Below are 288,358 nucleotides of genomic sequence, written 5' to 3'. Positions count from 1 at the left end.
CCTGTGTGATGCTGTCTGCTGAGCCGCGTATCTAATCCTCCTGTGTGATACTGACTGCTGAGCCGCGTATCTAATCCTCTCCTGTGTGATACTGACTGCTGAGCCGTGTATCTAATCCTATCCTGTGTGATATTGACTGCTGAGCCGTGTATCTAATCCTCTCCTGTGTGATACTGACTGCTGAGCCGTGTATCTAATCCTATCCTGTGATCCTGACTACTGAGCCGTGTATCTAATCCTATCCTGTGTGATCCCGACTGCTGAGCTGTGTATCTAATCCTATCCTGTGTGATACTGACTGCTGAGCCGTGAATCTAATCCTTTCCTGTGTGATACTGTCTGCTGAGCCTTGTATCTAATCCTCTCCTGTGTGATACTGTCTGCTGAGCCTCGTATCTAATCCTCTCCTGTGTGATACTCCTGAGCCGTGTATCTAATCCTATCCTGTGTGAAACTGACTGCTGAGCCGTGTATCTAATCCTATCCTGTGTGATGCTGACTGCTGAGCCGTGTATCCAATCCTATCCTGTGATACTGACTGCTGAGCCATGTATCCAATCCTCTCCTGTGTGATACTGTCTGCTGAGCCGTGTATCTAATCCTCTCGTGTGTCTGCTGAGCCATGTATCTAATCCTATCCTGTGTGATACTGACTTCTGAGCTGTGTATCTAATCCTCTCCTTTGTGATACTCTCTGCTGAGCTGTGTATCTAATCCTCTCGTGTGATACTGCTGAGCCGTGTATCTAATCCTATCCTGTGTGATACTGCTGAGCCGTGTATCTAATCCTATCCTGTGTGATACTGACTGATGAGCTGTGCATCTAATCCTATCCTGAGTGATACTGACTGCTGAGCCATGTATCTCATCCTATCCTGTGTGTTACTGACTGCTGAGCCGTGTATCTAATCCTATCCTGTGATACTGACTGCTGAGCAGTGTATCCATTCCTATCCTGTGTGATAGTCTGCTGAGCCGTGTATCTAACCCTATCCTGTGTGACGCTGACTGCTGAGCCGTGTATCTAATCCTATCCTGTGTGACGCAGACTGCTGAGCCGTGTATCTAATCCTATCCTGTGTGACACTGACTGCTGAGCCGTGTATCTAATCCTATCCTGTGTGATACTGACTGCTGAGCCGTGTATCTAATCCTATCCTGTGTGATACTGACTGCTGAGCCGTGTCTAATCCTCTCTTGTGTGATACTGACTGCTGAGCCGTGTATCTAATCCTCTCCTGTGTGATACTGTCTGCTGAGCCGTGTGTCTAATCCTCTCCTGTGTGATACTGACTGCTGAGCTGTGTATCTAATCCTCTCCTGTGTAATACTGACTGCTGAGCCGTGTACCTAATCCTCTCCTGTGTGATACTGACTGCTGAGCCGTGTATCTAATCCTCTCCTGTGTGATACTGCTGAGCCATGTATCTAATCCTATCCTGTGTGATACTGACTGCTGAGCCGTGTATCTAATACTCTCCTGTGTGATACTGACTGCTGAGCTGTGTATCTAATCCTATCCGGTGTGATACTGTCTGCTGAGCCGTGTATCTAATCCTTTCCTGTGTGATACTGTCTGCTGAGCTGTGTATCTAATCCTATCCTGTGTGATACTGTCTGCTGAGCTGTGTATCTAATCCTATCCTGTGTGATACTGACTGCTGAGCTGTGTATCTAATCCTATCCTGTGTGATACTGTCTGCTGAGCCGTGTATCCAATCCTATCCTGTGTGATACTGACTGCTGAGCCGTGTATCTAATCCTATCCTGTGTGTTACTGACTGCTGAGCCGTGTATCTAATCCTATCCTGTGTGATACTGACTGCTGAGCTGTGTATCTAATCCTCTCCTGTGTAATACTGACTGCTGAGCCGTGTACCTAATCCTCTCCTGTGTGATACTGACTGCTGAGCCGTGTATCTAATCCTCTCCTGTGTGATACTGCTGAGCCGTGTATCTAATCCTATCCTGTGTGATACTGACTGCTGAGCTGTGTATCTAATACTCTCCTGTGTGATACTGACTGCTGAGCTGTGTATCTAATCCTATCCTGTGTGATACTGACTGCTGAGCTGTGTATCTAATACTCTCCTGTGTGATACTGACTGCTGAGCCGTGTATCTAATACTCTCCTGTGTGATACTGACTGCTGAGCTGTGTATCTAATCCTTTCCTGTGTGATACTGTCTGCTGAGCTGTGTATCTAATCCTATCCTGTGTGATACTGACTGCTGAGCTGTGTATCTAATCCTATCCTGTGTGATACTGTCTGCTGAGCCGTGTATCCAATCCTATCCTGTGTGATACTGACTGATGAGCTGTGCATCTAATCCTATCCTGAGTGATACTGACTGCTGAGCCGTGTATCTAATCCTATCCTGTGTGTTACTGACTGCTGAGCCGTGTATCTAATCCTATCCTGTGTGATACTGACTGCTGAGCAGTGTATCCAATCCTATCCTGTGCGATAGTCTGCTGAGCCGTGTATCTAACCCTATCCTGTGTGACGCTGACTGCTGAGCCGTGTATCTAATCCTATCCTGTGTGATACTGACTGCTGAGCCGTGTCTAATCCTCTCTTGTGTGATACTGACTGCTGAGCCGTGTATCTAATCCTCTCCTGTGTGATACTGTCTGCTGAGCCGTGTGTCTAATCCTCTCCTGTGTGATACTGACTGCTGAGCTGTGTATCTAATCCTCTCCTGTGTAATACTGACTGCTGAGCCGTGTACCTAATCCTCTCCTGTGTGATACTGACTGCTGAGCCGTGTATCTAATCCTCTCCTGTGTGATACTGCTGAGCCATGTATCTAATCCTATCCTGTGTGATACTGACTGCTGAGCCGTGTATCTAATACTCTCCTGTGTGATACTGACTGCTGAGCTGTGTATCTAATCCTATCCGGTGTGATACTGTCTGCTGAGCCGTGTATCTAATCCTTTCCTGTGTGATACTGTCTGCTGAGCTGTGTATCTAATCCTATCCTGTGTGATACTGTCTGCTGAGCTGTGTATCTAATCCTATCCTGTGTGATACTGACTGCTGAGCTGTGTATCTAATCCTATCCTGTGTGATACTGTCTGCTGAGCCGTGTATCCAATCCTATCCTGTGTGATACTGACTGCTGAGCCGTGTATCTAATCCTATCCTGTGTGTTACTGACTGCTGAGCCGTGTATCTAATCCTATCCTGTGTGATACTGACTGCTGAGCTGTGTATCTAATCCTCTCCTGTGTAATACTGACTGCTGAGCCGTGTACCTAATCCTCTCCTGTGTGATACTGACTGCTGAGCCGTGTATCTAATCCTCTCCTGTGTGATACTGCTGAGCCGTGTATCTAATCCTATCCTGTGTGATACTGACTGCTGAGCTGTGTATCTAATACTCTCCTGTGTGATACTGACTGCTGAGCTGTGTATCTAATCCTATCCTGTGTGATACTGACTGCTGAGCTGTGTATCTAATACTCTCCTGTGTGATACTGACTGCTGAGCCGTGTATCTAATACTCTCCTGTGTGATACTGACTGCTGAGCTGTGTATCTAATCCTTTCCTGTGTGATACTGTCTGCTGAGCTGTGTATCTAATCCTATCCTGTGTGATACTGACTGCTGAGCTGTGTATCTAATCCTATCCTGTGTGATACTGTCTGCTGAGCCGTGTATCCAATCCTATCCTGTGTGATACTGACTGATGAGCTGTGCATCTAATCCTATCCTGAGTGATACTGACTGCTGAGCCGTGTATCTAATCCTATCCTGTGTGTTACTGACTGCTGAGCCGTGTATCTAATCCTATCCTGTGTGATACTGACTGCTGAGCAGTGTATCCAATCCTATCCTGTGCGATAGTCTGCTGAGCCGTGTATCTAACCCTATCCTGTGTGACGCTGACTGCTGAGCCGTGTATCTAATCCTATCCTGTGTGACGCTGACTGCTGAGCCGTGTATCTAATCCTCTCCTGTGTGATACTGCTGAGCCGTGTATCTAATCCTACCCTGTGTGATACTGACTGCTGAGCCGTGTATCTAATCCTATCCTGTGTGATACTGACTGCTGAGCCGTGTATCTAATCCTATCCTGTGTGATACTGACTGCTGAGCCGTGTGTCTAATCCTCTCCTGTGTGATACTGACTGCTGAGCCGTGTGTCTAATCCTCTCCTGTGTGATTCTGTCTGCTGAGCCGTGTGTCTAATCCTCTCCTGTGTGATACTGACTGCTGAGCTGTGTATCTAATACTCTCCTGTGTGATACTGACTGCTGAGCTGTGTATCTAATCCTATCCGGTGTGATACTGTCTGCTGAGCCGTGTATCTAATCCTTTCCTGTGTGATACTGTCTGCTGAGCTGTGTATCTAATCCTCTCCTGTGTGATACTGACTGCTGAGCTGTGTATCTAATCCTATCCGGTGTGATACTGACTGCTGAGCCGTGTATCTAATCCTATCCGGTGTGATACTGACTGCTGAGCCGTGTATCTAATCCTATCCTGTGTGATACTGGGCTCCCCCTGCAGTCTGTGTCAGAGGGTGGTCTGTGTTGGCACGGTAATAAATTGTGTTATTTCCAGCTTTACAGAAGGACAATAACACCATAGAAATGATAAGAATAATCGGCCTCAGTTACCACAACTGTCTACAAAGAAACCTGTTGCTGATAGCAGCCAATCACAGCTCATGTTTCATCTTTCAAACAGCTCTGGGACAGCGTGGCGAGTTTTGAGTGGCGACTTTTGTGTTTGGACTTTTATGTGGCGAGGTTGGTGTATGTGTGGTGAAATGTGTGCGGAGGGTGGTATATGTGGTGAAGCACGTGGCAGTGTGTGGCGCATTTTGTGTGTGTGTTCATATCCCCGTGTGTGGTGAGTATCCCATGTCAGGGCTCCACCTTAGCACTGTACGGTATATACTCTTTGGCGCCATCGCTCTCATTCTTTCAGTCCCCCTTGTTCACATCTGGCAGCTGTCAATTTGCCTCCAACACTTTTCCTTTCACTTTTTCCCCCATTATGTAGATAGGGGCAAAATTGTTTGGTGAATTGGAACGCGCGAGGTTAAAATTTCGCCTCACAACATAGCTTAGGACACTGTCGGGGTCCAGACGTGTGACTGTGCCAAATTTTATGGCTGTAGCTGCGACGGTGCGGATGCCAATCCTGGATATACACACATACATACATAGACACATACATACATTCAGCTTTATATATTAGATATATATATATATCTGACATGAAATCAGGATAAATCTTTCCCGTTTTAGGTGAATTGGGATTATCATAATTATTAATAATGAGAGAATGTTTCAAGGTATTTTATTAGTTACTGCAAAGTCAGAGGTTTCCATCCATTACGATTACTATGCCGTCACACAATTCTGGACTGCCCATATGCAAAACTCATTCCACAAGGCATCAGAAGGTATCATGAAGCTTCCTTTCCGTTCTGCCTCTCGCGTCCACCTGGCTCTCGGCGGTGCGGTGGAGTCTTCAAACAATGAATCATACCGAGTTCTTCCAGGGTCTCTACTCCACGTCACACCGCTACCTGTCTCGTTAAAGAATTATTCCTTTGTCCCATTAGTCATAAAGAAACACATTATAACACCTCGGAGAATGCCTTAATGAATGAATCACTGATCGCTCCTGCTTAAATGTGATCTGTCTCCCTTGTCACGTTCAGCCGTCAGGAATATAGCGGCTTCCTGCCGCTCATTGCATTTGTCAACTGACTGTCACATAACAAGAGGAACAGCACCCAAGCTCCAATCCACTATTAATTACATCGCTATTCTTTTCTTCATCACTGTATGTATTCAGTGGGGGAAAAAGTATTTAGTCAGCCCCCAATTCTGCAAGTTCTCCCGCTTATAAAGATGAGAGAGGCCTGTAAATGGCATCATAGGTGACCACAACTATGAGAGTCACAATGAGAAAACAAATCCAGAAAATCACCTTGTCTGATTTGGTAAGATTTATTTTGCAAATTATGGTGGAAAATAAGTATTTGGTCACTTAAAAACATGCAAGATTTCTGGCTCTCACAGACCTGTAACTTCTTCTTTAAGAGGCTCCTCTGTCCTCCACTCATTACCTGTAGTAATGGCACCTGTTTGACCTTATCAGTATAAAAGACACCTGTCCACAACCTCAAAAAAGAGAAAAGAGGTTGACACAAAAGCGCAAATAGGGTCTTATCAAACGTTACACAGAGTTGCCTACCAAGAGAACTACTCACCTGGTGAGAGTGAAGGAAAGTCATATATTAATGGCGGCTGCTACAGATCCACAGGTCAGTGCAGGACCTGGTTGAAGCATACACTTAGGAAGGATCATCCTCGCGCTGCCGCAAGAAGAATTCCAAAAATTGTAGAGGTTTCAGCGTGGTTTATTCTACGCGTTTCAGGGTTCAGGTGACCCCTTCATCAGGGCATACCACAAATATTGTACAAGAGTCATAGGCATACAGGGTTTAACTCCTTAGCGACAGAGCCAGTTTGCAGCTTAATGACCAGGCCAATTTTTACAATTCTGATCACTGTCACTTTATGAGGTTATAACTCTGGAACGCTTTAACAGATCCCGCTGATTCTGAGATTTTTTTTATGACATATTGTACTTCATGTTAGTGGTAAAATTTCTTCGATAAGTCTTGTGTTTATTTATGAAAAAAAATGAAAATATGGCAAAAATTTTGAAAATTTTGCAATTTTAAAACTTTAATTTTTATGACCTTAAATCAGAGAGATGTATCACACAAATTTCTTAATAAATAACATTTCCCACATGTTTACTTTACATCAGCACAATTTTGGAAACAACATTTTTTTTTGTTAGGAAGTTATAAGGGTTAAAAGTTGACCAGCGATTTCTCATTATCACAACAAAATTTACAAAACCATTTTTTTTTTTAGGGACCACATCATATTTAAAGTCATTTTGAGGGGTGTACATGACAGAAAATACCCAAATGTGACACCATTCTAAAAACTAGACCCCTCAAGATGCTCAAAACCACATTCAAAAAGTTTATTAACCCTTTACGTGCTTCATAGGAACTAAAGCAAAAAATTTACTTCAGAACCAATTTTTTTTTATTTTTACAAGTGTTAAAAGAGAAAATGAACCACAAAATTTGTTGTGCAATTTCTCCTGAATACGCCGATACCCCATATGTGGGGGTAAACCACTTTTTCAGCGCACGGCAGAGCTCGCAAGGGATGGAGTGCCGTTTCACTTTTTCAAAGCAGAATTGGCTGGAATTGAGATCGGACGCCATGTTGCGTTCAGAGAGCCCCTGATGTTCCTAAACAGTGGAAACCCCCAACAAGTGACCCCATTTTGGAAACTAGACCCATTAAGGAACTTATCTAGATGTGTGGTGAGCACTTTGAAGCTTCAAGTGCTTCACAGAAGTTTATAACATAGAGTCTTGAAAATAAAAAAATCATTTTTTTTCCACAAAAATGATCTTTTCGCCCCCAAATTTTTATTTTTACAAGGGTAACAGGAGAAATCATACCCCCACAGTTGTTGTGCGATTTGTCCTGAGTACGCTGATACCCCATATCTGGGGGTAAAACACTGTTTGGGCACATGGCAGAGCTCAGAAGGGAAGGAGTACTGTTTGACTTCTTCAATGCAGAATTGGCTGGAATTGAGATTGGACGCCATGTCGCTTTTGAAGAGCCCCTGGTGTGCCCAAACAGTGGAAAACTATTTTGGAGATACGGGGGGGGGGGGGAAATCGGGGAACCTATTTCTCTCTCCCTTAAGGAACTTATCTAGATGTGTGGTGAGAACTTTGAACCCCCAAGGGCTTCACAGAAGTTTATAACGCAGAGCAGTGAAAATAAAATAATCACTTTTTTTTCCTCAAAAATTATAATTTAGCTCAGTTTTATTTTCTCAAGGGTAACAGGAGAAATTGGACCACAAAAGTTGTTGTGCAAGTTGTCCTGAGTACGATGATACCCCATATGTGGGGGGGAACCACTGTTTGGGCGCATGGGAGAGCTCGGAAGAGAAGGAGTGCCATTTTGGAATTCAGACTTTGATGGAATGGTCTGCGGGCATCATGTTGCGTTTGCAGAGCCCTTGATGTGCCTAAACAGTATAAACCCCCCACAAGTGACCCCATCTTGGAAACTAGACCCCAGAAGGAGCTTATCTAGATATGTGGTGAGCACTTTGAACCCCCAAGTGCTTCACAGAAGTTTATAAACGCAGATCCGTGAAAATAAAAAATAATTTTTTTTCCCTCAAAAATGATTTTTTAGCCCGCTCTTTTTTATTTTCCAAAGGGTAACAGGAGAAATTGGACCCCCAAAGTTGGTAAATAGTGGAAACCCCTCAATTCTTGCTCCAACCCTAATCCCAACACACCCCTAACCCTAATCCTAATTCACCCTAACCCTAATTCTAGCCCTAATCCTAATTCCAACCCTAACCCTAATTCCAACCCTAACCCTAGCCCTAACCCTAATGGAAAAATGAAAAAAAAAAAATATTTTCTTTATTTCATTATGTTTGCCTAATTAAGGGGAACTAAACAGGGGGGTTATTTATTATTTTATTTTGATCACTATGATAGTTTATCTGCCAGCCGGCAGATTTGCGGCGGGCGCACTGCGCATGCGCCCGCCATTTTCTTCTGGATCCAAGATGACGGCGCCCACCGGAGGACACCGGCGGGACAGAGGACCACCGTGAGGGAATCCAGGACCACTGGGAGATACGGGGGGGGGGGGGGGAAATCGGGGAACCTATTTCTCTCTCCTCTGATGTGCGATCACATCAGAGGAAAGAAATTAAATGCAAAATCGCTTTTTTTTTTTCGATCGCCGTTATAGGGTTAATAACGGCGATCGCAAAAGCGGGTTCGGGAAAAACCGACCCGATTCATGTTCTCTGGAAACAATGACCCTGGAAACAATCCGACACTGGGGGGCACTATTTACTTTCTCCACAGCGCCGGGTCTAGCACAGTGAATTAACGGCGCTGTGGTTTAAGTTGCCTCAATAACTGTGTCTGGGACTTCATGGAAGTCAATAGGAAGGAGTTCGGTGGATGCCGAACAAATTCTAATTTTAGGCCCGATGAGACAATATCAATGGCCCCTGGGTTTGATGTTACCTTCCCCCATTGGTGGCTGAATTTCAGTAGTCTGCCACCTACCGGTGTACTGGTATTATCGGAACCTGTCTCCCCTGAAGGGACGTTTCCCAAATAGATTGCCCCTCTGTTTGGGGTCCTTATTTCCCCAGTGGTCCTGGGGTTTAAAGTCTTTCTTTTTGCCAAACGGCGGCTTCCTATAGGCCCTCCTGTTAAAGGGAATATACGGGTTAGGAAAACCTTTCTTTCTCTCCCCCGATTTTGTTAAGATCTCGTCCAGTTCCGTGCCAAATAGGTACTTACCCTGGCAGGGTATAGCACACAGTTTAGTTTTTGTCTGCGTGTCTCCTTTCCACCCCTTCAACCATAAGGCCTGCCGGCCTGCATTGGTTAGCCCTGCTGCTCTAGCAGATAACCGAAGAGAGTCCGCTGAGGAATCGGAGAGGAAGGCCGCTGCTCCCTTAATGAGTGGCATAGAGTAAAGGAGTCTATTCCTAGCTACTCCATTCTTAATATTGTCCTCTAGGTCATTCAGCCACACCAACATTGACCTCGCCGTGCACGTGGCTGCTATTGCGGGCTTAAAAGCTGCCGTACATGCTTCCCAGGATCGTTTAAGGAGTGTATCGGTCTTACGATCTAATGAGTCAGCCAAAGTTCCTGAATCCTCTACCGGCAGGGAGGATCTACGAGAGGTAGAGGCCACTGCCGCATCCACCTTGGGGGTTCTCGACCAAGCTGTTAACTCCTCATCGTCAAATGGGTATTTACGCTTTGACGTTAAGGGGAGAAAGGTTCTCTGACCCTGTTTTTCCTACTCCCTTTTTACTAACTCCTTTATAGCTGGGACCACTGGGAATGCCCGGACCTTTCTACGGGAAAAGCCTGCAAACATAATGTCTTGCGGAGTTTTGGGGTCCTTACTCTCTTGTAACCCCATGGTATTTCGGACAGACCTAACTAAGTTACTGACGCTGTCCGTAGGAAAACACGTCTGCTCCTCGTCCTCTGAGGAAGGGTATTCCTGGGATCTATCAGAGTCTAGTTCCCCGGTTTCTGACGGCGACTTTGACGCTGGCAAAGCTCCTCCTCTTGGTGAACTTATTTGTCTCACGGAGGAGTGACCCCCCAGACTACTGGAACTGCCTAAGGCCCGTAGCTCCTCTCTAATTATCGCTCGGATATCCTCTTTTTTCCGTGAGGATTCCTCCTGTAAGGCCTCCTCAATACATGACTGGCATAATCTTTTAGGGTGGCCGTCTGGGAGGGGCTGAGAACATAAGGCACACTCTCTATTTTTCGCCTTCTCCGTTCTTTTGGCCTAAAAGGGGGTATGGACCAGAAAAAAAGGCCATCAGTTATTTATTCTGACTAAAAACACTCACCCGTGAGTTTCGTCAGCAAACTACCGGCTGCGGGGTCCGCGACCCAGGCTGAGGCGAGGCGTGGGACGATTTCTTCTCTTTACGTTTCTTCTCCAAGGGCTCATCTTGCCTGGAAGGTCCGCTAGATTCCTTCCTGGAGCTACCACTTCTGGTGCTACTGCTTCTCCTTGTAGTACCGCTTTGCTGCCATGTGGGGGATTCCACTGGCTGACCTAACGGGAGCGAAGCTGGGTCATCTATGGATGACATGACTGCGCACTGGCGCTGCGTTTGTGGCTTCTTTTTATAGCATTTCCTATTGCTGCTCCTTTTTTTTTTTTTTCATCCACCATGTTTTTTTTTTTTTTTTCCTTCTGCGCATGCGCGGGCGTTATCCCGTGATCGCCGCCTCCTGTCTCGACCCCGGAAGCCCTTGTACCACTTCCGGGTTGCCTCTGCCTGGGAGCGCCGCTGGAAGCACAGTACCGATGCAGCGGCTGCTCGACGGTGACACCCAGGCACCTACGCCCCGCTGCAAACACACGGGGCACTCATCACGTTAACCCCTGCCGCAGGTATGACCCCCAGTAGCGCTGCCTGGTACTGTGCTCAGGCTCTTCTGCTTCCTCTCGGGGGGGGGGGGGCGTGCGGCCACCATCCTCGGTATGCCCAATGGCATTCGTAATGCTCCCGCCCTCTTCCTGGGGGGGGTATACGCCATGTCCCCTCAGTGAGCCTTGGCACTTCTCTTACCTCCGGCCTCACCTGCATTACCAGCTCTGGGGGGGGGGAAATAACCTCTCCGCCCGACGCTGCCTCCAGTCCTGGGGCCCCTGCTGCTCATATTATGCAGGCAGGCGGCTACCAGACCAGGCATCCTCTTCTGTGGGTTCCTTTCCAGGAACAGGAAACCAAACTGAGGGAGCAAGGGGGACCGCCCCATTTATCTCTCTGTAGGTTTCCTGTTCCTGGGGCGGATCCCCTCTCTCAGTGGGTGCTGTCGTGGCGAAGAAGAAAATAATGAACTTTGACATGTCAGGTTTCTCTTTGGCGGCCATGTTTCTGCTGAACCATGTGTATAAATATGTTCACCTTCCACTGTCTGGAATAACTTTGAAATGCTTTGACTGAAAAACTTGAAATAAAAAAAATCCTTTATTATACTTCCATTTGGATCTTCATTGCCTATCAGCAGCGTGGATAAACCCCATATGACTCCTTTTTTTCAGTTTGGAGCTGCACAGTGCAGGGGACAGATGTGCAAGTACCTGGCCACGGCCACTTTACAGTAGCTGGAGCTATGCAATTCCATAACTGAGTAGTTCCCGCTGCTGCCACCATCAGGAACACTTAAATCGATAGGGGTGCCGGGTGTTACTGAGGAACGTGATACCTCGTAACAGTTTGTCCATTGAGTGAAATAAGTCATAAGCTTATTAAGCAGACGTCCACAGATGGGGGTTGTGCACACAGCCCAACACCGTGCAGGATGCTTGGCATTTGCCACAGAACACCAGGATTGGCAAATTCGCCACTGGCGCTCTGTCCTCTTCACAGATGAAAGCAGATTCACACCGAGCACATGTGACAGATGTGACAGAGTCTGGAGACGCCGTGGAGAGCGATCTGCTACCTGCAACATCCTTCAGCATGACCAGTTTGGCAGTGGGTCAGTAATAGTGTGGGGTGGCATTTCTTTGGATGGCCGCATGGTGTTGGGTTGTGAGCACAACCCCCATCTGTGGACGTCGGGCCCCCAGATCATCCTCATGGAGTCAGTTTCTAACTGTGCAGACACATGCACATTTGTGGCCTGCTGGAGGTCATTTTGCAGGACTCTGGCAGTGCTCCTCCCGTTCTTTCTTGCCCAAAGGCTGAGGTAGTAGTCCTGCTGCTGGGTTGTTGCTCTCCTACACCCCCTCCACATCTGGTGTACTGGCCTGTCTCCTGGTAGCGCCTCCAGCCTCTGGACACTACGCTGACAGACACAGAAAACCTTCTTGCCACAGCTCACATTGATGTGCCATCCTGGATGAGCTGCACTACCTGAGCCACTTGTGTGGGCTGTAGAGTCTGTCTCATGCTACCACGAGTGTGAAAGCACAACCAACATTGAAAAGTGACCAAAACATCAGCCAGAAAGCATTGGTACTGAGATGTGGTCTGAGGTCCCCACCTGCAGAACCACTCCTTTATTGAGTGTGTCTTGATAATTGCCAATAATTTCCATCTGTTGTCTATTCCATTTGCACAACAGCATGTGAAATTGATTGTCAATCAGTGTTGCTTCCTAAGTGGACCGTTTGATTTCACAGAAGTTTGATTTACTTGGAGTTCTGTTGTTTAAGTGTTCCCTTTAATTTTTTTGAGCAGTGTATATATATAATAATATACAGTCATATGTAAAAGTTTGGGCACCCCTATTAATGTTAACCTTTTTTCTTTATAACAATTTTGGTTTTTGCAACAGCTATTTCAGTTTCATATATCTAATAACTGATGGACTCAGTTATATTTCTGGATTCAAATGAGGTTTATTGTACTAACAGAAAATGTGCAATCTGCATTTAAACAAAACTTGACCGGTGCAAAAGTATGGGCACCCTTATCATTTTCTTGATTTGAACACTCCTAACTACTTTTTACTGACTTCCTGAAGCACTAAATTGGTTTTGTAACCTCATTGATCTTTGAACTTCATAGCCAGGTGTATCAAATAATGAGAAAAGGTATTTAAAGTGGCCACTTGCAAGTAGTTCTCCTATTTGATTCTCCTATGAAGAGTGGCATCATGGGCTCCTCAAAACAACTCTCAAATGATCCGAAAACAAAGATTATTCAACATAGCTTTTCAGGGGAAGGATACAAAAAGTTGTCTCAGAGATTTAACCTGTCAGTTTCCACTGTGAGGAACATAGTAAGGAAATGGAAGAGCACAGGTACAGTTCTTGTTAAGCCCAGAAGTGGCAGGCCAAGAAAAATATCAGAAAGGCAGAGAAGAAGAATGGTGAGAACAGTCAAGGACAATCCACAGACCACCTCCAAAGACCTGCAGCATCATCTTGCTGCAGATGGTGTCACTGAGCATCGGTCAACAATACAGCGCACTTTGCACAAGGAGAAGCTGTATGGGAGAGTGATGCGAAAGAAGCCGTTTCTGCAAGCACGCCACAGAGTCGCCTGAGGTATGCAAAAGCACATTTGGACAAGCCAGTGACATTTTGGAAGAAGGTCCTGTGGACTGATGAAACAAAGATTGAGTTGTTTGGTCATACAAAAAGGCGTTATGCATGGAGGCTAAAAAACACAGCATTCCAAGAAAAACACTTGCTACCCACAGTAAAATTTGGTGGAGGTTCCATCATGCTTTGGGGCTGTGTGGCCAATGCCGGCACCGGGAATCTTGTTAAAGTTGAGGGTCGCATGGATTCAACTCAGTATCAGCAGATTCTTGACAATAATGTGCAAGAATCGTGATGAAGTTGAAGTTACGCAGGGGATGGATATTTCAGCAAGACAATGATCCAAAACACTGCTCCAAATCTACTCAGGCATTCATGCAGAGGAACAATTACAATGTTCTGGAATGGCCATCCCAGTCCCCAGACCTGAATATCATTGAACATCTGTGGGATGATTTGAAGCGGGCTGTTCATGCTCGGCGACCATCAAACTTAACTGAACTGGAATTGTTTTGTAAACAGGAATGGTCACAAATACCTTCATCCAGGATCCAGGAACTCATTAATAGCTACAGGAAGCGACTAGAGGCTATTATTTTTGCAAAAGGAGGATCTACGAAATATTAATGTCACTTTTATGTTGAGGTGCCCATACTTTTGCAACGGTCAAATTTTGTTAAAATGCAGATTGCAGATTTTCTGTTAGTACAATAAACCTCATTTGAATCCAGAAATATAACTGAGTCCATCAGTTATTAGATATATGAAACTGAAATAGCTGTTGCAAAAACCAAAATTGTTATAAAGAAAAAAGGTTAACATGAATAGGGGTGCCCAAACTTTTACATATGACTGTATAGAATAAAAAAGAATTAAAACCTGGGATAATCATTCCCAATATATCCATAGGTCAACAATACAACACATATAGAGGAACAATTTTATATAACAGTTCAGCATTTAACCCTTTCGGTCTTAATGTATTCAGCTCATAGATCCACTTCAGTTCCTTTTTCTTAAGTATGAGTTCTCTATCCCCACCCCTTCACTATGTTGTCTAACAAATATGCTTTGGACATTATATTGTTAAATATTGAATTTTTGCAAATGGAAATTAAGAAACTACAACTAGTGATTGGTGATAATGAAAAGAATATACAGAGTATTTTGAAAAATGAGGACTGGATCCTGTTTAAAGAAAAGGTGGATAAGGATGTGACAAAATTCAGAATGGATTTGGAAGAAGTAAAAAGAAAGAAATGGTGCAGAGATATGGAGGACTATGAGAGTGGACATGTTTACACTTGGCAGAAAGATAATATAAAACCAGCATTGGAAAAAAAGAGGTCAATTTCAAGATGGTCAATATAATTTGGCTGGTTCTGAATACCTTACTAATAATTGTATTCCCTATAGATCTGGACAATGGTACAGGGGACCCCCCCGATGTAAAAGGAGAGGGGGCAAGCGTCACCATCGGAGCCAGAAGAAAATTCGAAAAGAACAGATTGCAGCCACAGAGACAAGTCCTGAAGAAAAAGGGCTAGATCCTGTAGTCAACATATCCAGCAAGGTATTGACTGAGCCTCAAATCTCAATTTTAAGCAAGGGTTTGTCATTTAGGGTGGTTTCACATTAGCGTTTCAGGGCGCAGCGACGGCCTGCGCACGGCCGCCGCTAAGCCCCGCCCCCTGCCGCGCCTCCTCCGGTAGCTGCGTGCGTCCTGCGTCCCCTATCTTTATCACTGGGGACGCAGGCCGTGCGCAGTATGCGTTTGGCGGCGCATGCGTCCTTTTGACAGTGCACCGAGCACAACCAAATTGCAACAGGTTGCGTTTGGCGCTGGTCGGCGCACCGTCAAAAGGACGCATGCGCCGCCAAACACATACAGCGCACGGCCTGCATCCCCAGTGATAAAGATAGGGGATGCAGGACGCACGCAGCGTCATGCGCCGGTAGGCGGAGCTACCGGAGGAGGTGCGGCAGGGGTCGGGGCTTAGCGGTGGCCGTGCGCAAGCCGTCGCTGCGCTTTGAAACGCTAATATGAAACCACCCTTAGCCCGTGTTCACACACTGATTGGTTTGGACTGCAATTAGATCTGGAGCGTTTTTTTTAGGAATATTAAACTTAAAGAGTGTTTTTTTGGTAAAAATGATGTGAAAAAAATGAAGATGAGTGAATTTGATTTACACCAAGTGCATTTAAGAAATAAGGGTGATTTTCTTCCTCCTAGTAATTCGGCTGTTATAGAAGCCTTTGAAAAGGTGGTTAGAAGTGATATTGCAAATCTGGGGTTTTAGTCATCCGAATGTTACAGGGGATGAATAAAAGGCATTACAGGAACTTGTCCATGACGACGACATAGTCATCAAGCCCGCTGACAAGGGGGGTGCGGTCGTCGTCATGGACAAGGTGTTAGGGATGGCGGAATGCACCAAATTATAAAATAATAGTAGGTGCGTTCGCAGCCTGGGGTCCATCGTGCAGAGGTGGTACACTGCTGCTAAGTAATGGCGGAAGAACTAAGCGGTGTGAAACCAGTCTCACGTGGGTTACGTCACCCAATGTGAACAGGGGCGAACTCTGTTACTGCACAGAGCCGCACCACCGCTGAACGTAGATGCCGGAGCCTGTTTAGCTCACAGAGCCCGGCCAAAAGAGCGCACAGTGTACGGCCACATAACTCCACCCCAAGGACATGGGGTTAGAGTCCTTCTAGGCCTACTGAACGCGCAGCGTCGCTGCCGCGAGCGCTGCTATAGACGCTGGCTATGGAGCACGTGCACTGAGGCGTGCCGAGTCCCTGGTGAGGCCAGATGCGACTCAGACCTACCTACGCCTAAGCCTGGGCGCTAGCAGGCTAGGCTGCACAACACATGCGTACCAAGGGTAGGGGTTTCTTAATGAGTCATTTACCAGAGACATTCATACATGCATACATCACTCACTCCACATAATCTGTAAATACAGTCTATCCTAGCGCATGGGCGAGCGGCCATGCGAACCTTTTATAGCCACGGGCGTCCGGGACCTTCCTGGCTTCTCGGATGGGCCAATCCGAACACAAGCAGGACCTGAACACGTGACCCTCGATCTCCAATGGGAGATCACTCCACGGGCATGCTCAGTGGCCCGACATGAGGACTTAGTCCCTGGAGAATCTCGCTGCTGAGCAGCATGTATTGTCATAGCTGTGCCACAGGTGGCAGCAGCAAGCAAACCCACGGAGTTGGCCTGGGCAGAGCGCCGGGACCGACGAATCTGCTGAGCAACCTCCTCTGCGGCCGAAGAAGAATGGGAGACCGCTGGGTGCAAGGCTCTGGATTCCTGCTGTGCAGTGGCAGGAACCCGACGCCTAACACAAGGTCAATTACTTAAATGAAATAAGGAGACAACTTTTGGATAATGAGGTATATTTAATTATGGATAATGATCCAAAATTTAAAATAATGAAAGAAATAAGATAGTGTTTACAGGAAGCTTTGGATTTCCATATAATTGACCAAGATTTATTTGATTTTTTTGCTAGTTAAAAACCCTCGCACTCCTGTATTGTATACTATTCCAAAAATTCATAAAACGCTAATAGATCCTCCGGGTCGACTGATAGTATCAGGGGTCGACTCTTTGTTCAGCAAAATGGGGATATTTTTGAATAAAATACTAAATCCAATTGCAAGGAGTTGTAAATCGTATATATTAGACACGACGGATTTTTTGAAAAAAATGGAAACAATTAAATTACAAGGTGAGGTGATACTGGCGTCGTTTGACGTCGTGTCACTTTATACCTCAATAGACCACAAACAGGGTCTTAGTTCAGTTAATGAGATGTTGAAACAGGCCGGATATACTGAAGATGGGAAGAATTTTTTATTGAAAATGTTAGAAATAATTTTGACCCGAAATTATTTTTTATTTGGTGATGTTTTTTATAGTCAAAGACATGGTACAGCAATGGGGGCCAATATGGCCCCTGCTTATGCAAATATTGTTATGGGGGTCCTAGAGGAGAGCTTCGTCTATGTGTCTCCCCACTTGCAACAAGTGTTGGTGTGATGGAGATACATAGAGGATGTTTTTCTCCTCTGGACCGGTACCTTTTCAAAGGCTTCTATAACAGCTGAATTACTAGTAGGAAGAAAATCACCCTTATTTCTTAAATCCACTTAGTGTAAATCAAATTCACTCATCTTCATTTTTATCACATCATTTTTACAAAAAGAAACACTCTAAGTTTAATATTCCTAAAAAAAACGCTCCAGATCTAATTGCAGTCCAAACCAATCAGTGTGTGAACATGGGCTAAATGACAAACCCTTACTTAAAATTGAGATTTGAGGCTCAGTCAATACCTTGCTGGATATGTTGACTACAGGATCTAGCCCTTTTTCTTCAGGACTTGTCTCTGTGGCTGCAATCTGTTCTTTTCGAATTTTCTTCTGGCTCCAATGGTGACGCTTGCCCCCTCTCCTTTTACATCGGGGGGGGGGGGGGGGGGTCCCCTGTACCATTATCCAGATCTATAGGGAATACAATTATTAGTAAGGTATTCAGAACCAGCCAAATTATATTGACCATCTTGAAATTGACCTCTTTTTTTCCAATGCTGGTTTTATATTATCTTCCTGCCAAGTGTAAACATGTCCACTCTCATAGTCCTCCATATCTCTGCACCATTTCTTTCTTTTTACTTCTTCCAAATCCATTCTGAATTTTGTCACATCCTTATCCACCTTTTCTTTAAACAGGATCCAGTCCTCATTTTTCAAAATACTCTGTATATTCTTTTCATTATCACCAATCACTAGTTGTAGTTTCTTAATTTCCATTTGCAAAAATTCAATATTTAACAATATAATGTCCAAAGCATATTTGTTAGACAACATAGTGAAGGGGTGGGGATAGAGAACTCATACTTAAGAAAAAGGAACTGAAGTGGATCTATGAGCTGAATACATTAAGACTGAAAGGGTTAATGCTGAATTTAAAATACATACTGTTATATAAAATTGTTCCTCTATATGTGTTGTATTGTTGACCTATGGATATATTGGGAATGATTATCCCAGGTTTTAATTCTTTTTTAGATTTATCACTATTCATAAGAGTGTTGAAATTACCCTGGTGAAGATATTAGGAACATGGAGGACGAATGGACTTTTGATAAATAATAATTTTTTTCTGTATGGAAAGCAATTTTTGTAAAACGTTTTCTATATGGGTTCAGTCATGTAACCAGCCAATTTTATATTAATTAGATGATTACTGGATCTTTATGGCTGCGGGGATAACTGATATATATTGCCCTTTAGCCACTGGGGTGTATCAGGTGGCCTGATGAAGGTCATATGGCGCACGTGAGTGGCTATTTGGATAAACCGGAAGCAACCTGATAAGGGTGTTTTCCGGGGCTCCAGGGCAATTAACAATCTAATATATAAAGTTCAAGTGTGTGTATGTATGTATGTATGTATGTATGTATGTATGTATGTGTGTATGTGTGGTGTGTGTGTGTGTGTGTGTGTGTGTGTGTGTGTGTGTGTGTGTGTATGTATGTATGTATGTATGTGTGTGTGTGTATGTATGTATGTGTGTGTGTATGTATGTGTGTGTGTTGTGTGTATGTATGTATGTATGTATGTATGTATGTGTGTCCGGGATTGGCATCCACACCGTCGCAGCTACAGCCACAAAATTTGGCACAGTCACACGTCTGGACCCCGAGAGTGTCCTAAGCTATGTTGTGAGGTGAAATTTTAACCCCGCGCGTTCCAATTCACCAAACAATTTTGCCCCTATCTACATAATGGGGAAAAAGTGTGCGCGCGTCAATCCCCGCCCCATGGCGACGCTGATGTCATCATAGGTTACAAGCCCCGCCGCTCACTGTGATGTCATAATGGTTGACTATGGGATGGAGGATACGTATGATGGGTATATGGGCACAGGACAATGGGATGGCGGATATGTATGATGGGTATATGGGCACTGGACTATGGGATGGGGGATGTGTGATGGGTATATGGGCACAGGACAATGGGATGGAGGATATGTATGATGGGTATATGGGCACTGGACTATGGGATGGAGGATATGTATGATGGGTATATGGGCACGGGACTATGGGATGGAAGATGTGTGATGGGTATATGGGCACAGGACAATGGGATGGAGGATATGTATGATGGGTATATGGGCACTGGACTATGGGATGGAGGATATGTATGATGGGTATATAGGCACGGGACTATGGGATGGAAGATGTGTGATGGGTATATGGGCACGGGACTATGGGATGGAGGATATGTATGATGGGTATATGGGCACTGGACTATGGGATGGGGGATGTGTGATGGGTATATGGGCACGGGACTATGGGATGGAAGATGTGTGATGGGTATATGGGCACAGGACAATGGGATGGAGGATATGTATGATGGGTATATGGGCACTGGACTATGGGATGGAGGATATGTATGATGGGTATATAGGCACGGGACTATGGGATGGAAGATGTGTGATGGGTATATGGGCATGGGACTATGGGATGGAGGATATGTATGATGGGTATATGGGCATGGGACTATGGGATGGAGGATGTGTGATGGGTATATGGGCACGGGACTATGGGATGGAGGATATGTATGATGGGTATATGGGCACGGGACTATGGGATGGAGGATATGTGATGGGCATATGGGCACGGGACTATGGGATGGAGGATATGTATGATGGGTATATGGGCACGGGACTATGAGATGGAGGATATGTATGATGGGTATATGGGCACGGGACTATGGGATGGAGGATATGTGATGGGCATATGGGCACGGGACTATGGGATGGAGGATATGTATGATGGGTATATGGGCATGGGACTATAGGATGGAGGATATGTATGATGGGTATATGTGCATGGGACTATGGGATGGTGAATATGTATGATGGGTATATGGGCACTGGACTATGGGATGGAGGATGTGTGGTGGGTATATGGGCACGGGACTATGGGATGGCGGATATGTATATGGGCACGGGACTATGGGATGGAGGATGTGTGATGGGTATATAGGCACGGGACTATGGGATGGAGGATATGTATGATGGGTACATGGGCATGGGACAATGGGATGGAGGATATGTATGACGGGTATATGGGCACGGGACTATGGGATCGAGGATATGTATGATGGGTATATGGGCACTGGACTATGGGATGGAGGATATGTATGATGGGTATATGGGCATGGGACTATGGGATGGAGGATATGTATGATGGGTATATGGGCACTGGACTATGGGATGGAGGATATGTATGATGGGTATATGGGCATGGGTCTATGGGATGGAGGATATGTATGATGGGTACATGGGCACGGGCCTATGGGATGGAGGATTTGTGATGGGTATATGGGCACTCAACTATGGGATGGAGGATATGTATGATGGGTATATGGGCACGGGACTATGGGATGGAGGATGTGATGGGTATATGGGCACGGAACTATGGGATGGAGGATGTGTGATGGGTATATGGGCACGGGACTATGGGATGGAGAATATGTATGATGGGTATATGGGCACTGGACTATGGGATGGAGGATATGTATGATGGGTATATGGGCATGGGCCTATGGGATGGAGGATATGTATGATGGGTACATGGGCACGGGCCTATGGGATGGAGGATTTGTGATGGGTATATGGGCACTCAACTATGGGATGGAGGATATGTATGATGGGTATATGTGCATGGGACTATGGGATGGAGGATATGTATGATGGGTATATGGGCATGGGACTATGGGATGGAGGATGTGTGATGGGTATATGGGCACGGGACTATGGGATGGAGGATATGTATGATGGGTATATGGGCACTGGACTATGGGATGGGGGATGTGTGATGGGTATATGGGCACAGGACAATGGGATGGAGGATATGTATGATGGGTATATGGGCACTGGACTATGGGATGGAGGATATGTATGATGGGTATATAGGCACGGGACTATGGGATGGAAGATGTGTGATGGGTATATGGGCATGGGACTATGGGATGGAGGATATGTATGATGGGTATATGGGCATGGGACTATGGGATGGAGGATGTGTGATGGGTATATGGGCACGGGACTATGGGATGGAGGATATGTATGATGGGTATATGGGCACGGGACTATGGGATGGAGGATATGTGATGGGCATATGGGCACGGGACTATGGGATGGAGGATATGTATGATGGGTATATGGGCACGGGACTATGAGATGGAGGATATGTATGATGGGTATATGGGCACGGGACTATGGGATGGAGGATATGTGATGGGCATATGGGCACGGGACTATGGGATGGAGGATATGTATGATGGGTATATGGGCATGGGACTATAGGATGGAGGATATGTATGATGGGTATATGTGCATGGGACTATGGGATGGTGAATATGTATGATGGGTATATGGGCACTGGACTATGGGATGGAGGATGTGTGGTGGGTATATGGGCACGGGACTATGGGATGGCGGATATGTATATGGGCACGGGACTATGGGATGGAGGATGTGTGATGGGTATATAGGCACGGGACTATGGGATGGAGGATATGTATGATGGGTACATGGGCATGGGACAATGGGATGGAGGATATGTATGACGGGTATATGGGCACGGGACTATGGGATCGAGGATATGTATGATGGGTATATGGGCACTGGACTATGGGATGGAGGATATGTATGATGGGTATATGGGCATGGGACTATGGGATGGAGGATATGTATGATGGGTATATGGGCACTGGACTATGGGATGGAGGATATGTATGATGGGTATATGGGCATGGGTCTATGGGATGGAGGATATGTATGATGGGTACATGGGCACGGGCCTATGGGATGGAGGATTTGTGATGGGTATATGGGCACTCAACTATGGGATGGAGGATATGTATGATGGGTATATGGGCACGGGACTATGGGATGGAGGATGTGTGATGGGTATATGGGCACGGAACTATGGGATGGAGGATGTGTGATGGGTATATGGGCACGGGACTATGGGATGGAGGATGTGTGATGGGTATATGGGCACGGGACTATGGGATGGAGGATATGTATGATGGGTATATGGGCACTGGACTATGGGATGGAGGATATGTATGATGGGTATATGGGCATGGGCCTATGGGATGGAGGATATGTATGATGGGTACATGGGCACGGGCCTATGGGATGGAGGATTTGTGATGGGTATATGGGCACTCAACTATGGGATGGAGGATATGTATGATGGGTATATGGGCACGGGACTATGGGATGGAGGATGTGTGATGGGTATATGGGCACGGAACTATGGGATGGAGGATGTGTGATGGCCTGGGTATATGGGCACGGGACTATGGGATGGTGAATATGTATGATGGGTATATGGGCATGGGACTATGGGATGGAGGATGTGTGATGGGTATATGGGCACGGGACTATGGGATGGAGGATATGTATGATGGGTATATGGGCACGGGACTATGGGATGGAGGATGTGTGATGGGTATATGGGCACGGGACTATGGGATGGAGGATGTGTGATGGGTATATGGGCACTCGACTATGAGATCGTGGATATGTGTGATGGGTATATGGGCACGGGACTATGGGATGGAGGATATGTATGATGGGTATATGGGCACGGGACTATGGGATGGAGTATGTGTGATGGGTATATGGGCACTCGACTATGAGATCGTGGATATGTGTGATGGGTATATGGGCGCGGGACTATGGGATGGAGGATAATTATAATTTGTTATAACTAACCACAGTTAGTTACTATGCCTGGGCAGCGCCGGGCTCTTCAGCTAGTTAAAAATAAATATATTCAGTATCGAAAAGGTCCAACCTATCAAAATATAAAATTACTTAACCCATAAGTTAAACACTAAAGCAAAATAAAAATTCATTACGCCAGAATGACTATTTTTCTGCAACTTCTCCTCTTTGCAAAATGGACAAAATAGATGGAAAGATAAAAAAAATACAATAAAACTTCTCAATTCAGAAACCCTGTGTAAGTAACCAGGGCTGAAAACACAAACAGTAGATGTTAAAAAAAAAAAACAAAAAAAAAAAAAATCTGACAAAATGCCGAAGCACCCCAACATATTTTTTTTTTAATAAATTTCCCCGTATAAAACAAATAAAATAAAGTTAAATATCGCTGCACTCGTACTCACCGGGAGCATAATGGCAGTAAAAACAAAACCCTCAAAAATAATGGTGGAAATTACTTTTTTTTTTCTTCACCACTTAACGGCACTTATGATCTCCCCCCATTTTTCAGCACATTATATGGTAAAGTGAAGCGGTTTTTGGGTGCGGTTTACATGTGTGATTCGTTTATAGTACATGTGTATTGAAACTAGTTACTTTCTTTGGGAGGAAAAAAAAAAGCCTGGAAGAATTGACTTGCTGCAATTTAAAAAAACCCGCTGCAATGCCCAAATTCAATCAGGAAGAAAAAACGAAAAACAAACGTGTGCATGAGATTTCTGAATTCTGATCGCTTTTGCTGCTACTGTAAAATGCAAATTTATTTTCTGCAGAAAAAAAAAAAAAATGCAGCAAAAACGCAACGTGTGCAAATAGAAGGATATGTATACAGAGATCTATGTGGATATGAAAGAGCCATCTGACCGGGTGCAATAATTAAGGGGGTATTTCCTTCGCCAAGATCCTGTCCCAATATGTAGTAGATGTAATGATAATATTAGCAAATACCTGTAATTAGAAACTTAGTATAGTTCTCCTGATTAGCCATGTCCCTTACCTATTGTGCAGGGTATCGCAGTAGCTTAGCTTAGGTATCCATGGATATCTAAGCTACTGCAGTGCACTACACATGAGATAAGTGACATGGCTAATCAGGAGAACTATACCTCATTTCTAATTGGAAGTATTTGGTAATATTATTACGCCTACTACATATTGGGATAGGATTTTGGAGGTGGGAATACCCCTTTAAGTCAGTATTCTATTCGACAGCCTTGGAGTTGCTTCTCATATCCAAAGCAATGAATGTTGCACATCAGTAATAATTAAGCAAAGCAGAAGATGCAATGAGGTTTTCAAGGTTTGGAAAGTTTGGTTGACTGAAAGCACAAGTGAAAAAAACTCCAGAAAAGAGGAGAAGCACGAGAGAAGTCTTGTATGAGGAATGGTGAAGAACGTGTCTCTGGTGGAGTGGAGGTTGGTATTCGGCAGACTTAGGGCTTTGTAGGTTTGAACTGGATTTTTTGTTATGGTTCCCAAGTTGACGGACATTTCAGTTGATCCCCAAAGAATTTCCCTGTCATCTCCATTGTCTGTAGGCAACATGTGTTTTATGAAACATTACTTTTGGTCAGAAGGAGGTTCCTCATCTCCTGAAGAGTCTGGACTGGAGCTAGGACTGTTAGACTCGTTCCATATCATCTCCACAGACTGTTTCCCCTCGTAGATAGTGACACTTGTCTCATCCCTATTGCTAGAAGAAAGAAAAGTTTCAATCCTTCTATTCCCCTTCATTCTCCCAACTATTGAGTACAAGCCAAGGGTGCCATCTTCAAATCCAACACAGACTGTCCCATCGTGATCTGACACCGTCATGGCACAAGGAACTTTACCGAGGTGACTATGGACAACGCGTCTTCCATTTACGACTTCCATAACATTCAGAGTTGGATTTCTATGGAACTCACACTCGCAACGAGGAACAGGATTGTTGTGAAGGATGTAAATGAGGTACCGACCGTCACTGGTCAAATGTTGATGTAAGATACAGGTAGTGTAACGCAAGATGCAATGTTTGTGGTCAACAGTCTGTACAACGTTGACTTCACCACCCACTGTGATCACTATGATGTCTCCATTAGATGAGACTTCAAAGGAACAGCCAAGGATGGGCGATGGGATGGAGACTTTGGAAAAGTGGCAAAAGGTTTCTTCTACCACGTTCCATGTGTAGATTTCCGAACTTGAGGTCAACAAGACAACAAAATCTGGGATGCTGTGAAGACACCGGAAAGCCACAATGGAGTCTTGGTCGTTAGTAGAGTGGAACTCTTTATTGACGCAACCAGACCATAAACTTACGGCTAAGAGTCTGTTACCATCGAGGCCGATCACAAACGTTCCCTCATCGGTCACGACACCCTGATTTAACGGAGTATGGATTTTGCACACCGTTGTCCCAGTTTTGGGCTTCCATACTCTAGAAACTCCATCTTTACACAACGTGACCACAAAATTACTATTCGGAACGATGAGCAATTGTGAAACAGACGTACATTGGATACAATGCCTATTGATTCCCGTATCCGTTTCCCAGACGTAAAGTCTTGATGTGCCCCATGTTATGAGAAACTCTCCGTTAGAGGTTAAACTAATAATTTCTACTGGATCGTTGTGCTGGAAAAAGGACTTTATTTTAGAACTAGGGATGTCCCATTGGCAAACTGTATCTGAACCATCGGATGTGTAGCCAATGCCTTCTTCAGGGCAGAGATGTAATGATCTCACTGGTCTTCCCGTCTTGAAGAAAGAGGTTGGACTTGTAATGGTTTCCAAATCCCACAATAATAGGGCATTACTCTCAGTTACTGCCCCTAATACATTTAGCTGCCGGCTCTTGGTAATGTGTGTAAGTATCCCCGCATGGACATCAATCATGGAAACACAGTGTCCACTCTTTAAGCTCCACACGAAGAGCGATGGGAAATTTTCTAGGATGGCGATGACTTGTTCCTCACTCGGGGTAAGAACAGAGGAAATAAATTTGCCTTTACGAGGTGGTCTGAAACTGCTTTTCTCCAACGTTAAGGTTTCCCATACATCAAGAGTGGTCACCTTGCATATCAGTAGATACTTTGTAAAAAGTTCTGTAGATATTGCGTAAGTGTTGACTTCATCAGAATAACATTCACCCAAAAGTTTTGCCTTAGAGGGATCTGCTATGCTCCAGATCCTGAGATGACCCGCTAGATCGACGACGTACACATCTGATCCATGCATATATACGTCACGTATGCCAATTTTTGAAGTGTCCATCTGCAAAGAAACTTTTTCTGAAAAAAAACGATCGTAAATAAGAATCGCACCAATTTGACCTATAACGATATCTCCGTGGCCAACAGATGCAAAGTAAGTAATATTTTGGGCAAAAGTGACTTTTTTCAGAAGTTTTCCAGAACGAACGCTGTAAACACTAACCAATGGAGAATCCTCAAAACACAAAAATAGCATTGATCGATATAGGAGATGACCTCGAGGAATCACCTTGGCTTCTTTAGTAGTGTTGCAAATTTCATTGAGAAAAGTCCAAGAGGAGCAATCAAGGAGGACAATTGACCGTTGATTGGTGGAAAGTACCAGATGCAGACCCTCATTTTCTAAAGTAGCACTAATGACCTTCATGTTTTGTGGTAGTTGATATACCAAAGCTGGTTTCTTTCTTCTGCTCCAAGTATAAACCCTGCCGTCCTGCAGTGCTACAACAAGTTGAGGTTTTGAGGTCATCTCTAAGATGGCGGCGATTTTTGGTGTCTCTCGGAACTCAACTTTAGTAGGTGCCAATTGGATTTGAGCTGAGTTCAAGGTTATCAAGAAGGAATTTTTCATGGCCTCGCTATATATTTGTTTGGCAAACCTCGAAAGGCAAGGATAAAGGAATACGAGGGGCACCATGTTTGACTGAAGGATCATCTCAAACCCATTTGGATTATCGTGCAGGAGACACCTTGTTTGCTTCAGCACGTCATGGATGAGATGGACTTCTTCTCTTTCAAGCGTCACGGCCGCATTTTCTACAATATGGATCAACGAATTTACGTGACCGGTGTTTAAGAGGGTTTTGTAAAATGGCACCACCATTAGTATGTCATTGTAGAGATGGTCCAGTTTACCACTTTCTCTTAGGTGATAAGGAAGGTCAAAAGCCTTTCTTAAATTGTATACGGTCATACGTTGACCGTTGAAGGACCACGGTTGAGGTGGAAGTTGACGGTCAACGTAAATTTTGGCAAGTCTGTTGACTATGGCCGAAGTAGAGTTGAAGTTTTGTTCTTTTGGTTGTGGGTTTTTTCTTTGATTTGTAGATATCGACTTAGCTCTTCCTCTTGCCCAACAGCCCCCAAAGTAGTCGCACATGTTTGCATGTAACTCGCAAATCATTTCTTGACTTGGGAGATATCGTTCAGCCACCACTTGCCGGTAAAGTCTATTTGTCCACCATAGTAATCTGGATCCAGTCACAACTCTGGAGGCAATGCAGTCTTTTAAGTCACATAAGATATTTGCAATAAGCCAGTCTGGCACTCTCAACGAGCCCACAGCATCATGGATGTGGTAGAGTTGGGTGAGAGCCACGTCATCGGACGATAATACGTCAACAAGCTCGACTTCTCCAATTCCAGATCTAGACAGTGTGATATAACTCAACATCCTGGAAATGAGCTCGTAACCATATTTCCTTTCAAGTTTTTGGAAAAATCTTTCAGTTGACTGATAAGAGCTTTCACCAAGAGTTTGACTATCAACGTCGTGGTGGGATTTCCATTCTTTGACTTCCTTAAAGAGCAGAAGCATTTGCAGTGGGGAAGTGTGACTTCCCAATGATCGATTAACGTACACCTGTTGACCCGAAGTTATTTTCCTCTGCTTATTCAAGAGTTTCATCTTTAGTTGGTCATTGCATTGTTTTCTGGTTGGCTTCACGCAAAGGATTATAACCTCGTCTTGATCTTGGCTATGTTTGTTTTGCTTTGAACTTTTGTCCTCGGTGATCGATACAATAATCTTTGTGAATTGTGGTAGAGAAGATGGCAACCAGCAAAAAGGTTCTTCATCATTACGATGTATCAAATTCTCCACACCGTCCAGTATCAGGATCAGTGGACTTTGCCTAGTTGATGCTGAAAGAAGGCTCCAAAAGCATTCCACCAACTTGGCCGTGTCATCAACATTCGCAGAAGGAACGACTTTCTTGTAAATATTGGATAACTGATGACACAATCCCATTATCAAGTTGCTCAGCGTCAAAGGTTCACCAAATTGGGGGATGAAGCGAAGGACAACTGCTGGGTCAAGGTCTCCAAGCCATAAGTCTACCTGAAAGAAGAAGAAAGGAGTTTTTTAAAGGGATCCTGCAGATTTAATGGTAAAAAATGGACAATGCATTTCTTAGGGGGAGTCTTTTAGACAGGGCAAGAGTCACTCAATGGGGGCATCGGCTCAGATATGCATTGGCAACAGACGATCTGTCGTTTATAATACTGTGCAAAAGTTTTAAGTCATTGGGGAAAAATTTTGCAAAGTAAGAAACTTTCAAAATTAGATGTGTTAATGAGGAGATGTGGCTTCATCCATATCTTAAGGTTGGATGTGTTGGTTCACAAGAGGACAATGGTTGTAGATCTGTGATCCCACTGTACATTATCTGATGGGTCTGAGTGAGAACAAGGATCCTAAAATAAGGTAAAGGTCAGGACATTACCTTCTTCCCGCACGAGGCCAGAAGAAGCGTCTTCCCACATCCAGGCTCTCCAGACACGACCATTGGTTTCCGGGACTCGTCGTCATGCACAATGTACCTTCTTATACTCTCTTCTTCTCTGATCTCATATTCCTGCAGGTCTGAATACATCCTACACAGGGAGAGATGATAGAGAACTTCCTCTGCGCCATTCTTCAGAGGTCCGGGACATTTAGAGACATGACGGTCAATCATCTTCACTATGTCTCCATAGAACTGTCTGCAGAGCCCCTCTACGTAGACCTGCTCCTTCTTTTCCGTGTAGCCCACCTTGACGTCACATGTCGTGGTGGTGCTGTAGACATGCAGACCCTTAGTGTAGGACAAGTCTGGAATGAAGACATCTCGAAGGTGGCACAGCCTGGAGTAACCCTCAGGTGGTCCTCTCCCTGATGCCTCTGCTTTCCCCCTTTGTTTGCGGATCGCCATATAGGGAACCCTGTGTATGTAGCAGACGCTTCTCTCCAGGTCACAATCGGGACTGTTTTGTAGGCCAAATAAAAGTTCATTTTCCAGAACTAAAAAAAATAAAAATTTGTTAAAATCCATGCAGCTGATTTATTTAATTTGGTGCATAAGGGACTTTTTCTGTTTTGTAGTAGTAGTGTGTATGGACCCTGGAAACACCTCCCATATCTCAGATTCCATGACCCCAGGGAGAGGGTGCAGAAATTGTGTCATACATTTATTTCTAGATATTTCATGGTGCGGTATTGAGTGAAACAATATTTTTCTGCATAACTGCAGTTCCACAGAAGAGCCACATGGAGGCGACAGAGCGCTGTCTGTTAGTTATTTGTTACATATTATTACATGGATTTAGTAAAGAATTCTCAATGTTACCAGATGTAAAATACTTCTGCGCCTGGTCCTCTCCCAGAATCCCTCTCTTCACACATAACGGAGCGATCAAACGCAAAATCTGTGTAATCTCCTGAGATGCCTCATATAAGTCAGTGATCTGTGGAGAAACGTAAATTACATGAATACACAGCAGCAGTGTATAATAGGCTAATAATAACGATTGTAACGAACAACAAATATATATAGCGGTAGTTATGGGAGCAGTATTATAGTAGTTATATTCTTGTACATAGGGGCAGTATTATAGTAGTTATATTCTCGTACATAGGAGCAGTATTATAGTAGTTATATTCTTGTATATGGGGGCAGTATTATAGTAGTTATATTCTTGTACATAAGGGCAGTATTATAGTAGTTATATTCTTGTACATAGGGGGCAGTATTATAGTAGTTACATTCTTGTACATAGGGGCAGTATTATAGTAGTTATATTCTTGTACATAGGAGCAGTATTATAGTAGTTATATTCTTGTACATAGGGGGCAGTATTATAGTAGTTATATTCTTGTACATAGCGGGCAGTATTATAGTAGTTATATTCTTGTACATAGGAGCAGTATTATAGTAGTTATATTCTTGAACATAGTGGCAGTATTATAGTAGTTATATTCTTGTATATAGGAGCAGTATTATAGTAGTCATATTCTTGTACATAGGGGGCAGTATTATAGTAGTTATGTCCTTGTACATAGGGGCAGTATTATAGTAGCTATATTCTTGTATATAGGAGCAGCATTATAGTAGTTATATTCTTGTACATAGCGGGCAGTATTATAGTAGTTATATTCTTGTACATAGGAGCAGTATTATAGTAGTTATATTCTTGTACATAGGAGCAGCATTATAGTAGTTATATTCTTGTATATAGGAGCAGTATTATAGTAGTTATATTCTTGTATATAGGAGCAGTATTATAGTAGTTATATTCTTGTACATAGGAGCAGTATCATAGTAGTTATATTCTTGTATATAGGAGCAGTATTATAGTAGTTATATTCTTGTACATAGGGGGCAGTATTATAGTAGTTATATTCTTGTATATAGGAGCAGTATTATAGTAGCTATATTCTTGTATATAGGAGCAGTATTATAGTAGTTATATTCTTGTACATAGGAGCAGTATTATAGTAGTTATATTCTTGTACATAGGAGCAGTATCATAGTAGTTATATTCTTGTATATAGGAGCAGTATTATAGTAGTTATATTCTTGTACATAGGGGGCAGTATTATAGTAGTTATATTCTTGTATATAGGAGCAGTATTATAGTAGTTATATTCTTGTATATAGGAGCAGTATTATAGTATTTATATTCTTGTACATAGGGGCAGTATTATAGTAGTTATATTCTTGTATATAGGAGCAGTATTATAGTAGTTATATTCTTGTATATAGGAGCAGTATTATAGTAGTTATATTCTTGTACATAGGAGCAGTATCATAGTAGTTATATTCTTGTATATAGGAGCAGTATTATAGTAGTTATATTCTTGTACATAGGGGGCAGTATTATAGTAGTTATATTCTTGTACATAGGGGGCAGTATTATAGTAGTTATATTCTTGTACATAGCGGGCAGTATTATAGTAGTTATATTCTTGTACATAGGGGGCAGTATTATAGTAGTTATATTCTTGTACATAGGAGCAATATTATAGTAGTTATATTCTTGTACATAGGAGCAATATTATAGTAGTTATATTCTTGTACATAAGAGCAGCATTATAGTAGTTATATTCTTGTACATGGGGCAGTATTATAGTAGTTACATTCTTGTACATAGGAGCAGTATTATAGTAGTTATATTCTTGTACATAGGAGCAGTATTATAGTAGTTATATTCTTGTACATAGGGGCAGTATTATAGTAGTTATATTCTTGTATATAGGAGCAGTATTATAGTAGTCATATTCTTGTACATAGGGGGCAGTATTATAGTAGTTATGTTCTTGTACATAGGGGCAGTATTATAGTAGCTATATTCTTGTATATAGGAGCAGCATTATAGTAGTTATATTCTTATACATAGCGGGCAGTATTATAGTAGTTATATTCTTGTACATAGGAGCAGTATTACAGTAGTTATATTCTTGTACATAGGAGCAGCATTATAGTAGTTATATTCTTGTATATAGGAGCAGTATTATAGTAGTTATATTCTTGTATATAGGAGCAGTATTATAGTAGTTATATTCTTGTACATAGAGGGCAGTATTATAGTAGTTACATTCTTGTACATAGGAGCAGTGTTATAGTAGTTATATTCTTGTACATAGGTGCAGTATTATAGTAGTTATATTCTTGTATATAGGAGCAGTATTATAGTAGTCATATTCTTGTACATAGGGGGCAGTATTATAGTAGTTATGTTCTTGTACATAGGGGCAGTATTATAGTAGCTATATTCTTGTATATAGGAGCAGCATTATAGTAGTTATATTCTTGTACATAGCGGGCAGTGTTATAGTAGTTATATTCTTGTACATAGGAGCAGTATTATAGTAGTTATATTCTTGTACATAGGAGCAGCATTATAGTAGTTATATTCTTGTACATAGAGGGCAGTATTATAGTAGTTATATTCTTGTATATAGGAGCAGTATTATAGTAGTTATATTCTTGTACATAGGGGCAGTATTATAGTAGTTATATTCTTGTATATAGGAGCAGAATTATAGTAGTTATATTCTTGTACATAGGAGCAGTATTATAGTAGTTATATTCTTGTATATAGGAGCAGTATTATAGTAGCTATATTCTTGTATATAGGAGCAGTATTATAGTAGTTATATTCTTGTACATAGGAGCAGTATCATAGTAGTTATATTCTTGTATATAGGAGCAGCATTATAGTAGTTATATTCTTGTACCTAAGGGGCAGTATTATAGTAGTTATGTTCTTGTACATAGGAGCAGTATTATAGTAGTTATATTCTTCTACCTAGGGGGTAGTATTATAGTAGTTATACTCTTGTACATAGGAGCAGTATTATAGCAGTTATATTCTTGTACATAGGGGGCAGTATTATAGTAGTTATATTCTTGTACATAGGGGCAGTATTATAGTAGTTATATTCTTGTACATAGGGGGCCGTATTATAGTCGTTATATTCTTGTATATAGGAGCAGCATTATAGTAGTTATATTCTTGTACATAGCTGGCAGTATTATAGTAGTTATATTCTTGTATATAGGAGCAGTATTATAGTAGTTATATTAATGTACATAGGAGCAGTATTATAGTAGTTATATTCTTGTACATAGGGGGCAGTATTATAGTAGTTATATTCTTGTACATAGAGGCAGTATTATAGTAGCTATATTCTTGTATATAGGAGCAGTATTATAGTAGTTATATTCTTGTACATAGGAGCAGCATTATAGTAGTTATATTCTTGTACATAGAGGGCAGTATTATAGTAGTTATATTCTTGTACATAGGGGCAGTATTATAGTAGTTATATTCTTGTATATAGGAGCAGTATTATAGTAGTTATATTCTTGTATATAGGAGCAGTATTATAGTAGTTATATTCTTGTATATAGGAGCAGTATTATAGTAGTTATATTCTTGTATATAGGAGAAGTATTATAGTAGTTATATTCTTGTATATAGGAGCAGTATCATAGTAGTTATATTCTTGTATATAGGAGCATTATTATAGTAGTTATATTCTTGTACCTAGGGGGCAGTATTATAGTAGTTATGTTCTTGTACATAGGGGCAGTATTATAGTAGTTATATTCTTGTACATAGGAGCAGTATTATAGTAGTTATATTCTTGTACATAGCGGGCAGTATTATAGTAGTTATATTCTTGTACATAGGAGCAGTATTATAGTAGTTATAGTAATGTACATAGGAGCAGCATTATAGCAGTTATATTCTTGTACATAGAGGGCCGTATTATAGCAGTTATATTCTTGTACATGGGGCAGTATTATAGTAGTTACATTCTTGTACATAGGAGCAGTATTATAATAGTTATATTCTTGTACATACGGGCAGTATTATAGTAGTTATATTCTTGTACATAGGAGCAGTATTATAGTAGTTATATTATTGTACATAGGAGCAGTATTATAGTAGTTATATTCTTGTACATAGAGGGCAGTATTATAGTAGTTATGTTCTTGTACATAGGGGCAGTATTATAGTAGTTATATTCTTGCATATAGGAGCAGTATTATAGTAGTCATTTTCTTGTACATAGGGGGCAGTATTATAGTAGTTATATTCTTGTACATAGAGGCAGCATTATAGTAGTTATATTCTTGTATATAGGAGCAGTATTATAGTAGTTATATTCTTGTTTATAGGAGCAGTATCATAGTAGCTATATTTTTGTATATAGGAGCAGTATTATAGTAGTTATATTCTTGTACCTAGGGGGCAGTATTATAGTAGTTATGTTCTTGTACATAGGAGCAGTATTATAGTAGTTATATTCTTGTACCTAGGGGGCAGTATTATAGTAGTTATATTCTTGTACATAGGCGCAGTATTATAGTAGTTATATTCTTGTACATAGGGGCAGTATTATAGTAGTTATATTCTTGTACATAGGGGCAGTATTATAGTAGTTATATTCTTGTACATAGGGGCAGTATTATAGTCGTTATATTCTTGTACATAGGGGCAGTATTATAGTAGTTATATTCTTGTACATAGAGGCAGCATTATAGTAGTTATATTCTTGCATATAGGAGCAGTATTATAGTAGTCATTTTCTTGTACATAGGGGGCAGTATTATAGTAGTTATATTCTTGTACATAGGGGCAGTATTATAGCAGTTATATTCTTGTATATAGGAGCAGTATTATAGTAGTTATATTCTTGTATATAGGAGCAGTATCATAGTAGCTATATTCTTGTATATAGGAGCAGTATTATAGTAGTTATATTCTTGTACCTAGGGGGCAGTATTATAGTAGTTATGTTCTTGTACATAGGAGCAGTATTATAGTAGTTATATTCTTGTACCTAGGGGGCAGTATTATAGTAGTTATATTCTTGTACATAGGCCTAGTATTATAGTAGTTATATTCTTGTACATAGGGGCAGTATTATAGTAGTTATATTCTTGTACATAGGGGCAGTATTATAGTAGTTATATTCTTGTACATAGGAGCAGTATTATAGTAGTTATATTCTTGTACATAGGAGCAGTATTATAGTAGTTATATTCTTGTACATAGGAGCAGTATTATAATAGTTATATTCTTGTACATAGGGGCAGTATTATAGTAGTTATATTCTTGTACATAGGAGCAGAATTATAGTAGTTATATTCTTGTATATAGGAGCAGTATTATAGTAGTTATATTCTTGTACATAGGAGCAGTATTATAATAGTTATATTCTTGTACATAGGGGCAGTATTATAGTAGTTATATTCTTGTACATAGGAGCAGTATTATAGTAGTTATATTCATTCTTGTATATAGGAGCAGTATTATAGTAGTTATATTCTTGTACATAGGAGCAGTATTATAGTAGTTATATTCTTGTACATAGGAGCAGAATTATAGTAGTTATATTCTTGTATATAGGGGCAGTGTTATAGTAGTTATATTCTTGTACATAGGGGCAGTATTATAGTAGTTATATTCTTGTACATAGGAGCAGTATTATAGTAGTTATATTCTTGTATATAGGGGCAGTGTTTTAGTAGTTATATTCTTGTACATAGGGGCAGTATTATAGTAGTTATATTCTTGTACATAGGGGCAGTATTATAGTAGTTATATTCTTGTACATAGGGGGCAGTATTATAGTAGTTATATTCTTGTACATAGGGAGCAGTATTATAGTAGTTATATTCTTGTACATAGGGGGCAGTATTATAGTAGTTATATTCTTGTACATAGGGAGCAGTATTATAGTAGATATATTCTTGTACATAGGAGCAGTATTATAGTAGTTATATTCTTGTGCATAGGGGGCAGTATTATAGTAGTTATATTCTTGTACATAGGGGGCAGTATTATAGTAGTTATATTCTTGTACATAGGAGCAGTATTATAGTAGTTATATTCTTGTACATAGGAGCAGTAGTATATAGTTATATTCTTTCTCTGTATAATTGTGATTCCAGTAATTCTATGAAGCACAGATACTGTATATTGAATGTAGACATGTTAGTTACACTTTTGATGTCAGTACCTTCCCTAGATCACAGTGTAACGGTTTCCGCTTATCCAGTAGGTTATAGGTTGGTGGGATGGCGTTTTCATCTCGGATGTACCAGGTTTGGAGACGCTTTGTGCAGATTTTATATTCTTCAGCAATGTTTAGAACATTTTCAAACTCTTCACCGTCAATCTCTGTGGGTAGACCTGGCTGTCCATATTCTTCTCCTATAAGAGCCTAGAAAACAGAATACCCATTTTATCCTAACGTTGTACAGTTTGTTCCATAAAACTTCGGATACGGGAAAGTAGTTCTTAAAGGGAACCTGTCAGCAGGACTATGCACAGTAACCTACACACAGTGTCTTGTGCTTCATTTTTAATCCTTATTTTTAGTTTTTAGTTAATGATATGCTTGTGTCCTAAGGAGGGCTTCATGCATGTGGTGCTCTGATTATATATTCATAATGCCGACTGCTGACAGGTCACAGATTCCTCACTGCTCCGCCCCCTAGTTTGCATAATGAATATACTAATGTGTGCATCACTATCAAAATGGTGCCGTCGGCTGCGCCTGCGCTTTAACATCTATCACGTACCAATAGATGCTACCGCACAAGCGCTTCCGCCTGCCCCTTGTCACTGCAGCCAAAAAAATGTACACTACAACAAAATGGCGTCAGTGGAGGCACATGCACAGTAGCATCTATTGATTAAATTTGGACACAGATAGTATTTTAGGATTTCCCCTGTAAGCAGCTGTGACACCCCAGAGTCCGGTTGTCACAGTGACATCGCCTCCCTCTAAGAGGTGAAGTCATGCGTGGAGGCAGAAAGGGACCCCCGTGCCAGGTAATAGATTTAATCACAATTACTGCTGCAGGTCAGAAAAGGGAGCTGCCTTATAAATTCTGGCCAGCAGAGGGGGTTGGTGAGTCAGCTAGAGGTGAGCTGAGGGAGTTGTCATGGAAACGAGGACAGCTGTGAGCTGTGAGGAGAGAGGACAGTTAAACGTGAGGACGTGAGGTAAAGAGATCTTTCTGGAAGATCCTGTCAGATAAAGACAGGCAGCTGATCTGTGAAGAGGGAAAGGACAAGAGCAGAGACTGAGAGACTCTAGGGAAGCTAAAATACTGCATATAGCAGACCCCTGTGTGAAGCGCTAATAAAAAGAAAAGAGTCCTAGGCTGACAGGAGCTGTACACCCTGATAGCCGAATCTGAAAGTACAGGGGATTGTAAATTCCTGTGCACATTGATCACCTGAGGGCACGGCAGCGGATAACAAGCCCGGGGCCGACGGTGAAGAGAACGGTACCCGTGGAATAGGCTCACGCTGACAGCCGTACAGGTTAGTGAAACCATCACGAATAGAGGGTCGCAGCATAGTTATATACAGCGGAGACCCACACACAAAGCGCAGAAAGGAAGGTCCTAAATCCCCACCTGGCAAGGTGGATCCCCTGAATGCCTCCAGGTGAGCCGGACTCATTCCATCACCTGTATGTGGTACTCCGGACTGCAACCTATTACCAGTAAAAGGTAAAGAAACTGCACCTCTCTGTGTCTCTCATTTATCTGCACCCCAACGTTCACAGCCATTTTTACTATTTATTTAACATCTTTGCCCTGGGACTACAGCCCTACCTGTGGAGGGCTACAACATCATAGCTGCGCCCAACATCCATCCCAGAGAAGCAACACCGCAGCGCTGGTCACCTCTGACCAGATTACCACAGGTGGCATCACGTATTTCACCATCTAATAACTTTATCTTCATTTTTACCACATAAATACCACACAACTTTCCCTTATTCCATTTACTGGACGCCTCAGGGCCACGGACCGGGTCGCCACCGCCGTGACACCGTCCCCCATTGAAGTCGACGGGTCCGGTACCGAGTACCCCCAGGCCCCGTGGGGCGCTCCACAGCTGTTACAGCTGCAAGTCCCCTTTTTCCCCACACAGTCATAGGGACAACCTGTGAGTCCTATTCCCCCTACTCACAAAGAAAGTCTATGAGTCCTGTTCCTCCGCCCACTCAGAGAAAGTCTGTGAGTCCTGCTGCCTTCGCCCACTCACAAAGAAAGCTTATGAGTCCTGTTCCTCCACCCAGAGAAAGCCTGTGAGTCTGCTTCCTCCTCCCACTCAGAGAAACCTTGTGAGTGTTGCTTCCTCCACCTACTCACAAAGAAAGCCCATGAGTCCTGCTTCCCCATCAATCATAGAGCCTGTGAGTTCTGTTTCTTCTGCGCAGAGAAAGCCTGTGAGTCCTGATTCATCCGCCCACTCAGAGAAAGGCTGTGAGTCCAGCTTCCTTCCACCCCCCACTCAGAGAAAGCCTGTGAGTCCTGACTCCCCATCAATCATAGAGAGAGCCTATGTAACCTGAATAAGAAACCAGTGATAGATCTGGGGGCCCACACTCATACCATCTGTGGACTCCTTTTATTTGTAGGTTCACAATCCCTTTGCTTTGTTCCTGAGTGCTGCTTGTTTCTTACCACGAAGCGCGGCCCGGCTGAGGAGCGCAGACATTCCTCCAGCAGCTGCATACGGATCTGCTGGACTTTTGTGCTGTAAAAGTCTCCAGGATGAACTCCATGATAGCCGTCTATGACCTGCAGACAATAATATGTATATCCTTACATTAATGGGACTTTAAAGGTCCCGAATTGTGAAACTTGCTGGATACCAGGAGAACACAAACAGCATAGCGACCCAGAGCAAAAGGAGGAGAAATCGGGAGCAGTAGAGGGGGGTCATGTCGCATCGGTGCAGTCACAGTAGGGAATAGCTCCCAACTATTAAAGATGTGTTACGGCTTGTACACAGTATTTGTGTCTGTACTTAAACCCCATAGTGTTCTCACACATTACTATACACCTTTCATGGCCCCCATAGAGTATGATGCCCCATAAAATGCCACCCACACAGTATGGTGACCCCAAAGTACCCCCCATCCTTCAAGTATGATGACCCTATGGTGCCCCTAACACTATAAAATGCCCCACAATATAGTGTATCCCCACCCCTCATCCCGTTCCCCTCGTGGCGCTGCTCCACTCTGTGCACTGAGGTTCCACACAGAAGGCACGATCTCGAGACGCCATCGCACCTGCTGCTCTGTGACTCAGACACACAGGCTGAATGGTGGCGAAGGGAACCAACGGCTCCATGCTCCACCATGCAGTATAGCTACATAATGAAGAGGCACCACTGCTATTAGCCATATGCCAATGCTGGACACATAGATGCCGAATTTAAAGAGTTTATCTTAAATTATTTTACCTGAAATTCCACCCCGTGCAGATGGCGGCAGTACTCCCTCAGCTTGGGGTAGACCTGTGTGTGCAGAGCTGCTCTCACCTTCATGGAGTCTGAACAGAATCACAAGAAATAAAGTATTATTGCAACTAAACCACCAGGGACAGCGGCACTAAATCGCCAGACTCCAGGGACCGCGGCACTAAATCGCCAGACTCCACGGACCGCGGCACTAAATCGCCAGACTCCAGGGACAGCGACACTAAATCGCCAGACTCCAGGGACAGCGGCACTAAATCGCCAGACTCCAGGGACCGCGGCACTAAATCGCCAGACTCCACGGACCGCGGCACTAAATCGCCAGACTCCACGGACCGCGGCACTAAATCGCCAGACTCCAGGGACCGCGACACTAAATCGCCAGACTCCAGGGACAGCGGCACTAAATCGCCAGACTCCAGGGACCGCGGCACTAAATCGCCAGACTCCAGGGACAGCGACACTAAATCGCCAGACTCCAGGGACAGCGACACTAAATCGCCAGACTCCACGGACCGCGGCACTAAATCGCCAGACTCCAGGGACAGCGGCACTAAATCGCCAGACTCCAGGGACAGCGGCACTAAATCGCCAGACTCCAGAGACCACGGCACTGAATCGCCAGACTCCAGGGACAGCGGCACTAAATCGCCAGACTCCAGGGACAGCGGCACTAAATCGCCAGACTCCAGAGACCACGGCACTGAATCGCCAGACTCCAGGGACCACGGCACTGAATCGCCAGACTCCAGGGACCACGGCACTAAATCGTCAGACTCCAGGGACAGCGGCACTAAATCGCCAGACTCCAAGGACCACAGCACTGAATCGCCAGACTCCAGGGACCACGGCACTAAATCGTCAGACTCCAGGGACAGCGGCACTAAATCGCCAGACTCCAGGGACCGCGGCACTGAATCGCCAGACTCCAGAGACCACGGCACTAAATCGCCAGACTCCAGGGACCGTGGCACTAAATCGCCAGACTCCAGGGACAGCGGCACTAAATCGCCAGACTCCAGGGACCGCGGCACTAAATCGCCAGACTCCAGGGACAGCGGCACTAAATCGCCAGACTCCAAGGACCGCGGCACTGAATTGCCAGACTCCAGAGACCACGGCACTAAATCGCCAGACTCCAGGGACAGCGGCACTAAATCGCCAGACTCCAGGGACAGCGGCACTAAATCGCCAGACTCCAGGGACCGCGGCACTAAATCGCCAGACTCAAGGGACCACGGCACTGAATCGCCAGACTCCAGGGACCACGGCACTAAATCGCCAGACTCCACGGACCACGGCACTAAGTCGCCAGACTCCAGGGACCGCGGCACTGAATCGCCAGACTCCAGGGACCACGGCACTGAATCGCCAGACTCCAGGGACCACGGCACTAAATCGCCAGACACCAGGGACCGCGGCACTAAATCGCCAGACTCCAGGGACCACGGCACTAAATCGCCAGACTCCAGGGACCGCGGCACTAAATCGCCAGACTCCAGGGACCACGGCACTAAATCGCCAGACTCCAGGGACCACGGCACTAAATCGCCAGACTCCAGGGACAGCGACACTAAATCGCCAGACTCCAGGGACCGTGGCACTAAAGCACCACAGCAGTAAACTTTCAGATTCCAGTATGCAGGCACTAAATCACTGAACATTTTACCTACATGTTCTGGGCACTGGGGCAGTAAACTATCACAGTTGTATATAAATGTGCATTACTTTAACCCAACCGCTTACAAACTTGGCTTAGTGATTATATATCTTCATTAAGCATTATACTGTTTGCTGAGCCGTGTATCTAATCCTATCCTGTGTGATACTGAGCCGTGTATCTAATCCTATCCTGTGATACTGACTGCTGAGCCGTGTATCTAATCATATCCTGTGATACTGTCTGCTGAGCCGTGTATCTAAACCTATCCTGTGTGATACTGAGCCGTGTATCTAATCCTATCCTGTGATACTGACTGCTGAGCCGTGTATCTAATCATATCCTGTGATACTGTCTGCTGAGCCGTGTATCTAATCCTATCCTGTGTGATACTGACTGCTGAGCCGTGTATATAATCCTCTCCTGTGTGATACTGTCTGCTGAGCCGTGTATCTAATCCTATCCTGTGTGATACTGACTGCTGAGCCGTGTATCTAATCCTCTCCTGTGTAATACTGACTGCTGAGCCGTGTATCTAATCCTCTCCTGTGTGATACTGTCTGCTGAGCCGTGTATATAATCCTATCCTGTGATACTGTCTGCTGAGCAGTGTATCTAATCCTATCCTGTGTGATACTGACTGCTGAGCCGTGTATCTAATCCACTCCTGTGTGATACTGTCTGCTGAGCCGTGTATCTAATCCTATCCTGTGTGATACTGTCTGCTGAGCCGTGTATCTAATCCTATCCTGTCTGATACTGACTGTTGAACAGTGTATCTAATCCTATCCTGTGATACTGTCTGCTGAGCCGTCTATCTAATCCTCTCCTGTGTGATACTGACTGCTGAGCCATGTATCTAATCCTATCCTGTGATACTGACTACTGAGCCGTGTATCTAATACACTCCTGTGTGATACTGTCTGCTGAGCCGTGTTTCTAATCCACTCCTGTGTGATACGGTCTGCTGAGCCGTGTATCTAATCCACTCCTGTGTGATACTGACTGCTGAGCCGTGTATCTAATCCTATCCTGTGTGATAGTGACTGCTGAGCCGTCTATCTAATTCTATCCTGTGTGATACTGACTGCTGAGTTGTGTATCTAATCCTCTCCTGTGTGATACCGATTGCTGAGCCATCTATCTAATCCTCTCCTGTGTGATACTGACTGCTGAGCCGTGTATCTAATCCTCTCCTGTGTGATACTGACTGCTGAGCCGTCTATCTAATCCTCTCCTGTGTGATACTGACTGCTGAGCCGTGTATCTAATCCTATCCTGTGATACTGACTGCTGAGCCGTGTATCTAATCCACTCCTGTGTGATACTGTCTGCTGAGCCGTGTATCTAATCCTCTCCTGTGTGATACTGACTGCTGAGCTGTGTATCTAATCCTCTCCTGTGTGATACTGATTGCTGAGCCGTGTATCTAATCCACTCCTGTGTGATTCTGTCTGCTGAGCCGTGTATCTAATCCTATCCTTTGTGATACTGACTGCTGAACCATGTATCTAATCCTACCCTGTGTGATACTAACTGCTGAGCTGTGTATCTAATCCTCTCCTGTGATACTGACTGCTGAGCTGTGCATCTAATCCTCTCCTGTGTGATACTGTCTGCTGAGCCGTGTATCTAATCCTCTCCTGTGTGATACTGTCTGCTGAGCCTTGTATCTAATCCTATCCTGTGTGATACTGACTGCTGAGCCATGTATCTAATCCTCTCCTGTGTGATACTGACTGCTGAGATGTGTATCTAATCGTCTACTGTGTGATACTGTCTGCTGAGCCGTGTATCCTCTCCTGTGTGATACTGACTGCTGAGCCTTGTATCTAATCCTATCCTGTGATACTGACTGCTGAGCCGTGTATCTAATCCACACCTGTGTGATACTGTCTGCTGAGCCGTATATCTAATCCTCTCCTGTGTGATACTGACTGCTGAGCCGTGTATCTAATCCTCTCCTGTGTGATACTGACTGCTGAGCCGTGTATCTAATCCTATCCTGTGTGATAGTGACTGCTGAGCCGTCTATCTAATTCTATCCTGTGTGATACTGACTGCTGAGTTGTGTATCTAATCCTCTCCTGTGTGATACCGATTGCTGAGCCATCTATCTAATCCTCTCCTGTGTGTTACTGACTGCTGAGCCATCTATCTAATCCTATCCTGTGATACTGACTGCTGAGCCGTGTATCTAATCCACTCCTGTGTGATACTGTCTGCTGAGCCGTGTATCTAATCCACTCCTGTGTGATAGTCTGCTGAGCCGTGTATCTAATCCTATCCTTTGTGATACTGACTGCTGAACCGTGTATCTAATCCTACCCTGTGTGATACTAACTGCTGAGCTGTGTATCTAATCCTCTCCTGTGATACTGACTGCTGAGCTGTGTATCTAATCCTCTCCTGTGTGATACTGTCTGCTGAGCAGTGTATCTAATCCTCTCCTGTGTGATACTGTCTGCTGAGCCTTGTATCTAATCCTATCCTGTGTGATACTGACTGCTGAGCCGTGTATCTAATCCTATCCTGTGTGATACTGACTGCTGAGCCGTGTATCTAATCCTATCCTGTGTGATACTGACTGCTGAGCCGTGTATCTAATCCTCTCCTGTGTGATACTGACTGCTGAGCCGTGTATCCTCTCCTGTGTGATACTGACTGCTGAGCCTTGTATCTAATCCTATCCTGTGATACTGACTGCTGAGCCGTGTATCTAATCCTCTCCTGTGTGATACTGTCTGCTGAGCCGTGTATCTAATCCACTCCTGTGTGATACTGTCTGCTGAGCCGTGTATGTAATCCTACCCTGTGTGATACTGACTGCTGAGCCGTGTATCTAATCCTATCCTGTGTGATACTGATTGCTGAGCAATGTATCTAATCCTCTCCTGTGTGATACTGACTGCTGAGCCGTGTATCTAATCATATCCTGTGATACTGTCTGCTGAGCCGTGTATCTAATCCACTCCTGTGTGATACTGACTGCTGAGCCGTGTATCTAATCCTCTCCTGTGTGATACTGACTGCTGAGCCGTGTATCTAATCCTCTCCTGTGTGATACTGATTGCTGAGCCGTGTATCTAATCCACTCCTGTGTGATACTGTCTGCTGAGCCATGTATCTAATCCTATCCTGTGTGATACTGACTGCTGAGCCGTGTATCTAATCCTATCCTTTGATACTGACTGCTGAACCGTGTATCTAATCCTATCCTTTGTGATACTGACTGCTGAACCGTGTATCTAATCCTACCCTGTGTGATACTAACTGCTGAGCTGTGTATCTAATCCTCTCCTGTGTGATACTGTCTGCTGAGCCGTGTATCTAATCCTCTACTGTGTGATACTGTCTGCTGAGCCGTGTATCCTCTCCTGTGTGATACTGACTGCTGAGCCTTGTATCTAATCCTATCCTGTGTTACTGACTGCTGAGCCGTGTATCTAATCCTCTCCTGTGTGATACTGTCTGCTGAGCCGTGTATGTAATCCTATCCTGTGTGATACTGACTGCTGAGCCGTGTATCTAATCCTATCCTGTGTGATACTGATTGCTGAGCCATGTATCTAATCCTATCCTGTGTGATGACTGCTGAGCCGTGTATCTAATCCTCTCCTGTGTGATACTGACTGCTGAGCCGTGTATCTAATCCTCTCCTGTGTGATACTGACTGCTGAGCCTTGTATCTAATCCTCTCCTGTGTGATACTGACTGCTGAGCCGTGTATCTAATCCTCTCCTGTGTGATACTGACTGCTGAGCCTTGTATCTAATCCTATCCGGTGTGATACTGTCTGCTGAGCCGTGTATCTAATCCTCTCCTGTGTGATACTGTCTGCTGAGCCGTGTCTAATCCTATCCTGTGTGATACTGGCTGCTGAGCTGTGTATCTAATCCTCTCCTGTGTGATACTGACTGCTGAGCCGTGTATCTAATCCTATCCTGTGTGCTACGGTCTGCTGAGCCGTGTATCTAATCCTCTCCTGTGTGATACTGACTGCTGAGCCGTGTATCTAATCCTATCCTGTGTGCTACGGTCTGCTGAGCCGTGTATCTAATCCTATCCAGTGTGATACTGACTGCTGAGCCGTGTATCTAATCTTATCCAGTGTGATACTGTATCTAATCTATGCCTACAGATCCTTGGCTCAGAGCTTCTTACCCTGGGGGTCCGCACACAGGAATACCTTCACCAGTCCCCGCTCCCTCGCAGTAGGGATGTGGGTGAAGTCCCCCCGTATTACGTCTCGCTCCATGACTCCGTCGTCCTCCATGGTGACGGACCCTCCGCAGGGATCTGACCCTCAATCTTTTTTGGTTCTTTTGCGCAAATTTTTCTCCAAACTTCTAACAGGAAATTCCTGCAGGAAATGTAAATTCACAAGTCGTCTTCACAACAAGACCCCGGCGGCTCGTAATGGACGATTGTTTAGCACCAGGCTTCCTTCTTTACCTCCTCAGGAAAAGCCGAGGAAGAATGGACTGAAGCTGCTTACTGACTGTCTCCGGTCGGTGGCCTGCACATTAGGTTGGAGGATTTCGGTGCGTCCGGCCGTCTGGTTGGTCTTCAACTTCCATCTGAAAAGATCCTATCCCAATATATAGTAGGTATAATAATATTAGCCAATACTTCCAACTAGAAATGTATAGTTCTCCTGCTTAGCTGTGCTGTTTACCTCATGTGCAGGGCATTGCAGTAGCTTAGGTATCCATGGTTGCAACCACTCATAGTGACAGTTAGTTGCTAGTGGTCGTAACCATGGATACCCAAGCTACTGCAATGCCCTGAACACAGCTAATCAGGAGAACTATACTACAATTCTAATTGGAAGTATTTGCTAATATTATAACCATCACAACACATTGTAGGATCTTGGAGATGTCAGCACCCCTGCTGGTTTATGCAGGAAAGTATTTATGTTATCACCCCTGATGGTCATGAGACAGAAGCAACTAATGGTTTTTTTCTGGGATTTTACGAAGAGGAGGGAATATTATAAAATACAGTAAAAGAAACAAACTGAAAAAAGAAACAAGACACATTTAGTGCTTGAATTCCCATAATTCGCAGCATCACTGCCAGTACTGAGCAGCAGCGCTGGATCGTCGGGGGATGGGTGGAGACCACCGAAGTGACGGGGATGTGAGCGGAAGGCAACTTTATTAACAATTCAAATTTTGAAAAGTCTAATAAGCCCCCTAAAGTTCTGAGCAAATACAATTTTTTTTTTTTTTGGGGGGGGAGGGGGTGGGAGATATCAAAATTGCAGAATTTTCTATTGAAAACTGCATCAGGAAACGCGGCTTCTGTGTTGAGTTTTTCAATTTCTGAAGTTTTTTTTTTTTTTTTTTTAAGAGTTTTGCAAGTGTATTTTTGCAGCCTTTTGATTGGACAGTGCCCAGTTTGGTGCAGATTCCATCTAGAGCCGCTCCATAGATATGACCAAGCAATTTCCTTTTTCCCCCCACCAAGTTTTTCCTAAAAACATGAAGCAGAAGAGAAAAAAACCCCAAAAACCTGAACATATAAACAGCAAAGAATAGGAAAAGTCTTTAGTGATTTTTCAGGCATTTTTTTTGGAGCAGACTCCTCATTTTAGGACTATTTTTTTTCCTTTTCCTGCAGTGTTTTTGGCAGTTTTGGGCGTCTCGTCTTCAGAGAATTGACATGTACTTTATTAAAAAAAAAAAAAGCTAAAAAAACCCTCTGATATGGACAGCAATGTGGATTATTCCTAGAAATGCTTTCCACACAGTTTTTGAGGATTTTGGAGAGACAAGAACTTTCCTCAAAGTCCCCCCGATCACAGTTTGGCAGAAGTTTTTTCTCTCTCTCCTCTTATCATCCTTTATCTCTGATCTGGGCGACCAAGAGGCAAAACATCCTTTTAATTAAGGAGAAAACAAAGCGGCTGCCATGCGGGCGGGTGATACATGGCGGCAGGTGGCTCACTCGCCCCCCCTGAAAAAGGAGGAAAATTCCTACTAATCCCTTTTATGGCTGGAAAGGACTGGGGGCCATTGTCTCGTGTAAAAAGGTCTGAATTTAATGTGAGCAGATATTTCTTTGTCCCTACACAATGGAATACTGTATGGACGAAAAATCTCACAGCCGGGACAATGGAGGCATCCGCTATCCGGGAGGGGGGTCCCTGTACTTCCAGAACGCGCGTCGGTGCTCCAGCCACAGACTCTTAATGGCTGTCTTTTTGCATTTGGCATCAGTGTGCGGCTAGAACGGTCCGGCCGTGTCCCCGGGAGATTGAGTGGAAATGATTATTTAATGGCGTTTTTGATTTTTCAGTTTATGCTCTTTAGCTTGGAATAATGGAAAAAAGGACAACGACCAGCCCAAGAGAACAATATTGAGCCTGTCCATGTGCCTTCTCCCAGGGTGCCATATAGAGACCCCAACTTGTGCCACAGTCAGACCAGTTTACCCCATGCCACCAGCTTATTAGTCCTGGTGCAGCGGTGGCACCACCACCACCATACTAGTGTGTACCTGTTTGCAATAATTTGGAATGGGGAGGGGCATATTTTTGGCCTTGTAGTGTATTATTGTACGTATCCGGAGGGCAGAAGACCTCCATTATGACTAGAACAAGTCATTACCTGCAGCCCTCGGCTGTACATGAAAAATTCAGCGATCCCATGAGTCTACATTCTCTACGGAACAAAAGGATTCTTTACAAGTTCTCCACCGCCCCCGGGGCAAGTCGAAGTGTCAGTTGATGGTGTTACAACTTCATTCATGGGGGACCCTGAAGAAGACGCCGAAGTCCTCCTATGTAGCAACCTCAATTATATACGATGGTGGACAGATGTTCCGGGAAAGGACAACATAAAATAATTGGCATCGCTTGATAAAAGATGTCAGACTTGTCATCCCATTGAAAATTGGGGAAGACGTGGTGGCGATACATGGCCACCATGACTGTCCAAAAAAAGCCAAGGTTTTCCAGATATCTGCATAGTATATTGGCTGAAACATCCAAACCCAAAGTCTATGTTCTTCTCAGCTGGCTTAGGTAACCATATCTGGTCCAACACTGGTCTTGGTGACAATCTCTCAGAAGTGATGCAAGGCAATTTATTTTGACCAAAATTTGCCACAGTAGTGGTGGCTTATACAGTCAACCTAAAAGAAGGACCTATTGGGTCCAAAGCCAAATACCAGTAATGCTTGGCTCAGAACTTCGACGAGATATTGTCCCAACTTCTCTAGAACGAGGATAACACTGGGAAAGGTTCCACCAATGCTTCATTTCACACTGTCCATAAACTTCTGGATCATCCTGGACCCTTGTCAGGAGAACACGTAAGCCTAAAATTAATGTAGGTGGACCTCTTTTGGCACCAAGTTCTCAAAGATCAATCCAGTCCAGATGCATAGTATATATAGACTTCATAGAAGAGGTCTCTTGTTTGGGATCAACACTCCTTCTATGAACCAAAATAAAGAGCTGCCAAGTACGAGTGGCTCCAGTTCTGCAAGACTCGAGCCAAGGTTGGAATTTGGAATGACCACATGTGACACCACATTTCCAGGTGACTTGTGGCTTCTCCCAGGCAAAAGGGACTTTTGTGGGCCACAGGATCGGGACTTTGGTCAATCACCTGATCGCTCGAGTCTTTAATGACCTCACTGGACATTCCGAACAAAGGGCCAACAAAATAGATCTCCAGTAACCAAAATCTTGACTACGTTCTGCAAACAACAACTCAAAATCTGTTACTCCAATTCAAGGATCGTAAGGACGCCCCCTTTGGGGTTGTTCATGGGTTTCTTAGTTTCCATTATCAACCCATTTTTTTAGGGTTTTGGAACCATCTAAAAACCATAATCTTAGGAGGCTTTCCAAACACAACCGGTGAAACCGACACTCACTCACCTGCACACATAACCATCAGACGACATCACGAGTCTCCTCTAGAATCCACTTTTTCTTTTCTTTAATTATTCAACTTTATACATAATAAATACAAACTTTTTACAGCCAATACAAAGGAAGATGCCCCCCCCACCCCCGCTCGCTCTGCATTGAATCTGTACACGTGATATATGGAATCATGTCCAATATGAAGTTACAAAGACTTTTTTTTGTTTGTTTATTTTTCTACAACTTTTTGTTAAATAAAGTTTAGCAGCTCATATGGGATTTCTTAATTTTTCTTTTTCTGAATTTTTGAAATAACACTTATCTTTCTTAAAAAGGTAGATAAAGAAAAAAAAAAATGGCGAAACCATAGCTCCCTCCCCCTACACAAAAAAAGAAAAAATTATCGATTTTTTATTAATGTCACTTTTACAAACAACTCTTGGGGAGCAGCCAATATTCCAAAATTGTGATTTACTTCCATGGTGTGCGATCACTTAATTTCCACCCGCCGACTTTAAAAACGGCCCCAAGGTGGGCGAATAAATGAATAAATGGCCACGGAATATTCTTTTTTTTTTTTTTTTTTTTAACAAAAAGCTAAATAATATCTGCTTATAATATTTCTAAAACGCGCCCCTCGATGCCAGAGATGGGTTACGGGGAAGGGGACGAACAGGGAAGGGAGGCGATTAAAAAATGAAATCTTCAAAGAAGATACAAAAAGTAGCGAGGCTCTGAACAGCGCCCAACAAAAAAAATATCTGCCCGCAGAAAACGGCAGCCGAAATGGCAAACTGGGCGGGTAATACCCGCGATGGCCGTGCCAAGTGCTATAGAGACAAAGTCTGTTCTACTAAAGAAAATGTACAGAAAATACGAGACGTGAAAAATATAAAATAAGGACATTCTCCGAGCGATTCCGAGGGTCGATCATCTGATCGTTTCTGAATTATTTGCTCGACGGTCTCATTATCAAGCGATTACAAATCAAATATTTTGCTCTGAATATAAAACTACCCAAAGATATATATATATATATTTTTCCTAATCCTGATATAGGATTGAATACTGGGCTTGTCCTGCCCAGACCGGACTGAATCATTATCAGCGAGTCCAAACACCCATAAGGCAGAAGAGGAGGAGACGCGTTTTGGAACTGACCCTGATATTTAAAGGGATCCTTTCACCGGCTCCCATCTACGCACTCTCCTACCAAAGCTGACCAAATGTAATCCCATGATGGCACCTAAAATTCCAACAGGAAGCTAAAAAAACACAAAATAAGAGACCAGCATCTAAAGAAGTCAAGGGGGCGGAGCTTACAAGCATCTGACTCTCCCAGATTGGACAGCGCATTATTGTAATTTTTTCCTTGTGTGTTTATTCAAAATTTCACAATGTTTCCCTTCAGATAAATTCAAAAAAGTTGTCGATACCAAAGAACAATGCATTCTGGGAAGCTGTGAAGTTACTCGACAATGGGGTGGAGCTAAACTGTTTCTAAAAGGTGCGTGGCATAGTTTTAAAGCAGTTTTAGATGTGCTGGAAAAGACAATAAAGTGAAAAGTTTGTACTCTTTTAGGGACTTCTTTTTATGTCTTTTGCTTAAATGCAAGTATTTGGGGGAGAAGTAATTTTTGCAATGGGGTGTTATAAAAAAAAAAAAAAAAAAAAAAAAAGTTGCATTGTTTGTTTTTTTATGGCTTATTGCCGGCTGCAGAATGAGTTAACTGAGATTCAGTCAGTGAGAGAGTTTTTGACACTTATTGTTCTCCTGTCAGCTGATTTAAAAAGAATTGCAAATAAATGCATTTAAGGTTAAAAAATAAAAAAAAGCAGCCCTTTAAAGGGGCATTTTCCAAGTAGGAGGGGCCTGTTCTGGTGAGGATTTCCCTTTAAGGGCATTTTTTTTTTCCCTATGTGCCGTGAAAGTGGCAAGTCGGCAAAATTTTGGTCACCAATACTAATAATGGTTCAGTCCAGACCCCCGTCCCCCCCAAACCTGATTTCCAAGTAGCAGGAGCGCGATCATTATCTACTTGAACCCATGTCCTCAGATATTCCCCCTTACAGTACAGAAGACGGCGACACACGCGACACCACAGATCGCCGGCGCCGATCCTACGACTAAATGAGCTGCTGCGTAAATATTAGCACGACGGTTAGTAATGGCGCTGATGATTACCTACTGGCGAGGGGTCCTCAGCGAGACCCTGACAGCGTATGATATAGATCTCTATATAGAATTTATTACAATTTTTTTCTTTTCTTACATTATTTTTATGTCTGCCGGGGTAATAACGAGAGGAACCAGCCCCCTCAATTCCCTTTATATAACCCGCTCCATAACGCAAACACAGAGAAGGGGCGCATCGCGCTGCAACGGGCCGCCGCTGTCCGCCAGGTGGACGCGGGAATTAACGGATCGCTTCTATACAATATACAGATCACTGAAGAAACCGGAGACTTTGTTTTTTGTTATCACACATTCCTATGAACACAGTAATATACTGTACTAACACATATGATAGGAGTATTTTTTATGAGCACTTTCTAGGAGCCTCAGCGCGGGAAGCTACCTCTTATCGGCCTCCCTAACCACGGGGATCGATCGCAGCGGTGGCGGAACGCCCCACCCAAAGGGCAGACATCGCTGGAATTAAAGGGTCATTCCAAGGGTCGCTCTGTGGTGGAGGGGAAGGAAAAATCATGACGAAAATTATATATTTCTAAAGCTAAAAAGTATATACATGAAAAAATGATCTAAGTATCATATATATATATGTAATCATACATATACACACACATATATGTGTAATATATAGATATATACATATTTTATGCATACATACACACATACATTATATATATATATATACACACACACACACATGTGTATATGTATGCGTAATATATATATTTTTATTACACACTTGCATGTGTGTATATGGATGCATAAAATAATATATATATATATATATATATCACACATGCACACTATATATTACATACAGTTCGTATATTGTAAATAAACCTGCAATTTTTTTTTTATGCAGATTTTTTTTTTTAGCTTTAGAAATGTTCAGGGATGCAGAAAGGTGAAAAAAAATAAAAATGGAAAAAAAATAAATAAAATAAGAGTGGTAAGAATCGTAAACACTTTTGCTATTTTCCCCTCTTCATTAGAATCCATGAAACATTTTGTTAAAAAAAAAAAAAAAAAAAAAAATAATAATATATTCTGATGAACAAGGAAAAATACAAAAAAGTCTGTATATTTTTAGCTACTTTTCTAGTCCCTTGTTTTGACTTACCCATTGCATCCTTGAATAAAACAAATATATGTATAAAAAAAATTAAAAGTTACAAATCCAAACACTATAATATATATACATATATACGGTATACACATACATACATATACTGTATGTATATATATATATATTAGTGTGTGATTTTCTTCTTTGTTAGCCTTACAATTATTCAGAGATGCAAATGGGTAAAACAAAAAAGTAAAACTGATATAGTGGCTAAAAACAGACAAATATATACAGAAAATAAATGCAATTAAAAGAAAGGTTTTAGAAATATATATATATATATATATATATATATATATATATATATATATATATATATATATATATATCTATCTCTATCTATATCTCTATATATATATACCGTATATATATATATTTTTATAAAGGTGTAATTGCCCTTTAATCTTCCTGTCTTCAGCCTGCAGCACTAAAGGGTTAAATTCCGACACGTCGGAATCTTCCTGCAAATCAAATGGCAATTCTGCAGCAGAACCGGGACCCTGCGGATTTTGCTGCGAGTTCACGGTGGATTTCACCCCGCACATTGATGATGATGAGGCTGCTGATCAAGATCCACAACCCGCTAATTTTTTTTTTTTTTTTTTTCCCCCGTCAGGCGTAGACGCAGGTTTTGAAAACTGCAACAAATATCTGCAGAAAATCAGTCACATTTAAACATGGCCTAACAGAAAAAAAAAAATAAAAAAAAATGCCACTGCAATTCTACAAACGGGCATGTAATAAATAAATAAAGCAAACAAAAAAAAAAGAGAGAGAGAGAGTGGTAACGCTGCAGCTGGACTTCCTCTCGTCCCTCCTCTGGGCGGACGTTCTGCTTTGAACGCACCGCTGCGATCCTTCCCACAATCTGTTTGCACGTTGGACCCCATTGTTGTCTGATAAGGGAGGCCGAGGTGCAATCATTAAAACAGCAATAATAATAAAAAAAAAAAAAAAAAGGCACAAAATGTCCCAGATCTGTTGTGTCTCTTTCTCTCCCATCCTCCCGGGACTGGACATGCACAAGGTGCAGAAAAGTTTAGGGACCAAATGACTCATTTGGACCAAGACTGCAGCAGAGAAGCTTGGAGGCCGTTGTTAAACCAACGTAATTTCCACATCTTCTGCCTTCTCTGGGGGGCGCCGGTGAGCCTGCGTAGGGGGAGGTGGAGCCGCCCGCACCTGGAAGAAAGAGGAACCAATTACAAAATAACGGACCCTCCTTATTTACAACCCGGCGGGTTATTAGAAGTTTCAAAATTTGAAAAAAAAATAAACTTTTTTTTAAATTTAACTGAAAAAAAGGAAGAATAGAAGTTTACCGGTCGTAACTTGCTCTGGTAGCCGTCGGTGGGCATCCGCGGTGGCGGGAGCGATGTGGATGGAGATTCTAGATTTAGATTATTTTCTGGTAGAAACAAAAAAAACAAAACAAAACAAAAGTTCAGAGAAAAAAACAAATTTGGAGGAAAAGAATAAAAAAAAAAGAAAAAAAAAAGTCCCTAAAATAGAGAGAATTCCTTACGTTTCACAAGAGGGAAAGATTCTTGTGTTTTCATAGGCAACAAGATATGGATCAAACACACACAAAAAATCTTCTCCATTTTTATGTCTCATATTGGAAAAATATAAGTATTTGGGGATTTCTCTGGACATATCATTACAGGGAATAAATAGCCGCTATCTGGGGTGATGCATCCAGATGGGGTCTGTCCCCAGACCAAAAATTTACACATATGTCTCATTCATAAGTATCTTATGCTTTACCAAAAATCCTTCCATAGGAGATATTTCTGGTCATTACCATCACATTAAATGAAAAAAAAAAAAGAAAAAAAAAAAGTAATAGAAAGCTTTAATTTTTTTTTAAAAATAAAAATAAATAAAACTAAAAAAGTAAAAAAAAAAAAGTAAATATGTTACAAAGTACAAAGGAAGTTTTTAAGTGCATAGTTTTATATACGGCATATATATATATATATATATATATATATATTGTTTTTATTATATATAATTAATTGTATTTTTGGTTTTGTAAATTGAAATAGAAGAACAGGCCTTACCAGTCACAGAAGAAGGGGATCGAGGGAAAAATAGGGAGCTCCTCTTGTCCGGGCTGAATATGGGGCTAGTTGGGGGCTGGTCATAGAGGGGAAGTGGTGGGAGAGAATTCTGTGGCTTTGGGGAAGGGGATACCTGTGGTAGAAAAATAAATGTTTTTATTTAATTTTTTAATTAGGAAAAAAAATGTGAAAAATATCTTTAAAAAAAAAAAAAAAAGTGTACAAAATTTTTTACCAATGATTGTTCCCACTGTTAAACAGGACATGGATCCGTCCCTTACATTAATGATTTAGGTATTCCCCTCGTACCTGAATGTCTTCTATCCAATGAGTGTCGCCATTCTCCGACCCGCTCAGCTCCTCCACCAGCACAGAGGGGAAAACGCCAATGCGGCCGTTGAATTCGCCCTCCCAGAACCCGTCATCGTCCTGATTCTCCTTATTCAGGATTCGGATGATGGCTCCTTCTGGGAACGACAACTCGTCTTCCGTTTGCCCGTCGTAATCGTAAAGTGCTTTCACAAAACAAACTGCGGATTCCCAGAAAATTGAAGAAAAAAAAAATAAAAGGTAAAAAATAACTACGAGTCAGTCTAGGAATGTAATGTGTAAATTGCAATTATGTTAGCAAATCTGTTCATGGGTGTTGTCTGACATTACAGCTTGGCTTCATGGAGGTGAGCTGTAATACCAGGCACAACCTGTGGACAAGTGTGGAGCTCTATTTAGAAGTAGCAGCAATGTTATTCTAATCCTGGAAGCCATGATGGGCGTTTCCTGTAGAATAAACAACAAATAAAGTTGCACTATGTAGCGCTATAGCATGAAAATTTTAAGTCCATGTGGAGCAACCCTTCAGAAGCCAACCCCCCCCTCCAATCGTGAAACCCCCCAAAGAAGGAAAGTCAAGGAATCAGACTCAATACATAGAGGCTCCATGGGTGAAAAGTAAACTCCTCCTTTTCACCCATGGGGACTCACTGTTACATAGTATTACTTTTTTTTACACCTTCATTGTGAAGAAGAAAAGCATTTATAAGGTATGTTAAAGATTAGCCGGATGTTGTAGTTACCGCTCGTGTCGCCGTTCATGCTCCCAGATGCCATTTCCGCGTCGTTAGAATTACTGGACGTGTGAGACCGGTTGTCTAAGGCGGCCAGAGACTGCAGCATACTCAGGAGGCTGTTTGATGTAGGAAACTGAAGATACTTTTCAGGGACGTAGCCTACCTGCCCTGATTTATTTCTAGCCTGATTTGGGATGGAGGGGGGGGGGGACAAAAAACATAAAAAAAAATAACTCAGGCAAAACACCAATAAGAAAGTAAGCTCACAGGCAAGATTCCATACAGCAACCCAATAACATATACACAACAGACCTCCCCAGCATGATAGAAGTGGGTGCAATGTTCACATCAATCGATGTAGGTTACGTAGTCCAAAATTTTGGACTAGGACCTAAGGGCTTTACACTACACCATCTGACACCAATGTTCCCAAAAAATACTCCAGGAATGCTTCTCCAACAAGTAGCTTCAAGGTTTTGCCTATGAAGGTTCCTCTGCACAATCTAGGCAGCTCACCCAACAGATGGTGGAGAATGCGGGCACACAACCACAGCAGCAGGATTAAGAAGCAAAGGGCTTGGATTTCAAAAAGTAGAATGAGCTCAGCAGAGGGCATCTTACTACTAACCTAGTGCCATTGTTTTTTTTGGTGGGTTGGGCAGGTTGGAGGGTAAGACGACAGGGATTACAAGACGTCGGACACTAAGAATTATAAAGGGGTTTTCCCATCCTAAAATGTAATGACAAACTACTAAGATACACCATCACTTTTTGACCCATGGATCCAGAAAATGTGTAGCACCCCTTTTCCAATTTCTTTTTCTTTCCCTACATAGGCCACTAGGGATAAATGTGGTCCTCAGAGATTGGACGGGCACCATTATGATCCATCCTAGCAATATATCATCACTTTACTGACTTGGATCCAGTCTCCTCTCGGGTAAAGATTATTCCTGGGTAATTTTACTGCAATCCATAAAGACACTAGAAAGTGTCAATCTTACTTATAATTAAGAAGCTGAGATGCAATACCAGAAACAACCTGTGGACAGGGGTGGTGCCGTTTCTGGAGTAGAGCCGCCATGTTTTTCTAGTTTTGGATGGTATATCTGAGATCTAAAACTGCTCCAAATTCAACAAATAAATCAACAATTGCTTTTAAAAGAAAAAAAATTCCAAAACTTTAATACCTTGACCCAGTCTTCCATGTCTCCGTCTTCTATCACTTCGAGCATCTCATGTTCCTCTATGGTCAGCTCGTCCGGCTGAGACGCCTGCAGGACAGAGAGGAGAGGTCTTTATACCGAGGAGCTTATCTGCCTTGTTTCCTGACGCGGTCGATCCTCGCCCTCGTGACTCCATCTTCTCAACGTGACCGATAAACATTTTAAAATTATTCCAGAGGGGGAGACTGGAGATTATATGTACTTGTGAAAAGAAAGTTTGTGACTTGTTAAAAAGTAGCAATCACATCTGGAAAACAAGAGCCTGGAGCTCCATATCAGCAGCAGCACGGTCTGCCCGTACCCAGAGGGTTTGCCCACGTGTCGGTGGCATCTTTGTGACTGCACAGACCTGATAAGAGTAGATGACTTTACAGGTCAACGGATAATTCCTCAACGTTCCTGAAGGACTGGAGCTGCTGTCATCAAAGGCGTCCATGCTGTCCTCCAGCTCCTCGCCGTCATCCCTGTCCAGGTCAGAGTTCCCCTGTGCAACAGAAGAAGATGAAGTCATGAGCAGATACAAAAAAATACAAATATCATTCCTATAATTCAGCGTTCAACCTAATCCAGAAAGGAGAATGGTCAAGAGAAACAGAAGACCCCAATCCTGTGACCTTCAGATAATCAGGCACCTGGCAAGTCTTTCTGATCCACAGGTCTCGGAAGTAGGGTGTAATAGGGTGGTCTACTCTAACCCCTAATCTAAGTTCTTCACCTTTGCTATATGTTTAGCAGATTGATGAACTTTGAGGTAACATTCAGCTTGGAGCTTTTGTTACGAGACCCCGCCATTATAAGTTGGGATTTATTTTCCTCTTTCTTATCAACTTTCCAGGAAGACTCCACCAAAAAATAAAAAGGGACCTCATGGTCTCCTGGAAGAAGATGGAACATTTCCCAGGTGCCACGGAAACAGAACCCTCTGCCACTAGCGCCCATTTGAGCATTCACGGCAAGAGGGTACTGAAAAGGTCGTCAAAATTTTGGAAGTGAAGTCGCTCCAAAAGTCATCAGGCAAGTTCTTACTCCCTATAAGAAAGATTGGGCAGGGTGACCCTCATCAAGGCCAGATCCTACCCGCTGCATTTTGAAGAAAAGGGTGTCCACCCGGAGCTATTACAAGACAAACCACTCCAACCTAATCTCAGCAGTTTTCCATCTGTTGACCCCACCGTCGATGTTTGGCGACACGACCAGCAGAATGTATGTAAAACCCATATTGAGAGTCTGCACTGGTGACCAAGATCTATCTTAAAACTTAAGAAAAACAACCAAAAATTAAAAACTCGGCTCCTCTTTTCGCAGATGTTTTTTTTCAATATTTTTGTACAAATTTCCAAAATTCATAGCGAGCGGTGGGGAAGGTTACTCCCTCTTGGCTGTAAACTCTCACATTCTCGGAGACCTGACTCACAACGTGCTGTTGGTTCTAGCGCTAATCCCAGAAATATGCAGCTGCTGCAAAGCACATCAGTTTTGGGAAAAGTGAGAAGGGCAAACCACAAATGAAGAAAGTTAGAAAATGGGGAGGGTCCTAGTCTGCAGCCTGTAAAACATGGGAGGAGAAAGCAGCCATCATACCCGGGCCCCTGGGGTGCTCACAGGTCTCTGTGCCACATAACAAAACAACAGTATCGTAACACGGAACGTGGAAGTAAGAATCTGGGGACATCGGAGACCATGAAGTTGGGAGACGGGCATGTATTTTGGGGACCTCCTCAAAGTCACTGGATGATGATGCATCCATTTCTATTGGCTGTGTGCCCCCATTAAAGATAGTGATCACCAAAGAAGACCACCTGAGAGCCGGGCCTAAAAATGACCATCAGCAGAATGGGACCCGGCAGAGATAGAAGGCTCTGGTATCTCCACCAGCCTCATGCAAAATGAATGGAGCCACCGCTCAACTCCTATGGGTCTTTTTAGAAGCTTGTTCTTGGGCTGAGGGGGGTCCCAGTGGTCAGACCCTATCCAACTCACAAGTGATCACCTCTCCCTTGAATAGGATGGGATTCTTTAACAACTTCCGATACATTTGTCCAATGCTTCCATTACCTTCTACTGAGGACAAAATGTTGAATAGTTTGAAAACTTTTGACATTGGCCGAATACGCCGACTTTATGTCCAACTTCCACTAGATTGACACGAGACCTACAAAAGTTTCAGTAGGATCCACTTATCTGTAACAGTAACACCCCAATGGTGGCCTCACATGGTGTAAGGAGCCGTCGAGTCACAGCAGAATCGGCCGCCGTCCCGGCTGATTACGGTTTTGCTCCACCTTGGATGTAATAATCGATGTCCCGTGGACAAATCCCGAGACTCGGAGGATTCATCGCATTAGAAGCCGCAGTTTGGGAAAGATAATTACAGAACTTCCCTTTGACTCAAAGTTAATGACAAAGTAAAGTCCATAATGGGAAAGGAATTATCCCGGAACACGGTGATTAAAGGACAACTGCAAACCTCGTCCCGAAGACCCATTATAGAGCAGAACGGCAGGCGCCTCATTACCTCCTGATGTTCAGAGGTGGAATCATCTGGTAATAGATGATAAAATAACCAACTTTGATCAGCGGGATTCACACGGCCGGAGGACTGGCCAAAATATCACAATAATCCCCACATAAAGCAAACACGAAAACAGACACCGTGATATCTGCAGTGACCCCACCAGCAGAATAGTGAGTGCAGCTCTGGAGTATAATACAGGATGTAACTCAGGATCAGTAATGTATGTACACAGTGACTGCACCAGCAGAATAGTGAGTGCAGCTCTGGAGTATAATACAGGATGTAACTCAGGATCAGTAATGTAATGTATGTACACAGTGACTGCACCGGCAGAATAGTGAGTGCAGCTCTGGAGTATAATACAGGATGTAACTCAGGATCAGTAATGTAATGTATGTACACAGTGACTGCACAAGCAGAATAGTGAGTGCAGCTCTGGAGTATAATACAGGATGTAACTCAGGATCAGTAATGTAATGTATGTACACAGTGACTGCACAAGCAGAATAGTGAGTGCAGCTCTGGAGTATAATACAGGATGTAACTCAGGATCAGTAATGTATGTACACAGTGACTGCACCAGCAGAATAGTGAGTGCAGCTCTGGAGTATAATACAGGATGTAACTCAGGATCAGTAATGTAATGTATGTACACAGTGACTGCACCAGCAGAATAGTGAGTGCAGCTCTGGAGTATAATACAGGATGTAACTCAGGATCAGTAATGTAATGTATGTACACAGTGACTGCACCAGCAGAATAGTGAGTGCAGCTCTGGGGTATAATACAGGATGTAACTCAGGATCAGTAATGTAATGTATGTACACAGTGACTGCACCAGCAGAATAGTGAGTGCAGCTCTGGAGTATAATACAGGAGGTAACTCAGGATCAGTAATGTAATGTATGTACACAGTGACTCCACCAGCAGAATAGAGAGTGCAGCTCTGGAGTATAATACAGGAGGTAACTCAGGATCAGTAATGTAATGTATGTACACAGTGACTGCACCAGCAGAATAGTGAGTGCAGCTCTGGGGTATAATACAGGAAGTAACTCAGGATCAGTAATGTAATGTATGTACACAGTGACTGCACCAGCAGAATAGTGAGTGCAGCTCTGGAGTATAATACAGGAGGTAACTCAGGATCAGTAATGTAATGTATGTACACAGTGACTGCACCAGCAGAATAGTGAGTGCAGCTCTGGAGTATAATACAGGAGGTAACTCAGGATCAGTAATGTAATGTATGTACACAGTGACTGCACCAGCAGAATAGTGAGTGCAGCTCTGGAGTATAATACAGGAGGTAACTCAGGATCAGTAATGTAATGTATGTACACAGTGACTGCACCAGCAGAATAGTGAGTGCAGCTCTGGAGTATAATACAGGAGGTAACTCAGGATCAGTAATGTAATGTATGTACACAGTGACTGCACCAGCAGAATAGTGAGTGCAGCTCTGGGGTATAATACAGGAAGTAACTCAGGATCAGTAATGTAATGTATGTACACAGTGACTGCACCAGCAGAATATTGAGTGCAGCTCTGGAGTATAATACAGGATGTAACTTAGGATCAGTAATGTAATGTATGTACACAGTGACTGCACCAGCAGAATAGTGAGTGCAGCTCTGGGGTATAATACAGGATGTAACTCAGGATCAGTAATGTAATGTATGTACACAGTGACTGCACCAGCAGAATAGTGAGTGCAGCTCTGGAGTATAATACAGGAGGTAACTCAGGATCAGTAATGTAATGTATGTACACAGTGACTCCAACAGCAGAATAGAGAGTGCAGCTCTGGAGTATAATACAGGAGGTAACTCAGGATCAGTAATGTAATGTATGTACACAGTGACTGCACCAGCAGAATAGTGAGTGCAGCTCTGGGGTATAATACAGGAAGTAACTCAGGATCAGTAATGTAATGTATGTACACAGTGACTGCACCAGCAGAATAGTGAGTGCAGCTCTGGAGTATAATACAGGAGGTAACTCAGGATCAGTAATGTAATGTATGTACACAGTGACTGCACCAGCAGAATAGTGAGTGCAGCTCTGGAGTATAATACAGGAGGTAACTCAGGATCAGTAATGTAATGTATGTACACAGTGACTGCACCAGCAGAATAGTGAGTGCAGCTCTGGAGTATAATACAGGAGGTAACTCAGGATCAGTAATGTAATGTATGTACACAGTGACTGCACCAGCAGAATAGTGAGTGCAGCTCTGGAGTATAATACAGGAGGTAACTCAGGATCAGTAATGTAATGTATGTACACAGTGACTGCACCAGCAGAATAGTGAGTGCAGCTCTGGGGTATAATACAGGAAGTAACTCAGGATCAGTAATGTAATGTATGTACACAGTGACTGCACCAGCAGAATAGTGAGTGCAGCTCTGGAGTATAATACAGGAAGTAACTCAGGATCAGTAATGTAATGTATGTATACAGTGACTGCACCAGCAGAATAGTGAGTGCAGCTCTGGGGTATAATACAGGATGTAACTCAGGATCAGTAATGTAATGTATGTACACAGTGACTGCACCAGCAGAATAGTGAGTGCAGCTCTGGGGTATAATACAGGATGTAACTCAGGATCAGTAATGTAATGTATGTACACAGTGACTGCACCAGCAGAATAGTGAGTGCAGCTCTGGAGTATAATACAGGATGTAACTCAGGATCAGTAATGTATGCACACAGTGTCTGCACCAGCAGAATAGCGAGTGCAGCTCTGGAGAGTAATACAGGACGTAACTCAGGATCAGTACAGGATCAGTAATGTAATGTATGGACACTGACTAAATTTTAATGCAGATTGATAAAATATTTACAAATAAAGATATATAACAAAATGATATTACGCAATTTAAAAAAAAAAACAAACACCACACACTTGATGATAATGCAAAATCCAACAAAAAGTAACAATGTGAAATATTTAAGAGATGGACGAAGCTACTAATGTGCCAAGACTATGGCTACCTTCAGGACGTCTGAGAATGACCCTTTTCTTACCCAGTGGTGAGAATTGTAATAAAATATGAAAAAAACACAATGAAGAAACATTACAAAATCAGTTTGGACAATCCTCCAGTCACATACAGAGCTGCATCCCGGGACCTCACTGCTGCCCCCGCTGGCTCAGATCATACTCTGCTTTCTTTTAACTGATGAATTGTGAATGCAGCTCTGGATGTAACCAATAGAAACATCTGTTTCTTAAGGTGCACCCGTCCCCTTTATACAGTGGAGGCATACAACTAAGGATAGGTGGCCTCAGAGCGGACGTGAGCAGCGACTGTACCAGGTGAGAAGATCCGTTGTTGATCATGGTGGGTAGACTGGCCCATCGCTCGTTCTCCAGCTCCTCCATCACCTGGTTCATGGCGCTCTTTAACCATGTGTCTACCGAAACCCCGATCTGCCTCAGGAGGTCAAGACGAGCTTCTGCCTTGAGCTTGGTGATCTGCGGCAAACAGAGCATGCTGGGTAAGAGCCAATATGGCTGCCATCATAGACATATCCCAGAACATAAACTCAGAGAGACTGAAACAATGTATCAGTCTGGAGAATTCTGTAGATTGGATGCAACTGTAGCAAACCCTCAGCTGAGAACTATGAGAACTATACGGGTTTTCAGCCTCCAGATGTGAATAAGAAAACATCTATTCCCCAACAGCAAGAAGATGATCTTGTAAAAATGAAAAGCTGAAAGACTAACAGAACTTTATTCCATTTCCAGAAAACATCACCGCAGGGTCACTGACGGCACAGCGATCATCACACAGCAAACACGTATAAGTAACCCATTATTCCACCCATCATATCGGGTGACCGCCACAAATCACCTAAAGGTGAAGGGGTGACAAAACTTCCCTGGGAAAAGAAACCGCCCAACCATCCATGAAGATCTCCTTACACGTCTCACCGATCGAAAGTCAGCGGTGTATTCAACTATATATGTCTCTAAATAGCGCAGTATTATAGTAGTTATATTCTTGTACATAGGGAGAGTATTATAGGAGTTATATTCTTGTACATAGGAGCAGTATTATAGTAGTTATATTCTTGTACATGGGGGGCAGTATTATAGTAGTTATATTCTTGTACATAGGAGCAGTATTATAGTAGTTATATTCTTGTACATGGGGGGCAGTATTATAGTAGTTATATTCTTGTACATAGGGGGCAGTATTATAGTAGTTATATTCTTGTACATAGGAGCAGTATTATAGTAGTTATATTCTTGTACATGGGGGGCAGTATTATAGTAGTTATATTCTTGTACATAGGGAGAGTATTATAGTAGTTATATTCTTGTACATAGGAGGCAGTATTATAGTAGTTATATTCTTGTACATAGGGGCAGTATTATAGTAGTTATATTCTTGTATATAGGGGCAGTATTATAGTAGTTATATTCTTATACATAGGGGCAGTATTATAGTAGTTATATTCTTGTACATAGGGGAAGTATTATAGTAGTTATATTCTTGTACATAGGGGAAGTATTATAGTAGTTATATTCTTGTACATAGGGGGCAGTATTATAGTAGTTATATTCTTGTACATAGGGGCAGTATTATAGTAGTTATATTCTTGTACATAGGGGCAGTATTATAGTAGTTATATTCTTGTACATAGTAGCAGTATTATAGTAGTTATATTCTTGTACATAGGAGCAGTATTATAGTAGTTATATTCTTGTACATAGGGGGTAGTATTATAGTAGTTATATTCTTGTACATAGGGGGCAGTATTATAGTAGTTATATTCTTGTACATAGGGGGCAGTATTATAGTAGTTATATTCTTGTACATAGGGGGCAGTATTATAGTAGTTATATTCTTGTACATAGGAGCAGTATTATAGTAGTTATATTCTTGTACGTAGGAGCAGTATTATAGTAGTTACAGTGGGGAAAAAAAGCATTTAGTCAGTCAGCAATAGTGCAAGTTCCACCACTTAAAAAGATGAGAGGCGTCTGTAATTTACATCATAGGTAGACCTCAACTATGGGAGACAAACTGAGAAAAAAAAATCCAGAAAATCACATTGTCTGTTTTTTTTTCATTTTATTTGCATATTATGGTGGAAAATAAGTATTTGGTCAGAAACAAAATTTCATCTCAATACTTTGTGATATATCCTTTGTTGGCAATGACAGAGGTCAAACGTTTTCTGTAAGTCTTCACAAGGTTGCCACACACTGTTGTTGGTATGTTGGCCCATTCCTCCATGCAGATCTCCTCTAGAGCAGTGATGTTCTTGGCTTTTCGCTTGGCAACACGGACTTTCAACTCCCTCCAAAGGTTTTCTATAGGGTTGAGATCTGGAGACTGGCTAGGCCACTCCAGGACCTTGAAATGCTTCTTACGAAGCCACTCCTTCGTTGCCCTGGCGGTGTGCTTTGGATCATTGTCATGTTGAAAGACCCAGCCACGTTTCATCTTCAATGCCCTTGCTGATGGAAGGAGGTTTGCACTCAAAATCTCACGATACATGGCCCCATTCATTCTTTCATGTACCCGGATCAGTCGTCCTGGCCCCTTTGCAGAGAAACAGCCCCAAAGCATGATCTTTCCACCACCATGCTTTACAGTAGGTATGGTGTTTGATGGATGCAACTCAGTATTCTTTTTCCTCCAAACACGACAAGTTGTGTTTCTACCAAACAGTTCCAGTTTGGTTTCATCAGACCATAGGACATTCTCCCAAAACTCCTCTGGATCATCCAAATGCTCTCTAGCAAACTTCAGACGGGCCCGGACATGTACAGGCTTAAGCAGTGGGACACGTCTGGCACTGCAGGATCTGAGTCCATGGTGGCGTAGTGTGTTACTTATGGTAGGCCTTGTTACATTGGTCCCAGCTCTCTGCAGTTCATTCACTAGGTCCCCCCGCGTGGTTCTGGGATTTGTGCTCACCGTTCTTGTGATCATTCTGACCCCACGGGGTGGGAATTTGCGTGGAGCACCAGATCGAGGGAGATTATCAGTGGTCTTGTATGTCTTCCATTTTCTAATTATTGCTCCCACAGTTGATTTCTTCACTCCAAGCTGGTTGGCTATTGCAGATTCAGTCTTCCCAGCCTGGTGCAGGGCTACAATTTTGTTTCTGGTGTCCTTTGACAGCTCTTTTGTCTTCACCATAGTGGAGTTTGGAGTCAGACTGTTTGAGGGTGTGCACAGGTGTCTTTTTATACTGATAACAAGTTTAAACAGGTGCCATTACTACAGGTAATGAGTGGAGGAAAGAGGAGACTCTTAAAGAAGAAGTTACAGGTCTGTGAGAGCCAGAAATCTTGATTGCTTGTTTCTGACCAAATACTTATTTTCCACCATAATATGCAAATAAAATGAAAAAAAAACAGACAATGTGATTTTCTGGATTTTTTTTTCTCAGTTTGTCTCCCATAGTTGAGGTCTACCTATGATGTAAATTACAGACGCCTCTCATCTTTTTAAGTGGTGGAACTTGCACTATTGCTGACTGACTAAATACTTTTTTTCCCCACTGTATATTCTTGTACATAGGAGCAGTATTATAGTAGTTATATTCTTGTACATAGGGGGCAGTATTATAGTAGTTATATTCTTGTACGTAGGAGCAGTATTATAGTAGTTATATTCTTGTACATAGGGGGCAGTATTATAGTAGTTATATTCTTGTACATAGGAGCAGTATTATAGTAGTTATATTCTTGTACATAGTAGCAGTATTATAGTAGTTATATTCTTGTACATAGTAGCAGTATTATAGTAGTTATATTCTTGTACATAGGAGCAGTATTATAGTAGTTATATTCTTGTACATAGGGGGTAGTATTATAGTAGTTATATTCTTGTACATAGGGGGCAGTATTATAGTAGTTATATTCTTGTACATAGGGGGCAGTATTATAGTAGTTATATTCTTGTACATAGGAGCAGTATTATAGTAGTTATATTCTTGTACATAGGGGGCAGTATTATAGTAGTTATATTCTTGTACATAGGGGGCAGTATTATAGTAGTTATATTCTTGTACATAGGGGGCAGTATTATAGTAGTTATATTCTTGTACATAGTAGCAGTATTATAGTAGTTATATTCTTGTACATAGGGGACAGTATTATAGTAGTTATATTCTTGTACATAGGAGCAGTATTATAGTAGTAATATTCTTGTACATAGTAGCAGTATTATAGTAGTTATATACTTGTACATAGGGGGCAGTATTATAGTAGTTATATTCTTGTATATAGGGGCAGTATTATAGTAGTTATATTCTTGTACATAGGGGGTAGTATTATAGTAGCTATATTCTTGTACATAAGGGCAGTATTATAGTAGTTATATTCTTGTACATCGTAGCAGTATTATAGTAGTTATATTCTTGTATATAGGGGCAGTAATATAGTAGTTATATTCTTGTACAAAGGGGGCAGTATTATAGTAGTTATATTCTTGTATATAGGGGCAGTATTATTGTAGTTATATTATTGTACATAAGGGCAGTATTATAGTAGTTATATTATTGTACATAAGGGCAGTATTATAGTAGTTATATTCTTGTACATAAGGGCAGTATTATAGTAGTTATATTCTTGTACATAAGGGCAGTATTATAGTAGTTATATTCTTGTATATAGGGGCAGTATTATAGTAGTTATATTCCTGTACATAGGGGCAGTATTATTGTAGTTATATTATTGTACATAAGGGCAGTATTATAGTAGTTATATTCTTGTACATAAGGGCAGTATTATAGTAGTTATATTCCTGTACATAGGAGCAGTATTATAGTAGTTATATTCCTGTACATAGGAGCAGTATTATAATAGTTATATTCTTGTACATAGGGGCAGTATTATAGTAGTTATATTCTTGTATATAGGGAGCAGTATTATAGTAGATATATTATTGTACATAGGAGCAGTATTATAGTAGTTATATTCTTGTATATAGGAGCAGTATTATAGTAGTTATATTCTTGTATATAGGGGCAGTATTATAGTACTTATATTCTTGTACATAGGAGCAGTATTATAGTACTTATATTCTTGTACATAGGAGCAGTATTATAGTAGTTATATTCTTGTACATAGGCGCAGTATTATAGTAGTTATATTCTTGTACATAGGCGCAGTATTATTTTAGTTATATTCTTGTACATAGGCACAGTATTATAGTAGCTATATTCTTGTACATAGGAGCAGTATTATAGTAGTTATATTCTTGTACATAGGGAGCAGTATTATAGTAGTTATATTCTTGTACATAGGGGCAGTATTATAGTAGTTATATTCTTGTACATAGGAGCAGAATTATAGTAGTTATATTCTTGTACATAGGAGACAGTATTATAGTAGTTATATTCTTGTACATAGGAGCAGTATTATAGTAGTTATATTCTTGTACATAGGGAGCAGTATTATAGTGGTTATATTCTTGTACATAGGTGCAGTATTATAGTAGTTATATTCTTGTACATAGGGGGCAGTATTATAGTGGCTATATTCTTGTACATAGGAGGCAGTATTATAGTAGTAATATTCTTGTACATAGGGGCAGTATTATAGTGGTTATATTCTTGTACATAGGAGCAGTATTATAGTAGTTATATTCTTGTACATAGGTGCAGTATTATAGTAGTTATATTCTTGTACATAGGAGCAGTAGTATAGTAGTTATATTCTTGTACATAGGGAGCAGTATTATAGTAGTTATATTCTTGTATATAGGAGCAGTATTATAGTAGTTATATTCTTGTACATAGGGAGCAGTATTATAGTAGTTATATTCTTGTATATAGGAGCAGTATTATAGTAGTTATATTCTTGTACATAGGAGCAGTATTATAGTAGTCATATTCTTGTATATAGGAGCAATATTATAGTAGTTATATTCTTGTACATAGGAGCAGTAGTATAGTAGTTATATTCTTGTATATAGGGGCAGTATTATAGTAGTTATATTCTTGTACATAGGGAGCAGTATTATATTAGATATATTGTTGTACATAGGAGCAGTATTATAGTAGTTATATTCTTGTACATAGGGGCAGTATTATAGTAGTTATATTCTTGTACATAGGAGCAGTATTATAGTAGTTATATTCTTGTATATAGGGGCAGTATTATAGTAGTTATATTCTTGTATATAGGAGCAGTATTGTAGTTATATTCTTGTATATAGGAGCAGTATTATAGTAGTTATATTCTTGTACATAGGTGCAGTATTATAGTAGTTATATTCTTGTACATAGGGAGCAGTATTATAGTAGTTATATTCTTGTACATAGCGAGCAGTATTATAGTAGTTATATTCTTGTACATAGGGGCAGTATTATAGTAGTTATATTCTTGCACATAGGAGCAGTATTATAGTAGTTATATTCTTGTACATAGGAGACAGTATTATAGTAGTTATATTCTTGTACATAGGAGCAGTATTATAGTAGTTATATTCTTGTACATAGGGAGCAGTATTATAGTGGTTATATTCTTGTACATAGGTGCAGTATTATAGTAGTTATATTCTTGTACATAGGGGCAGTATTATAGTGGTTATATTCTTGTACATAGGAGGCAGTATTATAGTAGTAATATTCTTGTACATAGGGGCAGTATTATAGTGGTTATATTCTTGTACATAGGAGCAGTATTATAGTAGTTATATTCTTGTACATAGGTGCAGTATTATAGTAGTTATATTCTTGTACATAGGAGCAGTAGTATAGTAGTTATATTCTTGTACATAGGGAGCAGTATTATAGTAGTTATATTCTTGTTTATAGGAGCAGTATTATAGTAGTTATATTCTTGTACATAGGGAACAGTATTATAGTAGTTATATTCTTGTATATAGGAGCAGTATTATAGTAGTTATATTCTTGTACATAGGAGCAGTATTATAGTAGTTATATTCTTGTACATAGGAGCAGTATTATAGTAGTTATATTCTTGTATATAGGAGCAGTATTATAGTAGTTATATTCTTGTACACAGGGGCAGTATTATAGTAGTTATATTCTTGTACATAGGAGCAGTAGTATAGTAGTTATATTCTTGTATATAGGGGGAGTATTATAGTAGTTATATTCTTGTACATAGGGAGCAGTATTATAGTAGATATATTCTTGTACATAGGAGCAGTATTATAGTAGTTATATTCTTGTACATAGGAGCAGTATTATAGTAGTTATATTCTTGTATATAGGAGCAGTATTATAGTAGTTATATTCTTGTACATATGAGCAGTATTATAGTAGTTATATTCTTGTACATAGGAGCAGTATTATAGTAGTTATATTCTTGTACATAGGGGCAGTATTATAGTAGTTATATTCTTGTACATAGGGGGCAGTATTATAGTAGTTATATTCTTGTACATAGGAGCAGTATTATAGTAGTTATATTCTTGTACATAGGGGCAGTATTATAGTAGTTATATTCTTGTACATAGGGGGCAGTATTATAGTAGTTATATTCTTGTACATAGGAGCAGTATTATAGTAGTTATATTCTTGTACATAGGAGCAGTATTATAGTAGTTATATTCTTGTACATAGGGGGCAGTATTATAGTAGTTATATTCTTGTATATAGGGGCAGTATTATAGTAGTTATATTCTTGTACATAGGGGGCAGTAGTATAGTAGTTATATTCTTGTACATAGAAGCAGTATTATAGCAGTTATATTCTTGTATATATTATTTTGTACATATCTGGATAATGTGAGAACCACTAATGTTCAGCTGAGACGTTCCTCTTTCCTTATTAGCCGATATATTATCCAGCAGGGTTCCGCAATATGGTCACATAAAAACTCCTAGTCAGGAGAACATGTGACATATGCCGTCGTCTGGAGACATGATGTTCGGGAAATACAACATGAATAAGTATTTTGTATAATTTTCTTTGACTTTTTCTTAAACTTCACCTCCCAGAATACCTCATGTGCTGCGTCACTACTTGGGGGGCAGCCGCGTCTCTGCTCCAATGTGTCTTACAAGGACGTGAACATTATTTCGGTTCAGTAATTAATAACACTGCAGTATCCTCTCAGGGATAATTCTAGAACGTGTAAGTGAGAAAGCTGCAGAGCAGCGATCGTAGTTCAGGCTCGGAGAACACACTGGGGAAAACAATATCGAAAAAAATGCTACATTTTGAAATTATTTTTCTTTTTGTTCTTTACATTTTTTCTTTTTTATATAATAATTATTTTCAATTTAATTTGACTTTTAATATTATATCTTTACATATTAGGTCTGTGCATAGCTGGCAGGACAGGGGCACTGATGCGTTGAGTGCAAGTCTGGGTTATCAACAGAGTATTTAGCTATAAGGACTGGGCAGCAAGTATCGGGGTGACGGAACGATCGGCTTACACCGCTAACAATGCGACGCAGCGAAACCGGGAGACCTCTAATAAAACGTTTATGGCTCCCGAGACGGCCCGAGCGGAAAATCCTATAATTACCATTTCCAGCGCCGTCATTTTTTATACAATGGCTTATTATATAGGAAAATGTAACGGGCTCCGGGCGGTGGAGAAAAACCGCCAGATCCGATTTTATTGGTCTTTGGTTGAGCGGAGATCTAAGTGGCGGCGTGGAAGGTCTCCATTCATCTATGTGTACTGGACACTGCAGAGAGACGGGGACGCAGCTCTGACGGGTGGAGTAGTCCTGTAAGTCGATTACATGGGACTGCAAGTAGTAATCATTAACACTGAGGACACTCCACACTGAGAAATGGCTGATAACAGAGAGCAATAACCGATCCGCACCTCCCGGATCTCACATTCCCCATCAGTGAACCTATCGATACATTTACACGTAGGAGGAATTTCCCGCACATCGGCCCCAGCAACAATGGACAGAAAGCACAAACCTCTGCCTTCCGGATACTCTCCTTCACCTCCTCAATCCTCTGCTCCAGCTCCATGCGACCCTGCTCCGACGCCGGAGAACTCTGACACTCCAGGTCATCCAGTAACTGCAGGACAAGAGGGAACGAGGAGAAGTCAAGTCCTGGGATGGGACCGGTTATGGTTATAGAGGGGCCTATATAACACACACCCCAATATGGAGGGGGGGCTCTGTAGCCGGCACTACAAGGCTTGTAAAAGTTTTAAAAGTTTGGGCACCGCTGGTCAAAATTTACTGTTATTGTGAACAGTTAAGCAAGTTGAAGATGAATGAAATGATCGTCTAAAGTTACAGATGACACATTTCCTTTGTATTTTAGGCAAAAAAAAAATATATATATTTTCATCTTTACATTTTAAAAATTACAAAAGGTAAAATGAGCCAATGTGGCGGGGGGGCCTCTGCAACGGACACGGTCCTGGGTGGCGGGGGCCTCTGCAACGGACACGGTCCTGGGTGGCGGGGGCCTCTGCAACGGACACGGTCCTGGGTGGCGGGGGCCTCTGCAACGGACACGGTCCTGGGTGGCGGGGGCCTCTGCAACGGACACGGTCCTGGGTGGCGGGGGCCTCTGCAACGGACACGGTCCTGGGTGGCGGGGGCCTCTGCAACGGACACGGTCCTGGGTGGCGGGGGCCTCTGCAACGGACACGGTCCTGGGTGGCGGGGGCCTCTGCAACGGACACGGTCCTGGGTGGCGGGGGCCTCTGCAACGGACACGGTCATGGGTGGCGGGGGCCTCTGCAACGGACACGGTCATGGGTGGCGGGGGCCTCTGCAACCGACACGGTCATGGGTGGCGGGGGCCTCTGCAACGGACACGGTCATGGGTGGCGGGGGCCTCTGCAACGGACACGGTCATGGGTGGCGGGGGCCTCTGCAACGGACACGGTCATGGGTGGCGGGGGCCTCTGCAACGGACACGGTCATGGGTGGCGGGGGCCTCTGCTACGGACACGGTCATGGGTGGCGGGGGCCTCTGCAACGGACACGGTCATGGGTGGCGGGGGCCTCTGCAACGGACACGGTCATGGGTGGCGGGGGCCTCTGCAACGGACACGGTCATGGGTGGCGGGGGCCTCTGCAACGGACACGGTCATTGGTGGCGGGGGCCTCTGCAACGGACACGGTCATGGGTGGCGGGGGCCTCTGCAACGGACACGGTCATGGGTGGCGGGGGCCTCTGCAACAGACACGGTCATGGGTGGCGGGGGCCTCTGCAACGGACACGGTCATGGGTGGCGGGGGGCATCTGCAACTGATGCAATGCTATAGAACCTTGTGCTGTTATGGGGACGCTTGCAGCTGGTGACGTTATAATGCCACCATGGATGTCTTGGTCATGTGGTCTCGCGGTCATCACTGGTATAGACACACAAGGCCTTCATTATTAGGGGGTCTCCCCTGCATCTGACACTGTTATTCGCCCCTGTAGACCGCACCATTATATACGTACTATAGGATATATGGTCCCTTTACCCTTAATGCAGGCCGTGCTACTACATCTATTATTGGCGCCATTATCCAGCACCACGTCATGGTGCCCGTGGACCGGTGTGCACTCAGCTGCCATTACACCTACCCGCTGACTGTGGATGATGTTCTTGTGCTCCCGTGCCACCCTCGTCGCCCACTTGCGCGCCTCCTTATTCAGGCTGTGCTCTTCCGTGGTGCCGGTCTCAGACTCCAGCTGCCGACTCTGCAGAATAAAATCATCCCATTACACTTCTGCATCAGGGACAGTGTAGACAAACACCCGGAGAGCGGCGGTGCCCTGATCACCAGCGAGCGCACGGACCGTGATTTACCGGAGCGCCGCCATGCAACGAAGCAATGTACCCTCAACCAACAAAGCGAGAGCAAGACCTGTGCGCCTACACCTGCAGCAAACAAGCCCAGCACCCTCCGCACAAAAGAATGGATTCTAGGCACAGACAGCAAGCGGGGGGGTGGTAGATGCATGAAGGGGGAGGGGAGAGAGGGGAAGAAGGGGGGGTGGTAAATGCATGGGGGGAGGGGATAGATAAGCCGGGGGGGGGGGGGGGGGGGAGGAGGGGAGAGACATGGAGAGACACGCGGGGGGAGGGGAGCAACGCACTGCTGGTTGGGGGGGGGGTCGAGATGCACCAGTGGGGGAGAGACGCACCAGTGGGGATGGGGGGCGAGACGCACCGGTGGGGATGGGGGGCGAGACGCACCAGTGGGGATGGGGGGCGAGACGCACCAGTGGGGATGGGGGGCGAGACGCACCAGTGGGGATGGGGGGCGAGACGCACCAGTGGGGATGGGGGGGCGAGACGCACCAGTGGGGATGGGGGGCGAGACACGCACCAGTGGGGATGGGGGGCGAGACACGCACCAGTGGGGATGGGGGGAGAGACGCACCAGTGGGGATGGGGGGCGAGACACGCACCAGTGGGGATGGGGGGCGAGACACGCACCAGTGGGGATGGGGGGAGAGACGCACCAGTGGGGATGGGGGGCGAGACACGCACCAGTGGGGATGGGGGGCGAGACACGCACCAGTGGGGATGGGGGGAGAGACGCACCAGTGGGGATGGGGGGAGAGACGCACCAGTGGGGATGGGGGGAGAGACGCACCAGTGGGGATGGGGGGAGAGACGCACCAGTGGGGATGGGGGGAGAGACGCACCAGTGGGGATGGGGGGAGAGACGCACCAGTGGGGATGGGGGGAGAGACGCACCAGTGGGGATGGGGGGAGAGACGCACCAGTGGGGATGGGGGGAGAGACGCACCAGTGGGGATGGGGGGAGAGACGCACCAGTGGGGATGGGGGGAGAGACGCACCAGTGGGGATGGGGGGAGAGACGCACCAGTGGGGATGGGGGGAGAGACGCACCAGTGGGGATGGGGGGAGAGACGCACCAGTGGGGATGGGGGGAGAGACGCACCAGTGGGGATGGGGGGAGAGACGCACCAGTGGGGATGGGGGGAGAGATACCACCGTGGGCTTGTTCTTTATATGTAAGTAGTTGAGAATACTTCCCTTCCCTTCCCCCGCCGCCCTTTATAGCCTGGATGGGGGGCAGCTCTCACCCTGACCCCTCGCCTATACAGAGATTTCTTACTTTACTTTTACTGGCCCCTTCTCTCAATTCGTGGCACGGGCGGGCACCCGCTTTCTTGCCAGAGACTGTAAAATGCTGAATTAATATTCCTGCTGGTTTCCCGCAGCCCATAAAGAGTCTGATACCAGCGGAGAGCAGAGCTGCGGAATATAGGTAATGAGTGGCGACAATTTTTGGGACAGAATGAGTGAGACCACCGGTGGAGAGACAGTCGGAATTTACTAACCCGTCCCCGACAGAGCGACGTCGGGACGGACCCTGCGCCAGCGGCCGTGGACAGATACAGGGGAGACGTCGCTATGAACGCAGACACTCCCCATCAGGATTTATGCTCCAACTCATCACAACTTACAAGATTTCTGGATAATGACAGCGGAGGATGAAAACCCGTCCTGACCTGCTACTCATAGCCAAGTCTGTCACAGTTGTGTCCAGTCTAGATGAGACTTTCTATCTGCACTGATACATTGTAGCAAAGTATCAGCACAGAAAATAAAGGTGTTCTAGAAGTGAGAGAACTGTCTGGGCTGGATGCAACTGTAACAAACCCACAGCTGTGAGAAGGATAAGGTCACAGAAGGTTGTCCAGGAGGGATGCAACTAACGAATCCTCAACCGTGAGAACGATAAGGTCACAGAGGACTGTTTGGTCTGGATGCAACTGTAACAAAACCTAAGCTGTGGGAAGGATAAGGTTGTCTGGGCTCAATGCAACTGTAACAAACCCTCAGAGGTTAGAAAAATAAGGTCACAGAGGGTTGTCAAGGCTGGATCCAACTGTCAAGAACCCTCAGCTGTGAGAAGCACAAGATCACAGAAAGTTGTCCAGGCTGTATGCAACTGTAACAAACCTTCAACTGTAACGAACCCTTAGCTGTGGGAGTGATAAGGTCACAGAGGGTTGTCCAGGCTGTATGCAACTGTAACGAACCTTCAACTGTAACGAACCCTTAGCTGTGGGAGTGATAAGGTCACAGAGGGTTGTCCAGGCTGTATGCAACTGTAACGAACCTTCAACTGTAACGAACCCTTAGCTGTGGGAGTGATAAGGTCACAGAGGGTTGTCCAGGCAGGGTACAACTGTAACAAACCCCCAGCTGTGAAAAGTATGAGGTCAGGCTGGATGTAAATAGTTAATATCCCTTTCAAAATGGTGAAGATCTGAAACAAAGTACAACACAAAGAGAAAGGCAACTCTGTGCTGTCCTGACCGTTTGTTAGTGTATCACTGCAGGTAAATGGTTGGATACAATTGTAACAGAAGTCTCAGGTCAGGACCTGGATCCAGACAAAGTGGTTTCCATCTTGAAGACAATGGGCAGAGCACAGGCTGCAGTATGAAGCCCATGTGGTCCCACGGGTCCTAGACGGGCAACATTCCCGACATCTGGGAAGAGTCATGGAGTTACTATTCTAGCATTTGCCTATTTTTCAGTGTCGGCTCCTGTGACCTTGAGGTGACTTTCTCCCCAGATATTCCGTCCCCCATTTCTCTCCTTCATCAGATATTGCAGAGTAAACAGGAAAGGCCGTGCGTCCGGGCACGAGCTGCAGCCTCAGCGTTTCGCCACAATGTCCACTATCTCCATAAAGGAAATCGGGGGGGGAAGAACCGCTGACACCGACCGTGGAAATCCTCCCGGATGAGCCAGAACAATAAAACCTTCCACATCTGGACACAAAGGTGCAAAGTGCTTCCTCGGAAACCCACAAATATCATCTCCAGGGGCCGAGCAATTCCCTCACTAACAACTTTATCATGGCTGATAATGCAGCTCCCAGAGACGTCCACAGGGGGCGACACAGGTAGGAGAACACCACAGGCAAAGCATGGAGATAATCCACACAGGTACAGCCCAAACAACACGGGTAAGACCAAGGATGTGGGGACAACACGGGTAAGACCAAGGGAGGTGGGGAACAACATGGCTAAGACCAAGGGAGGTGGAGAACAACACGGGTAAGACCAAGGGAGGTGGGGAACAACAAGGGTAAGACCAATGGAGGTGGGGAACAACACGGGTAAGACCAATGGAGGTGGGGAACAACACGGGTAAGACCAAGGATGTGGGGAACAACACGGGTAAGACCAAGGATGTGGGGACAACACGGGTAAGACCAAGGGAGGTGGGGAACAACACGGGTAAGACCAAGGGAGGTGGGGAACAACCCGGGTAAGACCAAGGGAGGTGGAGAACAACACGGGTAAGACCAAGGGAGGTGGGGAACAACAAGGGTAAGACCAATGGAGGTGGGGAACAACACGGGTAAGACCAAGGGAGGTGGGGACAACACGGGTAAGGCCAAGGGAGGTGGGGAACAACACGGGTAAGTCCAAGGGAGGTGGGGAACAACACGGGTAAGTCCAAGGGAGGTGGAGAACAACACGGGTAAGACCAAGGGAGGTGGGGAACAATAAGGGTAAGACCAAGGGAGGTGGGGAACAACACAGGTAAGACCAAGGATGTGGGGACAACACAGGTAAGACCAAGGGAGGTGGGGAACAACACGGGTAAGATCAAGGGAGGTGGAGAACAACACGGGTAAGACCAAGGGAGGTGGGGAACAACACGGGTAAGACCAAGGGAGGTGGGGAACAACAAGGGTAAGACCAAGGGAGGTGGGGAACAACACGGGTAAGACCAAGGGAGGTGGGGAACAACACGGGTAAGACCAAGGGAGGTGGGGAACAACACGGATAAGACCAAGGGAGGTGGGGAACAACACGGGTAAGACCAAGGGAGGTGGGGAACAACACGGGTAAGACCAAGGGAGGTGGGGAACAACACAGGTAAGACCACGGGAGGTGGGGGTCTACACAGGTAAGACGAGGGGGGTGGGGTGGGGGAGAGCACAGGTAAAGCCAATAACAACACGGGTAAGACCAAGGGAAGTGGGGAACAACACGGGTAAGACCAAGGGAGGTGGGGAGCAACACGGGTAAGACCAAGGGAAGTGGGGAACAACACAGGTAAGACCAAGGGAGGTGGGGAACAACACGGGTAAGACCAAGGGAAGTGGGGAACAACACGGGTAAGACCAGGGAGGTGGGGAACAACATGGGTAAGACCAGGGAGGTGGGGAACAACACGGGTAAGACCAGGGAGGTGGGGAATAACACGGGTAAGGCAAAGGGAGGTGGGGAACAACACGGGTAAGACCAGGGAGGTGGGGAATAACACAGGTAAGACAAAGGGAGGTGCGGGACTACACAGGTAAGACGAGGGGGGTGGGGTGGGGGAGAGCACAGGTAAAGCCAATAACAACACGGGTAAGACCAAGGGAAGTGGGGAACAACACGGGTAAGACCAAGGGAGGTGGGGAGCAACACGGGTAAGACCAAGGGAAGTGGGGAACAACACAGATAAGACCAAGGGAGGTGGGGAACAACACGGGTAAGACCAAGGGAGGTGGGGAACAACACGGGTAAGACCAAGGGAGGTGGGGAGCAACACGGGTAAGACCAAGGGAGGTGGGGAGCAACACGGGTAAGACCAAGGGAGGTGGGGAGCAACACGGGTAAGACCAAGGGAGGTGGGGAGCAACACGGGTAAGACCAAGGGAGGTGGGGAGCAACACGGGTAAGACCAAGAGAGGTGGGGAGCAACACAGGTAAGACCAAGGGAGGTGGGGAGCAACACGGGTAAGACCAAGGGAGGTGGGGAGCAATACGGGTAAGACCAAGGGAGGTGGAGAATAACACGGGTAAGACCAAGGGAGGTGGGGAACAACACGGGTAAGACCAAAGGAGGTGGGGAGCAACACGGGTAAGACCTAGGGAGGTGGGGAGCAACACGGGTAAGACCTAGGGAGGTGGGGAGCAACAGGGGTAAGACCAAGGGAGATGGGGAACAACACGGGTAAGACAAAGGGAGGTGGGGAACAACAAGGGTAAGACGAGGGGGGTGGGGAACAATACGGGTAAGACCAAGGGTGGTGGGGAACAACATGGGTAAGACCACGGGGGGTGGGGAACAACACAGGTAAGACCAGGGGGGTGGGGAACAACATGGGTAAGATGAGGGGGGTGGGGTGGGGGAGAGCACAGGTAAAGCCAATAACAACACGGGTAAGGCCAAGGGAGGTGGGGGAACAACATTGGTAAGACCAAGGGAGGTGGGGAGCAACACGAGTAAGACCAAGGGAGGTGGGGAGCAACACAGGTAAGACCAAGAGAGGTGGGGAGCAACACGGGTAAGACCAAGGGAGGTGGGGAGCAACACAGGTAAAGCCCGGGGGGGGGGGTATCTCCTGTGCCAATGAAGCTGGCATTTCCACACAGCACACCAACATCCATTGAGTCCTGTGGGCACTGTGGGGGGACACTGAGCACTTGCTGCCTCATTCCCCTGCAGATCACAGATGATGGCTGGGGGTCTCAGCAGCAGCTCCATTTCTCAGCACCAAACTAGTCATGAGCGGAGACGTTGCCATGTAATTCCCTAACAGCCCCGTTCACTGTACATGTACAACACACGGGGCCCCGGACAGTCGTGGAGCGAAGTCTTCAGTGCTGTAGTTGGTGGTCAATGACCGATTAAAATTCTGCATAAATCAGGATGGACCCTCAAGAACTGCAGCAAGGAGTCCATGACCCCCACCCAAACCCTCTACATAGTATAAATAGAGCCCCTCCATCATGCACCCAAAGACTACACACAGACACCGCACCAGACAAAACACACACAGTGCACACATCGAATACATACACAGAACCGTATGGCACCACCATGAATGTCAGCCATCACAGCGCCCAGAGGGGATTCATTCATAAGGATTTATAAACCCAATCAAGCAAAGAATCACATGATCAATGGTAAGCGGGAGGCGGAGGGCGAGTGGGCAGGCAATACCTTGGCCAGAGAAATTCTCATAGCACTGACAGGAGAAGGTTCAATATCCACCAGGGGAACAGCACTAAGACTCTGACCGCAGAGGAAGGACAGAAACAGAGACAGACAGACGGCACAGGGTTAGAACATGTAGACAGAAATCACCTAAAGCTTCACACACATCACTAATCTGAGCGCAGAGGACGATTGCTAGACGCAACTCACATTGTATTATTACCCAGAGCGGAAGTGATGTAGTGTATTCATTTAGATTCTTCTACATAAGGACAGTATTATAGTAGTTATATTCTTGTACATAGGAGCAGTATTATAGTAGTTATATTCTTGTACATAGGAGCAGTATTATAGTAGTTATATTCTTGTACATTAGAGGCAGTATTATAGTAGTTATATTCTTGTACATAGGAGCAGTATTATAGTAGTTATATTCTTGTACATAGGAGCAGTATTATAGTAGTTATATTCTTGTACATAGGAGCAGTATTATAGTAGTTATATTCTTGTACATAGGAGCAGTATTATAGTAGTTATATTCTTGTACATAGGAGCAGTATTATAGCAGTTATATTCTTGTACATAGGAGCAGTATTATAGCAGTTATATTCTTGTACATAGTGGGCAGTATTATAGTAGTTATATTCTTGTACATAGGGGGCAGTATTATAGTAGTTATATTCTTGTACATAGTGGCAGTATTATAGTAGTTATATTCTTGTACATGGGGGCAGTATTATAGTAGTTATATTCTTGTATATAAGAGCAGTATTATAGTCGTTATATTCTTGTACATAGGAGCAGTATTATAGTAGTTATATTCTTGTACATAGGGGCAGTATTATAGTAGTTATCTTCTTGTACATTAGAGGCAGTATTATAGCAGTTATATTCTTGTACATAGGGGGCAGTATTATAGCAGTTATATTCTTGTACATAGGGGCAGTATTATAGTAGCTATCTTCTTGTACATTAGAGGCAGTATTATAGCAGTTATATTCTTGTACATAGGGGGCAGTATTATAGCAGTTATATTCTTGTACATAGGGGGCAGTATTATAGTAGTTATATTCTTGTACATAGGGGGCAGTATTATAGTAGTTATATTCTTGTACATAGGAGCAGTATTATAGTAGTTATATTCTTGTACATTAGAGGCAGTATTATAGTAGTTATATTCTTGTACATTAGAGGCAGTATTATAGTAGTTATATTCTTGTACATAGGAGGCAGTATTATAGTAGTTATATTCTTGTACATAGGGAGCAGTATTATAGTAGTTATATTCTTGTACATAGGAGCCAGTATTATAGTAGTTATATTCTTGTACATAGGAGCAGTATTATAGTAGTTATATTCTTGTACATAGGAGCAGTATTATAGTAGTTATATTCTTGTACATAGGGGCAGTATTATAGTAGTTATATTCTTGTACATAGGGGCAGTATTATAGTAGTTATATTCTTGTACATAGGGGGCAGTATTATAGTAGTTATATTCTTGTACATAGGGAGCAGTATTATAGTAGTTATATTCTTGTACATAGGAGCCAGTATTATAGTAGTTATATTCTTGTACATAGGAGCAGTATTATAGTAGTTATATTCTTGTACATAGGAGCAGTATTATAGTAGTTATATTCTTGTACATTAGAGGCAGTATTATAGTAGTTACAGTGGGGAAAAAAAGTATTTAGTCAGTCAGCAATAGTGCAAGTTCCACCACTTAAAAAGATGAGAGGCGTCTGTAATTTACATCATAGGTAGACCTCAACTATGGGAGACAAACTGAGAAAAAAAAATCCAGAAAATCACATTGTCTGTTTTTTTTTCATTTTATTTGCATATTATGGTGGAAAATAAGTATTTGGTCAGAAACAAGCAATCAAGATTTCTGGCTCTCACAGACCTGTAACTTCTTCTTTAAGAGTCTCCTCTTTCCTCCACTCATTACCTGTAGTAATGGCACCTGTTTAAACTTGTTATCAGTATAAAAAGACACCTGTCCACACCCTCAAACAGTCTGACTCCAAACTCCACTATGGTGAAGACCAAAGAGCTGTCAAAGGACACCAGAAACAAAATTGTAGCCCTGCACCAGGCTGCGAAGACTGAATCTGCAATAGCCAACCAGCTTGGAGTGAAGAAATCAACTGTGGGAGCAATAATTAGAAAATGGAAGACATACAAGACCACTGATAATCTCCCTCGATCTGGTGCTCCACGCAAAATCCCACCCTGTGGGGTCAGAATGATCACAAGAACGGTGAGCAAAAATCCCAGAACCACGCGGGGGGACCTAGTGAATGAACTGCAGAGAGCTGGGACCAATGTAACAAGGCCTACCATAAGTAACACACTACGCCACCATGGACTCAGATCCTGCAGTGCCAGACGTGTCCCACTGCTTAAGCCTGTACATGTCCGGGCCCGTCTGAAGTTTGCTAGAGAGCATTTGGATGATCCAGAGGAGTTTTGGGAGAATGTCCTATGGTCTGATGAAACCAAACTGGAACTGTTTGGTAGAAACACAACTTGTCGTGTTTGGAGGAAAAAGAATACTGAGTTGCATCCATCAAACACCATACCTACTGTAAAGCATGGTGGTGGAAACATCATGCTTTGGGGCTGTTTCTCTGCAAAGGGGCCAGGACGACTGATCCGGGTACATGAAAGAATGAATGGGGCCATGTATCGTGAGATTTTGAGTGCAAACCTCCTTCCATCAGCAAGGGCATTGAAGATGAAACGTGGCTGGGTCTTTCAACATGACAATGATCCAAAGCACACCGCCAGGGCAACGAAGGAGTGGCTTCGTAAGAAGCATTTCAAGGTCCTGGAGTGGCCTAGCCAGTCTCCAGATCTCAACCCTATAGAAAACCTTTGGAGGGAGTTGAAAGTCCGTGTTGCCAAGCGAAAAGCCAAAAACATCACTGCTCTAGAGGAGATCTGCATGGAGGAATGGGCCAACATACCAACAACAGTGTGTGGCAACCTTGTGAAGACTTACAGAAAACGTTTGACCTCTGACATTGCCAACAAAGGATATATCACAAAGTATTGAGATGAAATTTTGTTTCTGACCAAATACTTATTTTCCACCATAATATGCAAATAAAATGAAAAAAAACCAGACAATGTGATTTTCTGGATTTTTTTTTCTCAGTTTGTCTCCCATAGTTGAGGTCTACCTATGATGTAAATTACAAACGCCTCTCATCTTTTTAAGTGGTGGAACTTGCACTATCGCTGACTGACTAAATACTTTTTTTCCCCACTGTATATTCTTGTACATAGGAGGCAGTATTATAGTAGTTATATTCTTGTACATAGGGGCAGTATTATAGTAGTTATATTCTTGTACATAGGAGCCAGTATTATAGTAGTTATATTCTTGTACATAGGGGCAGTATTATAGTAGTTATATTCTTGTACATAGGAGGCAGTATTATAGTAGTTATATTCTTGTACATAGGGGCAGTATTATAGTAGTTATATTCTTGTACATAGGGGGCAGTATTATAGTAGTTATGTTCTTGTACATAGGGGGCAGTATTATAGTCGTTATATTCTTGTACATAGGAGGAGTATTATAGTAGTTATATTCCTGTACATAGGAGCAGTATTATAGTAGTTATATTCTTGTACATAGGAGCAGTATTATAGTAGTTATATTCTTGTACATAGGAGCAGTATTATAGTAGTTATATTCTTGTACATAGGGGGCAGTATTATAGTAGTTATATTCTTGTACATTGGAGCAGTATTATAGTAGTTATATTCTTGTACATAGGGGCAGTATTATAGTAGTTATATTCTTGTACATAGGGGCAGTATTATAGTAGTTATATTCTTGTACATAGCGTATTATAGTAGTTATATTCTTGTACATTAGAGGCAGTATTAGGCTGTGTGCACACGTAGCGATTTTTAAGCGTTTTTGCCGCGATTTTCGGCGCGAAAACGTTTAAAAATCGTGTACAGAACGCCCACCATGCATTCCTATGGCATTCCGCACATGCTGTGCTAATGCTGCGTTTTTTCCCGCGGCGGAATTGCATCGCGGAAAAAAATCGCAGCATGCTCATTCTTTTGTGCGGAATCGCAAAGAATTGCCGCAATTCCGCACCCATAGGAATTCATGAGAATCCCTTACTTCCCGCATGTGGCTATGCCCACCATGCGGGAAGTTAAGCGTCTCATGTGCGGTTGGTACCCACGGTGAGGAGGAGAGGAGACTGTCCTCCAGGCCCTGGGTACCATATCCCTGTAAAAAAAAAGAATAAAAAAAATCGGGGTATATTTACCTTCCGGCGTCCCGCGCTGCATTCCCGGCCTAAGCGTTCCCAGCGATGCCTTGCGGCAAGGCCCTGTAATGACAGTCTCGCGAGATCACTATAGTAACGCGAGACTACGTCATCACAGGTCTCGCAAGGCATCGCTGGGAACGCTGAGGCTCGGGAATGCAGCGCAGGACGCCGGAAGGTAAATATACCCCGATTTTTTTATTTTTTTTAGCATTTTAACATTCTATCTTTCACTATTGATGCCGCATAGGCGGCCTCAATAGTAAAAACCTGGTCACACTTGTCAAACACTATGTTTGACGAGTGTGACCAACCTGTCAATCACTTTCCAAGCGATGCTTCAAATCGCTTGGAAAGTGCTTGAATATCGCACACGAAAATCGTGGCAAAATCGCAGTGAAATCGCGCGGGAAAAAACCACGCGATTTCTGGGAAGGAGTCCGGTTTTTAGTGAGCGTTTTAAAACGCTACGTGGGCACATAGCCTTATAGCAGTTATATTCTTGTATATAGGAACAGTATTATAGTAGTTATATTCTTGTACATAGGAGCAGTATTATAGTAGTTATATTCTTGTATATAGGAACAGTATTATAGTAGTTATATTCTTGTACATAGGGGCAGTATTATAGTAGTTATATTCTTGTATATAGGAACAGTATTATAGTAGGTATATTCTTGTATATAGGAGCAGTATTATAGTAGTTATATTCTTGTACATAAGGGCAGTATTATAGTGGTTATATTCTTGTACATAGGAGCAGTATTATAGTAGTTATATTCTTGTACATAGGAGCAGTATTATAGTAGTTATATTCTTGTACATAGAGGAAGTATTATAGTAGTTATATTCTTGTACATAGGGGCAGTATTATAGTAGTTATATTCTTGTACATAGGGGCAGTATTATAGTAGTTATATTCTTGTACATAGGAGCAGTATTATAGTAGTTATATTCTTGTATATAGGAGCAGTATTATAGTAGTTATATTCTTGTACATAGGGAGCAGTATTATAGTAGTTATATTCTTGTACATAGGAGCAGTATTATAGTAGTTATATTCTTGTACATAGGGGCAGTATTATAGTAGTTATATTCTTGTACATAGAGGGCAGTATTATAGTAGTTATATTCTTGTACATAGGGAGCAGTATTATAGTAGTTATATTCTTGTACATAGGGGCAGTATTATAGTAGTTATATTCTTGTACATAGAGGGCAGTATTATAGTAGTTATATTCTTGTACATAGGGGCAGTATTATAGTAGTTATATTCTTGTACATAGGGAGCAGTATTATAGTAGTTATATTCTTGTACATAGGAGCAGTATTATAGTAGTTATATTCTTGTACATAGGGGCAGTATTATAGTAGTTATATTCTTGTACATAGGGGCAGTATTATAGTAGTTATATTCTTGTACATAGGAGCAGTAGTATAGTAGTTATATTCTTGTACATAGAGGGCAGTATTATAGTAGTTATATTCTTGTACATAGGAGCAGTATTATAGTAGTTATATTCTTGTACATAGGAGCAGTATTATAGTAGTTATATTCTTACCGTGTCACTGTCACTTGGCTGGAACTGAAATGGCTGAGCTTTGTGAAACACTGGATTCTCCTGGATGAATACCTGGTGGTTATAATCCCGCATCACCTACAAATGATCATACAATTACTTTCCGTTGGAGTAGCGGGAGCAGATTCCGTCTCGTGGTTGGTGAGGAGGTGCCCATAAACCGCAGATCTGTCTATGGTGATCCACATGCACAAGATATTTTATGGCAGGAATGTAAAATGAGTGAACCAGAACTGAAAACCTTAATCCAAAAATAAAAGTATAAGAATGGAAAATGAACAAATAATCCAACAATATAAAGCCCAACGCAGCCTGCGACCCCCCAAACTGTAGGACGATAGCCGCGGCATCGCCCCATGTGACCACGACGTGAGCACCGCTGCAACGGGGTGAAACATGCACAGAACAGGTGATGGCGGACTGAACGGTAGCGATCCGCTAAGTTCTTACCGAAGAAGGGAATTTCAGCTGCATGAAAGCCTGGAACGTCAAAGAGAGGAGGGGACGCGAGTGTTAGGAGCAGACAGGATGACGGTTATTAAAAGTGGGAACACCGATATTCTCAGGTCACAGTATCATTTGGAAATCAACTCCCCCCCCCCCCTTGTTTTTTTAATCCCATTTACTCCAGTCACAACCAAAGCTGCATTCAAAGTCTTCTGTGTTTGCTTATGCTGCAAATGGATATGGCACCCCCTGCTGGTTCAGCTTTGATCAGGTTAGCCTAGTCCGACATTATAGTTTCGGGATGTGGTAGCAGAGCAACGTCCTCAATGACTTCACGGGACAAGCGGCAACATTTTTAATGCAGCATTGGTTGTAACTGCAAAATAATTAACAATAGTGAATGCAGCTCTTGCTGTGACTAGAGCGTCAGACATCATTCAGCCCTGCAGAGTCAGGCAGAAACCCCATTTTGGCCAATGTTTCCTCCCCATCACAGGCAGCAGAGGGAGAGCCAAGTGCTCAGCCCCAACCAACAGCCCCTCATATCTCAGCAGCCTGGAAGTCAGAGGTGATTTGGCGGCTAACTTGCAGCCTTATATGTGCGCAGCGGCTTCATGGGCGCCTCCATATCACCTGGAGCCTTATACAAGGTCATCAGTCCCAGTCTTCAGAAGAGCTGATAATCTACTCCCCTATAGGAATACTGCACTACAGGGGTCCGCCGTCGGGCCCCGCCATCCATTACTAGGGCCACTCACCCGGCTGGAGGTCTCCAACAAATACTGGAACGTGCTCTGCACCGCCTGACACGTCTCCAGCTCCGTCCTGCTGAACGCCATCAGATAGTCCTTCAGGTGGTCGTAGACATTTCCATCGAGGGTCTTCAGGGAAACAAAAGGGGCAATGAGACCATGAAAAGAAAAACAGAAAGCGGTAAAAGCCCCTCGCGATAATCAGATGATAAAAAAAAAAAAAGAGATAAAATGGGTTCATCAAAACTACTGCACAATTCTGGAGCATGGACAGCAAGCAGAGGTAGGACGTCCATCCTGGGGCCCTATACAAAGTCTGTACCAGGGGCCCCAGCGATTATGTGCCGTATTGTGTAGACCATCTCTGAATGGCAAGGTTCACTGTACTCCCTGGCCTGCCCACAGCTGAGGGTTTACTACAATGTTACAGCCAAGGTAAAAAAGCTTTCATTTGGTTGTTGCGCTCCATTGCTGTCAGTGAATGGAAACCCTGAGAGGCTGGATGAGTCCTTGTAACACAGCTGCTCTGAGGTTTATCCTTTATGAGACATATGTCCAGCAGTCTCTTTCTATCTTGATACATTGTAACAAGCCGCAGGGATCAAAGCCTGGGAATGGAGAGGAGCCTGGTACCGGAGCTCCGGGGCTGGGAATGGAGAGGAGCCTGGTACCGGAGCTCCGGGGCTGGGAACGGAGAGGAGCCTGGTACCGGAGCTCCGGGGCTGGGAACGGAGAGGAACCTGGTACCGGAGCTCCGGGGCTGGGAACGGAGAGGAGCCTGGTACCGGAGCTCCGGGGCTGGGAACGGAGAGGAGCCTGGTACCGGAGCTCCGGGGCTGGGAACGGAGAGGAGCCTGGTACCGGAGCTCCGGGGCTGGGAACGGAGAGGAGCCTGGTACCGGAGCTCCGGGGCTGGGAACGGAGAGGAGCCTGGTACCGGAGCTCCGGGGCTGGGAACGGAGAGGAGCCTGGTACCGGAGCTCCGGGGCTGGGAACGGAGAGGAGCCTGGTACCGAAGCTCCGGGGCTGTGACCTTGGCTTTCACGAAAGCTGTAACCAAAGAGGATATCAAGCACTGAAAGACAACCGGAGGCCCGGAGAAGGCAGGAGTCACCTACATCTTTCATAGAGCAGAGGGTTTGTTACAATGCACTGGCCTGATTGCTGCATTAGAGCCAGGACAGTTCGGGGCATTTGTGCTGCGGCTCGGACTGATGGATCCACATTTCTAGTTGATTTTTTTCTCTTTTCTTTGCTTGTACATTGCCTTTTATTTCCACAGCGCTTTACAGACATCATCAATGGTTTATAGACTAGTATGACCATTAGGGGGCGCCGATTACATGGTGCTGGGCCCGGAATGCAATTTGTGGTACTCACCAGCAGAGGGAGCAAGAGGAATTCTGCAAAAACTACTGGAGATCAGTTCATGGGAATCAGTAAGACGGGCGACCAGTGAGGAAGATGGGGGTGAGGATAGAGGGGTGCAGATCCTGTGGAGGAGCAATAGAGCCCCCTACAGAGGATGCTAGAATCATGCAAAACATGTGACGCTTATGGGGTGTACAGATACAGGGCTTGGTTAAATGGTAGAAGTTCATTGATTTTTGTGATTTATGTAACCCGGCCCCCTCACTATGACATCACCAGTCCTCCCCCGATAACCCGGCCCCCTCACTATGACATCACCAGTCCTCCCCCGATAACCCGGCCCCCTCACTATGACATCACCAGTCCTCCACAGATATCCAGGCCCCTTCACTATGACATCACCAGTCCTCCCCCGATAACCCGGCCCCCTCACTATGACATCACCAGTCCTCCACAGATATCCAGGCCCCTTCACTATGACATCACCAGTCCTCCACAGATAACCCGGCCCCCTCACTATGACACCACCAGCCCTCCTCAGATATCCAGGCCCCTTCACTATGACATCACCAGTCCTCCCCCCGATAACCCGGCCCCCTCACTCTGACATCACCAGTCCTCCACAGATAACCCGGCCCCCTCACTATGACATCACCAGTCCTCCTCAGATAACCAGGCCCCCTCACTATGACATCACCAGTCCTCCTCAGATAATCCGGCCCCCTCACTATGACATCACCAGTCCTCCTCAGATAACCCGGCCCCCTCACTATGACATCACCAGTCCTCCTCAGATAACCCGGCCCCCTCACTATGACATCACCAGTCCTCCTCAGATAACCCGGCCCCCTCACTATGACATCACCAGCCCTCCTCAGATATCCCGGCCCCCTCACTATGACATCACCAGTCCTCAGATAACCCGGCCCCCTCACTAAGACATCACCAGCCCTCCTCAGATATCCAGGCCCCTTCACTATGACATCACCAGTCCTCCACAGATAACCCAGCCCCCTCACTATGACATCACCAGTCCTCCTCAGATAACCAGGCCCCCTCACTATGACATCACCAGTCCTCCTCAGATAATCCGGCCCCCTCACTATGACATCACCAGTCCTCCTCAGATAACCCGGCCCCCTCACTATGACATCACCAGTCCTCCTCAGATAACCCGGCCCCCTCACTATGACACCACCAGCCCTCCTCAGATATCCCGGCCCCCTCACTATGACATCACCAGTCCTCCTCAGATAACCCGGCCCCCTCACTATGACATCACCAGTCCTCCTCAGATAACCCGGCCCCCTCACTATGACATCACCAGCCCTCCTCAGATATCCCGGCCCCCTCACTATGACATCACCAGTCCTCAGATAACCCGGCCCCCTCACTCTGACATCACCAGCCCTCCTCAGATATCCAGGCCCCCTCACTATGACATCACCAGTCCTCCACAGATAACCCGGCCCCCTCACTATGACATCACCAGTCCTCCTCAGATAACCAGGCCCCCTCACTATGACATCACCAGTCCTCCTCAGATAATCCGGCCCCCTCACTATGACATCACCAGTCCTCCTCAGATAACCCGGCCCCCTCACTATGACATCACCAGTCCTCCTCAGATAACCCGGCCCCCTCACTATGACACCACCAGCCCTCCTCAGATATCCCGGCCCCCTCACTATGACATCACCAGTCCTCCTCAGATAACCCGGCCCCCTCACTATGACATCACCAGCCCTCCTCAGATATCCCGGCCCCCTCACTATGACATCACCAGTCCTCAGATAACCCGGCCCCCTCACTAAGACATCACCAGTCCTCCTCCGATTGCCGCGTCTCACGATGTATCAGCAGTTATAATGTTGCAGTCTGGGCTCCGGCCGGTCATCTACACTGTATACTATTTCTAATGAAAGTTTTAGACCCTATATAAGGTCGTTCCAGTTCACTGACAGTAAGCAGAGATCTTAATGTGAACAACAGAAACAAAAACTATATCAGAAATGTCATTTTACAACTTCCGTAGACTGGACGCCCCCTTCAATGGCTCATGTGCCGCACCAGGGGGGTATATTTAGACATCGGTCTCACCAGCCACACCGGGCACAGGAAGCAGGAGAACAGGAAAGGAAGGGAGAGACCGCCAGAAGGCAGAGACCCCATAAATCTGTAATCTGTTCATCGTGTCCGACCGTTCCAGACAATGAAAACCAAACCCAAACAACCCTCCAGCGACAATGACTCACGGCCAGCGCCAGCGACACCCCGGGACGTCCAGCAAAAAAAGCACATTTCCTCCAAAATTCCCTTTCTGGAAAAGCTGGGTAACTGTGACATACAATAGCAGCCATATTGGTTGTCACTCAGCTTTCCCAGAGACTGATAAGTGAGAAAAGGATGAAGTGAAGAGGTCATCAATGATGTTGCTGGGGGAAACTGAGCACACGGCGCGAGCGCGCTGGGGGAAACTGAGCACAAGGCGCGAGCGCGCTGGGGGAAACTGAGCACACGGCGCGAGCGCGCTGGGGGAAACTAAGCACACGGCGCGAGCGCGCTGGGGGAAACTAAGCACACGGCGCGAGCGCGCTGGGGGAAACTGAGCACACGGCGCGAGCGCGCTGGGGGAAACTGAGCACACGGCGCGAGCGCGCTGGGGGAAACTGAGCACACGGCGCGAGCGCGCTGGGGGAAACTGAGCACACGGCGCGAGCGCGCTGGGGGAAACTGAGCACACGGCGCGAGCGCGCTGGGGGAAACTGAGCACACGGCGCGAGCGCGCTGGGGGAAACTGAGCACACGGCGCGAGCGCGCTGGGGGAAACTGAGCACACGGCGCGAGCGCGCTGGGGGAAACTGAGCACACGGCGCGAGCGCGCTGGGGGAAACTGAGCACACGGCGCGAGCGCGCTGGGGGAAACTGAGCACACGGCGCGAGCGCGCTGGGGGAAACTGAGCACACGGCGCGAGCGCGCTGGGGGAAACTGAGCACACGGCGCGAGCGTGCTGGGGGAAACTGAGCACACGGCGCGAGCGCGCTGGGGGAAACTGAGCACACGGCGCGAGCGCGCTGGGGGAAACTGAGCACACGGCGCGAGCGCGCTGGGGGAAACTGAGCACACGGCGCGAGCGCGCTGGGGGAAACTGAGCACACGGCGCGAGCGCGCTGGGGGAAACTGAGCACACGGCGCGAGCGCGCTGGGGGAAACTGAGCACACGGCGCGAGCGCGCTGGGGGAAACTGAGCACACGGCGCGAGCGCGCTGGGGGAAACTGAGCACACGGCGCGAGCGCGCTGGGGGAAACTGAGCACACGGCGCGAGCGCGCTGGGGGAAACTGAGCACACGGCGCGAGCGCGCTGGGGGAAACTGAGCACACGGCGCGAGCGCGCTGGGGGAAACTGAGCACACGGCGCGAGCGCGCTGGGGGAAACTGAGCACACAGCGCGAGCGCGCTGGGGGAAACTGAGCACACGGCGCGAGCGCGCTGGGGGAAACTGAGCACACGGCGCGAGCGCGCTGGGGGAAAACCGTGCCCACTGCTGTTCAGAGACTGTGGTGCCACAACCAAATTCATCTAATCAGGGACTAATCTGTTCTATTCCTGGAAATCAGCAAAAAAGGGACCAAGTGTCCTCCAGCGACCCAGACCTGAGACTCTCATCATATCACTCCGTTATATCTTTCTTCTACTCCAGTCACACCCAAATCTGCAATCACCATTCCACTGTTGGATTCCTGAACATCAATGGCTCTAAAGATGCCAAACCAATAGAGGGTAGAAAAAAGGCTCCCAATAGCCAAGAGCCATGTGTAAACCAATAAAAGGCAGTGCAGCTTTGGATGTAACCGGAGCATGAGAGCTCAGTCCTCATAATATTATAAGTATTAGAGTGTGAACCTTAAAAACGGTCCGTCCTTTCAATAATGGCCATGTATCCCTGTGCTGACTGCCTGTTGCGATTGTGTGTGCATGCAGCAGAAAAGCAGAGCTGCAGTGTAAAGCACTGGGAAGGGATACAGCAGTCACCTGAGACTGTGATAAGGGTTTAAACTATGGAAGGTACAGAGGTAGAGACTTCACCAGGACCTATTTGTCTAATGGGGTCCAAAAGCCATTGCTGCCCCCCAGAATTCTACATGTGTCATGGTGTATGGGGGTCCAGTTACAGAATTTGGCACATAAACGTAACGTTAGACCTCTACATGGGAGAGAAGTTGGAGTTCAGTCTAATTCAGTCACTGTTCACAGCTGCGTGCTTAGGGAGCAGAGCTGCAGTGTAAAGTATGAGACAAGACTTCAGACCACATTATACTCCTACAGAAAATGCAGCTAATCTTGAATCCCTGATCATAGCCGAGATCAGAGGTGGATTTCAGACTCCCATAGACTCCCGCAGACAATGCAGCTGGGCTTGAGTCACCGACTGTAACCACGTTCAAATGGAGCAGAGCTGAAGTATAAAGTAAGAAGGATGCCTAAAGCAAAAACCTAAAAACCTCTTATGAGAAAGGAGGCAGATTTGTGACTATTAGATCATGGTGCCACGCTAAAGTCACTGATGGGGAAGATCTGAGCTGCAGTGTAAAGCAGGGGGGGTTTGCTTAGATGCACTATGAATGGAGACTTTCAGACCTCCTTAGATGCCAGCAGACAATGCAGTGAAGCCGGAGTCATGGATCATAGCTGAGGTTACAGCCGGGGGGACCGGCACTGAGGTGCCATGGGACATGTAGAATATTTGGGCCAGTTTCGGTCACCCCGCGGCACATCCAGACGGGACGCTCACACATTCCTGGCCAATATTAGAACAATACTACAATGACCAGTCTCCGACCCTCCAAGTACAAAGGACGGAGGAAGTCGGATCAGACGAGCGTCATAAACACGGCCACCGGCCATTCACTGCAAGAAGCAAAGAAATGCCATCGTCTGATCGGCCGCAAACCTGGCACCACAGACCCCAAAGGGCACCTGTGCCTCAGAGATGGGTCCCCCGGCTGCCCCCCCTCCGATATATCCGCAGTCCTCGCCCGGCTTTTCCACATGCAGATTTAATTTAGCCCCATAAAAAAATTAAAGGTGATGAATGGGACCCACCCATTAGTAAGGCGAGACCACCAGCATGGCCAGTCTCTGTACGGCCCCTCACCCTCCATAGAGCCGGACTTACCTTCATGGCATTGGCCAGGTCTGTCTGGTAATACCGGTCCTGATGGGCATTGGCAGCTGCCAGGGTGAGGAGATAATCGTTCCGGGCGTGTGTGGCTTTGGCGTTACATTCCTGTCTCCGAGCTTTTAACTGGAAGAAGAATAAAAAAATTTTATTTCCATAGCGCCGACATATTCTGCAGCACTTCACATTTTTAGAGAAGAAGATGTGGACTTAGAAGACGACAAGATATTTGTAGCCCGATACGCACAACGGCCGAAACGCGTAATGCACGAGTCACATTGCTGCCTCTGTCTCCATTCACTTCCATCGGAGTGTTACAGCTGCATCACTGCAGGGTTAGGGAGAAGGGTAGAGGTTCAGGGTTAGAGTTAATGTCAAGAGGTTGGGGTAAGGGTTAGGGTTTGGAGATTAGAGAGCAACGGGTTAGGGTTATGGGGTCATGGTAAGGTTAGGAGGTCAGGGTATCAGGGTTAAAGTTATGGTGTCAGAATTAAGGGTAAAAGGTCAAGGTTAGGGTTAAGGGGACAGGGTAAGTTTAGGAGGTCAGGGTGAGGGTTGAGGTGTCAGGGTAGCACCGTTAGGATTAAGGTTGGGGGGTCAAGGTTATGGTCTCATGGTAAAGATTAGAGGTTCAGGGCTACGGTTAAGGAAGTAAGATTATGAGGCCAGGGTTACGGTTGGCGTTTCGGAGTCTCCCAGGATCCTGGATGCTTCCGCCCTCTTTCTAGGGTATTCGCAGTAAGGTACAGGTTAGGGGAGGTCACTGTTAAGTTTAGGGGGTCAAGGTTTGGAGCTCAGGGTTAGAGTTAAGTTTAGGGGGTCAAGGTTTGGAGCTCAGGGTTAGAGTTAAGTTTAGGGGGTCAAGGTTTGGAGCTCAGGGTTAGAGTTAAGTTTAGGGGGTCAAGGTATGCAGTCTACTGCAATTTGGCAGCCAATTTTGCAGTTGCACAAATAGTTCCAGATCCTGCGGCCGCTGCGCTTTTCCATGTGGGCACACCTCCATTACCTGTATTTAGCCTTACATGGGGCTGTAAAAAGTGAACACTAAGAACTACAAAAAAGAAAGTTCCATCTCCGTTCACATCTAAAGCAAAATTTCAAGCTGGAAAAAAACTGAATGTTAAATGCAGCGGCTCCGGGTGTGAATGGAGAGAAGAGACGTGAAATGGCTCACCTTCACATTGGCCTTCTGTAAACTTATCCTGGACTGGAACAAGCTGAGCTTAGATCTGCGGAGGACAGAAGAATAAAACACTGTGAGTAAAGCGGCGACACGCGCGGCTCTGCTACATCACGGACTTGTGAAAATCCGACATCTGTGTATTGTATCTGCATTACTGTTAGTGTAGAAAACAAAATCTGTGTCTACTCGGAAACAGTCAGCAAGCAGGTCAGCAGATCTCATGGATCTCATATTATAAAACCCGGCACATTAATAAAACAGCAACTTGCTGATGGTTTCCATCTTTAATCTGCGTAGTGCATACGTAAAAACGAATACAGGGACGTGTAAAGTGATATTCTCAGTACATGAACGCACTTATCTTTCCGTATAGAGACGTATCTCGCTAGGCAGCCTACGGATAGGTGGGGAGATCTCCCCAATACAGGACCCCCACCATAGGGCCCGGTATATATAAAAGGTGGAGCCCCGGCAGAATATAGATGTAGAGATCGGAGCTAATCCTCTCCCATTCTTGGATCGGAGACGCTAATCCTGAGCGGGTTCAGATCAGAGCGATCATAATCCCACAGCGGCTGCATTCCACAGTCACAATGCGGGGGGCCGGGGGGCGGCCGACGACTGTCACATCCTGCTAATCTGAAGAACGGGAGTGATGTCAGCTGATTACTACAAATGCCAAAAAAAAAAAAAAAAAAAAAAAGACGCATACAGAAAAGCGGTGACCCCTCGCTATGGCAATTTTTACTCTCCGCCTTTTCCACGCTTTCTCCACTAGGTGGTGATAGTGAGATGGTTTTCTTTCTTACAGGGCTAATTTGCATCCTGTTTCCCATGAAGCATTGCCAATAAGACTCCCCCAGCCGCCTATGTGTCTGGAACTGCAGCACTCGATCATCCTGAGCTTCATGAACGTAATCCCAGAATTACAGTGAAGACTGACGCTAAAGAGTAAAAAAAAGATGCAGATTCATGGGCCGTTCAGAGTTTGTGCAAAGCTGGATGACAACCCTCAACATGTTATCTATGAATGGAAGCAAGAACAGCCCTCTTATCCTAGTCCTGCTCACACAGCTAAAATTTGCTACAATGTATCAGTCCGGGACAGAACGCTCAGCTGCTAGAGTGTCTTTATTGCAGGGAACTACCTACACTGATACACTGTAAGGAAGACATCAGCTGCGATAAGGAGGAAAAGCAAACCTATGTATCTAAAGCAAGCAGAGATCTTCAGAGTGATTGGTAATAGAAAGGTTCTCAGATTTGTCTTTACTTACAGGACGATGGACATTCCCTGCAAGACTCAGGAGCCAACATGGCGCCAGGTCAGGAACACAAACGTCAGCCTGGTAAACTAACGGTTAAGTCACATCAATTTCACAGAGCGTCCTAACAACCGCAGACGCCTGCAGTGAAGGGCGACGGGACGGACGCCATTTTTTTTTGCAGCCACATGAAAGAACCGTGGCTTTGGGATAACACTGATGCATTGTGGGACATAAAAAGTGTGACCTTCACAATCCGAGCGACAACCTGATGAGTGACAAACTCGTTGTACAACATTGTGCCAGACGTGGCCGGTTACCGCGACAACCGGAACACTAAACGTTCTATTAAATGTCAACTGCTGTCACCACCTGTATAATACATCTAATGGAGCGACAAATCTCCACCAACAACAAAAAGGTCATTTCCTAAAATCCACCCTATAAACGATCTGTAACATATGGAAAATCTAATACCATAGCGGTCAAGAAAAAGGAGACGAGTCACAGGTCAGACTCAGAAAACTGTCCCACTGCTGCCATCATTCGTACATACTGTATGTACAATAAGTATTATATCACTATGAAAGTAGTGACAGTGCCATATATACAAAAACTACAAAACTGCCCCTATGAACAATAATATACAGTGCCTTGCGAAAGTATTCGGCCCCCTGGAACTTTTCAACCTTTTCCCACATCAAGTCTCCGTATAAATGCGCCTACTCTGTGACAGTCTCAGGGTTTTGTTTGAAGCACAGAGAGCATCATGAAGACCAAGGAACACAACAGGCAGGTCCGTGATACTGTTGTGGAGAAGTTTAAAGCCGGACTTGGATACAAAATGATTTCCAAAACTTTAAACATCCCAAGGAGCACTGTGCAAGCGATCATATTGAAATGGAAGGAGTATCATACCACTGCAGATCTACCAAGACCCAGCCGTCCCTCCAAACTTTCATCTCAATCAAGGAGAAGACTGATCAGAGATGCAGCCAAGAGGCCCATGATCACTCTGGATGAACTGCAGAGATCTACAGCTGAGGTGGGACAGTCTGTCTATAGGACAACAATCAGTCGTACACTGCACAAATCTGGCCTTTATGGAAGAGTGGCAAGAAGAAAGCCATTTCTCAAAGATATCCTGAACACACCATCCCCACTGTCAAACATGGTGGTGGCAGCATCATGGTTTGGGCCTGCTTTTCTTCAGCAGGGACAGGGAAGATGGTTAAAATTGATGGGAAGATGGATGGAGCCAAATACAGGACCATTCTTGAAGAAAAACTGTTGGAGTCTGCAAATGACCTGAGACTGGGACGGAGATTTGTCTTCCAGCAAGACAATGATCCCAAACATAAAGCAAAATCTACAATGGAATGATTCACAAATAAACGTATCCAGGTGTTAGAATGGCCAAGTCACAGTCCAATCGAGAATCTGTGGAAAGAGCTGAAAACTGCTGTTCACAAACGATCTCCATCCAACCTCACTGAGCGCAAGCTGTTTGCCAAGGAAGAATGGGCAAGAATTTCAGTCTCTCGATGTACAAAACTGATAGAGACATCCCCCAAGCGACTTGCAGCTGTAATCGCAGCAAAAGGGGGCGCAACAAAGTATTAAGTTAAAGGGGCCGAATAATATTGTACGCCCCACTTTTCAGTTTTTGAATTTACAAAAAAAATTTAAAATAACCAATAAATTTCGTTCAACTTCATAATTGTGTCCCACTTGTTGTTGATTCTTCACCAAAAATTTACATTTCGTATCTTTATGTTTGAAGCATGATATGTGGGAAAAGGTTGAAAAGTTCCAGGGGGCCGAATACTTTTGCAAGGCACTGTACCTACTATAATACTGGCCCAATGTACAAGAATATAACTACTATAATACTGCCCCCTATGTACAAGAGTATAACTACTATAATACTGCCCCTATGTACAAGAATATAACTACTATAATACTGCCCCCTATGTACAAGAATATAACTACTATAATATTGCTCCTATGTTCAAGAATATAACTCCTATAATACTGCTCCTATGTACAAGAATATAACTACTATAATACTGCCCCTATATACAAGAATATAACTACTATAATACTGCCCCTATGTACAAGAATATAACTACTATAATACTGCCCCTATATACAAGAATGTAACTACTATAATACAGCTCCTATGTACAAGAATATAACTACTATAATACTGCCCCCTATGTACAAGAATATAACTACTATAATACTGCCCCTATAAACAAGAATATAACTACTATAATACAGCTCCTATGTACAAGAATATAACTACTATAATACTGCTCCTATGTACAAGAATATAACTATAATACTGCCCCTATGTACAATAATATAACTACTATAATACTGCCCCTATGTACAAGAATATAACTACTATAATACTGCCCCTATGTACAAGAATATAACTACTATAATACTGCCCCCTATGTACAAGGATATAACTACTATAATACTTCCCCCTATGTACAAGAATATAACTACTATAATACTGCCCCATGTACATGAATTTAACTACTATAATACAGCCCCTATGTACAAGAATATAACTACTATAATACTGCCCCATGTACATGAATTTAACTACTATAATACAGCCCCTATGTACAAGAATATAACTACTATAATACTGCCCCTATGTACAAGAATATAACTACTATAATACTGCCCCTATATACAAGAATATAACTACTATAATACTGCCCCTATGTACAAGAATATAACTACTATAATACTGCCCCTATGTACAAGAATATAACTACTATAATACTGCCCCCCTATGTACAAGAATATAACTACTATAATACTGCTCCTATGTACAAGAATATGACTACTATAATACTGCCCCTATGTACAAGAATATAACTACTATAATACTGCCCCCTATGTACAAGAATATAACTACTATAATACTGCCCCCTATGTACAAGAATATAACTACTATAATACTGCCCCTATATACAAGAATATAACTACTATAATACTGCCCCTATGTACAAGAATATAACTACTATAATACTGCCCCCTATGTACAAGAATATAACTACTATAATACTGCTCCTATGTGCAAGGATATGACTACTATAATACTGCCCCTATGTACAAGGATATGACTACTATAATACTGCCCCTATGTACAAGGATATAACTACTATAATACTTCCCCCTATGTACAAGAATATAACTACTGTAATACTGCCCCATGTACATGAATATAACTACTATAATACAGCCCCTATGTACAAGAATATAACTACTATAATACTGCCCCCTATGTACAAGAATATAACTACTATAATACTGCTCCTATGTACAAGAATATAACTATTATAATACTGCCCCCTATGTACAAGAATATAACTACTATAATACTGCCCCCTATGTACAAGAATATAACTACTATAATACTGCCCCTATGTACAAGAATATAACTACTATAATACTGCCCCATGTACATGAATATAACTACTATAATACTGCCCCATGTACATGAATATAACTACTATAATACTGCCCCTATGTACAAGAATATAACCACTATAATACTGCCCCCCTATGTACAAGAATATAACTACTATAATACTGCTCCTATGTTCAAGAATATAACTACTATAATACTGCCCCTATATACAAGAATATAACTACTATAATACTGCCCCTATATACAAGAATATAACTACTATAATACTGCCCCTATGTACAAGAATATAACTACTATAATACTGCCCCTATGTACAAGAATATAACTACTATAATACTGCCCCTATATACAAGAATATAACTACTATAATACTGCCCCCTATGTACAAGAATATAACTACTATAATACTGCTCCTATGTACAAGAATATAATTATTATAATACTGCCCCCTATGTACAAGAATATAACTACTATAATACTGCCCCCTATGTACAAGAATATAACTACTGTAATACTGCCCCTATATACAAGAATATAACTACTATAATACTGCCCCTATATACAAGAATATAACTGCTATAATACTGCCCCTATATATAAGAATATAACTGCTATAATACTGCCCCCTATGTACAAGAATATAACTACTATAATACTGCCCCTATGTACAAGAATATAACTACTATAATACTGCCCCTATGTACAAGAATATAACTACTATAATACTGCCCCCTATGTACAAAAATATAACTACTATAATACTGCTCCTATGTACAAGAATATAACTACTATAATACTGCCCCTATGTACAAGAATATAACTACTATAATACTGCCCCTATGTACAAGAATATAACTACTATAATACTGCCCCCTATGTACAAGAATATAACTACTATAATACTGCTCCTATGTACAAGAATATAACTACTATAATACTGCCCCTATGTACAAGAATATAACCACTATAATACTGCTCCTATGTACAAGAATATAACTACTATAATACTGCCCCTATATACAAGAATATAACTACTATAATACTGCCCCCTATGTACAAGAATATAACTACTATAATACTGCCCCTATGTACAAGAATATAACTACTATAATACTGCCCCCTATGTACAAGAATATAACTACTATAATACTGCTCCTATGTACAAGAATATAATTATTATAATACTGCCCCCTATGTACAAGAATATAACTACTATAATACTGCCCCTATGTACAAGAATATAACTACTGTAATACTGCCCCTATATACAAGAATATAACTACTATAATACTGCCCCTATATACAAGAATATAACTACTATAATACTGCCCCTATATATAAGAATATAACTGCTATAATACTGCCCCCTATGTACAAGAATATAACTACTATAATACTGCCCCTATGTACAAGAATATAACTACTATAATACTGCCCCTATGTACAAGAATATAACTACTATAATACTGCCCCTATGTACAAGAATATAACTACTATAATACTGCCCCCTATGTACAAGAATATAACTACTATAATACTGCTCCTATGTACAAGAATATAACTACTATAATACTGCCCCCTATGTACAAGAATATAACTACTATAATACTGCCCCTATGTACAAGAATATAACTACTATAATACTGCCCCCTATGTACAAGAATATAACTACTATAATACTGCTCCTATGTACAAGAATATAACTACTATAATACTGCCCCCTATGTACAAGAATATAACTACTATAATACTGCCCCCTATGTACAAGAATATAACTACTATAATACTGCCCCTATGTACAAGAATATAACTACTATAATACTGCTCCTGTGTACAAGAATATAACTACTATAATACTGCTCCTATGTACAAGAATATAACTACTATAATACTGCCCCTATGTACAAGAATATAACTACTATAATACTGCCCCCTATGTACAAGAATATAACTACTATAATACTGCTCCTATGTACAAGAATATAACTACTATAATACTGCCCCCTATGTACAAGAATATAACTACTATAATACTGCCCCCTATGTACAAGAATATAACTACTATAATACTGCCCCTATGTACAAGAATATAACAGCACAATTCGTGCAGCATTAATAGGCCTTTTTGTTATTGCTGGAGCCTGGTCTTCTGCAATGAATTGCTGTAGTGCAGGTTATCCACCTTTTGGAGGCGCTGCAGTGAGAACACTTTCTTATGAGCCCTTGTGCTGGCTCCTCATCGTGCCGCTGACCATTGCTGGTGGTTGTGTCGGACCCTCTGTATATCTGTCCTAGCTGCGCTGTACAGAGATCTCCAGGATCGGGGGTCGGGTAGACGGAGCTGGAGAGGATCCAGTTTGTGCTCAGTCACAGCTTTTCCTTCCGCCGCTCAGTCACGGCCAAGTGCTGCCCTCAATGACTGATTGTGAAGTGGCGGCATCTCCAGCTAATAACACGAGACACCAGGAACTCACTTGGCATCGATGTCGGCTTTTTCTCTCATTCCATGAGCCATCTGCTCGGCCTCATAGTACTTCTTTTTGGCCTTGGCTAAATCCTTCACTGTCTCCTGAAGTTCCGCCTGGATCTTCGTCAGCTGGTCCACACACTGCAAGACAAAACCCCCCGGAGAGCATTATTGGAGCATCCGAGCACGAGGACAATTCCCATCATCAGAGCAACCTAACCTAAATATTATCCCCCCTGGAGGATGGGAACTAGAGAACATTTCAGATAGGACTTACCCAGCAGAATAGTGAGTGCAGCTCTGGGGTATAATACAGGATGTAACTCAGGATCAGTAATGTAATGTATGTACACAGTGACTGCACCAGCAGAATAGTGAGTGCAGCTCTGGAGTATAATACACAGGATGTAACTCAGGATCAGTACAGGATCAGTAATGTTATGTATGTACACAGTGACTGCACCAGCAGAATAGTGAGTGCAGCTCTGGAGTATAATACAGGATGTAACTCAGGATCAGTAATGTAATGTATGTACACAGTGACAGCACCAGCAGAATAGTGAGTGCAGCTCTGGGGTATAATACAGGATGTAACTCAGGATCAGTAATGTATGTACACAGTGACTGCACCAGCAGAATAGTGAGTGCAGCTCTGGAGTATAATACAGGATGTAACTCAGGATCAGTAATGTAATGTATGTACACAGAGACTGCACCAGTAGAATAGTGAGTGCAGCTCTGGAGTATAATACAGAATGTAACTCAGGATCAGTAATGTAATGTATGTACACAGTGACTGCACCAGCAGAATACTGAGTGCTGCTCTGGAGTATAATACAGGATGTAACTCAGGATCGGTAATGTATGTACACAGTGACTGCACCAGCAGAATAGTGAGTGCAGCTCTGGGGTATAATACAGGATGTAACTCAGGATTAGTAATGTAATGTATGTACACAGTGACTGCACCAGCAGAACAGTGAGCGCAGCTCTGGAGTATAATACAGGATTTAACTTAGGATCAATAACAATGTATGCAGACAGTGACTACACCAGCAGAATAGTGAGTGCAGCTCTGGAGGATATGGGATAACTCACCCTTTTCAGCTGCTGTTCCTTATACAGTTTGACCGTCCTGGCCGGTTCGGAGATCAGGTTCCTATAATTTTCGCAGATGTTGATCCGGGATTGTGCCACTTGTATTGTGCCTTCTAGGAAGGATTTCCACACTGTGTAGATGTTCCTGCAGAGGAGAAAGAGTTCAGCTCCCAGCAGACACTTCTTTTTGTATAGACTCAGGAGACGGCCGTTGTGTTCCTCGGTGTGTGGTGCTGGCACCAGGTGAGGATGACACTTTTATACACTGGATATACAGGGGTTGGACAAAATAATGGAAACACCTAACGTTTTGGCATCATAATCTTCGAACATGTTATAAACATGCAAACCGTGACATGTGGTAATGTTTTGTAGTTGGTTATTTGTGTTATGTGATATGTGTATGTAAATTAACTGTTTGTTTTGCAGACTTGTAAGAACATTGATGAGAACCTGATACCAATGGCAGACCTCTCGGATTTTCAAAGAGGCCAAATTGTTGGTGCTCGTATGGCAGGCGCTAGTGTAACAGAAAGTGTCCGAATGCTTGGCGTGTCAAGAGGTGCTGTCTCCAAAGTAATGACTGCGCTTGACAGAGAAGGAAAAACGTCCGCAGCAAAGCACAGGTCCGGCCGAAAGTCGAAGTTGACTGAGACCGTCGGCCTCTAAAGCGAATTGTGAGAGAGGATCGCAAGATCACGGCTCTGAAAATCACTGCTGAGCTCAATGAACACCTACAGAACACAGTGTCCACGAAAACTGTTCGTCGGGAGCTGCACAAATCTGGATTCCACGCAAAAGCTGCTATTAGAAAACCGCTGCTCTCAATGACAAATGTTTCCAAGCGTTTAGAGTGGTGTAGAAACCTCCAGAATTGGTCCCTCGAGCAGTGGAAACATGTGATATTCTCAGACGAATCATCGTTTACTCTCTTTCCGACCGAGTGTACGTTCGGAGACAGCCGAAAGAAGCATTCCATCCAGACTGCCTTCTCCCAACAGTAAAACATGGTGGAGGTTCTGTGATGATCTGAGATGTTATTTCATAGAGCTCCGCCTGGCCAATGATATCCCTTCATGGGAGAATTAACAGGCGAGATTATTTAGGCATTTTGGGTGACCAAGTGTTTCCTATGGTTCAAACACTGTTCCCGGAGGGGAACGCCATCTTTCAGGATGACATTGCACCAATTCATACAGCTAGAATCGTTAAAGCATGGCACGAGGAACATTGTAATGAAGTTGAGCATCTCATCCGGCCCCCACAGTCCCCAGACCTCAGCATTATTGAGCATTTATGGACGATTTTAGAGATTCAAGTTAGACGTCGATTTCCGCCGCCATCGTCGCTCAAAGAACTGGAGGGTGTTTTACCTGAAGAATCGGCTAAAGTTCCTTAAGAAACAATTCACACCTTGTATGAATCCATACCTCGGAGAATCGAGGCTGTAATCGCCGCAAAAGGTGGACCTACACCATATTAAACTAACTTTTGTGGATGTTTCCATTATTTTGTCCAACCCCTGTAAATATTTAATGTCACCATTCATGGACAGACAGCAGAGACGGAACGTGATGAGAAGTAAAACATAAAAAGGAAAAAGGAATTTTGCAAAACTTTCCATTAAATAAAAAATGATTATTAGAAGTGATCCAAGAAAGGACAACGGGCGGACCGGCGCCCGAGACTCTGCGATATGCGTGGTGGAGGGGTGGGGGTCGGGTCTGGTCCCACACGAGGGCAACTGCAGCCCAAATAAGTGATAAATGTTCCAGCCGCCATCACAGAACGGTGTGAGGACCACACAAAGCACGGCAGCTATGCCAGACCCGAGCCCACCGCAAAAAGCCCCAACACAGGACAGGAGCACGAGAAGGCGCCATGGAGCCCGGGGTGAAGGGCCCCGGAAGGAAGAACCACTTCACCCCCCATGTGGGCGGCCAGGTGCAACACGGACCAGAAAAAGATGGCTGCTGGATGCGCTATGGAAAAAATCTACAGCGAAGGCAGCGAGAGCGAGCGATCATCCGATGGCACCAGGAAACCGCAAACGCCCGGAGCAAACAGATCACATGAATCACATCACTAATGACCCAGCGAAGCGACACTTTATAAGGGAGCAAAACGCCCCGTGATCTGTTCACAAATGTCTCATCGCATTGTCTCTGGGAAAGATCAAAAAAAGCAGCAAAGCCCAGAGGTAATCACAGATAATCCGGGAAACAATCAGCGTATAAGCACTGCAACAAAGTGTCAGAAAAGAAAGTGATGGGGACTATAGAAACACCTGATCAGGGAACAGCGAGCGCAGCTCTGGAGTATAATACAGGATGTAACTCAGGATCAGTAATGTATGTACACAGTGACTGCACCAGCAGAATAGTGAGTGCAGCTCTGGAGTATAATACAGGATGTAACTCAGGATCAGTATTGTAATGTATGTACACAGTGACTGCACCAGCAGAATAGTGAGTGCAGCTCTGGGGTATAATACAGGATGTAACTCAGCATCAGTAATGTAATGTATGTACACAGTGACTGCACCAGCAGAATAGTGAGTGCAGCTCTGGAGTATAATACAGGATGTAACTCAGGATCAGTAATGTATGGACACAGTGACTGCACCAGCAGAATAGTGAGTGCAGCTCTGGAGTATAATACAGGATGTAACTCAGGATCAGTAATGTATGTACACAGTGACTGCACCAGCAGAATAGTGAGTGCAGCTCTGGGGTATAACACAGGATGTAACTCAGGATCAGTAATGTAATGTATGCACACAGTGACTGCACCAGCAGAATAGTGAGTGCAGCTCTGGGGTATAATACAGGATGTAACTCAGGATCAGTAATGTATGTACACAGTGACTGCACCAGCAGAATAGTGAGCGCAGCTCTGGAGTATAATACAGGATGTAACTCAGGATCAGTAATGTAATGTATGTACACAGTGACTGCACCAGCAGAATAGTGAGTGCAGCTCTGGAGTATAATACAGGATGTAACTCAGGATCAGTAATGTATGTACACAGTGACTGCACCAGCAGAATAGCGAGCGCAGCTCTGGGGTATAATACAGGACGTAACTCAGGATCAGTAATGTAATGTATGTACACAGTGACTGCACCAGCAGAATAGTGAGCGCAGCTCTGGGGTATAATACAGGATGCAACTCAGGATCAGTAATGTAATGTATGTACACAGTGACTGCACCAGCAGAATAGTGAGTGCAGCTCTGGAGTATAATACAGGATGTAACTCGGGATCAGTAATGTAATGTATGTACACAGTGACTGCACCAGCAGAATAGTGAGTGCAGCTCTGGGGTATAATACAGGATGTAACCCAGGATCAGTAATGTAATGTATGTACACAGTGACTGCACCAGCAGAACAGTGAGTGCAGCTCTGGAGTATAATACAGGATGTAACTCAGGATCAGTAATGTAATGTATATACACAGTGACTGCACCAGCAGAATAGTGAGTGCAGCTCTGGAGTATAATACAGGATGTAACTCAGGATCAGTAATGTATATACACAGTGACTGCACCAGCAAAATAGCGAGCGCAGCTCTGGAGTATAATACATGATGTAGCTCAGGATCAGTAATGTAATGTATGTACACAGTGACTGCACCAGCAGAATAGTGAGTGCAGCTCTGGGGTATAATACAGGATGTAAGTCAGGATCAGTAATGTAATGTATGTACACAGTGACTCCACCAGCAGAATAGTGAGTGCAGCTCTGGGGTATAATACAGGGTATAACTCAGGATCAGTAATGTAATGTATGTACACAATGACTGCACCAGCAGAATAGTGAGTACAGCTCTGGGGTATAATAAAGGATGTAACTCAGGATCAGTAATGTAATGTATGTACACAGTGACTCCACCAGCAGAATAGTGAGTGCAGCTCTGGGGTATAATAAAGGATGTAACCCAGGATCAGTAATGTAATGTATGTACACAGTGACTGCACCGGCAGAATAGTGAGTGCAGCTCTGGAGTATAATACAGGGTATAACTCAGGATCAGTAACGTAATGTATGTACACAGTGACTGCACCAGCAGAATAGTGAGTGCAGCTCTGGAGTATAATACAGGATGTAACTCAGGATCAGTAATGTAATGTATGTACACAGTGACTGCACCAGCAGAATAGTGAGTGCAGCTCTGGAGTATAATACAGGATGTAACTCAGGATCAGTAATGTATGTACACAGTGACTGCACCAGCAGAATAGCGAGCGCAGCTCTGGGGTATAATACAGGACGTAACTCAGGATCAGTAATGTATGTATGTACACAGTGACTGCACCAGCAGAATAGTGAGCGCAGCTCTGGGGTATAATACAGGATGCAACTCAGGATCAGTAATGTAATGTATGTACACAGTGACTGCACCAGCAGAATAGTGAGTGCAGCTCTGGAGTATAATACAGGATGAAACTCGGGATCAGTAATGTAATGTATGTACACAGTGACTGCACCAGCAGAATAGTGAGTGCAGCTCTGGAGTATAATACAGGATGTAACTCAGGATCAGTAATGTATATACACAGTGACTGCACAAGCAAAATAGCGAGCGCAGCTCTGGAGTATAATACATGATGTAACTCAGGATCAGTAATGTAATGTATGTTCACAGTGACTGCACCAGCAGAAGAGTGAGTGCAGCTCTGGAGTATAATACAGGAGGTAACTCAGGATCAGTAATGTAATGTATGTACACAGTGACTGCATCAGCAGAATAGTGAGTGCAGCTCTGGAGTATAATACAGGAGGTAACTCAGGATCAGTAATGTAATGTATGTACACAGTGACTGCACCAGCAGAATAGTGAGTGCAGCTCTGGAGTATAATACAGGAGGTAACTCAGGATCAGTAATGTATGTACACAGTGACTGCACCAGCAGAATAGTGAGTGCAGCTCTGGAGTATAATACAGGATGTAACTCAGGATCAGTACAGAATACGGTCTAAAGTGGCCATCCCCTTTCAATATTTCTTTATTAGTGGGCATTCCTGTGATCAGTTTTTGGCAGCAATTATTGACAATAAGGAGGAGCTTACTGTCACAATTGTGAAGAGAAGCCCACCAGTTACCTGTACTCGCTCCGCTCCTCCGGCTTCACTACTGGCCACTCCTTCTTCAGGTACTGACTGGCTAACTTCTGAATTGTCTGTGGAAACAAAAAAAGAAATGTTAAGACGACGGACGAACGTATCATAAAAGGAAAAAAAAAAAAAAAAGTCGAGGATGGGCACACTACAAAAATAGACCAAAGGTGCTGCAATATGTAATTACTGTACAAAAGAAAAAGACTCTCATACAAATAAACCTGTGCACCGCAAACATCAAAAAAACCCACAACCCTTCCCTGCATTTCCAGAGCCTCCTGGCAGCATCTGCTTAGGATTCCTCATTATTTGTGGTATTTCGTATATGCTTTGCTGCTTTTTGATCTCTATTGTGCCTCATTTAATTTTTTTTTTATTACCGTTTCTTATTTCCATTTTTGTCTGGTTTCACTGTTGGGTCACGTTGTCCCTTTTATTAGTGCGGCATTTGAACTCCTATAGTCAGGGGTCGTACCCCGAATTTTACATTTTGGTTACACTCAAAAATCCCTATGTGGTTAAAGGAGTTAAAGTATTTTTAATCTGTTTTATTTTGTATTTTTGATCAAATAAATGTACTCCTTCAATTTCTGATTATATTTGCGGGTGTGCGCAGGGGTCTAAAAAGGGCTAAGAGAATCGGTACACTACGGAGCCAGAGATGAATGAAAGCTCAAACTTTGAATGTGGAACAGATTTAATAACTAGGGCAGGGTTGTCTCAGATTATTTTATATGGGCGAGCGGAATAGAATATCTCAACATTGCAAATATCTCTGCGCCCAGGTTCAAGCTGCTTCATGAGAAATACCGGTAAATACTGGAAATTTACATGTGATTACATCTGAATGTTTTGGCCATCGTTAAACAGAACGTCGCCATCTATCCTCAGCCTGGTATGTAACACACCGCCATCTATCCTCAGCCTGGTATGTAACACACCGCCATCTATCCTCAGCCTGGTATGTAACACACCGCCATCTATCCTCAGCCTCGTATGTAACACACCGCCATCTATCCTCAGCCTGGTATGTAACACACCGCCATCTATCCTCAGCCTCGTATGTAACACACCGCCATCTATCCTCAGCCTCGTATGTAACACACCGCCATCAATCCTCAGCCTCGTATGTAACACACCGCCATCTATCCTCAGCCTCGTATGTAACACACCGCCATCTATCCTCAGCCTGGTATGTAACACACCGCCATCTATCCTCAGCCTGGTATGTAACACACCGCCATCTATCCTCAGCCTCGTATGTAACACACCGCCATCTATCCTCAGCCTCGTATGTAACACACCGCCATCTATCCTCAGCCTCTTATGTAACACACCGCCATCTATCCTCAGCCTGGTATGTAACACACCGCCATCTATCCTCAGCCTGGTATGTAACACACCGCCATCTATCCTCAGCCTCGTATGTAACACACCGCCATCTATCCTCAGCCTCGTATGTAACACACCGCCATCTATCCTCAGCCTCTTATGTAACACACCGCCATCTATCCTCAGCCTGGTATGTAACACACCGCCATCTATCCTCAGCCTGGTATGTAACACACCGCCATCTATCCTCAGCCTGGTATGTAACACACCGCCATCTATCCTCAGCCTCGTATGTAACACACCGCCATCTATCCTCAGCCTGGTATGTAACACACCGCCATCTATCCTCAACCTCGTATGTAACACACCGCCATCTATCCTCAGCCTCGTATGTAACACACCGCCATCTATCCTCAGCCTCGTATGTAACACACCGCCATCTATCCTCAGCCTCGTATGTAACACACCGCCATCTATCCTCAGCCTGGTATGTAACACACCGCCATCTATCCTCAGCCTGGTATGTAACACACCGCCATCTATCCTCAGCCTGGTATGTAACACACCGCCATCTATCCTCAGCCTCGTATGTAACACACCGCCATCTATCCTCAGCCTGGTATGTAACACACCGCCATCTATCCTCAGCCTGGTATGTAACACACCGCCATCTATCCTCAGCCTGGTATGTAACACACCGCCATCTATCCTCAGCCTCGTATGTAACACACCGCCATCTATCCTCAGCCTGGTATGTAACACACCGCCATCTATCCTCAGCCTCGTATGTAACACACCGCCATCTATCCTCAGCCTGGTATGTAACACACCGCCATCTATCTTCAGCCTGGTATGTAACACACCGCCATCTATCTTCAGCCTGGTATGTAACACACCGCCATCTATCCTCAGGCTCGTATGTAACACACCATCTATCCTCAGCCTGGTATGTAACACACCGCCATCTATCTTCAGCCTGGTATGTAACACACCGCCATCTATCCTCAGCCTCGTATGTAACACACCGCCATCTATCTTCAGCCTGGTATGTAACACACCGCCATCTATCTTCAGCCTGGTATGTAACACACCGCCATCTATCCTCAGGCTCGTATGTAACACACCATCTATCCTCAGCCTGGTATGTAACACACCGCCATCTATCTTCAGCCTGGTATGTAACACACCACCATCTATCCTCAGCCTCGTGGGATCATGGCTGTGACTCCATCTGATTTAAAGGGCTAGTAAAACATGCTGCCTAGCCAGAACGTCCGGCGTGGTCAGCAGCCACATGGTCACACCGGCCGGGACACCTGACAAAGCAAACGCCACCCGGGCAGAAAGACTGAATCTAGAACACTAGTGTGTATGTACAGTAGAAGGGGCCCAGGCAGCAGCGATGGGGGCCACAAAAGGAGACCTCACCTCTACCCCAAGAGGAAGCACGTGGAACGCCTCATTTATCAAGTCTCACCTCACAGCTCCTGCACCTGTATTTACACAACATTATGCAACTACTTTGCTTTATTATACATCTTGTACTATATAATGTCTACTCTAGTCACATCTAAAGCTGCATATTCAATTCCCCCGGCTGTCACAGTGCATCACTACATGCCTTTAATTTTACACCACTGTGCAAGGCCTCTTTTACAGAAAAAAATAAAAAAAAAAGATTCTGAACCAGCAGGGAGCGGTGACCTGAGAGCACAGCAGGTATGAGAATGCAGCTCTGGGTGTGACTGGAGTAATCAGGAAAGGCGACGCAAAACAGCATAAAGGGAAAACTGTACAAAAATATATGAAAGCTCAATGTAAAAAAGTTTTATGTCGGAAATTCAGAATCGTGGATATTAAGGATTAACACCATGTACAACCCCCACTAAAAAGAACTTATTTAATAAACATAGAAAATTATAAAATATTTAGGGGATATATATATATATATATATATATATATATATTTACATCTTATGTTTTAGTTATACTTTATATTATTATATATACTATTTTTTATCAATTTTTTAAATACTTTTCTCTTTTCACATTTCTTTAGTTTTTTTTCCTTTGTAATATTTATATAAATTTCAATTATTTTGTATCACTATTTTTTTTTCATATTTTAGGGTTTATTACAACCTTTATTTTCAGGTTTTTTTTTCTTTTTTGAAGTTTATATATTAATTTGTCTATTTGAAGAAAAAAAAATATAATAATAATAATATATACCGTATATACTGTTAAACTGTAAAGTGCTGCGGAATATGTTGGCGCTATATAAAGATTATTAATATATATATATATATATATATATATATATATATATATATATATATATACACACACATACACCGTATATATATAATAAAAGAAATAAAAAACTGAAAATAAAGGTTCTAAGAAAACCTAAAATATGAAAAAAATAAAAAGTGATACAAAATAAATCGAAATTTATATAACTATTACCAAAAAAGAAAAATCTAAAGAAATGTGAAAAGAAAAAATGTATTAATAAAATTGATACAAAATAGTATATAGAATTATATGAATAAGAAAAGCTAAAACATGAAACATGGATTTTTGTGGTAACTCACCGTAAAATCCTTTTCTCCGAGACCCTCATTGGGGGACACAGCCCACAGTCCTGTGTCCCTCCAATGAGGCGAAGGAGAAAAGATATTAAAAATAGCAAAACACTAAATCCTGTTACAAAACGGATTACGAATTAGATATTATTTTGATACATTTATTTAAATATCAAAATAATCTCTATAAATATTTATTATCTTTTACACTACACCTAGAGATATAAAATATCTGAAGATGGATCTTTAGTCTTATTTGCAGCCTTCTAGTTCTCCAGGTCGGTGGGACGCCATTGATGAGTCTACGACGTGGATTTATTGACCAATAAATATTTGTCCTCCCCAATAAAACAAACCTAGGACATCCTTTTATTCCGTGCAGCCGTACCCAGGGCTGGCGAACCTAGGACATCCTTTTATTCCGTGCAGCCGCACCCAGGGCTGGCGAACCTAGGACATCCTTTTATTCCGTGCAGCCGCACCCAGGGCTGGCGAACCTAGGACATCCTTTTATTCCGTCCAGCCGTACCCAGGGCTGGCACTGCCCAGGAATGTCGCCCCCCCCGTACATTTCGATGTCTTATGGGCTATAAAGAGTTTATGTAACAAGTATCGACCAGCGGAGACGTTTATGGGAAAGATCCAGGAAACCCAACAACAACTGCAGACCGGTGTTGCCCGGCTCCGAGGAGCACAATGACTCGCTCCACAGATGGGCAGCCACACCCCCTATAAAATGACACAGGGCCTCAAAAATGAGGATGAAGATTAAAGACAATCGTTCACATCTAAAATTTTGCTTAAAATATTGTTTCTGATTAAAATAAATAAAAACATTTAGAAATAAAAAAAAATCTGATTAATAAGGCAGCGAGAAGGAGCAATGTGATGTTTGGGATCCTCAGGCATCTTTACCACTATATTAGTTCTTGTTTATTGAAAAACCGAAAGATTTAGGACAGACTGGCCATAAATCTTTAATAAAAGGACCCGAGGATCATTGTCTGACTTAACACAACACAGGGTGAAATGTCGCACGGTGTCATCCCCCATCCAGACAGCTTCAGTAATCAGATTTATCCCCATTAGAAAAAAAAATTAATAAAAATCCTCCTTTGTAAAGAAAAGAAAAAAATTCCTCTCTCCCTGCTGAAGATCCTTAATGGTGCAAGCGCCAGTATTGCCTTCATGACTGGTCGCAGCTCACATTTAAAATTAGGTCACAAAAAAAAAAAAAAAAGGGTATAAAGTTTTATCACTTGTTTGGGGAACGGTCCTGACTGCTTGCGTAAGTAATGTGATGCTGACTGTGCTGGAGAGTGCGCGGGAGTCCTAGGGCAGAGGTCGCGGCGTTCCTAGGAAATAAGGCGTAGGAAGCAAAAGATACAGTAACGTGAAAAGATAGAACAGATAATATATTAAGAATGAAGTCACGGGACATTAAAAAAAGAAAAAAAAAAAAAAAGTCTAAAAGAGGCCGCGATAATTCACATAATCTGACCCATCATGACGGCCAATTATAAGAGCGCCAGAAAGAGAGAAATGTGCATACCGGATACAAAAATTTTTCTAGATTAAAAAGAAAAAAAAAAATGGATAAATCTTAATATAGCTCTGGCTGTGGACAAGGAACACATATGATTTGCGATTATTTCTCTTAATTCGATATTCCAGTCTTAAAAAAAAAAAAAAAAAAAAAAAAAAAAAAAAAAAGGGATACGGACTCATGTGGACTCATTGCCCACTTGGGCTGGAGGGGCAGCCGTTTTGGACTTACACCCACTCTTATAGCAGCTTTTGCTTCTTGGATCAGTCCCCATTAGAACACTGACATTTTTTGCCTTTCCTATTACTTTCAGCCATGTCCGGGCCATTCAATTTTTACTCCACCATTTGGTGTTTGTTCTACTGATTGGTTGGGAATTTTCGTATTGGCCCATTGGATACCATAGCCTACTAGCAGTGATCTCTAGCATAGATCATGGTCACATGATCATATTAATGATTGTACTAACGGCAAGATTATGGCATGTCAATGAGGTTTGTTATTGGCCCTTGAAGCTACAGTTTAGCAGCCGTGATCTTTAGTGTCTGATTGTACATGCTTGATTGCAGCAGTATAATTCATAAAATGAGAAAAAAAAAAAAAAAAAAAAGATGATGCTACTGTTAAATCAAGGTGTTTCTATGGAAGCAACATTTTGTGCCATCCCCCCAGGGCCCAAACACTGGGATTCAGCACGTTCCTGCATTCAATTATATTTGCATCCGTCAGCTGCTGACATCACTGTTGTGCTGCACACGCGGGAAAGACACAGGGGATGTAAGCTCTCCATGGTGGAGCCAAAGACCTAAAGGACTCTTACTGGAAATGGCATGAGGGGCGAATGTTAGCTTGATTCCGGTGCAGTATTCATGTACTGATGGTGGATCTGGTGCAGTATTCATGTACTGATGGTGGTTCTGGTGCAGTATTCATGTAGTGGTGGTGCTTTGGGTGGAGCATTCCTGTACTGTTGGTGTGTCTGATGCAATGTTCCTATACTGATGGTGGTTCTGGTGCAGTATTCATGTACTGATGATTGTTCTGTTGATATATTCCTGTACTGATTGTGGGTCTGATGCGGTGTTCCTGTACTGATGGTCTTTCTGGTGCAGTGTTTCTATACTGATGGCGTTTCTGGTGCAGTATTCCTATAGTGGTGGTGCTTCTAGTGATGCATTCTTGTACTAATGGTGGTTCTGGTGCAGTATTCATATAGTGGTGGTGCTTCTAGTGATGCATTCCTGTACTGATTGTGGGTCTGATGCGGTGTTCCTGTACTGATGGTCTTTCTGGTGCAGTGTGCATATACTGATGGTGCTTCTTGTCTAGTACATGTGGTGATGCTGGTTCTGATGCTGTGTTCCTTTACGGATAGTGATTCTAACACTGCATTCCTGGACCCATGGTGGTTCTGATGCTATATTCAGGTGTTGCTTGAACTATTGCATCACAAACCTCCCAAAATGTATTTGGTTTCCTACACTCTCCCATTTCCCCCCACAAACAAATGTATTTACATTTTAGCATCATCGTAAAATCGTACTGATCTGGAGAATTATAGTCACAAGTCATTTTAACCATACAAGAAATACAGTAAATGAAAAACCCAAAAACCTAAATGACATTTCTGTTTATTCACAGCAGGTAACATTTCAACATTTTAAATATACGATTTAGAAAATACTAAAATATATACTATATTGTGTGTGTGTATATATATATACACATATACATATATATATATACATATATATATATATATATATATACACACATACACATATATATATATATATATATATATATATATATACACACACATATACACACACAAAAAAAATAATTAAACAAAAATGCAAAATAAAAAGTACAAATAAAAAATGATGGTATACACATGTACACAGACCCTTTTATTGATTTTTATAATTAAACGATATGGAGATCCATATTTAATAAACCATATATACATTGTTCCCTGCGTTTCTCCACCTCCTTATTTTATTGAGTCTCGGACAAACTGGGCTGTAATTAACGGCTTCATCACTTGACGCAAGGAACAAATTACAGCAGACACATTCCAGATACAATAGATTATTCTATGCAAATGACATGTTTTCATTTCTCCTCTGCGTGCCCACCCCCCCTAATTCATATACATGAGGGAGGGAAAACAAAGAGCCTGTAGAGCACTTAGGGAATTAAATGCCCAGCCTTGTTAGGTCACCCCTGGAGGAATTCGCCTAATTTGCGGCTCGTCTCAATTCCTGGTGGAGAAACACTGGATTGGGAAGTTTCCCACTGGATCTTTTTCTATTGTCGGCTTCAAATTCCACGTTGGGTTGCGATCGCATGTCACTTTATCTTGCTGCAATTTGACCACAATTTTTTTTTTAAAAATAATAAAATTGCTGCAAAAAAAAAACTTTCTGAAATTTTCCCATGAGAAGTTTTTTTTTTTTTTTTGTACGTGACCAGATAAAAAAATGTAGGAAAAGCTATGTCAAATATTCAGGATCTGGATCACACTTGTTCCATGCATCAGAATTCCAATCGCAGTCGGAATGACTGTAAAGTAGAACCCCGGAGAATGCAACGTCTTCCGTTCCCCGTATACCGGAAAGGCAGCCGCATCTGTTTTGTTTCTGACCCCAGTAAATATCTAAGCATTTGCCTTGCAGCATCCAATAGGTTAATAATGAGGATTCAAGAGGATAATGCTGACACAGAAACCCAGATAAAAAAAAAAAAAAAATCACACAGTCAGAGGATCATTGGTTCCGGCCAGGTGGCTGCTCTGCCCGTCCAGGCTGCCATTCATCGCACGCCCGCAGCCGCCTTAAATACGCTTATGTTAATTCCTGGTGTTTCCTGCCAGATTCCCAGGAACTGATCGACAGAAGATCTGAGTGTCAGAACAGAGAGAAAAGGAGAAATCCTGACATTACTGATTCTATACCAGGGAACACCATTAGTTTTCCCAATCTTCCTAGCTGGATATTAGATAGCGCTTATAAAAAGAAGCACTTGTGCAATATTATCCGCTTTCCAATATTCAGCCATTCCTGACGTATAAAGCTTGATGTCTAAGAGGACGACCACCGCTGCTGTCAATCTTATAAGCCGTGCGCTGAAGCAGACCAGGATTAGGAGGTATTTACATGCTCCAGCTTCAAAATAGTGCTTACAAGCTCCACAGAAATGAGCTTGTAAGCGCAGTGCATACCATACAGCAAAGCAGCCATGGTCGAGCTCCAAAAACAATGAGCTGTAAACAAAAAAAAAAAACAAAAAAAAAACAAAAAAAAAAAAAGGAAAATCAGTAGAACAGATGAACATTTTAGCTTGAATTAACAAGGATCATCTGATAAATAACCACTTCTAAAAAGTGGAGTATCTCCTTTAGGGTCCCCCAAACACGCTGGTGGGAGAAGACGACTTATATGTCAGAAGAGAATGGTTGACCCAATGACTGTTCAGGCGTAAGATATCTAATGTCTACAAGTATCAGAGTAGACAGTCATTTAATATGCCAGATCAAACTGCATTAATCACTTTAATAAATCACAATTTAAGACGGCGGCCTAGATGGGAGTTTCACCTGACTAAGAATTACACAGAATTGATAGATCTGCCCCGATATGTATAATTATGCGACTGCTGAGATATTAGTTGTCTTTACTTTTAAGTTAGCCATTAAAAATGCATGGACCAATAAGGAATCTCAGTTCTTGTTTCTTCTAATAGCTAACATGGTATAAAGATAAAATGTACTGCCTCTTATCTAGAGAATGCAATCTATAATACCACCAACTATGTACAAGAATATAACTACTATAATACTGCTCCTATGTACAAGAATATAACTACTATAATACTGCTCCTATGTACAAGAATATAACTACTATAATACTGCTCCTATGTACAAGAATATAACTACTATAATACTGCTCCTATATACAAGAATATAACTACTATAATACTGCTCCTATGTACGAGAATATAACTACTATAATACTGCTCCTATGTACAAGAATATAACTACTATAATACTGCTCCTATATACAAGAATATAACTACTATAATACTGCTCCTATGTACAAGAATATAACTACTATAATACTGCTCCTATGTACAAGAATATAACTACTATAATACTGCTCCTATATACAAGAATATAACTACTATAATACTGCTCCTATATACAAGAATATAACTACTATAATACTGCTCCTATGTACGAGAATATAACTACTATAATACTGCTCCTATGTACAAGAATATAACTACTATAATACTGCTCCTATGTACAAGAATATAACTACTATAATACTGCTCCTATATACAAGAATATAACTACTATAATACTGCTCCTATGTACAAGAATATAACTACTATAATACTGCTCCTATGTACAAGAATATAACTACTATAATACTGCTCCTATATACAAGAATATAACTACTATAATACTGCTCCTATATACAAGAATATAACTACTATAATACTGCTCCTATGTACGAGAATATAACTACTATAATACTGCTCCTATGTACAAGACTATAACTACTATAATACTGCTCCCTATGTACAAGAATATAACTACTATAATACTGCCCCTATGTACAAGAATATAACTACTATAATACTGCCCCCTATGTACAAGAATATAACTACTATAATACTGCTCCTATGTACAAGAATATAACTACTATAATACTGCTCCCTATGTACAAGAATATAACTACTATAATACTGCCCCAATGTACAAGAATATAACTACTATAATACTGCCCCTATGTTCAAGAATATAACTACTATAATACTGCTCCTATATACAAGAATATAACTACTATAATACTGCCCCCTATGTACAAGAATATAACTACTATAATACTGCCCCTATGTTCAAGAATATAACTACTATAATACTGCTCCTATGTACAAGAATATAACTACTATAATACTGCTCCCTATGTACAAGAATATAACTACTATAATACTGTTCCTATGTACAAGAATATAACTACTATAATACTGCTCCTATGTACAGGAATATAACTACTATAATACTGCTCCTATGTACAAGAATATAACTACTATAATACTGCTCCTATGTACAAGAATATAACTACTATAATACTGCTCCTATATACAAGAATATAACTACTATAATACTGCCCCCTATGTACAAGAATATAACTACTATAATACTGCCCCTATGTACAAGAATATAACTACTATAATACTGCTCCTATGTACAAGAATATAACTACTATAATACTGTTCCTATGTACAAGAATATAACTACTATAATACTGCCCCTATGTACAAGAATATAACTACTATAATACTGCTCCTATGTACAAGACTATAACTACTATAATACTGCTCCCTATGTACAAGAATATAACTACTATAATACTGCCCCTATGTACAAGAATATAACTACTATAATACTGTTCCTATGTACAATAATATAACTACTATAATACTGCCCCCTATGTACACGAATATAACTACTATAATACTGCCCCTATGTACAAGAATATAACTACTATAATACTGTTCCTATGTACAAGAATATAACTACTATAATACTGCCCCCTATGTACAAGAATATAACTACTATAATACTGCCCCCTATGTACAAGAATATAACTACTATAATACTGCCTCTATATACAAGAATATAACTACTATAATACTGCCCCCTATGTACAAGACTTGGGTCGTTCTACGTTTTGGACAGTGCTGGTTATACAGCCTAACTGCAGCAGGCTGTATAACCAGCACTGTCCAAAACTGAGAACGACCCAAACAGTGAACTGATAGATCCAAAGTTGTGACAGTCCGGTTATATCTTTTTTTTTTCGTATATGTACCTACCTACTGTCAATGTAATGCCTTTATGCATCTGTATCTGTACTTGTTCCTGCCTTGCTGCTGTAATGCTCTGAATTTCCCCATGGTGGGACGATTAAAGGATATCTATAACTACTATAATACTGCTCCTATGTACAAGAATATAACTACCATAATACTACCCCTATGTACAAGAATATAACTACTATAATACTGCCCCCTATGTACAAGAATATAACTACTATAATACTGCTCCTATGTACAAGAATATAACTACTATAATACTGCCTCCTATGTACAAGAATATAACTACTATAATACTGTTCCTATGTACAAGAATATAACTACTATAATACTGTCCCCTATGTACAAGAATATAACTACTATAATACTGCCCCTATGTACAAGAATATAACTACTATAATACTGCCCCTATGTACAAGAATATAACTACTATATTACTGCCCCTATGTACAAGAATATAACTACTATAATACTGCCCCTATGTACAAGAATATAACTACTATAATACTGCCCCTATGTACAAGAATATAACTACTATAATACTGCTCCTATGTGCAAGAATATAACTACTATAATACTGCCCCTATGTACAAGAATATAACTACTATATTACAGCCCCTATGTACAAGAATATAACTACTATAATACTGCCCCTATGTACAAGAATATAACTACTATATTACAGCCCCTATGTACAAGAATATAACTACTATAATACTGCTCCTATGTGCAAGAATATAACTACTATAATACTGCTCCTATGTGCAAGAATTATAACTACTATAATACTGCCCCTATGTACAAGAATATAACTACTATATTACAGCCCCTATGTACAAGAATATAACTACTATAATACTGCCCCTATGTACAAGAATATAACTACTATAATACTGCTCCTATGTACAAGAATATAACTACTATATTACAGCCCCTATGTACAAGAATATAACTACTATATTACAGCCCCTATGTACAAGAATTATAACTACTATAATACTGCCCCTATGTACAAGAATATAACTACTATATTACAGCCCCTATGTACAAGAATATAACTACTATAATACTGCCCCTATGTACAAGAATATAACTACTATATTACAGCCCCTATGTACAAGAATATAACTACTATAATACTGCCCCTATGTACAAGAATATAACTACTATAATACTGCTCTTTAGACATTTTTACTTTAAACCAAGCCTTCAGTGTACAGAGAAGTAGCTCATCGCTGCCTGTTGTTGCCGCTGTCTTACATTCATAAATCAGTTCTTTATTTAATTTGTACATTACGGTTCTTAATTTGCTCTCAGTAATAACATTAACCCCTCGTCTGGCAATTCATTCGCACAATAAAAACACAATCAGCCAAAAAGGTTTATCTGACCAATTCATAACATGCACGAGGTTATAGAACAGAACAGTAGGACTACAGGACACACGTATTAGTTGCAAAAAAATAAACGCAGCACATTTTGAAGAAAAACATAAATAAAACGTCCACCAGTTTATTATTCTAGAATGCATTTTTTTCTATAGTCTCTCTGCACATTTATATATAGCACGTGAAATAAGTATTGAACAGGTTACCAGTTTTCTAAGTAAATCTATTTCCAAGGACGTTATTGACATGAAATTCCCATCAGATGTCGGTAAAAATCCATCCAATCCACACAGGCAAAGAAATTTACACAGAAGTCCACAAATTATGTGTAATAATGAAAAATGAAACAGGGAAAAAGTATTAAACACGCTTACTAAAATTTAATTAATACTTAGTACAAAAGTCTTTGTTGGTGTTGAAGCTTTAAGACGCCTCCTGTATGGAGAAACTAGTCGCAGACCTTGCTCAGCTGTGATTTTGTCCCACTCTTCCCAAACACGCCTCACGTCCTGAAGTTTCTGGCATCTCCTATGAACTCTGAGCCTTAATTCCTTCTGTACATTTCTCCTTGGATTCACGTCCGGTGATCGGCTCAGCAGTTCTAGCAGATTTAATTTCTTTGTACCCAATTGAGCGTTTCCTCAGCCAAGCGCTTGGGATCATCATGTCTTGCTGAAATGTCCAACCTAGCTTCATCTTAATCATCCAAGTAAAAACGGCAGCAGATTTTTATCAAGAAGATCTCTGTACTTTTGTCCATTCATCCTTCCTTCAAATCATAAGAAATTTACTAATGAAGTATACTGAAAAACAGACACACACCATGATGTTCCCACCTCCACACTGCACTGTTGGTATGGTGTTTTGGGATGCCTGTTGGCCTACAAACATGGTGTGCATTATGGCATCCATAGACTTCAATTTTAATCTCATCTGACAAGACTATATTCTCCCAGGATATCACAGCCTTGTCTAAATGTTGTTGAACAAACTGTAAACGCGCTTGAACAAGCTTTTTCCTCAGCTATGGAGTCTTGAGTGGCGAGTGTGCATACAAGCCATGTCGGCTGCTTAGTGAGCATACATACAGGTCATAGAGGATGAATACATTACTTATTCTTTTCTCTGAAACAACTGCACTGGCTGATTCCAGGTCTTTCAGTAGCCCTCCACAGGTGGGTCCTTGGCTCTTGACCAACTCTTGATAATTCTTTTCACTCCTCTATCATGGCCAATTTATGGTGAAATGAAGTTCTTTCCACATCCGGATTATGGCTCCAGCAGCGCTCACTGGACTCTTCAGTAGTTCAGAAATCCTTCTGTAACCAATGCCATCATTATGTATTGCAACAATAAGGTTGCAAAGGTCTTGAGACAGCTCACTGGTTTTCGCCATCATGACTTGCTTCCTTGTGTGGCACCCTGGTAATGAGACACCTTTTTAGAGGCCATCAATTGAACCACTTGATATTTTGTCACTAAGTGGCAGGATTTCTAATTACTGATAGATCTTGTCACGTGGACCCGTCCTGTGTGACATGACCAGCAGGCAGGTAACTGAAACAACAAGACACGGCACGTGAAACTGTCCTGTGTGACACGGCCCGCAGGCCAGTAACTAAAACAACAAGACACGGGGAAAAGGGAAACAGTTACTACGGTGGGCCCTGCGATAGGGAGCGGGGACGTGGAGACCTCCTGCACTCCCCTGAGTCAGTGTCCCTCACACTCCAAACGTTCCCTAGGCCGGTTCCGCACCGGGCGCCGATCAGGATACCTGTCACCCTAGCACACCCTACACCTATCCCTTGCTAGGGAGCTGGGTGATGCAGGCACTGGCCCCACCGCTGTACTAATACACACCAGGAAAAAATACAGACAGGGAAACACCACTTAGCTTTACTCTGTTGCTCTTGCTCCCAGCAACAGAGTCCACCACCAGAATGCAACTTTCCTCCTGAATAGCTGCCACCAAGCTCTGTAAGAGCTGCAAGGAAATCCCCTCTGACTTCTTCCACAACAGGGCTCTGACTGAGCTGCCAGGACCTCTTTCTAGATCCTTTCTCCACCAAGGATGGTTAAAATGAACACTATCACCAACAGTGATTGCAACACCTGACACTCTTTTATAGGTAAGAGCCAGCAATCACACCTGCTTTACATCACATGCACTAAACTAAAGAAACCAGAGTGCAATGATGCTCACCACCACTGGGAGCAAACTAGAACAAAAAACACCACTGTGTAATAATCCTAATGGCCACCGGGGACAAAACCAAACTTAAGCACACAGCTTAAGGGGAAAAAAAAGGTTACTTTGTACATTTATCTGTCAGATCCAACCTGGAGCATGACAGATCTCAGCTGGTGTCAAGACTATTCTGGGCTTTTTACTCCTCTCTTTCTTCATGCATTTAATACTTTTCCCTATGTAATTTCTCATTATTACACATAACTTATGGACATGTTAGGATGATTTTTTTCCTGTCTGGATTGGATGGGTTGTTACCGAAATCTGGTGAGAATTTCATGTCAATAGCACCTTCAGAAATAGATTTCCTTAGGAAATAGGTGATGTCTCCAATACTTACTTCTTCTGTATGAACACTGGACTTGTATTTGTGACATTTTGCCTCGTTATAGGATTTAAATTCAAGTTATAGAACTTGCCAATAATGTAAATATTCTAGAAATTACTGTTTTTCCTCCTCTTCAGAAAGTCTTTGTTTTATCTTAGGGGACTTTTAGCCCTTACAGGACTGTCTGGCGGTGGGGGGACTTTTTGGTATAAGTGATTGTTGCATTATTAGACTCATAAAATTAGTTTAACCCCTTCCTGACATGAGACGTACTATCCCGTCCACGGTACCCGGGCCCGTATGACCGGGGACGGGATAGTACGTCTACCGCGATCAGCGGCGCCCACGTGGTGAGCGCCGCTGATCGCGGCCGGGTGTCAGCTGATTATCACAGCTGACACCCGGCACAATGTGTCAGGGGCGGTCACGGACCGCCCCCGACACATTAACCCCTTGCACACCGCGATCAAACGCGATCGCGGTGTCCAGGGAGTTAAAGGGAAGCATCGGCAGGGAGGGGGCTCCCTCCGTGCTTCCCTGAGCCCCCCACGGCAGCGCAATGTGCAGCGCTGCTGCGGGGGACTCCTATCCTCCAGGCCCCCGAATCCAAGATGGCGACGGGGGCCTTCGGGGGCCTGGGGAAGCTGGCTTCCTCAGTGCCTGCAAAGCGCAGGCATGAGGAAGCCTTGTGCACTGCCTGTGACAGATTGCTGATCTGTCACAGTGATCTGTGATGTGACAGATCAGCGATCTGTCACAGGACAGTGATGTCCCACCTGGGACTATGTAATAAAGTAAAAAAAAATTAAAAAAAAAGTGTAAAAATAAATTTAAAAAAATCGCCAAATAAATTAGTAAAAAAAAAAAAAAATATTCCCCAATAAATTCATTTTTTGAAAATAATAAAAAAAAAAAAAACAATAAATGTACACATATTAGGTATCGCCGCGTCCGTAACGACCTGCCCTATAAAACTGTCCCATTAGTTAACCCCTTTAGCGAACCCCTTAAAAAATAAAAATAAAAAACGAAGCAAAAAATAATGATTTATTATCATACCGCCAAACAAAAAGTGCAATAACGCGAGATCAAAAAGACGCATATAAATATCCATGGTACCGCTGAAAACGTCATCTTGTCCCGCAAAAAACAAGCCGCCACACAGCATCATCAGCGAAAAAATAAAAAAGTTATAACTCGCAGAATAAAGCGATGCAAAAATAATTATTTTTTATATAAAATAGTTTTCATTGCATAAAACCGACAAAAACATAAAAAAACGACCTAAATGAGGTATCGCTGTAACCGTACTGACCCGAAGAATAAAAGCGCTTTATCAATTTTACCGCACGCGGAACGGTGTAAACGCACCCCCCCAAAAGAAATTCATGAAACGCTGGTTTTTGTTCATTCTGCGTCCCAAAAATCGGAATAAAAAGCGATCAAAAAATTTCACGTGCCCGAAAATGGTACCAATAAAAACGTCAACTCGTCCCGCAAAAAATAAGACCTCACATGACTCGGTGGGTCAAAATACGGAAAAATTATAGCTCTCAATATGTGGTGATGCAAAAACTATTTTTACAATAAAAAGCGTCTTTTAGCGTGCGACAGCCGCCAAACATAAAAACCGCCATAAATAGTAAATCAAACCCCCCGTTATCACCCCTTTAGTTAGGGAAAAATAATAAAATAAAAAAAATGTATTTATTTCCATTTTTCCATTAGGGTTAGGGCTAGGGTTAGGGCTAGGGGTGTGTTGGGGTAGGGTTAGGTTAGGGTTAGGGCTAGGGTTAGGGTTAGGGCTAGGGTTAGGGTTAGGGCTAGGGTTAGGGTTAGGGCTAGGGCTAGGGTTAGGGTTAGGGTTAGGGCTAGGGCTAGGGCTAGGGTTAGGGCTAGGGTTAGGGCTAGGGTTAGGGGCGTGTTGGGGTTCGGGTTGGAGTTAGAATTGGGGGTTTCCACTGTTTGGGCACATCAGGGGCTCTCCAAATGCAACATGGCGTCTGATCTCAATTCCAGCCAATTCTGAGTTGAAAAAGTCAAATGGTGCTCCTTCCCTTCCAAGCTCTGCTATGCGCCCAAACAGTGTTTTACCCCCTCATGTAGGGTATCAGCCTACTCAGGACAAATTGCAAAACAATTTTTGGGGTCCAATTTCTCCTGTTACCCTTAGGAAAATAAAAAATTGGGGGCAAAAATATCATTTTTGTGGAAAAAAAATGATTTTTTTATTTTCACGTCCGAGTGTTATAAACTTCTGTGAAGCACTTGGGGGTTCAAAGTGCTCACCACACATCTAGATAAGTTCCGTGGGGGGTCTAGTGTCCAAAATGGGGTCACTTGTGGGGAGTTTCAATAGTTTAGGTACATCAGGGGCTCTCCAAACGCACATGACACCCGCAGACCATTCCATCAAAGTCTGCGTTCCAAAACGTCACTGCTTCCCTTCCGAGCCCCGACGTGTGTCCATACAGTAGTTTTCTCCCACATATGGGGTGTCAGCGTACTCAGGACAAATTGGACAACAACTTTTGGGGTCCAATTTCTCCTGGTACCCTTGGGAAAATAAAAAAAATGGTGACTAAAAGATCATGTTTGTGGAAAAAATACGAATTTTTTATTTTCACGCCCGGGCGTTGTAAACTTCTGTGAAGCACTGGGGGGGTCAAAGTGCTCACCACACATCTAGATAAGTTCCTTGGGGGGTCTAGTTTTCAAAATGGTGTCATTTGTGGGGGGTTTCCACTGTTTAGGTACATTAGGGGCTCTCCAAAGGCAACATGACACCCGCAGACCATTCCATCAAAGTCTGCATTCCAAAACGTCACTACTTCCCTTCCGAGCCCTGACGTGTGCCCATACAGTAGTTTTCTCCCACATATGGGGTAGCAGCGTACTCAGGACAAATTGGAAAACAACTTTTGGGGTCCAATTTCTCCTGGTACCCTTGGGAAAATAAAAAAAATGGTGACTAAAAGATCATGTTTGTGGAAAAAATACGAATTTTTTATTTTCACGCCCGGGCGTTGTAAACTTCTGTGAAGCACTGGGGGGGTCAAAGTGCTCACCACACATCTAGATAAGTTCCTTGGGGGGTCTAGTTTTCAAAATGGTGTCATTTGTGGGGGGTTTCCACTGTTTAGGTACATTAGGGGCTCTCCAAAGGCAACATGACACCCGCAGACCATTCCATCAAAGTCTGCATTCCAAAACGTCACTACTTCCCTTCCGAGCCCTGACGTGTGCCCATACAGTAGTTTTCTCCCACATATGGGGTAGCAGCGTACTCAGGACAAATTGGAAAACAACTTTTGGGGTCCAATTTCTCCTGGTACCCTTGGGAAAATAAAAAAAATGGTGACTAAAAGATCATGTTTGTGGAAAAAATACGAATTTTTTATTTTCACGCCCGGGCGTTGTAAACTTCTGTGAAGCACTGGGGGGGGGTCAAAGTGCTCACCACACATCTAGATAAGTTCCTTGGGGGGTCTAGTTTACAAAATGGTGTCATTTGTGGGGGGTTTCCACTGTTTAGGTACATTAGGGGCTCTCCAAAGGCAATATCACACCCGCAGACCATTCCATCAAAGTCTGCATTCCAAAACGTCACTACTTCCCTTCCGAGCCCCGACGTGTGCCCATACAGTAGTTTTCTCCCACATATGGGGTATCAGCATACTCAGGACAAATTGGACAACAACTTTTGGGGTCCAATTTCTCCTGGTACCCTTGGGAAAATAAAAAAATGGTGACTAAAAGATCATGTTTGTGGAAAAAATACGAATTTTTTATTTTCACGCCCGGGCGTTGTAAACTTCTGTGAAGCACTGGGGGGGTCAAAGTGCTCACCACACATCTAGATAAGTTCCTTAGGGGGTCTAGTTTCCAAAATGGTGTCATTTGTGGGGGGTTCCACTGTTTTGGTACATCAGGAGTTTTCCAAACGCGACATGGTGTCCGATCTCAATTCCAGCCAAAAACGTCAAATGGCGCTGCTTCCCTTCCGAGCTCTGCCATGTCCCTAAATAGTGGTTTACCCCCACATGTGGGGTATCAGCGTACTCAGGACAAATTGCACAATAACTTTTAGGGTCCTGTTACCCTTGGAAAAATAAGAATTGAGGGTGAAAAGATCATTTTTGTGGAAAAATTATGATTTTTTAATTGTATGGCTTTATGTTATAAACTTCTGTGAAGCCCATGGGGGTTCAAAGTTCTCACCACACATCTAGATAAGTTCCTTAGGGTGTCTAGTTTCCAAAATAGTGTCATTTGTGGGGGGTTTCCACTGTTTTGGTACATCAGGGGTTTTCCAAACGCGACATGGTGTCCGATCTCAATTCCAGCCAAAAACGTCAAATGGCGCTGCTTCCCTTCCGAGCTCTGCCATGCGCCCAAATAGTGGTTTACCCCCACATGTGGGGTATCAGCGTACTCAGGACAAATTGCACAATAACTTTTAGGGTCCTGTTACCCTTGGAAAAATAAGAATTGAGGGTGAAAAGATCATTTTTGTTGAAAAAATATGATTTTTTAATTGTATGGCTTTATGTTATAAACTTCTGTGAAGCCCATGGGGGTTCAAAGTTCTCACCACACATCTAGATAAGTTCCTTAGGGGGTCTAGTTTCCAAAATGGTGTCATTTGTGGGGGGTTTCCACTGTTTTGGTACATCAGGGGTTTTCCAAACGCGACATGGTGTCCGATCTCAATTCCAGCCAAAAACGTCAAATGGCGCTGCTTCCCTTCCGAGCTCTGCCATGCGCCCAAATAGTGGTTTACCCCCACATGTGGGGTATCAGCGTACTCAGGACAAATTGCACAATAACTTTTAGGGTCCTGTTACCCTTGGGAAAATAAAAATTGGGGTGAAAAGATCATTTTTGTGGAAAAAATATGATTTTTTAATTGTACCGCTGTACGTTATAAACTTCTGTAAAGCCCTTGTGGGTTCAAAGTTCTCACCACATATCTAGATAAGTTCCTTGGGGGGTCTAGTTTCCAAAATGGGGTCACTTGTAGGGGGTTTCCACTGTTTAGGTGCATCAGGGACTCTCCAAACGTGACATGGCGTCCAATCTGAATTCCAGCCAATTTTGCATTGAAAAAGTCAAACGGCGCTCCTTCCATTCTGAGCTCTGCCATGCGCCGAAACAGTCGTTCCCCCCCACATATCAGGTATCTGCGTACTCAGGACAAATTGCACAATAACTTTTGCAGTTCAATTTCTCCTGTTACCCTTGGTAAAATAAAAAAAATTGAACCTGAAGTATTTTTTTTATGAAAAAAAGTTAGATGTTCATTTTTTTTTAAATATTCAAAAAAATTCCTGTGACGCACCTAAAGGGTTAATAAACTTCTTGAATGTGGTTTTGAGCACCTTAAGGGGTGCAGTTTTTAGAATGGTGTCACTTTTGTGTATTTTCTATCATATAGACCCCTCAAAGTGGCTTCAAATGTGATGTGGTCCTAAAAATAAAATGGTGTTGTAAAAATGAGAAATCGCTGGTCAACTTTTAACCCTTATAACTTCCTAACAAAAAAAAATTTTGGTTCCAAAATTGTGCTGATGTAAAGTAAACATGTGGGAAATGTTAGTTATCAAGTTTTTTGTGTGCCTTATCTCTGTGATTTAAGGGCATAAAAATTCAAAGTTGGAAAATTGCGAAATTTTCAAAATTTTCGCCAAATTTCCGTTTTTCTCACAAATAAACGCAAGTTATTTGAATGAAATTTTACCACTAACATGAAGTACAATATGTCACGAGAAAACAATGTCAGAATCACCGGGATCCATGGAAGCGTTCGAGAGTTATGACCTCATAAAGGTACAGTGGTCAGAATTGTAAAAATTGGCCCGGTCATGAACGTGCAAACCACCCTTGGGGGTGAAGGGGTTAAAGTTAAAAAAAAAAAAAAAAAGTAGAAAAGATAAAACTAAAGGTGAGCAGAAATATTAATATTTCGATGACAGTAGCGACAATGTGAAACCTTCGTACGTGGACACGCGAGCACGAAATGCAACATTCCTAACATCCCCAACTATGAGCACAAGTCCTGGTCCCTGTACAGACCCTGCGATGGTATTCCTAATATCGCCACTTATGACATTATTGGAGAATGTGCTGTTCAGGGGCCTAGGAAAGCTGGGTGACTTCTGTAATGATGGCAATACAGGTTGTGACTCCACTTCCCCCCCCTCAGCCCCCCGAATAGCAATGTTTCCAGTGACAGCCCACTCCCTAACCAGCGCATGACTGGAGAATTAGCTGCTTTTTACTGGCGATCCTGGTCACCACCCAACTTTCCCAGAAATGTTCTGCACATTCAGAGCCTGCTGAGGTCAGCACAGCGAGGATTGTCTATTAATAGGTTGGAAGGCCTGGGATTGCACAACGCCTCTTGGCATCGGAGCAAAGTTCTCATGCTGTTCGGGACGTCACATAGATGAGCTCGAAATCCGTCACACGAGGGAGGAGCGGCAGACGCCAAAGCCCAGTGCTTGGGAATAGAGATTCCACCGAACAGAAACCCAACGCTGCTCGTTACATCCAGATTCCAGTAAGAAAGTCAGTTCCTGGCAAATCTAGACTAATTACATCCAGGCAGAAGATCTCAGCGCAGGAGCTCCGAACACTGCACCCAGCGGTGCGCCCCGTGTCACCATCAGCATGTTACTAAGAGGGAGCGGAGACATTTACAGCATGTTGTGAGATCCTGGAGTGTGCGTGTTATGTATGACAAGAGGGCGTGCAAATGTAATACTGCCCTATGACCGAGAATATAACTACTATAATACTGCCCCTATGTACAAGAATATAACTACTATAATACTGCCCCTATGTACAAGAATATAACTACTATAATACTGCCGCTATGTACAAGAATATAACTACTATAATACTGCCCCTATGTACAAGAATATAACTACTATAATACTGCTCCTATGTACAAGAATATAACTACTATAATACTGCTCCTACAGTGCCTACAAGTAGTATTCAACCCCCTGCAGATTTAGCAGGTTTGATAAGATGCAAATAAGTTAGAGCCTTCAAACTTCACACAAGAGCAGGATTTATTAACAGATGCATAAATCTTACAAACCAAAAAGTTATGTTGCTCAGTTAAATTTTAATAAATTTTAAACATACAAGTGTGGGTCAAATATTATTCAACCCCTAGGTTTAATATTTTGTGGAATAACCCTTGTTTGCAATTACAGCTAATAATCGACTTTTATAAGACCTGATCAGGCCGGCACAGGTCTCTGGAGTTATCTTGGCCCACTCCTCCATGCAGATCTTCTTCAAGTTATCTAGATTCTTTGGGTGTCTCATGTGGACTTAAATGTTGAGCTCCTTCCACAAGTTTTCAATTGGGTTAAGGTCAGGAGACTGACTAGGCCACTCCAACACCTTGATTTTTTGCCTCTTGAACCAGGCCTTGGTTTTCTTGGCTGTGTGCTTTGGGTCGTTGTCTTGTTGAAAGATGAAATGATGACCCATCTTAAGATCCTTGATGGAGGAGCGGAGGTTCTTGGCCAAAATCTCCAGGTAGGCCGTGCTATCCATCTTCCAATGGATGCGGACCAGATGGCCAGGCCCCTTGGCTGAGAAACAGCCCCACAGCATGATGCTGCCACCACCATGCTTGACTGTAGGGATGGTATTCTTGGGGTCGTATGCAGTGCCATCCAGTCTCCAAACGTCACGTGTGTGGTTGGCACCAAAGATCTCGATCTTGGTCTCATCAGACCAGAGAACCTTGAACCAGTCTGTCTCAGAGTCCTCCAAGTGATCATGAGCAAACTGTAGACGAGCCTTGACATGACGCTTTGAAAGTAAAGGTACCTTACGGGCTCGTCTGGAACGGAGACCATTGCGGTGGAGTACGTTACTTATGGTATTGACTGAAACCAATGTCCCTACTGCCATGAGATCTTCCCGGAGCTCCTTCCTTGTTGTCCTTGGGTTAGCCTTGACTCTTCGGACAAGCCTGGCCTCGGCACGGGAGGAAACTTTCAAAGGCTGTCCAGGCCGTGGAAGGCTAACAGTAGTTCCATAAGCCTTCCACTTCCGGATGATGCTCCCAACAGTGGAGACAGGTAGGCCCAACTCCTTGGAAAGGGTTTTGTACCCCTTGCCAGTCTTGTGACCCTCCACGATCTTGTCTCTGATGGCCTTGGAATGCTCCTTTGTCTTTCCCATGTTGACCATGTATGAGTGCTGTTCACAAGTTTGGGGAGGGTCTTAAATAGTCAGAAAAGGCTGGAAAAAGAGATAATTAATCCAAACATGTGAAGCTCATTGTTCTTTGTGCCTGAAATACTTCTTAATACTTTAGGGGAACCAAACAGAATTCTGGTGGTTTGAGGGGTTGAATAATAAATGACCCTCTGAATAAACTTTTCACAATTTAAAAAAAAATTAAACAAAGAAATAAAATTATTTTTTGCTGCAGTGCATTTCACACTTCCAGGCTGATCTATAGTCCAAATGTCACAATGCCAAGTTAATTCCGAACGTGTAAACCTGCTAAATCTGCAGGGGGTTGAATACTACTTGTAGGCACTGTATGTACAAGAATATAACTACTATAATACTGCTCCTATGTACAAGAATATAACTACTATAATACTGCCCTCTATGTACAAGAATATAACTACTATAATACTGCCCCTATGTACAAGAATATAACTACTATAATACTGCCCTCTATGTACAAAAATATAACTACTATAAGACTGTCCCTATGTACAAAAATATAACTACTATAATACTGCCCCTATGTACAAGAATATAACTACTATAATACTGCCCCTATCTACAAGAATATAACTACTATAATACTGCCCCCTATGTACAAGAATATAACTACTATAATACTGCTCCTATGTACAAGAATATAACTACTATAATACTGCCCCTATGTACAAAAATATAACTACTATAAGACTGCCCCTATGTACAAAAATATAACTACTATAATACTGCCCCCTATGTACAAGAATATAACTACTATAATACTGCTCCTATGTACAAGAATATAACTACTATAATACTGCCCCCTATGTACAAGAATATAACTACTATAATACTGCCCCCTATGTACAAGAATATAACTACTATAATACTGCCCCCTATGTACAAGAATATAACTACTATAATACTGCCCCCTTTGTACAAGAATATAACTACTATAATACTGCCCCCTATGTACAAGAATATAACTACTATAATACTGCTCCTATGTACAAGAATATAACTACTATAATACTGCCCCCTATGTACAAGAATATAACTACTATAATACTGCTCCTATGTACAAGAATATAACTACTATAATACTGCCCCCTATGTACAAGAATATAACTACTATAATACTGCTCCTATGTACAAGAATATAACTACTATAATACTGCCCCCTATGTACAAGAATATAACTACTATAATACTGCCCCCTATGTACAAGAATATAACTACTATAATACTGCTCCTATGTACAAGAATATAACTACTATAATACTGCCCCCTATGTACAAGAATATAACTACTATAATACTGCCCCCTATGTACAAGAATATAACTACTATAATACTGCTCCTATGTACAAGAATATAACTACTATAATACTGCCCCCTATGTACAAGAATATAACTACTATAATACTGCTCCTATGTACAAGAATATAACTACTATAATACTGCCCCCTATGTACAAGAATATAACTACTATAATACTGCCCCCTATGTACAAGAATATAACTACTATAATACTGCTCCTATGTACAAGAATATAATTACTATAATACTGCCCCCTATGTACAAGAATATAACTACTATAATACTGCCCCCTATGTACAAGAATATAACTACTATAATACTGCTCCTATGTACAAGAATATAACTACTATAATACTGCCCCCTATGTACAAGAATATAACTACTATAATACTGCTCCTATGTACAAGAATATAACTACTATAATACTGCCCCCTATGTACAAGAATATAACTACTATAATACTGCCCCCTATGTACAAGAATATAACTACTATAATACTGACCCCTATCATAACTGCTATAATACTTCCAGGCCCAGTCAGTATATAGTGTCTTGGATATGCTCGCACCCTGCGGCCCCCTCGGTTGTGCACATGAGCTCAGGTACTCGTGTGTCAGCTCTGGCGGTTATGAATGGCGCTCTTCACTGCCCGACCCTGCAGAGGAGACGCTGTCCTACAGTCTTCATCCTTTGGAAACATTCCTGTGGCGGAGGACGGAGGCTCGGCCGCGCACTGACTGCTCTGTGTCCCCTGCACACTCCTGTATTATCACTGGGTGGAGGCAGGATGCAGCCGCCGCTCGCTCAGCACAAGGCCCCGAGTGTGCCAGGAGACAAGCTGGCACTGTCAGCCGGGGGATACGTGCCCACCCGCCATTATTGACGCTCGGCGTGAAAGCCTCGGCTCCACGATTCCCATCTCGGAGATTCTGTCATCCAAATATCTGTAGGATAAAAGGAGCTTTTGTGTCACCGAGACTAATACATACGAGTGACGTAAAGCAAGGAGCGGCCGCAGCGCAGCGTGCACGCACGAGGAAAGTCACAGCGAAAGCAGTGGCCAGAGGGGGCGCTATACACTGACTGATACACATCTATTCATTGTATCATTTCCATGTCAGGGGATATAAAGGTGTGAAAAATGAGGATGAATGAACTCATGGAGATCAACCTCCAACACTGCGGAGACACCATCACGTGTTTCTCAACGCAAGCAATGACTTGCCAGGTCTTTCCCCGGGAAGGAACGACCACGGGAAGGGCAGTCTCCAATGAAGGAAACCACCTATGCCAAAACATGGTATCCATCCACATATTTCCCATAAGGGATGGGGGCAATGCTCTAGAATCACTGCGTTGAGAAACACGTGATGGTGTCTCCGCAGTGTTGGATGTTGATTTCCATGAGTTCATTCATCCTCATTTTTCACAGTCTTTTACTAGGCATTGCTCCTACTAGCCAGTTTCCTACTCCACACTGATGAGGGGCAATACCCCGAAACAGCTTTCTGTGGATGGATACCATGTTTTGGCATAGGTGGTTTCCTTCATTGGAGACTGCCCTTCCCGTGGTTGTTCCTTCCCGGGGAAAGACCTGGCTGGTCATTGCTTGCGTTGAGAAACACGTGATGGTGTCTCCGTGGCTTGTGTTTTGCAGGGGATATAAGGCTGGGTTCACACAGAGCGGAACTCTCGTGGAAATTACCGCGAGAGTTCCGGAATTCCATTCCGCGGGAAAATCGCATTTTAAATTCCCGCGATTTTCCCGCAGAAAAACTAGCGTTTTGCAAGCGTAATTAGCTTGCAGAATTGCTAGCGTTTTCCAAGCGATCTGTAGCATCGAACTGATTGACAGGTTGGTCACACTCGTCATTCATTGACGAATGTGACCAACTTTTTACTATTGAGGCTGCCTATGCGGCATCAATAGTAAAAGATAGAATGTAAAAAATAATAATAAAATAAAAAATATTGTTATTCTCACCTTCCGACGTCCCGCGCAGCCTTCCCGCCTCTCTCCACGCTCCCGGTCCCAGTAATCCTTTGCGACAATTACCGCGATGACGTCTGTTCTCGCGGGATCGCGACGTCTTGCGGTCATTCGCGATGATGTCGCGCGAATGACCGCGAGAACGGACGTCATCGCTCGCAAAGGCTTACTGGGACCGGGAGTGTGGAGAGAGGCGGGAAGGCTGCGCGGGACGTCAGAAGGTGAGAATAACAATATTTTTTATTTTATTATTATTTTTTTACATTCTATCTTTTACTATTACTGTGAGAATAACAATATTTTTTATTTTAAATTCTATTTTTTACAGGGATATGGTACCCGGAGCCCGGAGGACAGTCTCCTCTCCTCCGGACCGTGGGTACCATCCGCAAATGTTCTGCTTACTTTTCGTCTGGTGTGCACAGCCACATGCGGGAAGTAAGCAGAACAATGCATTCCTATGGGTGCGGGATCACCGCGATTCCACGAAATTAATGAGCATGCTGCGTTTTTTACCGCAAAGCGATTCCGCCGCGGTAAAAACCGCAGCATTAGCACTGCATTGCGGAATCCCATAGGAATGCATGGGATGCTTATTTTTCGCGTTTTCGCGACATAATCGCATGGTTAAAACCGCCGCGGAAACGCGAAAAAAACACCACGTGTGAACTCAGCCTAAAGGTATCCAGATTTATCAGCGATGTTACACAGGCGCCGCTCATCTCTCACCCTAAGTGTCATATGAAGAGGAAAACTTTACAGAAAACGGGGCACTACAACTTCCAGCATGACCTTAGAGATGTAAGCTGTCATGACATGCTGGGGGTTGTAGTTCTGAGATTACCGGTGTTCCCTCCAGTCATCTACAGACAATAGAAGAGGGGACAGAGGCAGCGGAGTAACTCAGGATCAGACTACACAGGGTTTTGTTTGTAGTCTGTTACCATGGAGATACATCAGTCAGCACGGAAGCTGTGAACATAAAACGGCAGTAGAATTTAGATTTGGCAGATCCTTCACTAAGCTCCACATTAGACCACGCTCCATCGATCCAGTGATCCAGCAAGAAGCAGCAGCGATATAACAAGGTTCTGCAGCCAGGAAAATCCGCAGAATTCATTATTGCAGCTTTGGTAGTGACTAGAGCATAAGAGGAGGTGCAGTTCGATTTCAGAGCAGAAGTTGATTTGCCAATATTAGACACAGATTGTAACAATCAGTGATGATAACAGGTGCTGCAAACAAAAGGTGACAATGCAGTAACGTGATTTGTGGCAATGCTGCAAACAAGGTCCTTAAAGACACAGTACAAAATAATAACGTAGTTCAAAAGAGTTAAAAATAATTAGTAGAAGTGATAAATGCTTGAACAGTCGTGCTGTTACTCGATATCTGCGCAGATCTTTTTATCCGTTCCTGGATTACACACCTTTACGCAAACATAGGCCGGGCGAACAGTTTACATTGTTACATCATTTATTACCAGTTCAATGACATGGGAACCTGATGGTTCCCAGCAGCGCCCAGTAACACATTCAACCATTCCAAAGATCCTGATACAGAATCAGCTTCAGCTGCTACAGTGTAACACCCAACAGGCTCCTTCCCCCCACGGTAACAATGCATGCTCTCTAAGGGGTGACCGGGACACCCAACAGGCTCCTTCCCCCCGCGGTAACAATGCATGCTCTCTAAGGGGTGACCGGGACACCCAACAGGCTCCTTCCCCCCGCGGTAACAATGCATGCTCTCTAAGGGGTGACCGGGACACCCAACAGGCTCCTTCCCCCGTGGTAACAATGCATGCTCTCTAAGGGGTGCCTGGGACACCCAACAGGCTCCTTCCCCCGTGGTAACAATGCATGCTCTCTAAGGGGTGACCGGGACACCCAACAGGCTCCTTCCCCCCGCGGTAACAATGCATGCTCTCTAAGGGGTGACCGGGACACCCAACAGGCTCCTTCCCCCCGTGGTAACAATGCATGCTCTCTAAGGGGTGCCTGGGACACCCAACAGGCTCCTTCCCCCGTGGTAACAATGCATGCTCTCTAAGGGGTGACCGGGACACCCAACAGGCTCCTTCCCCCCGCAGTAACAATGCATGCTCTCTAAGGGGTGCCTGGGACACCCAACAGGCTCCTTCCCCCCACGGTAACAATGCATGCTCTCTAAGGGGTGACCGGGACACCCAACAGGCTCCTTCCCCCCACGGTAACAATGCATGCTCTCTAAGGGGTGACCGGGACACCCAACAGGCTCCTTCCCCCCGCGGTAACAATGCATGCTCTCTAAGGGGTGCCTGGGACACCCAACAGGCTCCTTCCCCCCACGGTAACAATGCATGCTCTCTAAGGGGTGACCGGGACACCCAACAGGCTCCTTCCCCCCGCAGTAACAATGCATGCTCTCTAAGGGGCGACCGGGACACCCAACAGGCTCCTTCCCTCCTGCGGTAACAATGCATGCTCTCTAAGGGGTGACCGGGACACCCAACAGGCTCCTTCCCTCCTGCGGTAACAATGCATGCTCTCTAAGGGGTGACCGGGACACCCAACAGGCTCCTTCCCTCCTGCGGTAACAATGCATGCTCTCTAAGGGGTGACCGGGACACCCAACAGGCTCCTTTCCCCTGCGGTAACAATGCATGCTCTCTAAGGGGTGACCGGGACACCCAACAGGCTCCTTCCCTCCTGCGGTAACAATGCATGCTCTCAAAGGGGTGACCGGGACACCCAACAGGCTCCTTCCCCCCCACAGTAACAATGCATGGTAACAATACATGCTCTCTGGGGTGACCAGGCTTCTCCTTACACGGAGCATTAACCCCCCCACACCTTAAATTCTTAAAATTGATGATATTAATTAACTATTGCATAGCAAATATAGAGAATTTATATTTTAGGTTTACTGTCCCTTTAAGAAAAAATAGAACTTTTAAAGGGTTTTTAGTAAACAGGGGTGTAATGTTTGGTCTGTAGTAAGCATGCTATTTATGTAGATGACATAATAATGGAGTATTTCTCTTTAATATACAGTAACCCCATATTTTTGTATTTAAAGGGAAAGGTACATAGGTCAAAATTCTTATTAGTGAGTATTAATACTAGATGCAGGATTATTTTACATCTTATACCAGGGTGTGATGTCCCTTTAAATGGCATCTGTTGTCCATCCCCTCCACCCGGGACCTGTGGCTAAGAATGACCAAGCAGATCCCGAGTGTTGTTTCCAATAGTCGGGGCAGATTCCGGCTCTGCTGAGCTGTTGCTTTTGGCTGAGAAGAAACATTCCAGCGCTGAAGAAAACAGCGTCCGAAGCGAACCAAGAAATAAAAAAAGGACTGAACTGCGACTTGTGGCTTCGGGGGCCTCTCCTGACCCCCAACGGAAGGTTGAAGGGTAACAAAAAAAAAAAAAAAAAGCGACCTAATGGAGAAGGTCCTGCCCCTTTAAGACTTAAAGAGGTATTGTAACTGGGTCATAAGGTGTTCTTTTATTTATTCCTGCTGCTCCAAGTATTTGGTTTCTTTTTTCCCCATTTTTGAATCCTCCACACGGTTCCAAAGATACGAGCATTCTTTTTAAGTGCTTAACAATGGGGCGTGGCTTACAAGCTAATTATGCAGAATAGCCAACAGACCTGCCCCCGAGGATCCTGTGTGTAACTATAAAGGCCCATATCTCTAGAACCGTATGGCGGATTTACAAGAAATAAATATCGACATGTTCAGGGGAGTAGCTGGAATAAAATAAGAGCAAAACCTGGCCACTTGTTCCCTAGTGACAGGTCCCCTTTAAAGGAATATTCCCATGTCATAAACTGACGGCACACTGTTGACGATTGGTGGGGCTCTGACTACTGTGACCTTCCAACCCTGAGAATAAAGAAGTCGGCGTGCTAATACAGCCCTGCACCGTCCTTGGCATGTCCTGCACAGAGGCGTCTCCGACCATCCGCTGCGAACGGTCTATACCCCTAGGGCACAGAAGCTGGCTGGGCCCCGCTGTGCAGGAACAAACAGTAAAGACGTCACCGAGATGAATCAGAACCGCAGACTCCAAACTGTCAGGATCGTGAAATCCCAGAGGTCCAATCCCCATGATCATAAAGGGATGACATCGCCCAGTGATTTGCCGGCATTTTGAGAGCCCTTTAAACTATCGGGTTAGACTTGTAGTTAACCAAAGGCGAAGCAGGTGGCCCAGAAATCATTCGTTTCACATGACCCCTCTCTCCCCCAATAACACTGTATTTCCCAGACGCCCCCACTGCCCTCTACCGGCCCGTGAGCTGCACCTGCAGCTTTGACACATGTGATTCTGTGCAGGCATCCTGCGCAGAGAGAACGGTGGAACCGCGTGGGCGTCTCACAGCACAACAAGAGAACGAGGGCATGTCACTGGGCAAACGGGTAACAAAATGATGGACTGGAGTCATGGGGGTGGTGTTATCATTCGCCACGTCTATTTAGAGGTTAAAAACCCCCAAACATATAGACCCCACAAAGAAGGTTGGGGACAACTGTATTAGCCGAGATGAAGGTGCACAATTATTTATGGATCAGGGACGAGGTTGTCAAGTTTGACCCTCTAAAAGTGCAGAAATAAAACTGCAAGAGGCTTTCCTACGAGAGTTTTATCGTACAAAAATATATGATATTGTCCCCTGCAACAGTGCGTGCACGCCGCATCCCCCGCAACAGTGCCAGCCACGCCATGTCCCTCGCAACAGTGCCAGCCACGCCGCATCCCCCACAACAGTCCCAGCCACGCCGCACCCCCCTCTAGAGTGCCAGCCACGCCGCGGCCCCCGCAACAGTGGCAGCCACACCGTGTCCACCGCAACAGTGCCAGCCACACCGCGTCCCCCACAACAGTCCCAGCCACACAGCGTCCCCCCCACTAGAGTCCCAGCCACACCATGTCCACCGCAACAGTGCCAGCCACGCCGCGTCCCCCCACTAGAGTGCCAGCCACGCCGCGGCCCCCGCAACAGTGCCAGCCACGCCGCGGCCCCCGCAACAGTGCCAGCCACGCCGCGGCCCCCGCAACAGTGCCAGCCACGCCGCGGCCCCCGCAACAGTGCCAGCCACGCCGCGGCCCCCGCAACAGTGCCAGCCACGCCGCGGCCCCCGCCACAGTGCCAGCCACGCCGCGGCCCCCGCCACAGTGCCAGCCACGCCGCGGCCCCCGCCACAGTGCCAGCCACGCCGCGGCCCCCGCAACAGTGCCAGCCACGCCGCGGCCCCCGCAACAGTGCCAGCCACGCCGCGGCCCCCGCAACAGTGCCAGCCACGCCGCGGCCCCCGCAACAGTGCCAGCCACGCCGCGGCCCCCGCAACAGTGCCAGCCACGCCGCGGCCCCCGCAACAGTGCCAGCCACGCCGCGGCCCCCGCAACAGTGCCAGCCACGCCGCGGCCCCCGCAACAGTGCCAGCCACGCCGCGGCCCCCGCAACAGTGCCACCAGGGCTCACATGGCTTAATTTCACTGACCAGACATTGCTGGAAAACCTCTTTAAAAGGTTTTGATGCTCTGAATTTTCCCATTCAAGTGCAGGGAGCTGAAGAGGTCATGAAAGCATTAGGCAGTTAAAACACAAAAGATTAGAAAACAAAACGATTACAGTGAATTTCCACGCCTGAACATTATAGTAATTACTGGTATCTCAATTCTATGCGGATTACTTTCTAAATCTCACATTTAGTGGATGGAGCTACATGTATCTGACACAACAGCCTGAAATGGTGAAATTGTGTCTGCAGACTGCCACCACTAGAGGGCGCTCACTGCAGAGTGATATTAAGGTTAGTGTCTACAAACAGCTCCCTCTAGTGGCGGCTGCCGGCAGAGAGAACAGAGAGAATGTGCTCAGTTTCCAAAAAATGAAGCTACGACCGCTATAAAAAAGGAGGAAATTCAGGTGGGATTTTACAAAAATAAAAATGGAAAAGTACTTGGAAGTTTCTACTTTCGTTTATTTTATTTTTATTTCTTTTTTTTAATAAGACTAGATGATGGCATCATACTGTCCCACTCACACATGGGGGGGTCTGCAGAGGACCATACGGATAAATGACAGAATAACTGACAGTCCTATATACCGATATCCCACTAAATATAGCAGTATGGAGATAATAACGGAAGAAGTTTCCGAACATTCGCCGAGTGTGACGCATCTAACAAGAAACCACATTCCGGCCTCCATTAAATATTTACATCCAGATGAGGCCTCTGAGCCGGGAATTATAGGGAATGACAGTGAGTAATCAGAAGGCATCACAGGAGCGAGCTGCCCGCTATAACAGGAGCTTATGTCCTCACAGACTGGCGGCACTGACGCTCCTGACAACCGTACAGCGTGATATCCCGTGATGAGAGCATCTCCACATATGAGCGATTCCTGCTCTCCTGTCTCTATGTAGCACATGGCGATAAGCAGCATACAGGACAGTATATTGCGATATTGATCAGTGTAGATGTGAATCCATCTATGGGGTGAGAAAACATTTACTAGTAAGCAGCAGCATGGATGGCATTATAAAGCAATACTAATCAGTATAGCTGTGAATCCATCTCTGGGAGAGAAAACTTATACTAGTACCATTGTCTTTTCGGTTCCAGGCTATTTTGTACGAGATATTTAGGGTATATATACATTTTCTAGTATACTGCCTGTCTTAGAATGTATCAATATCCACTGGAAATTGGGAATTGTTTAGTTGATACATTGGAGCTGTATATTTACCATCTTGGATATGCACAGACATACATGCCATTTTGAGAGCAGACTTTTCTATTTTTTGTTGCGTATATTTCATGACTTCTAATAAAAACTTGTTTTTTTTATATGTATTATGGTTCGCTTCTTTGGACTATTCTTCAGTAAGTCCATTTGTGTCAGTGCAGTATATTGCAATATCAATCAGTGTAGATGTGAATCCATCTATCAGGTGTGAAATTACTAGTAAGCAGCAGCATGGTAGGCATTCAAAAAAGAACGACCAGAATGGTGACCGGTCTGCAAACCCTGTCTTATGAGGAAAGGTTGCAGGATTTGGAAATGTTTAGCTTGCAAAAGAGAAGACTGAGAGGAGACTTAATAGCTGTCTACAAATATCTCAAGGGCTGTCACAGTGTAGAAGGATCATCTTTATTCTCATTTGCACAAGGAAAGACTAGAAGCAATGGGATGAAACTGAATGGGAGGAGACACAGATTAGATATTAGAAAATACTTTTTGACAGAGTGATCAATAAGTGGAACAGGCTGCCACGAGAAGTGGTGAGTTCTACTTCAATGGAAGTCTTCAAACAGAGGCTGGACAGACATCTGTCTGGGATAATTTAGCGAATCCTGCTTTGAGCAGGGGGATGGCCCAGGAGGTCCCGTCCAACTCTACGACTCTACCATTCTATGATTCATTATAAAACAATACTAATCAGCATAGCGGCCAATCCATCTCTGGGAGAGAAAACTTTTACTAGAAACCAGCAGAATTACATAGTAATACTAAGCAGTGTAGCTGTAAATCCATCTACAGGATGAGAAACTTAAAAGAGCAGTAGCCCCTTTTAAATTTTCTAAAGCAATTCATCTATTACATTACTACAAGTATTAAAAGGTATTTTATTTATTAATATGTATTTTATTTGGATAAAAAACTCATTAATAATAAACAAAGCATTTAACTGTTTCTTATCCTATTACTAAAATAACTGATGTCGATTCCTTCTATTCGTCTCTAGAAGAGACGATGCTCGACTACAATGTCACCCGTCGGTGAGGTTTTCGGAGATGTCTTCGCACCTTCCGTATGGTAACGCTTGCGCAGACACACGCACCGTCCTATCTGATATTCAGCATATGTCTCACGTCTGACAGCGGCTGAAAATAACACTTTTTTGTGAAGGCAAAACAAACTGCTATATTCACACCAGAAGGAGAAAAATTATCCAGTGAGACGCTGTCAATAGAGTCGAGCAAAAAGATTCTCGGGAATCTGGTGCGGTGGCGTCGTCGGTGGTCCGTGGCCGCTGCACCAGGGTCCTGCAAATCTAATCGCTCAACTCTAACTTTCATACAGCCATATTTAAAAGGCGTGACAACATAAAATAAAGAAAAAACAAAACAAAACAGTAAAACAATGACGCACTTTTATAGCCAACAGCAGTGCTACAAAGTATCATCCTCAGTCCTCCTGGAGGACCCAACACATCCTCCATCTAACACACATTTCTAAGAAAAGAGCGCAATACTGTATTCCACCTGTGGTGGCGCTGCAACAAAATTAAACACTCGATTTTGGGTTTGCTCACAGATCCCAGCTGATCACTGACAAACACGGATTTTTTTTTTTCCCCCCCAGAAATGTGATACAGATAAATGAGCTTATCCATGTAAAATATTTGCGTGCGATCCACATACACATAACGGATCACTGATAAAACCCGACACTGGCAGGTGACACTGGCACAGATTCCCTGGCATGTAAAGCCGCCGCTTTCTCATAGAGACGGGGGACAATCGCGGCTCTGCTCCTGAACAAAGAAGGAATTTCAGCTCCCTCATAGGTATTCATCGCAGGATGCAGGAAGCAGTTTCCCCTGCTGTGTAGGTCAACAACGCTTCCCTTTATAAAGGACTCGTGCACCAGCTGAGGAACGGCAGCCAGCGCCAACTAATGCAACCACAGCTCAAACAGCTGCCGCTAAGAGGTGGCACCGAGACAAAACCAAGAACCAGACAGACCCGAAAGCCATTCCAAAACACAGAGGAGGGCATCCAAAGGGAGAAGCTCAGACAGTATTATAGTAGTTATATTCTTGTACATAGCTGTAGTATTATAGTAGTTATATTCTTGTACATAGGGGCAGTATTATAGTAGTTATATTCTTGTATATGGGGGCAGTATTATAGTAGTTATATTCTTGTACATAGGGGCAGTATTATAGTAGTTATATTCTTGTATATGGGGGCAGTATTATAGTAGTTATATTCTTGTACATAGGGGCAGTATTATAGTAGTTATATTCTTGTACATAGGGGGCAGTATTATAGTAGTTATATTCTTGTACATAGGGGCAGTATTATAGTAGTTATATTCTTGTACATAGGGGGCAGTATTATAGTAGTTATATTCTTGTACATAGGGGGCAGTATTATAGTAGTTATATTCTTGTATATGGGGGCAGTATTATAGTAGTTATATTCTTGTACATAGGGGCAGTATTATAGTAGTTATATTCTTGTACATAGGGAGCAGTATTATAGTAGTTATATTCTTGTACATGGGGGCAGTATTATAGTAGTTATATTCTTGTACATAGGGGCAGTATTATAGTAGTTATATTCTTGTATATAGGAGGCAGTATTATAGTAGTTATATTCTTGTACATAGGGGCAGTATTATAGTACAGTAGTTATATTCTTGTACATAGGGGGCAGTATAATAACTGATGTAATTAGGTTCGGTTTGTCAGGTCTAAGGTTGTTAGTACTGGTCAGTCATACTCTACTCAGTAGTGATGACTTCTCACTTCCTTGGTCGCCTACATACAGTACACAGCACAGAATTATGGAGGAGGCGATTCCCTCTTTAGGGAGAATATGACTTTTGTCCTCCATCCTGAGACATAAGACAGACAGACAGAACTAATAAAACGATACTTAGTAATTCCTGGGAGAGGACCCATCTGTGGTCTGTGTGACCCGTGCCTGCCGCTTGCTCTTACCTGTGCATACTCTCTCTCTACTGCGGCCTTCTTTTGACTGAATGTCCTGAAAAAAAGAGACAAGAAAATATTGGTGAGCGCCACAACACACATTCTACGGGGTGCCGCGAAGGCAGAGGACGGTAAACACATGGTCGACATTACACTTGGTGATGACCTGGGTGTATAAAAGGGCCATGAATCATATTAGTGCCAGGACACACTCCGTATAACATAACTGTATAGATAGTAGTGCCAAAGACTGGGCTAAATAAAACTTCTATAGAGTTGCCCAAATAATGCTGCTACAATACTTTTCCAAAATAATTCATTGGTGCCGACACAGCATTGTCACACCATGTGTAATTACCGCCATACAGTCTCCGCCAAGTCCCTGCGCACATCGCGTTTCCCACACATACGGTATAGAAATTTATAAAGTGAGGCAATGAACATAAATGTCCATCCTGTGCCCCTTTATACCACATAGCGGTATCGGTAGCCCATGTGTCACTATGTTTGGTGCATACGCCGAACACACAGGAAAATGCAATATACAGAGAACCGAATACTGCCATACAGTGCTCGACTAGTAGTGCCGTACAGAACATTAGGTAGTAACAGCCCTATACATATAATAAATAATACCGCTTTACATAATCACTATATTGCCTGCTGACGTCCAGAGTAGGGGTGACTGCTGCAGCAAATGGCGGTTAGGTGTCAGGACTCAGTGTATCGTTTTTGCACCTTCGCTCTAAGCGCCACCTTTGCACATCACACTTGCACCAACAATGCACACTGCCACGTGACGGGGACGGAAACAGTAACCTGAGAAACGAAATAATTAGGGTTGGGTGCGTTCTGCTTTGATGCAAAATCCTCTGAGGGTACAGTGTGTGTTCCTCCGTATGTAATATATATATATATATCTACCTCAATGTAAGGAATATGCTCACCCAAATATTAACACCCTGCGCCATTTCACAGAACAGGTTCTTCATATCTACATCCAGAACTTGAGGGTTTGTTACAATTGTATCCAGTCTTCTCTGAGCTGCAAACTGATGAAACCGTCACTGATACATTGTCTCAATCAGGTCTGGAGAAGTATTTGTGCTGCTGACATACAAGGATAGCCCAGACTGGACAGAAGCATAACGGATGTACGAGGATAGCCCAGACTGAACAGAGGCATAACGGATGTACGTGGATAGCCCAGACTGGACAGAGGCATAACGGATGTACGAGGATAGCCCAGAATGGACAGAGGCATAACAGATGTACGAGGATAGCCCAGACTGGACAGAGGCATAACGGATGTACGAGGAAAGCCCAGACTGGACAGAGGCATAACGGATGTACGAGGATAGCCCAGACTGGACAGAGGCATAACGGATGTACGAGGATAGCCCAGACTGGACAGAGGCATAACGGATGTACGAGGATAGCCCAGACTGGACAGAGGCATAACGGATGTACGAGGATAGCCCAGACTGGACAGAGGCATAACGGATGTACGAGGATAGCCCAGACTGGACAGAGGCATAACGGATGTACAAGGATAGCCCAGACTGGATAGAGGCATAACGGATATATGAGGATAGCCCAGACTGGACAGAGGCATAACGGACGTATGAGGATAGCCCAGACTGGACAGTGGCTTAACGGACGTACGAGAATAGCTCAGACTGGACAGAGGCATAACGGACATACGAGGATAGCCCAGACTGGACAGAGGCATAATGTATGTACGAGGACAGCCCAGACTGGACAGAAGCATAACGGATGTAAGAGGATAGCCCAGACTGGACAGAAGCATAACGGATGTACGAGGATAGCCCAGACTGGACAGAGGCATAACGGATGTACGAGGATAGCCCAGACTGGAGAGAAGCATAACGGAAGTACGAGGATAGCCCAGACTGGACAGAGGCACAACGGATGTACGAGGATAGCCCAGACTGGACAGAGGCATAACGGATGTACGAGGATAGCCCAGACTGGACAGAGGCATAACAGATGTACGAGGATAGCCCAGACTGGACAGAGGCATAACGGATGTACAAGGATAGCCCAGACTGGATAGAGGCATAACGGATGTACGAGGATAGCCCAGACTGGACAGAGGCATAACAGATGTACGAGGATAGCCCAGACTGGACAGAGGCATAACGGATGTACAAGGATAGCCCAGACTGGACAGAGGCATAACGGATGTACAAGGATAGCCCAGACTGGATAGAGGCATAACGGATGTACGAGGATAGCCCAGACTGGACAGAGGCATAACAGATGTACGAGGATAGCCCAGACTGGACAGAGGCATAACGGATGTACAAGGATAGCCCAGACTGGACAGAGGCATAACGGATGTACAAGGATAGCCCAGACTGGATAGAGGCATAACGGATATATGAGGATAGCCCAGACTGGACAGAGGCATAACGGACGTACGAGGATAGCCCAGACTGGACAGTGGCATAACGGACGTACGAGAATAGCTCAGACTGGACAGAGGCATAACGGACATACGAGGATAGCCCAGACTGGACAGAGGCATAATGTATGTACGAGGACAGCCCAGACTGGACAGAAGCATAACGGATGTAAGTGGATAGCCCAGACTGGACAGAAGCATAACGGATGTACGAGGATAGCCCAGACTGGACAGAGGCATAACGGATGTACGAGGATAGCCCAGACTGGAGAGAAGCATAACGGAAGTACGAGGATAGCCCAGACTGGAGTGCTCCACACTGTACAATACATAAGCGACGTCTCAAACACCTCAATTTACAATCACTCTCCGAGTCCGTTCTCCCTCTTAAAGACATAGCTTCCATTCATGACACAGATGCTGCTGCCACTTTTTATAACACCACAATAACAGCAACACTTGATTCGGCTGCCTCCCTCACGCAGAGCAAAACTCGCACAATCAACAGGCAGCCCTGGCTGACCAGCCTGACAAAAGAACTGCGATGGGTTTCCAAGGCCGCTGAGCGGAGATGGAAGAGAACCCATTCTACTGAGCACTTCAGCGCATACAAGCAGTCCCTTGCCAGCTTTAAGTCCACGCTCTCTGCCGCTAAACAAACTTACTTCGCATCTCTCATATCCTCCCTGTCTCACAACCCTAAACAGCTCTTCAACACTTTCAATTCTCTACTCCGTCCCACAGCACCTCCTCCCTCGCCTCTCATTTCTGCTGAAGACTTTGCCTCCTTCTTTAAGCAGAAGATTGACAAGATCAGCAAAACTTTGGCCTGCAGCCCCCAATGCCCCTCTTAGCCGCTCAGCCCTGTTCTGCAAAAGCCAGCTTCTCCACCATGACAGATCAGCTCTCCACCCTTCTGTCAAGATCACACCTCACCACTTATGCCTGGACCCACTCCCGTCTCACCTCATCGCTAACTTGGCCACAGTCTTCATCCCATCTCTAACACACCTCTTCAACCTTTTCTCTTACAAATGGTGTCTTTCCCTCATCCTTCAAACATGCCTCAATCACACCCATCCTCAAAAAGCCCTCCCTTGATCCATCCTCTGTGACTAACTATCGCCCGATATCTCTTCTCCCTTACGCCTCAAAACTACTGGAACAGCATGTATATCTTGAACTGTCCTCCCACCTCTCCTCCTGTTCCCTCTTTGACCGGTTACAATCTGGCTTCCGACCGCATCACTCAACTGAAACTGCCCTAACTAAAGTCACTAACGACTTACTAACCGCCAAGAGCAAGTGACACTACTCTGTCCTTCTCCTGGACCTGTCCTCTGCCTTCGACACTTCGACAGCGTAGACCATTCCCTCCTGCTACAGACTCTCTCATCTCTTGGCATCACAGACCAGGCCCTATCCTGGATGTCATCATACCTAAGAGACCGAACATTCACTGTCTCCCTCTCACACACCACCTCCTCCCCTCACCCCCTGTCTGTCGATGTTCCTCAAGGCTCTGTCCTAGGACCCCTACTATTCTCCATCTATACCTTCGACTTGGAACAGCTCATAGAATCCCACGGTTCGCAGTATCACCTCTATGCCGATGCCATGCAGATCTACCTATCTGGACCCGACCTCGCCTCCTTACTGTCTGAAATCCCACATTGTCTGTCTGCTATCTCAGCCTTCTTCTCTGCTCGCTTTCTCAAACTGAACATGGATAAAACAGAATTAATCATCTTTCCCCCATCTCACTCTACCCCTCCACCAGATCTATCCATCAATGTCAATGGCTGCTTTCTTTCCCCGGTCCCGCATGCTCGGTGCCTTGGGGTGATCCTCGACTCTGCGCTCTCTTTCAAACCACATATCCAAGCCCTCGCCTCCTCCTGCCGCCTCACACTCAAAAATATTTCCCGGACCTGCTCATTCCTCAACCACAAAACCACAAAAACACTAGTGCATGCTCTTATCATCTCCCGCCTCAACTACTGCAACCTCCTACTCTCTGGCCTCCCCTCTAGCACTCTGGCTCCGCTCCAGTCCATCCTACACTCTGCTGCCCGACTAATCCACCTGTCTCCCCGCTATTCCCCAGCCTCCCCCCTATGCCTGGCCCTACACTGGCTTCCTATTGCCCAGAGGCTCCAATTCAAAACCCTAACCATGACATACAAAGCCATCCACAACCTGTCTCCTCCATACATCTGTGACATGGTCTCTAGGTACCTACCCGCATGCAACCTTTGATCATCTCAAGATGTCCTTCTCTACTCCCCCCTCATCTATTCTTCCCACAACCGCATACAAGACATCTCCCGTGCTTCCCCCATACTCTGGAACTCTCTGCCGCAACACATCAGACTCTCACCATCAATGGAAACCTTCAAGAAGAACCTGAAGACTCACCTGTTCCGACAAGCCTACAGCCTGCAATGATTCTCGGTCTACTGAACCACCGCAAAACCTGCTCTACCCTCTCCTACTGCATCCTCACCCATCCCTGTAGACTGTGAGCCCTCGCGGGCAGGGTCCCCTCTCCTTATGTACTTGTGTGTCCCTTGTCTTACACATGTTTATTATACTTGTCTATATTTCCCTTTTACACATGTAAAGCGCCATGGAATAAATGGCGCTATATAAATGCATAATAATAGTGCTCCATACAGTATAATACACCCCCCATAGTGCTCCATACAGTATAATACACCCCACAGTGCTCCATACAGTATAATACACCTCACACAGTGCTCCATACAGTACAATACACCCCCCCATAGTGCTCCATACAGTATAATACACCCCCCATAGTGCTCCATACAGTATAATACACCCCCCATAGTGCTCCATACAGTATAATACACCTCACACAGTGCTCCATACAGTATAATACAACCCCCATAGTGCTCCATACAGTATAATACACCCCACATAGTGCTCCATACAGTATAATACACCTCACATAATGCTCCATACAGTATAATACACCCCCCATAGTGCTCCATACAGTATAATACACTCCACACAGTGCTCCATATAGTATAATACACCCCCCATAGTGCTCCATACAGTATAATACACCCCACAGTGCTCCATACAGTATAATACACCCCCCATAGTGCTCCATACAGTATAATACACCCCACAGTGCTCCATACAGTATAATATACCCCCCATAGTGCTCCATACAGTATAATACACCCCACACAGTGCTCCATACAGTATAATACACCCCACACAGTGCTCCATACAGTATAATACACCCCACATAGTGCTCCATACAGTATAATACACTTCACATAATGCTCCATACAGTATAATACACCTCACATAGTGCCCCATACAGTATAATACACCCCACATAGTGCTCCTTACAGTATAATACACCCCACATAGTGCTCCATACAGTATAATACACCCCACATAGTGCTCCATACAGTATAATACACCCCACATAGTGCTCCATACAGTATAATACACCTCACATAGTGCCCCATACAGTATAATACACCCCACATAGTGCTCCTTACAGTATAATACACCCCACATAGTGCTCCATACAGTATAATACACCTCATATAGTGCTCCATACAGTATAATACACCCCACATAGTGCTCCATACAGTATAATACACCTCACATAATGCTCCATACAGTATAATACACCCCCCATAGTGCTCCATACAGTATAATACACTCCACACAGTGCTCCATACAGTATAATACACCCCACATAGTGCTCCATACAGTATAATACACCTCACATAGTGCTCCATACAGTATAATACACCCCACATAGTGCTCCATACAGTATAATACACCCCACATAGTGCTCCATACAGTATAATACACCTCACATAGTGCTCCATACAGTATAATACACCTCACATAGTGCTCCATACAGTATAATACACCCCACATAGTGCTCCATACAGTATAATACACCCCCCATAGTGCTCCATACAGTATAATACACCCCACATAGTGCTCCATACAGTATAATACACCTCACATAGTGCTCCATACAGTATAATACACCCCACATAGTGCTCCATACAGTATAATACACCTCACATAGTGCTCCATACAGTATAATACACCTCACATAGTGCTCCATACAGTATAATACACCCCACATAGTGCTCCATACAGTATAATACACCTCACATAGTGCTCCATACAGCATAATACACCTCACATAGTGCTCCATACAGTATAATACACCTCACATAGTGCTCCATACAGTATAATGAAAGAACTGGGAGCGCAGGTGGTCTTCTCTTCCAACCTCCCAGTGGATGGCCATGGAACAAGGAGGTGGAATAAGATTCTGCAGGTGAACAACTGGCTACGTCGATGGTGCCGTCAGCAACAATTTGGATTTCTGGATCACGGAGTGAACTACTTATACGATGGACTACTTGCTAGAGATGGGGTGCACCTTACGAAGACTGGAAAGCATGTATTTGGAAGTCGCCTTGCTACACTTGTAAGGAGAGCTTTAAACTAGAACAACATGGGAAGGGAAGCAAAAGACCAGAAAAAGCCATACACCTGACAAATGCTATTGAGAACTCTGCTATTAGAAGTGGAAAGGAAGAACAAAGACGAAAGAATCTAATTAATAAAAATATTGGAGAAAGAGAAACCAATCACAAACTAAAATGTTTCTATACTAATGCACAAAGCATGGGCAACAAACAAGGAGAATTGGAACTACTAACACAGGAAAAGAAATATGATGTAATTGGAATCACTGAAACTTGGTGGGACAATACACATGATTGGAATACAAGACTAGAAGGATACAACTTATTTGCAAGAAACAGACTTGATAAACGAGGAGGAGGTGTCGCATTGTATGTATATCTGCACAGAGATTGAAGCTTCAGAGACTGGGAGTTCTGTGGAAACTGTTTAAGAATACAAGGACAGAACAATGGAAAGGACACCATTGTAGGCATTTACTACAGGCCGCCTGTGCAAGCCGAAGATATAGATGAACTCTTTATGCATCAGATGGCCAAGTTCTCCAAAAAATATGACATAGTTGTCATGGGAGATTTCAACTATCCAGACATTTGTTGGGAATCTCTCTCAGGCAAAACTAACAGGTCAAGGAAATTCTTATCCTCTCTTGCTGACAACTTTATCTTCCAAAAGGTAAGGGAGAAAACAAGGGGAACTGCTACCTTGGATCTAATCCTTATAAACAGGGAGGAAATGGTTGAGGAGGTAAAAGTGGCTGGGACCCTAGGAGGTAGCGACCATGCTATTTTAGAATTTTGGATAACTAGAGGTGGAAGACCTGTGAAGACTCAGACGTCAAGGTTAGATTTCAGAAAGGCAGATTTTAAGGGATTCAGAAAGAGAATTGGAGTGATCCAATGGCTGGATATCCTTAAAGACAAAAATGTCCAGGAAGGATGGGAAATCTTGAAAAATGAAATTCTCAAAGCACAGTTGTTAACAATTCCGAAAAGAGGGAAGAATAGGAAGCATTTAAGGAAACCAGGATGGATGAACACAGAACTTAAGCACATGCTAAAAAGGAAGAAAAAAATGTTTATAAAATGGAAAGAGGGAGGCATATCTAAAGAAGAATATAATGCTGTCTGCAGAACCTGCAGGGCACAAATCAGATTAGCTAAAGCTGAAAATGAACTGAGGCTTGCAAGAGATGTCAAAAGCAATAATAAAGGATTTTGGGGATATGTCAAAAGTAAAAGAAAAGTCAAAGATGCTATAGGATTTTTACAGGATGAAAATGATGAAATGGTAAGACAGGATGTTGAGAAGGCTGAACTTTTAAATTCCTATTTTGCATCTGTTTTCTCTCAGAAAGGAAATGCAACATCAACTGTTATTCACTGTCCTATTAAGGGAATAGAAGAATCCAGGATATCTATAAACAGAAAGATAGTGAGGAAACACTTAGCTAACCTAAATGAATTCAAGTCTCCAGGTCCAGATGAATTACACCCCAGAGTACTGAAGGAGATAGCAGAAGAAATTTTTGAACCCCTCTCCATAATCTTTGAAAATTCTTGGAGAACAGGAGAAGTGCCAGAAGACTGGAGAAGAGCAAATGTTGTTCCTATCTTCAAAAAGGGGAAGAAGGTGGACCCAGGCAACTATAGGCCGGTGAGTCTGACTTCTATACCAGGAAAGATCTTTGAACAAATTATTAAACAACATGTATGTCAATACCTGGATAAGAATGAAGTGATTAAACAGAGTCAGCATGGGTTTCTAACTAATAAGTCATGTCAGACTAACTTAATTTCCTTCTATGACGGTATCACTGATTGGGTGGATCAAGGAAATGCTGTAGATATAGTATATCTTGACTTCAGCAAAGCATTTGACAAAGTCTCTCATTCAATCCTTATTGAAAAAATGACTAAGTATGGAATGGACAAGGCAACTGTTAGGTGGATTCATAACTGGCTTAGTGATCGGACCCAAAGAGTGGTCGTAAATGGCTGCACATCCAGTTGGAAGAATGTCTCAAGTGGGGTACCACAGGGCTCTGTCCTGGGCCCTGTATTGTTCAACATCTTTATCAACGATTTAGATGAAGGAATTGAGGGTAAACTGATTAAATTTGCTGATGACACAAAGCTAGGAGGGATAGCTAATACTAGAGAAGAGAGAGAGAGGATTCAAAAAGATTTAAATAAACTGGAGAAGTGGGCAGCAACTAACAGAATGGTTTTTAACAGGGAGAAATGCAAAGTACTACATCTGGGCAATAAAAATGGAAAAAGCATATATAGAATGGGAGGAATAGGGCTAAGTGACAGCACATGTGAAAAAGACTTGGGTATACTAATAGATCACAGACTGAATATGAGTCAACAGTATGATGCAGCAGCAAAAAAGGCAAATGCAATTCTAGGATGTATTAACAGAAGCATACAGTCTAGATCACGTGAAGTCATTATTTCCCTCTACTCCTCTTTGGTCAGACCTCATCTGGAATATTGTGTCCAGTTTTGGGCACCACATTTTAAAAAAGACATCAACAAACTGGAGCAAGTTCAGAAAAGAGCGACCAGAATGGTGACCGGTCTGCAAACCCTGTCTTATGAGGAAAGGTTGCAGGATTTGGGAATGTTTAGTTTGCAAAAGAGAAGACTGAGAGGAGACTTAATAGTTGTCTACAAATATCTAAAGGGCTGTCACATTGTAGAAGGATCAACTTTATTCTCATTTGCACAAGGAAAGACTAGAAGCAATGGGATGAAACTGAATGGGAAGAGACACAGATTAGATATTAGAAAAAACTTTTTGACAGTTAGAGTGATCAATGAGTGGAACAGGCTGCCACGAGAAGTGGTGAGTTCTCCTTCAATGGAAGTCTTCAAACAGAGGCTGGACAGACATCTGACTGGGATGATTTAGCGAATCCTGCTTTGAGCAGGGGGCTGGACCAGATGGCCCAGGAGGTCCCTTCCAACTCTACGATTCTATGATTCTATGATTAATACACCCCACATAGTGCTCCATACAGTATAATACACCCCCCATAGTGCTCCATACAGTATAATACACCCCACATAGTGCTCCATACAGTATAATACACCTCACATAGTGCTCCATACAATATAATGGCCCCATATTTAAAAAAAAAAAAAACAAAACAAAAAAAAACACAAAACAACACAAACTCACCTCTGCCTGCTCGCCCACTGCTCCGGTCACTCGTGTCCTTTGTTCCTCTGCACACATCGGTACAGCGGGCACCTTGTAATGATGTCATTGTGCCGCTGGTGGAGACATCTGACTCACAGAGGAATGATGGGAGAGGGAGAGTCAGCGGACGTTCCCTCCTCCATCATTGCTTTTAGTTGTATTGGCATCTAGGATGCAGATAGTGTCGCATGTGCGATGCCGGGTGGGCGACCCACAGAGTGTCACAGGCCAAATACACTCACCCTGCGAGACAGATTAGTCCCGCCGGCCAGAGTTTGACATATGTGGTCTAAACTGAATACAATGAGAACAATCCTCTGTGAGCTAAAGAGATATAAAAGGCACTGCAGACATCCTATGGATAGAGAGACCTGCAAACAGCTGATCATGGGGGACACTGGATGTCGGACCCCACAAATCTGATATGGAGGTCTTCCTGGCTGTAGCCATTTGCCAGGGGTACGAGGAACAGATCTGGGGGTCATCAGCCATTCTCTGTGGTGGCCGCATATTAAAGGGGCTGTGCTGAGGAGATGACTCCTTTAAGCTGAATTACTATACAATTGAGAAGCCCTACATTCAGCCTTCCATATACTTCTTGTCAGGATCTCTGCTTGCTGTCAATGAGCGAGAACACTTCTACTAAGAGGCAGATGGAGTTTTTGTTCGTTTAATATTTTGGGGAAATTTGTAATAAATTTGATTTGCTCATCTCGACCTCCGCTGTGTTTATCTCACAGAGCATGATCTCGGCTGGATGCGCAGAATCTGTGCGAGCACACATTGATGTGCACAGCAACGTTCTCATTCACTGACAGCAAAATATGTGAAAACCTGAGGGTTCATTATTACCGGATGTGATGCAGACAATGCTCTGCGAGCTGAGTAGATGAGCAGCACCAATCTCTCTCCTTCTGTGTGTTTGTTACAATGTATCAGTCTGGAGTGAAGAGTCTTCAGCTCACAGAGGATGGTCTAGAATGGATACAATTGTAACAAACCTCCAGCTGTGAGATGCATTAGCTGTGTACAGGCTCTAGACCTATGGATATATATGGGGCTCCGCTGCGTCATTTATACGACGGATGTCGCTCAGCAATAAACCAAGCAAATAAAAGCTGCTGTTTATGAGCCGCACTGAACGTCGTGTAACGCTGCAGTTCTCACCGGAGTCAACACAAATCATCGCACCCATGAGCGGCGGCCGCACATTTTATGGAGTGTCAGCTCCAGCGCGGTTGCCCCTGGCAAGTGTTGGTAGGAATGGAATGCCACAGTGGCAGTGAAGACCGACACAGCCAAAGCATAAGGGGAGGAGGTGACTAACTACAGAAAAAAAAACCAAAACAGATTTATAGCATTCATAGCCTGTGGAGTTCAGGACCACAATGGCGGCAATTAATGGTTGTCACCTGACAACTGCAAACGACAAAGATAATGGACCAGTAAGGATCAGGTAGAGCTGAGCCGCCAAACATCTAGGGCTGGTAGCAATAGGAAAGAATTCAGCGAATGTCAGCAAACCAACGGCAGGTCACTGATCGGAAATCTAAGCACCGACCTGGATGGCAGGAATAGCACAGAAGAAAACATGTGCAGGGGATGGCGGAAATACTACTGAATACACAGAAATAGGAGATGACGGAAGACACAGCTGCGCCCCAGATTACAAGGACAGGAAACTGTTAACGCTGTTTAACTGGACCCAAAATTATTTCACTATTATATAAGGGGCAGTATTATAGTAGTTATATTCTTGTATATAGGGGCAGTATTATAGTATTTATATTCTTGTACATAGGGGCACTATTATAGTAGTTATATTCTTGTACACAGGGGGCAGTATTATAGTAGTTATATTCTTGTACACAGGGGGCAGTATTCTAGTAGTTATATTCTTGTACACAGGGGGCAGTATTCTAGTAGTTATATTCTTGTACATAGGACCAGTATTATAGTAGTTATATTCTTGTACATAGGGGGCAGTATTATAGTAGTTATATTCTTGTACATAGGAGCAGTATTATAGTAGTTATATTCTTGTACATAGGGGGCAGTATTATAGTAGTTATATTCTTGTACATAGGGGGCAGTATTATAGTAGTTATATTCTTGTACATAGGGGCAGTATTATAGTAGTTATATTCTTGTACACAGGGGGCAGTATTATAGTAGTTATATTCTTGTACACAGGGGCAGTATTATAGTAGTTATATTCTTGTACATAGGAGCAGTATTATAGCAGTTATATTCTTGTACATAGGGGCAGTATTATAGTAGTTATATTCTTGTACATAGGGGCAGTATTATAGTAGTTATATTCTTGTACACAGGGGGCAGTATTATAGTAGTTATATTCTTGTACACAGGGGGCAGTATTATAGTAGTTATATTCTTGTACACAGGGGGCAGTATTATAGTAGTTATATTCTTGTACATAGGACCAGTATTCTAGTAGTTATATTCTTGTACATAGGAGCAGTATTATAGTAGTTATATTCTTGTACATAGGGGGCAGTAGTTATATTCTTGTACATAGGAGCAGTATTATAGTAGTTATATTCTTGTACATAGGGGAAGTATTATAGTAGTTATATTCTTGTACATAGGGGGCAGTATTATAGTAGTTATATTCTTGTACATAGGGGGCAGTATTATAGTAGTTATATTCTTGTACATAGGGGGCAGTATTATAGTAGTTATATTCTTGTACATAGGGGGCAGTATTATAGTAGCTATATTCTTGTATATAGGGGGCAGTATTATATTAGTTACACCTCCTCAGTTTTTTTTTTAGCTTAAAATTTAATTTTATTTACAGAAATGGGTCACTGCGATGGGCACAGCCTAGGGGCCTTCAGTTCATACGTCAAACACTTTCTGGGTTTCCGGGAGCTGACCCTAGTTGGCTATGGGGTGCACAGGCAACAGATTACATCCAGTCCTCATACAGGTATATTGATGATCTGGTGATTTTATGGAAGGGGCCGGTGGAGCAATTGACCAACTAATGAGCCAATTAAACGTCAATCCACGCAACATTGGGTTGACATAAATTTGACAACAAGAGACATCAGTATAGAAGTGGACAATGATGCTTGTATACAGACTGATGGATTCATAAAGTCCCCGTTTTGATTCATGCTACATCTGCTCATAGTGTGGCAACTATTCGTTCTGTCCCAGTTGGCCAGTTCCTCAGGATCAAGCGGATCTGTTCATCCGAGGAACTTGAGATCTAGGTTTGAGGAAAGGGATTACAGTCAAAACTGTATAAAGTCTGGAGAGCAAATTTTACATCACGTAATTCACTCTTGCGCTCATCATCTAAGTGTACTAATCAAGATGGGAGGGTGCGATTTACTTTCCACTTACAACCATGAGCGTCACAATATGAGAGTAATTTTGAATAAACATTGATCAATTCTTCAGGCTGTGTGCACACGCTGCGGATTTTGCTGCGGTTCCGCAGCGGTTATGGCCGCTGCGGACCCGCAGCAGTTTCTGCTGCGGTGTACAGTACCATGATTCCCTATGGGAATCAAAAACCGCAGTGCAGACGGTGCAGAATTTTCCGCGCGGATTATCTGCGGTTTTCAATCCGCAGAAAGAATTGACATGTCAATTCTTTCTGCGGATTCCCCTGCGGTTTGCCATCTCCTCCATTGAGGAGATGAAAAACCGCAGGGCAAAACCGCAGAGCAATCCGCAGGTAAAACCGCAGGTCTTTTGACCTGCGGTTTCACCTGCGGATTGTACAAAATCCGCGCGGATGAATCCGCACCTAATCTGCAGCGTGTGCACACAGCCTAATACTGAACCATCATTAAGACCTCATTTACCTACTGCTCTTCATGACTTTAGCTGCCACATTCATTTACCCTGGTTAGGGGCATCACCAGTTATTACGAATCTCTCTTTCTTTTTACCAGCGCCATTTTGTGACCGAAGTGCGCATGCGCGTTTCTCCACTCTGTGCCACCCAGTCTACATCCCGACAACTTTGTGCTGCTCTGCACATGTCCGGGAGCCTTGGCATTGCGTCCTCGCTCCCTGACCTGTGCACTGGCGGCATGATGATTGGAGGTGGACGAGGGGCGCGTGTGGCGATCTGCGCATACGCCGACAGTTCGGTCCGACTGCTTGGCCAAAGGCCATGTGCTCAAGATTATAAGGTCCCGCAGAGCACTTTTCTTATCTACTTCCCTTTGAGAAAGCTATGAAATAATATTCCTGATTTGCTATGTCTCTTTCCTCATGTGCAGGTATTGCAGGACCTTAGGTATCCATGGTTGCAAACACTAGCAACTAGCTGTCACTCTATCAGTGGCTGTAACCATGGACACCTAAGGTCCTGCAATGCCTGTACATGAGGAAAGAGACATTGCAAATCAGAAAAACTATACTTCACTTCTAATTGGAGGAATTTGCCATTATGATTACACCTACTACATATTGAGATGGGAATACCCTCTTTAAGCATTTAAAGGACCTTCCACCTGATTAAGTAAGGCACCTTTCAAGTCATGTGATCAATCATATGACCTGGAAAGTCCTGGAATTACTGGTGCAAAGGTCCTGCAGCCTCCCTTCTGTCCTGGCAGCTTCCTCTCCTGCTTTGTACTGATTACATACAGTCCTGCTTATCGTTATTGGCTCCCATGAAGTGTAAGTCCAGAAAGTGGAATATCCTCTGAATAATACGAATCAAGTGAAAGTTTTTTTTGTATAGAGCACAAAAGAGCAAATGAAACAATTTAAAACAAAAAAACAATGGGAGGGAAAGATAGAAAAACCTAAAGTTTACGGTGACACCAGTATTGGCCCCTTTATATTAAATTAGTATGGAAACACACATGTGATTGTCAGTGCTCATGTGACATGAATTAGCCAATGAATGAGGACTTCAGCACTTTAAAAAGCCACATGGTAGGCCCTGTTCCTCTGTCACAATGGTGAAGACCAAGGAGCTGCCTGAGGACGTCGGAACTGCTAATCTTAGAAAACCTTGGTATCCAAATTTCAACAGTACTCAATGTTATTAAGAAGTTTGCCAAGCATGGAACCATCAAGAACCTCCCTGAACATGGAGGAAAGTGCAAAATTGACAATAGATATCTTTGAAGGTTTGTACGAATGGTGGAAAAAACTACATGTCAAACATCCAAAGACCTAAAGGCCAACTTGGGACAGTCTGGGGACATGGTTTCAAAACAAATACCATACGTCACACACTAAACCAAGCAAAGCTTTATGGACGAAGGCCAAGGAAAATACATAAAGAAATGACTGATCTTTGCCAAAGAGCACCTTGACAAACCACAGTCCTTCTGGGAAAATGTTCGGTGGACAGATGAAACAGAAATAGAGCTTTTTGGCAACGCAAAGCAATAGTTTGTTTACAGACGGCGCAATGAAGCTTATAAGAAAAGAACACCAAACCAACAGTTACGCATGATGGAGGATCCATAACGCTGTGGGGTTGCTTTGCTGCGTCTGATACTGGAGGCCTTGACGGTATCACAGAAATCATGATATCAGAAAATTATCAAGATATTTTAGAGTGAAATGTCCTACCCAGTGTAAGAAATCTTGGTTTGAGTGGAAGATCATGGGTGCTTCAGCAAGACAATGACCCAAAGTACACAGGAATGGTTGACAAAGAAAGAATAGACTGTTTTAAAATATCCATCAATGAGTCCTGACCTCAATCGCACTGAAAATCGTTGGTGTGAACTGAAATCTGCCATTGGGAAAAAGAACCCTGCAAACATTCAAGAGCTTCAACAAACTGCAAAAGAAGAATGGGACAAAATACCAGCCGAGAGGTGCAGGAGGCTTATAGATGGCTACAAGAAATGTTTGGAGGCTGTCATCAATGCCAAAGGGTGTGCAACCAAGTATTAATTAGCGGTGCCTTTACTGCTGCACATGCTGATTATTTTTTTAAAACGCATGTAATAGTCCGAGAAATACGGCGTCGCTCCATGTAGCAGATTTCTTGAGCCGTTTCTTTATGAAAGTCACTAGAATGGTTCTTCTGTCATCTAGTTATACCAATTTCCACCTGTAATGTTCATGCTGGTGCTGCGGCTTGTCACAACCCGCTGCTCCGCTCTCCCAGGACACAGCGGTCACATCAGACGTGTGTAATAGACAGAAGCGTCTCAGCTCTGCGGTATATACAGGCATAAAGAGCACGGGACCCTCTCAGCCGCCATAATATGGAAAGAGCACGGGACCCTCTCAGTCGCCATAATATGGAAAGAGCACGGGACCCTCTCAGCCGCCATAATATGGAAAGAGCACGGGACCCTCTCAGCCGCCATAATATGGAAAGAGCACGGGACCCTCTCAGCCGCCATAATATGGAAAGAGCACGGGACCCTCTCAGCCGCCATAATATGGAAAGAGCACGGTACCCTCTCAGCCGCCATAATATGGAAAGAGCACGGGACCCTCTCAGCCGCCATAATATGGAAAGAGCACGGGACCCTCTCAGCCGCCATAATATGGAAAGAGCACGGGACCCTCTCAGCCGCCATAATATGGAAAGAGCACGGGACCCTCTCAGCCGCCATAATATGGAAAGAGCACGGGACCCTCTCAGCCGCCATAATATGGAAAGAGCACGGGACCCTCTCAGCCGCCATAATATGGAAAGAGCACGGGACCCTCTCAGCCGCCATAATATGGAAAGAGCACGGTACCCTCTCAGCCGCCATAATATGGAAAGAGCACGGGACCCTCTCAGCCGCCATAATATGGAAAGAGCACGGGACCCTCTCAGCCGCCATAATATGGAAAGAGCACGGGACCCTCTCAGCCGCCATAATATGGAAAGAGCACGGGATCCTCTCAGCCGCCATAATATGGAAAGAGCACGGGACCCTCTCAGCCGCCGTAATATGGAAAGAGCACGGGACCCTCTCAGCCGCCGTAATATGGAAAGAGCACGGGACCCTCTCAGCCGCCGTAATATGGAAAGAGCACGGGACCCTCTCAGCCGCCATAATATGGAAAGAGCACGGGACCCTCTCAGCCGCCATAATATGGAAAGAGCACGGGATCCTCTCAGCCGCCGTAATATGGAAAGAGCACGGGACCCTCTCAGCCGCCGTAATATGGAAAGAGCACGGGACCCTCTCAGCCGCCGTAATATGGAAAGAGCACGGGACCCTCTCAGCCGCCGTAATATGGAAAGAGCACGGGACCCTCTCAGCCGCCGTAATATGGAAAGAGCACGGGACCCTCTCAGCCGCCGTAATATGGAAAGAGCACGGGACCCTCTCAGCCGCCGTAATATGGAAAGAGCACGGGACCCTCTCAGCCGCCGTAATATGGAAAGAGCACGGGACCCTCTCAGGCTCCATAATATGGAAAGAGCACGGGACCCTCTCAGGCTCCATAATATGGAAAGAGCACGGGACCCTCTCAGGCTCCATAATATGGAAAGAGCACGGGACCCTCTCAGCCGCCGTAATATGGAAAGAGCACGGGACCCTCTCAGCCGCCGTAATATGGAAAGAGCACGGGACCCTCTCAGCCGCCGTAATATGGAAAGAGCACGGGACCCTCTCAGCCGCCGTAATATGGAAAGAGCACGGGACCCTCTCAGCCGCCGTAATATGGAAAGAGCACGGGACCCTCTCAACCGCCATAATATGGAAAGAGCACGGGACCCTCTCAGGCTCCATAATATGGAAAGAGCACGGGACCCTCTCAGCCGCCATAATATGGAGAGAGCACGGGACCCTCTCAGCCGCCATAATATGGAGAGAGCACGGGACCCTCTCAGCCGCCATAATATGGAAAGAGCACGGGACCCTCTCAGCCGCCATAATATGGAAAGAGCACGGGACCCTCTCAGGCTCCATAATATGGAAAGAGCACGGGACCCTCTCAGGCTCCATAATATGGAAAGAGCACGGGACCCTCTCAGCCGCCATAATATGGAAAGAGCACGGGACCCTCTCAGCCGCCATAATATGGAAAGAGCACGGGACCCTCTCAGCCGCCATAATATGGAAAGAGCACGGGACCCTCTCAGCCGCCATAATATGGAAAGAGCACGGGACCCTCTCAGCCGCCATAATATGGAAAGAGCACGGGACCCTCTCAGCCGCCATAATATGGAAAGAGCACGGGACCCTCTCAGCCGCCATAATATGGAAAGAGCACGGGACCCTCTCAGCCGCCATACTATGGAAAGAGCACGGGACCCTCTCAGCCGCCATAATATGGAAAGAGCACGGGACCCTCTCAGCCGCCATAATATGGAAAGAGCACGGGACCCTCTCAGCCGCCATAATATGGAAAGAGCACGGGACCCTCTCAGCCGCCATAATATGGAAAGAGCACGGTACCCTCTCAGCCGCCATAATATGGAAAGAGCACGGTACCCTCTCAGCCGCCATAATATGGAAAGAGCACGGGACCCTCTCAGCCGCCATAATATGGAAAGAGCACGGTACCCTCTCAGCCGCCATAATATGGAAAGCGCACGGTACCCTCTCAGCCGCCATAATATGGAAAGAGCACGGGACCCTCTCAGCCGCCATAATATGGAAAGAGCACGGGACCCTCTCAGCCGCCATAATATGGAAAGAGCACGGGACCCTCTCAGCCGCCATAACATGGAAAGAGCACGGGACCCTCTCAGCCGCCATAACATGGAAAGAGCACGGGACCCTCTCAGCCGCCATAACATGGAAAGAGCACGGGACCCTCTCAGCCGCCATAATATGGAAAGAGCACGGGACCCTCTCAGCCGCCATAATATGGAAAGAGCACGGGACCCTCTCAGCCGCCATAATATGGAAAGAGCACGGGACCCTCTCAGCCGCCATAATATGGAAAGAGCACGGGACCCTCTCAGCCGCCATAAAATGGAAAGAGCACGGGACCCTCTCAGCCGCCATAACATGGAAAGAGCACGGGACCCTCTCAGCCGCCATAACATGGAAAGAGCACGGGACCCTCTCAGCCGCCATAACATGGAAAGAGCACGGGACCCTCTCAGCCGCCATAATATGGAAAGAGCACGGGACCCTCTCAGCCGCCATAATATGGAAAGAGCACGGGACCCTCTCAGCCGCCATAATATGGAAAGAGCACGGGACCCTCTCAGCCGCCATAATATGGAAAGAGCACGGGATCCTCTCAGCCGCCATAATATGGAAAGAGCACGGGACCCTCTCAGCCGCCATAATATGGAGAGAGCACGGGACCCTCTCAGCCGCCATAACATGGAAAGAGCACGGGACCCTCTCAGCCGCCATAACATGGAAAGAGCACGGGACCCTCTCAGCCGCCATAATATGGAAAGAGCACGGGACCCTCTCAGCCGCCATAATATGGAAAGAGCACGGGACCCTCTCAGCCGCCATAATATGGAAAGAGCACGGGACCCTCTCAGCCGCCATAATATGGAAAGAGCACGGGACCCTCTCAGCCGCCATAATATGGAAAGAGCACGGTACCCTCTCAGCCGCCATAATATGGAAAGAGCACGGGACCCTCTCAGCCGCCATAATATGGAAAGAGCACGGGACCCTCTCAGCCGCCATAATATGGAAAGAGCACGGGACCCTCTCAGCCGCCATAATATGGAAAGAGCACGGGACCCTCTCAGCCGCCATAATATGGAAAGAGCACGGGGCCCTCTCAGCCGCCATAATATGGAAAGAGCACGGGACCCTCTCAGCCGCCATAATATGGAAAGAGCACGGGACCCTCTCAGCCGCCATAATATGGAAAGAGCACGGGACCCTCTTAGCCGCCATAATATGGAAAGAGCACGGGACCCTCTCAGCCGCCATAATATGGAAAGAGCACGGGACCCTCTCAGCCGCCATATAGAAGGGGCACGGAATGACAACCCTTCGTGTTCACATGTTTAGGATTTCTCGCTTTTTTTAGCGTTTTTCCCCTGCAAAAACGCTTAAACGCATACATTAAGCATCCTATTATTAGAATGAAATCCGCAATTAGTGCCCAAGATCCTTTTTTCCGCAAAAAAAAAACCGCAGCATGTTCATTAATTTTGCAGAAAATCTGCGGATTTCATTGTATTAGGATCGCCGGAAAAAAACGCGAAAAATCCGCAAAAAAACCCTGCAGATTTCCTGGGAAGGAGTCCGGTTTTTCTCAGGAAATTTCTGCATATGTTGGCACATAGCCTAAGGGTATGTTTCTACGAGGCATAGTCCCTGGAACGCAGTGGACACTCCACTCCGCCCAAAGCACCTCCCCCTTTTGTGCGCGTGGTGATTCCGCATGTGTTCATTGAATCACTGCATCCTATTCATAGACGGAGTGTCTCTGCAAGATAAATAGACAGGCTGCGGTCTATAAAGAGGTGCCGCATGTCCGGTTACACAGGTCCGCCGGATACGGCCGTGCACGCATAGTGGAGACAGGATTTCATGAAATCCCCTCCACTATGCTGTAACATCTGGACGCTGCGGATTGGACCCTGCGGCTGTACGGAGCATCCAATCCACAGCAAATCCTGAAGGATTCCGACCCGTGGAAACACACCCTTACAGTGTAAATTCCACTTTCACAAAATTAATTTCTATTACAAATCTGCCCTCCCCCTCCAGTCCTCCCACCAGGTGACCCCAGTGCCCCCCATCTATCAGCTGACGAGCACAATCCTCAATCAGGGGGTAGATGGTGGGAGTCCTACACGAATAATTGCCAATTTCACTCCTGGAATTCCCTGATGAATAAGCGGAACGTTCGGAGAGAACTGATTGATTTCTACTGGAAAAGTTAAAAAGTAAAAAGACCGTAAGTTTCATTTCTGTGGTGACAATGTAAATATGGGGCGGGGGGGATCATGCCCATCCAGGCCAAATGTGGTCAAAATGTTGACCAGGAAAGAACTGGCGCCAGTCACAATGCACCGACTATTCTTGGAATTTTCTCCTTTGATAATATCTTGGTGGATACATTACAATGCGGGGAAAAAGTTGGGAAGGGGTCGAGCTGATCGGACTAGTGAGAGGAATCATAAGCGAGGCCGTTCTGGATCCCCCAAGAATCTGCTGAGGGACACACAAACCGCTGGAGACCTGGGGTTACCACACAAAATAAAGTGAGTGTGGACTGGATTAAGGTATTTTAGGAAAACCTGTCCTGGGCTTATATTTTTGGAAGATCTGGAAGGTGGTAGTGGGACGGAACACTCCCTCCAGTCCGGGACTTACAAGTGGCCCATGACCACGATTTTCATTTAGGTTCTGGTGGGTCAGGTCTTGTGTTGGATTTCACCTGTATCAGAGCTGAATGTGCTGTGGACATACACATACTAGAGCCAGAGACGTGGACAACCACAGTACCACCCGGGAACCTTACGGGGGGGTGAAAGTGCCGGCGGCACGGGACTTTATTTACATGTTCCCGGCTGCGATCTGGAGGGGAGCGATTATCACATGTATACAGTATTTGGACAATAAAGGATGTTCCTCTAACTTATATGGGTCGCTGTATCACTAAATTCATGGGTGGAAACGCCGCTGCCGTACGCATCCTTCATCGCCCAGGTGTGATGTGAATCTGCACAGGTGTCATCCTATACAAAGGTCCCACAAAGATAAAGGACTGTTCCCATCCGGGACATTTATGGCTAATTGAGGCTTGTGCCATAAATGATTAATAGACTTATCTAACACGTGGTCACACGATTGTACCCTAGATAAGAACGGATGGAAGAGCGCCGAGCAGCCACCTCCCCGTACCCGACAACCGCCAGGACCCCGTTCCGGACATAGACACGAGTCTATCAGACATTTATTGCCTTTATCGATATTGGGCCCATACACTGTTCCCTACAGGGGCCCTTTACTGCCCGTGTCCCCAGTGGTCGGCCTGTATTACAAAACATGAGCCGCGTACAAGGAATGTGACATTGTGCTGCAGTCTCTGAGCTGTAAATGCCTCACATTCTTGTGCTGGATCTCGCCGCGGCCTCTCGTGTTTGCTTTACATCCGCTTCCAATGTCAAAAAGCCAAGTCAGCGTCCAAACTCCAACCGAGGAGTGAAAATGGATGCGGCAGCTTCGAATTCTCAACCCGAAAGGCACAAGGCTCCAATATACAGTCTGTAAGGTGCCCAGTGGGGACCTGAACAAAATCAGGTCATGTGACCATATTCGGCCCCCCGACAGGGGCCCTATGTATTATCAGGTCATGTGACTATATACGGGCCCCCCCCCAGGGGCCCTATGTAATACAAGGTCATGTGACTATATATAGCATCCCACAGGAGCCCTATGTAATACAAGGTCATGTTACCATAGATAGCCCCCCGACAGGGGCCCTATGCAATATCAGGTCATGTGACTATATACGGCACCCCCCCAGGGGCCCTATGTAATTCCAGGTCATATGACTATACGGCCCCCCACATGTGACTGAATATAGAGTCCTCTGTGATCCCCCTATGGAGCCTGTGTAATATCAGGTCGTGTGACTGTACAATCAGTAACACTGGACACAATGTGAATCATACCGTGACCCACCCATGACGCCCCCAGCCACCCACAAAGCCATATTTAGGCGCCCAGCCAATATCAGGGCTACTAATGATTGCAGCAAGTTATTATGGAAAATTCCACAATACAATGTGTGCACAGGCGGTAATGGAGTACTGGAAAGCTAACATTAGATCTGAGTAAACAATGTATCATCAGGTGACATACGGAGCGGCCATTCTTTGCACTTCATCTGGATTTCAAAAAGTTTTGTAAAGTTGAAAAACAGGAAAATCTTTTACTGCTCGACCAATCGAATGCTACGAAGAGAAGAAGCTGCTCTGTGATTGGTTGGGGAGGAATGTGGCGCTATGCTGTGCCGATCACCCGCATCTAATCATCACTTAAGTATCATCAATGCTTTTTAGGGTTTCCATGTTTTATTTGGGTATGTGGGGGTCCTGAAGGGGGGACATGATCGCTATGCCCCATCTGCTATGGAGGATGCCAGAGATTTGCAGTGATCCCTCCCTTTTGTCCCTGAGCAGCCCCCATCAGTGTCCATCCTATTCATGACCTGTGCGACTGTCCCACACTCATCCCAGAAATGCCGCTCCTGATCCCCTCAGTCCACAATGTTCAGAATGCCACTGACCAAACATCACATCCAAGAGTGTGTCCAAATAGCAACCTACTGTCCTGCTCAGCCTGAGCCTCCTGGTTCATGACTACAATGCCAAGTCTGCAATAAGGAGTGACACAAATACAAAGCAGCAGAAAGTAACGAGGGGCAGGAGGTCACAAGATCGCAGAAATATATTAGTATTGATGAAAAGGAAACAGCACGGCGGACACTGCAGCTCCAGATGAACAGAACGGCCACTTATGGCTCAATAAATCCAGCAATATGGAAACAATAATATACGCGGGTCTAATGCGACATAAAGCGTCCTAATGACGGAATCCGGATACGTTTCTGGACCATTATTAACGCGGCGTCTCGGCTCATTACTGCACTGAACGGACAGTCATCTCAGATACAGAAGATAAACTTTACTACCAGCGATAAACCCGAATGTCAGCATCGCAGGATCTCCACCGCCCCAAGGACAAATCCGCATCCACCAGACCAGCGCGTCACACAAGGAAAAGGCCAGCAAGAAAAATGCAGCGCAAGTGTGAGCGGCAAGCCCTATATATGCGTGACCAACAACAGCTGAAATCACAGAACACATATAAGCAACAAGAGATATATCCAGTGTCATCCTCCAGAGCTGCACTCACTATTCTGCTGGTGCAGTCACTGTGTACATACATTACATTACTGATCCTGAGATACATCCTGTATTATACGCCAGAGCTGAACTCACTATTCTGCTGGTGCAGTCACTGTGTACATACATTACATTACTGATCCTGAGTTACATCCTGTATTATACTCCAGAGCTGCACTCACTATTCTGCTGGTGCAGCCACTGTGTACATACATTACTGATCCTGAGTTACATCCAGTATTATACTCCAGAGCTGCATTCACTATTCTGCTGGTGCAGTCACTGTGTACATACATTACATTACTGATCCTGAGTTACATCCTGTATTATACTCCAGAGCTGCACTCACTATTCTGCTGGTGCAGCCACTGTGTACATACATTACTGATCCTGAGTTACATCCAGTATTATACTCCAGAGCTGCACTCACTATTCTGCTGGTGCAGTCACTGTGTACATACATTACATTACTGATCCTGAGTTACATCCTGTATTATACCCCAGAGCTGCACTCACTATTCTGCTGGTGCAGTCACTGTGTACATACATTACATTACTGATCCTGAGTTACCTCCTGTATTATACCCCAGAGCTGCACTCACTATTCTGCTGGTGCAGTCACTGTGTACATACATTACTGATCCTGAGTTACCTCCTGTATTATACCCCAGAGCTGCACCCACTATTCTGCTGGTGCAGTCATTGTGCACATACATTACATTACTGATCCGGAGTTACATCCTGTATTATACCCCAGAGCTGCACTCACTATTCTGCTGGTGCAGTCACTGTGTACATACATTACATTACTGATCCTGAGTTACATCCTGTATTATACTCCAGAGCTGCACTCACTATTCTGCTGGTGCAGTCACTGTGCACATACATTACTGATCCTGAGTTATATCCTGTATTATACCCCAGAGCTGCACTCACTATTCTGCTGGTGCAGTCACTGTGTACATACATTACATTACTGATCCTGAGTTACATCCTGCATTATACCCCAGAGCTGCACTCACTATTCTGCTGGTGCAGTCACTGCATACATACATTACATTACTGATCCTGAGTTACCTCCTGTATTATACACCAGAGCTGCACTCACTATTCTGCTGGTGCAGTCACTGTGTACATACATTACTGATCCTGAGTTACATCCTGTATTATACTCCAGAGCTGCACTCACTATTCTGCTGGTGCAGTCACTGTGTACATACATTACATTACTGATCGTGAGTTATATCCTGTATTATACCCCAGAGCTGCACTCACTATTCTGCTGGTGCAGTCACTGTGTACATACATTACATTACTGATCCTGAGTTATATCCTGTATTATACTCCAGAGCTGCACTCACTATTCTGCTGGTGCAGTCACTGTGTACATACATTACATTACTGATCCTGAGTTACATCCTGTATTATACCCCAGAGCTGCACGCACTATTCTGCTGGTGCAGTCACTGTGTACAGACATTACATTACTGATCCTGAGTTACATCCTGTATTATACCCCAGAGCTGCACTCACTATTCTGCTGGTGCAGTCACTGTGTACAGACATAACATTACTGATCCTGAGTTACATCCTGTATTATACTCCAGAGCTGCACTCACTATTCTGCTGGTGCAGTCACTGTGTGCATACATTACATTACTGATCCTGAGTTACATCCTGTATTATACCCCAGAGCTGCACTCACTATTCTGCTGGTGCAGTCACTGTGTACATACATTACATTACTGATCCTGAGTTACATCCTGTATTATACTCCAGAGCTGCACTCACTATTCTGCTGGTGCAGTCACTGTGTGCATACATTACATTACTGATCCTGAGTTACATCCTGTATTATACCCCAGAGCTGCACTCACTATTCTGCTGGTGCAGTCACTGTGTACATACATTACATTACTGATCCTGAGTTACAACCTGTATTATACCCCAGAGCTGCACTCACTATTCTGCTGGTGCAGTCACTGTGTACATACATTACATTACTGATCCTGAGTTACATCCTGTATTATACCCCAGAGCTGCGCTCACTATTCTGCTGGTGCAGTCACTGTGTGCATACATTACATTACTGATCCTGAGTTACATCCTGTATTATACCCCAGAGCTGCACTCACTATTCTGCTGGTGCAGTCACTGTGTACATACATTACATTACTGATCCTGAGTTACAACCTGTATTATACCCCAGAGCTGCACTCACTATTCTGCTGGTGCAGTCACTGTGTACATACATTACATTACTGATCCTGAGTTACAACCTGTATTATACCCCAGAGCTGCACTCACTATTCTGCTGGTGCAGTCACTGTGTACATACATTACTGATCCTGAGTTACAACCTGTATTATACCCCAGAGCTGCACTCACTATTCTGCTGGTGCAGTCACTGTGTACATACATACATTACTGATCCTGAGTTACATCCTGTATTATACTCCAGAGCTGCACTCACTATTCTGCTGGTGCAGTCAGACACCATATACCAGGTTAGTTGAGCTGCACACATACGTTGCTCATCAGTCACATGTTGCATGTACAGACCCCAGGTTTCTGCAGACTGAGATGTGATATTTGAGTTTTGTTTGCTGAAATTATGAAAGTGATGATAAATCTGAGCCAACAGGATACTGTGTAATGGAGGATGAGCGCCGGCTCTTCTGACAGGGTTAGTAAACACTTGTCGTCTTATGAAATAACAGATCTGGGGGAGTGATTATTTCTTCCCCTGTAACTCCTCCTGGAAATAAAGTAAATTAAAATCTCATTGCTACATCGGTGAAGCTGACTTGTGTCTATACACGGTCTCACGCTGATTGGATACTGTTCTGCATTTCCAGGAAGATTAACAGAACTATCCAATGAATTGTCATTAGTGCTACCCCAGAAGTGGTGAACTCCAAGATATCTTCTCTGGTGGGGTGTTATGGGCAATAGGCCATTAGCACAGCTCTCCACAACCCCTACTGAGGCCACAGAGCATGTCCACAACACCCCACCATAGAGGATAATAGGCCATTAGCACAGCTCTCCACAACCCCTACTGAGGCCACAGAGCATGTCCACAACACCCCACCATAGAGGATAACAGGCCATTAGCACAGCTCTCCACAACCCCTACTGAGGCCACAGAGCATGTCCACAACACCCCGCCATAGAGGATAATAGGCCATTAGCACAGCTCTCCACAACCCCTACTGAGGCCACAGAGCATGTCCACAACACCCCACCATAGAGGATAATAGGCCATTAGCTCAGCTCTCCACAACCCCTACTGAGGCCACAAAGCATGTCCACAACACCCCACCATAGAGGATAATAGGTCATTAGCACAGCTCTCCACAACCCCTACTGAGGCCACAGAGCATGTCCACAACACCCCGCCATAGAGGATAATAGGCCATTAGCACAGCTCTCCACAACCCCTACTGAGGCCACAAAGCATGTCCACAACACCCCACCATAGAGGATAATAGGTCATTAGCACAGCTCTCCACAACCCCTACTGAGGCCACAGAGCATGTCCACAACACCCCGCCATAGAGGATAATAGGCCATTAGCACAGCTCTCCACAACCCCTACTGTGGCCACAGAGCATGTCCACAACACCCCACCATAGAGGATAATAGGTCATTAGCACAGCTCTCCACAACCCCTACTGAGGCCACAGAGCATGCCCACAACACCCCACCATAGAGGATAATAGGCCATTAGCACAGCTCTCCACAACCCCTACTGTGGCCACAGAGCATGCCCACAACACCCCACCATAGAGGATAATAGGTCACTAGCACAGCTCTCCACAACCCCTACTGAGGCCACAGAGCATGTCCACAACACCCCACCATAGAGGATAATAGGCCATTAGCACAGCTCTCCACAAACCCTACTGAGGCCACAGAGCATGTCCACAACACCCCACCATAGAGGATAATAGGTCATTAGCACAGCTCTCCACAACCCCTACTGAGGCCACAGAGCATGTCCACAACACCCCACCATAGAGGATAATAGGCCATTAGCACAGCTCTCCACAACCCCTACTGAGGCCACAGAGCATGTCCACAACACCCCACCATAGAGGATAATAGGCCATTAGCACAGCTCTCCACAAACCCTACTGAGGCCACAGAGCATGTCCACAACACCCCACCATAGAGGATAATAGGTCACTAGCACAGCTCTCCACAACCCCTACTGAGGCCACAGAGCATGTCCACAACACCCCACCATAGAGGATAATAGGCCATTAGCACAGCTCTCCACAACCCCTACTGAGGCCACAGAGCATGTCCACAACACCGCACCATAGAGGATAATAGGCCATTAGCACAGCTCTCCACAACCCCTACTGAGGCCACAGAGCATGTCCACAACACCGCACCATAGAGGATAATAGGCCATTAGCACAGCTCTCCACAACCCCTACTGAGGCCACAGAGCATGTCCACAACACCCCACCATAGAGGATAACAGGCCATTAGCACAGCTCTCCACAACCCCTACTGAGGCCACAGAGCATGTCCACAACACCCCGCCATAGAGGATAATAGGCCATTAGCACAGCTCTCCACAACCCCTACTGAGGCCACAGAGCATGTCCACAACACCCCACCATAGAGGATAATAGGCCATTAGCTCAGCTCTCCACAACCCCTACTGAGGCCACAAAGCATGTCCACAACACCCCACCATAGAGGATAATAGGTCATTAGCACAGCTCTCCACAACCCCTACTGAGGCCACAGAGCATGTCCACAACACCCCGCCATAGAGGATAATAGGCCATTAGCACAGCTCTCCACAACCCCTACTGAGGCCACAAAGCATGTCCACAACACCCCACCATAGAGGATAATAGGTCATTAGCACAGCTCTCCACAACCCCTACTGAGGCCACAGAGCATGTCCACAACACCCCGCCATAGAGGATAATAGGCCATTAGCACAGCTCTCCACAACCCCTACTGTGGCCACAGAGCATGTCCACAACACCCCACCATAGAGGATAATAGGTCATTAGCACAGCTCTCCACAACCCCTACTGAGGCCACAGAGCATGCCCACAACACCCCACCATAGAGGATAATAGGCCATTAGCACAGCTCTCCACAACCCCTACTGTGGCCACAGAGCATGCCCACAACACCCCACCATAGAGGATAATAGGTCACTAGCACAGCTCTCCACAACCCCTACTGAGGCCACAGAGCATGTCCACAACACCCCACCATAGAGGATAATAGGCCATTAGCACAGCTCTCCACAAACCCTACTGAGGCCACAGAGCATGTCCACAACACCCCACCATAGAGGATAATAGGTCATTAGCACAGCTCTCCACAACCCCTACTGAGGCCACAGAGCATGTCCACAACACCCCACCATAGAGGATAATAGGCCATTAGCACAGCTCTCCACAAACCCTACTGAGGCCACAGAGCATGCCCACAACACCCCACCATAGAGGATAATAGGTCACTAGCACAGCTCTCCACAACCCCTACTGAGGCCACAGAGCATGTCCACAACACCCCACCATAGAGGATAATAGGCCATTAGCACAGCTCTCCACAAACCCTACTGAGGCCACAGAGCATGTCCACAACACCCCACCATAGAGGATAATAGGTCACTAGCACAGCTCTCCACAACCCCTACTGAGGCCACAGAGCATGTCCACAACACCCCACCATAGAGGATAATAGGTCACTAGCACAGCTCTCCACAACCCCTACTGAGGCCACAGAGCATGTCCACAACACCCCACCATAGAGGATAATAGGCCATTAGCACAGCTCTCCACAACCCCTACTGAGGCCACAGAGCATGTCCACAACACCGCACCATAGAGGATAATAGGCCATTAGCACAGCTCTCCACAACCACTACTGAGGCCACAGAGCATGCCCACAACACCCCACCATAGAGGATAATAGGCCATTAGCACAGCTCTCCACAAACCCTACTGAGGCCACAGAGCATGTCCACAACACCCCACCATAGAGGATAATAGGCCATTAGCACAGCTCTCCACAAACCCTACTGAGGCCACAGAGCATGTCCACAACACCCCACCATAGAGGATAATAGGTCACTAGCACAGCTCTCCACAACCCCTACTGAGGCCACAGAGCATGTCCACAACACCCCACCATAGAGGATAATAGGCCATTACTAATGAGGAGTGAATGTGCTGGGATAAGATGTGGCCTTGCTCGTGTACTAACAGAGTGCTCGAATAGTATGCTCGATTCCCCATGGCTGCATGTCTCGCCGCTATTTGACAGATGCAACACATGCGGGGGATTGATGCATAAAAAACTGACAATCCCTGCGCATGCTCCCGCTGTCTAACACACAACACGCGCAGCTGCGGGAATCAAACATTATGATTCGAGCACGCCTTATCCGAGCACACTCGCTCATCACCAGTAATTAGCACAGTGCTCTGCATCCCCTGCGCACGCACACACACACATGCGCGCACACACAAACCAAAATAAGTTGTGCTGTCGCTTTAACACTAAACCCGCTCACTCGCGACCTCCACACTTTCCAGCTGTGTGACAGCGCTGTGAGACAGGACAGGAAGGAGGAGAAGAGGAAATTCCACTGACAGTTCCTGGAGTTTTGCTTAAAACCAACTGTTCTTCCAAAATAAAGACGAGGAGGCCGCGCAAAACAGGACAGGAATCCAACGGGGCGGGCGAAACGTCTTACCTCATATCTTCAAGGAGATCACATTCTGCCTGATGCTTGGCTTGCAGCTTAGTCATCTGGTCGGCCTGAATGTTTTTCAGCTCTTGTGTAACTTTCACCTAAAAATACAAAGATAAAAAAAAAAAAAATTTGAAAAATGTCACAGGAGAAGGACATACACCCTGAGATCTCAGCAGACGCAGCGCAACAGGAGGCAACCGCTCTACGGCAGGCGTGACTAATTAACCTCATGAGCATCTAAGACCCCTAGAGCACAGGGGTATTCTCGAATTACAGGTTGAATCCTGCCTATCATTGGTCTGCAATCACACCTGCGAAAGTGTCAAGACCATCCCGATCACATTCAGTTGTCTATTGTATAAACCTGCCTATCTAGACTCCTGCAGTACGTTCACATCGTCGAGAACCTATGGTGCCATTTTTGATTTTACAGCTTCACTATGTAGAAATAGTGGAATTATCACAGAGAGGATATGGATTCTACAGTTGTATAAACCTGCCTATCTTGTCTCCTGCAGGTCTATCACATTATTGAGTGCCTATTGAGCCCTTACAGCCTCATAGTGTAGACATGGTAGCATGAACATACTGAAGATTTGGAGTCTACAACTGTATAATCCTGCCTATCTAGTGCCCTGCAGTGAGTGCCAACGATACCATTTAGTTAAATTCCTACTCACAGTGTAGACATAGTGTAGAACATACTAAGGATATGGATGCTACAGTTGTATAAACCTGCCTATCTAATCTCCTGAAGTATGATCAAATCATTGAGTGCCTATAATACCATTAAGTACCGTAATTACCTACTCACAGTATGTTCATTCCACCATGTCTACACTGTGAGTAGGTAATTACTAAATGGTATCATAGGCTCTTGATGATGTGATCGTACTGCAGGAGTCTAGAAAGGCAGGTTTATTATAGGACTGTAGAATCCACATACTCAATATGTTCATTCCACCATGTCTACACTGTGAGTAAGTAATTAACTAAATGTTATCACTGGCACTCACTGCAGGACATTGGATAGGCAGGTTTATACAACTGTAGACTCCATATCATCAGTGTTGACATGGTGGAAGAATGAACATACTGAGGATATGGAGTCTACAGTTGTATAAACTTGCCTATCTAATCTCCTGAAACAAGTGCCTATGATACCATTTAGAAAGTACCTACTCACAGTGTGACATGGTGGAATGAACACACAGAGGATATGGAGTCTAAAGCTGTATGAACCCGACTATCTAGACTACTGCAGTATGATCACATGATTGAATGTCTACGGAGCCATTTAGCCTCAAAATGTAGACAGGGTGTAATGTACATATTGAGAATATGGAGTCTACAGTTGTATAGACCCGCCTATCTAGTCTCCTGCAGTACGACACCATTGAGTGCCTTGGGAGCCATTTAGTAATTACCTATTCGCAGCCTGGCGAAATGAAGGTACTGAGAATAGTTTTTACAACTGTATAAACTTAAACCAATTCGAAATAAGGTTATCCTAGGGTGTACAAATTAAATATGACTCTTACAAAAGGTACAAAACTGATAGGTTAAAATAAGAATCATTATTAGAAAAATCCCCCCCAAAAAAACATTAAAAACAGATGAAAAGGTTAATATATTCCAGATGTTACAGACAGCAATATAGAGGTATACTCCGAGAATATTATAAGCCAATAAAATCCTGTCTACAACCTTAATTAAATGCACACAAATGAATAATAACCGTATAATTACGCATATAATATCCAAATGTAGTATAATAATAATAATAATCTTTATTTTTATATAGTGCTAACATATTCCGCAGCGCTTTACTGTTTGCACACATTATCATCACTGTCCCCGATGGGGCTCACAAACTAAAATTCCCTATCAGTGTGTCTTTGGAGTGTGGGAGGAAACCGGAGTACCCGGAGGAAACCCACGCAAACACGGGGAGAACATACAAACTCCTTGCAGATGTTGTCCTTGGTGGGATTCGAACCCAGGACCCCAGAGCTGCAGTGCTAACCACTGAGCCACCGTGCTGCCCAAATAAACGGACAATATGGCAAATTGCACAATATAAAAAAAAACAAAAAAACACAGTTACCCAACCCCTAGATTCCAGGCCCAGACGCATGTTTCGATTTAGGGTTTGTATTCCCTTGACAAAGCATAAAGCGAAACTCGCATTGGGGACGTGTGTGCAGTAAACTATTTGTTTGATATTGTGCAATTTACCACATTGTCCTTTATATGACATTTGGATGCGATTTGCCTAATTATACCATTATTACTCATCTGTGTACATAAAAATCAACCAACATTGCAGAAAGGATTTTATCGGCTTATTGTTACCTATTTGTAGTAATTTTTCATAGCAGTACACCTATGATGAGGTCTATAGCATGTGTGTGTGTTGTATTTCATTGATCTTTCGCTTCTTTTTGATTGTATAAACCTGCCTATCTATTCCCCTGCAGCACAACATAGGAATTTAGAGTGAAAAAGTACATTCATTACAACACCACAGTCCATGTCAAAACATTTTGTGTCACAATATAAAAACATACTATGGCTATTTCACCTATGGTTGTAGCAACCTGCCCATCTAGTCTCCTGCAGTAGAATACAGATTATAGTCATTACTACGCCATACACGTGATAGTGGGGGTGACACACCTGGGGACTATCTAGTTCCCTACAGTAAAACCAAGGCATTTAGAGCCTATGGTAACAATCAATCTTTAGAAGCCCACACTTTATTATACAATGACCATCCTGATTAAATTTAATCCAGTTTTACCACCCTGCGTATCTAGGCTCCTGCAATATGAGAGAAGTAATCATTGCCAGAGACCGCTGTTATGATGAGTCACCGAAGGAGGAAAAAACAAAATACCAGCTAAGTCCAGAAAAACCAGAGAGGTTGGCAGCTATCGGATTGCAGACCCCTGAACCTATCCACAACAACTAGCAGTAGCCGTGGGGGGTTCCTACGGTGTCCTAGACCCCTCGATCACAGCCGGAGAACTATATAGCCTAAAGACAGAAAGGGGAAAAACTAAACTGCCCCAGAGCAGACCCCAAAGCAATAGGCAGCCCCCAACATATAATGACGGTGAAGCAAGATGAAAACACTAACACAGATAGAAAGATAGGTTGAGCAAATGATGGGGCCCAAGCTAACGACATAGGACAGGATAGGAAAGCTGCTGTCTGCTATCCGCAAGAACCCTATCAAAATGAGCCAACCGACTGATAGGAAAAACAGGCCCTGAAGTCGCTAGGCTTCAAAAGACTATATCAGCACTCAGGTATATTCTGAAGACAGAGCAAAATATCAACAGATCAGAGACAAAAATGGAATTCAGCTCACCCCCGGCCGGGGATGGCAGAACTCCCAAAAAACAAGGCAAAACAAAAACAAAACTGAAGAGTACAAAGCAGAGCAGAAAAACTTAGCTTTGAGATGCAGGAATCAGACTGGTCTCCAAGAATCCAGCAGGAAAATCACCAGCCAGGAAGAAGGGCGTCGGCAGCCTTATATCCAGTCCTCAATTCCAGCCACCCAGTCATCATCTAGCTGCCCAGGTGTTTGGTAATCAGTCTCACTACCTTCCTTCACTAGAGGAGGGCGTCCATCAGACCTCAATGGTGAAGGGAAAAATGAACTCACAACAGACCGCCATGGTGACCTCACACCCTGAGCAGAATTGTCATTTCTGAGTGTGCCAACCTTACAAAGGCAACTAATCAGTCGTTACACGTTATTACTACATGGGGAAACTACTTGATAACATTGAGCCTGTCAACCTGCCTATCTTGACTTATGAAGCACTCAAAGTCAAGTGCCAAACATTACAATCTCTCACTCTTGTTGGGGGGGGAATGATTGTCCTGATGACAATCAGTCCGCATTTGCATCCACCTGCCTATCTAGTCTCCAGCAGTACACAAAAGGCAATCAAGGCCCAAGTCTTTTTAACCCCAGCATCTAGTGATGTGCATGTAAAAGTATCCAGATGACATTCAATCCATGGTTACAACAACCTGCCTATCTAGTCTCCAGAAGTTCACTATAAAAAAGTTTTCCAAGCATTTCAGTCATTATAGTCACACAGTGATAGTGAGACGAACATTATGACAATATTCCATCCACAAATGTATCAACTTGCCTATCTTGTCTCCAGCAGCACAATACTGATGTCAAGGGGCAGTTACGGGGAAACAGGAGACGTGGAACCTGGGACCCTGAACTGCCCCTCAGGCTAAAGGGGGTGCCCTGACTCTCCTTAACTTGGGGGTACACTTGATGGTAGTGAAGCCCAAGTCCCCGACCTGTCCCTATCTCCTGTTTATCCCTGAGCTAAACACCCAACCCTCTCCCCAGGAGGTGAGACAGGGAATAAAGTGAACTGCACCAATAACACGAAAGGAAATATAAAACAGACACCACGGGGTTAAAGCAACTAAAAACCAAAACTTAGCTTTATCTGCTGCCAATGCACCCTGCAGCAGAGTAAGGCACCCGATCAGCATCACCACTGCTCCAGATAAGCTGAACCCCCTCTGCACCAGGTAGGTCCAGTCTTTACCATGGTTGGTTAGCAAATGACCAGTATTACCAATAGTGAATTGCAGCACCAGGTGGCCTTATAAAGGGAAGAGGGCGTAGTCACCACCTGTTGACTAACTAAACTTGTAGTAACACCAGCGGCCACCGGGGGCAAAAACCTATATTAACCCCCGAGGGCCAGAAAGGAAAAAGGTTTATATAAGAGAGTCCAGACTCTGACACAGATCCAAAAATGGATCGTGACAACTGATGCTCAATTATTATAATCCCCTACTATAGTGATAGGATAAATACCCTAATAACCTTTAGTTCGGTAAAACTGCCTGTTCTCCAGCAATGTAAAAGAAGTATTCACTGCCAAAAGGTTGGCAATGGCATAACAGAACTACAACATGACGCTATACTGTTAACTGAATATTATTAGAATGGATATCCCATTAACAGTTGTGTCCTGTCTATCTATTCTTCAGCAGTACCACAGATATTCAGACTACAATTGTGTGTCCTGCCTATCTTTTCTCTAGCATCGCCACATAGGAATTCAGTGTCAAGAACCAATAAATGCAATCCATACTAGAAATAACCAGGCAAACGTTTGAAGCTCAAACCCATTTACTGGAGCGTGGCTGCAATCCCAGACAAAACTTGGACAGGAGAGGCGCACTATTTTTTGAAAAAGCAACATTTACCAAATCTCACACAACCCTTTTTAACATGGAGACTGCACAGAAAGTATGAAAATAATCAGCATTAACAGCACACACAATTTTGGGAATATTTTTTTTTTTACATCACGGATGTTTAGTTTAATTCAAAGTAGTAAAAGTGAGAGTTAAATCCACTTCTAATACCTGATCTCTGCCACATCAAGCACACAGCTAATCTAACCCTGGCTTCACAGAAGTGGGAAACGTCGTCGATGTACCTCACCCAAAATTATGTCAGACCACGCAGGAGGATCAAAGGGCAACAAGGACATTAATGTGTGCAGGGAAAAGCACAACAACAAAGAAGCTCATCTACAGTAATGTAATGTAGGATTCCCTAGGGAATGTGCAGACAGTTTTTCAGGAGTTCATCAGAGGGGGGGGTCCACAAAAAAATGCCTATGGAGGACTATGTGGAGTGCAGTATACCCGATGGAGGACTATGTGGAGTGCAGTATACCGCATGGAGGACTATGGGCTGTGCATTATACTACATGGAGGACTATGGGCTGTGCATTATACTACATGGAGGACTATGGGCTGTGCATGATACTACATGGAGGACTATGGGCTGTGCATGATACTACATGGAGGACTATGGGCTGTGCATGATACTACATGGAGGACTATGGGCTGTGCATGATACTACATGGAGGACTATGGGCTGTGCATTATACTACATGGATGACTATGGGCTGTGCATTATACTACATGGATGACTATGGACTGTGCATTATACTACATGGATGACTATGGACTGTGCATTATACTACATGGATGACTATGGGCTGTGCATTATACTACATGGATGACTATGGGCGGTGCATTATACTACATGGATGACTATGGGCTATGCATTATACTACATGGAGGACTATGGGCTATGCATTATACTACATGGAGGACTATGGGGCGCATTATACTACATGGAGGACTAAGGGGCGCATTATACTACATGTAGAACTATGGGGCGCATTATACTACATGGAGGACTATGGGGCGCATTATACTACATGGAGGACTATGGGGCGCATTATACTATATAGGGACTATTATAATATTCTGAGGGCTATTTGCAGGCTTTTATACTATATGCAAGCAGTTGTTCAGTGTGAAGGTTTGTGTGGGGTCCATCATACTGTGTGGAGGGCTGTGTGTGGCCATTATACTGTATATAAGCCCACTATACTGCATGGAGGGCTGTATGGTGGAGGGGGCACAGTTGGAGGATCATATTGTGTTGAGGCAATCATATTTTGCAAAGGAGTTGAGGTGGGTACAGTAGGGTCATCACACTGTGCATATGGAGGAATTGACTCTTGTGTTCAGGCTCGAACTGGCCCACCGAGGTACCGTTGGATCCCTCGGTGGGCCCCGCCCCCGAATGTCACTGTCACTCACTGGTCGCTCGTACCCAGGGGCATGGCCGGCGTCAGCACCCGGCGAGATGGGAGGGCCCACTCACGCTGTCTGGGATACCCGCCGGCCGCCGCCACGCCCCCCCATGTACTGACCCCATCCTGCGCCCTCCACGAGGGACCCACGCAGTGACGCAGCCCCTTACAGCCAGCAATGATCATCGCTTCCTTCGGCTGTAATCTGTGTGCGGTGTCAGCACAGGACCTGTGATGAGGTCACAGGAGGGGAGGAGTCAGTGGTCACATGATCAGGGCGGCTGCAGGACTCTGCTGTGCTGGTCGCTTGTCATTATGGTGCTGGTCTGGATGGATGAGGTAACGTTTATGTGTGGGACAGGGGGGTCAGGGAGGGGTTTACAAGGTGGATTGTGCAGATCTGTGTGTGTACTTATGTGGGGTCAGGAGGGGTTTACAAGGTGGATGTAGTAGAGCCGTGTGTGTACTTGTGTGGGGTCAGGGAGGGGTTTTACAAGGTGGATGTAGCAGAGCCGTGTGTGTACTTGTGTGGGGTCAGGGAGGGGTTTAACAAGGTGGATGTAGCAGAGCCGTGTGTGTACTTCTGTGGGGTTTACAAGGTGGATGTAGCAGAGCCGTGTGTGTACTTTGTGTGGGGTCAGGGAGGGGTTTTACAAGGTGGATGTAGCAGAGCTGTGTGTGTACTTGTGTGGGGTCAGGGAGGGGTTTAACAAGGTGGATGTAGCAGAGCAGTGTGTGTACTTGTGTGGGGTCAGGGAGGGGTTTAACAAGGTGGATGTAGCAGAGCCGTGTGTGTTCTTGGGTGGGGTCAGGAGGGGTTTACAAGTTGTACGGAGCAGAGCCGTGTGTGTACGAGGTGTACGGAGCAGAGCTGTGTGTGTACGAGGTGTACAGAGCAAAGCCGTGTGTGTACGAGGTGTATGGAGCAGAGCCGTGTGTGTACGAGGTGTATGGAGCAGAGCCGTGTGTGTACGAGGTGTATGGAGCAGAGCCGTGTGTGTACGAGGTGTATGGAGCAGAGCCGTGTGTGTACGAGGTGTATGGAGCAGAGCCGTGTGTGTACGAGGTGTACGGAGCAGAGCCGTGTGTGTACGAGGTGTACGGAGCAGAGCCGTGTGTGTACGAGGTGTACGGAGCAGAGCCGTGTGTGTACGAGGTGTACGGAGCAGAGCCGTGTGTGTACGAGGTGTACGGAGCAGAGCCGTGTGTGTACGAGGTGTACGGAGCAGAGCCGTGTGTGTACGAGATGTACGGAACGGAGCCCTGTGTGTATGGAGCTGAGCCGTGTGTTTATGGAGCGGAGCAGAGCCGGGGGTGTACGGAGTGAATCTGCGTGTGTACAAGGTGTACGGAGCGGAGCCGTGTGTGTACGAGGCATACAAAGCGGAGCCGTGCGTGTATGAGGTGTATGGTGGGGAGCATTTATACCTCCCGAGTCCCAACTGTCCCGGATCCAGCGAGACAGTCCCGATTTTGAGAGAGAGACTGCCCCAGCCGGGAGCATACTTTCCCCGCGGGACACAGGAGTACACAGCGGAGCCCCAAGGAGCAATTTAAAACTTGCACGTAACGTTCTACCGGAAGTGACGTGCTGGAAGCTGACCAGAAATTAGGTCATTTCAGTAGGAGATTGTGACGGAACCATGGAGGCACTTCAGGGAATGCTTCAGATCCATCACCGTGTCCTCCTCTGACAGCGGACAGCGAGATCACCTTGGAATCGGGGATGTCGGCCATGTGAGCGGATCATGATATGTCCTGTACCAGGAGGCTCAGGTAGGCACTACAATGGAAGCTGGGCTGCTATAGTATCTTTATAGAATTTTTCTCTCTCTGTTCTTTCTCTCTAATCTTTTTTTTCTCTCTCTGTTCTTTCGCTCTCTGTTCTCTCTCTGTCTGTTCTCTCTTTCCTCTCTTTCTTTCTCTCTCTGTTCTTTCTTTCCCCTCTTCCTCTCTGTTCTTTCCCCTCTTTCTTTTTCTCTCTACCTCTCTGTTCTTTCTTTCCCCTCCTTTTTCTCTCTCCCTGTTCTTTTTTTCTGTCAACTCTTTTTCTCTCTCCGTTCTTTCTTTCCCCTTTTTTCTCTCCCTCTCTGTTCTTTATTCCCCTCTTTCTTTCTCTTTCTTTTTCTCTCTCTCGGTTCTTTCTTTCCCCTCTTTCTTTCTCTCTGTTCTTTTCTTTCTCTCTGTTCTTCCTTTCTTTCTCTCTGTTCTTTATTTTCTCTCTCTTTCTTTCTCTGTATCTTTCTTCCATTCTCTCTTTCTTTCTCTGTTCTTTATTTCCCCTCTCTTCTTTCTTTCATGCGTACACTACTAATCAGTAGCCTCCATCACATGAACATGTTTTGCCACAGAGCGAGTGCCCGTGTGGATCACATGTGTGTCCGTGTGATCCACACAGAGAGAAGTCCGTTTTTGGCCGTCACCACGGATGTCACACGGCATGAGTCGTGGTATGTGTTAAGGGGGAGCCAACTGAGACTTTTTCGCCCAGGACCCTCAAAAACCTGGAGCCGGCCCTGCCCAGGGGTGGGATTCAGCGGGTTCTCCCCGGTTCGGTGGAACTGGTTGTTAAAAAAGCAGCCAGTTCCCCGAACCGGGGAGATTCACAGCCGCGATCCGGTACTTTGATGTTCCTGCAGTGCAGCCGGCAAGGAGCAGGAGCAGAGGAGGACTCTTGCTCTGCTTCCTAGTCCCGCCCGCCCGCCCCGGATACCGCGCATTGATACGTCGGGTCGTTCTCTGCTCTGTCTCTGACTACTGGACAGAGCACAGCACACCCCGGAGGCCCCTGCCCCGCGCACTGATTCCTGCGCGCAGTGCGGCATTGGCGGGTAACTGGAGCTCGCTGGAGGAGTCACCGCCACTGCCCAGGCTTGTCAAGTCAATGTGAGCTGAGCCCAGGCAGCGTGACGGACCGGTGATTTGCGCACACCCGGAGGCCGGAGGAGCAGGACGGGCGGTGCGGGGCCTGGCCATCCAGGAGGCCTCAACCGCGGCCGTGGGATTACAGTGACAGTCTTCTTCAGAGTCAGACGCGTCGCAGCCTGTCGCCTGTGTATCTGGTACACAGGCCAACGCCGGGTCAGTGAGTTACTGTCTGTATGTGCTGCGTATTGGGGACCTGTGCTGCCTACTAGGGACCTGTGCCTGCCTACTAGGGACCTGTGCCTGCCTACTAGGGACCTGTGCCTGCCTACTAGGGACCTGTGCCTGCCTACTGGGGACCTGTGCCTGCCTATTGGGGACCTGTGCCTGCCTATTGGGGACCTGTGCCTGCCTATTGGGGACCTGTGCCTGCCTATTGGGGACCTGTGCCTGCCTATAGGGAACAATACTGCCTATTGGGGACCTGTGCCTGCCTATTGGGGACCTGTGCCTGCCTATTGGGGACCTGTGCCTGCCTATTGGGGACCTGTGCCTGCCTATAGGGAACAGTGCTGCCTATTGGGAACCTGTGCTGCCTATTGGGGACCTGTGCTGCCTATTGGGGACCTGTGCTGCCTATTGGGGACCTGTGCTGCCTATTGGGGACCTGTGCTGCCTATTGGGGACCTGTGCTGCCTATTGGGAACCTGTGCTGCCTATTGGGAACCTGTGCTGCCTATAGGGACCAATGCTGCCTATTGGGAACCTGTGCTGCCTATAGGGACCAATGCTGCCTATTGGGGACGTGTGCTACCTATTGGGGACCTGTGCTGCCTTTTGGGGACCTGTGCTGCCTATTGGGGAGTTGTGCTGCCTATAGGGACCAATGCTGCCTATTGGGGACCTGTGCTGCCTTTTGGGGACCTGTGCCTGCCTATAGGGAACAGTGCTGCCTATTGGGAACCTGTGCTGCCTATTGGGGACCTGTGCTGCCTATTGGGGACCTGTGCTGCCTATTGGGGACCTGTGCTGCCTTTTGGGGACCTGTGCTGCCTTTTGGGGACCTGTGCTGCCTTTTGGGGACCTGTGCTGCCTATTGGGAACCTGTGCTGCCTATTGGGAACCTGTGCTGCCTATTGGGAACCTGTGCTGCCTATTGGGAACCTGTGCTGCCTATAGGGACCAATGCTGCCTATTGGGGACGTGTGCTACCTATTGGGGACCTGTGCTGCCTTTTGGGGACCTGTGCTGCCTATTGGGGAGTTGTGCTGCCTATAGGGACCAATGCTGCCTATTGGGGACCTGTGCTGCCTATTGGGGCAGCTAATCGCACGGGTATCGGGAGGCTTTCGCTGCTAAGACCGGCAGGCAGCAACGCTGCCTGGCTGGTCCGGGCAAATTTTAGCCCCCCCTGCAGATACGAACGCTTCGATTGGCTGGGCTGTGTAGCATCTACCATGGAACTCTTGTTGGGACAAAGTGATCACTATACCCCCTACGTCAATCCTTGGGGGTGTAGATTCCAAAATGGGGTCACTTTTTAACTTCAAAGTAACACAGGTCAGATTTGCAAAAAATGGCCTGGGCATTAAGGTGAAAACAGGCCTGCGGCCCTAATGGATTAAATGAATCGTAGTGCGGAAAGATCTGCAGCATATGAACAACGGTGCAGCTTTTAGTAGAATTAGGATGCTGAAATGATGCAGATTTGGCGTGGGATATACGGCAAAAGAACCCATAGTGTAATTCCGCGGTCTCAAAGCCTAAATGTTGAGTTGTACATTACTGTATGTGGGCCCCTAAAATTAATTCCCTTGGTGGGCCCTAGACACCCCAGTCCGACCCTGCTTGTGTAATCAATGTTTTTGTGGGAACTTCTGTTGGCATCATACTTTATGTACTTTATGGGGGCAATGAAAGGCGAATCTAGGGGCTTCAGTAGGAAAAAAATTACTTTGTAAAGTCTGCAAAGTTGGGAGCTGTGGTGCTTGTGACCTCGACCAATATTTTTATTTTTTTTGGATAGTGGGGCGGGTGCAATTAGAACGTCTTCTTATGGTGCCCCATAATTTCTATGTATGTCCCTGCTGTGCAGCTGTCACCTGAACGCCAGCAATGCATTATATATAGTAGCAGAAAAATTCTCTAGTCACATCCAAAGCTGCACTCAAATGGATGAGGTTTTAAAGTGAAGTGTGTTACATATTCCCTCCAGCTACACACACCCTCCCAACCGCGGAGACACCTGCGCAGAGGAGACGCGCCGACGTCAGTGTCACACACCGAACCAGACGGCAGGTGGGAAATGGAAAGTAAAATGACTCATCCCAAGAAACGAAACTCATCAACTGATATCTGCGGGTTATAGATCTGCGGTAACGGCAGAATACACCGGATACAGAAGATGAAAGAGGACGGAGAGAATCACCGCACCAATCGGTGATACTGCACTGAAACCGGGGAGCGTTCTAATAATAATGAACGGATACATTGTAACAGGAGTAATTAGGTCTCTGTCTAGGTACACTATACTCCACTTATACTCCAGTCACAGCCGGAGCTGCATTCCAATTATACGGGCCGCCACTTGGAAGTAGTCAATACCGTTCCAATAGACATCCTCCTGTCCACGGACAATACTCTAATCACAAGGTGTCGTATAAAGGACCGCCTGCAGTCAGCGGTAATGCGGAGGAACTTGAGAACAAGTAAACCATTCTCGCACTGCGCCCCTGCAGTACAGATGAAGCATTACATCTTTCTCATTGACAATCCATTGATTTTCTGTGCAAAGGATAAACATTTGTCCTCCATAAGTGTACGGTTCTACCACAGCGCCCCTGCAGGAGCAATGAAGTACTACATCTCTTCCAGCTGTATACACAAGACGGGAGGTGAAATTTTGTCCTTGTTCATGGAATGGACAAGGCAACTGTTAGGTGGATTCATAACTGGCTTAGTGATCGGACCCAAAGAGTGGTCGTAAATGGCTGCACATCCAGTTGGAAGAATGTCTCAAGTGGGGTACCACAGGGCTCTGTCCTGGGCCCTGTATTATTTAACATCTAAATCGTTGATAAAGATGAAGGAATTGAGGGTAAACTGATTAAATTTGCTGATGACACAAAGCTAGGAGGGATAGCTAATACTAGAGAAGAGAGAGAGAGGATTCAAAAAGATTTAAATAAACTGGAGAAGTGGGCAGCAACTAACAGAATGGTTTTTAACAGGGAGAAATGCAAAGTACTACATCTGGGCAATAAAAATGAAAAAAGCATATACAGAATGGGAGGAATAGGGCTAAGCAACAGCACATGTGAAAAAGAGTTGGGTATACTAATAGATCACAGACTGAATATGAGTCAACAGTGTGATGCAGCAGCAAGAAAGGCAAATGCAATTCTAGGATGTATTAACAGAAGCATACAGTCTAGATCACGTGAAGTCATTATTTCCCTCTACTCCTCTTTGGTCAGACCTCATCTGGAATATTGTGTCCAGTTTTGGGCACCACATTTTAAAAAAAGACATCAACACACTGGAGCAAGTTCAGAAAAGAGCGACCAGAATGGTGTCCGGTCTGCAAACCCTGTCTTATGAGGAAAGGTTGCAGGATTTGGGAATGTTTAGCTAGCAGAAGAGAAGACTGAGAGGAGACTTAATAGCTATCTACAAATATCTAAAGGGCTGTCACATTGTAGAAGGATCATCTTTATTCTCATTTGCCAAAGGAAAGACTAGAAGCAATGGGATGAAACTGAATGGGAGGAGACACAGATTAGATATTAGAAAAAACTTTTTGACAGTGAGGGTGATCAATGAGTGGAACAAGCTGCCACGAGAAGTGGTGAGTTCTCCTTCAATGGAAGTCTTCAAACAGAGGCTGGACAGACATCTGACTGGGATGATTTAGCGAATCCTGCTTTGAGCAGGGGGTTGGACCAGATGGCCCAGGAGGTCCCTTCCAACTCTACCATTGTAAGGCTGGTTTCACACTAGCGTTTTTTAGCGCAGCGTGCGCGTACATGAGCCCCTATGTTTAACATGGGTGCGCATGGTCTAGCGTTTGTAAGCGTTTTTGTGCGCATGCGTTTTTTTGCAGTGTGCGCCCACACGCGCCGGACGCAACCCTGTTGCATTTTTTGTGCGCCCAACCTGTGTAAAAAAAAACGCATGCGCACAAAAGTGCACGGAACGCGCAAAAAAAAAAATCACATTACAGTCAATGGGAACGCTGGCGTGCGCATGTCAGCGTTTAAAATCGCATGCGTTTTAAGAGTTCACATGGCAACAAACTGGTTAAAACGCATGCGCATAAAATAAGCAAACGCATGCATAACGCTTGATGCATTTGGACTGCGCACGCAGCGCAAAAAAACGCCAGTGTGAAAGTAGCCTAAGATTTTAAAATTCAGACTATTTACAAAATTACGTTAATTTGAATTCATGGGAGCAATAAATAAATATATCAGTCAGGAACGAGTCTAGCTGGCAGATGCCAAGTGACGAGAGAACACATTGTGGGAACACTGCACATGTAGCCATAGTCTGCATACATGGAAAAGTCAATATAACATCCGCACCAGAGCAGCAATCACCAGCAACCTGCGGCTCCTGCTTGTTCTGTGTCTGCTGAGAAACAGCTCAAGTATTATATATTCTGAGAAATTACCGGAAATTGTATAATCATCTGATGTAGGAAAAACTAACTGCAATATACTGACTGACTTCAACTCAAAAACATTTCCCGGATCCGTACATTCCTCAAACAAGAATCTGCAAAAACCCTAATCCATGCCCTCATCATCTCCCGCCTTGACTAATGCAACCTCCTGCTCTGTGGCCTCCCCTTTAACACACTCGCACCCCTCCAATCTATTCTAAACTCTGCTGCCCGACTAATCCACCTGCCCCCCCCCCACTATTCCCCGGCCTCTCTCCTCTGTCAATCCCTGCACTGGCTCCTCATTAACCAGAGGCCCCAGAACAAGACCCTAACCATGACATACAAAGCCATCCACAACCTGTGTTCTCCATACATCTGTGACTTCGTCTCCCGGTACTTACCTGCACGCAACCTCCGATCCTCACAAGATCTCCTCTTCCCACAATCGCATACAAGATTTCTCCCGTGCTTCCCCCCTACTCTGGAACCCTCTACCACAACATATCAGACTCTCGCCTACCATGGAAACCTTCAAAAAGAGCCTGAAGACCCACCTCTTCCGACAAGCCTACAACCTGCAGTAACCACCGATCGACCAAACCGCTGCACGACCAGCTCTACCCTCGCCTACTGTATTATCACCCATCCCTTGTAGATTGTGAGCCTTCGCGGGCAGGGTCCTCTCTCCTCCTATACCAGTCGTGACTTGTATTGTTTAAGATTACTGTACTTGTTTGTATTATGTATACCCCTCCTCACATGTATAGCGCCATGGAATAAATGGCGCTATAATAATAAATAATAATATAGGAGATCAGCTAAGCAAGCATCCAGTTTACACTAACAGCAGAATAGTGAGTGCAGCTCTGGAGTATAATATAGGATGTAACTCAGGATCAGTAATGTAATGTATGTACACAGTGACTGCACCAGCAGAATAGTGAGTGCAGCTCTGGAGTATAATACAGGAGGTAACTCAGGATCAGTAATGTAATGTATGTACACAGTGACTGTACCAGCAGAATAGTGAGTGCAGCTCTGGAGTATAATACAGGAGGTAACTCAGGATCAGTAATGTAATGTATGTACACAGTGACTGCACCAGCAGAATAGTGAGTTCAGCTCTGGGGTATAATACAGGATCAGTAGATATTAGACAGGTGATATTGATCACTAGTTAGTTCATCATACAGCAGACTGTTCTCATTTGAAGCCATTTGATACAAAACCACATATTTTGTCGTTTAGCACCAGGGTAAGGACAGATTCTGGACACTTGGCTCCGTTTCCACTGTTCCTTATCTCGGTGATTTACCACCGCCCATTCCAACTGTATATGAGGAACAAAGTATCTGGCAGTTATATAAGGATACAGAAGCAATAATAAGATTCTCAGTGCCTGCTGTGAGATGTAGCCATGTAACATTTTGGCAGCCACATGTTGCAGATCTCATAGAAGTATCTGCTCATAATGCAATTGCCCCTTCACATCCTGCAAGGATAAGAAACCCACCTGCCCAAGACCAACCTCCTCCGTGGTGGACATCCACATCCAAGACACCAACATCTCCACGATGCTCAGACTATGAACAGATTGGAGGGGCTCTGCACACACCACCCCTATTATAGGACAGAACCCCCCCACCCCTGCACACGGCCTCGGAGTTTGGAGAAGTTAGAAATAAGAACAAGCAAACAATGGATTCTTCTGTTCGCAAATAAAAACAAAAATCCCAAAATCTTCCAAGGACCATGTCTTGTCACGAGTTCCCCAAAATGATGAAGTTTCACAACTCACAGGAGGCGAATCCCACACAAACTCTGGAAGAACATCCAAACTTCTAGCAGATATTGTCCCTGGTGGGATGTGAACCAAAGACCTCAGTGATAACTACTGAGCCACCAGGGGGTCCATGCCCATCTATCAGGAACAGACACAACCAGCTTAGATGACCTGTATAAGGACAGTGGGTGATAGGACAGCAGAGAATGAGTGGTAGAGAGCAATGAAGGGGTTAACGGTAAGGTCTATGGCACCGCCAGGAGTGAATAGTAGAATAAGGGGCAGGATAAGAAGGATTCTGTGACTTCCACTACACCAGCCAGAGACCACACTCTTGGCTCCTGCTTTATCATATACTACTCAAAAAAAATAAAGGGAACATAAACAGCACAAATGTAACTCCAAGACAATCACACATCTGTGAAATCAACCTGACCAGTTATGAAGCAACAACGATTGTGAATCAACTTATCCTGCTGATGTGCTAATGGAACAGAGAACAGATAGAAATGGTCAGCAATTAGCAAGACAACCCCTATAAAGGAGTGGTTCTACAGGGGGTGACCACAGACCATTTCTCTGTTCTCATCCTTTTTGGCAGTTTTGGTCACTTTTGCATTTTGTCATTGCTCTCCCCTCTAGAGGTACTGTATAGTACCATGAGGCAGTGTCTACAACCCACAGAAGTTGCTCAGGTAGTGCAGCTCATCCAGGATGGCACATCAATGCGAGCTGTGGCAAAGGGTAGATGTGTCAGTCAGCAGAGTGTCCAGAGCATGGGGCAGATACCAAGAGAAAGGCCAGTACACCAGGAGATCTGGAGGGGGCCGTAGGAGAGCAACAACCCAACAGCAGGACCGCTACCTCCTCCTTTGTGCAAGGAGGAGCAGTGCCAGACCCCTGCAAAATTATCTCCAGCAGGCCACTAACATCCATGTGTCTGCTCAAACTCAAGACTCCATGAGGGCCTGACATCCACAAGTGGGTGTTGTGCTTACAGCCCAACATCGTGATGGACAAATGGCATTTGCCAGAGATACCAAGATTGACAGATTTGACATTGGCGCCCTGATGAGGGCAGGTTCACACTGAGCACAAGTGACAGATGTGAGAATCTGGAGACACTGTGGAGAGCAATCTGCTGCCTGCAACATCTTCCAGTATGGTCGGTTTAGCAGTGGGTCAGTAATGGTGTGGGGTGGCATTTCTTTGGAGGGCCGCACAGCCCTCCATGTGCTCACCAGAGGTAGCCTGACTGCCATTAGGTGCCGGGATGAGATCCTCAGACCTCTTGTGAGACATATGCTGGTGCGGTTGGCCCTGGGTTCCTTCTAATGCAGGACAATGCCAGACCTCATGTGGCTGGAGTGTGTCAGCAGTTCCTGAATGATGACCGTATTGATGCTATGGACTGGCCTGTCCTTTCCCCAGTCCTGAATCCAATCGAACACATCTGGGACATCATGTCTCACTCCATCCACCAACGTCACGTTGCATCACAGACTGTCCAGGAGTTGGCCGATGCTTTAGTCCAGGTCTGGGAGGAGATCCCCAGGAGACCATCCGCAGCCTCATCAGGAGCATGCCCAGGCATTGTAGGGAGGTCATACAGGCACGTGGAGGCCACACACAATACTGAGCATCATTTCCTTGTCTTGAGGCATTTCCACTGAAGTTGGATCAGCCTGTACTTTTATTTTCCACTTTGAGCATCTTTCATAGTGAATTGTGGAACCATTTAATGGCTACTTACAGATGGGTGTCAGGCCTCCCATTTTTTCCGTAATAGAAGTCATATAGAATAGAAGGCAGTGCTCCAGACAAAACAAGATTAAATTGAAAAAAAAAAATGGACGTTATTGAGCCCAAGTGGCTTGAGAAAGGTTCAATGATTCGAGATGTCGACATTTGGGCTTAATATGGTCCATTTTTTCAATGTGATCTTTTCTTTGTCTCACACACATAATGGAATATACATCTACAGATGTAGCAGCACTCGGTGCAGCGCTCAGCACAACGCGCTTTGTGTTGTTCCTGCATCTGCCAGTTTCCTACGTGGCCGGTGAGCGTGGCTCGTCGTACACAGACATGAGAGCTCCTTTCATACGGCCGCGCAGTGTAACCAGGGACACAGCCTGGAAATAGCTCTCAGGAAATGACAGGTAGGACGAGAACGCGTCACAGCTACAATTATCACATTATGCTGCAGAAACATCCTGGAAAAAACACCTCGAACCGCACGACAAGCACCCAACAGCTGGCACGGAGCGGCCACAACACTCAGCTGCAGCTTTGTTACAATTGCATCCAGCCTGAAGAATCCTGTGCGTCATCAGCAGCAGCAAGATTCAGCTACAATGTATCAGCGAGCGCAAGTAAAAGGCATCACTGGGAGTCCAGACTTCCTTCTCGCGGACTCCCGCGCCTGACAGCAAGCAGAGGTCTTCGCATTCAGGAATAGGAAATCAGGAGCCAAATTCAAGGGGTTAATCACAAGGGCCGGATTCATTATTGCATTGCAGCCTCTTGTGTTTTTCGCCTGTTTTTCATTTGCGCCTCATTTTTCTATCAGTGTGAACCTTTTCTGAAGTCTCTTTTGGGTTCGCCCGTTTTTTTTAGGTTGAGGTTTTCGGGACTTTCTAAAAGTTTCCTGCCGAATCCTAAAACTTGGCAGAAGACGTTAGACAATAATTTAGAGAACTTTTTGATTTTGTGCAGAAAAAAAAAAAAAAAAAAAAAATCATGAACCGTCTGGGCCATTTTAAAGAATTCTACACAAAAAAAAGGGACAAAATCCCACAAATGGTGAATTCGGGCCCCGAGCGTCCCATCAGAGCGCACCTAGGGAATGGGGCCCCGAGTGTCCTATCACAGCGCACCTTGGGAATGGGGCCCCGAGTGTCCTATCACAGCGCACCTAGGGAATGGGGCCCCGAGCGTCCTATCACAGCGCACCTAGGGAATGGGGCCCCGAGCGTCCTATCACAGCGCACCTAGGGAATGGGGCCCCGAGCGTCCTATCACAGCGCACCTCGTTCCCATGTGCATCAGGTACATCTTCGCTAGGAGCGCTGCTCCGCAGGTAATGACTGTGGACGGACTCGCACCCTTCCAATATCCTCCTCACAGTAATCTACATGGCTCCAGTGCAGGAGCCATGAATACCCCCTACCTGCAGCCGGACCCCGGGGCCCAGAGCCGACAACCAATCTACCAGGCCATACGCTTAACCCCATAGATGCCAGACTGCTGGTACGGTCCGCTCTTAATCACTGTAATCACAATTAGGAAAGTTTTTAATAAAGTTTACGTTTCTATCCAGCCTGATCAAGAAGTCTGCCTGCTGTCAGTGAATGATTCTTGTTTACGCCCTATTATGATCTTGTACTTATAATAATAATAATTTTTTATTTATATAGCGCCAACATATTCCGCAGCACTTTACAATTCCCACAGCTGAGGGTTTGTTACAATTGTACCCAGTGTAGACGGTCCTGAGGGCCCCGGCTGCTTGCCATACAAAGCTCTGTGCCCCCTGGCACAGACTCCTGACCCAGTGCAGGGCGCCCCGGCCAGCAAAGCATGCCATGGAGGCGGCCCATTGATCGGACATCTATGGTAGATTCTATCAGTGGGAATCCAGTTGCTTGGACCCACATAGACCCCCAACACGAGATCGGAACGTTGGTGTGACCCTCAGATGGGGCCATGTGACAGATTACTTCTCACTCCGAACTGACACATTGTAACAAACTAGCAGAGACATCTGTGCTGATCTGCAGACCGGACACAACTGTAACAATTCTTCAGCTGTGAGAATCATTGGCCCTGCTCAGGTTTTCACCCTCTGGATGCCAGCAAGGATGTTGTCATTCGCTGACATCAAGCAGAGGTTTTGAGAAATTAAAACACAGTCTCTAAGAAAGTTTCAGAACTTCTCATTAAATATTGAGAAACCAAAACTCTGCACCCAGCACAAACATTAAAGGGGTAATCCGGCTGGAAAACGTTATCCCCTGTCCACAGGATGGATGATAACCTCTAGATCATGGGGTCCAACCGCAGAGACCCCATATTATGGTCACACGGAGCGCCGATGCACCCGGCCGACCACTGCTCCATTCAAATACAGCGCTGCAGCGATCCCCTAGTGAATGAACGGAGCAACGATCGAGCAAGAAGTGTGGGGGATTCCCAGCGGCTGGACGCCCCCCAATCTAGAGGGAGAAGCGCATAACCAAAATGCATCAAGCTGAAGGAAACACAACCTCCAGATGTAGCAGAGCTGAGGTTATCCAGTCAGAGACCGCTCTGCTACATTTGCCTTAAATAGACCGCTAGGGCGAAAGTGTAGGGAGAAGTACGGGGACCTGCAGACTCAGCACCAGCCGGCTCCATCACCTGCGGGGCCCCAGCAGCACGGACAGCCGGCTCCATCACCTGCGGGGCCCGAGCAGCACGGACAGCCGGCTCCATCACCTGCGGGGCCCGAGCAGCACGGACAGCCGGCTCCATCACCTGCGGGGCCCCAGCAGCACGGACAGCCGGCTCCATCACCTGCGGGGCCCCAGCAGCACGGACAGCCGGCTCCATCACCTGCGGGGCCCCAGCAGCACGGACAGCCGGCTCCATCACCTGCGGGGCCCCAGCAGCACGGACAGCCGGCTCCATCACCTGCGGGGCCCCAGCAGCACGGACAGCCGGCTCCATCACCTGCGGGGCCCCAGCAGCACGGACAGCCGGCTCCATCACCTGCGGGGCCCCAGCAGCACGGACAGCCGGCTCCATCACCTGCGGGGCCCCAGCAGCACGGACAGCCGGCGCCATCACCTGCGGGGCCCCAGCAGCACGGACAGCCGGCTCCATCACCTGCGGGGCCCCAGCAGCACGGACAGCCGGCTCCATCACCTGCGGGGCCCCAGCAGCACGGACAGCCGGCTCCATCACCTGCGGGGCCCCAGCAGCACGGACAGCCGGCTCCATCACCTGCGGGGCCCCAGCAGCACGGACAGCCGGCTCCATCACCTGCGGGGCCCCAGCAGCACGGACAGCCGGCTCCATCACCTGCGGGGCCCCAGCAGCACGGACAGCCGGCTCCATCACCTGCGGGGCCCCAGCAGCACGGACAGCCGGCGCCATCACCTGCGGGGCCCGAGCAGCACGGAACAGTATGGAATCATCAGACTGTAACAATGTATCAATCCGTTCAGCAAAGGTCGGGTTATAGCTGTACGACACATCAGACCCGGGCAAGCCTGACATGGCCTTCATTTTTGCTTACTTTTCCTGTATTTTTTGTTTGTTTTGCACCTTTTTTGTCTATTTTTTTTTACTTCTTCTGCTTTGTTTTCTGTTTACCATTTTAAAAAGTTGCAAAAATTGAGCAAATACTTCAGTCACCTCCCGGAGTGACCTTTTCTTATGCCAGAAAATTTTGTACAAATATTTTGTGCGCCATTTAAATGGATCCTTTGTCTTTTTGCTATAAAATGGTTACAAATAAATAAATAAAAAGGTAAAAAGACAAGAACAAAAAGCATTTAGTGAATCAGCACAAAATTAATAACCCGTGTGCGCCGCAATTTTGAAGACTGATGATAAAGACGGCAGCTAATGACAGAAGATAAAAAAAGAGGGACTTAAAAAACAAAAAAACGAAAATAATTATAACGGCATGCGCTCATTAAGTTTTTGTTGTGTTTGTTTGGGGCAGAAACTGATTAGAAACTCTCCAAATCCTCCTGAAAAGGTTGTAGTTTGCACTCCAAAAACTCAGCAAAATGACAGGGTGCGCAGAGCCTGGGGGCAAAGGGGGGCGCGCTCAGAGCCTCGGGGCAAAGGGGGGGTGCGCAGAGCCTGGGGGCAAAGGGGGGCGCGCGCAGAGCCTCAGGGCAAGGGGGGGGGTGCGCAGAGCCTGGGGGCAAAGGCGGGGGTGCGCAGAGCCTGGGGGCAAAGGGGGGCGCGCGCAGAGCCTCGGGGCAAAGGGGGGGGGTGCGCGCAGAGCCTCGGGGCAAAGGGGGGGGTGCGCAGAGCCTGGGGGCAAAGGGGGGGGTGCGCAGAGCTTGGGGGCAAAGGGGGGGGTGCGCAGAGCCTGGGGGCAAAGGGGGGGGGTGCAGTTGTATCATATAGCCAAAATAGTTCCTTGGGTAATTCACAGTTGTAATCCACTGCTCGTATCATTGCTTTTAATACTAGTAATATCAATCTTTGTCATTAATCTGCATCTGCTGCTGACACCTCTTCATGGCCGCAAGAACAAGTTTGGGATTAGGAGTGACGCTCTGGACATCCAGGCCTTTAGGGATCATTCAGATGAGTATTATCGTCCCTATTTATTTTTTTATGGCCAGGAGACAACTTTTTTACTCGCCCTTCTGAACCCCCGGCCTTAGGGCGAGCGGCCGCCCATTCGGTAGTGATAGGATACTCTGTGGATCAGCACAAATCACACACAGAAGTGGAACCTGTATATATGAGACGTCTCCAGAAGACCCCTCTCTTCTGTAGGTCCCAAGAAATGGATCAGTACAATGGGGAAAGTTACCGTCCCTGCAATGTGCTAAACATGGCACAACCTCCCGCGAGTGGATGTCCGGTCCTTAGTGAGAACCTGTGCACCATTTATTTCTGCAAATCATCGGTTATAACACAGCAGCGTCACAGCGGACCTGCCGCGTCTAGAGAAACACGACATTTCTAACGGCCCGTGCACCATTCGGCCATTCATGAATTTGTGCATCTTATGATAATATCAATAAATCTTCCAATGCATCAAATGTCAAAACTGATCCCTGCTGCAACCAAGCAAACAATCCACAGGCAAACGTAGGTGTCCGGAATAAGACCACAACTGCAAGACCTGGCGGCGGCTCTGCTGACGTTGGGTCATCAGCACCGAGGGGACGTGGGCCAGAAAGCTGCTGACATCTGCAGGCCCAGGGTGCAATCATCTGCAGCGTAGGGGAAGACTGCTGCATCCTGCAGGCCCCACCACTCCACACCACTTCCTATAATCCCTGCGCATACAGTCTGCAGGTCACAGGGAGATTAATTCAGATGGCTGCGATGTGGAAGCTGAAGCCTGGAGAGATCAAGACTGGGGAAAGATGCTGCAGATTAGAATCCCTGGATGTAACCGACTGTTACACTGGATCAAAGGGGAAACTGCGGCTACTCTACAGAATGAAGGAAGACCCGGCAGCCACCGCCAGCCTGCAGGACGGGAAGACCCGGCAGCCACCGCCAGCCTGCAGGACGGGAAGACCCGGCAGCCACCGCCAGCCTGCAGGACGGGAAGACCCGGCAGCCACCGCCAGCCTGCAGGACGGGAAGACCCGGCAGCCACCGCCAGCCTGCAGGACGGGAAGACCCGGCAGCCACCGCCAGCCTGCAGGACGGGAAGACCCGGCAGCCACCGCCAGCCTGCAGGACGGGAAGACCCGGCAGCCACCGCCAGCCTGCAGGACGGGAAGACCCGGCAGCCACCGCCAGCCTGCAGGACGGGAAGGCCCGGCAGCCACCGCCAGCCTGCAGGACGGGAAGGCCCGGCAGCCACCGCCAGCCTGCAGGACGGGAAGACCCGGCAGCCACCGCCAGCCTGCAGGACGGGAAGACCCGGCAGCCACCGCCAGCCTGCAGGACGGGAAGACCCGGCAGCCACCGCCAGCCTGCAGGACGGGAAGACCCGGCAGCCACCGCCAGCCTGCAGGACGGGAAGACCCGGCAGCCACCGCCAGCCTGCAGGACGGGAAGACCCGGCAGCCACCGCCAGCCTGCAGGACGGGAAGACCCGGCAGCCACCGCCAGCCTGCAGGACGGGAAGACCCGGCAGCCACCGCCAGCCTGCAGGACGGGAAGACCCGGCAGCCACCGCCAGCCTGCAGGACGGGAAGACCCGGCAGCCACCGCCAGCCTGCAGGACGGGAAGACCCGGCAGCCACCGCCAGCCTGCAGGACGGGAAGACCCGGCAGCCACCGCCAGCCTGCAGGACGGGAAGACCCGGCAGCCACCGCCAGCCTGCAGGACGGGAGGACACGGCAGCCACCTCCAGCCTGCAGGACGGGAGGACACGGCAGCCACCTCCAGCCTGCCAGAAAGACAAGCCTGTCAACAGCTGCAGGCCCAGGATGGAAGAACCTGCATTCATCTGACAGGACGGCATGGATCAGAAGCAGAAACTGCAGCAACCAGGCGGCTGCGAGTCCAGGGGTGACACAATGTATAATGACAGGGCAAAGGACAGGTAGATACAATGTACCAAGATCATCAGCAGCAGGAAATGTCCATGTAGTTACGATATATGGAAAACCATCACAATGCAAAGCTCAGGAAAGAATGCATCATCATCATCATCCTTCTGCTGCAAAACTGTAGGCAGTTACAATGTATCAGACATCATGATACTCTGGAACTGCCTGGACTTTTGAAGGGGTTTGTTTTGATACATTATAATCACCATCATGATGCAGTTTCCAAGCAGTTACAATGTATCTGTGCGCAGAACACTGAGCTGTTACAATGTATTATCCTCCATCTCCAAAATCCCAGGTAGTTCCCCATCATCCTTCCAATGTGCAGGAATTTACACCCCCCAGGTAGTGATAAAGGATCATCTGTCACAATGTATCCTCCCCCTCCTGCAGGTAGTTACACTGCATCCTCCCTCTCCTGCAGGTAGTTACACTGCATCCTCCCCCTCCTGCAGGTAGTTACACTGCATCCTCCCTCTCCTGCAGGTAGTTACACTGCATCCTCCCTCTCCTGCAGGTAGTTACACTGCATCCTCCCTCTCCTGCAGGTAGTTACACTGCATCCTCCCTCTCCTGCAGGTAGTTACACTGCATCCTCCCTCTCCTGCAGGTAGTTACACTGCATCCTCCCTCTCCTGCAGGTAGTTACACTGCATCCTCCCCCTCCTGCAGGTAGTTACACTGCATCCTCCCCCTCCTGCAGGTAGTTACACTGCATCCTCCCCCTCCTGCAGGTAGTTACACTGCATCCTCCCCCTCCTGCAGGTAGTTACACTGCATCCTCCCCCTCCTGCAGGTAGTTACACTGCATCCTCCCCCTCCTGCAGGTAGTTACACTGCATCCTCCCTCTCCTGCAGGTAGTTACACTGCATCCTCCCTCTCCTGCAGGTAGTTACACTGCATCCTCCCCCTCCTGCAGGTAGTTACACTGCATCCTCCCTCTCCTGCAGGTAGTTACACTGCATCCTCCCTCTCCTGCAGGTAGTTACACTGCATCCTCCCCCTCCTGCAGGTAGTTACACTGCATCAGGCAGAACACCGAGCTGTTACAATGTATCATCATCCCCCTCATGGAGCAGATCCCTGCTTATTACACCCATCACTCAGCCATTGGGGGTGCACCATGTGTCACTGTCCTGCAGAGAAACTTCAGGCTGCTCCAATGGATCAGGTGGGACACACCATGCTCGGGACATGCAGGGTTAAATGCTGGCAATGCCCCCTGACTCCTGCCTGCATGTGTCCAGCCCTGGGCAGCTTCTCTGCACACAGACATCATCCAGGGCTCCCATGTATCAGCCTGGTGTCAGGTCGGTGCAGTGTCAGCTGCAGGCTCCTGTACAGCACAGCACACACACAATGCACATGGAATGCAGCGCACACAACAATGCATGCAGCATGGGGAGGGACAGGTCAGCCCCCCCATCCCGATATTGGCCCCTTCTCTCCCTCCTCACCTTTCTTGGAGGGGGCTGCATGGTGCTTGAGGAGGGCCGAGAAGCAACCATAAATCCCAGGGGTGGTGGTGTGAGAGGTCCGGGGGGCAGCCTCCCTCCTTCCCCGGGCTCCTCCAGCTCGGGGGCCAGGCAGGGAGGTGATGGGCAGCTGCTGGCTGGCTTCTTTGTGTCAGGAGGAGCAGACAGAGCGCAGGAGTCCAGGGGGCTCCATGAAGGGCCGACAGACTGGAGACTGGGCACAGCAGACACACAGCCGGGGGAGGAGGGGAGGAATGGCCAATGGTGGGGGAGGGGGCAGCCAGCGTGTAACAGGAGCCCGGGGAGGAGAGAGGGGCAGGCCTGTGTGCACTGCGGTCTAAGCTCCACAGCGCCACCTGGCGGCCACAGCGGGGTACAGCGCCACCTGGCAGCCACAGCGGGGTACAGCGCCACCTGGCGGCCACAGCGGGGTACAGCGCCCAGGACAGGCCGGCCACAGGGGCAGGTAACGCCTCATGACCGATCACAAAATGACTCCCTCCATTATAGGTTATGAGGTGTTGGATCTCTAAAAAGCAAAAAAAAAAAAACTGTATTTGATGTAAATGAAGGGAGACGACCCCGAGACCATAATCCCTGTAATGTATGTAAATAAAGAAAAAAGGACGAGCTGACCTCAGTACGAGTCACGATAAAACCTGTAAAGGATGTGAACAACAACAAAAAAGAAAACAGCTGACTGACATGAAATAAACCCGAAAGGAATCGCCGGCAATAATCTGCATCAGACGCGCTAAAGATCCAAAACGCGTCACATACCTGTATTATATATGAATGAAGCTCAAGGAAAGGCCGCACCAACCCCGATAAGCATCACACAGGACAACCCATGTCAGAAATAAGCTAAAGATCACAACCTGCAACAGAGAAGAAGCAAGGGAGGAACCCAGCCCAAAACGCGTCACCTAACCTGCATCATCAATGAATGAAGCTAAAAAGCCAGGATGGAGCCCGACCCAGGGAACGTCTCCTATAACAATATCCTGTATCATAGATGAAAGCAAGCGTCAAGGGAACCAACCGGGGGATCATGCTGCTACTAATTTGCTAGGGAACCCGCTCCGCTGCCTCCAATCATCGGACGATGACGCAATTGACTGACAAGTGACGGGCGAGGCCGCGGCTGCTTCCACTGCTAGGCCGGCTATTGGGAACTCACAGTGACTGCATGGAATATATATACACTAAAGCAAGGGTGAAATCCAGCCGTAATCACATCTCATATAGTAACCTGGATCTATACGGAGAAGGACAGAACGCGTTTCACATAATAGCCTCACTGACAAGCAGAAGGGGAACAATGTTTTCCAGTTTCAACATCCAGGCTCCATATCTCACCATCCGCTACTGGACGTGAGACCGCCACCATTTATAGACAATCATCTTTTCCATCTCATACATAAATGTGACTTGCAGCTATTTAGCATATGATTAGTGATGCAGATTCTCGTCATGTCGCTGCATCGTTACTGCTTTGCTCCTAAACATCTAAATGATCATTTTCATTATTTTGTTGGTATTTTGTATTTCCACCTTTTGCTTTCACCACGGCCTGAATCCTTCTGCTCTCCGTCAGATTCAATCATGTCTCCGCCGACATCTGATCCCCGGTCTCTTCTACACGTTCCCCATGTTGTTGCCTCCTGGTCGCCTCACTTGGGTCTGTATACGGCTTATTCTTCATCTCTCCCCAAAGTGTTGGATTGGGGTTGAGGTCTGGGGACTGTGAGGACAATCCAGCACCTCTACTTCATTGTCATTGATCCACTTCTTTATCAATCTCGCCGTATGCTTCGGGTCGTTGTCCTGATGGAACACAATGTCGTCCTTTTCATACCCATAGTACTCGAGTGTAGGAAGTAACTCGTCCTGAAGGATATTCACATATAGCTCAGCATTGAGACCATCGATCCTGGTCAAGGACCCAATGAAACAAACCCATATCATCAGGCTTCCTCCGCTGAACTTGACAGTTCCTTCAATTTCTTGGCCCATTAGCCCCTTTTTCCCTTTTTTCTTCCAGACCCATTTGCTCCCATCAGATCCTCATCTATTGACTTTCATCTCATCGCTCCAAGTCACCCGTTCCCAATCTTCTCCTTTCCACTTTTTGAATTTTTTTTTGCAAACTGGAGCCGACGCTTCTTATGACGATATTGAAGTTGAGGCTTCTTCACCTTTTCACAGGTCACCATTCCAGACTTGTGTAATGTGAGTCACACGGTGCTTACATGGACATCTGTGATCTCACCATTATGGAACATACGAGCCTCCTCCACTGCTGTGTCTCCAGAACTGATAGTGATGAATCGACTTCGAGACTCCAATATTTTGCCTGGACGTCTACCTCTTGGCTTCTGAATGGATGGACGGAATTCATTGCGTAATCTTCCAATTATCATGGCGCTCACATGATGCAGTTTGGCAGTTTTCTTGGCTGAGAGACTGCCATCGATGAGCTGGATGAGACAGTTTCTCTTTTCTTGGGAAATCTTCTTCATGGCGTCACCTCGATTCAAACCTTTCGCTTGGGAATCATCCTAATAACACACTGAGCTATTACGGAATGTGAGAACAGGTTGTATTTTGTAATATTCCGGAAGAAATATTTTCCCACCACGAGGACTAAGCAGTAATAATGCAGCGACATGACGAGAATCTGCATAACTAATCATATGCTAAATAGTCACATTTATGTAAGAGATAGGCAAGATGATTGTGTATAAGATGGTGGCGGTCTCACATTGGAATCAGTAGTGGATGATGAGATATGGAGCTAAAAGTCAGAAGGTCAAATCAATGTTACCCTTCTGCTCATCAGTGAACATCAGTTGTGAATTAGGCTACAGCACGGGTTGAGTCCAACCTGAAATGTTTCTCATGTAATAACCCAAGTGATTGTATCGGATATAAATGAAGCTAAAGCACGGGTTGTCCTCCACTCGAAACGCATCTCCTACCACAACCTCTGCCAGATGTGAGTGAAACTAAAACCAGGGTTGAGATGACTACAAAACGGGTGTTAGGGCTGGCGGAACGCACCAAATTATAAACTAAGAGTAGGTGCGTTCGCAGCCCGGGATCCACCGTGCAGAGGTGGTACACTGCTTCTAGGTAATGGCGGAAGTATATAGCGGTGTGGAAAGATCACACGTGGGTTACGTCGCCCCGTGTGAACAGGAGCGAACTCTGATACTGCACAGAGCCGCACCACCGCTGAACATAAATGCCGCTGCCTGTTTAGCTCACGGAGCCCGGCTAAAGCGCGCACAGAAAGCGGCCACAGAACTCTACCCTAAGGACACGGGGTAAGAGTCCCTCTAGGCCCTCTGAGCACACGGCGTCACTGCCACGAACGCCGCTATAGACGCTGGCTATGAAGTGGAGCACGTGCACTGAGGCGTGCCGAGTCTCTGATGAGGGCTAATGCCTGACTCAACCTCAGACCTACCTACACCTAAGCCTGGGCGCTAGCAGGCTAGGTTGCACAACACATGCGTACCCAGGGTAGGGGTTTCATAATGAGTCAGTCACCAGAGACATTCATACGTGCATACATCACTCACTCCTCATAGTCTGAAATTACAGTCTATCCTAGCGCATGGCCGAGCAGCCATGCAAACCTTTTATAGCCGCGCGCGTCCGGGACCCTCCTGGCTTCTTGGATGGGCCAATCCAAACATGAGCAGGACCCGAGCACGTGACCCTCGATCTCTAATGGGAGATCACTCCACGGGCATGCTCAGTGGCCCGAAATGGGGACTGTTATGATTGAGTCACCGAGGAGGAAAAAACAAAACACAAGCTCAGCTCAGAAAATCAGAGAGGTTGGAAACTAGCGGATTGCAGACCCCTAATTCTATCACACAACTAGCAGTAGCCGTGGAGTGTTCCTACGGTGATCCTAGACACCTCGTCACAGCCGGAGATCTAAATAAGCCTAAAGAGAGAAAAGGGGAAAACTGACTGCCCCAGAGCAGACCCCAAAGCAATAGACAGCCCCCAACATATAATGACGGTGAAGCAAGATGAAAACATTAACACAGATAGAAAGATAGGTTGAGCAAACGATGGGGCCCAAGCTAACTAAAAAGGACAGGACAGAAAAGCTGCTGTATGCAATCCGAGAAAACCCTGCTAAAAATATTACCAACACAACTGATAAGCAAAAAGGACCCTGAAGGCACTAGACTTCAAACCCTATATCAGCACTCAGAATATTCTGAAAGCAGAGCAAAAGAGAACACTGATCAAGGAAAAAGAATCCAGCACACCCCCGGCCGGGGATAGCTGAACTCAAAAAACAAGGTAAACAAAACCAAAACTAATAAGTTCAATAGCAGAGCAAAAACTTATCTTTGGGAAGCAGGAATCAGACTGGTCTCCAAGAATCCAGCAGAGCAATCACCAGCGACTCAGAAGGGAGTCAGCTGCCTTATATCCAGTCTGAAGTTCCCGTTACCCAGTCACAATCCACCTGATCAGGTGTTTGGTTTCTTTCATCCAAATCAGCCTCACTACCTTCCTTCACCAGAAGAGGGAGATCCTCGGACACAAAAGATGAATGAACAGATGAGCTCACAACAGGGGATTTAGTCCCTGGAGAATCTCGCTGCTGAGCAGCATGCATTGCCATAGCTGTGCCAGAGGTGGCAGCAGCAAGCAAACCCACAGAGCTGGTCTGGGCAGAGCGCCGGGACCGACGAGTTTGCTGAGCAACCTCCTCTGCGGCTGGGGAGGAATGGGAGACTTCCGGGAGCAGGGCTCGGGATTCCTGCTGTCCAGCAACAGGAACCCGACGCCTAAGATTACCCCCCCCTAGGGCCCCCCCTCTCTGAGCCTCGCTTCTCTAAAATTCCGCAATGAGAAGTGGAGCGTGGATGTTCTCCACCGGCTCCCAGGACCGAGCCTCTGGACCATGACCCTTCCAATCCACCAAATAAAACTTTTTTCCCCGCATCACCTTGCATCCCACAATGGCATTGACCTCAAACTCATCAGACTACAGGTCTGATGTCCCGGCAGGTGGCTCAGAAAACCAGGACATGTGAACCGGCTTAAGGAGGGACACATGAAACGTGTCAGGAATAGCCAAGTGTGGTGGAAGGGCCAGGCGGTAGACCACAGGATTGATCTGCTCGAGGACCTTGAAAGGGCCAATATAGCGCGGTGCGAACTTAGCGGATTCAGCCCACAGCCTGATGTTTCGGGCAGAAAGCCACACTAAGTCGCCAGGGGCGAAGGTCGGAGCAGGACGCCTGTGTGCGTCAGCGGAGGCCCTCATTCTCTCTTTGGAGGCTTGGATAGCATCCTGCGTGCCTCCACCGCTCAGTCTGCAGTCTGCCACCCTAGAGTCGGTGGATGACACGGGCATGGGCACGCGCGGATGCTGACCGTAATTTAAGAGGAATGGGGTCTGACCGGTGGAGTCGGCCACAACGTTGTTCAAAGCGAACTCCACCCACGGCAGCAAGGATGCCCAGTCATCCTGCCTGACCGAGACAAAATGTCGCAGATATGTCACCAGGGTCTGGTTGGCTCTCTCAACCAACCCGTTCGTCTCGGGATGATAGGCCGAGGAGAGATTTAGCTCGATGCTGAGCAGAGAACAGAGCTCTCTCCAGAACCGAGATGCAAACTGAGGACCCCGGTCGCTGACAATCTTATCCGGCATGCCATGCAGGCGGAAGACATGTTTAATAAACAACGCTGCCAGGCCCCGTGCAGAAGGTAGCCGCGAGAGTGGCACCAGATGCACCATCTTGGAGAAATGATCGGTGACCACCCAAATGACGGTGCTGCCACTGGACTTGGGCAGACCCACCACAAAGTCCATACTGACCATCTCCCATTGCCTGTCTGCTACCGGCAGAGGATAGAGTAACCCAGTGGGCCGCTGCCGAGAGGACCGATTCTGGGCGCAAGAGACGCACGCCTGAATATAGTCCCTGACGTCACGGGCCATATGTGGCCACCAGTACGTCCTCGCCAGAAGCTCAGAGTTCCGTTTGGTCCCAAAATGTCCACCCACCCTGGACAAATGAGCCCAAGAGAGGACTTCCGGTCGCAGATGAGCAGGGACAAAAGTCTTGCTCGGAGGTACAGACTGGAGGGCGACCGGAGCCACGGTCCTCAGGCTCTCAGATGGGACTATCAGCCGAGGCTCCTCCTCCTCTGATGACACCATGGAGCGGGAGAGAGCATCGGCCCGGACATTCTTCTCCCTGGAGAGAAAATGCAGGGTGAAGTGGAATCGGGAGAAGAACAAAGACCATCTGGCCTGGCGAGAATTCAGCCGCTGGGCTGTTTGTAAGTAGACCAAATTCTTGTGGTCGGTGAACACCTGGAAAGGGTGGCGGGCCCCCTCCAGGAGGTGTCTCCACTCTGAAAAGGCCAACTTCATAGCTATCAACTCCCTGTCCCCGATGGAATAATTCCTCTCCGCCGGAGTGAAGGTCTTGGAGAAGAAGAATGGGTGCTTCCGACCTTGCGAGTCCTTCTGGAACAGGACCGCACCAGCACCGACGGAAGAGGCATCCACCTCCAGAATGAAGGGTTTATCCACATTGGGGCGATGTAGAATGGGAGCGCTAGCGAAATGGGATTTAATAGAGGAGAAGGCCTTGAAGACAGGTTCTGACCACAACTTGGGGTTTGCACCCTTCTTGGTGAGGACTACCCCCAAAGTTGAGAAGTGGGGGATGAATTGGCAATAGTAATTTATGAACCCCATAAAGCGCTGCACCGCATTGAAAGAATGGGGTTCCTGCCAATCCATCACTGCCTGTAGCTTGGCAGGATCCATGGCCAAACCCTGGACAAAGATGATATAGCCCAAGAAAGGCAAGGACTCCTGCTCAAACACACACTTCTCCAACTTGGTATAGAGGGAGTTTGCCTGCAGGAGGTCAAAAACTTTGCAAACATCTCTCCGGTGTGAGTCAATATCTGGAGAGTAGATGAGAATATCATCCAGATAGACTACTACAGAGGTGGTAAGCATATCCCGGAAGATATCGTTCAGAAAGTCTTGGAAAACAGGCCAGGACATTACAGAGGCCAAGGGCATCACCAGATATTCATAGTGCCTGTCTCTGGTGTTAAATGCCGTCTTCCATTCGTCCACATCACGGATGCGAATCAGGTTGTAAGCCCCCCACAGATCAAGTTTGGTAAACACTCTCGCTCCCCGTAGCCTATCAAACAGCTCCGATATCAGGGGTAGAGGATACTTATTCTTAACGGTGATAGCGTTAAGACCCCTGTAATCGATGCAAGGACGTAGTTCCCCACTCTTCTTCTGGACGAAGAAGAATCCCGCCCCCGCTGGTGACACTGACTTCCTAATGAATCCTCTTGCCAGATTCTCCCTGATGTATTGAGACATGGCCTCTGTCTCCAGGAGAGATAGGGGATAGACTCGACCCCGAGGAGGCTCAGCACCAGGCAAGAGGTCAATAGGACAGTCATAGGGGCGATGCGGTGTCTCCTCCGCCTTTTTGGAGAACACCTCCGCATACTGTCGATAGTGTTTGGGAAGTGAGGAAAGATCTGCGGGGACCTCGGTGGAAGCAACCTGGACGCATTCCCTCAGACATCTACCCTCACATGACTTAGTCCAACCAAGAATTCTCTCCGAGGACCACTCTATATGGGGAGAGTGATACCGCAACCAGGGGACCCCTAGAAGGACCTGGTCGATACCCTCAGGCATGACGAGGAGGGATATCGTCTCGTGATAAGATGGAGACACCGAGAGTGACAGTGGAGCGGTTTGGTGGGTAATCTGTGAGGGCAGAGTCGCGCCATTCACTACTCTGATGGTGACTGGCTTGGACATCATAAGCAGTGGTATCGCATGCCGTTGAGTGAAGGCAGATAACATAAAATTGCCCTCCGCTCCGGTATCCACGCAAACCTCCACCGCCAGAGTGGAAGAACCAAACCCAAGTGTCCCCTTAAAGGACAACTTGGAGGAAAACGCCGCAGATTCTAGTACGGCCACTAGGGGCGAGCGTCTTCCCAGCCGCTGTGGGCACTGGTTGGCAAAGTGACCGGACTGCCGGCAACCACGACAGATCACAGGGGCTTGAGCGGGCCGGGGCCTGGATCCCTCGCGGGAAGCCCCCTGACACTCGGACGCCTGATCGGGAGATTCCAGAGGTTTAGCAAAACTGGGTGCCAACCTAAACTTCTGCCTACACTGGGACCGCTCCAACCTTCGCTCGGGGTTAGAGTCCCTCTAGGCCCTCTGAGCGCATGGCGTCGCTGCCACGAACGCCGCTATAGACGCTGGCAATGGAGTGTGGAGCACGTGCACCGAGGCGTGCCAAGTCACTGATGATGCCTAAAGCCTGACTCAGACTCTGACCTACCTACACCTAAGCCTGGGCGCTAGCAGGCTAGGTTGCACAACACATGCGTACCAAGGGTCGGGGTTTCATAATGAGTCAGTCACCAGAGACATTCATACGTGTGGGTCACCCCCCGTCCCAGGGCTGTGGGGTACTCGGTACTGGGCCGGTGTCAGGGGGATGTCGTGTCACAGCAGCGGCGACCCGGTCCGTGACCCTGGGCGCCCAATATCAAAGGCGGATGATGTTTGTAATGTAGTTTATATGGAAAGTTTGCGACGCTACCTGTGGTGTTTGGCAAGAAAGATGTTAAGCCAATGCTGCTTGCAGATCCACTGGGACTGATGGTGTGATGCAGCAAAGATGGTGTAGCTCCCCACAGGTGGAGCTGTAGTCCCAGGGTAGTGTAGGAGCAATGGACGAGGAGAGGCGCAGAAGGGTATAGATGCTGGTGCCCAGATGTAGCGGTGCTGAAGGTGTTAGTGACGAATGAATGGAGGAAGCTTTACTCACAGTTCGTGGTACACACTGGTGCCTGCCTCCGTGCCGTGTCCTCCGGGGTAGAGACTCAATCAACCTTCCGGGCAAGTCAGGGTTCTCCCCTCCAACACTCCGCCAACATGTACCTCTCCTGAACGACTCCTCTATTGCGCCTTTTAGTGTGAAGAGCTCCAGTACCGTAGTTCTCTGAAGTTCCTCCTGTCAGATGTTCCTAACAACTCTACTTGTATGACAGACAGCTGTAGCCTGATCAGGGACCTCCTGGATCCCGGCTCTCTATCCGTGTTGCTGTTGTGTCCCAAGTCTTGGATGGGAGTAGTGCATTTACAGCCAACTACTCCACCGCTGTCTGCTGCAGAACCATAAGTGTCCATACAACCTCGGGGACCGGACCCCGGCCTTGCGCTGAGAACCTATAGGCAGGGTTCCTCTTCCAACCCACAACTCCTCTCTGTTCTTCTACTCCATTGTTCCGTACTTGTCTTTCTCTCTATGGAAGCTTAGGTTGCAGTTCTACTTCTTTCTCCTTCTCTTCTCTTTCCCGTGCCAGCTGGCTCAGATCACTGAGGCAGCTGTGGCACTCCTTCTCTCCTCGGACCCGTCCTCAGACTCTCCTGACTGACTGTCCTTCTCACTCCTCTGGGACTCACCCCAGACTGACCTCTAATTCTAAACCTTCCCACTCTTTTATATGAATCTCAACTCCACCCACCTCCCAGCACATCTCGTGTTACGAAGCAAGGAATCACCAGAGGTGCTCTGCTACACTCTAAGCATGAGCCGCAATGTGATCAGTGCTGAACTATCCTGTGTGTGGGATGCAGGTGTTGGAGTGCGGAAAGGAGTTCCCAACTTACCAGGATGGTGGGGCACTACACCTTAGGAGAAGGTGCAGTACCTCTGTGGCGACTGAGCCTCAGGGGCGCCACACGTGCATACACCACTCACTCCTCATAGTCTGAAATTACAGCCATGCGAACCTTTTATAGCCGCGCGCGTCCGGGACCCTCCTTGCTTCTCGGAAGGCCAATCCGAACACGCGCAGGACCTGAGCACGTGACCTTCGATCTCCAATGGGAGATCACTCCACGGGCATGTGCAGTGGCCCGAAATGGGGACTTAGTCCCTGGAGAATCTCGCTGCTGACTAGCATGCATTGCCATAGCTGTGCCAGAGGTGGCAGCAGCAAGCAAACCCACGGAGGTGGTCCGGGCAGAGCGCCGGGACCGACGAGCTTGCTGAGCAAGCTCCTCTGCGGCTGGGGAGGAATGGGAGACCACTGGGAGCAGGGCTCGGGATTCTCGCTGTGCAGCGACAGGAACCCGACGCCTAACAACGGGTCTCATGCAATATCCTGCATCTGATGGATATGAAGCTGCAAAAAGAGATGACTCTAAAACGCATCTGATCCAATAATCCAGGGATTTCTAATATGAGGTCCGCTGGTCAGATGCGGCTTCTGCGACCCTTGGGCCCCTGAGACAGTCGCGTCCAGCTAGCCGCCAAAGTCAGCTCTTCATCTCAACTGAATGTTACTATGAGAAGGGACCAGGATAGGGACATTGCTATAAGATGGGACAAGGATGGGGACATTACTATAAGATGGGACCAGGATGGGGACATTACTATAAGATGGGACCAGGATGGGGACATTACTATAAGAAGGACCAGGATGGGAACAGTACTATAAGAAGGGACAAGGATGGGGACATTACTATAGGATGGGACCAGGATAGGGTCATTACTATAAGATGGGACCAGGATGGGGGACATTACTATAAGATGGGACCAGGATGGGGGACATTACTATAAGATGGGGACATTATTACAGGCTTGGTGACATTGTTATAAGACGGGGGACATTACTATAGGATTACATACATTATTACAGGACGGGGTGCCAGAATTGCTATAATGGGTTAATTGTAAAACATTATGGCTGTATGGGGCTGAGTGTGAGTGTGTGTGGGGGGTCAAATAAAAAAGGAAAATAAAGAACGAAAAAATAATGGGATAATATTCGCCCAATAAAAATGCTGTTTTACGTAAAACTTGAAGTAAGAGAGAAGACCTGTACCAAAACGCAAAGAATAGAAAACACACCCCAAAAAAGATGCGGCTCTTCATACTCAGCTTTTATCCATGTGTGTCCCATGTACCCGGCTGAGTTTGAGACCTTTACAAGTTTTGGATGTGAAGGAAGAAGACTCAGAAATGTCTCAAGCAATAAACTGTATCCGATCCATGTGAGGCTGGAGACACGGTGACCCCTAATCGCTCTGTATTTGTAGGTCTTAAATGCCTCCACAGGAGCCGCACTACCATCTGCTGCTGCAGAACCTCTTTCTGATTATATGGGCTGCCCTCTTCCTTCTGACCTGACTGTGTGACCTTCTACTAGACCCAGAGATGAAATACCCATCAGTCTGGGGGTCCGGCTGACCCTAGCACGTGAAGGGTCTGGTGGGTGATGCTGCTGATACTATGGGAGAAGTTTCCACACGTGAGCCCACCTTGTCCTCTGTGGGAACGTGTGCAGCCAGAGGGGGGCGCCGCCACTGAGGAGACCACAATCACAGATGTCACTCTCTTCAGCTAGTAGATTGGATCCCTTCTATTTGTGACCAAAAACTGTGTGACAACTAGGGGTCCCCCAACATTCCCAGACCCCCGACCAGCAACTCTGCATCTATGTCAGGGGGTCCCCTTAATAATAGTGATGTCCACAGTGCCCCCATAATAACAGTGACATCCACAGTGCCCCCATAATAACAGTGACATCCACAGTGTCCCCATAATAACAGCGATATCCACAGTGTCCCCATAATAACAGCGATATCCACACTGTCCCCATAATAACAGTGATATCCACAGTGTCCCCATAATAACAGCGATATCCACAGTGTCCCCATAATAACAGTGACATCCACAGTGCCCCCATAATAACAGTGACATCCACAGTGTCCCCATAATAACAGCGATATCCACAGTGTCCCCATAATAACAGCAACATCCACAGTGCCCCCATAATAACAGTGACATCCACAGTGCCCCCATAATAACAGTGACATCCACAGTGTCCCCATAATAACAGCGATATCCACAGTGTCCCCATAATAACAGCGATATCCACAGTGTCCCCATAATAACAGTGATATCCACAGTGTCCCCATAATAACAGCGATATCCACAGTGCCCCCATAATAACAGTGACATCCACAGTGCCCCCATAATAACAGTGACATCCACAGTGTCCCCATAATAACAGCGATATCCACAGTGTCCCCATAATAACAGTGACATCCACAGTGCCCCCATAATAACAGTGACATCCACAGTGCCCCCATAATAACAGCGATATCCACAGTGTCCCCATAATAACAGCGATATCCACAGTGTCCCCATAATAACAGCGATATCCACAGTGTCCCCATAATAACAGTGATATCCACAGTGTCCCCATAATAAGGCCGGGGTCACACTGGCGAGGAATACGGGAGAGTGAGAGGCGCAAAAAGCACGCATTAGACACGGACAAATGATTCTCTATGGGGTCACTCGCACCAGCCGTATATTTCTCATCCGTATTCTACGGTCCGTGCCAATCACAGCATGCTGTAACTGTCAGTGTACTACGCCCGTAATACGCCAATGCAAGTCTATGGGTGCGCAAAAAATACGGATTACACACGGACCACATGTGTGACTTGCGAGAAATACGCACCCGGTGTCTTTTAACAAAGCCGACAATTCAGTGCGAGATACAGTAAACTCACACTGACAGGTTTAATAAAGAAACGAAAGAATAGGTATATACACATAGAATACATATACAGTGGTGGCCAAAAGTATTGACACCCCTGCAATTCTGTCAGATAATACTCAGTTTCTTCCTGAAAATGATTGCAAACACAAATTCTTTGGTATTATTATCTTCATTTAATTTGTCTTCAATGAAAAAAAACACAAAAAGAATTGTCCTAAAGCCAAATTGGATATAATTCCACACCAAACATAAAAAAGAGGGTGGACAAAAGTATTGGCACTGTTCGAAAAATCATGTGATGCTTCTCTAATTTGTGTAATTAACAGCACCTGTAATTTACCTGTGGCACCTAACAGGTGTTGGCAATAACTAAATCACACTTGCAGCCAGTTGACATGGATTAAAGTTGACTCAACCTCTGTCCTGTGTCCTTGTGTGTACCACATTGAGCATGGAGAAAAGAAAGAAGACCAAAGAACTGTCTGAGGACTTGAGAAACCAAATTGTGAGGAAGCATGAGCAATCTCAAGGCTACAAGTCCATCTCCAAAGACCTGAATGTTCCTGTGTCTACCGTGCGCAGTGTCATCAAGAAGTTTAAAGCCCATGGCACTGTGGCTAACCTCCCTAGATGTGGCCGGAAAAGAAAAATTGACAAGAGATTTCAACGCAAGATTGTGCGGATGTTGGATAAAGAACCTTCACTAACATCCAAACAAGTTCAAGCTGCCCTGCAGTCCGAGGGTACAACAGTGTCAACCCGTACTATCCGTCGGCGTCTGAATGAAAAGGGACTGTATGGTAGGAGACCCAGGAAGACCCCACTTCTTACCCCGAGACATAAAAAAGCCAGGCTGGAGTTTGCCAAAACTTACCTGAAAAAGCCTAAAATGTTTTGCAAGAATGTTCTTTGGTCAGATGAGACAAAAGTAGAGCTTTTTGGGCAAAGGCATCAACATAGAGTTTACAGGAGAAAAAAAGAGGCATTCAAAGAAAAGAACACGGTCCCTACAGTCAAACATGGCGGAGGTTCCCTGATGTTTTGGGGTTGCTTTGCTGCCTCTGGCACTGGACTGCTTGACAGTGTGCATGGCATTATGAAGTCAGAAGACTACCAACAAATTTTGCAGCATAATGTAGGGCCCAGTGTGAGAAAGCTGGGTCTCCCTCAGAGGTCATGGGTCTTACATCAGGACAATGACCCAAAACACACTTCAAAAAGCACTAGAAAATGGTATGAGAGAAAGCACTGGAGACTTCTAAGGTGGCCAGCAATGAGTCCAGACCTGAATCCCATAGAACACCTGTGGATAGATCTAAAAATGGCAGTTTGAAGAAGGCACCCTTCAAATATCAGGGACCTGGAGCAGTTTGCCAAAGAAGAATGGTCTAAAATTCCAGCAGAGCATTGTAAGAAACTCATTGATGGTTACCGGAAGCGGTTGGTCGCAGTTATTTTGGCTAAAGGTTGTGCAACCAAGTATTAGGCTGAGGGTGCCAATACTTTTGTCTGGCCCATTTTTGGAGTTTTGTGTGAAATGTTCAATGATTTGATTTTTGCTTCATTCTCTTTTGTGTTTTTTCCTTGCAAGCAAATTAAATGAAGATAATAATACCAAAGAATTTGTGATTGCAATCATTTTCAGGAAGAAGATGAGTATTATCTGACAGAATTGCAGGGGTGCCAATACTTTTGACCACCACTGTGTATATATATATATATATATGCATTCTATGTGTCTATATCTATTCTTTCATTTCTTTATTAAAACTGTCATAGGGCTCCATTATATGTCCATTTTGCAAGCCTGCAAGAAAATCTCGCCATACGGATGCTGACATGCGCAAAATACGCGACCACACCTTGATTACGGATGACATTCGGAGCACTGTTTAGGGGTCTGTCATCCATATTACGCATGTAAAATACTGACCGTATTTTGCGCAGGTTAGTGTGACTCCAGCCTTACAGTGATATCCACAGTGCCTCCATATCATCCTTTTAAGAATCAATAACTTAGATGACACAATGATGACATCTGAATATTCATGTCAAATGGGTTCAAAACTAGTAACTAGTGGATGAGATGTAACTCACCTAGATGAAGGCTTTTCCCTGTAGGAATCAGTAATTATGGATGAAGCAGCTTTCTGAGTGATATGTATGAATTCTCCTCTATGTCCAGTCATGTGAACACTGCCTGATACCGTGCAAATATAAGGGTGCTAATCAGTACTGCCGCTACCAACCACCACAGGAAAGTCACCCAAGGTTACAGAGCTCTGAGGTTCCTGGTATCATGTATACTGGTAAAGTCAGAAGCCAAACTCGTCATTATACACCAGCAATCAGCACTACATAATGTATACTGCAGAAACCACTGCACATATATTCTTGTACATAGGGGGCAGTATTATAGTAGTTATATTCTTGTATATAGGAGCAGTATTATAGTAGTTATATTCTTGTATATAGGAGCAGTATTATAGTAGTTATATTCTTGTACATAGGGGGCAGTATTATAGTAGTTATATTCTTGTATATAGGAGCAGTATTATAGTAGTTATATTCTTGTACATAGGGGACAGTATTATAGTAGTTATATTCTTGTATATAGGAGCAGTATTATAGTAGTTATATTCTTGTACATAGGGGCAGTATTATAGTAGTTATATTCTTGTACATAGGGGGCAGTATTATAGTAGTTATATTCTTGTACATAGGGGCAGTATTATAGTAGTTATATTCTTGTACATGGGGACAGTATTATAGTAGTTATATTCTTGTACATAGGGGGCAGTATTATAGTAGTTATATTCTTGTATATAGGGGCAGTATTATAGTAGTTATATTCTTGTACATAGGGGCAGTATTATAGTAGTTATATTCTTGTACATAGGGGGCAGTATTATAGTAGTTATATTCTTGTACATAGGGGCAGTATTATAGTAGTTATATTCTTGTACATGGGGACAGTATTATAGTAGTTATATTCTTGTACATAGGAGCAGTATTATAGTAGTTATATTCTTGCACATAGGGGGCAGTATTATAGTAGTTATATTCTTGTACATAGGGGGCAGTATTATAGTAGTTATATTCTTGTACATGGGGACAGTATTATAGTAGTTATATTCTTGTATATAGGAGCAGTATTATAGTAGTTATATTCTTGTACATAGGGGCAGTATTATAGTAGTTATATTCTTGTATATAGGAGCAGTATTATAGTAGTTATATTCTTGTACATAGGGGGCAGTATTATAGTAGTTATATTCTTGTACATAGGGGCAGTATTATAGTAGTTATATTCTTGTACATGGGGACAGTATTATAGTAGTTATATTCTTGTACATAGGAGCAGTATTATAGTAGTTATATTCTTGTATATAGGAGCAGTATTATAGTAGTTATATTCTTGTACATAGGGGGCAGTATTATAGTAGTTATATTCTTGTATATAGGAGCAGTATTATAGTAGTTATATTCTTGTACATAGGGGGCAGTATTATAGTAGTTATATTCTTGTACATAGGGGGCAGTATTATAGTAGTTATATTCTTGTACATAGGGGCAGTATTATAGTAGTTATATTCTTGTACATAGGGGCAGTATTATAGTAGTTATTGTGATAAAACACTCCGGGATCGCCTTTTCTGGGGTCAAAGGTCACGTGCGTTCAGCATGAAACTCAGGCGCAGAGCTGGGATTCGGGTATCACTGACACTGGGTCAGGTTTATTAACGGTGAAAGCAATGCATAAAGAAATAAAACATAAAACAAATCCTTGCCTGTCCGGCACTAACTAAACAATGGACAACCTAACTACCAACTGGCGGGCTTCTCCCATCCAGCCAAACCACAGTTGCAGTGGGCACTGCTCTCACTTACGTGTGTCTCTCACACAGACAGGCTCTCTGTGTTCCCAGGCTGAGACACTCACACAACCACCTGGCATCCTTTTATATCCACCTCCTATTATTCATTAGTAAGCAGGTGCGATACTGACCAGACTAGGCCACATAGGAAAGGAATCTGGGCGAGATATACCTGCCCTCATCCACTATTCCCACATGATTCTCACATTATATTCTTGTACATAGAGGCAGTATTATAGTAGTTATATTCTTGTATATAGGAGCAGTATTATAGTAGTTATGTTCTTGTACATAGGGGCAGTATTATAGTAGTTATATTCCTGTACATAGGGGCAGTATTATAGTAGTTATATTCTTGTACATAGGGGGCAGTATTATAGTAGTTATATTCTTGTACATAGGGGCAGTATTATAGTAGTTATATTCTTGTACATAGGGGGCAGTATTATAGTAGTTATATTCTTGTACATAGGGGGCAGTATTATAGTAGTTATATTCTTGTATATAGGAGCAGTATTATAGTAGTTATATTCTTGTACATAGGAGCAGTATTATAGTGGTTATATTCTTGTACATAGGGGCAGTATTATAGTAGTTATATACATGTACTGTACATAGGGGCAGTATTATAGTAGTTATATTCCTGTACATAGGGGCAGTATTATAGTAGTTATTGTGATAAAACACTCCGGGATCGCCTTTTCTGGGGTCAAAGGTCACGTGCGTTCAGCATGAAACTCAGGCGCAGAGCTGGGATTCGGGTATCACTGACACTGGGTCAGGTTTATTAACAGTGAAAGCAATGCATAAAGAAATAAAACATAAAACAAATCCTTGCCTGTCCGGCACTAACTAAACAATGGACAACCTAACTACCAACTGGCGGGCTTCTCCCATCCAGCCAAACCACAGTTGCAGTGGGCACTGCTCTCACTCACGTGTGTCTCTCACACAGACAGGCTCTCTGTGTTCCCAGGCTGAGACACTCACACAACCACCTGGCATCCTTTTATATCCACCTCCTATTATTCATTAGTAAGCAGGTGCGATACTGACCAGACTAGGCCACATAGGAAAGGAATCTGGGCGAGATATACCTGCCCTCATCCACTATTCCCACATGATTCTCACATTATATTCTTGTACATAGAGGCAGTATTATAGTAGTTATATTCTTGTATATAGGAGCAGTATTATAGTAGTTATGTTCTTGTACATAGGGGCAGTATTATAGTAGTTATATTCCTGTACATAGGGGCAGTATTATAGTAGTTATATTCTTGTACATAGGGGGCAGTATTATAGTAGTTATATTCTTGTACATAGGGGGCAGTATTATAGTAGTTATATTCTTGTATATAGGAGCAGTATTATAGTAGTTATATTCTTGTACATAGGAGCAGTATTATAGTGGTTATATTCTTGTACATAGGGGCAGTATTATAGTAGTTATATACATGTACTGTACATAGGGGCAGTATTATAGTAGTTATATTCCTGTACATAGGGGCAGTATTATAGTAGTTATTGTGATAAAACACTCCGGGATCGCCTTTTCTGGGGTCAAAGGTCACGTGCGTTCAGCATGAAACTCAGGCGCAGAGCTGGGATTCGGGTATCACTGACACTGGGTCAGGTTTATTAACGGTGAAAGCAATGCATAAAGAAATAAAACATAAAACAAATCCTTGCCTGTCCGGCACTAACTAAACAATGGACAACCTAACTACCAACTGGCGGGCTTCTCCCATCCAGCCAAACCACAGTTGCAGTGGGCACTGCTCTCACTCACGTGTGTCTCTCACACAGACAGGCTCTCTGTGTTCCCAGGCTGAGACACTCACACAACCACCTGGCATCCTTTTATATCCACCTCCCATTATTCATTAGTAAGCAGGTGCGATACTGACCAGACGAGGCCAAATAGGAAAGGTATCTGGGCGAGATATACCTGCCCTCATCCACTATTCCCACATGATTCTCACATATCCCCCCCCTCTGCTCAGACCACTCCGGTCGAGCAATGACACCCGCCAAACATTGCACTCGGGACAGGGCATCTGCATTCCCCATCTGTACCCCTGGGCGGTGCTCCACCGTAAAAGTGTAGGCCTGCAGGGCAAGGAACCACCGGGTCACCCGGCTATTCCGTTCCTTGTGCAAGTGCATCCACTTGAGAGAGGCATGGTCAGTGATCAGCCTGAACTTTTGGCCCACCAGGTAATATTTGAGGGCCTCTAGAGCCCACTTAATGGCGAGGCACTCTTTTTCTACGACTGCATACCTTTGCTCATGTTTATTCAGCTTCCTGCTGAGATAGAGGACTGGGTGTTCCACTCCGTCCCTCACTTGTGAGAGTACTGCCCCGATACCGGTATCAGAGGCATCCGTTTGTACCACAAACTCGCTGCGGAAGTCCGGAGTCACCAGTACGGGCTGAGAGCAAAGTGCCCGTTTTAGGCTATGGAAGGCTTCTTCAGCCGCTAAACTCCATTTAATCATGACGGAGTCTTTCCCTTTTGTAAGATCCGTCAGGGGGTAGCGATGGCTGCAAAATTGGGTATGAACCGGCGATAATAACCGGCGATCCCCAGGAAGGCTTGCACCTGCTTCTTGTTGACAGGTTGTGGCCAGTCCTGAACCGCCTGAATCTTATCGAGCTGGGGTTTCACAACACCCCTCCCAATTACATACCCCAAATACCGGGCTTCTTCTAGCCCGATGTGACATTTCTTGGGGTTCGCGGTTAGACCTGCCTCCCACAGGTCGTCAATCACAGCTTGTACTTTCTGGAGATGAGTCTCCCAGTCCAAGCTGTAAATGACAATGTCGTCCAAATAGGCCGAAGCGTACTGCCTATGTGGCCTCAGGACTCGATCCATCAGTCTCTGGAAGGTCGCCGGTGCTCCGTGCAGTCCAAACGGCATATACACATACTGAAATAAACCTTCCGGCGTAGCAAATGCCGTCTTTTCTCTGGCAGCCTCCGCCAGAGGGATCTGCCAATACCCCTTTGTTAGGTCTAGGGTCGTAATATACCGGGCTTTTCCTAACCAATCTATTAACTTGTCGACCCGGGGCATAGGATAGGCATCAAATTTTGAGACCGCATTCAGTTTCCTGAAGTCATTGCAGAACTGGATGGTGCCGTCCGGTTTAGGAATTAACACAATCGGGCTGGACCAAGCACTGTGCGATTCCTCAATGACACCTAACTCTAACATTGCCTTCACTTCTCGGGAAACGGCTTCACGGCGCGCTTCCGGGATTCGGTAGGGTTTTATGTGAACTGTGACACCAGGTTCCGTTACGATGTCATGTTTCACTAGCGTAGTCTGCCCGGGTTTTTCTGAGAAACTTTTGGTTGTGAAGTAGAAACTGCCTGACTTCAGTCTTTTGCCTCTCCGAGAGAGTCTCTGCAACCCGTACCTCCGGTACGGAATGCGAGCAGACGGGACGGGCCAGCTCCGCTGACAAGGCAGGCCGATCTTTCCAGGGTTTTATCAGATTTACATGATAAATCTGTTCAGGTTTCCGTTTACCTGCCTGGTATACTTTGTAGTTTACTTCACCAACTCTTTCCTTAATCTCAAAGGGGCCCTGCCACTTTGCCAGGAACTTACTGTCCACCGTCGGGACCAGGATCAACACCCTATCTCCGGGTGCAAACGTACGGATCTTGGCGCCCCTATCATAGATTCTTTTTTGGGCTCCTTGAGCCTGTATCATGTGTTCTTTGACGATAGGCATAACAGCCGCAATACGGTCCTGCATTTGTGTGACGTGATCTATCACCGTTTTAAACGGAGTGACCTGACCCTCCCAGGTTTCTTTTGCAACGTCTAACAGTCCGCGAGGACGTCGGGCGTGCAATAACTCGAAAGGCGAGAATCCCGTGGAAGACTGGGGTACTTCCCTGATGGCAAAAAGCAAATACGGAAGTAAATAGTCCCAGTTCTTCCCATCCTTGTCTATCACCTTTCTCAGCATCTACTTCAGAGTTTTATTGAACCGTTCGACCAACCCGTCTGCTTGAGGATGATACACGGATGTGCGTAACGGTTCGATTTGTAACAATCGGCAGAGCTCCTTCATTACCCTGGACATAAAGGGGGTCCCCTGGTCGGTGAGTATCTGTTTTGGTATACCGACCCGACTAAACACATGCACCAGTTCCTTGGCAATCGTCTTGGTGGCCGTGTTACGCAAAGGGATGGCCTCCGGGTAACGAGTGGCATAATCCAAGATGACCAGGATATGTTGGTGTCCACGTGCAGACCGTGGAAGGGGTCCAACTAAATCCATCCCAATCCTCTCAAACGGGACTTCAATAATAGGTAGGGGTACCAAAGGGCTACAGAACCGGGGCTTAGGTGCAGAGGCTTGGCAGTCAGGACAAGACTCGCAATATACACGAATATCGTGATGCATGCCTGGCCAAACAAAACAGTGTAATATCCTTTCGGTGGTTTTCTGGACTCCCAGGTGACCTCCCATCACATGTCCGTGGGCCAGGTCCAGCAGCTGCCGCCGGTAGGGTTTTGGCACGACTAATAGTTGCACCGTACCTTCCCCCTTTTTCTCTATCTGATAGAGTAAATCATTCTCCAGAACCATGTAAGGATATGCCAGCCTAGAGCCAGGTTCTACGGGTACCCCGTTTATCACTTTTACATTTGTCCTAGCCTGAGAAAGGGTAGGATCCTTTATTTGCTCGCTTTGGAAGTTATCTTTCTGAACTTCTAAATCCGGCAAACGGGGAGGTGGATGGCTGTCGGCCTCCTCCTCTTCCCCGGTCTCCTCCGTATCACCCGCCATGACTGAAAACGGGAACTGCAGGTCATTTCCCGCAGACTCTTCCCCCGAGTCTTCCGGGGAGACCTCTTCCAGGGGTTCGGGACCCCCACGCGCCCTGGGAGAAGAATCATGTACACTATTACCCGAGGGCATCAACTGATTCTCCCACAATTGCCAGAAGTGGGGAAAATCCCGGCCCAGGATAACATCATGCAATAACGCCGGGACGAGTCCCACTTTATGTTGCACAGACCCATAGGAAGTAGTAATGCATATGACCGTGGTGAGGTACGAACAGGTGTCTCCATGCACACACGTTACAGAAAATTTGTCTGATGGTCCAGTCGGGGCTGACACCAGACTGGCCTTCACCAGAGTCACCACACTTCCCGAGTCTAACAATGCCACCACATTTTTGCCATCAACAGTTAAATCACACAAGTGTTTTTCCGCATCCTTTTGACCGGCATTCACACTCACTACCCGTGCAACCATAGACATGCGGTTTTTAGAGTCTGTGACGTCGCACTGCATGGGTTCAGTAGTGACCGGACAGTTCGCAGCAATATGTCCCATCTCTTGGCAGCGGAAACACCTAATGGGCCCCTGGGCCCCTTGCTTAGACCATAGTTCGTTACTCTCGGCCTCGCAGTGCGGGTAGTCCCATTTTCCTCCCCCACTGTCTTAGGGATTTTTCCATCTCCCCTACTCCCTGGAACAGTCTTACCGGTTCCACGAGGAGATGATGAAGAACGAGGTGGGGTAACGTCGTCTCGGAGTCCTTCCGCCACGGAGTAACGTTCAACCAGATCCACCAGTTGATCTGCCGTCGTAGGATTTCCATGGCTTACCCACTTCCTCAGGGCTGGCGGTAGAGCTCTCAGGTACTTGTCCATGACGACTCTCTGGATTATCTCTGGCGCTGTCAGCACCTCGGGTTGTAGCCACTTCTTCGTCACGTGGATCAGGTCAAACATCTGTGACCGCGGAGGTTTATCCGGCTGATAAGTCCATTGATGCACTCTCTGTGCACGGACAGCGGTCGTCACTCCCAGCCGGGCCAAGATCTCTGCTTTCAATTTGTCAAAGTCTTGCGCAGCTTCAGGCTCTAAGTCATAATACGCCTTTTGGGCCTCACCGGAAAGAAACGGGGCAATCAGGCTGGCCCATCGTGCCTTCGGCCATTTTTCTCGTACCGCCGTCCGTTCAAACGTGGTCAGGTATGCCTCGACGTCATCTTCGGTCGTCATCTTCTGCCAGTACCGACTCACGTGAATCACTCTCGACTCGGCTTCCAGGTTAACCTCATGTAGGCTTGCCAGGCGCTGAGCCACCTGCTGGAGAAGCGAACGATCGGTAGCTGTCATGTCCACCAACTCCTTCAGCTGGGCCATCATCACCCGATTAGCTTCTTGCTGGACGGCGGTGGACTGTACCAGCGCTTTCACCACATCCTCCATGCTCATGCTTGCAACGTGATGCCCGCATTCTCCACCACAATGTGATAAAACACTCCGGGATCGCCTTTGCTGGGGTCAAAGGTCACGTGCGTTCAGCATGAAACTCAGGCGCAGAGCTGGGATTCGGGTATAACTGACACTGGGTCAGGTTTATTAATGGTGAAAGCAATGCAAAAGGAAATAAAACATAAAACAAATCCTTGCCTGTCCGGCACTAACTAAACAATGGACAACCTAACTACCAACTGGCGGGCTTCTCCCGTCCAGCCAAACCACAGTTGCAGTGGGCACTGCTTCCACTCACGTGTGTCTCTCACACAGACAGGCTCTCTGTGTTCCCAGGCTGAGACACTCACACAACCACCTGGCATCCTTTTATATCCACCTCCCATTATTCATTAGTAAGCAGGTGCGATACTGACCAGACTAGGCCACATAGGAAAGGTATCTGGGCGAGATATACCTGCCCTCATCCACTATTCCCACATGATTCTCACATTATATTCTTGTACATAGGGGCAGTATTATAGTAGTTTTATTCTTGTACATAGGGGGCAGTATTATAGTAGTTATATTCTTGTATATAGGAGCAGTATTATAGTAGTTATATTCTTGTACATAGGACCAGTATTATAGTAGTTATATTCTTGTACATAGGAGCAGTATTATAGTAGTTATATTCTTGTACATAGGGGCAGTATTATAGTAGTTATATTCCTGTACATAGGGGCAGTATTATAGTAGTTATATTCTTGTACATAGGGGCAGTATTATAGTAGTTATATTCTTGTACATAGGGGGCAGTATTATAGTAGTTATATTCTTGTATATAGGGGCAGTATTATAGTAGTTATATTCTTGTACATGGGGGCAGTATTATAGTAGTTATATTCTTGTATATAGGGGCAGTATTATAGTAGTTATATTCTTGTACACAGGGGGCTGTATTATAGTAGTTATATTCTTGTACACAGGGAACAGTATTATAGTAGTTATATTCTTGTACATAGGGGGCAGTATTATAGTAGTTATATTCTTGTACACAGGGGGCAGTATTATAGTAGTTATATTCTTGTACACAGGGAGCAGTATTATAGTAGTTATATTCTTGTACACAGGGAGCAGTATTATAGTAGTTATATTCTTGTACACAGGGGGCAGTATTATAGTAGTTATATTCTTGCACACAGGGGGCAGTATTATAGTAGTTACAGTTGTGGCCAAAAGTATTGACACCCCTGCAATTCTGTCAGATAATACTCAGTTTCTTCCTGAAAATGATTGCAAACCCAAATTCTTTGGTATTATTATCTTCATTTAATTTGTCTTAAATGAAAAAACACAAAAAGAATTGTCCTAAAGCCAAATTGGATATAATTCCACACCAAACATAAAAAAGAGGGTGGACAAAAATATTGGCACTGTTCGAAAAATCATGTGATGCTTCTCTAATTTGTGTAATTAACAGCACCTGTAACTTACCTGTGGCACCTAACAGGTGTTGGCAATAACTAAATCACACTTGCAGCCAGTTGACATGGATTAAAGTTGACTCAACCTCTGTCCTGTGTCCTTGTGTGTACCACATTGAGCATGGAGAAAAGAAAGAAGACCAAAGAACTGTCTGAGGACTTGAGAAACCAAATTGTGAGGAAGCATGAGCAATCTCAAGGCTACAAGTCCATCTCCAAAGACCTGAATGTTCCTGTGTCTACAGTGCGCAGTGTCATCAAGAAGTATAAAGCCCATGGCACTGTGGCTAACCTCCCTAGATGTGGACGGAAAAGAAAAATTGACAAGAGATTTCAACGCAAGATTGTGCGGATGTTGGATAAAGAACCTCGACTAACATCCAAACAAGTTCAAGCTGCCCTGCAGTCCGAGGGTACAACAGTGTCAACCCGTACTATCCATCGGCGTCTGAATGCAAAGGGACTGTATGGTAGGAGACCCAGGAAGACCCCACTTCTTACCCCAAGACATAAAAAAGCCAGGCTGGAGTTTGCCAAAACTTACCTGAGAAAGCCTAAAACGTTTTGGAAGAATGTTCTCTGGACAGATGAGACAAAAATAGAGCTTTTTGGGCAAAGGCATCAACATAGAGTTTACGGGAGAAAAAAAGAGGCATTCAAAGAAAAGAACACGGTCCCTACAGTCAAACATGGCGGAGGTTCCCTGATGTTTTGGGGTTGCTTTGCTGCCTCTGGCACTGGACTGCTTGACCGTGTGCATGGCATTATGAAGTCAGAAGACTACCAACAAATTTTGCAGCATAATATAGGGCCCAGTGTGAGAAAGCTGGGTCTCCCTCAGAGGTCATGGGTCTTCCAGCAGGACAATGACCCAAAACACACTTCAAAAAGCAGTAGAAAATGGTTTGAGAGAAAGCACTGGAGACTTCTAAGGTGGTCAGCAATGAGTCCAGACCTGAATCTCATAGAACACCTGTGGAGAGATCTAAAAATGGCAGTTTGGAGAAGGCACCCTTCAAATATCAGGGACCTGGAGCAGTTTGCCAAAGAAGAATGGTCTAAAATTCCAGCAGAGCATTGTAAGAAACTCATTGATGGTTACCGGAAGCGGTTGGTCGCAGTTATTTTGGCTAAAGGTTGTGCAACCAAGTATTAGGCTGAGGGTGCCAATACTTTTGTCTGGCCCATTTTAGGAGTTTTGTGTGAAATGATCAATGTTTTGCTTTTTGCTTCATTCTCTTTTTTTTTTTTTTTCATTTACGACAAATTAAATGAAGATAATAATACCAAAGAATTTGTGTTTGCAATCATTTTCAGGAAGAAACTGAGTATTATCTGACAGAATTGCAGGGGTGTCAATACTTTTGGCCACAACTGTATATTCTTGTATATGGGGGCAGTATTATTGTAGTTATATTCTTGTACATAGGGGCAGTATTATAGTAGTTATATTCTTGTATATAGGGGCATTATTATAGTAGTTATATTCTTGTACATAGGAGCAGTATTATAGTAGTCATATTCTTGTATATAGGGGCAGTATTATAGTAGTTATAATCTTGTACATAGGAGGCAGTATTATAGTAGTTATATTCTTGTACATAGGAGCAGTATTATAGTAGTTATATTCTTGTTCATAGGAGCAGTATTATAGTAGTCATATTCTTGTACATAGGGGGCAGTATTATAGTAGTTATATTCTTGTACTTGGGGGCAGTATTATAGTAGTTATATTCTTGTACATAGGGGAAGTATTATAGTAGTTATATTCTTGTTCATAGGGGGCAGTATTATAGTAGTTATATTCTTGTACATAGGGGAAGTATTATAGTAGTTATATTCTTGTACATAGGGGCAGTATTATAGTAGTTATATTCTTGTACATAGGAGCAGTATTATAGTAGTTATATTCTTGTACATAGAGGCAATTTTTATTGTATAAAACGAACAAATACAATTAAAATAATCAGAATTCTTCCTTAATACAAAACAAATTCTCATGAATGCATCAGACAATAATTATAGAACTAAATTAATACATTAGGAATAAAGGTAACTTAGAGTTCACTCCGGTGGAAGGAAGAATATGAAATAAACACTTTTAGTAACACGATCATGTTATTATCCCACAGACACATTCCTCCATAGTTTCTCATTACTCTGACTTTTCTTTATCTCTATCGCTCTTATCCATCTGAGCTCAGACAGTATCTTTGTGGCTGCGGTGACGGGATGGAAGGGCTCGCTGTGGAGGGACACTCGGGTTCTCATGTGCCAGTGGTAATATTTAATGGTGGTAATGATCAGGTACATTGTCCCCCTGTCGATGTTACCATCAGTGGATGGGACACCATAGATAATGTCAGGGTATTTCAGGGACAGCAGTCTGGGGATTTTCAGCTTGGTCGATACTTCCGTCCATATTTCCCTACCTCCCCAGCAATCACAAATAAAATGCTCCATGGTTTCCTCCTGCTGACAACCAAGGGGACAGTTCCGATCTGAAACACTTAAATATTTTAAGTTCCCCCTCACAAAGAGTTTCCCATGTAGCGACAGCCAAGCAATGTCAAAAAACTTTGCTGGAAGTCGCCTCCCGTTGAGGAACCGGAGACTGTCCTGAAGGGTCCTGGTGGCACAATCTCTTAGGGCCAGTGGAGAGTGGAAGAAAGTCCTACATATATGAGCACACAGATCTTTCCTCGTATTACTCTCAATGTAGGACTTCTCCAGTCCCCACTTCCTGACACACTTCAGACCATATTCCAGATACTGGGGGAGGTGGTCACCTGTCCATCTCCTCCTCTTGAGACTGCCGCCTCGCACCCAAGATTCTGCAAAAGGCAATACCCAATACCTGATACTATTCGCCCACAGGGAGCTACTGTTTGAATCCATGCTCCCAAAATTTACTTTCAGAAACAAGGAGTCAAAGAAAACCCTTGGATTTAACATATCCAGCCCACCCTCACTCCGCCGTAGGTACGTTATTCCCCTCTTTATCAGGTTCATCCTGTTCCCCCACTAGAGCTGGAAGAAGAACAGGCTGAGGAGCCTCGCCGAGAAGGATTCTGGCAAAGGAAAAACGACAGAGACATACAAGAAGACGGGGACCAGGTACGTCTTCAACATAGCAACCCTTTCTCTGTAAGTCAGCCTCCAGTTCTTCCATCGCTGAACCTTTGCATTTCCGGTCTCCAATTTTTCCTCCCAATTTAGGCTGGCATTATCTTCCCTCCCAAATTTAACCCCTAAGATCTTAATATGGGTGGAGGCCTTAACAAACTGCGGCAGATCAAAGTCTGGGTCAGATTGCAATGTCCACAGAGCTTGACTCTTCTCAAGGTTGACCAGAGACCTAGAGGCCTCTAAGTAACTTCTGATGGCCGCAGACAACATCTGCACCTCACGAGGATTAGATATCACCAGCGTCACATCATCCGCGTAGGCAACCACCTTCAGAGGCAAGCAGTGGGGGACCGGCACCCCCCAAAAGTTACACTCCTGCAGTGACCTCAAAAAAGGGTCTATGGCAAAAACATACCGGAGTGGACTCAGCGGGCAGCCCTGTCTCACCCCCGCCTCAACTCCAAAAGTGCCACCCTGCCAACCATTAATCAGAGGAAAGTTCACCGCCTCTCTGTACAAAGTCTTCAGCCAATCCACAAATTGTGCTGGAATACCGTACTTTGACAAAGTGGCCCACAGATAATCATGATCAACTCTGTCAAAGGCTTTAGCCTGGTCCAGACTGACAACATATCTCCCACATCGCAGAGCTTTACATCTCTCAAACATCTCCCGTATCGAGATGACCGCTCCAGAGATGTTCCTGGGTCGCCCTCGCACACCCAGGGCAGCGGGGGTACTCGGTACCGGGCCGTTGTCAAGGCGGGAATGTGTCACAGCAGTGGTGACCCGGTCCGTGGCCCTGGGCGCCCAATATCAATGGTGGTGATGTTAATGGTGTTAGAGTTTATATGAATAGTTCGTGACGCCACCCGTGGTGTTTGGCAAGTAAGGTGGTAAGCCAACGCTGCATGCAGATCCGCTGGGACTGATGGTGTGGTGCAGCAGAGATGGTATAGCTCCCCACAGGTGGAGCTGTAGTCCCAGGGCAGTGTAGGTGCAATGGATGAGGAGAGGCGCAGAATGGTATGGATGATGTTACCCAGATGTAGCGGTGCTGGAATAACTGGAGGACACCCAAGTATGCGGTTCCAAAGCTTTACTCACTGTTTGCAGTTCATACAACTGCCTGCCTCCGCACTGTGTTCTCCAGGCCAGGGCTCCGGCCAACCTCCAGGCAGGATAGGATTCTCCCTTCCACACTCCGCCAACATGTACCTTCCTGAACGACTCCTCCAATGCGCCTTTAGGTGCGAAGCACTCCAGTACTTAGTTACCCTGGAATGCCTCTCTCTAGGTGTTCCTAGTCTCTACTTGTATGACAGACAGTTGTAGCCTGCTTCGGGGACTCCTCACTGCGTCCCGGCTCTCTATTCAGTTGCTGTTGTGTCCCAAGTCTATGATGGGAGCAAGGCGTTAGCGGCACACTACTCCTCCGGTGTCTGTTGCCGGACATAAAGTTCCAATCAACCTCAGGGACCGGGCCCCGGCCTTTGCGCTCTCTGGACTGGAAGGGTTCTCTCTCTCTTTCTCAACCTGCTTCCCACCGTCCTTCTATTCTCCTTCATTCCGATCTGTTCTCTCTCTCTTATGGAAGGTTAGGTTACCAATCTTATCAGTCTCTTTCTCTGGTCTTTCTCGTGCCAGCAGCCCAGATCATTGGGACCTGCTGCAGCACATCCCTCAGACACCCATCTTCTCTCTCCTCTAACCAACTAACTTGAAATCCTACACCTTCCCTCTCTTTTATAGCTAACTCCACCCGCCTCCCCAGCACCTCTCGTGTTACGAAGCCAGGGACCGCAAAAGGCACCCTATGACCTTTCCAGCATAAAGCATGGATGGGTCCCTGCTGAACTATCCCGTGTGTGGGATGCAGATGTTGGAATGCGGAAAGGAGTTCCCAGCCTACCTGGATGGTGGGGCACTACACCTTAGGAGAAGGTGCAGTACCTCTGTGGCGACTGAAGCCTCAGGGGCGCCACATTCCGCCCTTTTACCGTGCCAAACTGAGAGCCTGCCAACAGTGCCGGGGACAAACATACTAACCTAGAAAACAGAATCTTTGCCAGAATCTTCCTGTCAACATTCAAGAGGGCAATCAGCCTCCAGTTCTTGATGTCGCTTGGCTCCTTACCTTTAGACAGCAGAATTAATGAGGACACTCATGGCAGAGGCGTATCCAGGGGGGGCAGCAGGGGCAATTGCCCCGGGCGCAGCCAGCAGGGGGCGCAGTCGGGCCGCCTAATGCAGCGGTCTGCAGTGTCTCCCCCCGACGGCTGCGTTCTGCCACCCCCCGTCCTGTGTGTTGGCTGTTCTCTGTGTCGGCTGTCAAGCTGACAGCCGACGCAGAGAAGGAGGCCGCGCCGGCTCCCAGGCAGCAATTGTGCTTGGCGTCTATACAGACGCCAGTACAATTGAAGCTCTGACCGCCGGGTCAAAGCGACGTCAACAGCGTGATCAGGTCATGTGATCACGCTGCTGACGTCACTCCCCGGCGCCCAGAGCGAACACTGGTGGTAAGTGTGCTCCTCTGTGGAGCTGAAGAACCACCGAAGATGGGAGATGGGGGGTGTTCATGAGTGGGGGGGTTAATGAGTGGAGATGGGGCTTAATGTGGGGATGGGGTTAATGAGTGGGGGGTTAATGAGTGGAGGGTTAATGAGTGGAGATGGGGTTAATGTGGGGATGGGGGTTAATGAGTGGAGATGGGGGTTAATGAGTGGAGATGGGTGTTAATGTGGGGATGGGGGTTAATGAGTGGAGATGGGGGTTAATGTGTGGGGGGTTAATGAGTCGAGATAGGGGTTAATATGTGGGGGTTAATGTGGGGATGGGGTTAATGAGTGGAGGGGTTAATGAGTGGAGATGGGGGTTAATATGTGGGGGGTTAATGAGTGGAGATGGGGGTTAATGTGTGGAGATGGGGGTTAATGAGTGGGGATGGGGGTTAATGAGTGGGGATGGGGGTTAATGTGTGGGGGGTTAATGAGTGGAGATGGGGGTTAATGTGTGGGTGGTACATAATGTGTGGGGTGATTTCGGAGTAGGGACGGGGGTTAATGAGTGGAGATGGGGCTTAATGTGGGGATGGGGGTTAATGAGTGGGGGGATAATGAGTAGTGGGTTAATGAGTGGAGATGGGGATTAATGAGTGGAGATGGGGTTAATGTGGGGATGGGGGTTAATGAGTGGAGATGGGGGTTAATGCGGGGATGGTGGTTAATGAGTGGAGATGGGTGTTAATGTGGGGATGTGGGTAAATGAGTGGAGATGGGGGTTAATGTGTGGGGGGTTAATGAGTTGAGATAGGGGTTAATGTGTGGGGGTTAATGTGGGGATGGGGTTAATGAGTGGAGGGGTTAATGAGTGGAGATGGGGGTTAATGTGTGGGGGGTTAATGAGTCGAGATAGGGGTTAATGTGTGGGGGTTAATGTGGGGATGGGGTTAATGAGTGGAGGGGTTAATGTGTGGAGATGGGGGTTAATGAGTGGAGATGGGGGTTAATGAGTGGAGATGGGGGTTAATGTGTGGGGGGTACATAATGTGTGGGGGGATGGGGTTAATGAGTGGAGATGGGGGTTAATATGTGGGGGGTTAATGAGTGGAGATGGGGGTTAATGAGTGGAGATGGGGGTTAATGAGTGGGGGGTTAATGAGTGGAGATGGGGGTTAATGAGTGGAGATGGGGGTTAATGTGTGGGTGGTACATAATGTGTGGGGTGATTTCGGAGTAGGGACGGGGGGTTATTGAGTGGGGATGGGGGTTACTTAATGTGTGGAGGGATTTGGAGTGGGGATGGGGGCTTATTTATTGTGTGTGAGGGATTTGGAGTGGGGATGAGGGATTTAATGTGTGTGGGGGGATTTGGAGTGGGGATGGGGGTACTTAATGTGTGTGGGGAGATTTGAGGACACAAAATGAAGAGTATGTATGTATGAGGGCATGTATGAGGAAACAGTTTGCGGGATGGATGCAGACAGTAAGGGGTGTGAAAGGGTAAATGTATGTGGACACAGTATGAGTAGCGATGGGAAAAATGTATGTGGACACAGTATGGGGAGTGAGGGTGATGGGATGTATGGAGACACAGTATGGGGAGTCGGGGGTATGTGTGAGCAGACAGTATAGAGAGTGAGGGGGTAAATATATGAGGAGACAGTATGGTGAACAGGTGGGATGTTAGAGGAGACAGTATGAGGAGGGAGGGGAATAGTGTGAGGCGACAGTATATTGCAGATATTTGTATTCAGGAGCACTATAATGACACTTCTATCTTTAAGGGCATCGTGTGGAGATTTGCTGCAGAAGATCGGAGAAGATGGAAGTCTGCAGAGACAAGATGTGGATGAGAAAACTCATCATGGGGTCGGGACAAGAAGAAGAAAAGGAGAACGACTCCAGAGACGACGTCATCTATAGGGTACCTGGATGTAAATGTTATTTGTGATACTGACTAATTCTCTTGTTTTTATTTATGTTAGGAAGATTAAAGGGGTTGTCCAGGTTTGCGCTGAGTCTGCTGTCACTCTATGTGACTGCAGACTTCTGAATTCTCACAGTACTCACTGAACGCTGTTAGGATTCTCTTGTGCCGGTAATTTACATACATGCGGTCACATGCTGACTAGACATGTGTGGCCTCACTCAATGAAAATGAACAGAGCGAGGCCGGGCACGTCTAGTCGGAGTGTGGCCAGAAGTATACAAATCACATACTTGTGCTGACATGACTGTACATCGGCAAGGGAGAATCCTAAAAGTATGCAGTGCATTCGTTGTGAGAATTCAGAAGCTGCAATGTCAGGATTCATGTTGTGAGTTCATTTTTCCCTTCACCGTTGAGGTCTGATGAACTCCCTCTTCTGGTGAAGGAAGGTAGTGAGGCTGATTACCAAACACCTGGGCAGCTAGATGATGACTGGGTGGCTGGAATTGAGGACTGGATATAAGGCAGCTGACGCCCTTCTGCCTTGCTGGTGATCCTGCTGGATTCTTGGAGACCAGTCTGATTCCTGCGTCTCAAAGCTAAGTTTTTGTGCTCTGCTTTGTACTCTTCAGTTTTGTTTTTGTTTTGCCTTATTTTTTGGGAGTTCTGCCATCCCCGGCCGGGGGTGAGCTGAATTCCTTTTTTGTCTCTGATCTGTTGATCTTTTGCTCTGTCTTCAGAATATACCTGAGTGCTGATTTAGTCTTTTGAAGCCTAGCGACTTCAGGGCCTGTTTTTCCTATCAGTCGGTTGGCACATTTTGGATAGGGTTTTTGCGGATGGCAGACAGCAGCTTTCCTATCCTGTCCTATTTTAGTTAGCTTGGGCCCCATCATTTGCTCAACCTATCTTTCTGTGTTAGTGTTTTCATCTTGCTTCACCGTCATTATATGTTGGGGGCTGCCTATTGCTTTGGGGTCTGCTCTGGGGCAGTTTAGTTTTTCCCCTTTCTGTCTTTAGGCTATGTAGTTCTCCGGCTGTGATCGAGGGGTCTAGGGCACCGTAGGAACCCCCCACGGCTACTGCTAGTTGTTGTGGATAGGTTCAGGGGTCTGCAATCCGATAGCTGCCAACCTCTCTGGTTTTTCTGGACTTAGCTAGTATTTTGTTTTTTCCTCCTTTGGTGACTCATCATAACAGAATCACCAGCCATACCGCAGATCCTAGGGTACTCAATAGCAGGAGAGAATTGTAAAAAAAAAAAAAAAAAAGTGTCTCAGATTTTTTTTTTGTGCATATTTTTTCCTCTATATCTCTGAGGCCCTAGGAGGAATTTTTCTCTCAATGGAGATGAAGCAATTGTCTGATCGTGTGGAGCAGCTCGCTGCTGAAGTGCGGGGAATTTCCGCCTATCTTGCTCATTCACATGCTGCTGAACCAAAGATTCCTACTCCTGATGTGTTTTTTGGGGATCGGTCTAAATTCTTGAATTTCAAGAATAATTGTAAATTATTTTTTGCCTTGAAGCCTAACTCGTCGGGGAACTCCGCGCGGCAGGTTAAAATTGTCATCTCTTTGCTGCGCGGTGATCCCCAGGATTGGGTGTTTTCTTTGAAACCTGATGATCCTATTCTGAATAATGTGAACGCATTTTTTCAAGCCTTGGGGTTGTTGTATGATGAACCTAATGCTATTGATCAGGCTGAAAAGACCCTGTTGGCATTGAGCCAGGGTCAGGATTCAGCAGAGTTGTACTGTCAAAAATTCCGAAAGTGGGCGGTCCTTACTACCTGGAATGATGGTGCCTTGACAGCCCTCTTTCAGAAGGGTTTGTCAGAAACTGTAAAGGATGCTATGGTGGGATTTCCTGTTCCCTCTGGTCTTGACGATTCTATGTCATTAGCCATTCAGGTGGATCGGCGTTTACGTGAACGCAAAACTACATGAGAGATGTTGCCACCTGTTGAACAAATGTCTGAACCTATGCAATGTGATAGAGTTTTGTCTAGGGCGCAAAGTCAGGAGTTCAGAAGGCGTAATAAGCTGTGTTTTTTTTGTGGAGATGCCTCGCATATTATTTCTGTCTGCCCTAAACGAGAGAAACGTTGTGCACACACGTTTTCTGTGGGTGGTGTTCAACCTAAGTTTCTTCTGGCAATTACTCTGATCTGCTCCCTGTCCACATTTTCCGCCAAGGCTTTTGTGGATTCGGGAGCAGCTCTGAACCTGATGGACTTGGATTTTGCTAAACGTTGTGGATTTCCTATGACACCTCTGCAGACGCCTATCCCTTTGAGGGGTATTGATGCTACTCCTTTGGTGAAGAATAAACCTCAGTTTTGGACCCAGGTGGTAATGCGGGTCACCCCAGACCATCCAGAAAATTGCAGATTTTTGGTGTTGCATAATTTGCATGATACCATTGTTCTGGGGTTTCCCTGGTTGCAAATCCATAATCCAGTTCTGGATTGGAAATCTGTGTCTGTGGTGAGTTGGGGTTGTCGGTGTGCCCTTAGTGATGCTCCTGTTTTCTCCACCTCTCCCCAGTCGCATGATGTTCCTGACTATTTGGCTGACCTTTATGATGTATTTAGTGAGAATGAGTCTGCGTCTTTGCCTCCTCTTAGGAGTTTTGACTGTGCAATTGAGCTGAACACGGGGTGTAAATTCCCCAAGGGTCAGCTTTTCAATTTATCTGTACCCGAGCACGAGGCTATGCGATCCTATATTAAGGAGTCGTTGGAGAAGGGTCATATTGGACCATCCTCTTCACCCTTAGGTGCTGGGTTTTTTTTCGTGGCTAAAAAGGATGGTTCATTAAGGCCTTGTATTGACTATCGTGCCCTTAACAAAATTACTGTTAAATATCAGTATCCGTTACCCCTGATTTCTGATCTATTCTCCAGAGTTAAAGGTGCTTGCTGGTTTACCAAGCTTGACCTCAGGGGGGCGTATAATCTTATTCGCATTAAGCATGGGGATGAATGGAAGACGGCGTTTAATACTCCAGAGGGACATTTTGAGTACCTGGTGATGCCTTTTGGGCTCACTAATGCCCCTTCTGTCTTCCAGTGCTTCATGAACGATATATTCCGAGACTTTGTGGATAAATTTTTGATTATCTATCTGGATGATATTTTGATCTTCTCCAAGGATTGGGATTCTCATGTTGAACATGTTCGGACAGTGTTCCGGATTTTGAGGGAGAATTCCCTGTATGTCAAGGGATCGAAATGCCTTTTTGGGGTACAGAGGATTTCATTTTTGGGATTTATTTTGTCTCCGTCAACTATTGGAATGGACCCGGCCAAGGTACAGGCCATTTACGATTGGGTTCAGCCCACTTCTTTGAAGGCCCTCCAGAAGTTTTTGGGTTTTGCTAATTTTTATCGGAAATTTATAGCTAATTTTTCTGGTATTGCCAAACCATTGACTGATTTGACGAGGAAGGGTGCTGATGTGCTGAATTGGTCACCGGAGGCTGTTTCTTCCTTTCAGGAGCTGAAGCGAAGATTCACTTCTGCTCCGGTTTTGCGGCAACCTGATGTCTCACTCCCGTTTCAGGTGGAGGTGGACGCTTCTGAGATTGGTGCAGGAGCGGTGTTGTCCCAAAAAGATCCTGTGACATCTAAAATGAATCCTTGTGCTTTCTTTTCCCGAAAGTTCTCCCCATCTGAACGTAACTATGATGTGGGGAATCGGGAACTGTTGGCCATGAAATGGGCATATGAGGAGTGGAGACATTGGTTGGAGGGAGCCAAACACCAAGTCGTGGTCCTTACTGACCACAAGAATTTGATTTACCTGGAGTCGGCCAAGCGCTTGAATCCTAGACAGGCTAGGTGGGCCTTGTTTTTCACACGTTTTGATTTTGTGGTCTTTTTTCTTCCGGGCACTAAGAATGTCAAGGCAGATGCCCTCTCTAGGAGTTTCCTTGCTGATTGTCCTGTTGTGACTAAGCCTGCTACCATCTTAGGCAAGGGGGTAGTTCTTTCTGCCATCTCGCCCGATTTGAGACGTGCTCTGGAAGAGTTTCAGGAGGACAAACCTGAGCGTTGTCCCAGTGGAAAGTTGTATGTTCCTGACCAGTGGAGGAAGAGAGTGATGTCTGAAGTTCATTGCTCTGCATTGGCTGGTCATCCTGGTATTTTTGGTACTAGAGATCTGGTGAGTCGGTCTTTTTGGTGGCCCGCCTTTTCTCATGATGTCAGGAATTTTGTGCAGTCCTGTGGGACTTGCTCCCTGTCTAAACCTTGTTCTCGCTCTAGTGGCTTGTTGATGCCTTTGCCGGTGCCCAGGAGGCCATGGACCCATATTTCAATGGATTTTATCTCTGATATGCCTGTCTCTCAGAGAATGACTGTTATTTGGGTGATTTGTGATAGATTCTCTAAGATGGTCCATCTTGTACCACTCCCTAAGTTGCCATCTTCCTCTGAGTTGGTGCCCTTGTTTTTGCAACAGGTGGTTCGCTTGCACGGGATTCCTGAGAACATTGTATCTGACAGAGGAGTTCAGTTTTGTGTCTAGATTTTGGAGGACTTTCTGTTCCAAGCTGGGAATTGAGTGGTCCTTCTCCTCTGTGTTTCGCCCTCAGACCAATGGGCAGACGGAGAGAACAAACCAGTCCCCAGTTTAAGGTGGGTGATATGGTTTGGTTGTCATCAAAAAATATCGCTATGAAGGTGGCTTCTCCTAAGTTTAAGCCTAGATTTATTGGACCTTACTAGATTTTGGAGATTATTAATCCGGTCTCTTTTCGGTTGGCTCTTCCTGTCACATTTAAAATTCATAATGTGTTTCATAAGTCCTTGTTGAAGAGATTTGTTGAACCAGTAGTTCCTGTGGTGGCACCTCCTGACCCTGTATTGGTTGAAGGTAACATGGAATATGAGGTAGAGAAGATACTGGATTCCCATCTGGCTAGACGGAGACTCCAGTATTTGGTTAAGTGGAAGGGTTATGGTCAGGAGGATAATTCCTGGGTCTCTGCCTCTGATATTCATGCCGAAAGATTGGTGCGTGCCTTTCATCGGGCTCACCCGGATCACCCTGGTGGCATGGATGAGGGTTCGGTGACCCCTCCTCAAGGGGAGGTACTGTTGGGAGTTCATTTTTCCCTTAACCGTTGAGGTCTGATGAACTCCCTCCTCTGGTGAAGAAAGGTAGTGAGGCTGATTACCAAACACCTGGGCAGCTAGATGATGACTGGGTGGCTGGAATTAAGGACTGGATATAAGGCAGCTGACGCCCTTCTGCCTTGCTGGTGATCCTGCTGGATTCTTGGAGACCAGTCTGATTCCTGCGTCTCAAAGCTAAGTTTTTGTGCTCTGCTTTGTACTCTTCAGTTTTGTTTTTGTTTTGCCTTATTTTTTGGGAGTTCTGCCATCCCCGGCCGGGGGTGAGCTGAATTCCATTTTTGTCTCTGATCTGTTGATCTTTTGCTCTGTCTTCAGAATATACCTGAGTGCTGATTTAGTCTTTTGAAGCCTAGCGACTTCAGGGCCTGTTTTTCCTATCAGTCGGTTGGCACATTTTGGATAGGGTTTTTGCGGATGGCAGACAGCAGCTTTCCTATCCTGTCCTATTTTAGTTAGCTTGGGCCCCATCATTTGCTCAACCTATCTTTCTATCTGTGTTAGGCCTGTTTCACACTTCCGTTTTTGTGTCCGCCAAACGGATCCGTTTCCGTTTTTTTGACGGAAACTGATGCAAACGGATCCGTTTTTTAAAAACGGATCCGTTTTTTTGACGGATCCGCGGTAACCGTAATTGAAGTCTATGGGACAAAAAAAACGGATCCTGCAAAAAATGGCGGATCCGTTTTTTTACGGAAAACAACGGATTTTGACGGATTTGAAAAAACGGAAGTGTGAAACAGGCCTTAGTGTTTTCATCTTGCTTCACCGTCATTATATGTTGGGGGCTGCCTATTGCTTTGGGGTCTGCTCTGGGGCAGTTTAGTTTTTCCCCTTTCTGTCTTTAGGCTATGTAGTTCTCCGGCTGTGATCGAGGGGTCTAGGGCACCGTAGGAACCCCCCACTGCTACTGCTAGTTGTTGTGGATAGGTTCAGGGGTCTGCAATCCGATAGCTGCCAACCTCTCTGGTTTTTCTGGACTTAGCTAGTATTTTGTTTTTTCCTCCTTCGGTGACTCATCATAACAGATTCAGCTCTGCAGGTTCCAGTACTCATCACATGGACACTTCACTCATATGCGATTTTCATAGTTATGGTCTTGTGACAACGAGCTTCTCTTCCTGCTTCTCTCAGTTTTTTACTGAACATTGAGAGCATTAGGGAGAGCAGCTCGTGGGTACATGGCTAAGTGTGCAAGTTGCATATGTGCTGGTGGGGGGGTGCCGAAACAAATTCTTGCCCCGGGTGCCAGACAGCCTAGATACGCCTCTGTCTAATGGATGGAGGCATCAGGTGATTTTCTAGACAATTTTTGTAAACATCCACAAGAATTGGAACCAGAAGGTCTCTGAATTTCTTATAGAATTCTGCTGTTATACCATCCGGACCTGGTGCCTTCTTCAGATGTAACTTATCAATGGCCTCCTTAACCTCCTCCACCGTTAATTCTGCTGTCAAAGGAGAAAAGTCCAGATCATTAGTATCAGGCGTTGGAGTTGCCTCCAAGAATTTAGTCATTTTATCCAAAGCCTTCCTCTGAAACAAGTCAGTATAATAAGATTTCACAACCCCCAGGATACCCTCCCGAGATTCCTGCAATACACCCTGGGAGTCAATGAGACCTGTGAACAAGTTATTGGCCACCCGCTCCCGGCAATTCTCAAAGGGATCAGGTGCCCCTAAGACCCCATAATCCCGTTCGAGAACCAAGGAGGTATACCTGCTGTACTGATACTGCCTTATCTCAGATTTCAGCCGGTCGATCTTCTCTTTGTTACCCCCGCCCTCCGAATAGAGTGACTCCAATTCTTTGCGCAGCCTTAGGTACTGGCTATACTTACTCCTGCCCTTCATAACTGACAGTCTCTTCAAGAGGTATCTGATATCATCCTTGACGTCCTCCCACCAGTCGGCCATGTTGTCATAGAAGTCCACTCTCTGTAGATGACCCTGCAAAAGGGAGTGGACACAACTCTGGACAGAGACATCATGGAGGAGGCTGGAATTGAGTCTCCATAACCCCCTACCAACATCAGCTCGCTTAGTGGCCCCCAGGCAGAAATATAGGGCAAAATGGTCTGAGTATGGGACGACTCTCTCACTCATGGCACCAATGACTTCCATGGGACTTCCAAAAGCCAGATCTATTCTACTGCATCTATTGGAGCAGGAATAGGTTAATTTTGGCTTTCGACCTCCCCGTTTAAAGACGTCACCTAATCCGGCCCGCAGGACTTTGTTATTCAAGATCCTACCATCCCTCGTCACGGTTCTACCTGAGGAGCTGTCACCTGATGTCAGTATGGCATTAAAGTCCCCCGCCATTATCACTGGAAGAGAGGTGAACAGATAAGGCTTGACATCATTAAATAACTGTATCCTGTCAGTCACCGTCTGTGGCCCATAGATGTTATTAAGCCGGAGTCGCCTCCCATGGACAGTGACTTCCAGGACCAGACACCTTCCCATAACCACCTCCGTCATCCTATGTACTGTCACATCCCTGGTGTTAGTGTAGGGAAGGTGACCTGACGGACGGACGGACTAGTCAGAGTGAAGAAAGATAGGTTTGCACAGTGTAGGTAGGAGTCAGTGATTACAGTGGGGAAACAACTAGGAAAGTGTAGTGGACGTGCAGTACCTTGGGATGACCATTAGATGGCAGGGTGGAGTGTGAGCAAAGGACTTTACAGCAGCTTAGGGCTTTAGAAACCGTTGGTCATGGGGGGCGTGGTGACAGTTGGAGTGACAGTTTCAAGGAACCGGGTGAGCTATAAATTCTGAGGGAGGGTTCCAGAAGATTCCAGTCCCCAGGGGGAGCTCAGGTGACAGGAGGACTGCGACAGTCTGTGCACTCTGAGGAGAATCCAGACCAGGGGGACTGAGGAGAGGAAACGTCAGGGGGGTGGTCCTGACAGGAAAGGACCGCAGTTGAGACGAGGTACTGGGTGTAAGACACCGTATGTGACACGACGACTGAGCAGTAGAAGCGCTGTTGGTTAATGGGCCTAAGGCGGCCACAGTGATGGAACTGTCAGGAGTGTCGACAGTAAAGGAGGGGACGGTGTGTGCAGACACGTCTCCAGTGTACGGTGTGAGAAGCGGCTCTGGAAACGGAGGGCCGCGAGGTGTGCCGTCAGTCGGACGGCAAGTGAAGAAATAAACTTGGACCTGTTGCACCCAGAATCTGCCTCCATCGTGTCTCTGTTGTCATCTCTGTGCGGTATAAAAGTAGGACCACCCCCCCCAGCTCGGCACCCCACCACCGACACTACATTTGGCGTAGTCGGCAGGATCGCCGCCGCTAATACGCTATCTTCTGCGGCAGGCCTGCAACTGAAGTACTGAGGAAAACTTGGACTGCTCTATTTCGGATTATAAACACCTGTGGACTACCAATTACTGACCTGTGGATTACAAATTGGGACGCTGTGTCGGATCTGTGTGGCCAGCAGAGGATCCGGGGCGGTACCAGGTACTGTGCAGTATGGCGGTGTTGCTTCAGCGCAGAGGAGAGGTCCGGGTGTTTGCAGTCGTGTTGAATGGACTGGGACCCCCTCCAACGTACCCCAAAAGGAAGCAGTATGTGCCTGGAAATCGACGCTTCCATATATTGGACCCTGACAGGATGGTGGAGAGGCCTGCCGACACCTCACCTCACAGAGGGAGTGGCACAGAAGAAAAACTTGGCTGCGGCTGTCTGATGCCATTCGAGTGCTGCCCAACGGACGGTATGAGACTCTGCAGGTGTCGGGGCATCGGCCGCCTAGAGTGGCAGTGGCGGCAGGGGATGGAGCTGTGCCAGAAGTCGCCCTCAGAGCCACGGGAGAGCAGCGGGATGCTGAGCTGGGGAGCGGAGCCTGAGCGGATTCAGCGAGAACGGCCGCCACCAATACCAGCAGAGGACTTCTCAGCGGAGCCCCCGAGTTTAGGGGAAAAACCCGCGGGACAGTGGAGCGAGGGACGGAGGCTGCGGGTGAAGCTGCGTATTGATGTGATGGAGGCCGCAGCGCCGGGGAAGGTGAGAGTACCCCCGGCACCACCAGTGCCTCCGCCAGCGGCCCTCATCATTCCGCCGCAGCACGCTGCCCCCTGCACACTGGAAGGCCTTGGTACATCGGGCCCGGTGGTGTATGCAGAGTTGAGCGAGGCCCCTGCTCAAGTCCCAAAGGTACCCCGCCTGGAGCCGCCAGTGTGGAAGTCATCCAAAGAAGACGCTGTTGCGTTCCCCCTGCTGATAGCAGCTGCGTCGTTGGAACCGGCCGTTACTCCGGCTCCATTGGAAGTAGTGGATGCAGCCTGTCCTGAGGTCGCGGTTATGCCACTGCTGGAGTCGACTGCAGCTGACTTAGTGGGCCCTGTGATTCCAGCCTCCGAGGACCCGTTTGTCCCCATTTGCCACCTGGCCCCAGCGGCTGTTGAGCCGCAGGAATCATCGGCCGCCTCTGATCCACGCCCTTTCTCGGCAAGGTCCCGCCCACCGGACTCTGGGACTGGCGCGGTACCCTCCGTTTGGGTTGCGGAGGTGGTAAAACAAAAGAAGGTTCGAGAGCAGGAGGTATGGAGCCTGATTCATTCAAAAGGGGAGGCTGGCATGGCGGTGGAAAGATCCCGGGGGCGGCTGGTGTACACCAATGTGGACCGGGGGTATGGTTTCATACGTGATCAGACTGGCCAGAAGGTATACGTGAACGTAGCCTCCATACGCCACGGCCGTGCCCTGGAAATAGGGGACTTTGTCTCTTATTATAAAGAATACTGCCCCCGCGGGTATTATGCGGTGGCGGTACTGGCGGTACCTGAGGAACGCGAACCCCCGTAAAGAGGACTGTATTGGACACTCCCTTCACCCCAGGAGTTCCACGGCTGTGGGCCCCTTGCTACCGGCCATCAGGAGATGGCCTGGACTGTCAGAGTCTGAAAGAACAGTTCTAGTTTTAAAAAAAAAAATGTTTTATGTGATTAAGCTGTTTTTTTTAGAATGTTCCTCTTACAGGATGTTATTTTACTGATTTGGAAACTTGACAGAACGGGGATACGAAGACAAGAGGGAGTGTTCATGTCCAAGGAAGGGGGAGGGAAAAGGAGTACTGGTGATGTTTACTGTTGGATGTTGAGTTTTAAAGCAAAAGAAAATGAAAAAAAAAAATAATATAAAAATGGGTATTTGTGCTATTATAAAGTTGTTTATTGTATAATATGCCAAAGTAAAATGCAACAGGTCCGGGTAAGGGAAGGTCTGCGGGACCAAAGGAAAGTGTGAGATCCGGTAGGGATCTAAGAGTTGAGGTCTGGGAGACCGGGACGCCGACCATGACATGTAATTGAAAGAAGGAAAATGAGTGGGAAGACGTGAGAAAGACAGCCATCCTAGGTCAGGTCCCCAACACCACGGACACCCCTGAAGAAGGAAAGGCGGGCGCCGGCAATGATCTGGTAGGTGAGTGGCCTCGATCATGGCGTACCGGATAGTGAAAGGTAACAGTAGGGGAGAGTAGGGGAAAGATACACGCCGTAGAGAGAATACGGGTGTACCTTGCCCAATTTGAAAGACGTTGTCATGTGGCGTGCGCGCTGGTGAGTAGCAGTAGGCTGCTCAGAGCATAGTGCTCCCAGTATGGTTCGGCCCCCGCAGATAGTGGGTTTGGCTCAACTTCTGGTCCGACAACAGAATGTAGGTGTAGATTCAGAACGACGAAGGCAGGGATGACGATTGTCGAGGACGACAATGGACAAAGGAAGGGGGAGTGTAGGGAAGGTGACCTGACGGACGGACGGACTAGTCAGAGTGAAGAAAGATAGGTTTGCACAGTGTAGGTAGGAGTCAGTGATTACAGTGGGGAAACAACTAGGAAAGTGTAGTGGACGTGCAGTACCTTGGGATGACCATTAGATGGCAGGGTGGAGTGTGAGCAAAGGACTTTACAGCAGCTTAGGGCTTTAGAAACCGTTGGTCATGGGGGGCGAGGTGACAGTTGGAGTGACAGTTTCAAGGAACCGGGTGAGCTATAAATTCTGAGGGAGGGTTCCAGAAGATTCCAGTCCCCAGGGGGAGCTCAGGTGACAGGATGACTGCGACAGTCTGTGCGCTCTGAGGAGAATCCGACCAAGGGGACTGAGGAGAGGAAACGTCAGGGGGGTGGTCCTGACAGGAAAGGACCGCAGTTGAGACGAGGTACTGGGTGTAAGACACCGTATGTGACACGACGACTGAGCAGTAGAAGCGCTGTTGGTTAATGGGCCTAAGGCGGCCACAGTGATGGAACTGTCAGGAGTGTCGACAGTAAAGGAGGGGACGGTGTGTGCAGACACGTCTCCAGTGTACGGTGTGAGAAGCGGCTCTGGAAACGGAGGGCCGCGAGGTGTGCTGTCAGTCGGACGGCAAGTGAAGAAATAAACTTGGACCTGTTGCACCCAGAATCTGCCTCCATCGTGTCTCTGTTGTCATCTCTGCGCGGTATAAAAGTAGGACCACCCCCCCCCAGCTCGGCACCCCACCACCGACACTACATTAAACTGAATGGTGACCCCAGTGTACGGCTCCACAGCCAGTGACCAAAAAGAGGGACCAGACCGCCATTCCCTCTCAGCCTCCCTCATAAGCCCCTGAGTCGTCAGCCGCATCTCCTGCAGAAAGATGACATCTGCGTCCAGGTATCGGAGATGGTCATAGACAGCGTGCCTCGTCCTCCTCACCTTAATGCTGTTCACATTACTGGATGTTATTTTTAATGAGAAATCTGCCATCACAATACCACAACAGAGGAGCAGAGATGTAAAAGCCGCCATCATAAGTCTGGGTCACAGATGTTCTGACTACCACCGGTCTCCATGTCAGACTGTATCTCAGTGTCAGCAGGTACGGGCTTCCGTTTTGTAGGGGGATGGTCCGCTACGTCCCTGTCATACTCAGTCTCTATTCTTTTTATCTCTTCCTCCAAGTCCCCATCAGACTCAGACAAAACATCAAACTTATTGGACACGACCATCACACCTGCCGAACTCTGGACTTTTTTCCTGTCACCCTGGCTAGTGACATACTCCTCCTCAGGTTTACCTTGTCCTCAGGAGGCCTTGTCCTTTTTTTCCTTTTTACCTGATTACAGCCACTTTCTTCAGCTAGAGATGGTGATACTGAAGTGGTGGCTACATGTGGCTGCTGGACCTGAAGGATGACCTCCATGCTCCCCTCTGTACCCTCTGTGCCAAGCTGCTCTGATGTTACCTGAGCGGACCCCTGGTGGACCTCTGACCTGGTCAGTACTGTCCCAGACATTAAAGCCTCCTCCTCCTGAGCCTCTGTCCCTGTCACTAACTCCTCATCAGGAAGGAACTTGCATATAATGTGCCAGGCATCTGGACAGTCACTGTGAGGGTGGCCGATCTCCCCACAGAGGTTGCACTTGATGTTCTGGCAATCTGCCGCTAAGTGGCCGACTTCCCCGCACAGGCTGCACTTTACCACGGTACAGGTGTTTGCCAGGTGACCCAATTTACCACACTTAAAACACTTTCGTGGCTGCCCGGGTAGAAGCAAACCCCCTTCTTCCTCCCGATATAGAAGGAGTTGGGTAAGTGAGCCGTGATATTGTTGTGCTGGCGCAGTTTCACCAGCACCTTCCATCCACCGGTCCATATACCGTCCTCATCCCTGTTTTTGGTGAGGTCGGAGACAAGATCGCAAAGCCTCCGGAGCCACACCACAATGTCCTGCGGGGGAACAGCCTCATTCCAAAAGATGATATTAACCGTGGCGGTATCTGGCTTAGATATTGGAATGAAGCTGAACTTATTCCAGCCATCAGCGGACCTGAACTTGGGGAAATTGGCCCAGAATCTGTCCAGATTAGACATGAGCTTAAAGCTGATATCATAGCCCTGTCTGTCTGGCAGATTGATGACCGCCAAGATATTAACCGGCGCAAACCCCATCTGGCGGCACAGGAGCTCCCTGACCACCAGCCTCCTGTCCGGCAGGTCCTCCTTGGCACCTCTGTGCCTGAACCACACAGCATTCCTCCTTTTGAATGCCTGCCCGGTGTAATTGGCACCAGAGGTAAAGGACGGAGCGCCGCGGCTCCAAACATTACTGGGAGGGACCTGTGGGGCCACACTGGGCTGACTGACAGGGCAAGGGTCTGCAGCGGAGGGGCCTGTTGCACCTTGTGTGCTGGAAACCAAAGGGGGAAATCACAGACATTTTGCACATTATTGTCATCATCATCAATCTCAATAGCATCATCAGGATGCGCAATGTCCACCACAGACTCTGTACCCCCTTCAGCCCCCAACCCCACATGAACAGTATCAATATCACCAGAATTAGTGCTCTCCTGGACACCAACAGTAGATGTAGTCTCATGTCCACTGTCTTGCTGTTGTGCTGGGCATGCTGGGACTTGTGGTACCGCTGGGATCTGACCCTCTTGCTCCTGCTTGGGGTCTGCCGCAGGTAGTTGCGGCTGCTGGTGCAATATCTAACCCTCCTTGAAACAGAAGCTAGCGGGCTGCAGCACCGGCCGTACCTGCTGCCGGGTCCCACCTGGGACAATGTCTGTGCGGGAACCAGCAGAGTCCTGCGCGCAGGACCTAAACCGCTCTTGTTCCTATATGTCTCAGCCTGGGGCCCCTTCCTCGCCAGCACACAGTCCATGTCCCGCACCACAGTCGCCAGCTCTACCCCCAGTGCATTCAGTCTCTGGTCATATACAGAGTGATCCCCAGGATTAGCAGCCTTCACCTTGTAAATGCAGTCAATTTCCATCTGAAGAAGATTCCTTTGCTGCTGCAACTCGCCAATCCTGGTATCTCCTCTGTCAGCTGTAGCTCCGGGGCACGCGGTGGCTCCTTCTGGGGTCTTGCTTTAGGGGATGACACCTTGGTTTTTAATATCGCTGGTTGTGTGGCTCCAGCCTCCGCAACACTTTTACCGCTGCCACCAGCCTGCAGTCTCATGCGTCCAAAGCTCACCATGCTGGTCACCACGTCTCAGCTGAAGGTTCTCCTGGAGTGTTTGCTTCTCCAGAGAGGTCCGTCTCTGTCTGCCTGGAGTGAGCTGCACACCTGAAGCTGATGATGGACTCTGCCTCACCTTCTGTGCAGCCACCTGCCCTCCAGCACTCAGGGTCTCAGCAGAAGATGCTTTCTGGGATTTCCTTCCAGGCTCTGGACACGGTTTGCCTTGACCGGCCGACTGCTTAACTGAAACATCCTTGCACACAGACAAAGCTTTCTCCACTTTCTTTCCTGTGCTGAACTTCAACACATGATCTTTCTCCATGCTGCTGGGACTTCCATTCTGAGGTTTATTTTCCCCAGAGGCAACTCTGGGATTTCCATCCACATGAGAAGGTTGGGAGTTTCCTCCCAGTGTAGGCCTGGAAGCCAGGGCCTTGCTTGGGGAGCTTCCCCGCCCAGGGTGGCCCCTCCCTGGGCTTGCTCCAGACATGAGGAGAACCACAGACACACAACCTCACAGCTAGGAGGCAGTATTATAGTAGTTATATTCTTGTACATAGGAGCAGTATTATAGTAGTTATACTCTTATACATAGGAGCAGTATTATAGTAGTTATACTCTTATACATAGGAGCTGTATTATAGTAGTTATACTCTTATACATAGGAGCTGTATTATAGTAGTTATATTCTTGTACATAGGGGCAGTATTATAGTAGTTATACTCTTGTACATAGGAGCAGTATTATAGTAGTTATATTCTTGTACATAGGAGCAGCATTATAGTAGTTATATTCTTGTACATAGGGGCAGTATTATAGTAGTTATACTCTTGTACATAGGAGCAGTATTATAGTAGTTATATTCTTGTACATAGGGGCAGTATTATAGTAGTTATATTCTTGTACATAGGGGGCAGTATTATAGTAGTTGTATTCTTGTACATAGGAGCAGCATTATAGTAGTTATATTCTTGTACATAGGGGCAGTATTATAGTAGTTATACTCTTGTACATAGGAGCAGTATTATAGTAGTTATACTCTTGTACATAGGAGCAGTATTATAGTAGTTATACTCTTGTACATAGGGGCAGTATTATAGTAGTTATACTCTTGTACATAGGAGCAGTATTATAGTAGTTATATTCTTGTACATAGGGGCAGTATTATAGTAGTTATATTCTTGTACATAGGAGCAGTATTATAGTAGATATATTCTTGTACATAGGGGCAGTATTATAGTAGTTATATTCTTGTACATAGGGGCAGTATTATAGTAGTTATATTCTTGTACATAGGAGCAGTATTATAGTAGATACATTCTTGTACATAGGGGCAGTATTATAGTAGTTATATTCTTGTACATAGGGGCAGTATTATAGTAGTTATATTCTTGTACATAGGAGCAGTATTATAGTAGATACATTCTTGTACATAGGGGCAGTATTATAGTAGTTATATTCTTGTACATAGGGGCAGTATTATAGTAGTTATATTCTTGTACATAGGAGCAGTATTATAGTAGATACATTCTTGTACATAGGGGCAGTGTTATAGTAGTTATATTCTTGTATATAGGAGCAGTATTATAGTAGTTATATTCTTGTACATAGGAGCAGTATTATAGTAGTTATATTCTTGTACATAGGAGCAGTATTATAGTAGTTATATTCTTGTACATAGGGGGCAGTATTATAGCAGTTATATTCTTGTATAGAGGAGCAGTATTATAGTAGTTATATTCTTGTACATTTTTCACACCTAACATCCGATTGCAATGCAATTTTAACATGAGCTTTTACATAGATCAATTCTCTGTCATTTACACATCATTTGTAAAGGAAATATTCGTCAAAACACCTCCACACATTATATATGTATATATATTATATATATATATATATATATACACACACACACACACACACACACACACACACACACACAGTTTAGAATAGAGTAGATAGAATAGATATATACATATAGAATAGGTAGATATATAGATGTCAGTGACAAATATAATTAGTAGTGTGTGTGTGTGTGTGCCGCTTACTGTATATGAATTTAATTAATAAAAGATAATTTTTCTGATAAAATGACGTGGGCTCCCGCATAATTTTCACAACCAGCAGAAGAAAAGCCGATGGCTTGGGGCTGATGTTTATAGCCTGGGAATGGGGTAATACCTATGGAGTTTCCCAGGCTATTAATATCAGCTCACAACTATATACTTAGCCATAACTGGCTATTAAACTGGGGACCCTAAAAAAAATTACGTAGGTTAGCCCCTATAATTAATAACCAGCAAAGGCTAGGTAGACAGCTGTGGGCTTATATTAATAGCCTGGGAAATTCTGGCACTTAGGCTGGGATCACACATTTGAGGAATACGGCCGAGTCTCGCATGTTAATACCCGACGCTGCCGCCGGCTACAGAGAGCTACAGATCTTTGCACCATACACTTTATTTTGATACTCATACTTCAATAGGGCTTATCCCTTTGCCTTAGGCTTTATCTATTGCACTTGCACCTTTTATCAACTGCAATGTCTATGCTGCTATCTTTGTTTTTTTCTCTTGTTTGGTTGTAATATGACTGCACATTGTATTCCTAAGGCCTCTTTCACACATCAGTTTTTTGCCTTCAGGCGAGATCCGGCTTTTTTTTGTAAAACCGGATCCGGCGAAATGCAATGCCGGATCCAGTTTTTCCCCATTGACTTGCATTAGCGCCGGATGGCATTGCGTTTCATCCGTTTTTTGCCGGATCCGGCTACTTGTCTCATTCCGGCGTCTGGAAAAAACGGCTACTGTAACGTTTTTTGTCTCCGGCGAAAAAGCCGGAAGCGCCGGATCCGACGCTTCCGGCTTTTTGCCACAATGGAAGTCTATGGGCGCTGGAATGCGCCGGATCCAGAAAAAGATGGATCCAGTCACCGGATCCGTTTTTTTAAGTCTGCGCATGCTCAGATCCAATTGGCCAGCCCCCAGGAAACAGATATAACCTGCTAGACGGATCCGGCAGAAAAACGGATCCGTTTCTACAGTTCTCCAAAATTTATGCCGGATCCGTTTTTTCTAAAAATAGCCGGATCCTGCCTGACGGCAAAAAACTGATGTGTGAAAGTAGCCTTAGTAATGCATTAGATTGCTTCGCTGGGATGATTATTAAGGACTTTTGTAATTTTTGAAGAGGCTGGATGGTTGTGGTGACACCCTGTCTCTGGACATTGTGTTCAGCAAAAGTTCATCTCAATATTTTGTTATATATCCTTTGTTGGCAATGACAGAGGTCAAACGTTTTCTGTAAGTCTTCACAAGGTTGGCACACACTGTTGGTGGTATGTTGGCCCATTCCTCCCTGCAGATCTCCTCCAGAGCAGTGATGTTTTGGGCCTGTCGCTGGGCAACACAGAATTTCAAATCCATCTAAAGGTTTTCTATGGGGTTGAGATCTGGAGACTGGCTAGGCCACTCCAGGACCTTCATATGCTTCTTATTAAGACACTCCTTCGTTGCCCTGATGGTGTGCTTGGGATCACTATCATGCTGAAAGACCCATCCACGTTTCATTTTCAATGCCCTTGCTGATGGAAGGAGGTTTGACCTAAAAATCTCAAGATACATGGCCCCATTCATTCTTTCATGTACACGGATCAGTCGTCCTGGTCCCTTAGCAGAGAAACAGCCCCAAAGCATGATGTTTCCACCCCCATGCTTTACAGTAGGTATGGTGTTCTTTGGATGCAACTCAGCATTCTGTCTCCTCCAAACACGATGAGTTTTGTTTTTATCAAACAGTCCTACTTTGGTTTCATCAGACCATATGGTATTCTCTTAATACTCTTCTGGATAATTCAAATGCTTTCTAGCAAACTTCAGACGGGCCCGGACATGGACTGGCTTAAAGGGAATCTGTCGCCGAAAGTTGTAGGCCTATGTAAATGGCCTGAGTCCGGTCCGATGGGCGGTGTTTCTTCTTTTTTTTTCCACCCCATCTGTGGCCCCTGTCCGCGCTCTTCTCCAGTATTACGAAACAATCAATGACCTCAGGGAGACCAGTCAAAGAAAACACTGCGGCAGCCGGCAAAGGCACTCAATCAGTGAAATCCTAGGTGCATTGCTCCCTGGGAAATACGAATATGCAAATAAAGTCAGTGGAGCCTCATTTAAGGCTACTTTCACACATCAGGTTTTCGGCGTCAGGCGCGATCCGGCGTCGTGCCGGAATGCCGGATCCAGCAAATGTTTTGTAAAACCTGATGTGCCGGATCCGGTTTTCTGCCGAATCCGTCTTGTTCTTGACAGACAAAACCGGATCCGTCTCATCCGGTTCATCCGTTTTTCTATCCGTTTTTCGACGGATTACGCCGGATCCGGTTTTTAAAATTGACCCTCAAGGCAGAGTACACTGGCAAGATGACAGAGTGTGAAAGATTTGTGCCCAACCAAACTTGTGTACCTTCTGGACCAACAGTATATACCTTTGCCAACCAAAGTTGGCTATCTTGTCATGGTCTTACTATTTTTACCTTTAGGCCACAGGTGTGTACCTGGTTGTGTTTTATGCAAAGTATTTCACCTTTTAACAAAAGTTGTGTACATTGGTAGGAAATCACCAACAATAAACACAACTTTTTCGGTGAAATACTTTGCTTCAAACACAACCAGGAACACAACTGTGGCAAAAAGCTAAAATGTACCCACAGTTATATACCTGGTTTTGAATACCTTTTTACCTTTGAAATACCCTGTATTTAACCTTTTTTTAAAACATAGTTCGCCGCAGAAAGAAATGACAGACAACCATTGTGAAACGATAATTTAACTTTTATTTAAAATTTTTTTTTTTTTGTAAAATGTTTTTAAAGTGCAAAAAACTTTTTTAATAAAGGTTTTAAACCCAATGGGCATTTTTATTAAAAAAAAAAATTACAAATCTGTGTAGTGTGGGGTGGAAATACTGCTGGAGGGGCTGCGGGACACTTTGACACTGGGTGTGTGGAGAGAGGACTGGGATCGTGGTGGGGAAGGAACAGTTAGAGGTGAAGGTGTGGAAAAAGCTACAGAATGGGTGGACATGTGGGAGGCAGAAGAGGTGGTGGGCGGTGGAGTGGAGGGTTGGGCAGGGACTGTAGGAGCAGATGATGTTGATGGAAAGTTGTATGGGGAAGGAGTTTGGTACGGGGAAGGAGTTTGGTACGGGGCAGGTTGCTGGAAGTGGGGAGATGTCTGGTACTGGGGAGGTTGCTGGTACTGGGGAGGTTGCTGGTACTGGTGAGGTTGCTGGTATGTAATAGGAGGGGGAGGATGGAAAGTGGCTGGAGGGGGTGCAGATGTAATAGGAGGGGGAGGATGGAAAGTGGCTGGAGGGGGTGCAGATGTAATAGGAGGGGGAGGATGGAAAGTGGCTGGAGGGGGTGCAGGTGGAGGAACTACAGTGGTGGGAGGTGGAGGTTGGGAGGTAACCTGCTGTAGAGCACCGTGGCACGAATGCATTACATGCATCTGCTGGGCAGGAGAAAGCGTTTCCATGCGCTCCACAACAGACCTGAAAAAGGTGTGGTTTGGCGAAGATCTTGCTTCTGAATGCATGGTTTGCAGAAGTGTCTTCACCTCCAGAATGCTGGAGTTGATCTGCTGAAAGCCTGCGGAGATTTGCTCTGACAAGACTTTTAGACAGTTCTGGAAAGATGCATTCAGATGCAAGAACTCTTGCGCATAAGTCTTTTCCTGACCCCTCTGCCGCTGCCGCCCAGTACCCGCAGGTGTACTAGAGGTGGCAGGGGCAGAAGGGTGGGGTAAAGGGAAAGCGATCTCCTCACCAGCAGCTTCATGTAATGTAGGCTGCCACGATGGTCCTGTGCTGGTGGATGGGACAGATGGGTCGAATGTGTGGGAAGGCAGGGAAGGTGCAGATGTACCGGGGCGGTCGAAGTGTCCCTCGGTGCCGGTCTCCTCAGGGATCGCCTCAGAAGGGTCCAATCGTGCAGGCTCCCGAGTGCTGCTCACCGTGCTGTGGAATAAAGAGAAAAAAAAACAATTAAAATACTGACATGGTATGGCCCTGGCTGAAAAAAAAAAGTTACATCTAACATTTTTTTTCACATGTGGTGTGTAATATTTACCTTCTGGTGAGCATTGTTTCCCGGAGGAACGACAGGGCTTGTGCGTACTTGTACTTGCTCCTGCATCCTCCAGATCCACTCGGGGCCCGCATCTCTTTATTGAACTCCTTCTTGAAACGATCCCTCACAGACCGCCACCGATTCACAATTCTGTTCCCTGAAACGAGAAAGGAGTGGTTAGTATACAACATCAGTGTTTCCCAAACTCCAGTCCTCATGGTCCCCAGGGGTCATGTTTTCAGGATTTCCATAGTAAATAGAAATCCTGAACACATGATCCGTGGGGACCACGAGGACTGGAGTTCGGGAAACACTGGTTTACATCAAGCAACCGGTACTGTATATACTTACGCTCTGTAATCTGGGCCCGAACATCGAGGTCCTCCCAGCGGCCCACAAGGAGAGAACAGATTTCCTCCCAGAGTCGTCGGGTAACGATCAGGTCAGCGTGGCGGCGGTCAGCCATATTCCAGAGCGGCTCCCTTTCTCTGACGAGATCGATGAGGCGGTCCACATCAATCCCTCCATCCTCACCGTCAGAGTCGGGAGCACGCTGTGAAGGCTGTTAAAGAAAAAGACAAAAATAACATAATTAGCCTCCACAAAAGAAATGAAATAAAAAGTGCAAAAAAACAAAGCAAAAATATTTATACTTACACGCTGGTGACCGCCGCGTTGCTGTCGCCGACGACCCTGGGAGGCACTGCGAGGACCTCTTGGCCGAGCACCAGATTGGGAAGACTAGAGAAGAAAACAAAAAATGTTATGTCTTTGGATGTAGGCATTTGTTTGCTGTGTGTGGTCTGCAGAACATTGTTTTCTATGTGTTGTGTGTAGTGTGATGTTGTGTTTCTGCGTTTGATGCCAAAAACTTACCAATTGTGAGCCCACTCCAGGTGTCTGTCCACCCCTTCCTTCTTCTTCTGGGAGCTCCTCTTCATCTTGTGAATCCTGTTTTGAAATAAAAGGCAATGAATAGACATATATTACAGAGATGATGGATTTTGGAAATAAAAACTTACCGTCAAACGCTGACGATGCGAGGGAGGGCTCCCAGAAGAAGATGTGCTGTCCTGTTGATGGCCAGACTCCATGGCTGTGGGTATTGCTGCTGCTGTTGCTGCTGCCAGTGATGCCATTTCTGCTGCTGCTGCTGCTGCATCTCTTTGGCGGCTGTTGAATAAAGAGAAACAAAGGGCCAATGAATATCTTGATATTCCATGGCCCTAGTTTGGAGGAATGGGGGATTTGATAATTACCGTCTCTCATCTGCTGCTGGACTCCCCTCCTCAGCATGTTCCATTTGCTGCTCCATTTGTGGTGGTGCTGATGGTGCTGCTGCTGCAGATGTCTGCTGCCTTCTCCTGCTCCTGGTTCCTGTCTTGGGTGGCATGTTGGGTGCGGCTGAGGGTCCCACTGTCTTGCTTTTATATATCTCCTGTGGGCAGAGCTACTGAGCATGCTCAGACCAAAAAACCGGATCCGGCGCATTGCGGCGCTCATAGGCTTTCATTGTGTGAGGAGACAAAAAACGTTACAGTAGCCGTTTTTTCCAGACGCCGGATCGCGACACATTGCCGGATCCGGCGAAAACCGGATGAAACGCATGGCCATCCGGCGCGATCCGGCGCAAATGCAAGTCAATGGGGGGGAAACTGGATCCGGCATTGCATTTCGCCGGATCCGGTTTCTGTCAAAAGCGCCGGATCGCGCCTGACGGCGAAAACCTGATGTGTGAAAGAGGCCTAAGAGTCTCAAACACGGGACGAGCCAGATCTTCCTCCAGGGAAGGACCCAGCCAAGGAGAGGCTCCTTTCAGAAACCACCATTACCACCATATTAAGTGGCCCTTTAAGTCAATATCCAGCTCCTTCCCTGGAGGAAGATCTGGCCAGTCCCGTGTTTGAGACTCTTAAATGAGGCTCCACGGACTTTATTTGCATATTCGTATTTCCCAGGGAGCATTGCACCTAGGATTTCACTGATTGAGTGTCCTCCTCTAATGTCCCAAAAGAGAGCACTTGACTGACCCTAAACATGAACATCAGTACACCATCACATTATATACAGTATGACACTAAGAAACACAACATTACACAATACAGTTCTCCAAAGAAAGGTAACAGGTAGAAATGTGGCCGGCAATACAGATCATCACTATGTAGCAGTTCCGCAAGCATTTATCATGGACATTATCAACATTAGCATATGTCATCATCAACAGATAACAGACAGAAGGGAAGCAAGGAGGTCACCCCCTTACACCATTACTACAGGGAATGAGTGGAGGACAGAGGAGCCTCTTACAGAAGAAGTTACAGGTCTGTCAGAGCCAGAAATCTTGCATGTTTTTAGGTGACCAAACACTTATTTTCCATAGACCAATAGATTTGTAGGACATTTGGAGTGGAGCTCTGAAACAGAAATAATGACTATCAGCTCCTCTAAATAAACATCCAGAATTATTACATCAGCCTTTCATTATAGATCTTAATTGAATATTGTTTAAAAAAAAATTGGAGATTCTGTTTCAGGGCTGTGGCCAGATTAGCAGTAGGCTGATAATAAGGATGTGTCCGGTGGATGGTGCTCTCTGCATCCTCTCTCACATGTATCGTCCTCCTGACCCAGAGATTCTGGTTTTCTCCTCAATTCTGGATTTTGAGCCGAACTGCAGAATTCTGCGCTAATAAACGCATCAGTCTTCACTGCCACCTAGTGGCGAACAAGTGTCCTACCCAGAATGACTGCAGTCAGCATCAGCAGCACATCTGTAACCCTGGAGGACAGGATGATAGACAGTGGGAGACCTGTCCAGGTGTGAAACCATCACCTGCGTCCAGCAGGTAGGACAGGCGGACCAGTGACCAGCAGCACACGTCATCAAGGAACATAACAGCGACATTCACAGTGTCCCCATAATAACAGCGATATCCACAGTGTCCCCATAATAACAGTGATATACACAGTGCCTCCATAATAACAGTGATATACACAGTGTCCCCATAATAACAGTGATATCCACAGTGCCTCCATAATAACAGCGATATCCACAGTGCCTCCATAATAACAGCGATATAGAATCATAGAATCGTAGAGTTGGAAGGGACCTCCTGGGCCATCTGGTCCAACCCCCTGCTCAAAGCCGGATTCACTAAATCATCCACAGTGTCCCCATAATAACAGTGATATCCACAGTGCCTCCATAATAACAGCGATATCCACAGTGTCCCCATAATAACAGCGATATAGAATCATAGAATCGTAGAGTTGGAAGGGACCTCCTGGGCCATCTGGTCCAACCCCCTGCTCAAAGCCGGATTCACTAAATCATCCACAGTGCCTCCATAATAACAGCGACATTCACAGTGCCCCCATAATAACAGTGATATCCACAGTGCCTCCATAATAACAGTGATATCCACAGTGTCCCCATAATAACAGTGATATCCACAGTGCCTCCATAATAACAGCGATATCCACAGTGCCCCCATAATAACAGCGATATCCACAGTGCCTCCATAATAACAGCGATATCCACAGTGCCCCCATAATAACAGTGATATCCACAGTGCCTCCATAATAACAGCGATATCCACAGTGCCCCCATAATAACAGCGATATCCACAGTGCCTCCATAATAACAGCGATATCCACAGTGCCCCCATAATAACAGCGATATCCACAGTGCCTCCATAATAACAGCGATATCCACAGTGCCCCCATAATAACAGTGATATCCACAGTGCCCCCATAATAACAGCGATATCCACAGTGCCCCCATAATAACAGTGATATCCACAGTGCCCCCATAATAACAGCAACATCCACAGTGTCCCCATAATAACAGCGATATCCACAGTGCCCCCATAATAACAGCGATATCCACAGTGCCCCCATAATAACAGCAACATCCACAGTGTCCCCATAATAACAGCGATATCCACAGTGCCCCCATAATAACAGCGATATCCACAGTGCCCCCATAATAACAGCGATATCCACAGACAGACAAGCCCATATATGTCAATGAGAAACTAAAAAAAAAAAATCAAAACTTTTGGTTCTTAAAATGGAAAACAATAAATGTAAAATAAATGCCGCATCCGTACAATTTACCGTCATCCATTTAAATGGCCGGCATGTAGTACCACATTTGTCCTCTAGTGGCCACTGCAGGACCCATGTGTGACAGATGTAACTAGGGAGGACCGATGACCAAGTCCACAAACATATGAATCCACCCACCGATCGGGTCACAGCTGATGGGAAACCAAGTGTTTGGATCCTCTAACTACAAACACCTTTTCTTATAGGGAAACATGTCGGTCACATAAGTTGTGGTAATGTGGTAGATGATTGCGCGGCAGGTGCTATCAGCCATTGGTCTGCTTACATTGCACCAAATCTGAGAGGTGTTGCCTTCTGAGATGAAACCAGAATTGTTATTGCAGCTTCAGATGTGACTGGAGTACATAAGGAAGTGCAACAAGAGAAATATTTCCAAAGTATAGAAATCAGACACTCACTAATGAAGCTCCGCAAAACAAAAAAAATTCTGCAAAAATTTTTCATTCTACTCACAAGACATAAATTCATAAATCAGCATTTCACATCTCCTCAAGTTTCGCCTTTTCTGCTTCTTCCGGGGCTTGGTTACACAATCCATTATAACGGAAACCAACAATGTGTTTCAGAATTTAAAGTAACATTTTAGATCCCTCAAACTAACTTTTTGGCTTGAATGATTGTGGCTTGTATTAATATGAGATGGTGTTATTAAGTATCTGCTCCCCGGAGGAAGCCAAAGTGGTGAAACGCGAATCAGGCTACAGAGGGGATTTCATATGCTGATTGGAAAGATTGCAGATCTAACCAGTGACTGTTCAGACGAGAAGAACTGAGATGGTTCAGAGAATCCTGCATTGAGCCGGGGGTTGGACACAATGACCCTTGAGGTTCCTTCCAACTCTAACATTCTAGGATTTTGTGAACTGAGAAACGCCCCCGGGGAACTGTTTCTCCTAAGATAAGTTCCCTTAATTAATGTTAAAGACACTGGTCCAGTGGCCACATCATTATTCCATGATCAATGGACTGGTGCCCATGACCCACCTCCTAAATGCTCCTCTTCTGTTCAGTACGTCTGATATAACGCTGCTGACTGCCATTATCAATTCCTTGGATATCTTTTTGTATCCCTTTCCTGTTTTATACAGTTCAACTACCTTTTCCCGTAGATCCGTTGACAATTCTTTTGCTTTCCCCATGACTCACAATCCAGAAACATCAGTGGCTGGATGAAAGATGCAAGAGTCTGTCTGAATCCCAGAAACTCACTCAGCTTTTATGCTCACACTGATTACAAGCAAACAGGTCACAGGTGAGGATGCTACCTTTAGTAGCCATTCAAACCCATCTGTGTCAACTTCTGTGCATGTTATCAGGCCAAAATCACCAGGGTATGTGAACTTTTGATCAGGGTCGTTTGGATGTTTTGGGTTGTCATTATGGTTTAAAAAGAGAAAACCCAGTAGTTTGACAATAAATGGCTTCACCCAACCACTAACCATGAGTGGAGAAAAAGTTTTGGTGTTATCATTCATATTCTCTGAAAAAAGGCAAAGAAAGCAAAAATTCTGCCGGGGTATGTAAACTTTTAAGCACACCTGTATATCTGTATGTAGTGTGCTCCCCTAGTGGTGGCTGTATAGATTTGTATGTAGTGAGCTCCCCCTAGTGGTGGCTGTATAGATTTGTATGTAGTGTGCTCCCCCTAGTGGTGGCTGTATAGATTTGTATGTAGTGAGCTCCTCCTAGTGTTGGCTGTATAAGTGTGGGGACAGTGATCTTCCTCTAGTTATTACTGTATCAATCTGTATTCAGTGAGCTCCCCCTAGTGGTGACTGTATAACTCTTTATGCAGTGAGCTCCCCCTAGTGGTGACTGTAAAACTCTTTATGCAGTGAGCTCCCCCTAGTGGTGGCTGTATAAATCTGTATGTAGTGACCTCCACCTATATTTGACAGCTCTGTATCATCTGTGTTGAGAATGGATTATAAGAGAGGTATGATGCTATATTGTTATCTAACCCTTATAACTTTGACCCCTTCATGGCATGTGCCGTACATGTACGGCACATGTTGTGTCTCTCCCTTTGACGTCAGTTGCGGCGCTGAGCCCACATCTGTTTTGAACAGCTGACATGTGCCCCTAACAGCCGCGGGTGGAATCGCGATCCACCTACGGCTGTTAACATATTAAATGCCACTGTCAATCTCAAGACAGCGACATTTAATGTGATCGTGCCGAAAGCGCGTCACTAATCCTACCTTCGGTGGCCCGTGTCACATGACTGCGGGTTGTCGATGGCCCAACGGTTGACGCTCATAGCAAGTGACCATCTCTGCTACACACAGGTGATCTGATCATCGTCTGTGTGCAGCAGAGGCGATCAGACAACTGCAGCTTCTAGTTTTTTTCATCGCCGCAACATTGCATTAGAATGCAATAACTGGTGATCAGAAGATCGTATCTGCTCCAAACTGGTATCATTAAAAGCCTCAGCTCGGCGTGCATAAAATAAGCCCACACCCAACCCGAGATCACGAAAAATGGAGATGCTACGAGTGTCGGAAAATGGCGCAAATTTAAATCTTTGAATTTTCTTTTCACCACTTAAATAAAAAAACCCTAGACATGTTTGGTGTCTATGAACTCGTAATGACCTGGAGAATCATAATGGCAGGTCAGTTTTAGCATTTGGTGTACATGGTAAAAAAAAACCAAAAAAACGTTGATTGCATTTTCACAGCACTTGGAATTTTTTTTCCCCCGTTTTCCAGTACACAATATGGTAAAACCAATGGTGTCGTTCAAAAATACAACTCTTCTGGCAAAAAACAGGCCCTCGCACGGCCATATTTATGGAAAAAAAGTTATGGCTCTGGGAAGAAGGGAAGCGAAAAACGAAAAAGGGCTGCAGTGCGGAGGGGGATCCTAGTCTGAAGTCTCGCTGCTGCCCCCTGCTGGTTACAGCTTTGCTTTGCGGCTGCTCTCAGAAGCCAGATAAATATCTCCCCCCCCAACCTAAAATCCAGAGCGATATTAGATCCGTGCTAAGGATATAATTAAGGTCAGGACGAGATGAGAAACGATATCACATTTACAGAGACTTTTATTGTCGGATTGCGGGTGACGCACGTTGTGGTAATGTCCTACAGCTGACTGCACCACATAAAACTGGGTGATATAGAATGGCTGACACCTCGCCGTGTAGGCAAGGTGTCAATTGTGCAGGAGCCAGGGCCAAGCTGCTAATAAAAGCTGCCCGCTCCCTGCCCTGTGTTACGTTGGCATCGGATCTATTCCCCTTTAACCCTTTCATGACAGGAGCTTTCTTCGTTTTTGTGGTTTCGTTTTTTGCTCCCCTTCTTCCCCAGAGCCATAACTTTTTTTTTTATTTTTTGATCAATATGGCCATGTTAGGGCTTATTTTTTGCAGGACAAGTTGTAGTTTTAGGCTATGCGCACACGTAGCGGAACTCTCGCGGAAGTTACCGCGAGAATTCCGGAATGCCATTCCGCGGGAAAAATTGCATTTTAAATTCCCGCGGAAAAACTAGCGATTTGCAAGCGTAATTAGCTTGCAGAATTGCTAGCGTTTTCCAAGTGATCTGTAGCATCGCTTGGTGAACTGACTGACAGGTTGGTCACACTCGTCAAACACAGTGTTTGACGAGTGTGACCAACTTTTTACTATTGAGGCCGCCTATGCAGCATCAATAGTAAACGATATAACGTTAAGAATAATAAAAAAAATTAAAAATGGTGTTATATTCACCTTCCGGCGTCCCGCGCAGCTTTCCCGGGCCTCAGCGATGCTCCCGTTCCCAGTAATGCCTTGCGAGACCTTTGATGACGTCGCGGTCTCGCGATACTGTAGCGATCTCGCGAGGAATAGGGGCCACTACATTATTGCTAGACCGCGACGTCATCTAAGGTCTCGCAAGGCATTACTGGGAACGGGAGCGTCGCTGAGGCCCGGGAAAGCTGCACGGGACGCCGGAAGGTGAATATAACACCATTTTTTTATTCTATTTCTTTACAGAGATATGGTGCCCAGAGCCCGGAGGACAGTCTCCTCTCCTCCGGACCGTGGGTACCATCCGCAAATGTTCTGCTTACTTTTCCCATGGTGTGCACAGCCACATGCGGGAAGTAACAGAACAATGCATTCTTATGGGTGCGGGATCGCCGCGATTCCACAAAATAATGAGCATGCTGCGGATTTTTCCTCGATGCGATTCCGCCGCGTGAAAATCCGCAGCATTAGCCCAGCATTGCGGAATCCCATAGGAGTGGATGGGATGCTGTTTTCTTGCGTTTTCGCGGCAAAAACGCAAAAAAAACACGACGTGTGAACGCAGCCATAAACGACACCATTGGTTTTACCATATCATGTACTAGAAAACGGGGAAAAAAATTCCAAGTGTGGTGAAATTGCAAACAAAAAGTGCAATCCCACACTTGTTTTTTTTTTGGCATTTTTTAATATGTTCACTAAGTGCTAAAACTGCTCTGCCATTATGATTCTCCAGGTCATTACGAGTTCATAGACACCAAACACGTCTAGGTTCTTTTTTGTGTAAGTGGTGAAAAAAAATACCAAAAATTTGTTTAAAAAAATTGCACAATTGCCATTTTGTGATACCCATGTAGTCTCCATTTTTCATGATCTGGGGCCGGGTGAGAGCTTATTTTTTGTGTGCCGAGCTGACGTTTTTATTGATACCAGTTTGGTGCAGATACGATCTTTTGATCGCCCGTTATTGCACTTTAATGCAATGTTGCGACGAACAAAAAAAACAACATAATTCAGGCGTTTTGTCTTTCTCATTACACCATTTAGTGATTGAGTTAATCCCTTTGTTTATTGATAGATTGGGTGATTCTGAACGTGGTGATTCCAAATATGTGTATATTTTATTTTTTTTTATTTTGAATGAGGCAAAAAGGGGGTGATTAGAACTTTAATTTTTGTTAATATTTTTAAAAACTTTTTTTTTTTTTTTTTTTTTTTACTTTTTGCATGCTTCAATTGCCTCCACCGGATACTAGAAGCTGCAGTTGTCTGATCGCCTCTGCTACATACAAGTGATGATCAGATCGCCTGTATGTAGCAGAATTGTTGACCCCGCCAGTACCAACCATAGAGGTCTGCTGGAGACCTCTGGTTGTCATGCCAATCCATCGGTGACCCACGGTCATGTGACACAGGCACCGATAGGCGGGATTTCCGGTGCACTTGCCTCAAGTGCGTGTTAAATGCCGCTGTCAGAGTTTGACAGCGGCATTTAATGGGTTAACAGCTGCCAGTGGATTGCGGAGCCGGAGCCCACATCACAAGATCAGCAGCATCCACATCTCTGGGCGCGGACATGGTAAGCAGCTCTGTAATCCACCATTCAGCCTGCGAGACTCAGAGCGCTGGAACTGCAGTGTCCCCACTACATCATGGCTGCTCTGCGGCGTCCTCACACTGCACAGATACAACAGCCTGCTGAGGGAACGCGGCCAAGGGAGGAGGAGGAGGGCTTTTTTATTTTCTTTAAAGTCAGCACTTGTTAGGGGCATTATACTGAGTGGGGGGCTGTGGGGTCATTATAATGAGTGGGAGGCTGTGGGGGCATCATACTGAGAGGGAGGCTGTGGGGACATCATACTGAGTGGGAGGCTGTGGGGACATCATACTGAGTGGGAGGCTGTGGGGGCATTATACTGAGTGGGAGGCTGTGGGGACATCATACTGAGTGGGAGGCTGTGGGGGCATTAAACTGAGTGGGAGGCTGTGGGGACATCATACTGAGTGGGGGGCTGTGGGGACATCATACTGAGTGGGAGGCTGTGGGGGTATCATACTGAGTGGGAGGCTGTGGGGACATCATACTGAGTGGGAGGCTGTGGGGACATCATACTGAGTGGGAGGCTGTGGGGACATCATACTGAGTGGGAGGCTGTGGGGACATCATACTGAGTGGGAGACTGTGGGGACATCATACTGAGTGGGAGGCTGTGGGGACATCATACTGAGTGGGAGACTGTGGGGGCATCATACTGAGTGGGAGACTGTGGGGACATCATACTGAGTGGGAGACTGTGGGGACATCATACTGAGTGGGAGGCTGTGGGGACATCATACTGAGTGGGAGGCTGTGGGGACATCATACTGAACAAAGGGCTCTTGGGGCAACATACTGAGTGGGGGCAGTGGAGGAAACATACTGAGTGGGGGGCATCATACTGAGTGAGGGTATCATGCTAAGTGGGGTGGGGGCTGCAGGAGCAACATACTGAGTGGGGGGCATCACAATGAGTGAGAGTCTTTGTAAGCCATCATACTGACTGAGGATCTAGGGGGGCCATCATACTGAGTGAGGGGCTGTGGGGGCATCATTCTGAGCAAAGGGCTCTTGGGGCAACATACTGAGTGGGGATATCATGCTAAGTGGGGGGATGCAGGATCGACATACTGAGTGGGGGGCATCACACTGAGTGAGGGTCTTTGTAAGCCATCAAACTGAGTGGGGGACTATAGAGGCATCATACTGACGGAGGGTCTAGGGGGCCATCATACTGAGTGGGGGGTTGTGGAGGCAACATGCTAAGTGAGGGCTGTGGGGCCCATTATACTGAGTGAGGGGCCATGCTACTGAGTGGGGGGCTGTGGGGACATAATACTAAGTGAAGCTTTGTGAGACCGGTCATACTGAGTGGGGGGCTGTGGGGCTCAATATACTGAGGGGCCATCCTACTAACTGGGGAGCTGTGGGGACCATTATACTGAGTGAGGCTCCATCCAACTGAGGGGGGGGACTGTGGGGACATTATACTAAGTAAGAGGCTGTGGGGCTCATTATACTGAGTGAGGGGCCATCCTACAGAGCGGAGGGCTGTGGGGCCCATAATACTAAGGGGCATTCTTACTGAGTGGGAGGCTGTGGGGACATTATACTAAGTGAGACTTTGTGAGACTGGTCATAGTGAGTGGGGGGCTGTGGGGCTGATTATACTGAGTGAGGGGTCATCTTACTGAGTGGAGGGCTGTGGGGTCCATTATACTGAGTGAGGGGGCATCCTACTGAGTGGGGGGCTGTGGGGACATAATACTAAGTGAAGCTTTGTGAGACCGATCATACTGAGTGGGGGGCTGTGGTGGGGATAACGTAGTCTCTCTGTGTCGCCGTTTTTGGGAGCGTCATACTCTATAATGGCCATGACCGGGGCATTGTGTTTTTTGAGGACTCTGAGGGGCTTCACTAGGGGCACCACACTGTGACACAATACGTCGCTCTTCCCGTTTATCAGACTTGGGGCCTTTGCATGGGGCCGGTGGGATTCTTGCTCTGGGCTCCTGAGCTCTGATCCGTTGTGTCGTAGTATCGGACATGTAAAATTTGGTTTAGTTTTCTCTTTTTTTTTGTGTCAGAAGGAACACCAAAGGGGCCACTGTCCCCAACCTACGGGGACTGGTGAGAATGCCGAATATCACTGGGGCACATGTCTGGGGTCCTGACAGCAGGGATAGCCGTGGTAATGTGTGGAGTGAATGTGGGAGCTGGTCGGGATATAGACGTCTGGCGATTGGGGAAACAGCCACGGTTTTATCGGTGCAACTTATTGATTTATGTAGTCGTACAGGCAGCTAATGTTCACATCCCTGGTGGTCTGGGGCAGTGGCTAACAGGGTCCTGCTCAGGGTTTACATGCACAGCGCCACTCACATGGTAGTGGTTGTAACTGGTAATACAGCTCACTGCAGTTCAGTTCTCTGGGGTGCAATACCAAGATCAACCACAACCAAATGTAGGGCGCTGTGCAGCGCTCACCACAACCTTTCATTTAGCTGATTGGCGGTGGCTCCGGGGGTCTCACTGCCACTGATCTGATCTTGTACTATTATAACCCCCCACCCCGAAAAAAAACCCCATTCACCCTTGATGATATAATGCAATCCAGTAAAGGAGTTAATTTTTTACTTTATTGGTATTTATGGCAGTCATTTGGTCAGTCAGTTGTAAATTACCTGGATCTGGAGAAGGAAAAGGAACAATGATAAATATCTGGTGCTCTAGAGCAGTGAAGAAGTTAAAAAGTCATTTTTGGGTGATATTATATTGATTGGAAACCACAGGAGGCAGCACAGGGCTCTGCTGGGCCGGCAGCTCAGCCTGGCTCTGTTCACACGAGACGCAGCACCACTGGCGCAGAACGGACGGAGGGAAGAGTCTTGGCTGCAACCTCATAGAACCGTTCTCCAGGCTGATTGCAGATCAATTGGCTTTAATTACTATAAATACTACTTATAATTAAACCTGTTCTGCTGCATTCTCCCATTAATGACAGCAGTGCAGGGAGATCTCCTTCCCAGCTGTAATCAGCCATCATCACTAAGAAGGCGCTGCTGTGTTATAATCTATAATAATACATAATATTAATAGAATATATAATCTTCAAAGCCACTGTAGACCTGAACAAACTGTGCTAATGCTAAAACTCCATTATTACTGATCTTATACTGGCCTTGAATTACATCACATATACCCCAGAGCTGCACTCACTATTCTGCTGGTGCAGTCACTGTGTACATACTTTACATTACTGAGCCTGAGTTACAGCCTGTATTATACTCCAGAGCTGCACTCACTATTCTGCTGGTGCAGTCTCTGTGTACATACATTACATTACTGATCCTGTACTGATCCTGAGTTACATCCTGTATTATACTCCAGAGCTGCACTCACTATTCTGCTGGTGCAGTCACTGTGTACATACATTACATTACTGATCCTGAGTTACCTCCTGTATTATACTCCAGAGCTGCACTCACTATTCTGCTGGTGCAGTCTCTGTGTACATACATTACATTACTGATCCTGTACTGATCCTGAGTTACATCCTGTATTATACTCCAGAGCTGCACTCACTATTCTGCTGGTGCAGTCTCTGTGTACATACATTACATTACTGATCCCGAGATACATCCTGTATTATACTCCAGAGCTGCACTGTTATGATTGGGTCACCGAGGAGGAGAGCAGGCCCAGGCTAAGCCACAGAAAACCAGAGAGGTTGGAAACTAAGCGGATTGCAGACCCCTGATCCTATCCACACAACTAGCAGTAGCCGTGGAGCGTGCCTACGATGATCCTAGACGCCTCGGTACAGCCGGAGAGCTAACTAAGCCTAAAGCAAGAAAGGGGAAATCTAAACTGCCCGGAGCAGACCCCAAAGTAATAGACAGCCCCCAAACATATATTGTCGGTGAGACAAGATGAAAACACAAACGCAGGCAGGAAAATAGACTGAGCAAATGATGGGGCCCACACTGACTAGACAGGACAGGAAAGGAAAGACACTGTCTGCAATCACGCAAAAAACCCTGCAAAAAGTCCAACATGTCTGATGAACAAAAACACTAAAGTCGCACGACTTCGCCCCCACTATATCAGCACTCTGGTATATTCGGAAAGCAGAGCAAAAAGAGACCAATCTAACAGGGGACAAAACAAACTGGCACATGCAGTAACATATGGGCGGTGATTCAGCACAGCCCCAGCCGGAGCTGGCTGACCAGCACCAAACAGAGATAGACAAAACCAGATCAAATGCAAACAGAATAGCAAATGAACATTTAGCTGAACATGCAGGGACAGAGCTGGAGACATCAGACCTCAGGAGGCACAGGAAGAAAATCACCAGCAGGGATAGAGGGAGTCGGCTGTCTTAAATCCCCATCTGAAACCCCAGATCTCCAATTGTCTTCCTCATTATCAGGTGGCAAGCCTCTGTCAATCAGATCAGCTCCATTACCTCCAGTAACTACCGGAGGGAGTCCAGAAAGAGAACTCGCGACCCCTCTGTCAATCTGACCAGCTTAACTACCTTCAGTAATAACCAGAGGGAGGCCAGAAAGCGAATTCACAACATGCACTCACTATTCTGCTGGTGCAGTCACTGTGTACATACATTAAATTACTGATCCTGAGTTACATCCTGTATTATACTCCAGAGCTGCACTCACTATTCTGCTGGTGCAGTCACTATGTACATACATTACATTACTGATCCTGAGTTACATCCTGTGTTATACTCCAGAGCTGCACTCACTATTCTGCTGGTGCAGTCACTGTGTACATACATTACATTACTGATCCTGAGTTACATCCTGTATTATACTCCAGAGCTGCACTCACTATTCTGCTGGTGCAGTCCCTATGTACATACATTACATTACTGATCCTGAGTTACATCCTGTGTTATACTCCAGAGCTGCACTCACTATTCTGCTGGTGCAGTCACTGTGTACATACATTACATTACTGATCCTGAGTTACATCCTGTATTATACTCCAGAGCTGCACTCACTATTCTGCTGGTGCAGTCACTGTGTACATACATTACATTACTGATCCTGAGTTACATCCTGTGTTATACTCCAGAGCTGCACTCACTATTCTGCTGGTGCAGTCACTATGTACATACATTACATTACTGATCCTGAGTTACATCCTGTATTATACTCCAGAGCTGCACTCACTATTCTGCTGGTGCAGTCACTGTGTACATACATTACATTACTGATCCTGAGTTACCTCCTGTATTATACTCCAGAGCTGCACTCACTATTCTGCTGGTGCAGTCACTGTGTACATACATTACATTACTGATCCTGAGTTACATCCTGTATTATACCCCAGAGCTGCACTCACTATTCTGCTGGTGCAGTCACTGTGTACATACATTACTGATCCTGAGTTACATCCTGTATTATACTCCAGAGCTGCACTCACTATTCTGCTGGTGCAGTCACTGTGTACATACATTACATTACTGATCCTGAGTTACATCCTGTATTATACCCCAGAGCTGCACTCACTATTCTGCTGGTGCAGTCACTGTGTACATACATTACATTACTGATCTTGAGTTACATCCTGTATTATACTCCAGAGCTGCACTCACTATTCTGCTGGTGCAGTCACTGTGTACATACATTACATTACTGATCCTGAGTTACATCCTGTATTATACCCCAGAGCTGCACTCACTATTCTGCTGGTGCAGTCACTGTGTACATACATTACATTACTGATCCTGAGTTACCTCCTGTATTATACTCCAGAGCTGCACTCACTATTCTGCTGGTGCAGTCACTGTGTACATACATTACTGATCCTGAGTTACATCCTGTATTATACTCCAGAGCTGCACTCACTATTCTACTGGTGCAGTCACTGTGTACATACATTACATTACTGATCCTGAGTTACCTCCTGTATTATACTCCAGAGCTGCACTCACTATTCTGCTGGTGCAGTCACTGTGTACATACATTACATTACTGATCCTGAGTTACCTCCTGTATTATACTCCAGAGCTGCACTCACTATTCTGCTGGTGCAGTCACTGTGTACAGACATTACATTACTGATCCTGAGTTACCTCCTGTATTATACTCCAGAGCTGCACTCACTATTCTGCTGGTGCAGTCACTGTGTACTTACATTACATTACTGATCCTGAGTTACCTCCTGTATTATACTCCAGAGCTGCACTCACTATTCTGCTGGTGCAGTCACTGTGTGCATACATTACATTACTGATCCTGAGTTACATCCTGTATTATACTCCAGAGCTGCACTCACTATTCTGCTGGTGCAGTCACTGTGTACATACATTACATTACTGATCCTGAGTTACCTCCTGTATTATACTCCAGAGCTGCACTCACTATTCTGCTGGTGCAGTCACTGTGTGCATACATTACATTACTGATCCTGAGTTACCTCCTGTATTATACTCCAGAGCTGCACTCACTATTCTGCTGGTGCAGTCACTGTGTATATACATTACATTACTGATCCCGAGTTACATCCTGTATTATACTCCAGAGCTGCACTCACTATTCTGCTGGTGCAGTCACTGTGTACATACATTACTGATCCTGAGTTACATCCTGTATTATACCCCAGAGCTGCACTCACTATTCTGCTGGTGCAGTCACTGTGTACATACATTACTGATCCTGAGTTACATCCTGTATTATACCCCAGAGCTGCACTCACTATTCTGCTGGTACAGTCACTGTGTACATACATTACTGATCCTGAGTTACATCCTGTATTATACCCCAGAGCTGCACTCACTATTCTGCTGGTGGAGTCATAGAAGCATAGGTTTCAGTCCAATGTCTTTCTTCTTTCCTTTCCCATGCCAGCTGGCTCAGATCACTGAGGCAGCTGCAGCACTCCTTCCTCCATCCCTCTTCCAGGGATCCTCACTCCTCTCCGAGTGACTTTCTCTCTCCCACTCTCTGACTGACTGACTACCTAACCCTTCCCGCTCTTATGTATTCTAAACTCCACCCGCCTCCCAGCACGTTTCATGTTCCAAGCAGGGAGCCGCAATGTGGCTTTGCTGAACTACCCTGTTGTGTGGGATGCGAGTGTAGGAGCGTGGAAAGGAGCCTCCAACTCACCTTGATGGTGGGGTACCACACCTCAGGAGGAGGTGCAGTACCTCTGTGGCAACTGAATCCTCAGGGGCGCCACATTATCGCTGTTACGTCACAAAACTTGTGACTCAGCAGCGATCTCGCTAGCGAGATCGCTATGTGTGATGGGGGCTTTAGATTATACTCACCCCAGCGTCCCGTCCGGTCCGATGTTTGTCATTGTCTGGTCCGGCGCCTCCCATCTTTATACGATGCCGTCCTCTTCCCTTCCTGTCGTGGCTCCTACGCAGGCGCACTGCTCTGCCCTGTTGAGAGGGAGAGGTCTGGCGCCTGCGCACTGCAGTATTCTGCTCTGCCCTCAACAGGGCAGAGGAGTGCGCCTGCGCAGGAGCCACGACAGGAAGGGAAGAAGAGGACGGCATCGCTACAAGATGGGAGGCGCCGGACCCCAACACCCATCGGACCGGACTGTCCCCCCCCGGTGAGTATAATCTAACTCTTTTTTCTTCTCTTTCAGGTTACATCGGGGGCTTATCTGCAGCATTACAGAGTGCATTACAGAATGCTGTAGATAGGCCCCTGATGTCGGTGCCGGTAGCTCATATTCGAAAAATGGGGTGACAGATTCCCTTTAAAGGGAAAATGTCCAGAAAATCCTTTCCTAAAATAAGCACCAGTAGATCTGCACAGCCTCTTGATCTGATACATACAGATATTTGAGGTCCAATGAGTGTTCAAATTCCTAGGAAGAGATATTTTCTCCCATTTATTGATGGCTACTCCAGATATGCAGTCGCCTACCTGCTTCACAGTAAAGTCCCCGTCTCACATAGCGAGATCTTTAGTGAGATCGCTGAAACGTCACAGATTTTGTGATGCAACAGCGACCTCGCTACGTGTGACACATAGCGGCGACCGGACCCCCGCTGCGATCTCGCTGATCATGCTTGAATGTCCTGGGCCATTTTTTCATCGTCGGTGTCCCGCTGGCCAGCATGCATCGCTGTGTTTGACGCAAACGAGCGACCTCATTGGCGATTCAGAACTCTGGGATGCAGGCGGGAATCATTCAGAATCGCTGCTGTGTGACAAGGTCCCAACGACCGCCGAGGTCGTCATATGGATCGCCACATCATTGCGTAGATCTGTCTGTTTGGCAGCTTACTAGCGACCATTTAGTGACGTACCAGCGATCTTTACCAGGTCGTATCGTTGTCGGGATCGCTGGTGCGTCGCTTAGTGCAACGGTACCCTTAGGATGAAGTTCCACAGAAACTTGAAGATTATCTTGCTGTAGTGTTTCAAATTTGGAAAAATGCCCAGCGTGCAGATAATGGAACCAAATATACAAGTGGTAAGGTGCAGACCATTTTGTAAAAGGATGGGATCGTGTTCAAGACTACCATTCCATACAACCCAGGACAAAATGACATTGCAGAGAGAAAGGACCGTACTCTCTGTGAAAGTGGAAGAAGTATGTTGCTTGATGCGAATCTACCTACAACGTATTGGGGAGAAGCCATCATGACAGCTTGCTATCTTCAAAACAGAGTGCCAAGTAAAGCCACAAATAAAACTCCATATGAGCTATGGAACTGCGAGAAGCCTAACCTGAAGCACCTCAGGATATTTGGAAGCAAAACGTTTGTGTATGTTCCTAAAGAAAACGTTACAAGTGGGAATCACACGCAAAGCAAGGAGTCCTGGTGGGCTATAGCAAAACTCAAGAGGGATACAGAATCCTGCACCTAGAGACTAACACAGCAACAATCAGCAGAGATGTAGTGATTGATGAAAACTATCGCTCAAATTCCATGAAGTTACACCAGTTATTCAACCTAAGAAGCAAGAACAAGAATCTCAATCACCAAACCCAGACACCGAAAAGGAAAACACTGAAGTGTAGATAAGCTCTGAAGCCACCAAGGAAGACACAGAAGAACCAAGTCAACCTCCAGTCAGGAGATCAGAAAGGTCAAACAAAGGTATCCCAGCTAGACGCCTTTCTTATATGGTCAGAACACTTCCTGAACCAGAGCCACAGTCACGGCAAGAGATGCAAAAACTGCCTGTCCACGAGAAGCAGAAGTGGATAAATGCCGCAGACATGGGAGCTTACTGAGCTACCACAATGAAAAGGAAATTGCAAAGCTAAGCGAAGTTCTCAACCAGTACTTTGAGACTAAGGACCTTGGAAATGTGTCATATTATTTGGGAATCCAAATCTAGAGAGAGGAAGATGGGAGTTTTCTTCTCAACAAAAGTTCTAAAATTTCAGCAATCCTAAACCAGTTTGGAATGTCAGAAACCAAATGTGCGTCAGCACCAATGGATTCATCCTACTTAAAGTTGAAAGGAGAAAAAGATCTGCTACCCAACAATAAGAGTTACAGACAAGCAGTGGGGGCGCTTCTGTACAGAGCAACCACAACTCGTCCGGATATCACAGCCACTGTTGGAATTCTCTGCCGACGTGTAAGCAAGCAACGCCAAAGAGAGTGGAATGCAATTAAGAGAATTCTTCAATATCTTAAAGAAACTCAAAGGCTAAATCCTAAGATATCTGCATCAGGAGATCTCACTCTCAGAGGTTATGTGGATGCAGATTGGGCTGGAGCTTCAAGTGATCGGAAATCAACAAGTGGTTACTTGTTCAAGTTAGGAGAAAATTCAATTTCTTGGTCCAACAGAAAACAAGTGTCAGTCACATTATCTTCTACAGAAGCAGAATATATGTCTGCTGCTTATGCAAGTCAAGAAGTAATTTGGTGGAAACAACTTTTGGAAGAGTTCGGCAAGCCATTAGCTAAACCAACAGTTATCTATGAGGACAACCAAGGATGCATTAAACTTGCCATCAGTGAGAAGATTAGTGCAAGGGCTAAGCACATTGATGTAAAACATCACCACTTACGTGACTTAGTGGAACGTGGTGTACTCGAATTTGTTTATTGCGAGTCTGACAAGATGATAGCCAATGGTATGACAAAGCTATTATCAAGAGCCAAGTTTGTGGACTTCAGAACCGCAATGGGACTAACAGGATAAGTAGTTGTTGAGTAGGGTGTCATGATCCAGGTTGGATATGACAGGTTTTGAATAAGTAACCTTTTTTTTCCTTTGAGCTGGTTGCTTGGAGTTGGTTTTGCCCCCGGTGGTCATCGGGGTTATTGCACAGTGGTGTCTTTTGTTCTAGTTTGCCCCCGGTGGTGGTGAGCGTTATTGCATGGGAATCTCTAACAGGTATGAGACTCTGGCTCCTAACTATAAAGGTGTGTCAGGTGTTCTCACTCACTGTTGGTGATATTGGTGTTTTCCAACCATCCTTGGTGAAGGAAGGAGCTAGAGAGAGTTCCTGGCAGCTCAGTCAGAATCCTGGAGTGGCAGCTATGGTGTCAGCGAGGAGTTCTGGCAAAGCTTGGAGTGGCAGCTATGGGGTCAGTGAGGAGTTCTTGCAAAACTTGGTGGAGTGGTAGCTAAGGTGAAAGCTGCACTCGGATGCTGGACTCTGTTGCTGTAAAGCTGCATTCAGATGCGGAACTCTGTTGCTGGAAAGCTGCACTCTGGTGTTGGATTCGGTTGGAGGAAAAGATGCACTCAGGTGTCGGACTCTGTTGTTTGGAGCATTAGCAACAGAGCAAAGCTAAGTGGTGTTTCCCTGTTTGTCACTTTCCTCAATGTGTGTTTTAGTGCAGTGGTGGGATTAGTTTCTGCACCGTCCACTTCACTAGTAGGGATTGGTTCAGGGCGAGCTAGGGATTTCAGGTATCCTGATCGGCGCCCGGTGCAGAACCGGCCTAGGGATCGTTAGGAGTGTAGAGACACTGACTCAGGGGAGTGCAGGAGGTCTCCACGTCCCCGATCCCTATCGCAGGGCCACCATTGTAATTGTTTTCCTCGTTTTCCCCTTTATGCTGAAATTCGCCCTGCTGGAGGCGAGACATGTGTACTACTGAAATTCGCCTGCTGGAGGCGGTTTATCCGGCTGCACGTTCTATTATTTAAATTCGCCCTGATGGAGGCAGTGTATCCAGGGTCACGCGTGTTACATAAATTCGCCCTGCTGGAGGCGGTGTGTCCAGTCTCATGTGACCATGACATGGGGGTGTTGGAATATGTTTGGTGCAACAAGTCCATTCCTGCCTACGGGTGTTTAGTTGCTAGATTTGTATGCTGTTCATAAAGATAGAACAAAAATAACCTCCCAGAGGCTCACACAGGGAGAGCATGTGACTGTATTTCCTGTGTCTGTGTATGAGAGAAGCAGCCTGCTGTAGATACTGCACAGATAGAGACACACATGATTTATTCCTGATCTATTAAGCTTACGTATTGTTCCTGAATAAAGAAGCTCTGTTGTCACATGCTCGGAGAGTATCCTGAATAATCCGCTGCCAAGAAAAAAAGTAAAAAAGCATCCATTAAAGGATTTTGTACGACAGAGAAGTATCTGCTGCCGATCCAGAGGATTTACAAGCCTCGTCGCTTCCTCTTCAGACGTCACAGACTCATTACGATTGCTCAACCTGAGCTACAATTGAAATGGAAATTCCCGTTTCTACTTTTTCTAGTCCACAGGGATCATTTTGTAGGTTCTTCTCTGTGACAGTGAGACATAAACCAGGAAGCTCCTAGAGGGATCAGCCAGCCCTGCTTTTCCTTATTAGTAAGATCTAATGTCTTATTTTATTCCTCTCCTTGGACAAATAACAGCAGCGTTACGTTATTTCTGTCTTAAACTTCGCTTCATTACACTTGAATACGTCACTTCAGAATCGCTGATCTCGTCCTCACTGAATTCCACGTTCCCATGGTCATTGCCAGAAGCCACAACACTGGCTACTAATTCTTCCTCCTGGAATATTTTCTTCGCTCTGTACAAAGTGAGATCTTAGGCTAGTTTCACACTTGCTTTTTTTTGCAGCGCGTTTTTCCCGCAAAAAAACGCATTGAAAAAACGCATACATAAGCATACAACTGCTGCGTTTTTTTCAAGCATTTTTATGAGCATGCATGAAAAAAACGCAGCGTTTTTATGCGTTTGTATGCGTTTTTAGTGCGTTTTTACCGCGTTTGCGTTTTTTTCCAACATTTTTAGGTGGCCCCTCACACTACCCAAACCATGACTTTACTAACCCTAACCCTGACCCTAACCCTAACCCTAACCCTGACCCTAACCCTAACCCTAACCCTGACCCTAACCCTTAACCAAATCATACTTAACCCTAACCCAAACCCTAAACCCTAACTAACCCTAACCCTAACCCTAACCCTGACCCTAACCCTTAACAAAACCATACTTAACCCTAACCCTGACCCTAACCCTAACCCTAACCCTGACCCTAACCCTTAACCAAACCATACTTAACCCTAATCCTGACCCTAACCCTGACCCTAACCCTAACCCTAACCCTGACCCTAACCCTTAACAAAACCATACTTAACCCTAATCCTGACCCTAACCCTGACCCTAACCCTAACCCTAACCCTAACCCTGACCCTAACCCTGACCCTAACCCTAACCCTAACCCTAACCCTAACCCTAACCCTAACCCTGACCCTAACCCTAACCCTAACCCTAACCCTAACCCTGACCCTAACCCTTAACCAAACCATACTTAACCCTAATCCTGACCCTAACCCTGACCCTAACCCTAACCCTAACCCTAACCCTAACCCTGACCCTAACCCTGACCCTAACCCTAACCCTAACCCTGACCCTAACCCTGACCCTAACCCTTAACCAAACCATACTTAACCCTAATCCTGACCCTAACCCTGACCCTAACCCTAACCCTAACCCTGACCCTAACCCTTAACAAAACCATACTTAACCCTAATCCTGACCCTAACCCTGACCCTAATCCTTAACAAAACCATACTTAACCCTAACCCTGACCCCAACCCTAACCCTAACCCTGACCCTAACTCTAACCCAAACCCCTAAATTCCATGGTTAAAAAAAAAAAACGCATATGCAAAAAAACGCATACATGAGCATGCCAGTGCGCACATATGCGCATCCATAGGCTATAATGGCCATTTTTAGCGCAAAACGTGCGCATATGTGCGCATGCGCTTTTTTGCAGGGCCAAAAAATGCAACATGCTGCGTCTGGAAAATACCAACGCACACCCCAAAAAAACGCAGCGCATGAAAATCGCATACATGCGCTAACCAGCGCGCAGGTATGCGCACCCATGTTAAATATAGGGGAAAAAACGCATGCGCGGGTATGCGTTTTTTTCCAGCGCTAAAAAACGCAAATGTGAAACCAGCCTTAGCGAGAACATTAAATGCAGAGGTGGAAATATGTTTGCCAGTCTCCTCTTTCCTCTTGGCCTGATTGTCAAACATCTGAAAACCATTAATAATAAAGGCTGATATATACAAGATAGCACACCTCACATGTAAGAACCACCCGATCCTCAACTACTGAGGCTGCACAACGCTTACCTTACTAATCCTGCATTGTCCCTGAGTTACCGTACATCCTGTATTATATTCCAGAGCTGCACTCACTATTCTGCTGGTGCAGTCACTGTGTACATACATTACATTACTGATCCTGAGTTACATCCTGTATTATACCCCAGAGCTGCACTCACTATTCTGCTGGTAGAGTCACTGTGTACATACATTACATTACTGATCCTGAGTTACCTCCTGTATTATACCCCAGAGCTGCACTCACTATTCTGCTGGTGCAGTCACTGTGTACATACATTACATTACTGATCCTGAGTTACATCCTGTATTATACTCCAGAGCTGCACTCACTATTCTGCTGGTGCAGTCACTGTGTACATACATTACATTACTGATCCTGAGTTACATCCTGTATTATACTCCAGAGCTGCACTCACTATTCTGCTGGTGCAGTCACTGTGTACATACATTACATTACTGATCCTGAGTTACATCCTGTATTATACCCCAGAGCTGTACTCACTATTCTACTGGTGCAGTCACTGTGTACATACATTACATTACTGATCCTGAGTTACATCCTGTATTTTACTCCAGAGCTGCACTCACTATTTTGCTGGTGCAGTCACTGTGTACATACATTACATTACTGATCTTGAGTTACATCCTGTATTATACTCCAGAGCTGCACTCACTATTCTGCTGGTGCAGTCACTCTGTACATACATTACATTACTTATCCTGAGTTACATCCTGTATTATACCCCAGAGCAGCACTCACTATTCTGCTGGTGCAGTCACTGTGTACATACATTATATTACTGATCCCGAGTTACATCCTGTATTATACTCCAGAGCTGCACTCACTATTCTGCTGGTGCATTCACTGTGTACATACATTACATTACTGATCCTGAGTTACATCCTGTATTATACCCCAGAGCTGCACTCACTATTCTGCCGGTACAGTCCCTGTGTACATACATTACATTACTGATCCTGAGTTACCTCCTGTATTATACTCCAGAGCTGCACTCACTATTCTGCCGGTACAGTCCCTGTGTACATACATTACATTACTGATCCTGAGTTACCTCCTGTATTATACTCCAGAGCTGCACTCACTATTCTGCTGGTGCAGTCACTGTGTACATACATTACATTACTGATCCTGAGTTACCTCCTGTATTATACTCCAGAGCTGCACTCACTATTCTGCTGGTGCAGTCACTGTGTACATACATTACATTACTGATCCTGAGTTACATCCTGTATTATACTCCAGAGCTGCACTCACTATTCTGCTGGTGCAGTCACTGTGTACATACATTACTGATCCTGAGTTACATCCTGTATTATACCCCAGAGCTGCACTCACTATTCTGCTGGTGCAGTCACTGTGTACATACATTACATTACTGATCCTGAGTTACATCCTGTATTATACCCCAGAGCTGCACTCACTATTCTGCTGGTGCAGTCACTGTGTACATACATTACATTACTGATCCTGAGTTACGTCCTGTATTATACTCCAGAGCTGCACTCACTATTCTGCTGATGCAGTCACTGTGTACATACATTACATTACTGATCCTGAGTTACATCCTGTATTATACTCCAGAGCTGCACTCACTATTCTGCTGGTGCAGTCACTGTGTACATACATTACATTACTGATCCTGAGTTACATCCTGTATTATACCCCAGATCTGCACTCACTATTCTGCTGGTGCAGTCACTGTGTACATACATTACATTACTGATCCTGAGTTACATCCTGTATTATACTCCAGAGCTGCACTCACTATTCTGCTGGTGCAGTCACTGTGTACATACATTACATTACTGATCCTGAGTTACATCCTGTATTATACTCCAGAGCTGCACTCACTATTCTGCTGGTGCAGTCACTGTGTACATGCATTACATTACTGATCCTGAGTTACGTCCTGTATTATACTCCAGAGCTGCACTCACTATTCTGCTGATGCAGTCACTGTGTACATACATTACATTACTGATCCTGAGTTACATCCTGTATTATACTCCAGAGCTGCACTCACTATTCTGCTGGTGCAGTCACTGTGTACATGCATTACATTACTGATCCTGAGTTACGTCCTGTATTATACTCCAGAGCTGCACTCACTATTCTGCTGATGCAGTCACTGTGTACATACATTACATTACTGATCCTGAGTTACATCCTGTATTATACTCCAGAGCTGCACTCACTATTCTGCTGGTGCAGTCACTGTGTACATACATTACATTACTGATCCTGAGTTACGTCCTGTATTATACTCCAGAGCTGCACTCACTATTCTGCCTACATCACTTCTCCTGTATTTATGGCACATTGTGTCATTACTACCCCCCCCCGGGATGTTGTGTTGTTTCCATGTTGTCACTGAGAGTGACACATTGTGGCTGGATTCTCCTGCTCTGGGCTCCATGTTATGAGGTGTTTTTAGGCTCCACCAGCCTCCTGACAGCCCACACACAGGGCTCTGGTGTCATTCTACATACTATATATTGCAGCATCACATCCTCCAATAGAAGGTGGAGACCTGAACCTGTGATTCAGCTTAATGAGCGGTGAATGATCAACTTCTCTGTTTGTTCTGAGCTGCAGAACTTTGTGAATGTTCCTTATTTCCTCCGCTCTGCGATGAAAGGTGAGTGCAATTAACGCAGCGGTTTATTTGGCGTCGCTGATCCTGTATCGTCGCTGCACTTTACACGTTGGCGTAGCACAGTCCAAGCTTTTCTTACATGTGCTGTATACAGATGTAGCAGAGCTGAGTTTGTCATTTAAGTCTTTGAATCTGCATTGATTGTGCAGAGTGATCCAAACATTCCATAAGGTTTCCTCATGGATTAAATCTAAGGTCAAATTCAGCTCTGATACATGAGAAATCAGCAGGTTATATTTACATCCATGGAGGAGGACCAATCACTCAGCAGATGGAGTCTCAGATGTGGCAGATCAAGTCCCAACAAGCTCAGCTATACTACATCTAACAAAACCAGCTCTGCTGCATTTTAAACTTTCACCTCTGCTTAATTTGATAAGTTTGTCTTGGCTACATCTGACAAACATAACTCTGCTGGATCTACCCACTGAATTCTGCAAAACTTGACGAATTCATCCATACTTATTTCTGATGATGGACCAAATTATTTGCTGCATTTTACAAACACAGCTCTGCTTCTTCTGATGAGCTGATTTCACAAAGAGCCCTGCAGATTTTCTACTTTGAACATACTGAGTTCTGCAATAGCTGACAAACAAAGCACTGCTACATCTGGCAAACTCAGCTCAACTGTGAGTAAAATAAACACTTTTCTCAAAATCAACTCCTTGCAATGACAATCTCAGCCCTGCTACATCACTACTTATGTGACCATAAGGCAAAAAGAAAACTAGAGAGTCCTATCAGCAAATACTGCGGGATGTAACGCTCAGCAGATGATGTCTGTTACTCTGCGGGTTGTGTAAATGGAGGAAGCGGCGGATTACATCACAAAGGCTTCTAAACCTGATAGACACTGAGCCGCTGTATCTAAGCCAACCATATGATACTGACTGCTGAGCCATGTATCTAATCCTCTCCTGTGTGATACTGTCTGCTGAGCCGTGTATCTAATCATATCCTGTGCGATACTGACTGCTGAGCCGTGTATCTAATCCTCTCCTGTGTGATACTGACTGCTGAGCCATGTATCTAATCCTCTCCTGTGTGATACTGACTGCTGAGCCGTGTATCTAATCCTATCATGTGTGATACTGACTGCTGACCTGTGTATCTAATCCTATCCTGTGTGATACTGACTGCTGACCTGTGTATCTAATCCTATCCTGTGTGATACTGACTGCTGACCTGTGTATCTAATCCTATCCTGTGTGATACTGTCTGCTGAGCCGTGTATCTAATCATATCCTGTGTGCTACTAACTGCTGAGCCGTGTATCTAATCATATCCTGTGTGATACTGACTGCTGAGCCGTGTATCTAATCTTATCCTGTGTGATACTGACTGCTGAGCTGTGTATCTAATCATATCCTGTGTGATATTGACTGCTGAGCCGTGTATCTAATCCTATACTGTGTGATACTGTCTGCTGAGCCGTGTATCTAATCCTATCCTGTGTGATACTGTCTGCTGAGCCGTGTATCTAATCCTATCCTGTGTGATACTGTCTGCTGAGCCGTGTATCTACTCCTCTCCTGTGTGATACTGACTGCTGAGCCGTGTATCTAATCCTATCCTGTGTGATACTGACTGCTGAGCCGTGTATCTAATCCTATCCTGTGTGATACTGACTGCTGACCTGTGTATCTAATCCTATCCTGTGTGATACTGACTGCTGACCTGTGTATCTAATCCTATCCTGTGTGATACTGTCTGCTGAGCCGTGTATCTAATCCTATCCTGTGTGATACTGACTGCTGAGCCGTGTATCTAATCCTATCCTGTGTGATACTGACTGCTGAGCCGTGTATCTAATCATATCCTGTGTGATACTGACTGCTGAGCCGTGTATCTAATCTTATCCTGTGTGATACTGACTGCTGAGCTGTGTATCTAATCTTATCCTGTGTGATACTGACTGCTGAGCCGTGTATCTAATCATATCCTGTGTGATATTGACTGCTGAGCCGTGTATCTAATCCTATACTGTGTGATACTGTCTGCTGAGCCGTGTATCTAATGCTATCCTGTGTGATACTGTCTGCTGAGCCGTGTATCTAATGCTATCCTGTGTGATACTGTCTGCTGAGCCGTGTATCTACTCCTCTCCTGTGTGATACTGACTGCTGAGCCGTGTATCTAATCCTATCCTGTGTGATACTGACTGCTGAGCCGTGTATCTAATCCTATCCTGTGTGATACTGTCTGCTGAGATGTATTTCTGGAATTGCTGGTTGTGTCATTCCCTGATATATAAATGTGGGGTGACTCATATAAACTTTAGTCTAAGAACAATGAAACCTTGCACTCTCCTTGAAGACATAAATGGAGGCGGACCCCACAATAATGCCTCTAGACCCCGTCTTACCTTGTGTGGTGCCGGTGTCGGGCCGCTGCGCCGGTATCTGCCCGTGCTCTCGGTGCTATCAGCAGATTAGTAGGTGGAGGAGTTTCATCCAATGTATATAAATGATCAGATACAACGCCACATAATAACCAGTGACATATAAATAGTAACTGGAAGCCCGGTGCCGCTGCGGGTGTGGAATGATACTGAGCGGGGAGGACCGGCTAGAGATGGCCGCCCGTGGATCACACGTCTGGTGAAATTCCAGGGTGGATTTAATTTATGGAATCTTTTGAGATAGATTTAATATTTATCAGTAGGGTCACAGGAGAATGGCGGAATAGACACGCTCCCGACTCTGCTGCTTTCCAGTTAGCTCCCAGGCTCAGCACCTGAGACTTTCCCACAGACCCTCACTAGTTTTTGGCTGCAGTCTCATACGTGTTGTGAGTGCAGCCCTGCATGTGGTGGGACATGATGGAATTTAAGATCAGACATGGGAAGTGGAGAAATTGCGTAATGTTTCGTCTGAATTTAAATTTTCAAATGAATCTAAAAGTGGAAGTGAAATTTTAAGTGACAGCTATTATTCGTAATCCCCTGCATAGACGCTGGTTGTGACTGGTTTTACAGCTCAACAACTTTCACAGGGCTGAGCTGTAATACCAAACCCAACCACTGGACATCTGTGGCACTCTTTCTGGAAAAAAAAAAAACCCCAGACAAGATTATTATTGATTGCTCCAATTAGGTGTTCCGTCTGATCAAATGACCAATGTTTGGCCAATTAGTGTTCCCAAAGCGATTAGTAAAATTTCCTATTGTATACGTTTGTATACTACATTGTTCACTTCTGGATGGCTGTACTCTGTTCTGACCTGGCTATCCTCCTGATCATTCTCCAGATTAACCCCTGTATTAGTGATGGGCGAGTAGCATTGTTGCTCAGGTCTCCCCGAGCATGCTCGGGTGATCTCCAAGTATTTTGGTGTGCTTGGAGATCTAGTTTTTGTCGTCTCTGCTGCATGATTTGCGGCTGCTGGACAGGCTGAATACATGTGGGGATTCCCTAACAAACAGGCATTCCTGCTCAGGAAAACCCGAGCAACGAGTATACTCGCTTATCACAACCCTGTATCTCTATTCGTGTGTGATTTAGGACTACCTGACCACTCTGCCCATTTCTTATGCCTAACATTTGCTTTCTGACTCTGCTTTATTTGATTACATGGGTCAGATTCTGTCCTTGACGCTCTGGTTCTGTCCTGGATTCAGTTGACTATGATAATAGATAGGGGTCTCTTCTTATCGCTGACTCTGTGGGCTTGACCCGGCTTGTTTGGTGTTCTCCTTCAGCCTTTTTCAATGGTCTTCAGCTACTTAACAGATTCACCCTTGGAATCCCTGCAGTGAATGCTAGATACCTGCATAGCTTTCACAGCCATGTAACCCCAGTCCCAGAATAGGGCTAAGTGGAGTGGCTAGTGTCAAAGGGATTGGCTAGAATTAGAAAACATGGCTGTTTTCTCCCATGGCTGTGTCTTTACATTGTGTCTTCTAATGCAGCTAAGCATGATTGAACTGAATGGGCTGCAATACCAGACACATCCTGTTATTAATGTGGCACTGTGTCTGGAAGCAAGCAGCCACTAACAACTATATTTCAGTTAATAGAGCAATATTATTTAACACATTGTCTTCTGTGTCTCTCTGTTGCTGTCTGATCAGAAATGTACTCGGATTGAAAAACAAGTAGAAAAAGATGAAAGCAACAAAACTGCTGCTCTCTGATTTTGCCACATCATATTAAATGATTTAAAGGTGTGTCATACACCATACTTAAAACCTTGTTTGTTTATAGCTGTGCAGCAAGTTTTTTTTTTCATAATCAGGGGTGTTGTAATGGGGTCCAAACACACCCCTAGACCAGTAACCAAATGTAATGAAGCTACATGCTTTGACAGATGTATCTTGTGACCTTACGCTATTTTTGTCACATATGTATAAAGTCGGCTTATTTTTTTTTTTTTTTTAGAGATTCCCATATTTATCATACAAGACATCTTCATATTTTGCATCCTCATTTAGTGCATTAATGACACATTGATTTTATTGGATGGGCTAAGCAGGTTGGGGGTAAATCTATTTATACCAGATTTCTGGGGATCACTGAAGAGGGAAATGCAAGGAATACAGAAGTCATATCTACCTTTCTTTTTACTAGTCTATGTATTACTTTTAAATTGGGATGGATGAGCTATATACACAATGTTTCTATTTCTCTTCTAATCATCACCTATGTTTGGTTGAGTTTTATGGCCCAAGTATTGACCTTGCTGTATGAAAAGCCTTCTAGAACTTGTAAAACAAGTTAACATGTACATTTTCAATAATATTCTTTCTCATTAACTCTTTACAGTGTCTTTTCTTTATTCATGGATGATCCTCAAGAAAACTTGACCTACAGATGTATATTCGATGAAGACTTCAAGTACATCCTTCTACCCGTCTCTTATGGAATTGTATTTACCTTTGGTTTCATACTCAACGTTCTCGCTCTCTACATTTTCATATTTCGGATCCGACCGTGGAAAGTGGTCAACATTTTTATGTTTAACCTGGCGCTCTCTGACTTGTTGTATGTCTTGTCTTTGCCTTTCTTGGCATATTATTACTCCAAAGCGAATGACTGGCCTTTCAGTGAAGCCTTCTGTAAGATTGTCCGCTTCCTCTTCTACACCAGCCTGTACTGCAGCATCCTTTTCTTACTGTGTATCAGCATTTACCGATTCCTGGCTGTATGTTACCCCTTGCGGTTTCTTCAATGGGGGAAAATCCGTTATGCAAGGATAGCCTCGGTGTCTATTTGGGTTGTCGTAATTGCGATGCAATCCCCTATGTTTTATTTTGTCTCCACCAGTATGAGTGGTAATAGCACCGTGTGCCATGACACCTCTAAAATTGAACTTTTTGACCAGTTTGTCATTTACAGCACCGTCAACTTGTCCATACTCTTCTGTGTCCCCTTCGCCATCCTCATTATTAGCTATTGCTACATGATCTACGTGCTCATCCAGCCAATGGAGAGCTCGACTCAGACTGCCGAGTCCAAGAAGAAGTCCATCAAGATGATCATCACAGTAATGTTGGTCTTCATCATAAGCTTTTTGCCATTTCACGTCACCAGGACTTTGTATTACTACTATCGTAAAGTAGACCTGGCCCCGTGTTCCACTTTAAATGTGGTTAATGCAGCCTACAAGTCTACGAGACCGCTGGCAAGCGTCAACAGTTGCCTAGATCCAATTTTGTACTTTCTGGTTTGGAGGTTCAGGTTAAGGTCTTAAACTGGGTGAGAGACATCTGTAAACTGATATAACCTTGCTATATATAAGTTTTTATTATATAAACTGTTTTTTATGCTTTTACTATGTGTACAGTAACTTTCTTTATAACAGAATATAAGTGAGACGACTAAAGTCAGGAACTGTAGACGACCCAGATCACTGGACGTGGCAGGGCACTGACTGTTAAGGGCTGGCAGAATGCACCAAATAATAATGATGGTAATAGGTGCGTTCGCAGCCAGGGGTCCACTGTGCAGGGATGAACCTGCTGCTGGATAATGGTGAATGATAACACACTCGGGTTACCTCACCCGGAGTGTATGAGGTGAACCCTGTTACCTCACAGGGTCGCGTTAATAGGGTGTGAGCGCGAGTGTTGTGGTCACAGAACTCTGCCCAAAGGCACCGGGTCAGAGCCCTTCTAGACCCACTCGCGCAGGAGCCGCTGCTGCGGAACCGGAGAGCGATGTTAGGAGAGCACTGCGCCCTGTTAGCCTCACAGGGTGCAGCGGATAGACCTGTACCGCCAGAGGTACGGAGATATGGAGGCACTATCTGGTGCTAACACTCATGTGGAGAGCGGACTGCTTGGCGGCACATAGCTTATGCCGCTACTGGCACTGACTCTATCACTAATTCCCTAACCACGCTCGTAATATCCAAGGGAGGGGAATCTTAATAAGTCATTCACCAGATTCATGTATCCGTCACCATTCACACATGTAGCAACTAGAGTCTACACTCACTGGCCACTTTATTAGGTACACCTGTCCAACTGTGTGTTAAGACTTAATTTCTAATCAGCCAATCACATGGCAGCAACTCAGTGCATTTAGGCATGTAGACATGGTCAAGACAATCTCCTGCAGTTCAAACCGAGCATCAGTATGGGGAAGAAAGGTGATTTGAGTGCCTTTGAACGTGGCATGATTGTTGGTGCCAGAAGGGCTGGTCTGAGAATTTCAGAAACTGCTGATCTACTGGGATTTTCACGCACAACCATCTCTAGGGTTTACAGAGAATGGTCCGAAAAAGAAAAAAAATCCAGTGAGCGGCAGTTCTGTGGCCGGAAATGCCATGTTGATGCCAGAGGTCAGAGGAGAATGGGCAGACTGGTTCGAGCTGATAGAAAGGCAACAGTGACTCAAATTGCCACCCGTTACAACCAAGGTAGGCAGAAGAGCATCTCTGAACGCACAGTGCGTTGAACTTTGAGGCAGATGGGCTACAGCAGCAGAAGACCACACTGGGTACCACTCCTCTCAGCTAAGAACAGAAAACTGAGGCTACAATTTGCACAAGCTCATCGAAATTGGACAGTAGAAGATTGGAAAAACGTTGCCTGGTCTGATGAGTCTCGATTTCTGCTGCGACATTCGGATGGTAGGGTCAGAATTTGGCGTAAACAACATGAAAGCATGGATCCATCCTGCCTTGTATCAACGGTTCAGGCTGGTGGTGGTGGTGTCATGGTGTGGGGAATTTTTTCTGGGCACTCTTTGGGCCCCTTGGTACCAATTGAGCATCGTTGCAACGCCACAGCCTACCTGAGTATTGTTGCTGACCATGTCCATCCCTTTATGACCACAATGTACCCAACATCTGATGGCTACTTTCAGCAGGATAATGCGCCATGTCATAAAGCTCGAATCATCTCAGATTGGTTTCTTGAACATGACAATGAGTTTACTGTACTCAAATGGCCTCCTCAGTCACCAGATCTCAATCCAATAGAGCATCTTTGGGATGTGGTGGAACGGGAGATTCGCATCAGGGATGTGCAGTCGACAAATCTGCGCCAACTGTGTGATGCCATCATGTCAATATGGTCCAAAATCTCTGAGGAATGCTTCCAGCACCTTGTTGAATCTCTGCCACGAAGAATTGAGGCAGTTCTGAAGGCAAAAGGGGGTCCAACCCCTTACTAGCATGGTGTACCTAATAAAGTGGCCAGTGAGTGTATACTAGCGCATGGCCGGGAGGCCATGCGAACCTTTTATAGCTGAGACCTTCCGGGAGCTTCCAGATCCCAGTAATGGTCCAATCAGATCTGGAGAAGGACCTGTGCATGTGACTCCCGATCCCCAATGGGAGATCGTCCCATGAGCATGCTCGATGGAGGGATGGAAGGACATAGACTCTGGAGTGGCTTGTTGCTGACCAGCATGCGTTGCTATTGCTGGCCCAGAGGTGGCAGCAGTAACCAGACCCACAGAGCTGGTCTGAGCAGAGCGCCGAGAACGACGAGTCTGCTGAGCAGGCTCCTCTGCGGCCGAAGGAGAATGGGAGACTGCCAAATGCAAGGCTCGAGATTCCTGCTGTGCAGCAGCAGGAACCAGATGCCTAACACTGACAGTGTAGCAGTCATTATTGGAACTAACCTGGGCACATATACTTTTGATGATGATCCAGCAGGGGTGTAACTACCACGGTCACAGTGCCACTGTGACCGGGCCCAGGGGAGTCAGGCATATCTCCCAACCGTCCCGATTCTCATGGGACAGTCCCGTTTTTGACTCCTCCCCCCCCACCCGCGTCCACCCAGGAGTCTATTTTTCCCGCACTGCACTGAGCTACCACGCCCCTTCATGCACCCCATCCTTGGCCTCTCACAGCCTGCAATGAAATCGCTAGGCTGTTTTCTCTAATGTGCGCATAGGACCTGTGATGAAGTCACAGGAGGGGAGGAGTCAGGGATCACATGATTAGGGGCCTCGGTGTCTAGGACGCTGCTGTGCTGGCTGTCATGGTGCTGGATGAGGTAAAGTTTATGTGTGGGCTCAGGAGGGGTTTACAGTGTGGATCTAGCAGAGCCGCATTCGTACGAGGTGTACGGAGCGGAGCCGCGTGTGTACGAGGTGTACGGAGCAGAGCCGCGTGTGTACGAGGTGTACGGAGCAGAGCCGCGTGTGTACGAGGTGTACGGAGCAGAGCCGCGTGTGTACGAGGTGTATGGAGCAGAGCCGCGTGTTTACGGAGCAGAGCCACGTGTGTATGAGGTGTACGGAGCGGAAATGTGCGTGTATTTTGGCATGGGGGGCCCCATTTGAAAGTTCACACCGGGGCCTATAACTTTGTAGTTACGCCACTGCCCTCCAGTGCTTTTCTACCAATAGTCCAAAGATGGAGCTCTGAGCACCAGCCATGGGTAAGACTTAGTAAGTGACCAGTGAGTGTAGCTTAGAGCTTTGGAAAATCTGTGCTGTCACCTACAGTGGTGCTTGAAAGTTTGTGATATTTTCAGAATTTTATGAAAAAATTTGACCTACATTTGATTTTCACACAAGTAGGTACAGAGAACCAAATCAATCTGCCAAAATATTAGGCTTTTTTTTTTTTTTAAATGAGGAAAATAATCCAATATCCAAGTCCGTGAGTGGCAAAATGATGTGAATCTTTTGGTTGAGCAGATAATTGGGAGGTGAAATTAGAGTCTGGTGTTTTCTATCAATAAGACGACAATCAGGTGTGAGTGGGAGACCTGTTTTATTTAAAGAACTGGGATCTATCAAAGTCTGATCTTCATAATGTGTGGTTGAGGATGTTTATCATGGCGTGAACAAGCAACATTTCTGAGGACTTCAGAAGACGTATTCTTGAGGCTCATCAAGCTGGAAAATGTAAAAAAAAAAACCAATCTCTAAAGAGTTTTGACTCTACCAATCCGCAGACAGACAGATTGTGTAGAAATGTAAGCAATTCATGACCATTATCAGCCTTCTCAGGAGTGGTTGACCAACAAAGTTTACGTTTTTATTATTATTTATTTCTATAGCACCATTGATTCCATGGTGCTGTACATGAGAAGGGGTTACATACAGATTACAGATATCACTTACAGTAAACAAACTAACAATCACAGACTGATACAGAGGGGAGAGAGGACCCTGCCCTTTAGGGCTTACATGCTACAGGATGGTGGGGAAGGAGACAGTAGGTTGGGGGGGTTACAGCAGTTCCAGTGATGGTGAGGCGGTAGCTCCAGTAGTGGTGAGGAGGCAGCGGGGATCACTGCAGGCTGTAGGCTTTCCTGAAGAGGTGGGTTTTCAGGTTCCGTCTGAAGGATCCAAGTGTGGTTGATAGCCGGACGTGTTGGGGCAGGGAATTCTAGAGAATAGGGGCTATTCGGGAGAAGTCTTGGAGGCGGTTGGGTGAGGAGCGAATAAGTGTGGAGGAGAGAAGGAGGTCTTGGGAGGACCGGAGATTACCTGAGGGAAGGTATCGGGAGATTAGTTCAGAGATGTATGGAGGAGACAGGATATAGATGGCCTTGTAGGTCAGTATTAGTAATTTGAACTGGATACGCTGAGGGAATGGGAGCCAGTGAAGAGATTTGCAGAGGGGAGAAGTGGAGGAGTAGCGAGGAGAGAGATGAATTAGTCGGGCGGTAGAGTTGAGAATGGACTTGAGAGGTGCAAGGGTGTTAGCAGGGAGGCCACAGAAACGGATGTTGCAATAGTCGAGGCGGGAGATGATGAGGGCATGTACAAGCATTTTAGTAGATTGAGGGTCGAGGAAAGGACAGATTCTGGAAATATTTTTGAGCTGAAGGCGGCAGGAGGTGGAGAGAGCTTGGATGTGCGGTTTGAAGGACAGGGCAGAGTCAAGGGTTACTCCGAGGCAGCGGACCTCCGGTATGGGGGAAAGCGTGATGTTGTCAATTGTTAT

The 288,358-nt window shown here is 45.5% G+C and overlaps 3 protein-coding genes across 12 annotated transcripts; 1 reads left to right on the top strand and 2 right to left on the bottom strand.

Moving 5' to 3' along the window:
• Positions 1-25,057: 25,057 nt before the first annotated feature.
• On the bottom strand, positions 25,058-39,606 carry LOC141051489 (NACHT and WD repeat domain-containing protein 2-like). The gene is made up of 6 exons (XM_073548411.1): positions 39,601-39,606; positions 38,736-38,852; positions 36,266-36,469; positions 30,048-30,195; positions 29,196-29,752; positions 25,058-28,810 (listed from the first exon to the last, which is right to left on the bottom strand). The coding sequence occupies exons 1-6, from the start codon at positions 39,604-39,606 to the stop codon at positions 25,058-25,060; spliced, it is 4,785 nt and encodes a 1,594-aa protein (XP_073404512.1).
• A 9,527-nt stretch (positions 39,607-49,133) lies between these two features.
• On the bottom strand, positions 49,134-280,515 carry FCHSD2 (FCH and double SH3 domains 2). Of its 6 annotated transcripts, none has more exons than XM_073548582.1 (22): positions 280,365-280,515; positions 174,604-174,701; positions 143,980-144,025; positions 107,357-107,433; positions 102,250-102,394; positions 101,159-101,292; positions 93,957-94,011; positions 92,780-92,908; positions 86,237-86,359; positions 85,482-85,511; positions 85,014-85,109; positions 79,152-79,223; positions 72,791-72,907; positions 71,171-71,275; positions 62,594-62,755; positions 57,108-57,242; positions 56,723-56,806; positions 55,539-55,716; positions 54,775-54,995; positions 54,466-54,598; positions 53,725-53,810; positions 49,134-53,584 (listed from the first exon to the last, which is right to left on the bottom strand). In XM_073548582.1, the coding sequence occupies exons 2-22, from the start codon at positions 174,657-174,659 to the stop codon at positions 53,501-53,503; spliced, it is 2,268 nt and encodes a 755-aa protein (XP_073404683.1). In that variant the 5' UTR covers positions 174,660-174,701; positions 280,365-280,515; the 3' UTR covers positions 49,134-53,500. The 6 variants fall into 6 exon arrangements, with proteins under 6 accessions (XP_073404683.1, XP_073404680.1, XP_073404679.1 ...); XM_073548579.1 differs by lacking the exon at positions 280,365-280,515 and adding an exon at positions 257,581-257,637; XM_073548578.1 differs by lacking the exon at positions 280,365-280,515 and adding an exon at positions 200,303-200,627.
• Positions 277,822-283,771, top strand: LOC141051584 (P2Y purinoceptor 2-like). Of its 5 annotated transcripts, XM_073548587.1 has the most exons (3): positions 278,257-278,628; positions 282,072-282,164; positions 282,763-283,771. In XM_073548587.1, the coding sequence occupies exon 3, from the start codon at positions 282,779-282,781 to the stop codon at positions 283,688-283,690; it is 912 nt and encodes a 303-aa protein (XP_073404688.1). In that variant the 5' UTR covers positions 278,257-278,628; positions 282,072-282,164; positions 282,763-282,778; the 3' UTR covers positions 283,691-283,771. The 5 variants fall into 5 exon arrangements, with proteins under 5 accessions (XP_073404686.1, XP_073404688.1, XP_073404687.1 ...); XM_073548585.1 differs by lacking the exons at positions 278,257-278,628; positions 282,072-282,164 and adding an exon at positions 277,822-277,978; XM_073548586.1 differs by lacking the exon at positions 282,072-282,164 and having other exon boundaries at positions 278,258-278,628.
• The last annotated feature ends 4,587 nt before the right edge of the window (positions 283,772-288,358 follow it).

This window comes from Dendrobates tinctorius, unplaced genomic scaffold, assembly GCF_039654945.1.
Source record: "Dendrobates tinctorius isolate UK_male_01 unplaced genomic scaffold, ASM3965494v1 ptg000157l, whole genome shotgun sequence".
NCBI classification, from domain to species: domain Eukaryota; kingdom Metazoa; phylum Chordata; class Amphibia; order Anura; family Dendrobatidae; genus Dendrobates; species Dendrobates tinctorius.
This window is presented reverse-complemented; position numbering and strand designations above follow the sequence as displayed.

What these genes read in the sequence shown, in the direction of transcription:
- LOC141051584 (XM_073548584.1), top strand. Translation starts at nt 280,291, where the DNA reads ATGAAACCTTGCACTCTCCTTGAAGACATAAATGGAGGCGGACCCCAC. An exon ending in TCGGTGCTATCAGCAGATTA is followed by an intron (nt 280,434 to 282,762) that starts GTAGGTGGAGGA and finishes AACTCTTTACAG; the next exon opens with TGTCTTTTCTTTATTCATGG.
- LOC141051489 (XM_073548411.1), bottom strand. An exon ending in CAGCCGGGCCGCGCTTCGTG is followed by an intron (nt 36,470 to 38,735) that starts GTAAGAAACAAG and finishes TCTGTTTTCTAG; the next exon opens with GCTCTTATAGGAGAAGAATA. An exon ending in TGGCCTCGTGCGGGAAGAAG is followed by an intron (nt 28,811 to 29,195) that starts GTAATGTCCTGA and finishes TTCTTCTTTCAG; the next exon opens with GTAGACTTATGGCTTGGAGA.
- FCHSD2 (XM_073548578.1), bottom strand. Translation starts at nt 200,353, where the DNA reads ATGGTTGCTTCTCGGCCCTCCTCAAGCACCATGCAGCCCCCTCCAAGA. An exon ending in AAAGCCGACATCGATGCCAA is followed by an intron (nt 94,012 to 101,158) that starts GTGAGTTCCTGG and finishes TGTCCTCCGCAG; the next exon opens with ATCTAAGCTCAGCTTGTTCC. An exon ending in AGCTGAAATTCCCTTCTTCG is followed by an intron (nt 85,110 to 85,481) that starts GTAAGAACTTAG and finishes GATCATTTGTAG; the next exon opens with GTGATGCGGGATTATAACCA.